General features: G+C 38.9%; 3 protein-coding genes and 1 long non-coding RNA gene across 10 annotated transcripts; 1 reads left to right on the top strand and 3 right to left on the bottom strand.

Moving 5' to 3' along the window:
• Positions 1-62,601: 62,601 nt before the first annotated feature.
• LOC116421715 lies at positions 62,602-67,229 on the bottom strand. Its single transcript, XR_004232206.1, has 4 exons — positions 66,798-67,229; positions 65,139-65,238; positions 64,550-64,686; positions 62,602-62,647 (listed from the first exon to the last, which is right to left on the bottom strand). It is a non-coding gene; the product is annotated as an uncharacterized LOC116421715 (long non-coding RNA).
• BLCAP (BLCAP apoptosis inducing factor) lies at positions 66,507-87,245 on the top strand. Of its 2 annotated transcripts, none has more exons than XM_031954056.1 (2): positions 66,507-66,683; positions 85,462-87,245. In XM_031954056.1, exon 2 carries the CDS (start codon positions 85,610-85,612, stop codon positions 85,871-85,873), a length of 264 nt encoding a protein of 87 aa, XP_031809916.1. In that variant the 5' UTR covers positions 66,507-66,683; positions 85,462-85,609; the 3' UTR covers positions 85,874-87,245. The 2 variants fall into 2 exon arrangements, with proteins under 2 accessions (XP_031809916.1, XP_012409062.1); XM_012553608.2 differs by lacking the exon at positions 66,507-66,683 and adding an exon at positions 76,097-76,292.
• On the bottom strand, positions 86,630-254,417 carry SRC (SRC proto-oncogene, non-receptor tyrosine kinase). Of its 6 annotated transcripts, XM_031954053.1 has the most exons (20): positions 254,344-254,417; positions 222,785-222,851; positions 209,942-209,966; positions 204,077-204,283; positions 199,501-199,582; positions 147,761-147,816; positions 143,755-143,798; positions 125,470-125,718; positions 121,231-121,330; positions 120,224-120,241; positions 112,277-112,309; positions 110,519-110,617; positions 109,694-109,797; positions 102,484-102,633; positions 101,363-101,518; positions 98,699-98,878; positions 97,343-97,419; positions 95,133-95,286; positions 93,435-93,566; positions 86,630-91,837 (listed from the first exon to the last, which is right to left on the bottom strand). In XM_031954053.1, the coding sequence occupies exons 8-20, from the start codon at positions 125,708-125,710 to the stop codon at positions 91,629-91,631; spliced, it is 1,653 nt and encodes a 550-aa protein (XP_031809913.1). In that variant the 5' UTR covers positions 125,711-125,718; positions 143,755-143,798; positions 147,761-147,816; positions 199,501-199,582; positions 204,077-204,283; positions 209,942-209,966; positions 222,785-222,851; positions 254,344-254,417; the 3' UTR covers positions 86,630-91,628. The 6 variants fall into 6 exon arrangements, with proteins under 6 accessions (XP_031809913.1, XP_031809911.1, XP_031809915.1 ...); XM_031954051.1 differs by lacking the exons at positions 204,077-204,283; positions 209,942-209,966; positions 222,785-222,851; positions 254,344-254,417 and having other exon boundaries at positions 199,501-199,684; XM_031954055.1 differs by lacking the exons at positions 112,277-112,309; positions 204,077-204,283; positions 209,942-209,966; positions 222,785-222,851; positions 254,344-254,417 and having other exon boundaries at positions 199,501-199,684.
• MANBAL (mannosidase beta like) lies at positions 242,954-254,521 on the bottom strand. The gene is made up of 2 exons (XM_031954057.1): positions 254,344-254,521; positions 242,954-248,283 (listed from the first exon to the last, which is right to left on the bottom strand). The coding sequence occupies exons 1-2, from the start codon at positions 254,491-254,493 to the stop codon at positions 248,176-248,178; spliced, it is 258 nt and encodes an 85-aa protein (XP_031809917.1). The 5' UTR covers positions 254,494-254,521; the 3' UTR covers positions 242,954-248,175.
• Positions 254,522-288,358: the final 33,837 nt, after the last annotated feature.

Raw genomic sequence — 288,358 nt, 5'->3', positions numbered from 1 at the left:
TTATTTCAAGTTCTTGTCAAGATCTCATCCTTTTGTCTTTCAAAGCCTAACTCCTCAAAAGAGAAGCCTACACTAACTACTCAGTTTCTTACAAGCTCCAAAATAATCTCTTAGCTGCTAAATCAAATGATCTTTTCTTATACCTTATTTTCCTTAACTTTTATTTTTAACCATTATCCAAAGGACTTTGTCAGAAATAAGAAATTTCCTCTCCAAAAGAAGATCCCTCACTCCAGGACCTATGCAATCAACTAAAATTCATTAGCACAAATCTATTTTTCACTTCCACTTCGTGCTCACTCAAGAGATTGGCAGAATCTCAATCAAAACCTCACTTGGACTCAGGGTTAGAAATTCTTATGATTCTCTTTTCAATATCTGATTGCTAAATTGTTCCCAAGAAAGCTTTAGTATAGAGGTAACCTTCTGCTAAATTGAGGGGTTTTGGGGTTTATTAGCAATCTAGAAAAAACTGTTTTTTGCTTACTGTGCAAATGAATGATAGGGGGAATGAACAAGAATAAACATTAAGCACAGGAAGTATATTCATTGTGTTCTGTTGGTCTTATCCCATACCAGTTTTTTTTTTTTAAATGTATGTGTGATCTGTACCTAGGCACCCAATATACAAATGAAAAAAATCAGGCACAAATTGGGGAATTGGATTGTCTAAGGTTATAGATCTCATAAATGTCAAAAGAACCTGAATCTAGTTCTTCAAATTCTAAATCTAGGGTCATTTTCACTGCACTAGAAAACCAAAAGGCAGGAGAACAATTTTAGAGGAAAACTTCCAAAGGCCTAGAAAGGTTCTTTGTCTCCATTTTAACTCCCTGGATATTTCTCCTAGGGCAAGCTTATGGTCAGTTTTACATTTTTTTTTTTGTTCAGTCCTACTCCTTTGTCTCCTCATTTTATAAAGGAAAAATTATCCTTCCTCACTGTTGATCTCCTACTACCCCAAAGTCATTGAAGCAATGAGGCCCTTCAAGTTAAATATCCTAATCCTTCTTCTGTTTTTAAAAAAAAAATGCAATGAAAAGAGTTCTGGATTAACAATCAGATAGTTTGAATTCTGACACTGGCACTCAGTGAATGACAAGTTTTCAGTTTCCTCATATATAAAATGGAAACTAACCTCCACTAAATTGCTGTGAAGGATCTCTTCCAGTGGATTCAACAAATGTTTGTTCTATACCTTCTATATGAGAAACACTAGAGTCAATCAGTACAAAGGACAGATGTAAACAGGCCATGCTGTCAAGAAATGTATAATCTAATGAAAGATAGACATGTATAACTGTGGTCCTAGGAAGAGTAAGTTAAATACAAAGGAAACCCAGAAAAGTCCTGGAAGGAATATAAACACCAACATACATTTTTTTTCTGAAAAGAGTGAAAGTAAGATTTATTTCAATTGAATCCAACATTTACTAGACTTCCATTACATAAATTTCCATTTTCAGAGTCTTTATAATAAATGCTATACATTGTGTTCAAAGCTGTCCATCTTTGCTTCTTTGAAAGATTTCTTTAGTTTTCTGCTGTGCACTTTGTTTTTGTTAAAGCTTTTTATTTACAGAACATATGCATGGGTAATTTTTCAACATTTACCCTTGTATAACCTTTTGTTGCAAATTTTTTCCTTCTTCCCCCTACTCCTTCCCCATCTGGCAGGTAATCCAATACATGTTAAATATGTTGAAATACATGTTAGATCCAATATGTGTATACATATTTATACAGTTATCTGGTTGTGCAAGAAAAATCAGATCAAGTAAGAAAAAAAAGAAAAACTGAGAAAAAATGCAAGCAAATAACAACAGAGAGAGTGAGAATGCTATGTTGTATTCCACCCTCTCTTCCCATGGTTCTCTCTCTGGGTATAAATGGTTCTCTTCATCACTGCACCTTGTGGAACTGGTTTGAATCATCTCAGTGTTGAAGAGGGCCACGTCTGTCAGATTTAATCATCATATGGTCTTGTTGTTGCTGTATATAATGATCTCCTGGTTCTGCTCATTTCACTTTGCATCAGTTCATATAAGTCTCTCCAGGCATCTTTGTAATTCTCCTGCTGGTCGTTTCTTACAGAACAATAATATTCCATAACATTCATAAACCACAACTTATTCAACCATTCTCCAATTGATGGGCATCCACTCAGTTTCCAGTTTCTTGCCACTCCAAAGAGGGCTGCCACAAACATTTTTGCACATGTGGGTCCCTTTCCCTTCTTTAAGATTTCTTTGGGATATAAGTAGAAACACTGTTGGATCAAAGGGTATGCACAGTTTGATAACTTTTTGAGCATAGTTCAAAACTGCTCTCCAGAATGGTTGCATCCATTCACAGTTCTACCAACAATGTAATTATGCCCCAGTTTTCCCACATCTCCTTCAACATTAGTCACTATCTTTTCCTATCATTTTAGCCAATCTGACAAGTGTGTAGTGATATCTCAGAGTTGTCTTAATTTGCATTTCTCTGATCAATAGTGATTAGGAGCATCTTTTCATGTGGCTACAAATAGTTTCAATTTCTTCATCTGAAAACTGTCTATTCATATCCTTTGACCATTTATCTATTGGAGAATGGCTTGAACTATTATAAATTTCAGTCAATTCTCTATATATTTTAGGAATGAGGTCTTTATCAGAACCCTTGGATGTAAAAATGTTTTCCCAGTTTATTGCTCCCCTTCTAATCTTGTCTGCATTAGTTTTGGTTGTACAAAAACTTTAACTTAATATAATCAAAATTATCTATTTTATGGTTAATAATGATCTCCAGTTCTTCTTTGGTCACAGATCCCTTCCTGCTCCACAAATCTGAGAGATAAAATATCCTATATTCTTCTGAACCCATTTCAATCTTATCTTGGTATATGGTGTTAGGTGTGGATCTATGCCTACTTTGTGCCATACTAGTTTCCAATTTTCCCAGCAGTTTTTGTCAAATAGTGAATTCTTATTCCAAAAGGTGGGGATTTTCGGTTTGTCAAATACTAGGTTGTTATAGTCATTGATTATTTTGTTGTGTGAGCCTAACCTATTCCACTGATCAACTAGTCTATTTCTTAGCTAGTACCAAATGGTTTTGATGACCACTGCTTTATAATATAGTTTTAGATCTGGTACAGCTAGGCTACCTTCATTTGCTTTTCTCTTCATTGATTCCTTTGAAATTCTTGACCTTTTGTTCTTCCAGATGAATTTTGTTATTATTTTTTCTAGTTCAGTAAAATAGTTTCTTGGGAATTTGATTGGTATAGCACTAAATAAATAGATTAGTTTAGGGAGTATTGTTATTTTTTCTAGTTCAATAAATTAGTTTCTTGGGAATTTGATTGGTATTGCACTAAATAAATAGATTAGTTTAGGGAGTGTTGTCATCTTTATTATATTTGCTCGACCTATCCATGAGCACTTGATATTTTTCCAATTGCTTAGATCTGACTTTATTTGTGTGGAAAATGTTTTGTAGTTTTGCTTATATAGCTCCTGACTTTCCCTTGGCAGATAAATTCCCAAATATTTTATATTATCAACAGTAATAGAAAATAACATCTTAAAAAACCAGAATGATAATGATACTAATGATAAAAAGAGGCGCAAAAATTCTTTAAAAGCAGAATAGGGCAAATGGGGATAGAGCTTACTGAATTAAACACTAAAAAATTAGGGTTTGGAAAGTGGAAGTTAATGACTCTATGATATATCAAGAAACAATAAAACAGTCAAAAGAATGAATAAAAAGATGATGTGAAATATCTCACTAAAAAAACCCAACTCATTTGGAATATAAATAGAAGAGCAATAATTTAAGAATTATTGGACTAAAAGCTATAATTTTTAAAAATGCTTAACATCATATTTCAAGAAATTATAAAGGAAAATTGGCTCAATATCTTAAATAGAGATGGTAAAATAGAAATCAAAAGAATCCACCACTCACATCCTGAAAAAGATCCCAAAATGAAAACTCCCAAGAATACCATAGCCAACTTTTAGAACTTCCAGGTCAAAGAGAAAATATTGCGAATAGTTGGAAATCCAAACATTGTGAAAGGTTCACAAAAGATTTAGGAGTTTCTACCTTTCACATTAAAAAAATGGAAGGCTTGGAATATGATATTTTGGAAGGCAGAGGGGTTTGGATTATAACCAAGAATCATCTATCCAACAAAATTGAGTATATTCTTTCAGGAGAAAAATTGGATATTTGGTGAAATAGGAATTCCAAGAATTCCTGATGAAAGATCACAGCTGAATAAAACTGTAACATTCAAACACAAGACTCAAGAAAAACATAAAAAGATAAACATGAAAGAACAATTATAAGGGACTCGAAGTTAAACTGTTCACATTCTTATAAAGGAAATCAATACATATAATTCCCAAGAACTGTATCATTGTTAGGAATCTACATAGATAAAAGGCATGGGAATAATTTGATTATGTTGGAATAATCTCAAAATAAAAACATTGTCAGAGTGAGGAAGATGGATGCACTGGAAAAAGGAGGAAGAGGTAGAATAAAACATTTTTTCTCATATAAAAGAAGCACATAAGGAAGAGCTTTTATAAAGGAAGGGGAAATTATAGGGGCTGAGGTGAACAACACTTAAACCTTATTTGATTCATAAAGTGAAGAATACACACTCAGTTGGATATAATTTTTTATCTTACCCAATAGATAAATGGGAAGGAAAGGGGATAGGAGATATGGGGGAGGAGATGATAAAAGGGAGAGCAGATTAGGGAAGGAAATAGAAATAAAACCAAAAAAAAAAAAAGGATAAAGACAGAGAGACAGAGAGAGAAAGAACGATAAAAGGAAGAAATAGTGTAGAGAGAAATATACAGTTACCACAACTGTGAATATGAATGAGTTGAACTCATTCAGAAAACAGATGGATAGCAGAATGGATTAAAAACTATAATCCAACAATATATTGTGTACAAGAGATATACTTGAAGCAGAAAGACACACACAGAGTTAAAAGGCTGAAGCATAATCTATCATGTTTCAGATGAAATAAAAAAAAAAAAGGTAGAAGAAAAAAGGTGAGAAGCACTCATGATCTCAAACAAAGCAAGAGCAAAACTAGACCTAATTAAAAGAGATAACCAACCATTTTGCTAAAAGCTACCAGAAATAATGAAATAATATAAAAAATTTATAGCAAGTTTCTGTAATAAAGGCCTCATTTCTCAAAAATATAGGAAACTGAATCAAATTTGTAAAAATGAACCTTTCCCCAATTAATAAATGATCAAAAGATACAAATAGTACTTTGAAGAAAAAATTAAAGCTGTCTATAGTTATGTAGAAAAAAATGCTCTAAATCACTATTAATTAGAGAAAAGTAAGTCAAAACAACTATGAGATACCACTTCATACCTATCAGAAATGACAAATGCTGAAGGGGATGAGGGAAAATAGACACATTAATGAATTGTTGATAAAATAATGAACTGGCCTAGCCATTCTGGAGAACAACCTGAAACCAGACCTAAAGAGCTATAAAACTGTGTATGTCCGTTGATCCAGCAATACCACTAATAAATCCCCCAAGAGTTCAAAAAAAAAAAAAAGGACCCAAAAGTATACAAATATTTATAGCAGCTCTTTCTGTGGTGGGAAAAAATAAAATCAGAAATTGAGAGGATGATTATCAATTGGAGAATAGTTGAACAAGTTGTGGCAGATGATTGTGATTGAGTATTATTGTGTTATAAGAAATGATGAGGGCAATGGTTTCAGAAAAACATGGCAAGACCTATAGGAACTGATACAAACTGAAGTGAGCAGAAGTAGGAGAGAATCGTCCATAGTAATAGAAATGTAATGATGATAAACTCTGAATGATTAGCTACTCTGACCAATCAAATGATCCAAAGTAATTCCAAAGGATTTATGATGAAAAAAAAGCTATTCACCTCCAGAGAGAGAAGTAGTAAATTCTCAGTGCAAATTGAAGTATAATTTTCAAACTTTTTCTTTCTTTTTTTTTTTTGCTTTGTTTTGAGATATGACTAATATGGAAATATATTTTGCATGATTTCACCCATATTTAATTGATATCTTATTGTCTGTCTTCTCAGTGACTGGGGGAAGGATGGAGGAAGAAAGAAACTCAGGAACTCAAAATTTAAAAATAAAAGGATATTTAAAATAAATAATTATTTTTTAAAAAAAGAAAGCAACTGCTCTTCCAAGGAAGAAAATGATTCATAGGTTCATATATTTAAATTTAATACAATTTTAATTTAATTTAATACAATAATTAAGGGTAATTAAAGAACATCTAGGCCCATCCCTCAGTTTACAGATGAGGAAAGTACAAAGAAGTTAAATGACTTCAAGGAAGTTTAATTAACAATAACATAAAAAAGATATTCAGGAAAGGTACAGTGGTGATTCATTGCCTCTTGACTCAACCAGTGGTACATCTGGTTATAAGGATATGTTGACTCAAAGTCTGTAAAGCTTGAGGAGCTTCAGTGACTTGAATGTCAGTCTGTTATACCAGAAGTGATCAAAAAGTTACATCAATGGTTCAAGCCTTTGTCTGATAGTCCCATTAACTTTCAAGAGTGGTTTCTTTTTCTTCAACGTAAAACTAATCTATATATCAAGGATCTTCAAGGACTTTCCAATCTTCTTAGATCAAGTATGGTGAATTTCTAGCTATGTAATGGTTTCTACCTGCAACAGGACCTACTAGCTTCATGAGTCCTATCAATAAGGAATCAATGTTGTTTTTATCATGGGGTATATGTTGATAGGGTTATGGGATTTAAAATTAGAATGTGCCTTAGAACATAGGTTATCTAAGCTGAAATGGATCTTGGAACACAGATTTTTATGTTAGTGTTGGAAAGGTTCTTAAAATATCAAATATCGAGGTGAAAGTGATTTTAAAAATAATTTTGTCCATTCCTCATTTTAGAGATGAGAAAATTGAGGCTTTTTTTATTTAATAGCCTTTTATTTACAGGTTATATGCATGGGTAACTTTATAGCATTAACAATTGCCAAACCTCTTGTTCCAATTTTTCACCTCTTACCCCCTGCCCCCTCCCCCAGATGGCAGGATGACCAGTAGATGTTAAATATATTAAAATATAAATTAGATACACAATAAGTATACATGACCAAACCATTATTTTGCTGTACAAAAAGAATCAGACTCTGAAATATTGTACAATTAGCTTGTGAAGGAAATCAAAAATGCAGGTGGGCATAAATATAGGGAATGGGAATTCAATGTAATGGTTTTTAGTCATCTCCCAGAGTTCTTTCTCTGGGCGTAGCTGGTTCAGTTCATCACTGCTCCACTGGAAATGATTTGGTTGATCTCGTTGCTGAGGATGGCCAGGTCTATCAGAACTGGTCATCATATAGTATTGTTGTTGAAGTATATAATGATCTCCTGGTCCTGCTCATTTCACTCAGCATCAATTCCTGTAAGTCTCTCCAGGCCTTTCTGAAATCATCCTGTTGGTCATTTCTTACAGAACAATAATATTCCATAATATTCATATACCACAATTTATTCAGCCATTCTCCAACTGATGGGCATCCATTCAGTTTCCAGTTTCTGGCCACTACAAAGAGGGCTGCCACAAACATTCGTGCACATACAGGTCCCTTTTCCTTCTTTATAATCTCTTTGGGATATAAGCCCAGGAGTAACACTGCTGGATCAAAGGGTATGCACAGTTTGATAACTTTTTGAGCATAGTTCCAAACTACTCTCCAGAATGGTTGGATTCGTTCACAACTTCACCAACAATGCATCAATGTCCCAGTTTTCCCACATCCCTCAACAATCATCATTATTTTTCCTGTCATCTTAGCCAATCTGACAGGTGTGTAGTGGTATCTTAGAGTTGTCTTAATTTGCATTTCTCTGATTAATAATGACTTGGAGCATCTTTTCATATGACTAGAAATAGTTTCAATTTCTTCATCTGAGAATTGTCTGTTCATATCCTTTGACCAGAAAATTGAGGCTTAAGGTTAAATAACTTGCCCATGTCACACATTTAAATTCAGGTCTTCTGACTCCAAATTCAGTGCTCTTTCTGTTATATCATACTATCTTTCCCTACACCATGTTGCTCATTCCTGGAATTGTCCAAGGATTACAAATTGATTTGCAATACCCTGGAGCAGGGGGGGTGGTAGCTGCTGAGCAGGACAAACCATCTGACTGGCCTGATTGTATTGCACAATGACTTATAGGATCAATTTTTTTCCATCTCATGGTGGGAGTCAATGTAGCATGGTAGTAAAAGCATGCCCATGCACAAGTGTGTGCATTTATTTGAAAACGCATGCCTTTACAAAAGCAATATTGGAAAAGGGAAAAAATTTTGTTTCTTTTTCAAAGGTCCTTAAAACTATAAGACCCAGTCTAGACATTTACTTCTTCCCATCACAAGATGCCTATTGATCCTGTGGCCATCTCCAACTTGGATTCCTAAGGACCAATCCCAGGAGGTAAGAGGTAAAGGCTTCATCAATCATTAACACTCATTTTTTCAGGGACACAGATGATCAGAAGACCCCTGAGAGATTTCTACCTAGAGCAGACAATAATGACGTGAATGAAGGTGTCAGAAACAGGTATATCAAATGAACAGTTGGATCAATGACCCTAAGGTTCTTTCTAGCTCTAAAATTTTATTCCAATTACTGTTCTGTAAGAAATGACCAACAGGATGATTTAAGAAAGGCCTAGAGAGACTTACAGGAACTGATGCTGAGTGAAATGAGCAGGACCAGGAGATCATTATATACTTCAACAACAATACTATATGATGACCAGTTCTGATGGACCTGGCCATCCTCAGCAACGAGATCAACCATCATTTCCAATGGAGCAGTAATGAACTGAACCAGCTATGCCCAGAAAAAGAACTCTGGGAGATGACTAAAAACCATTACATTGAATTCCCAACCCCTATATTTATGCACACCTGCATTTTTGATTTCCTTCACAAGCTAATTGTACAATATTTCAGAGTCTGATTCTTTTTGTACAGCAAAATAATGTTTTGGTCATGTATACTTATTGTGTATCTAATTTATATTTTAATATTTTTAACATCTACTGGTCATCCTGCCATCTAGGGGAGGGGGTGGGGGAGTAAGAGGTGAAAAATTGGAACAAGAGGTTTGGCAATTGTCAATGCTGTAAAGTTACCCATGCATATATCCTGTAAATAAAAGGCTATTAAATTAAAAAAAAATAAAATTTTATTCCATATTATAACATTCTAAGCTCAAAAATTTCCTTTTAGCATTGATATTCTATTTTATAAACTTCCATTTTATGGATTCTTTTATCTCTAACCATCTAAGAGCAATACATAGTAGCAAACTATGATGAAAACAATGGAAATCTGGATAGCTGGTTGAATCCCAATTCTTATGCTTGTTATTGATGTTCAGTTGTGTCTTACTCTTTGTCATAATATTTGGGATTTCCTTGACCAAAATAATAAAGTGGTTTGCCATTTTCCTTTTCCAGATCATTTTACAGTTAAGGAACTAAGGAAAAATGGCATTAAGTGACTTGCCCAGGGTCACACAGCCAGTCAATGTCTGAAGTTGTATTTAAACTCATGACTTCCTAATTCTGATTCTGGTGCTGGCATGGGAGGGCATGGGAATGGTAGAAAATGAACTAAGTGATCTCTGAGGACACTTGTAGCTTTGATATTCTAGGATTCTGTGTTTAATGGAAGCATAGCTAAAAGAACTCTGTGAAATGAAAAGAAAGGTATAGAAGGTTTACAGAGATCCTTGGGAAAAGGGTTGAGAAGAAAAGTGGGAGAATTTGGACTCACATGAGAAGGATTTAAAGAGAAAAACCTTGTCACTCTTAGTCTGATAGGAGGGATGCTTTAAATTCCCAAATGATTTATTGGGTGTTGTAAAGTAGGAATGGGAATGCTGACTTTGAAATTAAAGAACCAAGCTTCAAATTCTGTCATTAGCTTTATGTACCTTGCAGAGTTGCTTCTCACTGTTGGCCCTTAGCTCCCTCTACCACAAAATAAAATGTTTGGCTAAATTATCTCTAAGATCTTTTCTGATTCTAAATTCTATGAATCCAAAGGAAGTGACAAGTGGCTGGTTTGGGGGTTATAGTCCCATGTTCAACTAAGGCTTAAAAACTGGGTTGCAAGGCTCCCTTTATACCCATTTTGTACCTTTCTCCCATCCCTTTTTGTTTTCTTCCATTTCTAAATCTATGATCCTACAATGCCAAACCTACTCTAGGTTCTCATATATTCCCTTGCTCTATCCAAAATTATTGTCAAGAAAGAATCCCTAAAACTCATTCCAATCAAGTATCAACTACTGAGAATATCTCATTTAATAGTGTATATATATCCCTTAAGGGAATTGGCATTTTCACAGACATCAGAGCTTAAATTAAATAAATGAAACTGTAGTACTAGAACTAAAAGCAAGCCAATAGGCAGAGAATGAATTTTAGGAATAGGACTTTCCTTTTAACCCCGAAATCACAATTAATAGTCAAGTATCTGGCCCTTTGCGTAGTCACCCATAATATTTTCCATAAACCTCTTCCTAGTAATCTTTGGTATTGACAAGCTTGGTCTTTATGACTCCCCCACTATCTCAATCCTTCTTTCCCTCTTTATGGTCTTGGCCCCTTTCCCTTTAATTTCATCACTTTTCAGGACCTTCACCTTCCAGGGGTTCCCATATGTCTTATCTGTAATTAAAATCAGTCTCCTTTGGCATGGGGAGGGTAAATCTTAAGTGCCAAAGAAGCCATCTAAAGTCCTTTTTCCTGTCACAGCCTCCATAGTTCTCTCAATAACACAATCCTCTCTCCTTTTCAATTCTCTTTCCACCCCACTTGCCTTTTGTCACAGTCCCATCCTTATAGTCATCTCCCTGCCACTATCTTCCTCCAGTAATTAGGGTAAATGTTGCTATTTCTTCACTCAACCCCCCAACAAGAAGATCAGTAGACCGTTTTTGAAGTATTGATAGTCCCAACCCCTAGAATGCATTGTATGTTGCTCTTTTTTTTTTTTTAAATGAAGACTGTTTCAGAAATGGATTTGCAAGTGCATATATTCTCATCCCAGATAGCACAGACTTTTCTGCATCTCATTCAAGCCTTCTTGCCCACACTGTAGAGAGACCCCAGGATACAAGATATCTTTCTACATCCTGCTTAAGTTGATCTGACCTCAAGTTGATTTCACAAACTCTTAGAACATTAGCCCTGAAAGGAACATTAGAACATAGAATGGCAGAGATGGAAGTGGGGTTAGCTCCTGGAATAGTGAATGTCTTAGTTGAAGGTAATCTTTGAATTTAAAACATATGATACACATAGCAGAAAAGGCCCTAAAGATCATACAGTCCAATTTTATTGTGTAACAGGGAGGAAACTGAGGCCAAATAAGATGGGCATTTGCCAAAGATCCAGTGCTACTAAGTGGCAGAAATGAGAATAGAATTTAGGTCTTCTGGTTCTATTTCCAGGACTTATTCCATTGCAGCTTGCTGTATAAATGAAACCTTTCTCATCAAAGCACAGCATTCTGGGTTAGCAAGACCCTTGATATAATTATTATATGCAGCTCCTTGCTTCTATGCAGGACCAAGAAAAAGTAAACTCAGAGAAATCTCCATAGTAAAAAACCTTGTGACTTATCCTGGTCTCCTCTTATAGAAATTAGGTCTCTTTGTATACCAGATAAAGTATTTTGGAAGCTTTAAAATGCTATATAAATGCTACTGATGATGGATGATGATAATGATGATGATGATGATGATGATAAAAGAGAACAGAGCTGAATAACTCTTATTTTGATGGAAGCATCTAGGTGGATTGGTTAGGAAGGAGAAGGGAAGGAGGAAGGATGAAGGAGGGAAAGAACAAAAGAGGGAGGGAGGGAAGGAAGGAAGGAAGGAAGGAAGGAAGGAAGGAAGGAAGGAAGGAAGGAAGGAAGGAAGGAAGGAAGGAAGGAAAGGAAGGAAGGAGGGAAGGAAAGAAGGAGGAAAGGAAGGAAGGAAGGAAGAAAAGGGGAGGGAGGGAGGACAAATCCAAACCCTGTTCTTGAGAAAATTCTTCTTAGGTCTAAGCCAAGTCTTTTCTTTTCTGCAATGGATTTAGTTCTAAGTGGCAAATGAACATATCAGGGTTCCCAATAGCAAAGTGAGCTCCTAGGCATCTCAAATACTGCAGGAGTATCTCTGTGCCCAGAGTCCACTCCTCTTTCCAGATATCCCTGAACCAGCCCCTTTCTTTTATTCCTTCCTTCTTCCCCAGGGGATGATGATTTGGGAGCTGAAGGCCTCCAAATGGGGAGGTTATATCCTGAAGACAGCGACATCAATCACTGCATTTTCATTATTAAGTAACCTCTCGGTGCACTGGGCTGAGTCCGCACCTTATCTGAACCCAGCAGCTGGGCCCTAAATTCCAGTCGTGGCACCTGTCTGGAGGAATTCAGCTGCCTGTGTTTAAAATGAGTGTTAGCATCTATCATTTCCCCCACACCAAATGGTTTTGTGTCGGGCTTTGGCAGCACTAATCTGTCACTAGGGTATCCACTGCCTGGCTCCATCCCCTCTCTGTCACTGTCAAGGGGATCCCACATGGGGGAAATGTCACAATGAGGACAATTGTAACATTTGGGACTCTCTTAAAAAAAAAAACAGCTACCCCTACTATAAAAGCCTGTTGTCTATTTCCTCTCTCACAGAGTTATTATTGAGGAAAGCATTTTGTAAACCTTAAAACACTATAGAAATTTGAGTTGTTATTATCCAGATAACTTTGTGTGGTCACTAGGGTGACGTGGTTATTGTCTTGTCACCAACCATGATAGGAGTAGATTTGGTATTAATAGCATGTCACAAATGAATAAATAAATGAAGTATTTATTAACAGCATTCATTATGTGCAAAGCACTATGCAAAACACTGGGGATACAATTAAAAAAAGCAAAGCAGTCCCTGATCTCTCAAGGACTCATATTCTAATGAAGGAGACAGCACATATGGAAGATTTCAGCTGCAAGTCAAATGAAAAAGTCCCATGGTCTTTAGGGGACAGTGGCAAAACAGATGTTAATGCTTCTTCTTTAATGTCTTTTCCACTGATAAAATCATATCAATCTCTGATGTTGAGTCATTTGACAGTGCCAGATTTTGATGGCAAGAACTTCTCTTTCTGCATCTTCTATGGCTATGGCTGGAACACCTGCAGGAACACTTGCAAGACTGTAACCACAAGGCTGGCTTCCCAGGATGATAATGAAGGTCATTGGGCTGGAAGCATTGCTGTTCTCAACAGTCTTGGTTTCAGGGTCTTGGACTCTCCATTAGAGAGATTATGGTCAAAGAGTTTGTGGTGATTTGACTTGCCTCAACCCCTGTTAGGAGGCCTTGCTGTTTCAACCAGACTGGCTTGCCTGCTCCATAACTGTTGGTTGACATTTGGTAGATGTGGCTGGTCCATTTTTCTCTGTAACTGCTTCATAGATGATTGGCCAAGGGCCATCTCCAGTTGTCCTGATCTATATCTTGCCACTGGACCCAGATGGCTTTGGAGGAGAAAGTGAGGCTGGGGACTTTGTACAGCCCACCCTCACTCAAATCCAACTCACTTGCATGTCATGGTATCTTCTCCCCAATGTCATGGTCCTCTTCAAGAACAAAGGACAAGCAACAACTTATATAAAGTTACCCCACTGGAGACCCAACTGGAACTAGTCAATTGGGCAACACAGCTCTTTCCTTCCTCCTCCTTCCCCTCTCTGACTCTGGCTCTGGCTCTGTCTATCTCTGTTTCTGTCTCTCTCTGCCTATCCCTGTTTCTTTCTTTCTCTATCTCTGTGTCTTTGTCTTTCTGTGTCTCCTTGTCTGTGTCTGTGTCTCTGAATCACTCTGTCTCTCTCTCCTGTTCTGCCCAAAGAAATGTAAAAAAGGTTTTTTTGGTGGGAATCACTAAAATCTCCCAAGATATCTTGGGATTTACCAGCTAGATTTCTTTATTTTTTTTTAATTGAAGCTTTTTATTTTCAAAACAATTTTCAAAATTGTTATCCAATTTTCTCCTCCTTTCCTTCATCCCTTCCCCTAGATCTATCTATCTATATCTATATCTATATCTATATATATATATATATATATATTCCCTAGATATGTTAAACATGGTAAAAAAAAATGGTAAAAACAAGAAAAATCAGTCAAAAAGGGAAAAATGAGAAAGAAAATAAAATTCAAGCAAACAACAATAAAAGAAGTAAAAATACTATGTTGTGATCCGCACTTAGTTCCCAGAGTCCTCTCTCTGGATATAATGACTCTCTTTATCACAAGATCATTAGAACTGGTCTGAATCATCTCATTTTTGAGAAGAGCCACATCCAACAGAATTGATCATTGTGTAATTTTGTTGTTGCCTGCCATGTATAATAATCTCTGGTTCTGCTCATTTCACTTAGCATCAGTTCATGAAAGTCTCTCCATGCCTCTCTGAAATCACCCTGCTGATCGTTTCTTTTTTCTTTTTTTATAGCTTTTTATTTACAAGATATATGCATGGGTAATTTTTCAGCATTAACCTTTGCAAAACATTCTGTTCCAACTTTTTCCCCCCTTCCTCCCACCCCCTCCCCCAGATGGCAGGTAGACCAATACATGTTAAATATGTTAAACTATATGTTAAATACAATATATGTGTACATATCCATACAATTATTTTGTTGCACAAGAAGAATCAGACTTTGAAATAATATAAAATTAACCTGAGAAGGAAAGAAAAAATGCAAGCGGACAAAAGCAGAGGGATTGGAAATGCTATTTAATGGTTCACACTCATTTCCCAGAGTTCTTTTGCTGTGTGTAGCTGGTTCTATTCATTATTGAACAAATGGAACTGATTTGGTTCATCTCATTGTTAAAGAGAGCCACGTCCATCAGAATTGCTGATCATTTCTTATAGAACAATAATATTCCATAACATTCCTATACCATGACTTATTCAGCCATTCTCCAGCTGATGGCATCCACTCAGTTTCCAGTTTCTGGCCACTACAAAAAGGGCTGCCACAAACATTTTTGCACATGTGGGTCCCTTTCCTTCCTTTAAGATCTCTTTGGAATATAATAAGCCCAGCAGACACACTGCTGGATCAAAAGGTATGCACAGTTTGATAGCCCTTTGAGCATAGTTCCAAAATGTAGATTTCTTTCTTAAGCATCATACTTTAAACACAAATCACTCTGGCTGCCAGTGATTGGCTTCAGACCAAGCCCCAGTTAGTCATTGTTTGGGCCCTGATTGAATCACTGTGAATATGAATAGCAATTGTTTTTGTGTAGACCAGAAACCTTCAGGATCTTCTCTTTCCAGATTAATTTTGGCCATTTTTTTTTTACCTCAAATCTTATCTAGCCTTAATCACTGACTAGGTATTGCCTTAGTCAAACTGAAACTTTCTGAAGACTTTAAAAAGTCCTAGGTCTCCCACTGCATTCAGGGTCATCTTGTCATCCTGAACTATATATGGCTCCAGAAGAGAAGTGAGGTTGGTGACCTTGTATAGCCCTTCCTCACTTAAATCAAATTCATTTGTATGTCATGCCATTGTCTCTCCAATGTCATGGCCCTCTTTGAGAACAAAGGACAAGCAACAACAAGATGATTGGCCTTGAAGTCTGTGTGTAGAAAGGACGGGTGGAATCTTGAGTGGTATCCTCCAGACTTTATTCATGGCACCTTGGATCAATGCTACATACCCTGACCATGGTACTGAATGTATGTCCTTGATCCTTTGTTGACATCTTTGACTCTCCAGCTCTGTTCATGACCTTGTAGAAATCAATTCAACAAATAGTTAATAATATTAATAAACACCTGATAGGTGTCAGTGAAACAAAGATGAAGAAAATGTAATCTCTCCCCTTACTGAATTTTATGAAGAGACTTAAGGAAGGATACAAATATCTATAATAATGCTTTGTAATTTAAAAAAAGAATATGTTAAGTATATCAAAAAGGTACAAAGGGCTGCTTTTAATCAGCACCACTCATTGAATATTACCTCCAGCTTTTGTGTGGAGGGGAGGGCTTAGAGAAGCCTTTATGGTGAATGTGTTACCTGGATTGAAGGATGTAAAGTATTTCACTAAGAAGAAATGGGGGTGGGAGAAGGGAGGAAAGAAGTGCATTCTAAGGATAAGGGAATGGTGCAAGGAAAATGACAAGACTAAAAAAATTGGTGTGATCTTTAAGTACAGTGAATAATCTAAGGTCTCTCCAGTCAAGGTTGTGTGAAGAAAAGTAGTAAGTGATAAGACTGGAGATATCTAATTGCAGAAGGCCTAGAGTAACAAGGTAAAGAAGTTTTGACTTAATGCTCTGGGTAATATATTCTCTAGCTACTAAAGTTGTTTGAGCACCAGGCTAAGGAAAGAATGTAATCAGAGATGTGGTCTTGACAATATGTTCCGAATGGATTAAAATAAGAGATTAGATGTAGGGGAATCAAGTTGGAAACTATTCCAATAATCCAGACAAGAAATGATAAGATGATGTCAGCTGGAGGTGGAAAGGAGGAAGTTAATGTAAGATATCTAATGGAATTTAAGTGGACAGGACTGGAAACTGATTAAGTATGGAGAGAGACTTGTCTGACTTCCCTCCATTAGAAAAAGAAATAATGAATTTTGTTTTTATAACACTATAATTTCTAGATATTTCACATGGACACACACATACCTATAAAAGTCAAACAAAATCAGGCAACACAGGGATTATTTTTGACAGAGTATAGAATATTTCACACCATTGGAATAACTCAGCACAAAAGGGAGACAGGTCTTTCCTCATCTCTTCTTTACAACCAAGACTAGTCATTACAATTGCTTAGCATTGGTCTTCATGTTAGTGTCCTTTCTTTATAAGATTATACTCACATACATATTGTTTTTCTGTTTTCACTCCTCCATTACACTTCTAAAGTTCCCTGCTCTTTGTCCTGCTCTACTGGGCCTATTTTCAGGAGATGATCCTAGAAGTGAAAAAGCCTTCAAGAGAGGGTTATAGACCAGGTTCATATCTTTAAAATAACCTTTATTTTTATTTCACTTTAAGGTTTATAAAGCTCCACCTTCACAATAGCTTTGTGAAGATAGTAGTGTAAGAATCAATAATCCCTTTTTAAAAAGTGATGTGACTTGCCCAGGGTCATAGGACTAATCAGTGCCAGAGCCAGGATTCAAATTAGGATTCAAATCCTGAGTCTAGGTCCAACATTTTTTCTGTTTACTCTGTGATGCCTCTTATTCACTTTTTTTTTCCTGGCAGGTGTTTGTCTCAAATCATATAGGCAGTGGTACCTAGGATATTTAAATCAAATATTAAACAGAAGAGCCCCCTATAGCTCAGACCCCCTAAAATGCCCTTGTTAGTGGAGATCTCTGAGTTGTCTCTTTTATGTTTTACATGTCTCCAGAGATGAAGAGTCTACCATCTTATCATTTTAACAAACAAGTTCTTCTTTTAAGTAAAATGTTTCAGACTTTCAAATAAGCCCATTCTTGAATTATCTACAGAATGAGACATATGCAAGAAGAAAATGAAAGGAGAAAAAAAAGAGATCTTAAATGGATGAAAATAAAAGACATTCATGCAGGAGGACTTGCTTGGATACTATTATAATAATCAAGACAAGAGATGATGAGATGATGTGAGCTGAGAGTAGAAAGAAGAAAATTAATGTAAAATATATTGTGGAGATTAAAATGGGCAGGACTTAGCAATTAGGTATGGAAAACTTCCCTCCATTTGAAAAAAAATATTGTTGATACCTTTTGTTTTTATATCACAAAATGCCAGATTCATTTATATTCTCTCATTGTCTCTCTCTCTCTCTCTCTCTCTCTCTCTCTCTCTCTCTCTCTCTCTCTTTTACACACACACAACCTGTAACAGTCAAGCAAAACCAAGCAACACTATGACAGAATATATAATAATCCACTGAATTCCTTATGCCATACAAAAGGGAGAGAGGTACTTTGTCATTTGTTATCTCTTCTTCATTATCAAGACTGATTATTATAACTAGTTAGCACTGAACTTCATGTTAGTGTTTTTCATGTATATGATTATAGCTCATTATTGTCATTGTATATATTGTTCCCTTGAATCAATTCCTTTCCTCTATTACTGAGATCTCCTGCTCTTTATCCTATTATCCTAGTCCTCTTTTTTTCAGTAGATGTTTTCTATATTATAATTGGTTCACCATGATTCTGGTCTTATTCATGGAATATCTTTCAGTAGACCTCTCACTCATTTTTATCTTTTATATTTCTTTAATATGTTCCCAACAGATACCAAACACCATACTACCGATTCACTCTATTGGTTCCCATCTTATGCTAAGGAGGCTAAGGTCATGGGTCTGATCTCTGTAAGGGACAGTTAGTTCCACTAAGTTCTCTAGGTTCTGCTGTGTTCCTAACCCTTACTGTTTAATCTATTCTTTGGATGCCTGCAGTTATTCATCAAGAGAAAGGAGAGCGAGAGAATGTGGATGGCTCAGTACAAACACATCTCTACTGGAACAGCTCAAAGCAGGAATCCTACTGATGATTGATCTGAAGCATTATCTTGATGTATGAAGCACAATTAAGCTTCAAAAGCCCCTTGTAAGAAAGTCCAGAGGAGAGCAAACAGGATGGGGACTGAAGAATCATGTCCTATGAAGATAAATGAAAGGAATGAAGGTTGTTTTATTGGTGGAAGAGAAGACCTGGAATCAGGAGGGCAAAATAACATCTTCAATTAAATGTATACTATTATGTGGAAGATTAATTTATTCTGGTTGTTCCCAGAAGCCAGAATGAGGAGTCATGGGAAGAAGTGAGAGAAATGCAAGTTTTCTTCTGATAAATGAATATCTATTAATTGCCTACTATGTGCCAGGCACTATGCTTAGCCATAGGGATACAAAAAGAGGCAAAAGGGAGTCTCTGCCCTTAAAGGGGTTACAATATAATGGAGGCAGGGGAGAGTACAACATGCAAACAAATATACAAAGCAAACTAGCTCTATAAAGGATAAATAGGAAATAATAACAGAGGAAAGACATTGAAATTAAAGGGAATTGGGAAAAGCTCCCTGTAGAAGGTGGGATTTATTGGGGACTTAAAGGAAGCCAGAGAGATCAGCAGTCAGAGAGGAGAAGGGAAGCATGTGCTAGGCATGGGGGATAACCAGAAAAAAATACCTGGAGTCAAAAGATGGAGTGTCTTGTTCATGGAAGAGCTAGAAGGCCAGTCATATTGAGTCAAAGAATATATGTCAGGGAGTAAGATGTAAGAAGATTGGAAAGGTAGGATGAGGGTAGATTATGAAGGGTTTTAAATGCCAAATAGAGCATCTTGTATTTGACCATGGAGGCAATAGGAAGCCACTGTAGTTTATTGAATAGGTAATTCTGGGGTGACATAGTCAGACCTGAACTTTAGGAAAATCACTTCAGTAGCTGAATGGAGGATGTACTCTAATGTATATTAGAGTAGGGAGAGACTTGATGCAGACAGACATACCAACAACTATTGCAAGAATTCAGGTGTGAGGTGATAAGGGCCTGAAGTAGAATGGTGATTCATCAGTAGAAGAAAGAACTTTCCAGCCATCATATTTTTCCAAAAATAGATGAAGCATATTCAGAGATAGACTGAATAACCACTTGCTGGGGTTGTAACAGGAATTCATAATAGGAATTCATACACAGGTAGGAAGTTGGACTAGATGACCTCTGATATCCCGTCTACCTCTCAAATTCTGTAGCTCTAAAGAACAGATCATTCTTTCCATTTTCAGGTGCAAAAACTGAGGCTCAGTGTTAGAATTTGATTTGCCTGCAGAACCAACCCTTATTGTCAGCAAGTAAGAGAGGGAGAGAAAGCAAGATTCAGTTGTAAATGCTGACAAGTTTGGTATTCTTGGGCATTTATCTTTCATCTGACCTTATAAGAGAGTCTATTTGTGCTGGGATTTAAAATTGAGAATTTTTCTCTTCTAAAAAAAATCCCTGTGCAGTTAATACAGTTCCATATTAATTTCTATTCACACCAGTGGTTCTTGTATTTATTCTTCTCAGGGACCACTGAGTCGAAAGGGACAGAGTGAAAGTCATTTCGTTTTGTGGTTGGTTTTGTTTTGCTTTGGCAGCATGAGGTAGAGGACTGAGGGGGAGGGAGCAGCAGGTGCAGAAGCCTTGGTCTTAATAAATGCTCATTGATTGATTGGTCTGGAAGTCTGGTGTGTTTGAGATCCACAATGGTTCTTCCAGAATGTCTAAAGCCCCTCATGTTTAGGTTCTCAGGCCATATGTGGGTGAAGGCCTAGTACATCTGCAAACTGCAGACACTTTGCCTGAAAGACAGGACTGAATAACAAACTCCACATAGAATAAATGTGAGCCTAAATGGAGCCGAGAATAGTTGGCAGAATAAGGAACAGTATGATGTCATGATAAAGCTACTAGATTTGGAATTAGAGAATCTGGGTTTAAATACTAGTCCTGAACCTACTACTTATGGGGACAAATTTAGAGCCTTACTCATTCTTGTTTGTTTGTTTGTTTTTAAGTCAACTTCATAAGGACAAGTTGAAGAAGGAATGGTTTGGCTTTAATTTACCTGAAAAAAGATCTGAGGGGGTTAGTAGACTGAAAACTCAATGTGAGTTAATAGTAGGATATGGCCATCCAATAGCTAACTAGATCTCGAAAACTGCATATAGAAAAAAGGAGTGATAGTCCTGCTCTCTTCTGCCCAGGTCAAATCACAACTGGAGCACCGTGTTAAGCTTCAGGCAGGATAATTTAGGAGAGACACGGACAATCTGAAGACTATCCAAAGAAAGACAGACGTGGATAATCTGGAGAATATCCAGAAGACAGAACAAGGATGCAGAAGGGTCTTGAATTCATGCCCTAAGGCTATGAGTTGAAGGAACTAGGGATGCTTAGTCTGAACCTGAGGAGGTTGCAGGAGTGGGGAACAAATTGAGGGTGGGAGACCTTCAACTTCTTGAAGGCCTATCACATGGAAGAGGGATTAGGCTTGTTCTACTTGGCCTCCATAGAACAGAATCAGAACCAGCAAACCTAGGCTTGATGCAGGGAGGTTGTTATTGGACTTTTTAACAATTAGAACTGTTGCCCCAAAAGAAAATGTTCTGGGAGAGAGTGGGCTTCCCGTCACCGGACTCTTTCAAGCAAAGACAAATGATTACTTCTTATATGAGGTAGAGTAGGGATTTTCTTTTTCAGGTATTAAGCTGGACTAAATAAATGACTGGTCCCTTTCAACTCTGAAATGTGATGACTCTGTGTGTGATCTTAGGTATAATCTTCCCTACTCTAGGCTTCAGTTTCCCCATCTGTAGAGGAGCAGAAATGGACTAGATGATCTCTGGTTCTTTTTGGCTCTAAACTTTGTGACTGATTTCCAGAGATATAAATAGGGATGTACATAGGAAAGTTACTTTTGTTTCAGCCCATTCCCTCAGTTGTCACGCTGCTGTACAATGCTAGTTCCACTAGGTCAGACCCTTCCTTAAGAACTAGACTTCTGCTCCTATTCCTTTTGTACCTCAAATCTATTCTGATATGTGGCTTAGAATGCCATTCTGCATACAACAGGTGCTTAATAATTGTTAAAGAATAATTTTCTCATAGTTCAGTTCAACCAATTTGAACTAGGGGGAAAGGCGTAGATTTGACAATAGAAACAGCATCATCTCCCACTTTCCATTCCCTATTCAGATCCATACCCTTTGTTCCACCTGCACTCTCAAGTGCTTTCCATCTTCTTCTCATTCTAGCCCCCAGACTTTATTCTTGATTATGTGCTTTCTGCTTGGAATATCCTTCCCCATACTCTCATTCTTCAGATCCTACTGACCTAGTTAGAGGTCCCAGTCTTCTCTAGTGTTTTCCTTCAGCCCGTGTTGACATTCCTGGGATGTTCCCATGCTGTTTGTGGCAGGTGCTAAAGCTCTCTCTCTCAGGACTTCTTAAAACCAGGTCACCCCCCCCCCGGCCTTTTTTTTTTTTTTTTACTATCACTATTGCTGAGATGATAGCATAGTATTACAGCCTTGCATATTAAACAAGAACACTGGAGAATCCCAAGGAAATAACACACCAGTCATACTTGGAGTTGGAAGGGACTGAAGACATCATCAAGTGCAACCCTTATCTGGTCAGGCCATATGTCTTTTACAACCCTCTACAACATGACTGACAATGTCTTCCAGCTTTCGTTGAATGCTTTTAAGAGACAAAACTCACTACTCCATGAGACAGCCCATTCTATTTCTGAATGTCTCTCGCTATTAAGAAGTTTTGCCTATAAAAAGCTTTTTTAAAAAAAGAGGTTTTGCCTTACATCTAACAGAAATATGTCTTTATGCAACTTCTACCCTCTGATTCTAGCTCTGCCCTCTAGGACCAAGGAGAACAAGTCTACACTAATCATGTATATAAAAAGAAAGTATAACTAGGCTTTCAAATAAGCCTTAAAATGTTTGCATGCTGCTGCATTTGTGGAAGATATTGCTTCCAATTGGTAGAAAGAATGCTGAGGCATTCCTGGATAAGGAGGGAAGTTCATAGCAGAACTTTGAGATAGAGCCATGTTAACTTCAGAGATTCTTCAAGAGATAGACCTTGGAAAAATTTTTGAAGCAGCAGATATGTAACAGAAGCCAACTCCTCAACTTCTCCCTGATTTCCAGTTTTCCTCTCTAGAGACTTCCTCCTTGGCTGAAATTGAGATGAGATGACTTAACTGTATGACCCTGGGCAAGTCACTTAACCCCAATTGCCAGAAAGAGAGAGAGAGAGAGAGAGAGAGAGAGAGAGAGAGAGAGAGAGAGAGAGAGAGAGAGAAGAAATCTTATCTCAGTCACTGCAAAAGAACTCATACACTCTTATCTATTTTATGGTATATTCTAATCTGTAAATTCTAATTGCAAATCTCCAATTTCTGTTTGCTATTTTGTTTGATTATATGAATTTGTTCATTATTCACTGTTTGTCATGGTCTTTTGTAAATCTAGCATTTGGTAGGAAGAGTCAAACTGACAAATGTAAGCTAAAGCCTCTCTCCATCTTAAGAACTACCAAGCAAGTGAATTTTGTTTTGAACATATTTTATCAGCAGACCAACAATATTTGAAGAGGAGCAGATAAATAAATCTAGCCCAATGCCCATCTTGGAGACAGAAGAGGGAAAAAAACAAGTGCCCAATCAAAGCCTTTCTTCTGTACTCCTCAAGATGAAAATCAGTCTTCCTCTGAGAAGAATGGTCTGAATTTCAGAGATAGTCAGCCCTAAGACTCACAAATCATATTTTTATACATTTATATAATCCAAGTGGTCATACATCTCACAAGAGCATGTGCATCAAAAGATATACCTTTATTGAAATAACAAAGAACTTAAATCAATTTACCTTATAAATTAAAGTCAAATGACACCAAAATTAATATAAAGCAATAGGAAGAACCTAAGCATAAGACTATTTTCAAGTTAATATAGAATCTAAATTTACAACAAAATCACTGGATCTTTCCTCTTAGCCTAGGAAGCACTGATGTTTTTCAAACTCTTCAAGTCACTTTAGAATTTAAATTAATTTTCTCCTTCTCTCCTTGCAACATTTTTGAGAACCACAAAGTCAGGAACAGGCGCAAAGTCAAACTCAAGACTTTGAACTGTTTAACTCAGTTTGCCTGGGAGTAGGGGAGGGCGGGAATGGAAGAATAGAAATGTGAAAATTCAAGACTGAGTGCTGAGAACATGGAAAATTCTCTGAACAGAAATCTAGGTGCTGCCTGGATAAAGCTGGCCAACTTCATTCAGTTCAAAGCTGAAACAGCCCAGATGTCTCTTCTCTTTCCTCCTCAGGATCTTAGAAAATTGCCAGAGCTCCTGGGCTCATAGCCAGGGGCTCTGGCAGGTTCCTGAGGAAGATGGAAAACTACAAGATGGAATTGGTCTTCTCTTTCTTGAGTAGTCAGAAGCATTCTCTGTTCTGAAGCAAAAAGTTCTCCTAAAGAAAGACCTCCAACCAATCTGCGGTGCTTCTTTCCAGAGCAGGATTCTACAACAGACCTTATTTCCTTTCCTGTCCTTTCTGTCCTTTTTTTTCTGAGCTTAAATAATGAGTATCCATATTGATCTCATTCTACATCAATTGACTCCAATCAAACCCCTCAACCTGAAAGTTGAATACAACTTAGTAAGTTGCCATAAAGAGTCAGACATTTAATACAGAATCCATATGGGTTATACAGAGAATTAACCAATGAACACTTACAAGTGTTAATGAGAGCATCAGACCAGACAAACTTCTACTTCCTAGGGTGTGACGGACACAAGCCTGTCTTCTTAGGATTCCATTTCTCAGGAGACCATATATTTGTGGCACCATAAAACAGAAGCCAACCTAGGGATACATAATGTTGATTGTGTCAGGAAGGTGACAGAGACCTCTGGGCTAGAAGACAGAGCCTAATTCTACAACTTAATTCCATGTGACTCTCCATCTTCCTTAGGATTTTGCCAGAGCTTCTGTCTAAAAGCCTAGGAGTTCTGGCAAGTTCCTGAAGTCCTGATGAGAAAGAATAAGAGACATCTGGGCTCTGGAGAGGTATAAGACTGGAAAATGTTCTGAAAAGAGATTCAGGTGCTGTTTGGATAAAGCTGGCCAATCTCATTTTGGCTACGCCAGAGACTTTGCCAAAACTCCCCAACCTGGAGCATGAGTTTTTCAGGAGGAATCAATCATTTTTAGTGATTCCCCAGCAGATATACTAAGATGAATAGAGCAATCTTTGAACTCAAGACTATGAGCGGTTTCCTAAGTTTGTCTGGTGAAAAGAAAAAAAAAATTAGGAATGTGAGGATTTAGGGAATGAGGGCTAAAAATGTCCCCTAAGTGGGAAGGTCTTTATGACCAAAGCAGAACTAGAGATCATTACTGATCACAAAATAGAAAATTTCGATTATACCAAACTGAAAAGCTTTTGTACAAACAAAACTAATGCAGACAAGATTAGAAGGGAAGCAATAAACTGGGAAAATATTTTTACAGTCAAAGGTTCTGATAAAGGCCTCATTTCCAAAATATATAGAGAATTAACTCTAATTTATAAAAAATCAAGGCATTCTCCAATTGAAAAATGGTCAAAGGATATGAACAGACAATTCTCAGATGAAGAAATTGAAACTATTTCTAGTCATATGAAAAGATGCTCCAAGTCATTATTAATCAGAGAAATGCAAATTAAGACAACTCTAAGATACCACTACACACCTGTCAGATTGGCTAAGATGACAGGAAAAAATAATGATGATTGTTGGAGGGGATGTGGGAAAACTGGGACATTGATTCATTGTTGGTGGAGTTGTGAACGAATCCAACCATTTTGGAGAGTAGTTTGGAACTATGCTCAAAAAGTTATCAAACTGTGCATACCCTTTGATCCAGCAGTGTTACTACTGGGATTATATCCCAAAGAGATTATAAAGAAGGAAAGGGACCTGTATGTGCAGAATGTTTGTGGCAGCCCTTTTGTAGTGGCTAGAAACTGGAAACTGAATGGATGTCCATCAGTTGGAGAATGCTGAATAAATTGTGGTATATGAAAATTATGGAATATTACTGTTCTGTAAGAAATGACCAACAGGATGATTTCAGAAAGGCCTGGAGAGACTTACACGAACTGATGCTGAGTGAAATGAGCAGGACCAGGAGATCATTATATACTTCAACAACAATACTAGATGATGACCAGTTCTGATGGATCAGGCCATCCTCAGCAACGAGATCAACCTAATCATTTCTAATGGAGCAGTAATGAACTGAACTAGCTATACCCAGAAAAAGAACTCTGGGAGATGACTAAAAACCATTACATTGAATTCCCAATCCCTATATTTATGCACACCTGCATTTTTGATTTCCTTCACAAGCTAATTGTACAATAATTCAGAGTCTGATTCTTTTTGTACAGCAAAATAATGTTTTGGTCATGTATACTTATTGTGTATCTAAGTTATATTTTAATGTATTTAACATCTACTGGTCATCCTGCCATTTAGGGGAGGGGGTGGGGGGGGGTAAGAGGTGAAAAATTGGAACAAGAGGTTTGGCAATTGTTAATGCTGTAAAGTTACCCATGTATATATCCTGTAAATAAAAGGCTATTAAAAAAAAATGTCCCCTAAGTGATAGTTTTATTTCCTTTTCTGTTTAAATAAAATTTTTATACTAATTGTATGCTTTTGTTTAGCTATTTTAAGTAGCAAAGTGACTCCATGGATAGATTATTGCACTTGGAAGTAGGAAGATCTGAGTTCAAATACTGCCTGTGTGGCCTGGAACAATCCCTTAACCTCTCCCAGCCTCAGTTTCCTCATCTGCAAAATAAGGATAATAGCACCTGCTTCACAAGGGTATGTGAGGATCAAATAAGATAGTATTTGCAAACCTTAAAGTATTATATAAATGCTAGACTATTAGTAGGAGTTTTCTGTTAGCATAACCAAATAGCCAGATCCATGATGAGTCTAAAAGTTTCCTATCATGTAGAGAACTCAAACTATGTAAAATTTAATTACCATAAAATACTCTGCACCTCCTCCTTCTATACTCTTCTTCCCCTCAAATAGAAAAACAAATTCAAATCTATGAAGAGCTAGTACTAAAAAAGAAATAAAAACAAAATGCTTTTCATTACATTCTCCTTTTTCCATCCCCTGTAGTACTTATAGACCTAATGGGATCATAAATTTTGAGCTGAGCAGGATATTACAACCTATATCATTAGACTTGAAAAGTTCCTTAAAAATTTATATAAACTGGTGCAAAATAAAGTGGGCAGAACCAGGAAAACATTGTATACTGCAACAGCAATATTGCAACAATTATCAGCTGTCAAAGTCTTAGTTACTTTGATAGATACATGATCCAAGACAGTTCCAAAGAACTCATGATGAAAAATGTTATCCATCCCCAGGGAAAACTGATGAACTCTTGAGTCAGATCAAAACATTTTTTTCACTTTATTTTGTTTGTTTTTTGATAATGTGGCTAATATGAAATATATTTTATGTGATTTCACATGTACAATTGATACCATTGCTTGTTTCTCCAATGATTGAGGGAGAAGGTGGAAGGAGTGAGAATTTGGAACTCAAATTTTTAAAAATATGAATGCTAAAATAATTAATAAAATAAAGCACATGCATATATGCATACATATGTATAAAAGAAGGGGTGCTTAGGATATCCCCAGGCTATCAGAACTTGGAGGGACTTTTGAATATAGAATGTCAGAGCTAGAGATACTTTTAAAAATTGGATATGTGAATGTCCTTAAGTGGGAGTGGTTGAGTGATTTGGCCAAGGTTACATAAGCTCATTGGATCACAGGTGTAAAGTCATGCCCCTCATTTTACATACAAGAAAAATAAGATTGGGAGAGACTTTGTAATTTGCCCAAGGTCACACAGGTACAAGTTGATGAGCCAGGATTTAACCCAAGTCTTCTGACTACCAAGTCAGAATTCTTTTCACTACACTGCTGCCTCCCACACCATTTAACTCATTATCATATATTGTCTTGTTTTGCTTCCTAATTGCTTTGTATCATTAGTGAGATTGTAAGCAGGGACCATATCGTTTTCTCTCTCTGTCTTCCACAGGGCCTAGGGCAGAGCTGGGCACATAATTGTTGAACTCAATTAAAATCCCTTTGTCTATGCATCAGCCCCCTCTGAATTCCCAGGAGTATTTCTGTAGCACCAAGGCAACTTTAGTGCGTACTCTTGCTAATTTTTGAACAGCTGTACCCACTAAGAATAAGATCTGCAGTGATTCTTTCCTTTTCTTAGGGAATATCCTCAGGAAATGGTACTTGATTGGTTTATGAGCCCACTTGACATCCCAGGTTATTTAGTTGGTTCTAGTATGGGATATTATAAAAAATGCTGTAAGAATCATTTCTAACGATAAATATGACAAGAAAAAAGAAGGGCCATTCATGTAGCTAGAATAAAAAACAATATAAATATAGTCTGAAGATGACACTAGTGTCTCAGAGCTACTAAAGGGACAAGAGAAAGCCTCTGAGTAAATCCCCTATGGAGAACTTATGGAAAAACGAGAATGAAAAGTATATAGAATGGAGCAATAAGGTAAAACAGTATCATCTCATAGAAAGACCAATGAAGTCAGAATCAGAAAACCTGGACTCAAGTCCTAGACGTTAGACCTATTAGCTATGTCTATTTCCTACTTGTAAAATGGGACAATTATATTTGCATTACTTACCTCCCAGTATTAGTATAAGGTAAATGTTTACCAAAGTAATACAATGAAATCTTCATTCTTTGCAGGTAACTAGTTTCTGCTTTCTGAATAGAGAAGGAAGAAACAAGGAAAGAAAAAATATGAAACAATTGAAAACTTTGCTAGTCTCAGAATTATGTACTGGGCCAGACCCACTGCACAAAAACCATAGAAGCTTTAGATGGTGTTATAACTGAATGCCATGAGGATCAAAGAAGCATATTCTCTAAAACTAGAAGGTATATTAGAAGTCATCTAGTTCCAACCTGGCATTTTGTGGGTGGGAAAGGTAAGGGGTAGAGTGGGTAAGTGACTTTGGCAGTATTACAGAGGTAATATTAATAATTTACTTTTAATGTTTTAAGATAATTAATCAACATGATTTAAAAGATTTTCTCATTTTTAATTTTTACTTTCAGTTCCAAATTATCTCCTCTCTATCTCCTCTCCAACCCCTTGAAAAGGCAAGAAATAAAATACTTATTATGAAGTCATGTAAAAAATCTTTCCACATTAACTTTATTGTGAAAGAAAGAAAGAAAAAAGAAGGGAGGAGAAGGCGAGGAGGGGGAGAAGGTGGAGAAGAAGGAGGGAAGGAGGAGGAAGGGAAGGAGAAAAAAAGAAGTATGCTTCAATTTGCACTCAGAGTCCATCATATCTATCTCTGGAGATGGGTAATATTTTTAATCAAGCTCTTGATTAAACATATAAATATGTTATACTTTTGGAGTATAAAGGATTATTGTATTGATCAGAGTTGCTATATCTGTTACAGTTAATTATTCTTACAATATTGCTATTACTAAATACAATAATCTCTTGTTTCTTCTTTCTTCACTTTGCATCAGTTCATAAAAGTCTTCCCAGGTTTTTCTGAAAACATCCCCTTCATCATTTCTTATAGTTCTATCACATTCATATACCATAACTTATTCAGCCATCCCCCAATTGATGAGCATCAGCTCAATTTGCAATTCTTTGCCACTGTAAAACAAAACAAAAAATATATATGTACAGATAGGTCCTTTTCCTTTTCCTTTGGCCTCTTTTAGGGTATAGGCCTAATAGCAGTTTTGCTGGATCAAAGGATATATATGGTTTTGTAGCCCATCTACAGATACTTATTAAGAACTTCTTATGTGCCAAGTACTGGGTTAGCAGTAGGGATACAAGTATAAGACAAAAAATGAAACAGGAATTTATATTCTAACGGGACAGACAACAAGGACTTGTATAGATCTATGCAGAATAAGTACAAAGAGAATAAATAAAAACTATTTTGAGAAGGATGACACTAGTAGCTGAAAATAGATAAAATCCTTTCTCCAGAACAAATTTGTGAGGGATTTAATGTATTATTGTGTCCTTTTACAAGTAGTGAAACTGAGTCATCCAAGTTAAGTGACTTGTCTCGGACCACATAGTTAGAAAATGTTAGAAAGGAGATTTGAACCTGAGTCTTCCAATTCCAAAGCCAGTGCCATTTCCACCATATTACAGCTCTCCAAAATCCCATATTTTAAAGCAAATTTTATAATAGATATGTTTAAAATATTCAGTAGGAAAAAGTTTTGGTTCCCTTATGTACTTATCCTAACAGTGAAGTCCTCTGCTTTTGTTGTCTTCTGGGATAGTGTTCCACAGCCAAACCCTTCTCTGGTCTTGCTGAGAAGCTGCAAGTTTGTTTTCCTATCCACACTAACTTTGCTGATGGTCCCCTCTTATACTACTGTGGGTTTCTGTATGTGCATGTGCATGTTAAGGCATTTTCACCTGTGTGAAAAGTGCACAGTTAAGAAAGTCCCTCACTGTAGCTTTTCATTGGGTTTACTGATCTCTTTTAAGCCGTTTCAATTTTCAAGTGTTTTTAGGAAAGGTAAATGGGACCTGATTAGTCTTCCTCTGTCCAGGCAGCCATCTTGGCCAGGAGTTCCCTTTGAAATAGCTCCAGGTAGGGGTTAAAAGAAGCAGAGTTGTGGGGTTTTTAAATCTTTCTATGTTAAGAAGCTATTATAAATGAGAAGAATAAATGATATCCTTGGTCCTATACTACCTAAAAAGGTACCCCTCTTCTGATGGCAGTTACCTGAATTACGGGAGAATAACTAGGAGGAGCTAGCCCACCTTTAGGCTCGCGCCCTGAGGAATCAGCCCCCTTTCAGGAGAGCGTGTCCCGGGGACCACGGTCCCCTCTTCTCGCCCCGAAGGGGCAAGCCAAAAAGAAGCTTCCTGAGACTCCAGTCCCTGGCTCTACCCACCAGAGCCACCTCCACATCTCCTGCCTCTTCTCATTCCAGGGTTTGATTTTTAATTCCGTTTCGCTTGTCTGACTTTGCCTTCATTATCCCCTGGTTGCAGTGGAGGGGTTAGTTAAAGTGTCTGGAGCGATATCATTTACAGCCTATGGTTGCTAAGCAACAGGCCCAGGTGAGCTCTTGAACTTTATCATCAGTGCTGAAATTTACCAAGAAAGAGGGATCAAGGCCAGAACCAGAATATTCGGGGACCCAGGGCAAGAAGCCAAAACAGCGCTCCCTGCTATTTAGCAGTGACCCCCATAATTTGGTTCAGCTAAATATTTGGGTAATCTCAGAGCCAAATTGTGAATTAGGTAATCCTCCCCTCCCTGATATCCTCCAGTGCCCATAAGCAAGCAGGCAATGCCCAAGGCTTTCTCCCTTTTTCTTATCAAAACTTTGTTCTCAGGGAAGGTGTGATAAATTTATTTGGACTAGGGACTAGCCATCAATGACTGATAGCAGTTTAAAGTCCTATTCCTCCCAAGGGAATCCACATTTTAGCAGTGGACAAGACCTTAATTCAAAGTAATAAAGGATGAAATTTCAGCAAAGTAGGGGAGGCATATTTTGGAGCAAAGGACCCTTCCTGTGCCCTTGAAATTATACCTACAAATCAGCCTGCCTCGGACATTGCTCACACCCCACCTGGTATCTATTTGGCCCCCTAATTTTAGAGTCCCCTGAAAAGGGCTGTTACATGGAGTCAACAATGAGACACCATGGCTGGAAGAAATAACATGACCTAAGGCTATATTAGGAGAGATATGACATCCATAAAGGAGATGATATACTCATTGTATTCTACCTTGTTTGGAGATTTGTGATCAATTCTGGACTCGAGAGAATGGTGAGAAGATTGCAAACTTTGTCTTGAGACAATCATTTAAAAAAAAATTAATGCTGCTTAGCTTGGATAAGAGAAGACTTCCTGGAAGACTGGCAAGCTGTCTTCAAATATTTGAAGGACTGTCATGTGGAAGAAGGACAAAATTGCTTCTCTGGAGCTCCAGAGGGTTGAAAAGGGAATAATACACGAAAGATAATTAGAGTTTAGCTTGATGCAAAGGAAAGAATATCTGAAAAGCTGAACTAATTGGGAATGGAATAGGTCCTTTGCTCCTAGAGGACTGTCAGCAGTGGCCAGCTACCCCTTGTCAGGAATGTGGGAGACAGGATTCAGCTGTGGGTTGCATTAGATTCTCCTTCCAGCTCTCAGATTCTGTGCCTCTCCCATACCCTCCTCAATGGCATGGTGTAATATAGTTCAACAACCAGCTTTCAAAGCTCTCCCAACCAGAGAAATGTCATCTCCATTTCTCCCTACTCAAAACTTAGAGGAACCTAGTTCCTTGAGGACAGGAGCTTTAGGGTATCTAGGAGATCACTGTCAAATCCTTGAGCCTGAAAGGACATTGAGGAATCATTCATTCAAGCCTCCCAGCTCAATTCTAGAACCAAAATAGACAGCTAGCTATCTTTTTCTGAAATTTTTCTAGAAATAGATATATCACTCCCTTTTGGCTTTCCTTCCATGTCCAAAGAGAAAAAAGAGGAAAAGTAAATTAAAATAGAAGAAGATTTTCATTCGGCATGAAGAATCATAGTTAGTACCCACCCCACTTCACAGATGGGGGAAACAAGTCAGTAATATGATCAAGGCAACTCAATTAAGGCCAAGGAATGAGTAGTAGCATATGTGTGTATGTAAATAACTAATTTATATATAGGACTTAATGGTTTACAAAGCACTTTCCTCACAACCCCACCAACCACTGGTTATCACAGAATCAATTAATCAATCAGCATTTACTAAGCACTTAATGGGCTACAGGTACTGGGCTAAATGATAGGCAAAAGACAATCATAAAATCCTCATTTTTGGACCGAATCTCAGAGGTCCCATATAGTCCAAGCTATACCTGAACAGGAATCTCCTTTAAAATACTCCCAACAAGCAATCCTGAGATATTTGTTTGAATATCTTCAATGATAGGGAAGTCACTACTTTCTGACTTGACACATTTTACTTTTGGACAACTTAGATGATTAGGAAGTTTTTCCTGAAATCTGTCCCTCTGCAATTTCAGCTCAATACTTCCACTTTTGCCTTCTGGAACTAGGATTATAATGATTACCCTCATTTTCCAGATGAACAAACTCAGGTTCAGGACAATTATGTCTGGTCCATAGTGATACAACCAGAAGACATTTGGCCTATGACTCAAAACTAGTGCTCCTGACTCTTGGATTCAGTTCCGCTAGATTGTATTGTCTCAACAAATGGAAAGGGAAATGATTCTGCAATATAGTATAATACATTTTCAATCAGATGACTTCTCCCCTTTAGGGGGAAATGAGAGCAAAAACATTATCCAGATTTGTAGCCTCCTTGGTGCTAAGTATAAGGCTCAACACAAAGCAGATTTAATAAATGTTGAATGAATGGATGAATATTGGCAAAGTCAGCTCAATGATGAGGCAAAGGCCATGTGTTGGATGGATCCTTTTGGGAAGCAATTAATTTCATTCTAAAAACCACAGTTTGCACAGTCCGGACTCCGGCCTGCTGGGTCAGAAATACCCATGAAGAGAGTAAGGATGGCTCAGTGCTGCCTATCCCTACTGCTAGAAATATGGCTCGAAGTTTATGCTGGGTGTCAGTAGTATCCCCCTCTTCGACAATGAATAGCCTATTGCTAATGACAAGAGATCTGTCACAACACAAAACTCAGTCTGAATTATTAGCAGGTGGGGCTTTCATTTGAACTGATATCTTTTCAGGGGACTAATTATAGATTTATTAATATTTATGGGCCTCATGTTACTGCTGATAGCTCCTGTTTGAGGGCATTAAAGAGGGCATTAAACCTTATCTCCCAACGTCCAGGATTTGGTATTTGAAGGCAACTCTAATTGGGTGACCTATAATCAAGATAGAGCTGAAAAATGACAATGGCCCGGGTGTTGCCATACATTTAAATACTATTCGATGACTTAATGAGTATCTTTAGAATTAATAATCTTGCCAGACCAGATTTCCTGCCTTAATAGAAGGAAATCATTTATATTAAATACTTTAGTAAGAGCAATCAGCTTTCTGATAAGGCAAATGGTTTTTCCTGGGCTGGGTTGTTTTCTTCCTCAAAAGGTTTCAAACACTTTTAGTTTCCAGCATCAACACCATTGTCTTCCACTAGATCTAAGCTAAATACCACTCAGAGAGACTGACATAAACCCCTAGAGTCAATGACTATTATGGTCAAGGGATTTGAGTTTCAATTTTGCTACTTACCATCTTTATGACCAGACAAGTCATATTAGTCAATCAATCAGTAATCAATCAATAAACATTTTTAAGAACCTATTATAGACCAGGTACTATGCTAAGCTCTGGGGATACAAAAAGAGGCAAAAGACAGTCCCAACACTCAAGAAAAGGCAATTAGGAGGTTCAGTGGTTAGAGCTCATGGTCTGGAGTCAGGAAGACTTATCTTCCTGACCTCAAATCTGGCCTCAGACACTTACTATGTGACCCTAGACAAGTCTCTTACTCGGTTTTCCTTAGTTCCCTCATTTGTAAAATGAAAGAAAAATGACTGAAAGGTCACTTAATATTCCACACACATACATGCCAAGTAATATATATAGTTCCTGAGCAGAAATATAATTTGGGGGAGAGGGGGAGAATCTATATCAGTTGTTCCCAGCACAGTGTCCTGTATACAGTAGGTGTTTAATTTTTTTATAGCACCTGAGAACTGCTATAAATATTTTTGTAAATGGCAGTGCTTTTCCATCATCTCTTTGAGATACACACCCAATAGTTATATTGCTGAATCAAAAGCTATCAACAGTTTTACAGCCCTTTGGGCAGAGGATTGAACTAATTCATTTTTGTTTGTTTTTTTGCCAGGGCATTGGGGGCTAAGTGACTTGCCCAGGGCCATATAGCTAGTAAGCATTAAGTATCTGAGGCCCGATTTCAATTCAGGTCCTCCCAACTTCCAAGCTGATGTTCTATCCACTGACCCATCTAGCTGCCCCTGAACTAACTCTTAAAGAAGCTAATAGATATATGGTAAAGTGCTCCATAAAGGGTACAATGCTACAACTATTTTGATGGTGGTAACACTAAAATTCTACAATATGATTCTATAAAATCTGGTCTCTGTTCCCTAGGAGCTTATACTCTAAAAAATATATCATCCATTTGTTCAGAGCTTTTAACTTTCCCAAAGTGTTTTTACATGTTATCTCATCTTATCCTGCTGTTTACTTGGAAAAGAAGCTGGCTACAATCTGCTGGGGCACGGGGAATGATTTGGAAGGGAGGCTGTAGCTTTCAGGAGGGCAAAATGGTATCTCATGGTCTCCCAGAGAGAAAGTGTAAGAAATTATGATAAGAGGTAGTGTGATATATAAGCCTTGGACTGGGCATCAAAAGATTAGGATTCTTTTTAAAATGCTTCTATCTCATGTTTGTATATCATTTACATTTCCAAATATGTCCCTCTTCCCTTCCCTCCCCCAGCAAGCCATCCCTTGTAACACAAAATTTAAAAGGGAAAAAAAGGAGGAAAAAACTGTTTAGTAAGACCAACAATTTAGTAAGACAACATAAACCATGACTGACAAGACATGTGGTATTCCATACCCAAATTAAGATTGAAGTGCCCTATCCTTGCCATTAACTTACTAAGTGACAGGTAAGGGGTATTTTAGATAATTCCATAGTAATTTGATGACTTGTCCCTAGCTCTCTACAAAAATGGATGTCTCCAGAGTTTCTTATTGCTAGATCCAATTTTCCCCATCCTCATTTTCTTTGACTTCTCTATAGCTTTTGACTTTGTCAACTACCCTCCATCATTTTGACAACCTCTGGTTCCTTGGCTTCCATGATGCTTACTCTCTTGGCTTTCTTCTACTTGTCTGACTATTCCTTGTTGTTGTTCAGTCATTTTTCAGTTGTGTCTGACTCTTCATGACTCCATTTGGGATTTTCTTGCAAAGATTTTGGAGTGGTTTGCCATTTGCTTCACCATTTTATTTTACAAATGAGGAAACTGAAGTAAACAGTGCTGAGTGTCTTGCCCAGAATCCCACAGCTAGTAAGTGCCTGAGGCAAAATTTGAACTCAGATAAGTCTTCCTGACCCCAGGTCAGATGCTCTATCCACTGAGCCACCTAGCTTATCTATTCCTTCTCTGCCTTTTTGCTGACTTCCCATTCTATTCCCCACAACTTAACCCTGTACTTCCCATGCTTGTTTCTTTGCTCTTTTATCACTATATTTTCTTTTCTTTTCTTTTCTTTTTTTTTAACGCTATACTTTCTCCCTTAGAAATCTCACCCACTTCTATTGCTTCGAGTATTGCATCTATAAAGATGACTCCCAAATCTATATTTTACTCCTAACTCTCCTCAGAGCTGCAGACCAGTAGTTGACTTCCTCTTTTTAAATATCTCTTAACTAGGTATCCAAATAGGATGCGACTCAACATGTTCAAAACCAAATTCCTCATTCCCACTTTTCCCTTAGTCTGTCCTCTTTCAAATGTTTAGATTTCTGTTAATGGTACCACCATCTTCCAGAGCCCCCAGACTCATTCTCTTAGAGACATTTTGGCATTGTCTGTGTCTCTCCTACTTCATATGTGATCATTTCCTAATCCTGTCATTTCTGTACTAGAACTCTCTCTCATCTTTGTCCCTTCTTCCTCATTCCCACTGCTACCTCCCTAGTTCAGACCCTCCATGCTCTCTTCCTGGACTGTTCTATTAGCTTCCCAATTGGTCTTGATTCTTTGAGTCTATGTTCTCTTTAAATTCTTCAATAGGGTCACTTAATATGCCTTATGATGTTCCTTAACTCAAAAATTTTCAGTAGATCCCAATTGCTTCCAATATCAAGAATGAACTCCTATATAAGTGTTTAAGTCCTGTATAAACTCAAGTATAATACTAAGCATAAACTTAATATTCCTTCCATATTCTGGCTCGGCTGAGCTCTCCAGCCTTATCTAATATGATTCCCTTTTACATATCCTATGGTCTTACAAAACACATGCTCCATCCTCTAACCCTCACTTCCCAGATTTCAAAAATGAGACCCAGAGAAGGGAAATGACTTAGTCAAAATCATTGGGCTAGTTAGTGACAGAGTTAGGACTCCAACTGGGCATTCTAAGCAGTCCAGGTTGCTCCTTCCTAGTTAGCTGCATATAGTGGGTATTCAATGAATATTGGAATTGAACGTTCCTTCTATCTCTAACTTCTAAGACCTGGAAACATCTCCATGGGAACCTCATCTTTGCTGTCTGCCTGCCTGAGGCTGGGGAGATCCTGGGTCCCTATAAGCCCAGCAAATAGCGGCATTAGTGAATTGAGCTGGACCTCCCAACTGGCAGCCCATCAGTTGGACAGTTGATTGCGTTCTGTCGACAGGCAAAGTGGCGTCTCTTACTATCTCCGATGAGAGCATTTGGCAGTCTGCGCTCCGGCTGTCTCCCCGACAGGCTGTACACACCATCTGAAATTAGACTGATGATGTTGTCTCCAGACAGGCAGGTGGGCAGCAGAGACAGACAGGCTATTAAAATGAACACCTAGTGCCCATGGGCATGCCAGATATTAGACTTCGAATCACACTGGCACCACTAATGGGTATCCTGAGTTTCCTTAAGACACATGCATACATCAATATAATTACATATATATATGAATGTATATGCATATTTTCATAAATACACCTGATGTATATATTTCAAGAGGAAACTTGATGTAGTGGGGGGAGTATATGATGGAGGAACAGGGCACCTGGGTTCTAACCAGAGATATTCCACAAATTCCCCGCAGGAAAGGGAAAGAGAAGAAGGGAAAGAACGTTTATTAAGTATCTACTATGTCCTAGGCAATGTACTAAGCAGTGCTTATCATCTTGTTAATTCTTACAACAACCTCAGCAGGTAGATGTTATTGTTAATCCCATTTTACAATTGAGGAAACTGAGGCAGGCAGTACTTAAGTGATTTACCCAAGATCACACAGTGCAATAGGTATCTGAGGATATATTTGAATTAAGGTCTTCCTGATTTCAGGAACTACCCAGCTGCCTTGAGTCTGAACCACATATTTATTACCACATATTTATTAAATATCTACTGTATGAAAAGTCTGATGCTGGATGCTAGGAAAGCAAAGACAGATGTGACATAGACCCTATCCTCATAGAATTTCCAGTCTAATGGAGGGAAAAGACAGAATACAAAAATGTGAGCCAGGAGAGAGAAGGAGATGAGTACGGTGCAAGAGAAATACTGTGCAAGAGTACAGACAACATGCTATATGAAATCTTAGGAAGAAGAGATAAATTTGACACTGAGGAGACAAAGAAGACTTAAAACATGATCTCTAAGGTCCTTTCAGTTCTCAGGTCATAGATTGCATGAAACTGCCCCAAACTCACTTTGTGACCTTGAGTTAGTTACATTGTCGTAAATTCGGGGGTTAGAAGAAATGAGGTCCCCATCATCACTAACATTCTATGAATTTATGGATACAAAATTCCACAAAAATTATTAAATGTACCTTCTGCCTCCCTCTCCCCTGCTCTCTTGAGACACTCACCTCTATGTTTCCCAGCTTCCCTGCCTAATTCAGATATGATAGCAGAATGGAGAAAGGGCCAAGCCTGGACATCTGCTGCAGCTGTTTCCCTGTAGCAAAGCCCAGGTAAAATGTAATTGCCTGCTCTTTCCAAGGAGCTCTTTCCTCCCCAACCCTACCTCACTACCCCACATAGTGTAGCATCATCTGCATTAAGAAGTAATATGATCTACTAGTGAAAAGAGTCCTGTACCTGGTGTCAGGAGACCTGGCTCCAAATCCCAACCCCACTACTTATTGTCTGTACCATGGGCAAGCCACTGTATTCCCCTAAAAATAGGGATAAAAATACTTATCCTATATATGTCTCATATATGGGATAAGGAAAATGCTTTAGAAACCTTAAGTCCTAGAGAAATGGGAATCTTTCTTGTGGGGAGAGAGTAAGGCTCTTTTTTTTTCTGATGAGATTACAATGAATTGTGATGGCTATGTTATTTTCTAGACCTGCTCTCATTGGAGGTTCACTGACTGGACATCTCCATCATGTCCAAACGAGATAACATAGGAATAGAATAGAAAATGATTTGATCTAGAAGAGGCCTTTAAAACCACTGAGACAAACCTCCTCTTTTTACAGATGAGGAAACTGAGACTCAGGAAAGTGACTTGCCAACGGTGTTAAAGGGAGTCATAACTGTAATGGATTTTAATACAGATTTTCTGACTCTAAACCTAATGGCTTTTCTTCTCTACCCAGAAATCAATAAGATTTAATGTAAATATCAGATCTGCAACAGCCCTTGGTGATTATCCAAGCCCCTTATTTTACAGATAAAGAAACTGAGCGTCAGCCAGGTTAAGTGCCCTGTCAAGGTCACATCCTTGGCGTTAGAGCAGGCAAGGGATAGCTGAGATTATTACAGAGCTCTTTCCATTATAACATACTATCTCGAATCACAAGGATGCTTCAGAATAGACAGCTCTGACTGAGCAAGAGGAAAAGAGGTCATTGATGGTCTCTTTTATGCCTCTGGGCAGCTAGGTAGCACACAGGAGGAAGAATCATCTGAGTTCAAATGTAGCCTCTGGGCAAGTTGCTTAACTCAGTTTCCTCATCTGTAAAATGAGCAGGAGAAGGAAACAAAGACTTTCGTCTTTGTCAAGAAAACCCAAAATGTGAATCATGACGAGTCAGACATGACTGAAAACAGTTGGCAGCTAGTTGGTGTAGTGGATAGAGCACCAGTCCTAAAGTCAGGAGGATCTGAGTTCAAATCTGATCTCAGACACTTCACACTTCCTGCTGTGTGACCCTGGGCAAGTCACTTAACTCCAATTGCCTCAGAAAAAAAAACAAAAACAAAAACCCTGAATATTCATTAATGCTTTCTATGCTACTCATTAGCTCCCTGCATGCCGGTTTCCTCCCTCTTAAGAGGGTTCACATTTATTTTCCCCTCCCTCCCTTCATTTGTCTGTAAATCATGACGAAAAATCATCCCTATTATTTTTATGCATACTTTCTGCCATCACATGTGTCCATATTAAAGTTGCATAGCATCAAGCCATGGGCCCACCAACCTGGTCTGGGGTCCACTTCAGTCCATTCTACACACTAGAGTACTCTCAAAATAATCTTCCTTAAGCACAGATCTGACTGTGTGAATCCCCTACTTAACCAACTCCAGGGGCTTTCTATTGCCTCTGGGATAAAATACAAATGTCTCTGTTTAGCTTTCAAAGATCTACCCAATCAGGCTCCAACTTCTCTCTTTAGCCGCATTGGCCATTATTTTCCTTCCTGCACTCTGTGATGCAGCAAAGCTTTTTTTTTTTTTTTTTTTTTTTTTAAATTTAATAGCCTTTAATTTACAGGATATATACATGGGTAACTTTACAGCATTAACAATTGCCAAACCTCTTGTTCCAATCTTTCACCTCTTACCCCCCCCCCTCCCCTAGATGGCAGGATGACCAGTAGATGTTAAATATATTAAAATATAACTTAGATACACAATAAGTATACATGACCAAAACATTATTTTGCTGTACAAAAAGAATCAGACTCTGAATTATTGTACAATTAGCTTGTGAAGGAAATCAAAGACGCAGGTGTGCATAAATATAGGGACTGGGAATTCAATGTGATGGTTTTTAGTCATCTCCCAGAGTTCTTTTTCTGGGTATAGTTAGTTCAGTTCATTACTGCTCCATTAGAAATGATTTGGTTGATCTTGTTGCTGAGGATGGCCTGATCCATCAGGACTAGTCATCATCTAGTATTGTTGTTGAAGTATATAATGATCTCCTGGTCCTGCTCATTTCACTCAGCATCAGTTCGTGTAAGTCTCTCCAGGCCTTTCTGAAATCATCCTGTTGGTCATTTCTTACAGAACAGTAATATTCCATAATTTTCATATACCACAATTTATTCAGCCATTCTCCAACTGATGGACATCCATTCAGTTTCCAGTTTCTAGCCACTACAAAAAGGGCTGCCACAAACATTCGTGCACATACAGGTCCCTTTCCCTTCTTTATAATCTCTTTGGGATATAATCCCAGTAGTAACACTGCTGGATCAAAGGGTATGCACAGTTTGATAACTTTTTGAGCATAGTTCCAAACTACTCTCCAAAATGGTTGGATTCGTTTACAACTCCACCAACAATGAATCAATGTCCCAGTTTTCCCACATCCCCTCCAACAATCATCATTATTTTTTCCTGTCATCTTAGCCAATCTGACAGGTGTGTAGTGAGTATCTTAGAGTTGTCTTAATTTGCATTTCTCTGATTAATAATGACTTGGAGCATCTTTTCATATGACTAGAAATAGTTTCAATTTCTTCATCTGAGAATTGTCTGTTCATATCCTTTGACCATTTTTCAATTGGAGAATGGCTTGATTTTTTATAAATTAGAGTTAATTCTCTATATATTTTGGAAATGAGGCCTTTATCAGAACCTTTGACTGTAAAAATATTTTCCCAGTTTATTGCTTCCCTTCTAATCTTGTCTGCATTAGTTTTGTTTGTACAAAAACTTTTCAGTTTGGTATAATCAAAATTTTCTATTTTGTGATCAGTAATGATCTCTAGTTCTGCTTTGGTCATAAAGACCTTCCCCTTCCACAGGTCTGAGATGTAAACTATCCTATGTTCCTCTAATTTATTAATGATTTCATTCTTTATGCCTAGGTCATGAACCCATTTTGACCTTATCTTGGTGTACGGCGTTAAGTATGGATCAATGCCTAGTTTCTGCCATATTAGTTTCCAATTTTCCCAGCAATTTTTATCAAACAGTAAGTTCTTATCCCAAAAGCTGGGATCTTTGGATTTGTCAAAGACTAGGTTGCTATATTTGTTGACTGTTTTATCCCTTGAACCTACTCTATTCCACTGATCAACTAATCTATTCCTTAGCCAATACCAAATAGTTTTGGTAACTGCGTGATGCAGCAAAGCTATTCCCTATACTCTGAAATGCCCTTCCTCCCCATCTTCACCTATTAACTTCACATCTATCCAATCTAAATGACACTTCCAGTTAAAAATAAATTGCCCCATTGTTTTATACCTCTTACTTTTCATCTTGTACCTTTCTCCATTGATGTTTTAATTTCTCTGACTATAAGCCCTGTGAGGTCAGTGGCCAATTCATATCTGGGGCAAGGAAACATGCATTACTATATTCCAGGCACTATGTCAAGCACTTTACAAATATCGTCCCATATGAACCTTAAAACAATCCATAATCTCTTGGGAGGTAGGCACTATTATTTTTCCCATTTTGCATTTGAGGAACCTGAGGAAACAGAGACTTACCCAGATTCATATAGTGACCCAATATCTGACGATGCATTTGAACTCAAATCATCTGTCTCCAGACCTAGAGCTATAGCTAGTGAACCACTTAGCTACTTTATCTAAGCTTTGTATCTCCCTTGAGTTGGTGAACTGAGTTTGAAGTTGCCATGAAAGGTAGTGAATTGCCCATTATTTGAGAATTTCCAGCAGGAGTGTCAAAAAAATGTTGAATGTTGAAGCATAGTCTTATACACATATGCGTATTATGATTATCTATGTTTGGGTCCTCTTTTTCTTCTAGATTATGTTGGAGAAGTATATGACCACAAGAGGGGATCACGAGGAGTGCCTTAAATGAAGTCAGCTTAATTGAAAAGATCAATTTTCCCATTAAATTATACATTTCTATGAAAATTAGTCTCTTAATTAAGTTGTTTAAAAAAATACAGAGAATACTCTCTTTAAACATCATACACAAGGAGTGCCACAAGAAAGGTCATGAGGAGTGCCATGAGAAGGGACCACGAGGAGTGCCCACAAGAATGGCCACAGGAAGGGGCCACAAGGAGTGCCACGAGAGGGGCCACAAGAAATGCCATGAGAAGGGGCCACGAGAAGAGCCATGAGAAGAGGCCATGAGAAGAGGCCACGGGAAGAGCCACAAGGAGTGCCATGAGAAGAGGCACAAGAAGTGCCATGAGAAGAGGCCATGGGAAGAGCCACAAAGAGTGCCACAAGAATGGCCACAAGAAGGGGCCACAAGAAGAGCCACAAAGAGTACCACGAAAATGGCCACAAGAAGTGCCACAAGAATGGCGATGAGAAGAGGCCACAGGAAGAGCCACAAGGAGTGCCACGAGAATGGCCATGAGAAGAGCCACGAGAAAAGGCCATGAGAAGAGGCCATGAGAAGAGCCAAGAGAAGAGGCCACAGGAATGGCCACGAGAAGTATATGGCAAACTATTCCAGTATCTTTGCCAAAAAAATTTCAAGAGGATCATAAAATTTTAGACACCACTGAAAATGACTCAAACAACAAGCCTGTGAGTATGACAAGTTAAGTATTGCCTTAACACAGTATGGTACATGTACTGAAAAGTACATGTTTGGGGTCAAAGAATAAAGTCTTAGTTCACCAGGTCAGTTTTGAATCCCAGTTCTACTACTTGCTGTGTAACTTTGAGCAAGTTACAATCTCAGTTGCCTTTTCTGTAAAATAGATGGAGATGGAGAAGAGTTGAAAAAAAAATATTCCTTCCTCTCCTTTACTGAGATGTAAGTATCTGGTTGTAGAATATTGTGATTACTATCAGATACAGTAGATGTGTTAGCTTGTTTTGCTGAACTGTTTCCACACACACACACTTTCTTTTTCACTCCTCATGTCCACTCCTCATGGCACCCTCTCGTGGCTCTTCTCGTAGTCCCTTCTCATGGCCCCTTCTCGTGGCTCTTCTCGTAGTCCCTTCTCATGGCACTCTTCGTGGCCTCTTCCCGTGTCCCCTTCCCGTGGCCATTCTTGTGGCCCCACTTTCTTTTTCATTCTGTATTAAAAAGGAATGACTCACTGTGCTAAAGAAGAAAAAGAGAAATATTCAGAAAAGATGATATATAAACAAAAAAATTATTTTTAAATAAAAGTGCTTGACACTATGGCATTCTTAGTGGAGGTGCAAATCACTCCAACTATTTTGGAAAGGAATTTGGAATTATGCAAGTAAATTAGCTAAAATTTCCATATCTTTTGGCTCAGTGTTTCTGGGCTTATACCTTAAGGAGGTTATTGATAAGAACACAGTCACCATATATACCAAAATGTTTGTAGCAGCACTTTTTATAACAGCAAAGAACTAGAGACAAAGTAGATGCCCTTTGAGGAATGGCTAAATTTACAGTAGCTCATAAATGTAATGGAATTACTGTGCTATAAGAAATGATAAATGTGATGGTACAGAGAAGCAAGATCTACATGAATTGATGCATAATGAAGTAAATAAATCCAGGAAAACAATATACACAATGATTATAACAATATAAATGGAAAAAACCATAAAAATAAAAAATCAATGTTTCAAAACTATATTTAAAAAAAATATTTTAAAGGATAAGATATAAGAAGATAGCCCAACCCCTATCCCTATGTGGAAGTAGGAGGACCACAAATATTTTACATTGCAGATATTTTCAGACTTTTTTCAGTGTATTGATAAATTATGCTGTTTCACCTTTTTTTGTCTAAAAAAATTCTATTTTTTAAAATATTGGATAGCCATCTAGGAGAGGTAGGGAAGAAACATTTGGGGAAACTAGTGATTAAAAAAAATCAACAAAAATTTTTTTTAAATTAAATTAAAATAAATGCACAAGACTTGGTACAAAATGGAGTCACAAGACCTGGCTCTACCACTTATACTAACTATGTCATTTGAGGCAAGCAAGCTGCTTAATCTCTCTGGTTTCAGTTTCCTCAACTGCCAAATGAAGGAATTGAATTAAAAGATCTTTAAAGACCCTTTCAACATTAGATTTCTCATTTGGGTGAGATAGGATTGGACTAGATGATCCTACGATTACTTTCTAAGCTATGTCTCTCTCCCTATACAACACTGTTCCTTTAGTGGATATTTAATAAACATTTGACAAATGAATGGCCTTTAATGCTAAAAAATCCTGTTGATTTGGGCAATGGGAAACACTGAGGGGGTTTTGAGCATGAGTGAAAATTGTGCTGTAACTCTGCTAGCGTAGGAGTCAAATCTGATAGTTTTCTTCACCCCATATGGTTTAACAGCAATAGACTTCATAGCAGGTGCCCAGAAAACTTATTATTATATTAGCTCACATTTACATACCCCTTTATAGAGTACTTTCTTTAGTACAACCCTGTGAGGTAGGTAGTCCTAGTGTGCTCATCCCCATTTTACAGAAGAAGAACTCAGAGCTAAGAAAAAAAGCAATTTGTTCCATGTCACATAGTTAATTGTGGTAGAACAAGGACTCAAGTGCAGGTTAACATACCTCCAGAACAGGGGTCTTTTCCATTGCATTTTTCTCTAACTGTATCTTCTATAGAGAAAGCCCTGGCCTGAGAATTAGGAGACCTTTATGAGAGTGCTGGTTCTTCCAGCACTTGCTATGTGATGGAGAGTTTGGAACACGTATAGTTCTCAGGACTAAGTGGGGTTCATCAGAGAAGGAAGTTGCTTGACCCTTTAAAAATGATGAGCGGCAATCCCTTTGGGAGGCTTCTATTCCAGGATAACATTTTTAAATCTAGTGAGCCATAGAAGTACTTGGGGAAGTGAGGTTCACCTGAGGAACAAGAACATCTGTATAAGCTTGACAATAAGCATTGGATATTTTTATTCAACTTAAATATTACCTTAGGTTTCAAAGGAGTTGAGGCTATTTTCTGATTTTCTCAGAGGGAAACTATGATTGAGGGAATGAACCAGAAAAATGTGGTTACTGAGAAGTCTCCATGGACCAGCCTAGGATGTATAAACTCAAAGCTCTGGTTCCATGCCACAGGTTATACTTGCAGTGGCATAATAATATTGATGGACAGAGACAGAAACTGGAGTTAGTGAGTCTCTGTCCAGCAATATTAACTCCAATTTGCCACTTCCTCCAAATGGTCAGATATTCCTAACATCCTTAAGAAAGAAAAAACATCTTCAGATGCTCTCTCTCAGCTGTCCTTCCCACCTCCACAAGACTTTTAAACCTACTTATGGAGGAAGAAAGGATTGGCATGAACCTTGGTAAATGGGTTTCATTTTTGTCCTGTTGTAGAGAATCTGCCCTGGAGTTGAGAGAACAAAGAAGAGGGAGAGGGAAAGAAAAGGAGGCGAGGAAGAAGGAGGAGGAGAAGGAGAAGGAGAAAGAGGAGGAAAAGATGGAAGGAAGGAAGGAGAAGGAGGAGAAAAGAAAAGGAGGAAAAGAAGAGAAAAAGGAAGAGGAGAAGGAAGGAAAAGGAGGAAGAAGAAGAGGAGGAGGAGAACAGGAGGATGAGAAGGAGAAACAGGAGGAAAGAAGGAAGAGAAAGGAGGAAGAAGAGAAGGAAGGAAGAGGAAGAAGGGGAGGGATTCATGGTAAGATTCAAGGGGAGAGCAGAAAAATATGGGTGAGAAAGAGAATGAGAAAGGATTTTTAAAGGGGAGAAGAAAAAAGAGATAGAAGAGAGAAAGAAAGGGGAGAAAGAAAAAAGAAGTGAGGAAAAACAAGAGAAGGGGAGAAAGAAAAAGCGGGGGAGGAAAAATAAGAGAGGAGACAAAAGAAAGAAAGAAGGGAAGATAGAAGGAAAAAAAAAGAAAGGACGGGAGAGAAGAGACAAGATGGGGGAAGGGAGGACAGTGAGAGAGGGAGGGAGGGAGGCAGGCGGAGTGAAGAGGAAAGAGAGAACACTACAATCCCTCCTCAGCTCCCGGTCGGCTCTGGCAGAGACTTTCATCTCTGATACAAAAGAGTAACTTCAGCTCCCACTTGAGGGGAGGTGGGAGGCGGGAGAGTGACGGGCGCAAGATGCAGCGCCGGGAGTTTAGAAGCTCCACTGAATAATGCATTTCACTTTGCAGCAGGTGTTTCATCTTTCTCTTTTTAAGTCAGGGCTGGAGGCCCTCACGGAGCCGGGGTAGGGGCAACAACCGCTAATGGGGTGGGAAGGGAGGAGCGAGGAAGAGCAGGTACCTCCTGCTGGCTCCGGCTCAGGGAGAGTCCGAGATGAATTCCGCTTCATCCATCTTCAGCTAGCCCTCCCCATCAGCCTCCCTCTGTCCCTAGCCTGGAAACTTGGGGAAAGGGGATTGAGGGCAGACTGGTATATTATGAAGTGGGTCCTATCTCACCTTCCCTACTCGGACCCATCCCCTCCCAAAGGCCCGTTCTCTGCTTGCTTTTTGGCTCTGAATTGGCCATTTTCTAATTACCTCCATTCTGGAGGCGGAAGATATGGGCTCAAATGCTGTTGTTGACATTTATTTCCTATGTACCCTTGGTTGTCACGACTTCCTTGGGCCTCAGTTCTTCCTCTGTGAAATAAAGAGTTCAGACTAGCTGACTTCTGGGGCGGCTTCCAACCTAATCTAGGATCCTTTTCTCTTAATTCCAGCAAAAGTGCCAGTAGTTACCCAAGTTGTATTAGCAGATGATTACAATATCAATATGCATGTAAGGTATTAGCAGGTGACAAAGTACTGATAACATTCATTCAATATACATTAATATTCAAAAGCCTAAACAGACCCCGAGCATAAAATGACACAATCCTTGCCCACAAGGAGCCAATGAGCCTGCAATATGGATATAAGGCATATTCATACTTAGTTAAAATGAGAAAGATGCATGAGTGGAGCTGGAGGGGGAGGCAGAGGGAAATAAGGGACTTCAGTGTCATTACCTTCTTTCTTGAGCCCTTCAGGGATTCTCATCCACCCCCCTCCTACACACTCTGCTAAAAGTAATCTTTTCCTCCTCGAATTTTCCTAAAACATTCTGTCTGAATCTTTCCTTTGCTCCTGTGTGTTCTCCCTTAAATCATATTTATGCAGATTTAGGAAAACAACAGATACCATCTCTTTCTTCAGCTTCACTTTCACCCTCCAGCTGGCACTGATAGGAAAACCAACCATCTCTCACATCACCACTTAAAGGAGTTTCCATTCTGTGTGTGCAGTACAGTAACGTATGCAAATGGTTTAGGTTTGATGGTTATCAGTTTGTTTTATAACAACCAGTTAAAAAATATAAACACAAAATTAAACAGCAAAATCAAAACTCCCAATACTGGCTAAAGCAGTTAGGTGGGGCGTTCTATTTTGCATCTATTTGTGTCCTTTGAGCTATAGAACTGACATTCATCAGTTTCCTGTGGTGATTCTCTTAGAGATGCCTGGGGGCTTCTTCACTGTCTCTCCATCTCCTATAGTTTCTCTTCTTTAATGAAATCTGCTCAAGTTCAAAGTCAAAGTCATGGACTCTGGGGGGATTGCTGTGCAATGTCTGCCTGGTCACTTCCCACTTCCTAAGTTTCCAAGGCAATGACTGTTAGCATGGTAAAAGTGAGTTTTCTTTATTTCAGTATGCCATATTCGGGATGCCTTTTGGGGATACTTGCATTTTTAAGTAGAAAATATGGACAGTTCAAAGGAATAAATTTATAGTGGTGAGATGACAGGTTGTAGGGAAGTATTTTGAACCCCCTCAGTCATGTCTACTGGGCAGACAACCAATAAAACATGTTCCCTCAGAATTGTGCTTTTCCAGTGTACCAATGATTACCCTGATCCCCTTCCCCCTCCCCCCCCCCTTGCCTCAAGGTCAAGTATGTTTACTTTCACCCCTCCCCCAGGGTTCTCTGCTAAATTTTGTGGTCTGGGGTGTCAAGGTCCCCTGCCATTGGCCTCAGTCCCCACCAATAGTATTCCTTTAACTGCAAGAGGACATCCCTTGCACCCTGATTCCATTTATTCACTAACAGTTGGATTAGCTTTTACAAATATTTACTCCAAAAGATATAATCACAAATGTACAAATTTACTTTCTTCCCACAATGGGGCTTAATCTCCCTCTCTCCTTTCACTAGTTTAGCCTCTGGGGTAAGAAACAGGATTAGATTAACAGTTTAGCTCAATTACAGAATAAATTCAAGACTCAAACTCCTCTTGAGCTGAATTACAGGCTCTCTGGTTTCTCAGGCTTTCTCTGCATAGCGGACTGCCTACAGCATCCTGCCTGCAAACCCGAATCCAATATTGGCATGGTGCCATAGGGATCACCCACTGGCAACTAAAACTGAGAAATAATACAGACTCTAAAAAAAAAAAGTACCCAGGCCCATTTCTCAGAGATAGGGCAAAATGTTCCCCTTTCTCAGTTCAGTCTATGGTGACTACGTGGTAGGTGGGTGAATCATGATCTTCATCATCTAGAAGCAACAAAAAAACCTCTACTTTCCCAATCTGGCAATTTTTCTAGGTAGATTGGCTGTACTGCCAATCAGAAGGGTCTACTCCCAACCATGGGATTAAAAACTGCAGAAAGCCCCCATGTTCCAAAGCCCACAAGAAAGAGAAGATAGGCTATGGAGCTGAGGACTAGAGCCCAGACTTCTGATGAGGAGCAAAACATGCACATCCAAGGCACCAGGAAGGGAATCACGGGATTTTATTTTTGGAAGAGCCTTTGGGAATCTTTTAGTCCAATATCTGCATAAAATCCTCCTTGATTGACAACATCTTCCAGGGTTGTTGTAAGGGGAAAAAATAAGATTATATTTGTAAACCACTTAGCACAATGCCTAGCACATAGTAGGTGCTTTATTATTCTTCTTCTCTTCTTTCTCCTTCAACATATCTGACAGGGTCCTGCAGCTTTCCTTTGAAAGGTAAAGTAAGCTGTCCAAATTCAGGGGCACAGCTGAGACTAGAATACAGGTTCCTGCCCTGCCACCCAGGGTTCTTTCCAGAATTCTACATTTCCTCCAATAAGCTGAGAGTCGGGATTCCTGGGAAGCAGAGAAAGGGCCTGGGCCCCTAGAGAGGCCCCACCCACTTGGGCTACATCCCAACCTGCCACTCCTTCATAACTCCTCTTAGCATCAGTGTTTTGCAATTACCCCTTACCGAAGCCCTCCCCCCACTGCTTCCCTCCTGACACCTAATTTATCTGGAAAGCAGCTCCCTGTGGCCAGATGCCAGCCTGGGACACTGGGCTGCAGATCACTGAGATTGTTTACATGTACCCCTCACTCTGCACCAGTCTCCTGGAGCCACCCCCTACCCATTTGTACATCAAGTCCACTCAGGGGCAAACTCTGCCCACATGGCAGGCGGTGGTACCCACAACACACCAGAACATCTGCTGATCCCCACGCGTGCTCTGGGGCTGCTGGTCACATTTCCTAGCCAGTCTCTATCCTGGAAGACAATGCAGTCACTTTAGGACTGACTTTAAGAGGGGCTCTTCCCCAGTGCAGCCCCTCCACCCAAGCATACTCTTGCCAGTTCAATAATACTTACCATTCTTACAGGACTTTATGATTTACAGATTAGTTTGCACAAGTTGTTTCATTTGATCCTTACAACACGCTGGGGATGGAGACAGGGAAGGGGTTATAATACCTATTTTACAGATGAGGAAAGTGAAGCTCAGAGAGATTTGGTGATTCCCAAGGTCGCAGGCCTAATAAGTGGCAGTCAGAATTTGAACCCAGCTCCTCCAATTCCAAATCTAGTGATTTTTGCATGATGTCAGTCTACTTTAATCTTATCTTTTCTCCTTTTTTTCTATCCCTATGGGCAGCCTTCTCTCCTTTTCTCTATCTTCACAACCTGTGATGACTTTGGTTCACTTTGAAAATGAAGGATGGGGGCAACTAGATGGCACAGTAGGCAGAGCACCAGCCCCACAGTCAGAAGGACCTGAGTTCAAATCTGGCCTCAGACACTTAAAACTTCCTAACTGTGTGACCCTGGGCAAGTCACTTAAACCCAATTGCCTCAGAAAAAAAAAAAAAAGAGTGAAAAATGAAGGGCAAACAATTTCCTCCTTGCTCTCCAACCTCCTTCATGTCCACTTGTAGTCAGAAAAATGGAAGTGGGGAATCATGATTGCTAGTGCTATGGCAACCCATGATTCAGCTACAATAGGCCTCAGTCTTCCAATCTGTATACAAGGAATTGTGGACCTAGAAGGAAAGGCTCTCTACAAAGCAGCTTCTTTGGGTGACTGCCCCTCCTTTGAATCTTCCAGGTCATTTTCTGCCGATTCCAGCAAAGTTAAGTCAAAATTAATCCAACAATGATTTCAGAAAAGCTTGGAAAGACACACATGAACGGATGCTAAGTAAGATGACTAGAACCAAGAAAATATTGCACACGGCAACAACAAGATTATGGGATGATCTCTTCTGGGGGACATGGTTCTTTTCAACAATGAGGTGATTCAAGCCAGTTTCAACAGACTTATGATGGAGTCATTTGTATCCAGAGAGAGAATTACGAAGACTGAATGAGAACCAAAGCATAGCATTTTCACCTTTTTTGTTGTTTGTTTGCTTGTTTTTTCTCATTTTCCCTCTTTTTCATCTTTCTTGCACAGAATGACAAATATAGAAATATATTTAGAAGAATTGCACGTTTAACCTATATTGGATACTTGCTGTCTAAGGAAGGTGGGGAAGGGAGGAAGAAAAATTTGGAACACAAGATTTTGCAAGGGTGAATGTTGAAAACTATCTTTACATATATTTTGAAAAATACAAAGCTATTTTTAAAAAAGATTTTTAGAGCACTATAAAAAGCCCCTCCCCCAAATAAGTCCAACAAGAGGGAGGAAGAGACAGTGAGGGGCCAGAGTCAGTTTCTATTATCCTTTTTATTAAATGCCATCACAGGATTCTCTTTTTCCTCTCTGTTTGCCCAGGAATGGATGGGGCACAGAGACAAACTTGCTGATAAGGTGGTTTCTCATTTTATTTTTTGCAAACTTCACCATCAGAGATAATTTTTTGAGTCAAATATTGCTTAATCATTTCAGGCTCTTAACAGTGTAAATAATGGAACACAAGAGATGGAAAGGAACCCTAGAACATAAAAATCCACATTTACATAATACATATTTATAAAATGCATTTTCCCCAATAACCTCCTGAGGCACAAAGCACTAGTTTAATTATGCCCACTTTACAGATGAGGAAACTAAAGCTCAGAGGAGTTGTAACTTGCCTACGATCACACAACTGAGTTAAGTGTCAGAGCCAAGATATGACCTCACATTTTTTGGTCTTGAGGGAATTCAGTTCCAGGTCTTCTGAGACAAAACATGAAATGTCAAGACTGAAAGAGATATTGGGGCCATCTAACCTATTATTTCCTAATCCAAACTATGGGGAACTATCTAAATTATACACTACAACCACCCTACCAGTTCAGGATCAGGAAATAAAATTCTGGAGGCAGGAGGAAAGAGGGATCTAAGAATGGGAAGAGAAGAAGTAAGAAGCATGTAGAGGTTTTTTTTTTTAATAATAGCTTTTTATTTTTCAAAATATATGCAAAGATAGTTTTCAACATTTACCCTTGCAAAATCTTGTGTTCCATATTTTTCTCCCTCCCCCTTCCTTAGATAGCAAATAATCCAATAGTTTAAACATGTGCAATTCTTCTAAACATATTTCCACATCTATCATGATGCACAAGAAAAATCAGATCAAAAAGGGGAAAAAAATAAGCAAGCAAACAACCAAAAAGGTGAAAATACTATGTTATGATCTACATTCAGTCTCCATAGACCTCTCTCAGAAAGAAGATGGCTCTCTCTATCACAAGTCTATTGCAGCTGGCCTGAATCACCTCATTGTTGAAAAGAGTTATGTCTGTCAGAGTTGATCATCACATAATCTTTGCTGTGTACAATGTCCTCTTGGTACTACTCACTTCACTTAGCATTAATTCACATAAATCTCTCCAGGCCCTTCTGAAATCATCTTGCTGATGATTTCTTACAGAACAATAATATTCCATTACATTTATATATTATAACTTATTCAGCATTCTCCAATTGATGGGCCTCTACTCAGGCTCCAGTTCCTTACTGCTACAAAAAGGGTACTACAAACATCTTTGCACATGTGGGTCTTTTTCCTTCCTATGTGATGCCTTGGGATACAGACCCGGTAGTGTCACTGTAGGATCAAAGGGTACAAACAGTTTGATAGCATAATTCCAAGTTGTTCTCCCAGAATAGTTGGATCAGTTCACAACTCCATCAACAATGTATTAGTGTCCCAGTTTTCCCACATCCTCTCCAACATTTATCATTAACTTTTCCTAAGTATGTAGTTTTTAAGATATAAGGACATACTGTGACAAAGGTTTTAAAGACTTGGGAAATCTTTTCCAGGAACTAGTATGGAAACATGGGTTTTATTTGATAAATGAAGAAACTGAGGCTCAGAGAGAACAACAACAAAAAAAAATACTTTTTTTCCCTAAGATCCTATGAAGCTCCAAAGCACAGTCAGAGAAACTCCAAGTTTAACAAATCAAATCCTTATCTTCAAGGTATTTATGAGAGTCCAGTGGGGGATAAATTATAATCACTTCTAGCTGGGAGATATAATATTATAAGAGCCTTAGAACAATTACTGTGATGTAAGGGATGAGGAAAGAAATCATGATCAATGAGAGGGCTCAGGAAAAATTCCTCTTTATTTTTTATTGCAGGTTTTTTTTTTTCAAATCATATGCAAGGTTGATTTTTCAACATTGACCCTTGAAAAACCTTGTGTCCTAATTCCCTCCCTTTCCCCACCCCTTCCCTTAGATGGCAAGTAATCAAATATATGTTAAACATGGTAAAAATATATGTTAAATGCAATATAGGCATACATATTTATACAATTATCTTGCTGCACAAGAAAAATCAGATCAAAAAGGGGAAAACTGAAAAAGAAAACAAAGTTCAAGAAAACCACAACAAAAAGAGTGAAAATTCTATGCTGTCCACTCTCAGTTTCCACAGTCCTCTCTCTGGGTATAGATGGCTCTCATCATCACAACATCATTGGAACTTGTCTGAATCATCTCATTGGGTTTTTTTTATAGCTTTTTATTTACAAGATATATGCATGGGTAATTTTTCAGCATTGACAACTGCAAAACCCTTTGTTCCATTTTTCCCTTCCTTCCCCCCATTCCCTCCCCCAGATGGCAGGTTGACCAATATAAATCATCTCTTGTTGAAAAGAACCAAGTCCATCAGAAGCATCGTATAATCTTGTTGTTGCCGTGTACAATGATTTCCTGGTTCTACTCGCTTCACTCAGCATCAGTTCATGTAAGTCTCTCCAGACTTCTCTAAAATCATCCTGGTGGTCATTTCTTACAGAACAATAATATTCCATAACATTCATGTACCATAATTTATTCAGCCATTCTCCAATTGATGGGCATCCACTCAGTTTCCAGTTTCTAGTCACTACAAAAAGGGCTGCTACAAACATTCTTGCACATACAGGTCCCTTTCCCTCCTTTAAGATCTCTTTGGGCTCGGTAGAAACATTGCTGGATCCAAGGATATGCATAGTTTGTTATCCCTTTGGGCATAGTTCTAAATTACTCTCCAGAATGGTTGGATCAGTTCACAACACCATCAATAATGTATAAGTATCCCAGTTTTCCCACATCCCTTCCAACATTTGCCATTATCTTTTCCTGCCATCTTAGCTAATCTGAGAGATGTGTAGTGGTACCTCAGAGTTGTCTTAACTTGCATTTCAGGAAACATTCTTCAAGGAAATTGCAGTTGAGGTGAGTTGGAGGCCATCGTACACATGGGATGAAGACTGTTCCAGGTAGAGAGAAGCAAATACAGAAAGGTGTGAGAGCAAAGACTCCCTGAAAGGACAGAAGGTAGCTAGCTGTCCAGTTTTTCTGGAGCATAAAATGCATAGGACTTGTGAAGGCTTATAAGATGAGATAGGGCTATGTGTTGGGTTGTAAAGGGCTTGTCCAAGGTTGTATAGTGAGTTTAGTGATACGGACAGGGTTAGAACCCTGCTTCTACCCCACCATACCCACCTCTTTTTGCTACATCAAGTTGCCGCTCCCTAAAAGGACTAATAATAAATACATCAAGACCCCAAGCATTGCTGTGGGAATTAATTCTTTGATTCCCCTTCAGAACAGATAGGAGCAGAGGCTCCCTTTGGGAGAGATACTGGTGAGAAAGAGGACATCAAAAATTAAGGGAAGAAAGGGAGAATATGGCCCCAAAGACAAATAATTACATTACAATTTTTCCAAGCACCTAATCCTGGATGAAAGGTGGGGATCATATTTCCCTTTTTCCTCCACCACTAATGCCATGATTACTGCCCCCAATCTGGTCTCTTCCCAACCACCTCAAATCATAGGATTTAAAACCAGAAAGGATTATAAAGGTAGTCTGTGGTTATTGTGGTTCAGGGGAAAGAACAATCTTAGAGTTATAGGATCAAGGCTTGAGTGATGTTTTTGCTGCTTTAGTCCCTATGTGACCTTTAAAGAGTCATTTCAAACTGACTTTAAAGAGTCAGGACTCAACTTCCTAATCTGGAAAATGAAGAGGATGGACTAGATGATTTCTATGATAAATGGTCCAAGATACCCATTTTACAGTGGAGAAAGTTAAAGTCCAGACAAATTAAATGACTTGATCAAGATTAAATGGGTATGCCATAGAGAAGTCCAATTTGAACTTAGGTCTCTCAGTACAAAATCCTGTGATCTTTTACTGTAGATGATGATGATGATGATGATGATGATGATGACCACAATGATGACAATGGTGATGACAACAGTGAAGATTATAACAGGGAACATGTATTGATTTAAGGTTTGTAAAGTACTGTATTGTCATAATCTTAGATAAGCCTCACACCAACTGTATTATGTAACAGATACCAGAGATATTCTTATCCCCATTTTACAGGTAAGGAAACTGAGTTTCAAAGAGATCAACAATTTGCACAGGTTCCCAAAGCTAGCAAGTATAGCAAGTTGGTCTTGAACCTCAGTTCAGTAATCTTTCCATTTTTGGTCCCAAGAAAGCATTTCTATATTTTTTGAAAGTGACTTCATTCTCCCAGAGGCCAGGGGGGAGGTAAGGCTGTGGATTTCCTATCTTGTTGTGTTTCATAAATTAGAAACCTTTCCAACCAGAACTAAGCTGTCATGTAAATATTAGTGTACTACACCCCTCCCTTTCCTAGCCTTGTTGAGTAATCGATTGCCCAAGGCTAGAGCTGCCCTATCAGCACCTCCAATTCTCATTTCAATGACAGGAGGCTGGGATGGCAGCTAGCAGGCTGTGGAGACTGTAAGGACATCAAAGGACACAGGATCTCTAAATGTGGGACACTGTAAGAGGAAGCAGTTTGTCATTATTTCCCAAATAGTTGGGCTGAAAGGGAGAAAAGCATGTCAAGTTCCAGATCAAATGTCACCTCTTCTGGAAAACTTCCCTGAGTAGCCCAGTCTCCTCAATCTCCCATAGTCCTTTTTCTGTTTATGCCTAAACCTTAGCACAATCCATAAGAATCATAGATTTATAAGTGGAGAGGACCTAAAAGGTCATCTGGTACAAATGCATCATTTTACAGATGGGGAAACTGAGTCTCAGAGTAGTAAAAGTTACTTGCCTAAATCACTGAACCAGTATTTGAACTCAAGTCCTCTGACTAAAAATTCAGTACTTTCCATTATCTCCTTATTCCATTATTTTCCCAGGGAGTTTTCACGTAATAATATTATGGAGAAAACCAAATTTTTATTATTATAGTTAAAAATGTCAAGGATACATGATTTAATGAACAGGGGACCTTTCCCTCTAATGCAGATAATAGCCCTTCTATATATTAGTAGGTAGGCAAGAAATATCATGGTCAACTGTGGAAGGGGAAGGTCTTTATGACCAAAGCAGAACTAGAGATCATTACTGATCACAAAATAGAAAATTTCGATTATACCAAACTGAAAAGTTTTTGTACAAACAAAACTAACGCAGACAAGATTAGAAGGGAAGCAATAAACTGGGAAAATATTTTTACAGTCAAAGGTTCTGATAAAGGCCTCATTTCCAAAATATATAGATAATTAACTCTAATTTATAAAAAATCAAGCCATTCTCCAATTGAAAAATGGTCAAAGGATATGAACAGACAATTCTCAGATGAAGAAATTGAAACTATTTCTAGTCATATGAAAAGATGCTCCAAGTCATTATTAATCAGAGAAATGCAAATTAAGACAACTCTAAGATACCACTACACACCTGTCAGATTGGCTAAGATGACAGGAAAAAATAATGATGATTGTTGGAGGGGATGCGGGAAAACTGGGACATTGATGCATTGTTGGTGGAGTTGTGAACGAATCCAACCATTTTGGAGAGTAGTTTGGAACTATGCTCAAAAAGTTATCAAACTGTGCATACCCTTTGATCCAGCAGTGTTACTACTGGGATTATATCCCAAAGAGATTATAAAGAAGGGAAAGGGACCTGTATGTGCACGAATGTTTGTGGCAGCCCTTTTTGTAGTGGCTAGAAACTGGAAACTGAATGGATGTCCATCAGTTGGAGAATGGCTGAATAAATTGTGGTATATGAATATTATGGAATATTACTGTTCTGTAAGAAATGACCAACAGGATGATTTCAGAAAGGCCTGGAGAGACTTACACGAACTGATGCTGAGTGAAATGAGCAGGACCAGGAGATCATTATATACTTCAACAACAATACTATATGATGACCAGTTCTGATGGACCAGGCCATCCTCAGCAACGAGATCAACCAAATCATTTCTAATGGAGCAGTAATGAACTGAACTAGCTATGCCCAGAAAAAGAACTCTGGGATGACTAAAAACCATTACATTGAATTCCCAATCCCTATATTTATGCACACCTGCATTTTTGATTTCCTTCACAAGCTAATTGTACAATATTTCAGAGTCTGATTCTTTTTGTACAGCAAAATAACGTTTTGGTCATGTATACTTATTGTATATCTAATTTATATTTTAATATATTTAACATCTACTGATCATCCTGCCATCTAAGGGAGGGGATGGGGGGGTAAGAGGTGAAAAATTGGAACAAGAGGTTTGGCAATTGTTAATGCTGTAAAGTTACCCATGCATATATCCTGTAAATAAAAGGCTATTAAAAAAAAAAAAGAAATATCATGGTCAAACAATTGATTATACTGAAGTCATTCTGATCATGAGTTTTTCCACATGTAGCTGAGTCGTTCCTAATTCAGTTTTTCTTCAGTTCTTTCCAGCTTGGTAAAACATGCTAGAATTTGTATTCAATTCCTCATTCCACATTGAAGCATCAGAGTAGGACCTTCATGGAGAGTTGTCTTCATTATTATCCATTACATATCCTCTTTTCAGATGGCATATGGATGATTGTGCCAAACCAAGGGACAATGCAAAGTCTCATCCATGAGACTCATAAAGAGTTTTGGCCTGAATTTTCCTTATACGTACAAAGCCCACGTATTACTTATTTTACCCTCATAATCCTGTGAAATAGGTGAAGTAGAGCCCCCATTTAAAAGATGAAGCAACAGAAACCCAAACAACACATAGTCTCCTATTTCTTTTCCTCCCTCTTTCCACTTCACAAAAGAAGGAAAGCTTCAGTGACACCTGTGAAAAATTATCAACCCTTGCACTAGGGTCAACCACATAAGTCTGTCCTTAATCTTTCTGGAAGCAAGTCAGGGAAAAGCAAGAAGTTTCAAAGTGAAATGTCTGACCAAAATCACCTAACTGGTAAGTGGCAGAGTCAGACGTAGAAATTCCCAACAAGAGGATGAGCTCCTGGAGGAAAGGGATTCCATCTTCAGTGTGGGCAAATGGAAAGAACCATAGAATGGGAGCCAAAGGACACTAGTGTTGGAATTCAGGCTGTCATACTGACTAGCTGTGTGATCTTAGATAAGTCATTTTTGTTTTCCAAATCTTCACTTTCCTCATCTGTAAAACAAGTTGTCAGAAAATTATTTACAAGCTGGGGGGAATGGAATAAATGAACACTAAGATTCCTTACAGCTCTAAATTTCGTCCCTTCAATTTTATTTTGTGTCTTTGTTTTAAAAATGTGTTTCTTGCAAGCAATAGGTCATAGGATTTCATTTTCTTATCTATTCTGTCATCTTTTTTATTTTGGTTTGTTTTATTCAATTGCTTAATCCATTTATATTTAAAGTCATGAGAGTTGTATCTATATTTTCTTCCATTTGTCTTTAATATCTTCCCAAGTTATTATTTTTCCCTCTTCTGCTGTAAACACAGTACTATATTCCTTAGTTACTTTGGCTTAATCTTTTTAAGGTGGCCCTATTACCACTCACTCTTTTCCTTTCACTCTTGATTCACTTTTTTCATTTGTAGTGGTTCAGTCATTTCAGTCAGGTCTTTATCTGGTTATTTGATTCTTTTCCCCTCCTTTTGTTCTTGTTAACCAAGAAGATTTCTCCCTTCCTGTCCTCTCCTTCAACTGATCCTGTTCATTAGTATTTTTGTTTTTTGCGTCCTATTCCAAAGTAAGTTTTTCTTACTATTCTCATTATCCATCTTCTCTTTTTGTCTCCTGGCTCCTCATTGACTCCTATGATTACCTAGTCCTCTTTCTATTCTCTGTCCTCCTCCAATCAAAACTTCCAAGGGATTTATACTCTGAAGAGTTTCTGCCATTGCTCTGTTGAGCTTGCCCTGAAGATTCCCCTTTTTCATTATCGCTCATTCCCAGAACAATGCTAATTCTTGCAGGTGACAGAAAAACCTCTGCTCCAAGGTAAGATCTAACCCTACTAATGTACCTGATTATGCAAGCCATCATTGATCTATATGGTATCTCCTTCCTGAGTCCATGCCTTCATACTTTTCCAGGTGCTAAATACCTCTAGGAGTTTCAACTCCCCACTTCACACAAGAGTTGTCTTTTCAAGCATCAAATTGCTCAGTCTGTACCCAGCACAAGGTTCTCATCTCCTTTCACAGAACATCTTTCTTCACTCTTAATACGAGCATTCACCAGTGGAACTCTTTGTCACCAATAAAATAAGGCTTCTGTCATTTTTCCTTCCTTTTCAATCCTTCCCCCTCCTCTTCACCCTTTTGATCTTTTCTCTTCCAGAGACAATAGGGGTTACCTTATTTCTAACCCTGTTTGACTCAGATGTTTCACACACTGTTCTCTACCCTTTAGTCACCCCCTTTCCTGTAAAATGTAATGTAGTCCTACAAAAAACATTAATTTATATGTAAGTAAAGCGTCACCAGATTCTGTCTATAATGCCCCAGGCTTTTCCCTTTGTTATATTCACTTGACTTCCACCTTCACTCCTATTTCTATGTGAACTTTGTGACTGATGTCACTCTTTTGCTATTGCTGTACTTGGCAATTTCATTTGTTCATCCTATCACCATTTCTTTTGTCTGGGGGTATTCAAGAACTGAATCTCTTCAAGTTTACTTTTCTTTCTAAGAATGTTTCAAATACCTATTTATTATTGAATGTCCATCTTTTTTCATTTCTGGTTAATCTCAGATTTGCAGAGTAGATTATGCATCTTGATATCCATTTCACTTTAAAATACAATATTCTATTCTCCCTGGACTTATTAGTAGGTGCAGAATAATTTTATATTCATTTGAATGTCTTTTTCTTTGCATTGAAGATCTTTCTTCTGATCACTTCCAGGACTTGTTTCTGAACTGAATTGTTAAAGTTAAGCACTGTGTGTCTTAGGATTTGCTGCCTTGAGTTTTTTTTCTGGAGAAGATCTATGAATTCTTTTCGATTAGAATTGCATTTGTTTAAAAGTTTTGGGCCGTTAGCATATATTATTTCTTACATTACAGTGATCAAGTTTTCTGTTTTGTTGTGTTCTTCTGGAAGATCTATGATCCTTAGATTGTCTCTATGCATCCTTTCTTCATAATCAATATTTTGCTTTCATGGCGATATATTTTCTTTTTATGTTATTTTTTGCTTTTATATTGTCCTTTACTTCTGTGCACTTGTGTTACCAACCTATTGATTTCTCTTTGGTCAGACTTGTCATTACAGATTAGAGTTTATTTTGTCCATTAATGTTTTTCTCTGTAAGTCATGTTTGGGATGAAGACACCTACCCAAATTGACTACTCAGAGATCACTCATAAAAAGCAGATTTATTTATTAGAATCTCGAGAAGCGGACCCCATCCTGGTCTGCAAACCGAAGTTCACAGCAGGAGAGAGCCGCTCCCTTGAGAATGCTCACAGTCTTTATACCTTTCAAAGGACCCTCAAAATCCCAGCCTCTATATGGTGTGATTGGTCACATAAGTCTCTATTCCCCTATTTGGTCAGTGGAATGCAGTAGACAAGGTGATGTACAGCTTCCTCACCACATACCCTTCTTTGGACAGTGGAATGTAATGCAGGCCTTATCTAAAATCACATGCTTCCAGAGAAGCTGAAACAGAGGCCTTTAAGGCTTCAATTAATTTAGCTAACAGTCTGTGATCAATATGTGCTTGATCTGTAAGTTCTTCACCTTTTCCACACAGTCAAATTCTGCTCTTGTAATAGTCATCTTTTTTTTTTAAAACATTCATGAAAAATGTGTTGTGGTTCTATGTTCTCAAATTCCACAAGATCATCTGTTTCATCAAGTATTGAATAGTTTTCCTTTGTTTTACAGCATTTATTCATAGGTACTTGAAATCATTTACTAGATCTAGAAAATATATTTCCTACTGCTGTTAATGTTTTTGCTGTTGATTTTTCTGTGTATGTTCAAGGTCTTTGAGTCTTCTTCTGGAGATTTTGATAATTTCAGTCCTTTTTTGCTCCTTATTTTCCCATTGTTCACTTTCTCACTCCCTCTCCAGTGATGGTTTCTTGGGAGCTGGATCTCAAAGCATCTCAGCCTCCTTCTACAATAGACAACTTGGTTCACCAACCTAGGTCTCTACCCCATGTGACATATGCAGGACAGAGCAGTTCTGAGCTGGATGCTAGAACTTACTAGCTTACTGGAATGCCACACAGGAGCCCCCTCCCCTTGCCCCACCACACACATGTTGTGTACTGGCATTTTGTCCCACTCCCTCTGTTTCCCATTTCTCTGGCCTGGCACCAACAGTTCAGAGACAGACTATGTTGGTACTATGGGGTAGTAGTCTGGGTCTCCTAGGTTCTGAGAGGAGTAAAAATTGGGGTATGGGCTTGAGCTTTATTTCAAACCCAGATTTTTCCATTGCCCCTTTCCCTGTTCTTCCATTCTCCTGCAGAGATCTTTTGTAGCACAGAATGCTGCCTGCTGCAGTGCTGGATGGCTGTTGCAACCCCAGCAAGTTTCTAAAGCTTAGAGTGCTGCTACAGCCCTAGGGAATCTGTCTAAACCCTTGTGGCAAGTCCTAGAATCTGCTACTGCAGCCTTGTGGTCGGTAGCATGGTAGGCAGTGCAGGAGAGTGTGATGAATAGGCTCAGAATACACACCAACTTATGAGATTTTAAAAAAAATTTCTTTTGGATCCTCAGTGTCCTAGACCATAGAGATGGCTGAATTTGCTTTATCTTTGGCACATAATTTATGTTTTGGAGATGTTTGAGAGATTGTGAGGAAGAGAGAAAATGTCTAATCCTCCATTTTGTTGGTCACATGACCCAGAAATTGCTCAAAATCTTACAAAAATCCAGAACACCATATGAGTGGAAGTTGCTATTAGTCCCCTTCTCAGAGCTGGGCCCACAGTAGGCTTGTCCCTTGGTAATGGCAAATATAAATATTCCCTTGACTGGTTAATTGAGGTAGGTGCAGAAAAGGGGGCCCTGGAGGCTGAGTAAAAGTAGGAAGTATATATTTCATTTTGACAAGTCTTTATTGCATATCTCTTCAGTCCTCAGTGCTGTGGGGGAAATGAAAATGGAAAAAGCTCAGTCCCTGTCCTTAAGGAGCCCACAGTCTGTTTGAAGAGACAGCAGTTTTGCATCCAGTAATAACTGATATTGCTTTTGCTCTTGAAGTCTTACAAGAGCTTTCTGTGCATTATCTCAGTTAAGTCCTATGAGGCAAGTACCACAATGATTATTTCCCATTTTGTAGATGATGAAACTGAGGCTAAGAAATGATGTGACAAGCTCACGGGCCCAAAGCTAATAAATATTCCAAGTCTGGATTTGAACCCAAGTTTTCCTAATTCAAAATCTTTCACATCATGCACGACTTCATGAAGCCTCTGCATGACCTTCCATTGTCAATAGAATAAACTGAATAGAATCAGGCCTACATTTGTATGGCCCAGAACTGTTGGATAGAGCAGACAGCAGTGCAGTATAGAGGAATTAAAGGCAGCTTAGACTGAGGTGAGTAGCATTTAGCTAGAAGAGAAGGATCTTCTTGTTCCAAAATCAGTCTTAAAGAGCACATTGTATCTGAAAGAGGAAATCTGATAACCTTGAGTTGCTAAATTGTTTAACCCAGAAACCTCCAGACCTAACTAATTATCAATAGTCCTCTATTTTCTACTGAGAAAAATTCAGGCTCCTTTGTAAGATATTCACCTTACCTGGGATCACATTTTTAATCATTATTTTTTGCTATTCCTTTCCATGTACTCGATGCTCCAGCCATATTGAAAAAATTCTTTATTCCTCCAACATGCCTTTGCCCAAGCTATTCCCCAGGCCTAGAAAGTCCTTCTGCCTCTCTGCTTACCGAATTCCTACCTTACCTTTGAAGCACAACTCAAATGCCTTATGAAGGCATCCTTGAACCCCTACTAAGTAATAATCCTTTTCCATAATCCCCACATAGCATTTTGTCTTCCATCTCTCTAATGTACTTATTTAATATTGTGCATTACACTTGTCTGTGTTTGGTGGTTCTCCTTCTGACTCCAGGAATGCAGGAAATGTTTTTACTATAAATTTATTTTTCTTTCAGGTCTAAACTGTGTCTGCTTTAAATACAACAAGAGCTTAATAAATGTTTGATGACTGAATGATGAAATGAGGGAAGGAAGAAGTAGCCCAGGTATTCCCAATTTAGTCTAGGGCAGCTCAATGTTCATTATATACCTACTATTACATACAAAGTCTTGTGTATACAAATATGAAAAATGTCAGTCCTTAATAATATTGATGAAATGACCTGTCTCCACTGCTAGAAAGGTGGGCTATAGGTAAGAATGAGCAAAGCATTGTGAGATATGGCCAACATCTCGTTCTAGTTTGTTTGGTTATACTTCTTTGTTTCAAAGGTGGGTTCTTTTGGGGAGAGAAGAGGTGGAATATTTCAAAGTAATAGCAATGCAGAAAATTAAAAGCATCAACTTTTTTTTAAAGTACATAGTCCATTTTCTCAAGGGGCATATAATCTCTGAGAGGATAAATATCCACAGACAAATAGATGACACACAACAGAATGCTACTGAAACAAAGGAGAGATGGGAGAGAGAGAGAGAGCACTTTCATCTGGGGAGATTAAGGAAATTTTCAGGGAAAAGATGGCATCTGAACTGAACATTGAAGAAAGGGATGTCGAATGGCAAAGATGAGAAGAGCACACTGACACTGACATACACAGTCTCTCACTCTGCGCCTTTTTCCAACTTTGCACCTCCTCCTAAAATACACATATTTAGTTTCTCCTTAAAAGGCCGTATAATGGGAGATTAGCATCCTAGAGCGTGCTGGCCAAACAGTCAATGCGGACTGATTGCTGTGGAAGGCAGACGGTTGCTGCCCACCGCAGGGGAGTCTGTGTGCGTCCCAACCCCCTCTTCTGAAGAAGTAGTCACCCCTCTCACCTCTATGAGAAATCAGCACAGGTCCTGTACCTCCTTCTCGGCCCCTCTTCACACCCCCTCCTGTGAGTTTCAGCCCCTCAGATCCAGGGAAATCAGAAGCAGGATGCTTGGAACACCGCAGGCAGCCTCCTGGTCCCCTTGAGGGCAGGTGGGGGACGTGGGGAGAGTCAGTTTGATTAGGTGATGAGTGGGTTTAATATATAAACACAAATTGCCGTAGGGCCACAGAAGGCGAAGGAAGCCTCCTCCTTTTTCCTCCCTTTCTTTCTTTCTCTCTCTCTTTTTTAAATCTTTAATGTCTCCAACCAGCCAGCAGTGGGGGAGGCGTGGTGAGTGCGCTATATTTCAAAGGGCTGTCACAGCTGGAAGGATTTTCAGAGCATTTCCCAGCCAATCTATTGTGTATAAATATATAGATATATATATAGGTTTCATTATCCCCTTCAGGGTTCCTAGAGAATATATTCTTTTAATATGTATAATATATTTGAGCTGTTATGTGCCTGGAGCTGGGGGATGATGGTAGATGGGGGCGGGACGCCAGTTCACAGTGGATATCTCAAAGTCATTTCCAGGGGCAAAGCAATACCTGCCTTTGTGGAGGGTGTTAAGGAGAAGGAAGAGGTTGAATTGTCCTGGCAGTACTGGTCAGACCCATCTGGAAGACTCTGTCCCCTTCTGAGCACCACCTTTGAGGAAAGAATAAGTGGGACAGAGAGAGGATAGGACACCATACCATACAGGGATCCAGTTGAAGAAATGAAGAATGTTTAGCCTGGAGAAGAGAAGACTAAAGAGGGACACGGTAGCTGCTTTCAAGTATTTGAAAGGTTGTCAAGCAAAAGAAGAATTATATTTGTTTTGCTTGGCCCCACAGGGCAGAAGGAGGAACAATGGGTGGAAGTTGCTGAGGCTGATTTCAACTCAGTGTAAGGAACAACATTGTAACAATTAGAATTGTTCCCCAAAAGTAAAGTGGGCAGTCTCATAAGGCGGTGAACTCCCTATCCTTGGAGGTATTCAAGTGAAGGCTAGATGTAGAGGGGCTTTCCTGTTTTTCTCTGTTAAACTAGGTAGCCTCTGAGGTCTCTTCCAGCTTACAAATTCTGTGATTCTTCATTTAGTCTTTGGGGGTCTCCAATCTTAAAGCTAAGTGGGCTTGATTCTTCATAGTTAATTATCAGGACTATGCCACATTGGTACAGTAGCTGAAATATTTTGATATGAAAACCAAGACCATGGGTTTGAGTCCCATGATGGAATCAGCTTGTCAGGCACCCTTATATTTCCATATAGCAATTTGGAAAATGGAGTTTGAAGAGGAGTGAATGAATATGGATAGCTCAATGCAAACCTTTCCCCCTTCCCCTGCCAACAGTCTCAGTCATCAGAGAATTACTGCCATCTTAGCATGTCAGATATTTCAAATCTGACTGGTCCGATCCCCTAACTTTACAAAGTATGAATCTGAGATCTAGAGCAGAGAAATGACTGTCTAAAACTGAATAGTGGATATGAGGCAGAGCCAGGATTCTCACTTAGGGCTTTTGCCTCTAAGTCCAGCTCCCTTCCTCTGATCCCACACTGCCATCTTTCTGTTGTAGCAACAGCTCTGTCTACTATTTCAGGACTGGTTTGAAGAGTGGAGCAGCAAATCTGCCAGAGTATAAGAAAGATGATGGGAATGAGTAGAGAATAAGTGGGCCATTATGACTGGGAAAGAGAATTGGCATGAAATTAGTGGTGGGCCAGGGAGGAGAAAATAGAAAAGCAGGACACTCTCAGACCCAAGCCTGACAGAGGCTCCCTAGCTTCCTTTCCACTAATGTGAATTGAAACCATTTGGGGCCATATCACCCTCCACTCACTTTGGCCAATCTGTGATCCCCTCACTATTGTGGCAGAGTGGTAACAGTGCTAGGCAACAGGACCATTTGTCATGGCTAAAACAGCAGGGCACCCTGAGGGAGAGACAGGAAGCAGCATGTGCTACCACCACCTGGACCACCATTCCTCATATCCTGACAGAGGCAGCCCAGGACGGGGAACCCAAGAACCTTGGGAGTAGGGATGCTTCTAGCCCAGTGTCTGTGGTCATCCTCCAGGGAAGCAACCCCTGTGGAGATTCAGCTTGGTAAGTGATCCTGTGTACACTATAGCCACGGCCAGTGAAGACCAGAAAGGAAATGGCTCAACATCAGAAATGGATGTGATTTTGTCAGTGGAAGTAAAATGAAAGGAGCATTACCACTGGCTTTGCTGCTGCACCTTCAGATCCACAGGACTTTTCCATCTAACTGGTAGCTAACATTTTCTTTTGTGTTGTTTTCTCCATTAGAATCCTTTGACAGCAGGACTTTTCTTACTTTTCTGTTTGTACCCCCAGCTCTGAACACAGTGCTTTGTACACTGTAAACATGTAATAAATGCATTGCCCAATTCTTTCATGCTGAAGGGACGATCCTTTCTCAGGGGTAGGTTGGATTTGATATGTCCTCTATGGTTTTCTTCCCACTCTGAATTTCCATGTCAGTGTGACCTCAACCACATCACTTTCCAGTCTTGGGCCTCTATTTCCTCCTCTATAAAATAAAAATAAAAGAATAGCGTAGGTGATCTCTAAGCCTCCTTTCCTAGAGGAGGTACTTGACTTGACCTTAGAGGATGTATAGAATTTCAGTAGGTAAGATGGACTTTCTTGGCAGATTCCAAGCACCATGGAATAATGGGGAAGAATTCTAGTCTAAGAGTCAGAAGTCCAGGATTCCAATCCCTAACTGCAGCTCTGCTATTAGATATGCCTTCTTTTTAGCTCTAAATCTGTATTCTTTTGATCCTATAACTATGGCTTTGAGCTTTATCTCCACTCATTCACTCACACGATTCTCCTCTCCAGAATACCATCCTTTCTTTCCTTCTGTCTATACAGATCCCACCTACTCTTCATGACCAACCCCAGCCCTACACCTTGTAGGGCCGTCTCCTCTGATAATTGCAGTGCACAGGGACTTTCCACTCCTCCAGCTTTTCTATCCCCCTGGTATGCCGCCCTTGTTCACTGTCTTGTAAATTATTTCTGTATTTTCTTATGTTATAATTTCTCCCTATGATACAATATGGTACAGTATATACAATTCTGGACCTGGCATCAAGGAACCTCCATTCAACTATCACCTCACTTGGTTGCAATGCCATCACAGGAAAGTCACTTAATCTTAGTTGAGTGTCTCAGCCTCCTCTTCTATAAAATAGAGTTTTATGGAATCACAGTTTTGTTGCAAGAAAGTACTTTGCAAACTTTAAAGCTTAATAGCTTAAAATTGAACTTAAATTTTTGGAAAACCCTGCATAAATGTGAGGTATGGAATTATTATTTAAGTTGGTTGATTTAAAGAACATGTAAATGGATTTCCTCAGGCAACTCCCCACAACCTAATTCATTACATTAGAGAAGGAAATTCCTATACAAGGATTTCTCACATTTTGGTTTCTATATTTGTTTAGCTCTTGTCTTTGTATCCCCAATACCAAGCAATAATTACTATTGTTGAACTATTGAGAAAAGGAGGCAGGCAGTGGTTAAGTGATTTGCCAGCATCACACAGGCATTAAGTGTCTTTAGCTGGGTGTACTTGACAAATGCATGCTGATTAATACGCATGTGGAAAGCAGTATGGTTCAGTGGAAAGCTTACTGGCTTTGGAATGACAAGCTGGATTCAAATCCCATCTCTGATGCTTATTGTTTGTGTGACCTTAGACAAGCCATCTGACCTCCCTGGGCCTCAGTTTCCTCATTTATAAAATGGAAGGAGTAGAAGTAGCTGATCTCTAAGGTCCCTTCCAGGTCTAAGTTAATGATGATATCATTCTATGTCTTTTCCTGATCATAAGCTTCATGAGGGACAGAGCTGTGAAGGTGTCTCTTTTTGTATCCCCAGAGCACCTGGCACAAACAGGGTTTTAAACCCAGAGTACTAACTCTGATATTTTAGTAGATACTAATGAATTTGAGCTCCTTGCAAAAAGAGATTGTTTCATTAGTTGTCTTTGTATCACCACAAGCTAGCTCAGTGTGTGGCACACAGTAGGCCCTTAATAAATGTTTATTGATAGATATACAATCTCTGCCCAGCAGACATTCCCCCCATGGGTACAGATCACAGTCTATCCATACCTTTTATCTTATACAAGTCTCATTCACATTCTCCCATAAATCCTCCCTGAGATTATCCCTCCAACATGTTGGAAGTCTTCCTTAGGTTATTTAAATATTTTACAGAAATCAGTGCAGCAGTTGTGCAGTCCATTCCTAAGAGATTCTAATAGATGCATAGGAACAGGAACAGGCCCTGGAGCTGTGATTTCCCTATGTAGGAAATTCCTTCTCAACCCTGCCTTCCAACCCTCGCACTTGCATGCCTGCTTGAGACACTTGCGGGTACCTCTCATCTAGGAAATGCCGGGCATCTATGTGAGGAAATTCTCTCCATCAATACAGGTTGGCAATGTTTCCACAGTTTGCAGCCTCAGAAAGCTGCATAAGCATTGAGATGCTAAATAACTTTCCTAGGGTTATATAGTATTGGTCCAAGGTGGCATTTGAATTCAGGTCTTCCTTGTTCCAAATCTTGCTCTCCAACTACATGTCCATGCTGCTACTCTGCAAGGCACATAATGGCAATGGCAGCAATAGCTGGAATTCATGCTGTGTTTTAAAGTTTACAACATGCTTTGCATGGATTATCTCATTTGGATCACACAACAACCAAGTGAGGTAAGTGCGAAAGTTATTTTGAGCCCTGTTGTACAGATGTGGAGATGATTTGCTCATAGTCAGCTAGTTAGGGTCTGGGCTTGGTCATTATGGCTTCAAACTCCAGAGGAAGGTGGGGGAGTTAGGAAATGATGAGTAGGTAGTAGAGGGAAAGAGAGGAAGTACTGGTTGGGCTCTTGATTAGGGAGAAGGAGACCTGAAGCTTAGGTTCTCCTCACTCTGGCCCTCCCAGTGTCCCCAGGAGAGAGGGTGACGGACAGGCATTTCCCCAGAGCTACCAGCCTGATCCCATCCCATTCATGGTGTAATGGTGACGCCTGCTGGAAGAAATCAGGAACCACCATTTGTCTGGACCGAGCGGTAATTTGCACACTTGAGAGGTTGTATGAAGCAGGTTGAAGTCCAAAGTCGGGGGAGGGAGAGGGGGGCTGTTTGATGATCTTTGGGTGTATGTCGCAGCCACTTGTTACATGAGGGACAAGGACTAAACCTGTGATTTCATTAGCAGAGGGAACTCCCCGATGGAGAACCTCCCTCTACCAGTGCCCATCAACATCTTCTCCACAACTTTCCGTCTTAGAATGTCACCTGGGGCACCAAAAACTTAAGTGATTTGTCCAGGGTCACACAGACAGTATGTGTCACAGGTAGAACCTGAAGTCGAGTCTTGCTAGCCCCAAGGCCAGCTCTCTAGACACTCATCCATGCTGCCTCGACATGAGAGACAATCTTTCAAAGTTCCCTAAATTCACCTGGAAAGTCCTCCATGAGCTCAAGCAAGGTGAAATGTACTATGTACAAATTAATAGCAATGTTGTGGGATGATCGGTTCTGAATGACTTTGCTATTCTCAGCAGTACAATGATCTGAAGGACTTATGATGAAAAATGCTGTCCGTACCCAGACAAAAAACTGATTGTGGCTGAATACAGATTGAAGCATACTTTTTTTAAAACTTTTTTTTTCTTGAGGATTTTTTGGAGAGAGAGAAAAGTGTTTTCTTTCACAACATGAATTTTATAGGAATATTTTGCATAACTACACATGCCTTTTCGATGGGGGTGGGGTGGAAAGAGAGGGAGAAAATCTGGAACTCCAAGTTTTAAAAACAAATGCAAAAAATGATTTTATATGTAACTGGGGAAAATAAAAATATTAAAACATAAGAAGTTCCCTGAACTTCCCTATACAAAGACATCCATAACCACAGAAACCCAGAGATAGTCTAATTCAACTCATGTCTAATCCAGAATTCCCTTTACAAGAGAAATGTTAATCACACCACCCATGGATCAAAGTGTCCTCTGAACTAGATTTAAATGAAATTAAGAAATGTTTAATAAAAATAGAATAAAACATATTGTTAATATATGGTTTTCTAGGTCAATATATTCCCTACAGGAATCCTTATATATAGTTTAGTGATCTCCTTTCTATTGGAGTTTGACCCCATTGTACTACAATATCCCTGACATGGGATGACCAATCACTACTTGCTTACTCCCACTAATAGAAAATTTACTGCTTCACAAGACAATACACTCCACTTTAGTAGTAGCCAATAAATTTTGTCTTGTCAACACAAGATTTAAAACTTGCTTCTCTAAAATTTGCACCTTTTACTTCTGGTGTCATGCTACAAGAATAGTTTAACATTTCCTTCTTCAGTTCATTTTACAGATGAAGAAATAGGCAAATAGGTTTAAGTGACTTGCCCAGAGTCACACAGTTCATAAGTGTCTGAGGTCAGATTTAAACTCAGGAAAATGAGTCTTCCTGGCTGTAGACACTATCCATTGAGACATAAGTAGTGATACTTGAGGTTAAACTAAATGGTATGCCAAATCCTAAATCCCAACTTCCACCTATTTACGTATGACATTTGATTAGTCTGTTTCCTTATTTGTAAATTTTAGCATAACTATCTACTTCACATGTTCCATAAACTTCAAAATACTCTTCTTTTTATCCTTTGTGAGGCATTTATGACACTTTCCTATTTAAAAATAGAAAATAATTATTCTTTCTGATAACACATAGTTTATAATGCATTTTCCTTACAACAATCCTTTGAAATAGATGCCATTGTTATTTCCTTTTTTATAGATGAGGAAACTGAGGTCTAGGGAAAGTAACTTTTCTAAAGTCACAAGCTTGTGTCAGAGAAAGTAACTGAATTCAATTCTCCTGATTTCAAGATTTGTGCTATTTCTTCTATACCACAATGCCTTTCTAGGAACCAGCAAAATCACTTCATCTTCAGGGAAGAACTAGTAGTTAATTTCAAGCAAGGAGAGGTTTGGAGAAAAGACACCCAGGTTTTGTTGTTTACAGGCTTCAGAGAGTCTTAACCTAACAATGAAAGAGACACAGAGCAACAAATTGGTTGGGAAACTGAGTCTTGAGAAATGCCAACGTTTAGGGGATAGGACAAAGTAGAGCTATGGAAGGAATCAGAAAAGAAAACTATTAAGAAAGCAATGTCACAAATGAGGTGATTGAAAGCAGTTCCAACAGATCTGTGATGGAAAGAGCCATCTGCATTCAGAGAACGAACTATGGAGACTGAATGTGGATCAAAGCATAGGATTTTTACTTTTTGGGGGGTGATAGTGGTGTTTGTTTGCTTGTTTGTTTTTCTCATTTTCCTTTTCATCTGATTTTTCTTATACAACATGATGAATATGGAAATATGTTTAGAAGAATTGTACATGTTCAGCCTATATTGAATTGCTTGCTGGTTGGGGAAGGAGGGAGGGTTTTACAAAACACAAGGTTTTGCAAAGATGAATGTTGAAAACTATCTTTACACGTATTTGAAAAAATAAAAGCTATTATTTTAAAAAAGTAGTATCACAGAAAGGAAGGAAAGGGAGTCTTTGAGTAAATAGGAGGTCTTCATGCTGTTTCATACTGCAAAGAATTCAAGGACTGAGAAAGGACAATTGGGAAGCTTGGAGAAAGAAGTTTCAGTCAAAATAGTAGGTCCAGAAGCCAGCTCTCTTCCTGTTTTGTTGTCATACAGGTGTTTTGGTCATGTCTGATTCTTCATGATCCTATTTGGGATTTTCTTGGCACAGATATTGGAATGGTTTGCTATTTCCTTCTCCAGCTTTTTTACAGATGAGGAACTGAAACAAATAAATGACTTGCCTAGGATCACATAACTAGTAAGTGTCTGAGGCCAGACTCAAAATGACTTAGTTCTATATCTATTCTGCCTCTAGTTGCTCCTACTCAAGAGTCAAGGATTGCATCTCCATAAATTTGTCTAATAAGGATGTTCTTTACTTGTAGCTGGCAGTTTAATAAAGTTTCTTCTCCCCCATAAGTAGTTTGGAAAGTAAACTCTGATAATCCTGTTATTGGAAGATCGCTGTCATCTTTTACCACCAGATGTCTCCATAACACCAGCTAAAACTAGAAGCCTTTGTTCTAACGCAGTGATTTCCACATTTTGTGGAGTAACATTCTTTTTTTACATATCTGTGCTTACACTTACACATATATGTGTGTATGCACATATATACATGTATACATACATTAATAATTTTAGACTATATCTGAAGCTAAGAATTGATTATATTTTTAACAAAAATCTTAAATGTACAGTAAAAATACAGTAACAGATACTTGTATAAATATTCTATACTTTTCATATTTGTAACAAAATGATAGTCATAATATTATTAATTTAGTGAGTTGGTTCTTTCTTGAGAAAGTTTCTGAAAAGATAGTGTTTCTGATGTTACTGTTACTTAAAATCCTTTTTCTTTTGCAACATCTACAGGAGAAACAATGATTCACACACACACCAAAAAAACATATTATGAAGGGTAGTCAAATTTAAGTTATTTTACTTGATAAATCAGAGAATTTTTATTCGCTTACTCAAAACCATAAAATTTTTAGGTTCTAGTTCTTGTTTTAATGTGTTATTACAAGTTTTTTTTTTTTTTTACGTAAATAGTTTTTTTTTTTCCCCAATTAAATGTAAAGACAATTTTCATTTTATAAGATTTTAAGTTCCAAATTTTTCTCTCTCCCTTCTTCTCCTCCCCAGGATGGAAAACAATCTGATGTAAATTATACACACATCACAATTTCTTAGATGGCATAAGATCATGTAGTGCACATGTGTACATAACATAATATCTGGCACCAATGGCCATTTATGTCATATCTAGCCTGTGTTTCCCAATGTCAGAAGTTTCTGTGCACCTTGCACAGCAGGAGTTCCATCTGGTCTTGGTTGAGGGGTGGGTGTCCAGTGGTTAGCATAATGGTGAAAAAGGTAAATATTCTGTGTACATATTTGTGTTCAGAAGATTGAAGAGGGCTCATGACATATTTGTGGCTAATAATTCAAAGGAAGTCACAAGCTAAAGATGTCTGTCATTCTTTATACTAAATATGGTCCTAAGATGCAAATGCCTATGTTGAAGGAAAATCTTACACTCTCAGAGTGCAGTGGGTATACATGGGCAAAAACAATATCCTGCCAGTCAAGGACAAGACCTTAAATATTTAGTGACTGGTACATATCCACCAGGACCTGTTGTAGCATTGACTGCTGATTTTTGAAATTTAGTATCAGCAGTCAAAGCCACAACAGGTCCTGGTGGATGTGTACCAGTCACTAAATATCCAATGTACATACGTTGACAGGACATACAAATGCAGTGATTATGGTAAAGAATCAAGTAGCAGATCCACAGATCAACCATCTATAGGAAGCCATGATAGGACCACATAATTATGGGACTTGGCAGGAAAAATAAGTCATGTTAATGAATTTCCAAAAAAAAAATCATTCAGAGCAGTGGCTTTGCATCCAAGGCACCATACTTTGGCAGCTGGCTTTTCAAATAATATTAGATAGTGGAAATTCCCCGAGGGACACTTCAACTTCATTCAAAATCTTTCTGGTCATAATGCTATGATTAATACATTAACTATGCATTCAGATGAAGTGTTGGTATCTACAGGGGATAATGGGGCTACACATCTTTGGGACTAGAGATTGGCTACAATTTCCAAATAGTTCACACACAGCTGTGCAACCTAGATCTTTGGGCAATGAATCAAGAATATTTGATTCAGCTATGGAAGAGATTCAACCAGTTATCAAGAAAAAGAGATTTTAAAGAAATGTATACATAATTGTACCATTGTTTTATTTTGGCTTTCATTAATGAATTCAGTTACATTTTGCTCTATAAAGAAGAAATTCTGCAAGTCTTTACTACTTCATCACATGTTACAATTCCCTTAAAAAATAAAAATAAAAAAATGGAATAAAATCACATTTATCATTTGCCTATGCAAATGAGTTTCACTTTCATTCATACTTAGAAATATCTTAAGTTTTGAAAATAAAGATAATTCCTTCTCTCCACTGATCAAGTTTAATAAGCAAGATTTCATATTTTTTTTATTTAATTTACAAGGCAGGTATTTCTTAAAATTGAGAAAAAATACAAAATATTTTATAAATTTATTATCTATAGCTCTGAATTTTCTCAATCACTTTATCTCTGTGGATCAGTGTGAATTTATATTAAAAAAAAAACTGCATATATTTATTTAAACTATACTAGGCTTTTCAAGATTGTTCATCAAATATATTCCGGAGGAAAATTTTGTTGTAAAATGAATGTTTCGTGTGTGCTATCACTAAGAAAAAAAGGCCACCTCTACTTTTTCATCAAATACCCTTCTAAGTATTTTGTGAAAAGCCAATGGGTTTCACAATAATGTTTAAGAGTTTTATACTTTTTCTCTATATTGTAACTCAATTTTGCAAAGAGCCTTTCTTTTAATAAGATAGCTTTCCCCCTCCTAATTAGGCATGATTACTGTATAACTTGAAAAAATACTATCTTGTCCCTCACTGTGATTTCTGTATAACTTGAAAAAATACTATCTTGTCCCTCACTGTGATTCAGGTAGGGACTGAATTAAATGACGAGTCTGGGAGCGCTCAGGTTCTTAAGATCGTGTGATTGAGTGATGTCCACAGGAAGATTCATTGTAGGTTAGGATGAGCCAAGGAGGGCTTCCTGGGGGGATGGAGCAGCACGGAAGACAGAAAACACAAATATTTAGGGAACTTGTGCGGTCCAATTTAGCCGAAAGCAGCTATTTGGTGTAGTGGCAGATTATAATAAACATTGATCCTCACAACGCTAGGAGGTGGGCACCATTACCCCCATTTTGTAGATGAGAAAACTGAGGCAGGCCACAGTGGTTAAAGGACTTGTCCTGGCTCACACAGCTAGCAGGAGCCTGTGACTTGATTTGAACTCGGGTCTTCCTCTCGTCACATGCCAAGTTCCATCCGTGTTCCCCCCCTCTCCCCCCCAAGTAACCGCAAGCCTTTCTATGTTGTTCCTCCGCCTTCCAGCCTCTCTAGCGTACCGTCATTTTCTCTAGGTCCCTAGGACTACCTCATCAGTAATATGCAAATGTGACGCGCGCCCTCCGTCATCCGCCCCTCGCGAAGTACTCGCTCCCCACCGCCTACAACCTCCCCTCCCCCGCCCCACACACAGCGGCCGGCTTTCGAGGCTCGCAGTGTCTCGGATACGCATGCGGGGCACGTTGCCTCTTCCCTGGGGCTGCCCGACACCGTGCCTGCCTAAAAAGAACTAGATTTGGCGGCGGTCGTAGCGCCTCGTGTCTCGGCTTCTTAAGAGCTGCCTTGGGCAACCCAGGGCCCGAGACGGAGTTGGAGGCGAAGGAGGAAAGGGGATGGGGATCGCTAAGGGGGAGGCGCCCAGGGCCCTTTGGGCTTCGGGGGGCGCGGGACTCAGGCGAACACCGCCGCCAGGCCCGGCTCGGGAGCGGGTCCTCGGCCCGTAACGCCGAACTGGAGAGAGCGGGGGAGGGCGGGGAGGGGAGGGCGTTGGGGCTTCCGGCGGCGGCGGCGGCGGCGGCGGCGGCGCGGCCATGGCGACGTTTGCAGGTAGCTCGGTCTCGGCGCGGCGGGAAGGGGTGGGAGCGCTGTGGGCAGCCCTTACAAGGCGCCGTGTTGTCTCTCCCCGGCTCCTCCTCAGTAGCTGCGGGTCAGCTAGAGGGAGGAGAGGTTGGGGGTGGGGGAAAGTCCTCCTGCGGCGCAAGCGCGTAGCTCCGGAGCGCGGCTCCCTTCCAATCGCATCTTCGTAGGCGCAGGCGCAGAATGCTCCTTTCCCTGCCCCTGAACGCCCCCCACCCTCCCCTTCTCGGGGCAGGGGGCTGGGAAATGCCACTCTGTGTCCTGAGGAGGCGTCTGGCGGGGAGGGCCCCAAGGCACGGGACGGAGCCTTCTTTCAGGCCTTCCTGCGGATTATCCGCGGACTCCACGGCTGCGTTTTCCTCGCGAGTCCCAGAGAGGTAGGGAGCACGGAGAGTCTCGGGGAGAAGGGGAGTCATTTGTTCTTGGAGAGGCTGGGAAAACCTCGCATCTGGAGGCGACTTTCTCCTCCCTAAACCTTTGTTTCCTCATCTGTGAAGTGGGAGCGGTGACACACGTCTTGAGGTGTTCCGTGAACCTCGGATAAAAGAACGTGTTGGGAAGCTTTTCGAGCTTCTAAAGCTGTTTAGGACGAAAGCTATTATTAGTAGAGATTATGTGTAGGGGGAGGAGGGTAAAGCTTCTCTGGCTCCTTTTATTGTACAATCCTGCATGAGTCACGGCTCCCTCTCCCCGGCCCTCGCTGGCCCGCCAGCCTGAAAGTGTTGACGGCACTTTAGAGAAGTAGGAAATGGAGACTCTAGGGAGGGTGTTTTTTATTTGGGGGGAGGGGTGTTTGGACGTCGTGTAGGGTTAGCTAATAATCATTACAGGCTCATAAATCTCTAAAGCTGGAAGGGGCCTCAGAGGTCTCCTAGTCCAGATCCAGTCATTTCGCAAATGAAGAAACCAAGAGGGGGAAGGGAGGTGTCTTTTCCAAGGTAAATATCAGAGGTGACGCTTTACATAGTTCTTAACTCATGTCTTGTGAGGTAGGTAGTAAAGCCCGGTTGTCTCCGTCTTAGAGATGAAGAGACGGAGTCACAGCCTTAAAATTATTTTGGGTCTCCTAGTGTCATGGCCTCAAACTCGGGAGAGTTTCTGTGCTCCCTACATACATACATCGCAGTGTTTCAGCGGGTCATAATGTTGGAACTTTAGAGAAGGAAGGGAACTTCGTTTTGTAGCTGGGGTACCAGGCTTACAGGTAGGAAATCCCCCAGATTCATATAGTAAGTCTGTGTGGCAAAGGTGGGCCTGGAACCAATTTCCCGATCCTTGGTCTGGTTCTCTTCTTCCTGCACTCTGTTGGCTCTCTCATCCCAATTTTATTCATACCAATTAGCTAGTTACGATGAAGTAATTTTGTAAGTGAAGTAAGTGGTTTTGATGTAGAGTGGCATGATATAATAAATGGCTTTGTTTTGTAATGGTTGGCTGTAATGGTTGGGAAACAACAGTTTGGGATCACTAGGGAAGTAATGAATGCTATTGAGCTATAATGTTAAAGAGGGAAATGCATTGCATTTCTTGCATTAAGCAAGAAAATAAATAGTTTTGCCCCATTGCTGCCTGATATAGTGCTTATTGCTAGTATGTTCTTAATAAATATCTATTGATCAATTGCTTATTGATCACTTCTTAGAACACAACCATATTCAATGAATGTGTCTGAAAGGACATATTTTAAACCAGAGCTGTCAAATATATGACTCTGCAACATTCCCAAGTGTGGCCCAAACCAGATTAAAATGTATTTGGGAAATATTTCACCAAAAAAAAAATTTAAATAACATATAAATCATGGTAATATATGATTTCCTAAGTCAATATGCAGTCACAGGGATGACCCCACTATTTAGCCTATTTTTATCTATTTCTGTTTCCTTTTTGAGTAATAACTTTACCTACTTCATTTCTAAGCCGAGTAACACATTGGTACCAGCTGGATCGTGAACCTTATTTTATTTTGTTTCGTGGCCTGTCTTGCTCCTGGGTATGAGGGCATTTAGGAAGTTGAGTGGGATATTCAACTCATACCGCTTTCAAAGTAAGTTATTTTATTTTTTTAAAGAAGACAGCTGCAAAGTCTGGAATATCATCTGAATTTTTAGGTAGAGAGGTGTAAAGGCAGTAAAGGTGAATCTAGGACATAGTTTATTCTCAGTCCCTGTTCTGTTGTGAACATTCCTGTTTTGTCTGTTACAGAGTTCTGTAAAGTGTGTGAGAGAACTTCTGTGTATACTCACTTGATGTTGCTCAACCAGTCCATCAGCCCTTTGTACAGCAAATCAAAGCTTTATGTCAGAAAGGCTCTTAGACATATGGCCACGATACAGAAAATATTGTCTTTTATTACAGCTAGTGGTTAATTAGACATTAGTCCATTATTTGAAAAACTTAGTTGTGCTGATCGGCTTTAATAGCTTTATTAGTAAGCCACAGAAAGGAAATTTTATTAGCATTCATAAAATATCTTTTAAAGATAAATCTTGAAAAGAAAAAGATAAATCTTAACCTGACTTTCTAAAATCTTACATTCTTCCAAAAAAAAAAAAAAAACCTTAGGAATATTCATATTCCACTTAAAATTTTTCATTTTTGAGGCACCATGTATATGCTTCTAGACTGTGTGGTTTCATGGATTAGGAATTCTTTGAAATTCAAAGTGTGATTAAAGAACAAGGGAAGCCCCTAGAGAGAGGATAGTGACAGCATTTCTCTGGATCATATAGAAGGAAACCAAAGAGGAAACCAATTAAAACACAGCATTGTTAAACTTTGCATGTATGTATAACTTACTGGTGAGAGCTTCTTTTCCTTCTCTTATAAAATTGCCATTCTTAGTTGGGATTGTGGCTCCCAACAGAAATGATTAATTGGAAAATAAATGCTCAGCAAATGACTTGTTTGAAAACAACCTAATCTTATCACTATCCCATTTCAGAAAGTTATTGCTGTCACATGCTCCCTCAAGTAATTCTTCACCCAATCTTTCTACTTGCCTTCATCTAAGACAAGAAAAAGATGACAGTCCCTGTTAATGAGGATACATTCCTTTACATACATAAGACCTTGGATGTTCAGATGCCTAGTAAATATTCAGTAGGGGAGAGAGAGTGAATGATTGTTGAAGTACCTATAGGATACTATGTTTAATATTTTTAAATACTCAAATGTAACTAATTTGTGAGATTAGGCTAAGAAGAATCAAAATACCCCAGGAATCTATGCTTGGGCCTGGGCTCTTGAAAATTTTTATTAATGGCTTAAATAAAGGCATAGATGATAGCTTATCATATTTGTAGTAACACCACAGTGGATGACAGAATCCAAAAGGATCTCGATAAACAAAGCATTGGGCTGAATCTAATGAGATGAAATTCAGTAGAGATAAATATAAAGTATTGCCCTCAGGTATGAAAAAACAACTTCAGAAGTACAAGATGAGGGAAGCATGCTCTGGAAAAAAAAAAAAAAGTCTGGGAATTTTAATAAACTACAAGCTCCATGAAACAGTATTGAAATGTGGCAACAACAAAACAAAGTCTAATGTAATCTTGGGCTGCACTGAGAAATGTAACTTCTGGAGACAGGTAGGTGATAATCTCACCTCAATTTATTCTGCCTTTTATCAGGTCTCATTTGAAACACTGTGTTCATTTCTGAGCATACTGATACATATTGAGAACTTAGAAAATATCCAGAGGAGAGCCCTTAGGATAGTGAAGAAATTTCATTAAGTAGTCATACAAATTTTGGTATGCTCACAGTTCTTTGAGAACAATTAAGGAACCAAAGAAGTTTTTGAACATTGATGTCTTACTTTGCAAAAGTTGATGGGTTTCAGAAAGAGCTATGTTTTTCTTGGATTAGTAGTCTTTCAAACATGATTATAGTCTGGTTCATTTACTCTTAAGAAAAACTTTTCCAGTGTTTTAAGAGCTCCATGTTTGTCTGCTTCTTGTTTAGCCTCGGTTTTAAGGAAATTAACCTGTCATAGAATATTAGAACTGACGGATTGGACATCTTATTTTCTAGTTAATTCAGTTTACATTTGAGGAGAAGTGAGGGGACCAGAAGGGTTAAATTATCTATTCAAGATCACAAAGCTGGTAGCAGAGCCAAACTTCATATACCATTCTTTTGTCTTTTTCTCTTAGAAACAAATGGTTTCAGCAGAAGGGGGGGGGGGGGGGGGGGGGGGGGGGGGGGGGGGGTCCATCTGTCAGTTACAAGGTAGTTAACAAGCAACAATGATAAATTATAGACTACTGTTAGAGATGTTTGGCATAAGAGATTTACTGGCATTATCTGGATGGTAGTCTCTCTATTAGATCCTTAAGGTGGTGTGGAGTGGGTAGCTTTGTACTCAGAGTAGTAACTTCCGTTATGACTAAGGGATATGAATTTGTTGTAAAAGAAAATGCTACATCCTTTGACCCCACCTATGTCTTTGGCTGGTGAACAAATGCCTTGTGAGGTATGTAAGCCTAGGGACAGATCATAACTCTAGGAGAGTTCTGAGTGTTGTGCTTTATTGGTTACCTGACTAAATGAAAAGGTGGAGTTCAGGAATAGAAAATACTGAAGGAAATATAGGAATAAGTACTTGCTCTTGGTGAGATCTTCTTGGATCTAGAGAAACCTGGTTTCAAAGAACAGCCAATACTTTGATCCTCTTGGAAGTTATAAAGACAGGTAATTCATCTGGGGAAGTTGGTGTTTAAAATAAAGCATGTTCAGTGCAGTAGCTCATTTGGTTCCCCAAAAGGAGGGGTCAGTAGGATCTTAGAATTGAAAGGGACAAAAGAAATTTTCTATTTTATAGCCTGGGCTTGGTGTGTTCAAAAGTTTCATAGTCTTAGTAAGGGCCTAAACTGGATTTTAACCTTGGTTTCTTATTTTCAAGTCCAACATTCTTTCCTCTATACCATGAGGGCATTTCTGGTTCAAGTGAAGAAGTAGGATTAAGTAGCTCTGAGAATTTTTCCAAATCTGAGATTTTGTGACTTGAAGGTAGGGAGGGGAACTTCTTAGCTTGTAGAATGAAAAAAATTCTTGTAAAATGGTGAAAGGTGAGGCTTATTACACTTTTGAATATAATGATAATAGGAAAGAAAGAAGAATAAGCAAAGGCAAGGGAGACAGAAATGAGAATCATTTTTGCTAGAGTCTTTTAGCAGACCTGCTTAACTGGTATGGAGTTTGTGTACTTGCCTTCTTTACTCTAAAATCTTAAGTAAATGGGTTTTGTTGATATTGAAATAATTATTTAGCTGACAGCAGTAAGAGTAGGACAGTTGGAGACTGGAGCAAAGGTAGGAATGTGCCCAGCTCTGAAGCAAAGGCCTTCCTGTAGTTTATTGGCTATTGCTATGGGTGGTAGTAGGAACCTATTTTCAAGTGCTCGTTTTGTTAGCCCTTTGGTTTTGGTTCCCATTTAAATTGTACTTTTAGATTCCTCTGGCATATAACTTGGAATGTTGTACTTCTGCCAGATCATATAGCTTTCTTTACTCCACCCAGTCGCCTGGTTGTTGGGTTTTCAGAAAGCATTAGTTTACTTTTCACTTCACTCTGCCAATTCCATGCTGACCTTGGCATGAACATGCCTCTTGGCAAAGAAGATGTGTTTTTTTCACTCCTGCATTACATAGATTCTCGTGGTGGCTGTCACTGGCTCATGGAAGAGCACAGCATGAGATTCTATAGTGTTAACATCCAGTGGTAGGGCTCAGATATCATTTGGGTAGCCTACAGTGCTTCTTCCTTGGAAATTCCTTGTTGCCCAGGGATAGACCCTGGCTTTTGTCAACATCTAAAAGGAATTTATAATCTGCAATTATAAAGCCATCTAGTTTTTCTAACTGGTGTCTATACTCCTAGAAGATAATCCTTTATTGTCACTCATCTCCTGTATATAAAATTCTGTCCCTTTTCGGGACAGGTGGTTCAGGTTCAGGTGGTTAGTTTGTCTTTGAATCAGAGCCACTGGTGATTTTCTAGAGCTACTGATAAGTACAGGATGGCAAAACACTGGTCAGGCCCAAAAGACAGGTACACTACATTTCATACAATAATAATCCTGGAGATTTTATAAATCACAGCATGTTAGAAAAGCATTAAGAGAACTCTTTACTTAAGGGAGACAAATGTGTTAGATTTTTACATACTTGCCATTATTCAAATGAAAAGGCAAGGTCGGGCCCAGGACCATTATCTGATTGTAGCAAGCCTAAATTTCATTTTTCACTTTCCTCCCAATAACTTTGTGTTATTCTTAGTGCTCTCTTCTGTAAAATGAGGAGAAAGCTCAGAGACATGACAACTTTGGCAGAGTTGCCCAACTCAAATCCTCAGGTCCTGACTCTTCAGAGTCCTTTTATTGAGACTATCTGAGGCATATCAAGAAGATTTCTCAGGAGTCGGTGTTCTTCAGACTTCCACAAAGGCACACCTGGATGGAGAACTTCTCTTGGAGAGGAGAGGTTGCATCCAGGTCCAGCCAGCAGCAGAATCAATCAAGAATAATGTTCTTTAGATTCCTTATGCAAGTAGCAGCTATTCATAGTATAGGATCAGAAATTTAGAGAAGAAGTGTTATTGAACAACTTCCTCCTCTTACAGGCAACATACCTGAGACTCAAGCCAGATGGGCTTATAGGCAAAATAGCAGAGTCAAGGCTTGAACTCAGATCTCCCAATTCCAAATCCACTGTACCATAGATGGCCACTTCCTTACCTCCCATTCCTGTCCAAGGTCTGGGGAAAATCAGGGACCTAAGAGGCAGACAGTATCATGTAAAAGTCACAGGGATGTTTTCTGTTAGAATATATATATATCACTTTAAGATTTACAAAGCACTTCCTTCATAACAACACTGGAAAATGAAATTCAAAGCAGGGAAACAAGTTAACTAGGCCTGGGCTTTTGACTCAGGTACATAATGTCAAGTTTAGCACTCTCAATCTGCTATACAAGTGTTGTCAAACTAAAAAGAAAAAAGGGCTACTGTATCATATGTAAGAATCCTTATGGCTACATATTGACTTAGAATGCCACATGTTTACATTTTATTGTACTTTTATTTTAATAAACATTTCCTAATTACATTTAATTTGGTTTGAGCCATGTTCAGGAGTGTTGCAGGCCCACAACCTCTGCACTTTTCACCATGCTGGAGTAAGCTAGGTATCATGGTGCACACACAAAGTAGGAGCCAGGAAGGTACATCTTCTGAGTTCAGATCTGGCCTTAGACATTTACTAAATGTGTAACCTTGGACAAGTCATTTAGCCATGTTTGCTTCAGCTTCCTCATTTGTAATTTCAACTGGAGAAAGAAAAATCTTTGGGGTCACAAAGAATTGGACACAATAACAACAAATTTATATTGGGAAGGGCACTCTGAATGGGAGTTTCTCTTTTAAACAAATACCTGATTTAGTTCTTTTTGGGAAGGGGGTCCAAAAAAGAGGGTAGTGCAATCAGGGTTAAGTGATTTGCCCAGAGTCACAGCTAGTAAATGTCAAGTGTCTGAGATCGGATTTGAACACAGGTCCTCCTGATTCCAAGAGCAATGCTCTATCCACTGGTTTAGTTCTCTTTTAAAGTTTCATTAGTATCGTGTGAAATGTTTAGGAGTCACTGTTACAAGGGCAGAGACTGGATTCTTTTTTTTCCTTTCATGTTGTAAAACTAAATCGTAGCTGGGTCACCAGCTGAGTTAGTCACCAGGTGATTCCCTATTGACTCATATGAATGAAGACACTACTTATAGTGAACCAGGTTGCCTTGGCTTGTTAAAGTTTAGTTATAATGTCTTTTGGGTGACTACACCTAGCACTTTGTGCCAATGTGAATTGGTGGCAAAGGTTGCTCAGGTGGTGGGGCAAGTCACAGGTCATTCTGGCTTTCTCCAGACACTGAGTGAAATGTAGTTTCTGCTTCTGAAAACAAAATCAGTAAGGTGATGTTATTGTCAGTGACTAGGTACGCCTAGCCTTCCCTCAGGTTTTTACTCTTTAGTTTTTAATCCATGTGCCTTAGCCCCTTCTCCTAAAAAGCTGACTTTTAAGAGGCTTCCTTCCAGATTATAAAGTCCATGACAAGTGATGTGTCTCATTTAATATTCTTTCTTTTTCATTTAATTTTTATATACCTCTTCAAGCAGAATATGAGGATATAGACAGTAAGTCTGTGAGTAAATGAAAAAAAAAGGATCATTTATGTTATTTTGAACAAACATTGTATCAAGAAGGAATATATAAAATACATTAAAAAATTACATCAAGTATATATCCTATCCTTAGGAACCTGGGTTACAAAGTCTTATTTGCTTTCTTGATCTGTAGAAATCTAAAGAACTAAACCAGTTATTTAGAACATCACAGGCAATGTGGGGGTAGCATAGAGATGTCATACACGCACATCAAAAAGTAATTTAACAAAATAAAATACAGCAATATATAGATAATCCACAATTAATCTGTCCCTCACAAACAGGACAGACGTGAGATGCCAGTGCAAAGGACTAATGATTACTTAATTTTCTATTATGTTTATGTATAGGATTATAATATATTACTGAACCCAGGACCTGGGCCTGACTGACCCTGTTTGTTTTTCTTAAAGTTATAAAGATAGGTAACATCCAGGGAAGTTGGTACTTAAGATAAGTCATCTTTGGCAAATAGGAGGGGGTTTTTGTTACCTCCTTGATTACCTTGTAACTGATGAGACTGAACTGACTAAAGCAAAATCTGTTTTGACTTTCCTATTCAGCATTGTCTCTACTATATCTAATTTTTCAGTGATAACTTTCAAAGAAGTTAGCCAGTATTGACAAATGTAGAATGTGATTAAAGAGTTTCTGAATATAGCATAAACTCAAACAGTGATTCCATTTGCCACCTTGAAATCATGTCAACTTAAAAAAATATATATTTACAAGAAAAACTTCCCTGTAATTTGTGATGGAATTCATTGGATTTGGTCCCTGAGTAAAGTTAGTAAAGATGATTGTATTGATTGAGGTCTCCAGTTCACAGAACTATAAGCAAATACTTTAGTTGTTCAGAATATTTAACTAATTGCTCTCCCCCCATAAGTTTTTTGTTTTTGTGTTTTTCTTTTTAAGTTATATCTTCTGAATACGGGACAACTTGGTGCTCCTTGACACATTGGAGAAGCCGTTGAAAATTGAGTGGAAACGAAATCAAAGAAGCAGATAAAGTTCACTTGCTGTTGTGGGCCCTGTGCCTCTCCTCCCCTGCCCAGCAGAGACCATGTACTGCCTTCAGTGGTTACTGCCTGTTCTGCTCATCCCAAAGCCCCTCAACCCAGCTCTCTGGTTCAGTCACTCGATGTTCATGGGCTTCTACCTTCTGAGTTTCCTCCTGGAGCGGAAACCATGCACGATCTGTGCCTTGGTCTTCCTGGCAGCCTTGTTCCTTATCTGTTACAGCTGTTGGGGGAACTGTTTCTTATATCACTGCACTGGCTCTCATCTCCCTGACTCAGCTCACGATCCCAGGATAGTGGGGACTTAGGATCCTCACATGCTGCTAATTGATTGGCTTTAAAGATGAGAACCCAAGGGTAAAGGATGTTCACAATATGATTGATCACAGGTTTCCTGCACATCTGTGTAGACTAGATTAGTACATTCCTGATTGGGCATCCTTCACCTGTGATGTGTCACTTCCAGTTTTTTATGATGTGAACAACAGCACCACCAGGTACTTTTGATTTGAAGCCCAGCAGTGGTCAGTGGTTGTTGCTGTTTTTCTTCCCTGCCTTCATTCCTACACCTCACTGACTGGATGATCACCTTTCCATCTCAGATCCTGCCAGGGGACCAGACCCAACATGGCCAGTCTAACTCTGTTGATCCAGAGATCTCTGCCCTGTGGCAGTAGCGTTCATATCTTGTTTTACCTAAATGAACTTTGTCCAGAGTGCAATTAGTTTCCTTCTCTCCAGCCTCTCAGCCTTATATTGCTCATAGGGCCAGTTGAATCAATACAGGTCTCATAATTGTAGAAACTCCAGCTTTTCACAGAAGCCTCTGGCACCTGGGAGCTTCAGCTTCCTGCTCAGTAGGCTAGAATGAAATGTATTTTGGCAGTTCAATGCTGTTCACATTTAATTCTCCTGTTTCTTTTTTTTCAAGAAATGAGATCATTTGTGGACTAGTTCCTGGGTATCAGAACATCTCTCCTTCACAGTGCCACATCCCTCCCCAATTTCTAGAATTTACAGGGTTCTCATTTCTTAGGGGAAGTACTATGAGCTATTGGGTTGGGTTTTTTTTTTTTTTTTTTTTTAATCTTTGTCCCAATTCCTTTAAATCTGCTGATTCCCACACAACTGGGTTGGGAAGCAGATCTGCGCTTTCAAAATGGTGATGAGCAATCAGTGGTTTTGGGTAGGGGGTTATCTTGGTTTTTATTAGCTGGGAAGGATGTATGTTGTGTATTTGAATTGGGAATTTATCACTAGCACAGTTGGTATCTCTACAATGGCAGAGATTGTTGGAAGGACGCAAGCCCTGGAACACATCAGCCTGAATGAAACAACTCAGGAGAAGTGATAAGAAGTAGCCACTTTCGTGCCATACTGGGACCCCTAGGCTTTGTCGCTTCAAAGATTCCATAGTACAAACAAATATCCAGGAAGGAAACTTTGTTTTTCTTAGTATGCTTCCAGTCTGATCCACTTACTCATCTCCCCTTGGATTGACTGAGGAGTGGGAGGTGACCTGGGCAGAGGACTGAACTTGGTGCTTGTCACCTGGGGAATTGGACCTAACAGCAACATTTTTGAAATTTAAGGGCTGCTGGTTAAAAACATTGTTTTATTTTTGGTTGGCTCAATTGCACAGCTGTTTAAGATGTTTAATAAAAGCTTTATAAACTTTGGTTTTTGGGCTCTTGAGTGATTTGTGGACTTCTTACAATGCCATTGGTTTTCACGTGTTTAAATGGGGGTGTAGCAAAGAGGAAGTTTGTGTGGCACCAGAATGCAATCCCAGTTCAGGAAATTATGTGGCGAGGGGAGGGGGGCACAAGGACTCTCCTACTTACCAGTGCAATGCCAGGGTTCTTAGTGGCCATTTAGTACAGAGGAGAAACTGAGGCCCAGAGAGACCTGAGCTTTCGAAGGCCACATCACCACTTGGTGACTTGGTGCTTAGAGGAGAAGCCAGGTTTCCACTCCCTGGAAGTTTCACTTTGCCCTCAGTTTCGTCACAGCTGAGCCTCTTTTACCTCTCTGGGCGGGACCTCCCCTGGGCACTCGGCCTTTGGGACAAGCTTACACTTCTCGGGGTTCTAGAGCCGGGGAGCATACAAGTAACAAACTTGTTTGTTTGTGGAATTCCAGCAGCTCCCACCAGGGGGCACCATAGGACAGGTGAGGGGAGAAGCAGCTGTCCTGGGCACAAGAAGGTAGCCCCTAAAATGGCGCCAAGAGCTCCGTGCACGTTATAAGGCAGTCATAGCTCTGGAGGGGACCTTAGAAGTCTCCCTCCTCCTGGTAGCAAAGCTCTAGTAGCATGGTGGTCTTCAGTGGGTTTCAGGATCTGATAGCATCAGCATGTCCCCTTCCCCTGACACAGAGGCTTTCCTGTCTACAGCCACCTTGGAGGTGCTTCTGAACTTAATCAGACCAGTCTTCAGATAACCACCAGACCCTGATTTAAAGATCTTTAAGCAAGCTTGAGGGGCCTGCAAATTTCGCCTCTGATAACCTCGGGTCATCACCATGAAGTGTCAGAAGGGGTGACAGTGGAGGCAACACATGTACCCATAGGCAACATGCCTACAGAGGGGCACATATCCTCTTCCTTCCCTCCCTCTCTCCCTCCCTCCCATAAATGCACTAGTGAGGTCTGTTTGTGTTTAATCAGACAAAATGCAAAGTATTTACAAACCACCTTTTTGCCGTTCTCAAGACATCCCTCCCTCCCTGCCTCCCACCAAGGTTAAAAGCTATACACAGCCAAACCACGGTGAGAGTGAGACACCCCAAGGTCCCTGCATAGTCATCAGGAATTTACAAAACAATTTAAAAAAAAAATGACAGCTTCAGAACCTCTTGTAGCAAGGGACTGAGTTCTTCAGAAGGACAGGAATGCTAAAGAGAATCCAGACAGTGACAGCAATCATTATGGTACAGTTTCATTAGATAACAAATTACCTCTTTATTGGCTGGGGATGGGGAGATTGAAGAATGGAAGTGGTGAAACCCTCAGAACTGACTGGGACACCTAAGGAGGCCATCATCAATGCCCTTTTTTGTGGGCAAGACCTGGTTGGCACAAGGTATCCCGGCCACCTCCTCCTAGGGCACCCTGGGCCTGAGCCTGCATTCTCAGCTGATTGGTACAGAGATTGGAGAGATTAGCCCCAGGTGTGCAGCCCCAAGCACTGGGCTGACCCAGCCCTGGACAAGTGAATCCCAGGGGGCCTGTGGTCATTATTGCTATACTACTGAGAGGCGGGAGGGATGGCTGACTGGGCCTACCACGGGGGAAGTGGAATAGGAAGAAGGTAATGTACAATGTTCCCCAAAGGGTTTTTTTACATGTTAAATATGGACACACAGCTACACACATGCACCCACATACACACACACATGCCAACCTTGGCTTCCCAGCCTTTTGAGGACCTCTTTTGCAAAGTTAAGCTTCTGAGGAAATGTAACTCCCTATTGCCATCGGCATTAACAATCTTATCAGGGTCTCTGCTTGGAAAGACAAGCTGGATGGGAAGATGGGAGGGTAGGGGATGAAAGAAAGATAGGAATGAGGAAGACCTAGCCCAAAATGGCAGTGAGCCTTCAGGGCCTATAAAAAATACCAAGCCTCTGGCAGGTTGTGTCCTGAGCCAGGGAAGACTGGTGCTAGGTTTCCTTACCTTTGACAGTTGTTTCTGTCACCAAATTTTAGATTCCTTCAGCCAGACCCCACCACTTTGCTCCTGCCTCATGAGCTGGAGGAGCATTTTCAAGTTCCATTGGCACATCTAAATTATTTTAAAGGTAGCAAGCTTCCTGTCATTGGACATTTCCAGGCAGAGGCTGGATTATCAATCCCATCAAGGACACCGACAGGAGATTGGACTGTAGGATTTCTAAGGTCACTTCTAACTTAGAGACTATGAAAAAAAACTTGTGCCTGTCCCCCAGCCCCCCACCAAAAAAAAGACAACTAACCTTTTCCCTCCCTTGATTTTTCTATGGTCATACCGGATTTCCCTTCTTGATTACCACATAATCTGCTCATTTGGTACTAAGAATAATATGGTGTACATCACGTTGGTGAGGTGTATGTGTGGGGATGAAGATGTAACTGGTCATCCTTGCTTCAGTTTCCCAGAGGACAAAGACCAAAGGCCTCAACTTTGGAAACAGGCTTTTACCTGTCAGATCCTCAGCCTGTTCTGATGTTTCAGGTTTCTCAGGTCCCACTTCTGCCATTCATTAATTCTCTGTGTGATCTGGGAAAAGCTCTTTTCCCTCTTCTGGGTCTTAGGTTCATTTCCTGTAAAATGGGGTCATTAAACTAGATCTAGGATTGACATTCTGTGTCTTAAGCCATCTGGTCAGAATTGGGGGGAAAAAATAAAGACAACATGTACTGAGTTCAGAATAGGAAGAGAATTCTGATGGACTTAGAACACTAACTACTGCTGACCATTGCCCAGCTCTGTCCTGCCCCTGTGATAAAAACCAGACTTCTGGCTCTTCTCTCATTCTGCCTCCTTCCTCCCCAATTTTAGAAGCCCCACAATGGAGGATGGACATTCTTGAGGTGGGGGAAGGAGGAGAAAGCATGGAAGGGATCAAGTGAGGATTCCATGCCAGCCTTTTGATGGAACCCAGTGTTCAGTGGACATCCCATTTGTAGCCCGGAGATACTGCACTGGTTTGGAAGAAGGGAAGGAAGATTAGAAACTGTCATTTCAAAGCCTGTCACCCCAAAGGATCAGGACCTGTTCCTGATCTAAGATGAGGTGAAGTGACACTGTTGGATTAAATCCTCCAAAATTCCCTTATAATTTTGTAAAGTTTCTCATGGGAGGGGGAAAAAAAAAGGCTAACTAGTGCAAAGATGTTTCCTGGGCTAAGCTTTCCTGAAGGGATTTCAAGCATAATGGTTAGGGGCAGCAAGATTTCTTACCTCCATGAACTGGCAGGGAAGAGTATTATGAGTATTATGAGTTAGAGAAGAATCACCCCTGCAGGACCCCTGGATTAGAAGTGTGGCTCTTCAGCTTGACAAAGGGGACCTTTGGACAATTCATGAAGCTGGGAGTGAATAAATCAGGACCAGGAGGTGGAGGAAAGGATTTGATAGGTACTAGGCCTAAAGACTGAGCAGAAGTTTGCCGACCACAACCAAACATTAAATGGGAGGGATCTTGGAGAAAGAATCTACCAGAAATGTTCAACCAATTTCCAGGGGAAGAGGAGAGTTCTCAACATGAAGTCCCAGAAAATGGCAACAAGAGATCTTCATGGTGATTTTCTAATGGGCAAAGTCCTGTGTTGTTAACTATTAAAGAAAGGAGATTAGACTGGACAGGACTGGAAGACTGATAGCTGCAATCTGATGTACACTGAGCTAGACATAGGCCTTTCCCTCATCTGAGCAGGATCCAGGCCCTTGGGCTAAGGCTAGTCTTAGCTTTCAGCTGTGAGCAGAAATGGCACTGACCATCCCTTATCCACCCAAGCAAAGCCCTAAGCTCTTTTTTCCTTAAGAACCTGTTGCTGGATTGGCTGTTAACACCAAACAAGACAGCTAGCCCAGGAAGGGAATCATGTTTTTGGGGGGAGGAGGGAGTGACAAGGGACAACTAGGGAAAGGAAAGGGGTTTTCAGTGCCCACATTAACCTTCAGTGCTGAGCCATCAGCCTGAGATCTGCTGCTCCAGGAATCTGGTCTCTCCATCCTCCCAATGAGCAGAAGGAGACTAGGGGCTGGAATGCCTATGATGGAATAGGCCTAAGGCTCAGACGTTCAGCCCTTCAGCTCCATCACTGGCAGCTCTTGGGCCACCACCTCACTGCTGCTCACCTCAAGGACAAAAATCATCATCACTGTTGGCAGGGAGGGTGTGACCAAGTCCCTCTGACCAGGCAAAGGGGGAAGAAGTGGCCCATTGCCCAAGCTCTGGGAAGAGCCCACCATAGCTACAGCACCATGGTCTCAGCTGGATAGGCCTCTGGCCCAGCAAGCCCTCAGGACAATCCTGAGGGACAAGAGGGAGTCTTTGGCACCAGGGTCCCAGTCCAACTCTATAGGTTCTCCCCAGGCTGATACTGGGGCTCTGTGGATGTGAAGTAGTCCTCCAGAAATGCTTGCAGGTATTCAAATGTGGGGCGTTCTTCAGGGTCCTTTCGCCAGCACTGGCACATGAGGTCATGCAGGGATTCAGGGCACTCTGGTGGGCAGGGCATCCGGTATCCTCGCTCAACCTGGTCTAGTACCTCCCGGTTCACCATTCCTGTGGGTGAAGGTGAGAGGAGGAAGACTGAAGGAGGTAGGAGAGCAGGAGAGGGAAGCTCTCTCCTTTCTTCTAGACACTGAGTCCATTAGAATCACAGAGATGAAGTCAGAGAAGAGAAGCCTCTAGAAAAAATCTACTTGAAAGGAATTGACTCTACAGCATTGCCGATGTGTCCTAGTCCTGCCTTCTGGGGCCAAGGAAAACGAATTTAATTCTCTTTCCAAAGGACAGCCTTTCAAATAACTGAAGATAAAGATAATCACAAAGTCTTTCATTCTCCAAGCTAACACCCCTGGGTTCTTCATTTGATTTTCTTACAGTATGATCTCATTTCCTGACCATCTTTATCATATTCCCCTGAACATTCTTCAAACCTGCTAATGTCTTTCCTAAAATCTGGTGTCCAAACCTGAACACAAAATCTGAACACAATATCTGCTCTGACCCAGGCACAGCATAGTGAGCATCACCTCCCTCACCTGTGGTATCAGGCCTGTGTGAGAATCTCATTGCTCCAGGTGCCACACAGTCCTCTTGACTGCCTCTCCTCCTTCCTCATGTACTTCCCAGGCTACAGCCCCTGTTTGTGGGCATCCCCAGAACTAAGCCATCCTTCCTCAGGGCCTGAGGAGTAGTAGCTCACAACTGATGAGAGGGCTTGGGGGCATTAGCCCAACTATTCTGAATATGGGCCACCCTTTCTTCCTCAAATAGGGCTTGTAGAAAATTTGGAAATGGTCAATAATCTCATTGCAATTGGTCTTTGCCCACCTGCCACTCAACTACTGACAACACTGGATGTTAAATCAGTAGTCTTATTTCCTCCTTATTGATTTTTCCTCCTTTGGAGCATATTGCAGGTCTGAGAATCTGCCAGTGATGCCTGGTGGAAACTACTCAAGACTATGCACAGCTCCCAGTCCTTTTTCAACTATCTTCCTCTGCAACTTTCACAGTAATAAATTATTTTCAATGTTGACCACTAAAGGATACACTGTTCTGTTCGTAGCCATCCATAAAGACTTTCTACAAGACTATGTCAACAGAAGAATACATGCTTCACTGAAATCATGCATTCCCTAAAGTATCTATTTTTTTTATTTTCAGAATGATCCTTTTTTTAAGTGGAAAAGAAAAGTATTGTGGTCCATACCTAGGTGGAGCCCACATTCAGGACAATATGGTACATGAAGGTCACTGGGCAGTCTCATCCTCACTTCCACCCTGTTCTTGCTGATACCTGTAATCCCACAATTTGTTTTCATTTGTTCCTTTAGGTTCCCTTAGGTTAAGGCATTGCCCCTTGTAAAAATGCAACTTCTCTCATGCGAGATCACGTTCCAGCTTGTTCTCACTCATGAGTTTTCTAAATTAGCAAGAGTGCCAGGAGCAGCTTTTGAGTGGGAGAAGAATAAAGGGAATTATGTGACCAGAGAAACCAGGTCAACCAAGAGCACAGATACTCAAATACATTGTACCTATTGAATTTTTGTCTGTGTGCCGGTCCTGGGGTGCCAGTTGGCAAGTTGTAGTCTTGTAGTCTTCCTGACGGCACTGCCCCCCACCCACCCAGAACCCTGCAGTCTATATGTACCTGGGTATGGCACTCGACCCTTGGTTGTCAGCTCAGTCAGCAGGATTCCAAAGGACCACACATCAGACTTGATGGTGAACCGGCCATATAGGGCAGCTTCTGGGGCTGTCCATTTGATGGGAAATTTGGCACCTAAAGGAGAGATGTGTATAAGGAAAGAAAGAGAAGTTTCTCTGTCCTTGGGGGACTTAAGCTGGGAACTTCCTGGCTATACTGATATCATAGAAGCATACACTCACAGTTGAAAGGGGCATCATGGCACCTAGCCCAAGCTCCCTCCCAGTATAGCCCCAGCACAGCTTTCTTTGCCTGTTCACTCCCACTTGTGCAAAGTATCTAAACAGTTGCTCAATCTGGTCATTTTTTTTTCTAAAATATCTCATGCAAATGTCCCCTTCTCTACATCCACTTAGCAACCACCATAGTTCAATCTTTCATCATGTATCATGGATTATTGGCAATAGCCTCTTAACTGGCCTTTTTGCCTCCTGGATCTTCCTTCTCCAAATTGTCCTCCACCAAGCTACTGAGAGATTCTCCTAAAACACAGACTTAACCATGTCACCCTCTTTCCCATTCAATAAACTCCACTGGCTTCCTATCACCTCCAGAATCAAGTAAAAAGTTCTTTGGCATTCAGTTTTGTACAACACGGTTTCTTCCTACCCCTCTAGTCTTTTCATAGACTAATTCCCTCCTGCATTCTAGGACTTAATTATCCTTGCTCACTAGATACCTTCTCCTATCTCTATGCCATTGTTGTGGATGTTCCCCATCCTACATGTCTTATTCCCTTTTTCTCTTGGAATACCCGATTTTCTTCAAGACTCAGCTCAAGCACTTCCTTTGGCAGGAAGCTTTTACTGCTCCAGCCTCCAGTCCAGCTGTTAGCACCTTCCTTTCTGAGGTTACCTCATACCTAGCCTTTCTATGTATATTATCTATATGTATATATGTCCATAATGTCTCTCTCCATTAGATTGTGATGGCTCCTTGAGGACTGGGGCTGTTGCACCCTTGTATCTTTTTCCCTGTATAGCAGTATGGCAGATACGGTTCCCAAGTGTAGTTCTTCCTCCCAGATCATGACTAGCTTCAAGTGGTGTGCAGATATCACCTTGGAACAGAGTTTGTGTTTTTCAAAGTGTTTGTAGATCCATCAACTCCTTCAGGCTTCACAAGACCTGTTACTTGACTAGCCTGACATCCTGTGGTGAGTTAGGGAATTTATTAGGGACGTGGGGAAGTAAGGTTGGGGGGGGCCTTCAAAGTTGATTTAGCCAACTCTACGACTTGCTGAAGAAGAAAACAGGCCAAAAGACACGAGCTAAATTATCCGCAGCCACACAACTAGTAAGTAGCTGTGCTTCAAACCAAAATCTCTGACTTCATATTCACTAATCTACATTGCTCTCTAACTTGCTTCCCATTGGTGCATTTGCCACAGCTGCCCTAACCTTCCATTCCCCCCTCTCAATCCATAACTGCTTCTCCTTCAAAATCAGACCAGATGTCCTGTCCTCCAGGACACCACCCCTGACTACCACCTGTCTGGAAGGCCAGGGTCCTATTGGTAAACTGGAGAGATGCTATTATGCCCATTTTATAAAGGAGGGGACCAAATGGGCAAGGTCATGTGCTGAGTGGGTAGCAGAGCTGAAGCGTCCCCTGCACCCTCCTTCCCGGGGACCTTCGTACCTTGTCTGGCAGTGTACTCATTGTCCTCAATGAGCCGGGCCAGCCCAAAGTCTGCCACCTTGCACACCAGATTCTCTCCCACCAGGATGTTGGCAGCCCGGAGGTCTCGGTGGACATAGTTCATCCTTTCCACATAGGCCATCCCTGATGCAATCTGTGGGTAAAGATCATGTTTCTGAGAGAGCCCTGAGCCAAATGGGTCGTGTTGGCTGACTCAGCAAAGAGACAGAGTTAATTGTAGCCAGCGGCAAGCCATCCCAGGGGAGAGGTTGGGGTTAGTACATATTCCATGCCCTATTTTCAGGATTTGGAGATGGAAGAATCCCTAAATTCCTAGTCCAACCCTAGTATTTCATAGAAAAGGAAGGTAAGGCTCAGGAAGATAAAATGACTGCCCAAAGTCCTCTGAAATTCTCAAGTCTAACTAACTAATGCATTATTGATGGAGTTGTGAACTGATCCAACCATTCTGGAGAGCGATTTGGAACTATACCCAAAAGGCTGTCAAACTGTGCATACCCTTTGATCCAGCAGTGTCCTTACTGGGCTTATATCCCAAGGAAATCTTAAAGGAGGGAAAGGGACTCACATATACAAAAATGTTTGTGGTAGCCCTTTTTGTAATGGCAAAAAAAAAAAAAAAAAATGGAAACTGAATGGATGCCCATCAGTTGGAGAATGGCTGAATAAGTTATGGTATATGAATGTTATGGAATATTATTGTTCTCTAAGAAACGACCAGCAGGATGATTTCAGAAAGGCCTGGAGAGACTTAACATGAACTAATGATGAGTGAAGTGAGCAAAACCAAGAGAATATTGTACACAGTAACTGCAAGATTTTGTGATGATCAACTGTGATGAACTTGGCTCTTTTCAACAATGAGGTGATTCAAGGTAACTTGTGATGGAGAGAGCCATCCACATCCAGAGAGAGAACTATGAAAACTGAATGTGGATCAAAGTATAGGATTTTCAACTTTTTTGTTGTTGTAGTTTGTTTGTTCTTTCTCATGTTTTTTTTCCCTTTTTGATCTGATTTTTCTTGTGCAACATGATGAATACAGAAATATGTTTAGAAGAATTGTACATGTTTTAACCTATATCAGACTGCTTGCTGATTTGGGGGAGGAGGGGAGAAAAATTTGTATCACAAAATTTTTCAAAGGTGAATGTTGAAAATTATCTTTGCATGTATTTAGAAAAATAAAATATATTAAAAAGAAAAAAAAAAGAAATCCTTCAAGTCTAAAGTCTCATTTTAAAGATGGAAGAACCTGAGTCCCAGGGAGAAGCAATTGACAGCAAGTCAGCGACAGAATTGGGCTCAAACTTAGGGTTTCTAAGCTCAGACTGCCCCATTTCTTCATTAATCAATTAGTAAGGGTTTGCTCTGTTGCTCTGTTGTTAGACTGTAAGTTCCCTTTGAATAGGTACCTCATATATATTTGAATCCCCTATAGTACAGTACTTGTTATATGATTTCCATTCAATCAGTAAGTGCTTAATATATACTTAATGATGGATTGCTTGAATCAATAGCAATTATAACAATATTATAAAATTATAACTTTTTTTTTTTTTTGCTGAGGCAACTAGGGCTAATAAGTGACTTACCCAGGGTCATACAGCCAGGAAGTGTTAAGTATCTGAGGCCAGATTTGAATTCAGGTTTTCCTGACTTCAGAGCTGGTGCTCTATCTACTCCACTAACTAGCTGCCCCACAAATTATAACATATTTCTAAAGCACTTTCAGATTTGTCTAGCACTTAGTAGCCCCTTTTAGGAAGGTAGAGCAAATATTATTATGCTCATTTTACACATGTGGATATTGAGAGATCGACAGAAGAGGTCATCCAGTTAGGAAATAGCAAAACCAGGGCAGAAAGGCAGGTCTTCTGAATCTAAGACCATCCCTCTTTGGCAATACTACCATCCCTCTCAACCAGTCAATATGTTGAACATGTTCATGATTTCTTCCATGAGCCAACCCAGCAGTCACAGTTCAGCTCAGAAATTTAAGACACAGTTGAAATGAATGGTCCAAATAATAAATCTTACAAGTATAGAGCAGAATGACAAATGTTGGCCTAGAATGGCCTGAGAAGAGGAGGAAACAGGGGCTTAAACATTAAATGGAGCAGTGTCTGGCAGAGCCCACAAGCCAGTAGTCTGAGTGCCCTGGACTCTGGATTATTCTTTGAGCTCACCTGAGCAGCCATGTCCACCAGCTGGGGCAGCCGAAGATATTTGCCCATGTCACCTTTAAGGAAGTCCAGCAAGCTCCCTGTGGGAGGAAGAAGCATACTCTAATTGGAGGTGGCCTGGAGCCTCTCCACCCTAATATTTACCCATCAAAACACAAGAAAAGTGTCCTCGCCTTGGCCATTAATACAGGGAAACCAATAGGAGCACTGGACAAGGGGTTCTACGAGAGGGTAAATTTTGAGGTGTCAGTTTCATGACTCCTTAGTGGAAAATTAGAAGGAAACACAGAGATCATCTAACTTTCTCATGTTGCTGATGGGAAAACTAAGGTCCTGATGGAAAATTATTGTTTCATAAGACCACAGAGCTAGAAAACAGCAGCTCTGTAATTTGAATCCAGGTGTAGTAGAAAAGGGCATTGCAAAGCAGACGGCAGACCTGGGTTTGATTCCCTGCCTGGCCTTAAATAGCTGCATGACCTTGGCCAAGTCACTTCTTTCAAAGCCTCAGCTTCTTCCCCTGTAATATGAGGCCTTGCATCTCTAAGATCCTTTTGGGCTCGTGTGCCAAGACAGGGAATATGAAAATCAAGTGAATGCCCTGGGGTGCTCATTATTTTAAAGAAATTTTGAGGGAGTTTAGGACATGAGATAGAGAGGCTGAGGAGGGAGAGAAGATTGCCTGAAGTTCAGTTTGGAGAATGTCAGGACATTGTGATGTGGTCTTAGGGTTAACACATAAAGCAATTCTGGGCCAGGTCCAAACAGGTTAGGTTCTCAGAATGTTTTGTTGATGGGCCTTTTGTTCAGTTGGCAGTCCAACAAAACCTTCCCATTTAGAGCAGCAAATGAAAACAATTTGTTCCAGTACTTGGTTCACTGTTCATTTCAAATCTATTTGGTGGGGGAAGGGGAAATGAATCCTTTATACAGGTCAAGATATGTTCTGTGAATGTCATCTATTAAGTGTCCAAACTGAGTTTCCTTGTATTTCCTCCTAAAATCAGAGGATTTACAACAGAAAAGAAGTTCAATCACCATTTTACATATGAGGAAACTGAAGGCCAAAATGGACCATGAAATTATGGATTTAGAGCCAGAAGGGATCTCAGAGGCCATCTAGTCCAATCTTCATTTTACAGGCAAGGAAACTGAGGAAAGAACTCATCTGACATTACATAACTGAATGAAGGATGAGAGCCTTAAACCCAGACCTACTGCCTCTTCAACTGCTCCATCGACTCACCTCTCCACCCATCATCACCTCCCACAGTTCATCCACTGTGACCACACCCAGCCTAACTGCCCCGTGGCCTGCTCTCTGCCCTCAGGTTTCCTTTCTTGCCCTGCACAGCTCACCCTTGTTCATATATTCTGTGACAATGTAGATGGGCTCCTCAGACACCACAGCATACAGCTGTACCAGCTTCTCATGCCGAAGCTTCTTCATGACCTGTGCTTCTTGCAAGAAGGCTTCTGGGGACATGGTGCCAGGCTTCAGGGTCTTTATCGCCACTCTGGTAGTGCCATTCCAGGTCCCTGAGAATCGAGAAGCAGTGGGTTCAGGGAAAAGTGCCCACCTGAGGGTGCCCACCTGATCTCCTCAGAAAAGGAAATCTGAGAAACATTGAAAAGGTGGAATTAACAAGGTCCAGTAATGGAGCAGATATGATGAAGTAGATGGGAGAGAGAATTAATGAAGAGTCAGGATTGACTCTGAAATCTCAAACACAGATAAACCCTGAAAAGAAATAGGGAAGTTAGAAGATATGGGTTCAAGGGGACAATTAGGAGTCTTGGTTTGGACATGATGCGTTTGAGATGAGTTTGGTACCCCCAAGGGAAGATGTCAAGCAGGAAGTCAGAACTGTAGGACTAGATATTAAATTCTAGAGAAGACAGGCCCCATCCTAAGTGAGAGCCATCAGTTCATTTCCCTCTTCTACTCTTCAGACTTCAGCATCATCACTCCCTCTCTTCCTCTTCCCTCTGATGATAGAAGAGGAGGTGACCCTCTAACTGTGGGCATTTGATCCTATTCCCTCCCTACAGTCTCCTGTGGTAGCCATTCTTCTCTCTTGGGCAACGTTAGTTTCTCCTCCCCTGATTCCTTCCCAGTTGCCTACAACATGCAGAGTTTTTATAATGTCTTTTAAAAATGACCATTGACCTTTCTATACTAACCAATTCAATCTCTCTCCTCTCCATCACTGCTGAACATATGAGAAAAACTGTCTATACCTAATAACCCCACTTCAACTCCTTGCAACCATTCCTCCAACTTCCTCAGTCTGCTGACCCTATTCTCTAACACCACTGCATCACGAAGATCTTTTTCCAGTTCTTATCCTCTGTGCCCTTTCTGCACCTTGATACTGTTGGGCATCCCCTCTTACTGAAAACTTTCTCTTGTCCCTGGATTTCAGAGCCACCCTATTTTCACTTCTTACTTTTCTAACTGCTTTGTTTCTTTCCCATCTTCTTCCTCACTGCTTAATGATAATTTTCCTCAAGAGAATTTTCTTTCTTCTCTCCTTATACCCTCTCCCTTTACCATTTTATTAATTGCCATAACTTCTCTATCTCATTCATTATCATCAACACCTTGAGGCAGATTCTTCAGTCCTTCAGATCTGACCTTTCTTTTGCCTTCCAGATATGCACCTCCACCTGACTCTACAATTTCTCTATCTGGATACTTCACAGACACATCAAACTAAGCACAAATGAAATTGAGCAAATTGGCTGGTATAAGTCTTCATTACTACAAACCCGCACTACTGTGACAGTATTCTCCTGATCAAACCTTGCTAGTAATTCTCCAATAAAAAGTTCAGGCTCTTTAGCCTGCCATTCAAGGACCTTCACATATTTATTTAACATCCATTTCTTCCAAAACCAACTGGACAATTTCCACCTCTGTAATATGCCCTTTACACTCTCAACTCTTCATCTTGCCTATACTGTTCCTAATGCCTGAAATATCATCCCTTCTACCCCTTTGTGGTTTTTTTTTTTTTTTTAATTTATTTTAAAGCCCAGATTTTTACATTTTTTTTCCAGTCCCAAATTCTTTCTTCTTTCCCTACCTTCTTTATCTCCCTTCTCTACCTTCTGTACCTACTGAATTACTTTATGGTCCTTTTAAAATAGAACATGTTCTATATAATCTTCCCTGATTCCTCATCAATAATAATCTCTACATGGCACCTTGTACTTCCTTAATATGTCATATAACATTATGTACAATTAATGATATTGTTTGTTGCTGACTGTGTTTGTATTTCATCTCCCTTCTAGCCTGGGAATACCACAAGAATGGAGACCAGTTTTAGTTTAGCTTCATATCTCCCCTCTCCCCAAGTGCCAAGGACAGTGTTCTGCACAGTATATGCCAAATGAGTGTTCAATGAATGGATGGATGGAACCATATTGTGAAGGGCACTGAATGTCAGCCAAGAAGTTTAGTCATTGTTGTGGGGGTCAGGAGAAGGAACAGTTCATCTGGAACAGTAGCAGAAGTCATGTAAGCAGAACTATGATGGGAGAAGATCCACTCAAGTGGGAGGGAGGTATGAAGGGGGGTAGCTTTGAGTAAAGGGAAGATGATCAGGCGAGATCTTGATATGATTGACAGGACTGGGCCCACTGACTTGTGTGCATGTCTCATTTCCCAGCCAGCTTGATTTCATTTCCTTCATTTCAGGGACTAGCCAGCCTCTGAACTCACAGGATGTCCCCTTTTAGTTCTTGCAAACAGTAGGAACTTAATACAGCTTTGCTGACTTGATCTGCCCTGACTGAATTAGAAGATCAAACCATATACCTGGGCAGCAGAGAAGGAACACTGTTCATATTCTCCAACTAAGGTGCAGGCTTCAGGGATTTCTCCTGTGGCTTATGTGGGGAAATGGCCAGCCAAAAAGGAGGCTCAGCCGGCAACAGAGACGGAAAGGGAAGGAGACGAGAAAGGATAGAAGACAAGGAGGGAGGGAGGGAAGCAAGGAAGGAGAGAGCTCTCACCCATCCACACTTCTCCAAAGCAGCCCTGACCCAGTTTCACTTCCAACCGCAGGGACTCCCGGGGGATTTCCCAGGCATCCTTCGCCAGGCCCTGGGTCTGTGGCTTGGACGTCGGACAGACGTTGGTGAGTCTGTGGCACAAGCCATCAGCGTGTTCTGGAAAGGGAAAGGGGAAAGAGGGAAGTGTGAAAGGCCAAACAACTGATGAGAAATAAACTCTAGGATAGCCACACCCTATATTCTGTTCCTTAGCTTTTTCAAGATTTTGATTGAAGTAATGAAAATGTATTTGCCCAAGGACCCTTTCTTCTTCCACCTTTTGCTAAGTGTGTGCACACACATACATGCACACATGTGTGCATACACACACAAACCCAGAACACAAATCCCATGCACAAAAACACATGCAGGCAAGTTTCCAAAAAGACGCACACACATATGAAATTATATGTAATCTTACAAGAAAACACACAGATGTATCTGCATCCAACATGTGCAGACAGACACCAGTGCATGTGGCAATCTACACAAACACAGGTCTGTCTGGTTGGTGACAAACCCACCAGGACCTGCGAGCAGATATGAGGAAAGACATACATGTGCCCATGCATGTACGAGCCAGTTAAAAACCCCCACACACGCACACAGGCCCAGAAACACCCAGGCAGCCACACACAGACACTTTCAGGCACCCAGAGAAATATACACAAACACACACATACACACACACATATCTGCAGATGTGCAAGAAATCACATAACCATGGGGATTTCATGGCTCCTCCCTAAGCTGCATCAGCCTTCCTAGGGACAAGTCCAGCCAACTGACCTGTGGGATGCCAGTGTCTCTGCAATGTAAGGGGGTTTCTTCTGGCTTCCTTGCCTACCCCTGTTTCACCCACAGCTCAGTACCCATCAAAGACTCCCCACTTCTCCCTCTTGCCAAGATAAAACTGCCAGCCCCCTCCCTCTCCATCTCCCTCCCCAGTTTCTGTCTGTCTGAATGTCTCTGTCTGTCATGCACACACACACACACACACACACTCATTGCCTGGCCAAAGAGCAGAGCAGGGGCACCCCCATCCCAATGGGATAGCTGACTAGCTCACAACAAAAACATACTGGAGTAGTAGGCCGTGAGCTGCTGCAGGCTGTTAAATTGTGTGCGGGAAGTGATGTAGAAGCCTCCACTGTCCAGTTTTCGGATCTTATAATGTTTCACATTGAGGCCCTTGGCATTGTCGAAGTCAGAGACAGAAAGGCAATAGGCACCTACAAAAAAGAGTCCCGGGAGACAACAGGTTACTGAAGCAGGACCTCTTTCTTCCAAGGAACCCAGACTCCTTCTCATCTCAGGACAACAATGGGATCATACACTTCCCTCCACTTGAGCTCTCAGAGATGTCAGCTCCAGGAAGGAATCCTAAAAGGGGACCCCCTTTCCCAGAAGCAGGGACAGGGGGACTCCAAGCACACAAAGGACAGGGTATTGAGCTGTGGCCAAGACGAGGGCTAACTAACAATTAATCTGTTGCACCTCTCCTGAGAGTATGGAGGATCTGCTGGTCCAAACCCAAAGACAAAGATTGGAATGAAGGAGTGAAGGAAGTGGGGAGACCCTCATCCTTGGTCCTCATTCCATTCTAGGCATAACAACCTTTGTATCAGATCACTAGAATTGTGTCCCCTTGATAAACAGAGCCTTTGAGTGGAATGATAACAGGGCCATGAGTCAGAAGAACTGGTTTTCTAGTCCTAGTTCTAGTCCTAATTCCACTGTATCACTTCCCCTCCCTGGGCTTAAGATTCCTTATCTTTCAAATGTGTATAATAATAACTGCCACACTGAAAGTATAAAATACCAAGTCATTTTAAAGAGAGAAACAAACAAAACCCAGCCAATTGCACTACTAGGTCTGTGTAATATCCTGGTTAGCTTTCTTGGGAGGTCTTGGGACCACCCTTCATTTCATTCCTGCCCTTTACAGGTCTGTATCCCAAAAAAATCATAAAAAAGAAAAAAGAACCCATGTGTACAAAAATATTTATAGCAGCCCTTTTCTTGGTAGCAAACTACTGGAAATTGAGAGAATGTCCATCAATTGGGGAAGGACTAAATAAGCTGTGGTACATGAATATAATGGAATATTATTGTGCAAGAAAAAATGTTGAGCAGACAGATTTCAAAAAGCCTGGAAAGCTTTGTATAAATTGATATAAAGTGAAATGAACAGAATCAGGAAAATATTGTACACAACATCAGCAACATGGTATCATGATCAACAATGAAAAACTCAGCTCTTCTCAGCAACACAATGGACCAAGACAAGTACAAAGGATTCCCAAAAGAAGGTGCTACACATAACCAGATAAAAAACTGATGGACTCTGAATGCAGATCAAAGAATATTTTTTCACTTTATTCTATTCTCATGGTTTTTCCCCTTTTGATCTGTCTCTTCTTTGACAACTGTGACTAATATGGAATTATGTTTTATATCATAGCCCAGTATAACCTATATCAAACTGCCTACCATCTTTGGAAGAGTCAAGGGAGACAGAAAAATTTGGAACTCAAAAATCTTGCAAAAAATGAGTGCTAAAAATTTTTCTTGGCACGTAATTGGGGAAAACAAATAAAATACTATTTAAAAGAAGTGGGGAGACTCTCCTGCTTCTTTGCAGATGTGAGGGAACCACAGACATGGAATACTGCATTATTAGGTCAGACATTTTTGTATCTGTTGTCAGTTTTGCAGATTTTTTTTCCTTTCTATTTTCTTATACTTTATCATAAGTGATAACTCTGCCATGTCATGGAAGAGCTATGTAATGGGAAATGTAGGTGATGTTAAAGCAAAAGTCATAATAACATTTATTTTTAAAAAAGTGACCACTGCTCCCTGCTATCAATATGGAAGATCTAATAAGGCAGTGAAGTAGTAGTAAAATGGAGCTAGACTTTAAGTCTGGGTTCTGGTGCAACAGGAATTGATTGACTCCATGATCAAGAGAAAGTGATGATCTCTCCAAGCTTAGTTTACTCCTCAATAAAATGTGGATAATGTTACTTATGTTACTAACCCTGAGGAACAAGATGGGGTAGTGGGGGTTGTGAAGAAAGGACAGTAGTTAGTATTATCATTACTCTGGGTAGGACAGAGAATTAGTGAGTATCCTGCTTACCCCACCCCTCCCACCCAGCATCTACACCTGTCCTCTTGGATAAGTGGTAAGGAAGCCCAGAAGTCTGCCCGGGAAAAAAAATTAACAAGAAATCCTTGCCCTAGTCCCCAGTCCAGGCTTGGGGCCACATTCCACTAGCTTAATGGTCCCTGTATATCTACCTTTAGAAAAGGACAGGAAATTCACCCCTCCTTCTCGGCTAGGTGCAGGGAGGGGCAGTCATGGTTCTCCCTCCCCAGAAAACCTTTCTTGGTCGGGGGCTTAGGTGGCCAGAAGGCATCATCCCCAAAAAACCCGGTGGGACTAGGACAAAGGTGAAAAAATGCTTTGCAAACCAACTATTAAGTTGGTTCTTAGTTACATTCCATTCCAAAGGTTAATTTCTCTGTCCACAAAACAAAAGTAAATGGTGAAGCCGGGAGGTTAGAAATACCAGAGCTTTGGGAGACAGGTTTCTAGGTCACTGGAGGAGGGAGTGATGTGCTGCTCTTGAAAACTGAGCTCAGAGTCTGACTTGGCCACCTGCTTAACTACAGATTGCTGAAACTAAGAGAGACCTTATACCAAAACACAGCATGTGACAGCTGGGAGGGTCCTTGGAGCACAGAACTTCACAACTGGAAAGGGCCCAGAAGCTATCTAATCCAACCAGAAACTCTGAGAAGGTAGGCACTTGGACAGTCAGTCACAGAGCAAGCCCTGGGCCCTGAGCCGCCTGAGCATCCATACAAACTGCTCTGTCTGTCTCTAGCTCGTCCTGGTGCCAGAGGCTCTGCAGAGGAGGGAGGCCCGAGTCCTCGGTTGTCATGGGTAACCCGGCTATTCCCAGCCCCCTGACCCACTTTCCACACAGCTCTTAGGGAGAAGGCTGGAGCCAGGGCCAGGCCTGGCTTCCCATGGGAAGCCTGGCACTCTGCTGATTGGCTGAAGGAAACAATGAAGGGGCCAGGCATCCTTCAAATCAGATCAGTGTGGCCCCAACAGTGTAATAGAGAAGGGGGAGAGAGGCAGCCCAGGTGATCTGCAGCAGCCCTGGAGGTGGGAGATCAGAGTTGCTGTCGTGGCTGTGGTAACTACAGAAAAAGGGGAGAGTGAGGATGAAATCATGAATCATCCCCTAAAAGAGCACTAGGATACCATGGGGAACTTGGGCCAGCTGGGGCTCAGAGATGTGCGCTCATTGTCCCTGTTCCTCTGAATCCCCCTCTTTTACCAAGTGTGACCTCCTCATGAAAGCATTCCTGGATCATCCTAATGGTCAGTCCTCTCCCCCACCTCAAATGACTTGGCGTTAAATTATCTATGTGTAGGGATTGCTTTGTTTTTATCTTGGAATACCCAGTGCCTGGCACAGTGTTCTGAAAAAACAATTTAAAAAAAAAAAAACACTAAGCTCCTAAGAGGTGCTGTTTTTGTGCTAAACTTGGGAAAAGGCAGGATACAAAAAGAGGCAAAAGACAGTCCTTGCTCTCAATTAGCTTACAGTCTAATAGAAGAGACAACATGAAAGCAAATATATACAAAGGAAGCTATATATATAGGATAAATATGAAATAATGAGTGGAGGAAAGGCACTAGAATTAAGAGGGAGGCTTCCCTGTTGTGTAGAAAGTGGAATTTTACTTGGGATTAAAAGAAGCCAGGGAGGTCAGTAATCAGAGCTGAGTAGGAAGAGCATTCACTGGCATGGGGGACAGCCAGAGAGAATGCTGGAGCCCAGAGATGGGATGTCTTGTTGTGGAACAGCCAGAATGTCACGAGCTTGCTCGTGTTAGGGAGTAAGGTATAAGAAGACTGGAAAGGTAGGAGGGGGCCAGGTTAAAAGTACTCTGAATGTCAAATAGAGCATTTTCTATCTGCTCCAAGAGGCAACAGGAGGTTGTTGATAGATCATCAACCTGCCACCAAACACTATAGGTATTTAATATATCTTTGCTGAACTGAACTGAAGTAATGAATAATGACTGAATAGTACTTTCCATTTAGAGCTGAAAATTTCAGAATTGGAAGGAACTTTATGGGTCATCTAGTTGATGAATGTGATTGCTGACCCACCATCAGTGATATTTCTTATGTGTATTTTTAAGTTTTATTTAGTGTTTCCCATTGATAGTTTCCCTTTATATTTACAGATTACCACCACTCTGAGATCACTTGTCACAAAATAAAATTGCTAATAGTGACCTCATCTGAAAGTGCATGCAACATTCCATTATCTGTAGCACCCTCTATCTCTCTGTTTTTTAAATAAATAGAATTTTTTCCCTTCTCTCTCTCTCCTTTTCCCCATGGAGGGGGGGGGGGGCGGGGAACAAATTTCCTATAAGAAATATGCATAATTAAGCAAAACAAATTGTCCTGATAGTTGGTGTACAAATATATGTATTAGAGTTATCTCTTCCACATCACAACTTTCCTCACTAGAGTTTCAACATCATGAGGGTCAGCTTAAGAAATTAAATGGAAAATTTTTAATATTTTGTAGAAGCCGCCCACACTCAACAGACATGTGAAAGTCAGCAGATGACCCAGAAGCCATGACCAAATACTTAACCCAAATTTTACAATAAGGTTCTGTATAAATACCACCCCCCCAAAAAAAATTCAGATTTCTTTCCTGTTACACCAAAAAATTTTATACAGCTTGTGGGGAGGGGGGTCCCCAGTACTTCTAATCCTTCTATAATGTGAAAGGGATAACTGGGAGGGATATATGTATGTGTGTTATTTAAATATAATGAAGAGTGGAAAAGATACTGCAGGATTGGAGAAGAACCAATGTACTGATTAAAAAACAAACAAACAAACAAACGAGAAAAAGGTCTGAAAATCATTGGCTTCCAACTTGATTTCAATTCCAAGCAAAGTTCTTTAACAGATTATTAAAGAGATAGATAGGGAACATCTGGAAACAGAAACAGTAATCACAGAGAAGTAATATGACTTTATTAAGAACAAATCATGTGAATGTGATGAATTTAGAGAAGTATGAAAAGTTACATGAACTGATACAGAGTAAACAGTTAAGAAAACAATATACACAATGACAACAATATAAATGGAAAGAATCACACACACACAATATTAACAGTAAATGTAGAAAAATGGATAAGGAAGAAGCAAAAGAAAAATGTTCCCACTTCACCCCTTTGCAGAGGTGGGAGGTCTTCAAATGTTGCACATTGTACATATTATCAGACTTTCAATGTACTGGTCAATTATGCTGACTTTTTTTCCTCTTTTTTTTGTCTTTAAAAATATACAATCATTATATGGAATGACTCTCAAGGAGGAAAATGAAAAAAAAAAACTATGGTAATGCAAAAATAAATAAATAAATAAGTAAAACTATCTTTTTAAAAAGAAAAAATAATCATGCCAGATTATTCTTTTTTTTTTTTTTTTTTTATTTTGGACAGGATATTAGAGGTAGGTAGTACAGGAGAGTTACATGGGTCAAGTTTACCTAAATTCTTGCAAATTATTTGAGAAAATATCTCATGCTAGTCTGATGGAAAAGGAGAGGTATAGGCTAGTTCAGGTGTCAAACTAGACTAAAAAAATAACTGGGAAATGTTGAACAAAATAAATGAAATGATAATACAACAAAGATAATGTTTAATTCATGGTTTTCTAAATGTGTGTGCCCTGCAGAGTTTCATTTTCTGTTTGTATTTGAAGTCACTGGCCTAGATGATTATACAATTAAATGGATTCAGACCTGAGTGAAGACTAAAGGTCAATGATTCAATGTCAGCTTGGAAGGAAGTTTCCAGTGGAATCTGTTTGACCCTGTATTCAAACATTTTTTCAGAGACATAAAAAACTGCATGTTTATCCTGTGCACAGTTGTCACAAAGCCAAGTAGATAACACACTGAGTAAAAGTAAAGATCTAAGAATCTACCAGTGTTTTAAGAGCAGGGGTTGGCTGGGCACCGCCTGATCTAAGAAACAAATCTAATATGCTACTTGTCTTTATATGGTCCCTAAACTTACAATTCTGATATTTGAAAATAAAGTTTTACTCTATTAAATTTTTGTTTTATTTTTTTAGCTCACGGGCTCTACAAAAACAGGCAAAGAATCTCAGATGGTAGTTTGCTGATCCCTGTCTAGAACATTGGGCTGAATCTAGGAAGATGAAATTTAAAAGGGATAAATGTTTACTAAATTCTGCTTCTTTTAAAACTGAGTTCCTAAGGACAGTGCATGGAAAGCAGAACTGAAAAAGAACAGAAGGTTTAGGAGGCCTTCAAAGTCCACATGAGTCAACAGGGCGTGGAATGACCATTAAGATAAGCTAATGCGTCACTGGGCATTATGGTGAGAAAGCCTATGGTGATGAGCCTGGCCTGCCCTGTATAACTGGCAGCCTATAACTTTAGTGCCAGTTCTGTGCAGTGCTGTCCTGGGAAGATGTGAATAAGCTGGAAAACATCCGGGGGGCAGTCACTGGGATAGTGAAGTGCTTGAATGCAGCTCCATGAGGAGCTGATGGGGTTTAGACTGGAGAAGACTGGAGGAAACACACAACTGAACCTGTTTAAGTATTTGGAGGGCTAGTGTTGTGTGGAAGAGGGTGAAACTCCTATAGAGACCCAGAAAGTCAAACCACAAGAGCAAGGGTAGGAATCACAAAGAAACAAAAGTAGTCTGAATAGCAGGAAAACACTTCCTAACAACTAGATACCAGACATTCTGTTGTCTAAAAAAGGAACTGTGATTCCTCCTCCCAAAAGTCTTTAAGCAGAGGCTAGAAGACCATTTATCTGGTATGTTTCAGGTGGGATTCCTTTGACAAAGAAGCTGGACTAAATGACGATTAAGGTCTCTTCCAACTTTACATTTCTGTGCTTTATTTATCACCTTGAAATGTAAGTAAGGCATATATTATTTCCATTCACCAGACCAAAAAACCTGAAGTTCAGTGAGGGCCAGGGACTTGCTGCACATCATAGAACGAGAGGGAACTGGGACTCAAATGTAGAGAGTTGGACCCTAAGCCCAAGGACCTTGCAAGTTGATGGGACCTCTAGATTAACATGGGTGGTGCTTAGTTAAGTTGTTTCTAGAGATTGTCCCTAGCTCCCTACAAGGGCCCTTATAATCCCAGGATTCCAGAGCAGGGGGTGGAAGAATGGATACCTTTGGTAGTCTCACTTTCCCGGACCAGAAATGTGCCTCGGGGATTCTCCGAATTAAGCAGCAGCCGCTCAGACTCCCGACGGGTGATCTTGCCAAAATACCACCTTAATTTGGGGTCGGGGAGGGGAAGGGAAGGAGAAAGAAATTTCTGATTTTTGCTGATTAAAAAAAAAATCTTTTCAAAAAAGAGAGGACTTAAGTTTGCATCAGACTTCTCCAGTGTCACTGAAAGGATGCTAGGATGTAGGAAGAGGGTCTTTAGAGGTGGTCTCTAGTACAATCCCATCAACCCATTCCCACTTTGAACAAGGAGATAGACGTTCAAATGATTTGACTAAGGTTCTCTGGGCAGGAAGCATAGATTCAAGCCCATGCCCTCGGATTCTTTATCTAGCACTGATCTCTGGAAAAAGCAATCTTGCTTTGAATTGAAGCTAGTGGGTTCCTGTTCCTAAGAACCTGGCAGAGATGAGCAGCAAATTAGTGACAAACAGATCTCGTTTCTGTAGGGTTTTATGCTTTATCAAAAGCTGCAATTGCCATAGCCCAGGGAGATAGACAGTATCATCTCCCTTTTCACAGAAGACCAAACTAAAGAATAAATAGAATAAACTATACTATGTAAGTATACTTATATTTACTATATAAGTAGTATAAACTGTTGGTAGTAGGGGTAAGACTTGAAATCAGATCTTCCTATTCTCAGGCCACTGCTCTTTCCACTAACACCGAAATGACAGGCCCACATGAGCCAGCCGAGGACCGGAGGAGGCACAGGGAGCAAGGATGGAATGGAGAAGGAGGGGGTGCAGTGCAGCTACTTACTCCTCGGCCTGGATAGAATCAGATGGGGCTACGTAGTTGCTGGGGATGTAGCCAGTCTGTCCAGTGGTGAGTGAGTGGGCCAGCCACCAGTCTCCTTCTCTGAAGGAAGGGAAGGAAAGAGAAGAGGAGCCATTAGTTAGGAGGTCCAGGGAGTTCTTGGAGTAATGCTCAACTCTCTCTGGCCCCACAGCGCTGCCCTCTGACTGACAGGAGCAGAGAATGTCAGAAGTGGGAGAGAGCTTTGAGACCATTTAAGTAAAGCTCTCCACTCTCCATTTTATAGAGGAGAAAACGACAGCTAAGAGAGAATAGAACCTTGCCTTAGAACACAGAGGAATCAGGAAACACCACAAGCAGCTGCTCCAGGCTCTGGGTCTGGAGCCAGGATATGTTAGATCAGGTTCCTGAAAGCCAGAGAGGTGGCCAAGGGAACAGGCACAGTCTGGCCTGAGCCATCTGCCTTAAGCCTAAGGAGAAGCCAGGCCTATCTGACTTTGCCTCATCCTCCTGGAAGGGGCAGGGGCTTGCATAACTGTCAAATGCAAAGCCTAGAGGCCAGTCCTCTGGGGAGGGGGGTGCCTGGGTCCAGAAAGGACTATTACAGAGGAAAGTACAGCAGCTCCCAGGCTGTGGGAAGCTGGGTCCTGGAATAAGGGACCACCAGCAGCATAAAACCCTACTCATAGGCCATCATGGCTGGTGGAACCATCCAAATCATACCCTCATTCTACAGAGGAAAAAGAAGTGGTTTGCTCAGTGGGAGAGTTGGGTTTCCAAAACCTGGGTCCTGACTCCTAATCTTAGTTCTTTGGCCCCTTAACCAGATCCCAAATGTCCCAAGTTCTCCACTCTGCTTGTCCAGGGAAGGCTGGAGCAGACAGACCTAAGTCAGGGCACTTGGAGGGCTCTCCAGGTTATCTCCATGCGGATGCCATTATCCTCTGGGGACAGGACCCAGACTTGGGCATAATGGGCCATCTCCTGGAAGGTAGGCTTCATACTGGCTCTATGGCAAGGGATTTGGGAAATTCCCACCTGAAAGAGGCATTTGCACACACCTCCCAAGCAAACACAGACACCCTTTGAAGGGTGCGAGAGGAGAAGAATCTTCGGATACAGGCACCAGGAAAATGGGAAGAGGTCTGAGAACCTCAACTCTGGAGCCTCAGGATTATCCAAGATTTATATAGCAATTTAAGGCTTGCAAAATACTTTCCCTACATGATCTCAGTCTGTGCCTCACACAGACTTGTTAGGTAGTTGCTATTATTCTGTCTTTACAGATGAGGAAACTGAGGCTCACTGAGGTCATACTGCTAGGAATTGTCTGAAGCAGGATTTGAGCCCGGCCCAGCACTACATTCACTCAACCACAATGTCTAGCAAAGGTCAGAAATGAGAAAAACAAGAGGATGTGTCTGATCCTGACTTTCCAAACCCAGCCACCACCGCCACCTTGTGCTGCCCCTGACACAGACGTGTGATTCATCACTATGGTGCTGCTCCCTCTCCCCTAGGAGGCACAGTGGCTGCTCGGGCAGAGCCCTCTCCCTCATTAATGAACAGCCCTCCGTGATGGTCCATGAGTTATGTTTGCCAGCTGCTGTTCTCTGCTTGGTGCTCCCCAGGATGGGAGAAGGGGACATCGTCAGCTGGGGTCTCCTCGGCGTGGCCATGACCCAGCCCAGCCCAGGCCCCAGCCCTTACCCTAGCCCCAGCCAGGCGCCCTGGGAAGGGGGAGGGGGAGGAGAGAAGTACCTTTGGAGCCATCTGAATGTGAACCAGGTCTGGCTGGAGCACAGGGAATCCCGATAGACAACAGGGGAGCAGGAGGAAGAAAAAAAAGGAGAACAGAAAAAGAAAAGAAGCAGAATGATGATGACAGGAGAGCAAAGGGGAGGGAACAGAAAGAGAAACAGCCCAAAGCCGCGGCATCCGCCAGAGGCCAGCGCACAGCCAAAGCAACCAAAAGAAGCGCGGGCAGGGGTCCGAGAGGAGAGGAGAAGACAGAAAGGAGTGCAGGTGCTCAGCTTGCTCTACAGGGAGGTGGGAGCCTGCCCTGCAGGGGAGGCTGGCCTCGACAAGTAACTGCAGTCACCCTTGGCAAGTCACGCCCCCACTTCTCAGCACTGTCCTCCGTGGGGTCTGGGCTTGCGCTCACACGCTACGAGCCTCCCCCTAAAAGAGTCCACAAGCCTTTTTAGCTATAAAATTCTTAGGAAATCATGAGTAAGGAGCTTTATGGTGTAAAAGGCACTTTTACATCTGATTCCCATAACACACCAGGTAGGGGAGGCAAAACAAGGAAACTGAGGCCTAGAAAAGGGAAATGACTTGTCCAAGATCTCACAGACTAGCAACACTGAAACTAAAATTCAGATCTCTCAGGTCCTAGTCCAGTACTCCTGTACCCCAATTACCATGAACACCTAGTGTCCCAAGGATATCTGAAGGAGGATTTTGCTCCAGTATTAGCTATCTATATACAGACATATATAGATAGAAGCAGACATACACATGTATGTACACACATACATACATGTGCATATGCATGAACATATATACACATGTGTATATACCTACATATAAATATATGCATTCATATATGTGACTATATGTGTGTATGTATATGTAAACACATACATATGAATCAGAACTGTCATTAAATCCTCATGAAATAGGGTGGGAGAATACTACCATTCCCATTTTTATATGGAAAACATGAGGTCTCCAAAGGAAAGGAGGAAAGAGGTTTGATTCAATTCAACAAGTATTATTTAAGCACCTTTTGCATACCCAGGCTTGGTGCTAGATGCTGGGGACACAAAGACAAAAATAAAAATTACGCCTGACTTCAAGAGCTTAGAGTCTACTAGGGAGACACAAGACATGTACGCAGATGGCAGAGTTTATAACATGAAGGACGGACGCTCTCACCAGTTGACTGGTCTCAGAACACAGATGCCAGGAAGTAGATCTGTCCAGCTCAGCCCCTCCCAAATGGAATGACGGACAAGAGTCTGGTCTAAATCAGCCTCTGGCATTGGGCCTCCCAGCTTGGAATTTAAGGCTTCCCTTTCGTTGGCCCCCAATGAGGGGCCATTTTTAGAATCCCAAGTATGGGGGATGGGAGTAGGAGGGAATGCCTGTTATCAGCCCGATGGGGGAGGGGACATGGTCACAAAGAGAAGCATACCTGCATTCAGACTCACCAGTTCAGCATGATTTACCTTTGCCAAGCCTGGGCAAGGAAATTTATCCAGGTGTGAGGTTTCTGTGCTCACTGAGCCCAGACCTGGGAAATTCTAATACAGGAAGTTGGCTCTGCCCAAGACCAGCTGTCAAGTGTCTGAGGTAATACTACAGAATATTGAATCATTTTTCAACATTTACATACCAGAATATGTATACCCACAGGAGCGATGATGTCCCCTCAGGAGGCTGAACATTTGTCTCAATAAGGAAACTATTGTTCCGAAAAAGGCTCTTCTTTGGAATGGTATTTGGAGACATGTGGTGGGCTGAAAAGTGCTGAACTTGGAGTAAGAGGTTTTGAATTTAGGTTCAAATCCCACTTATTAGCTGTTCGGCAAATCCTGAAATCTCACTGAGTCTTTGTTTTCTCATCTGTACAACAAAGGGTAAGAGTGGATGACAAGGAAGGTTTCTTCTGGTACAATGACTTTCTAATTGGGTGCACAAAGCCAGTGTCTATTTTACATGTACTTTGGTTTAAGTAATAAAAGGCATTAGGCCACCTTATTCATTAGACTTAACTGGTGATATATATAAAATCTACCTTCAGAGGATCAAGACCCACTACCACTGAAGCAGTGTAGTATAGTAGAAAGATTCCTAGGCTGGGAGTCAAAAGACCAGAGTTCTTGACCCTGGTTCTGCTAATTCACTAGACATTCTTGGGTAAATCACTGTCCTTGTGAGGGCCCAATTCAAATTGGAAGAGCTAGAGACTCAATTATCCACCAGCTCACAAATTCTATTCTAATTCCAAAGAATATGCTAAAAGCAATACCCAAACAGAAGCTCAGATAAGTTCTAATTCAGAAGCTTTTATCCTAACGTGGACCCTGTTAACAGTCTGGTAAGACCTATAGACCACTTCTCAGAATAGTGTTTATTAAATAATTGAAAGAAATGCTAAATTTCACTTAGAGGTTAACGGAAATAAAGGTTGTTTTTTTTTTTGTTTTGTTTTGTTTTTTACTTCAAGGACCCCAGATAAAGAACCCATTATCTAGTCAATAACTTTTGCTATAATAAATGAAGCTCTGTAGGGTTTGTAGGATATTTGATTCTAAGCTGTCTGTGCTAAAAGGCCAGAAGCCAAGATTGGTGGATGGCTTCCAGACAAAGGAACACCAACTATTCTTCTCTAGGCTTCACTAGCCCTGTTCGTGGGGACAGTTGGGGGCATCCTAGAAGAATGGTCCTATAAAATTCTCTGAGCTGCCTAAAGAAAAGAACTTAAGTCATAAGAAGTGTTCTTCAATCCCCCCAGAACCAAGCTCATTAGTTGGTCTAGATGTAGGGTCCTATAGGAGGTATTCACATCAGGGGGAAGTAAGGCAGACTTAAAGCAGCCAGCTCACGTTAGCCATTCCCACTTTGTAGTCTAATGTTCCTGATGCTCAAGTCACAGGACCTTCCCAGGCTGTGCCCCCAGCCCTGACCAGTGACTTCATCCATGCAGATCCTTGGGCACAAAGCAGCAGCAGGTAAGAGGCTCTCTGCTGATCTTCTCTTTTCATAGGAGGCCAGACCAGGACTAGACCCTCCTCAGAATGGGTCAGAAGCATTATTTGCAGTTACATCAAGGGCAGCCATTAATAGATGAATCATGTTAGCCCGACATGCCAACAATCAGACTAGGTGACTCATGTTTGCCTACAAATAACTGGACATCAAGATTGATGAGTCTAACAAATGACTTTTAGGGTAGCCTTGTTCTGATTTGTTTGCCTGACAAACCCACCCAAACAGCTGCCAGGCTAGCAGGCAATGTGTGTCAAGCTTGGGTCCCAGAGGCCTTCCATAGGGGGCTCACGAGAACAGGGAAGCCCCAAAGAACTTATTTCTGGTCTTGTGATTCAAAGATTAGAAACTGAGAAAAATTATGTCGGCTGGTAAAAGCGGAGTAAGGAGGAAGCTACGCAGAGTGTCTGGCTCCAGCTGTCCAATACATAGGCTATGGGGGCAAGGAGCAGAAGGGAGTCTGTCAGTGAAGAGATTAAGATCCATGGGTAGGAGGATTGCAATGGTCCCACAAACTTGAAATGCTGAGACACAAATGCTTGAAGCAAAGCAAGAACAACCAGATATCACAGGGCCCCACAGACATGCTTTCCAAATCTCCTCAAGCACAATGGGGACTCTTGGGGACTCAGACCCAGAGTAGATGAGTCCAAAGGAAATCAGGGAGAAACCCCAGAGGCCTAACATTCTGGAAAAACCTATAGCCTTGCCCCAAATCTCTGCTCCATTAAAGAGCTAGCTGGTACAAAATGATTAAGTTGGCAATATATCTTCAAAGTCACTATACTTAAGTCTCTTGGCCAGAGTCATAACTGAGGCCATAAGACTGGAATTTCGCCCTGGAGCGCAAAATTAAGGAGTAAAAACTAAACTAAATGTATGCATTCCTTCAGCAGGGTAAAAGCATGTATATATCTAAATCCTCCTACCCAACTGAATTTGTCCTTACTTTATATATAAATATATTTAAATATCATGAATTACAAAGTTTATTTGAGGGTGTCTTATGCTGTTTGACCTGAATACTCAAATTAACCAGTTATAATTCCGATGTTTACTTAGAGAAGGGCTAAGAGCCTGAATATGCTACCCTTCCCAGAGGAATCTGACTTTTTGAGAAAGGATTCCACAGGGGACAATACTTAATTCTATTAGTGTTAGACGTCCTAGGACCTCTGGGGAAGGGAAATATTTGGGGACAGGGGTAGTTTCCTAGTACCACACAGGTGACTGTCTAGCCCAGGGGTCCTCAAACTTTTTAAATAGAGAGCCAGTTCACTGTCCCTCAGACTGTTGGAGGGCCGGACTATAGTAAAAACAAAAACTATGTTTTGTGGGCCTTTAAATAAAGAAACTTCATAGACCTGGGTGAGGGGGATAATCATCCTCAGCTATCGCATCTAGCCCGCGGCCGTAGTTTGAGGACCCCTGGTCTAGCCTTTGTTTGTTTTTAGCTGATAACCTATAACTCTAATATCCTGTTATGTCTCAGTCTTTATGGTTCCCTATATATATAGTTCCAAACAACTTCATTCTCCTTGCCATTAAAGAAAGGAGGATTTGGGCTTTATAATATGGCCCTAGTGTCCTAGCTGCATAACCCACTTTAGTATCTACAAAGCCAAGGCTGAGTGTATTCTGGGGACTTGAGCTCTATAACATCCAAAGCCCAGTTCATCCAACAATCTGGCCATGATCTGGAGATTCAGGGCCTCTCAGCCAATGAGATGACTGAGGCAAAGTTGGTTCTCTGGGACTTCATTGCCTTTTCCTTGTATTCAATCACTTCCTTGTATTTTCCAGCAGCAACCTGAGCCTTTGACAATTATCTGTAAGGAAGGCTGAGGAGAAGTAGAGGTAGGATGGAGAAAGACAGATGTTGATAGAGAGATAGAGAAAAGAATAGAGACAGCTTTGAAACTCTGTCTAAAAGTGGCTATAATCAACATTGGTAATCACCTACAGCAAGGGGGAGAAAGTGAAAAGCTCCTCATTCTCTTGTGAATTTCAAGAAGCCTGTCTTTTGTGATCAGCTAAAGCTTTCGTGAAGATAGATTAGTTGTTTAAAATGGTGCTGGGTTTGAAGCTACATAAGAGTCAAAGGCAGGGAAATGTGGGAGGTGATGGGCTGCACAGAAATTCCCTGGGGAAAATCACAGAAGAACCATGGAGATCACTACTGATGGAGAATATAGCCAGGAGGAATTGAAGGCTAAAGTATCATTAGAATCATAGAACCTTAGAGTCAGAAGAAATCTCAGAAGATTTTTCATCTAACCTGTTCTTAAGCAGTAATCTTCTCTAGAACATTTCCAAAAAGCAGTAGTGCTCTAGTTTCTGCTCAAAGACATCCAGGAAAGGGGATTTTACTAGTTGTTGAGATATTCTACTTTTGGATGTCTATCAGGATCAGAATTTTTTTCTTCTAATCAAATGAAAAATTACCTCCTTCCTTGTGTTCCTACTTCAGCCACTTGGGCCCAAGCAGAAAAAGTCGAATCCCTCTTCCATGTGATGGCCTTTCAAATACCTGAAAACAGCTATCATGTCATCTCCCAGTTTTCTCTTCTCTAGGATAAAAATCCTTAGTTCCTTTCACTGATTCTCACAAGACATTTCTCCAGTGTCCTGGGTATCTCCTATTCCAGCCTCAATTATACTGTCCAGCTGATCAATGCCATTCCTAGAGAGAGATACCTAAAACCCATCACAAATCTTCAGAGAAACCCAGGGCCTACCCTGCTCAGACTCTATCGCCTCTTCTTGTTCTATTGAGCGAGAGAGAGAAAGGAGAGAGAGAGAGAGGAAAAAGAGGAAAGAGAGAGAGAGACACAGAAAGAGAAAGACAGAGAAAGAGAAGGAAGGAGAGAAAAAGAGGAGGAGAGAAAGGGACAGAGAAAGAGAGAGAGAGAGACCGAGAGGGAAAGAGATAGAGAGATCAATCATTTTGTAGAAAAAGCTATAAATAGATATAGAGATATGTAAAACTATATATCTCTATCTCTATTAATGTAGGCTCAGTATCTTGACCCTCATGTTACTTGCTCATACTGAGCCTGTAGTACCCCAAAATTTTCAAATCTTTTTCACATCAATCATTATCTAGTCATGCTTACCCCATCTGGTGCTTCTACAAATTGATTAACATGCAGAACTTGATAGTTATTCGAAATAAAGTTTAACACATTAAATTTAGTACATTTTTCTAGCATTCCTTCCCTTTTTCCTTTCTTCCCCTCCCTCCATCCCTTCCTTCCTTTCTTTCCTTCCTTCTCTTCTCTTCTTCCTTTTTCCCTCCTTCATTCTTTATTCCTTCCTTCCTTCCTTCTTCACTTCTTCTTCCTTTCTTTTTATCTCTAGAGTTCCAGGAAGAGCAAGGAGGTCCAACCTTTGTTGCCATTGCTCTCTGCCTCTGCCCTCCTGCACTACAGGACTTTCTTTCCATCTTCATTCCAAAAGCTGTATGAGAGTCATACACCTGTATACTCTATCCTTAGGTCTACATACAGGAAATAAACTTGCATCCAAATCCTCACTCTGCCACTTATTAATTTATTACATGCGTGACCTTGAGAAAATTATTTCATTGGGGTAGCTACATGGCGCAGTGAATAGAGCACCAGCCCTTAAGTCAGAAAGACCTGAGTTCAAATCTGACCTCAAACACTTCACAATTCCTAGCTGTGTGACGCTGGGCAAGTCACTTAACCCCAATTGCCTCAGGAAAAAAAAAAGAAAATTATTTCATCTCTTTAAATGAGGTTAGAGTAGGATGCTCTCTAAGATTCCTTTTACCTAAAGTATTATGAAAGCTCTTTAGGCTGTCAGTCTTCGTTAACTTAATCATATCCCTCCCCTGTTCCAAAACCTTTCATGGCTCCCTATTACTATAAGATAAAACCAAACCTTACTTCTGAATGTCTCTCAAACCTAGCCCCCAGACAACTTCTCCACAAAAACCTTCTATCCAGTCAGGTCTGTCTTTTCCATGACCTTTGAACATTTTTTACGAATTCTCACCTTTATGTTCTCACTCATACTGTTCTCCTCGACTCAGAGTAATTCTTTCACCCAGATGAAGTCCTACCTTTCAAAGACTTCACCTGAATATCCTTGTGTGATCTCTCTCATTTGTAAATTGGCTTTGCCATTCATTCAGCAATTAGCAAGGACTGTGTGTTGTCATTGGTTAATTTTTCGTGTGTCTATGTGCACGTGCCCCCTCTCCTCAAGAAGATTATCAGCCCTTTGGGGGAAAGGACTGTGCCTTATTCACCTTAGAATCCACAGAGCCTTGCATATAGTAGGTGCTAAGTAAATGTTGGATAAGGGATCGATGGATGGTTGGATGAATGGATAGATGCACAGATGGATGCAGGGATGGATGCATGCATGGATACATGGATGGATGCATGTAAGGATGACAGTAGGCTTCCGTCTCAGCTAGGCCCTGGGCAGCACCTGGGAGCTGAAGTGGAATGAAGCTCATAAACCAGGCCATTTGCAAGATCTAGAAAGCACAAACTAAAGAGCGAGGGTAGGTTTACACACGGAAATGTGGCAGACATTGTTCCCCTGGAACATACTCTTACCCAGGGCTGGCTGACACTCATACTGAGAAAGCATGCAAGCAACCTGAATCACAGAGAAAAGGAGGGAGGAAAATGAGAAAAAAGAGGAAGAAAAAGGATGAGAAGATAAAAAGACAGCTGGGCAAGCCCAAGCAAAACAAATGGGGAAAGTTGGTTGCCCTGGCTGAAGGAAAGCCAGACCTGGATAAAGCAAGGAATAAGCACATGCAAACACAAGAGCTTGGGGTTTCCAGCAAGGGCCACCCCAAAGCATCAAATGCCAGCAGCAGAAGCACCAATTGCCACCCCACAGGCCAGGTGGCCACCCCCAACCAAGATGAGAAAAGATCAAGGTACACACCTGACATCCACTTTTCTCCTAAGTGCAAGCATGTAGCAAAGGAGAGGAGAAAGAGACAGAAAGGGCTTGAGATCAGCATTGTGGAGAGTTAGAAGCTGTGGGAAAGCAAAGTGGGTCACTTAGAACAGAGGATGGCTCCCAAGAAGCAAGGTCCCTTTCAAATCTTCCCAGCTAAATTCAGTTCCTTCCTCATCCCACCCCAGGGCCCCTTTTTCAGGCTCATGGCCTGGATTTTTGCCCTTGCCACCAAGCCCTCCCCACTCTGGGGTGAGAAATCTGGGCCCCCCATCCCAGGTAAGCGGGACTGCTAATGGTCAGAGTACAAGGCAGAGCTCTGCATTGCCAGTGGACACTGCTCAGTTTCAGAGACTCATGTTTTTGAATACCAGAGGCTTCCCGTTGACCAGAATCAGCTCCTAGGAAGGAGTACACTTAGCTGGAGCAAGAACGGCTCCAAAGCTCCTTTTCCAGGTAGGGAGGAGGTCAGGAAGTAGAGGGGAATCATGAAAGTAACCTTCCCCTGAGCCTCTGTGGTTGCTATACTTAAGCCTTGCCCAGGCTGCAGTCCCAATTAGGCTTGACCTTTTTGGTAGAGGCTATCCCTCTGACCAAGACCAAGACAGTGTTAGATTACTAACATGCATGCTTTCCATCCCAACCTTGGATTCTCCACCATCCTTTATTAGCAATACCTCCTATTTAGGGCACAGGAAGCCAAGGCCAGAGTGCCCCATGCCAACAACCTGAGCACCTGGTCTCTCAGCCTTCCTTTACAATCATGAATAAGCCACAACCAAAATTTCTGATGCCCTGAGATTCCAACCTAGACAAAAAATTATCCTTTTTCCATATAATAGTCAGGCATAGGGCCCCAGAGGAAAGGGAAACAATGGCCGAACTTGGATACCTTGAGAGTTACTGACAAATAGGATGATAGATGGACCCTGAACCTCCCCTATCCTCCAGGCACTCAGAGCAGTAGGAGGGGAGCAAGAGGAGATACTCACGTGTTGTTGACTATCTGAAGGCGTTCCCCTTTCTTGAAGGACAGATCTGTCTCAGTGCGGGATTCATAGTCATATAGGGCCACGAAAGTGGTCACTCCACCTGTAGCAGAAATGATAGAAAGGATGTCAAATACTGGATCTGTATCCCAAAGTGATTATTTAAAAAAGGGAAAAGGACCCACATGTGCATAAATGTCTGTGGCAGTCCTCTTTGTAGTGGCCAGAAACCAGAAACTGAGTGGCTGCCCATCAATTGGAGAATGGCTGAATAAGTTGTGATATATGAATGCTATGGAATATTATTGTTGGGGCAGCTAGGTGGTGCAGTGGCTAGAGCACCAGCCCCGAAGTCAGGAGGACCTGAGTTCAAATTTGACCTCAGACATTTAATACTTCCTAGCTGTGTAACCCTGGGCAAGTCACTTAACCCCAATTGCCTCAGAAAAAAGAAGAAGAAGAAGGAATATTATTGTTCTATAAGAAATGATAAGCCGGATGATTTCAGAGAGGCCTGGAGAAACCTACAGGAACTGATGCTGAGTGAAGTAAATAGAACTAAGAGAACATTGTGCATTGCAACAAGATTATATGAGGATCAACTTTGGACATGGCTCTTTTCAACAATGAGGTGATTCAAGGCAATTCTAACAGATTTGTGATGGAAAGAGCCATCCACATCCAGAGAGAGAACTATGGAGACTGAATGTGGATCAGAGCAAAGTATTTTCACTTTGTTGTTGTTGTTATTGTTTGCTTGTTTTTTTCTTTCACCTTTTGATCTGATTTTTCTTGCACAGCATGATGAATATGAAAATATGTTTGGAAAAATTGCACATTTAACCTACATTGGATTACTTACTGTCTATGGGACAGGGTGGGGAGGGGGGAAGAGAGAGAAAAATTTGGAAGACAAAGTTTTACAAAGGTAAATGTGGTACACCTGTCAGACTGGCTAGAATGACAGGGAAAAATAATGCGGAATGTTGGAGGGGATGTGGGAAAACAGGGACACTAATACATTGTTGGTGGAATTGTGAATACATCCAGCCATTCTGGAGAGCAATTTGGAACTATGCTCAAAAAGCTATCAAACTGTGCATGCCCTTTGATCCAGCAGTGTTTCTATTGGGCTTATATCCCAAAGAGATTTTTAAAAAGGGAAAGGGACCTGTATGTGCAAGAATGTTTGTGGCAGCCCTCTTTGTAGTGTCTAGAAACTGGAAAATGAATAAATGCCCATCAATTGGAGAATGGCTGAATAAATTGTGGTATATGAATAATATGGAATATTATTGTTCGGTAAGAAACAACCAACAGGATGATTTCAGAAAGGCCTGGAGAGACTTACATAATAAACTGATGCTAAGTGAAACGAGCAGGACCAGGAAATGATGATCAGTTCTGATGGACCTGGCTATCTTCAGCAATAAGATGAACCAAATCAGTTCTAATGGAGCAGTAATGAACTGAACCAGCTACACCCAGAGAAAGAATTCTGGGAGATGACTAAGAACCATTATATTGAATTCCCAATCCCTTTATTTTTGCCCATCTGCATTTTTGATTTCCTTCACAGGCTAATTGTACAATATTTCAGAGTCCAATTCTTTTTGTACAGCAAAATAATGGTTTGGACATGTGTATATATATATATATATATATATATATATATAGTATTTAACTTATGCTTTAACATGTTTGCCAATTGTCAATGCTGTAAAATTACCCATGCATATAACTTGTAAATAAAAAGCTATTAAAAAAATTTTTTTAAAAGGTAAATGTGGTAAACTAACTTTGCTTATATTTGGAAAAATAAAAGGCTATTTTTTTTTTAAATGGAGTATAAACAATAACAAAAAAATAAAGAAAGGATGTCAAGGGTTATAGGGTAACCTCAGGCTGGGGTCAGGGACTATACTTTCAGTCAGCATCAGCAAAGAACCTCTTCTTGATACAGGTGAAACTAAACCCAAGCCCTTTGGATCCCAAACTGAGCCAAGTTTATTTAGTCCCAATATGGCAAAGAAAGAGGATGTTCAAAAGAGACCAAAACAACCTTTCAAAGACTAAATGTGCAAAGTATTTTCTTCAATATGATCCTATCAGTAAACTGGTGCAAATGGAATTTTACATTTTACAGAAGAGAAAACTGAGGCTCTCCTAAAAATGACAAAAATGAAGAAAATAAAGTGATAAAAAAGCAAAGTCAAAACAATATATACATGAACTGTGAATATGTAAAATATGATAGTAACCATCTTAAAAAAAAATAAAGAAATCAAAAGGGAACACCAAAAAAATAGTGTTTTATGACATTATTTCATCAGGCCTCTGATTTCATTGGTTTAAGAAATATCCCCATGAAAAAACTTCATTTACCAATGTAGATCAATACTTGCTGTCAAATGAGTCTTAGAGAGTCCCCAGAGGGCTCTGTCGTTCTCATTCATTTGTTTTTAGTCATATCCAATTCTTTGTGACCCAAATTGGGGTTTTCTTGACAAAGATACTAGAGTAGCCATTTTCCTCTCCAGTGCATTTTACAAATGAGCAAACTGAGGCAAACAGGGTTAAGTGACTTGCGTGAGATTCCACAGCTAAGAAATGTCTGGATTTGAATGCAGGTCTTCCTGGCTCCAGGTCTAGTGCTCTATCCGCTGGTGCCCAGGATCACACAGCCAGTAGATTTCAGAGAAAGATTTGAACCCAGATATTCCTAACTTTGAGACCAGTTTTCTATCCATTTCCCCAGAGTTCTTTCCTAAATCTTTTTTCCCCTGAGGCAAATCAGGTTAAGTGACTTGCCCAGGGTCACACAGCCAGGAAGTGTTAAGTGTCTGATTTGAACTCAGGTCCTCCTGACTTCAGGGCCGGTACTCTATCCACTGTACCAACTAGCTGCCCCCTAAATCTTTTAAAAGAAGAACAAACCTAATAAACTGAATCTTAAAGAAACAAACTGACTCGCCCAGGTTCTCATGACTAACACTTAAGTGTTAGAGCTAGGACTCAAACCAAAAACTCTAACCTTCACATCTATTTATCCACTATACCACATGAATCCCCCAGTGGTTTTTAAAAACAGTATGAGAAACTGTTAATTGTTCTGTGCTTAGAGACAGGAGACATGTGTTTAAATTCTAATTGATACATATCCACTGCCTCAATCACAATTTTGCTTAAAACCAATATCAGGATCAAAAACTTGCAGACAGGTCATGAACTAGTGTAGCTATGGAAATCTGGAAGCTGTCATTCCTTCCTCCTTCGGATGGGGCAGGAAAGAAAACCTAAGGAAGGAACCTTCCACTGAGAGGCAGGAATAGTCAAGGACCCATAACTTATAACTCCTGTCCTTTGATCCTGAGTCTGGTTTTAGGTAAAATCATGATAGAGGCAACAAAGAGACCCTAACAGGAAACTTTCTTATCTTGCTGCCTTTTATCCTTGCCTACCTAACCCCACCAGGAAAAAATTCCATATTCCACTTCCTAATGTTTCCTCTGACTATTCCCTCCCTCAAGGGCAGCTGAATTTAAATAGGGGAGTTAATGAGGAAAATCCAAAGAAAAATGTTTCTAATGACAGAATTTCAGGCACTTATTAAGTGTGAAGAGAAAGGCTCCTCTCATAAGATTTAGAAGGCAGAGTGGGAAGGCTGAGAGGCAAAGTGAATAGAGTACATGGCCTGAAGTCAAAAAGAACAGAGTTCAAATCTGGACTCAGTTAACTTCCTAGCTCTGTGACTCCAAGCAAGATGCTTAACCTCTTTCTGCCTCAGTTTCCTCATCTGCAAACTGGGAATAATACTAGCTATGAGAATAAAATTGGATACTATTTAAGAAGCATTTAAAGTGATATATGAGTGCTGGTTATTGTTGTTATTGTTATTATATTTAGTGCCAGAAAGGATCCTATTGATCATTAAGTCCAACCCCTCATTGACAGAGGATACCGCTGTCCTCAGAATGTATATGGCTTGATCAGAGTCAAACAGAAGCAGAGTCGAGATTCCATCCCACATTCTCTGGCTTGAAATCTCTCAAATCATTGCACTTCCATATATAATCAGTTCTCACTCACTCTTTCCTCTCAAATTCAACAAGGATCTTCTTGGCCCCTTTTCTAGAGCTGAGCAGATGGGTCCACAATCAAGTCTTAGGTGACTCAACTCCAGAATCCAAGATTGCAGGAGAATCCAGGACCCTAGGCACCCAAACCTGAACCTCTCCTCACCTGCCAAAGGCCCTGAGCGCTGGGGGGAGGTGACTGTGTCTGATGTGTTGAAGCCGCCAAAGAGCTTTGTCTCAGGTGCCGTGGTCCCAAAGGGTGGGTTGGGAGTGCGGTGGGCATCGGGCACAGATGCCTTGCTAGGGGTCTGAGAAGCAGGGAAGCCACTGTGGAGGACATTCTCGGTGGGTTCCAGGCTTCGGCGTCGCTGACTGGGGTCTTTGGGTTTGCTTTTGCTACTTCCCATGGCCCAAACTGTAGAAGGGAAAAGGTAAAAAAATATATACATATATCAGATCTTCTCTTAGTATTAAGAGTTAAATATAGAATATCAGAGCTATAAGGGATGCTGGAACTCAGAACAAAGAAGGTCAGAGCTGGGAGAGATTTTAGAACATTGGAAAATGAGGGGGGAAAAAACCTTGGAAGATAGAATATCAGAGCTGCGAAGATCTATAAAGATCGTGTGGTCCAATTTCTTTGCTTTAAAGAAAATAGGTTCAAAGTGGACAAAGGTTTTGTCTGTTATCAAACAAGTAGTAGGCTGAAGTTATGATTTGAACCCAGGTCCCCTGACTCCAAATCCAGTGTTCTTTCCACTATATTTAACATCAACTTGTAGCCAAGAATTTCTACCTGCCTCTAAGTTTTCAAACCTGCTCCTAGAAGAAACCTTAGTTTATGATGCCTTGAATCCTACTTCCTATGAGGCAAGTATCTCTGTGCAAAGGCTATCACCATCAGATTTCCAAAATGTCACCTGAGATATTTTGAGATTAAGGGTTTTTATTTATAATTTATAAAAGGAAAGAGAAGAGATAGTCTGTTTAACTAGGAATAAAACAAACAACAACTTGGAAATAAAATGGGCACCCATCAAGTGGGAAAAAGTGAAACAAATTATAATATCTGAATGTAATGGATTATTTCTGAACTATAGGAAATCATGAAAATGAAGAATTTAGAAAGCCATGGGAAGAAATATAAGAAGTGATGCAGTGAGGAAAGCAGAACCAAGAAAATAATTTATATAATACTTAAAATAATGTGAATTACAACACTAAAAAGTCAAATGCTGATGATTATAATGAACCATTCATGACATGGTTCTAGAGCTGACAAAGAAACCTACTACCTTCCTCTTCTCTGTAAAAAGCTAGGGGCCACAGTTGTGGAATGTGGTTGCTGTATTGGCTGGCTTAGCTTGCATTTTTTCTGTTTTGGCTTTAAGAGGATTCAGTGAGGAAAGAAGGAAGGTAAAAACGGGTTGACTATGGAGTAGAAATAAACAATAAAACTTTTTTTTTTCAAGAATTTCCCCACCACAGACTGGGTTTCCTTTCAGGCTTACCAGACTTTAAAACAATAACAACAACAACAACAAAAAACAACCCTGGTCCAGGTTTTTAACCCTTTTAGACTTCTCCAGGCTCACCATGGCTCATTATGGCAGCTCACATAGCCTTGTCCTTTACTCCATAATGGCCTTGACTCAAACATTGCCTGATCCTGCCCCCCCCCCCCCTTAGTTAAGAGATCCTAATCATAACTAGGTGCTTTGGATGGAGTTCATTTATTTGTTCAAGAGCCAACTGTCAGCCAATCAAGAAGCCTCCTGTCCTTCAATCACATGATTTCCCTTTTTTTTGGCAGTGGGTTGTTAGCACAAACATATATAGAGTACCATCAGTATGTCCAGAACTTTGTTAAATGCTGGGAAAGACACAAAGATTAGTCCAGCCCCGAAGCAGCTTGTATTCTAGTAAGAGAATAAAACACAAACACAAAAGACTGACATACAGAACACTACCGGATAGGGGCATTAAAGAATTACAAAGGAACAAAGGCCATGTGAGGTCTGAGGGAGAAGGCTGCTACAGACCAGAGGGAGCAGGGGAAAGCTTCATGGAAGAAGTGGCATCTGAGAAGGGCTTTTAAGGGTAAGTAATAATTCAGCGGATGGAGAAAGAAGGCCCTTCCAGGCACAGGAAAGGAGTGGGTGGTGGCTGGGAAGGCATTCAGTTTGGCTAAAGCATGAGGCACCTGAGGGGACGGGTAAGAGATAAAGCAGAAAGGGGTGCTGGTGCCAGACTGTGGAGAGCCTTGACTCCCAGGTAAAGAAGTTTAAACTTTAGGAAACCACTGAAGATTTTTCCATCACAATCACAGTATACCAGAAAAAAAAAATGCTAGATTTGTGAACCAGGAAGACCACCATTCAAATCCCATCTGTGACAATTACAATTGTATGACCCTGCATCCTGTACCATTTCAGTGTCCCCAAACAATTCTCTAAGCCTATAAATGTCAGGTGAGTGACCTGTGATGGTGGAGGGAGTTTTACACTGATAAAATCACAGGTCCAAAAAAAATTTTTTTAAAAAATTAAAAAACGTCAACTGCTGTTATTATTCCCTAATCAGTCTGGACATTCCTCTCAACTAAAAAAACACGGAACATTTTTAACAACTTGCTAATGCAGTTTTTCCATCCCTTCAAAACTGTGGGATACTTGCTGCTCCCTTTTGGTTTTGTTCTCCCCACTCAGCACTAAATATCCTTGCTTTCAAACTGTCCTTCTGAACCCTTCCCTTTGCAGTTATTTTTGTGTCTCTTGAGTTCTGAGCAGCAGCTTACTGTGCTTTGAGAGCCAGTGTCCAGCTGATTAAAAACAACCTTGTCTCTGTTTCTGAGGTGGCAAAGCACAGTAGAAAAGACGACTAGATTTGGATGGAAATTAGAGAACCCAGGCTATTCATAGCCTATATGATCTTGAACAAATCATATTCTGCCTCTGGGCCCCAGTATCCTCTATCAAGAAAATTCAAGTTTGATCTTGAAATTCTCTTCTGGTTCTTTTTCCCATTAATTTTTTTTTTCAATTAACAAACATTTGGGTTTTTTTTTTCTTTTTCCCCTTTCCCCACATTGAAAAAAAAAAGAAAATCAAAACCCTTGTAACAAATATAATCATAGTCAACTAAAATAAATTCCCCCATTGGCCGTGCCCAGAAATGTCCCATTCTGTATCTCTTGTCAGAAATGAAGAACTGGTTTCATCACCCAATATCTGAAGTGGTTGTTGGATATTGCAATGGTGTCAAAAGCAAACAGAAATGGGGACCATTAAACCAAACAGAAGTATCCTTGTGGACCATATTTTGACTTGAAAACAACATAATAATTATGTTTTACTATTTTCATTTATTTTGTTATATATTTCCCAATTACATTTTCATCTGGTTCGAGAGTGCCTGTTGTACAAGAGAGTGTTATGTGGTATCTTCTTCATGCTTCACTTCTCTGAGTTACTGTACTGATCAGGGTTCAAAGTTGTTTTTCCAATGTTGTTATATAAATGGTTCTCCCATTTCAGCTTATTTCCCTTTGTATCAGCTTCCTTCTAGTTCTAAATTTCAAGAATTCAAGACCTGGATCTGCTAGGCTTGACATCTACAAACAATATGCCCAGATGGAGGGGGGTATGGACATAGGGTGGCCCTATATCCCCAGCCCTGTTTGTTTTTATAAGAGTACTAATTTTTAATAGTTAACATGTATTTGATGATTTAAGATCTATAAAACATTACCAATCCCTTTTATTAGCAAGGTTGTCAACAGATAGGAGACTAAGAGTGGGGGAGAATGTTCCTGTATTCAAATATCTGAAAGGATCTCATAGGGAAGAGGGATTTTTGACTCATTCTATCTGATCCTGGGCAGCAAAGCTAGGCTCAAAAGTGGAGAGGAGAGGAAGAAAAACAAACCTTGGTTTGATGTGAGGGGAAAACTTTCTAACAATGAGTGCTAATGCTAATATGTATTGTTGTGGAAATATGTATAGAAGAAATGCACATGTTTAACATATATTGGATTACCTGTTGCCTAGGAGAGGGAGTAGAGGGAAGGGAGGGAAAAAATTTGGAACACAAGGTTTTATAAGGGTGAATGTTGAAAATTACCTATGCATTTGTTTTGAAAATAAAAAGCTTTAATAATTTAAAAAAGAATGTTGAGAACAATCTTTACATATTAATTGGAAAAATAAAATACTATGGAAATTAAAAAAAAAAAATCTAATAGACCAGAAAAAAAAAGAGTGCTGACCAAAAAGTAACATGAGCTGACTCATGAGGTGATGAGCTCCCTGATCACAGAATTATTCAAGAAGAGGCTGGATGACCATTTGTCAAGAGAAGTTATAGATTCCTGTTTTAGGTAGGAATTGGACTAGTGGCCTCATCCAGAGACCTCCAACACTGACATTCTATGATTACAAGGCAAAAACAGATTACAACTCAGAACTGTGATACGACTAACATTGGAATTACTCTGAAATTGCCAAATAGGAGGAGACCTAGAGAACACACACCTGAGGTTTAATATATAGAAAAGAGCTATTGCAGTAAGAACCTCAAATACTGCTGAAGAGAGGTAGCTATAGAAAATCAATTTTCCAGGCTAATTTTTCTCTCAAACCATGGAAGACAAACAAAATTATTCTACAGGTTCTCACTTGTTTTCTGAAATTCTCTCAATGTGAAGTGCCCAGTTAGCTCTTGGCAACCCAGTTCTCAGCTGAGCCAGAACCCATCTGACTCCTTTCCCTTCTCCCAATATCTCAGGCTCTGCTTGATCAGATCGCTGGGTCCTAGAGATGTACCTTTATAACAAGTCTGATTTGCAAATTGTGGGTCTGACCCCCACCACATTTTTTTAATCTCATTAGTTCAGCTTTGCAAAAAGAACTCTCTCAATTATCTATAGTTACTGAGGAAAAGGCTTATGGGGCCAAAGGATCTTAAACTTAGAAATGCAAGCCACTTTAGATGTCATGTAAGCCAATCCTCACATTTTACAGATGAGGAAATGAAGCTAGACTACAAGGTGATTAAGTAGCAGGAGTAGGATTTAAATACTGGCTCTCTGGATTCAGTAAGACAGCACATAGTCCAGGCTTTGTAAACCACAAAGCCCTAAGAATATGAGAAGCACATAGAAACATGGTGAGTCAACAAGCACTTATTATCTACTACGTTCCAGACACTATGGGAAACACTGGGGATACAAAGAAAGGCAAAGGCCAATCTCTCTTTCAGGAAGCCCAGAATCTAATGGGGTAGACAACAGGCAAATAAAATTTTGTACAAACCAGATGGAGACAAGATAAACTGGAGATAATCACAGAGGAAAAGCCCTAAAATTAAAGGGGATTATAAAAGGCTTCTTGGGGGGGAAAAGTGACATTTTAATAGAGACTTGAAACCAGGAAGTGAAGATGAGGAGTGAGGGGAGCATTCCAGGTATAGGGGACATCCAATGATAATGTCTATATTTGGGTGATAAGAGTGTACTGTGCAGAGGCCAGTGACACTAGATCAAAAAGAATGGGAGAAGACAAGAAGGTAGAAGAAACCTGGAAAGGCAGGCAGGAACTTATGAAGGATTTTGAGTGCCAGAGGAGTTAATATTTGATCCTGAAAATGAAAAGGAGACACTGAAGTTTAAATTTAAATTTAAATTTAAGTTTAGAGAGGGGTATTATGGCCAGATCTGGATTTTGGGAAAAACCAGTTTGACAGCTGAGGATGGATTGGAATGGAGAGCTATTTCAGGAAACCAGTTAAAATAGATGAATAGAAAGGAGTTTCGCATTTTCTCAAAGAGGTGGTAATGTAGCAGAATGAGTCTCTGATTGGTTTTAAAAGTACCTAAATTGTGGACCCAGTTCTTTGGCTCATTACCATGTAAATTTTCTTTTTAAAAGCAGTCTCATTATTGGAATACATTGGAGCCAACTGACAAGTGGCTGCTGGAGATACAACCCAGACCTGCAGAATGGATCTCCTCTTGTGAGAGGATGATACGAGGAGAATGAGAGGCCATTGCTGTTCTCTCACTAACTTCCACATCTCTGGCTCCAAACTCTCCTTCTTACAGAGCCACAGAGACTGCATTCCAGAGCAGTTGAGAACTCAAGTGATCTGCTTCTGAGTTACCAAAAACCTTGCTTCTCTGTTAACCTAACTACGCCTATTTCATAGTTCCTTAGGGAAGAAGGCTCATTTCTTAGTATTTGTCTCATTTTGGTTGAAAAATAAAAGTGACTAGGCTATCCCTTCTCGATTCTTCCTGCTTGCCTATTTCTATACTTACCCTTCCGGGTCACAGGGATTTCTCCACTGAACTAGGCCGATGGCTTCATTTTTCCACCATCCTTGGGAGTCCCGCCTCATCACTTCTCCACTAGGAAGGTATATTTTAATCACCCCCATATGGGGGCTCTAGAAAACAATGGTATGTTTTGTCACCCCAGCTTGGGGGCTCTAGAAAGCAGGACACAACATCTTATAGTCACTAAGATCTACCTGCTCTACCATATGTTCTAAGATCCTTTCCATTTCTGACAGTTTTTGTTCCATGTCTGAAAATCTAGCACTGGCAGTCCATTTTCTGGGTTCTAAGGACTGACTCTCCATGTCTTAAAGCTGCTTCCAACAAAAAGCCAGCTCTGACATTGTATTACTTTCTACGGATCCTTGGGGCCAAAGCTCCTGAGTCAGACCCACTTTACTCACCATCTGCTACTATGACAGATGAGTTGGTTTCTCAGGAAATTAAGTTGAGCCAGGGCATGTATCATGTAGTGCAATGTGACAGGGAAAAATGGTGGCTCAGGGATGAACCACAATCCAGCTTTAGTCCTGATACCAGGAGAGGCCCTAAAACTAGTCTTGGGTGAACAGAAAGTGCCATGTCCTAAAAACGGTAGGATGACCTTCTTCTCTCTCCCTTGCTAGTCCTTGTCATCTAAGGACAGCCACCTCAACGGCCGATCACTAGAGAACAACAACTCCAGCAGAGAACAGAGGGTAGCAAGTGGCCGACGGATCAGAGACTTAGCAGGCAGGTGGTTCATCTCCTCACTCCTTGCCTCTCAGGCCAGGGGAACAACCCTTCTTGCCTGCTTAGAATTGAATCAAAGCCACGATAATAGAGGATGACTGCTGTCAGGGCTGGCAGGGACCTTAAAGTCAAGTTGGGAATGACTTTAGAGATTATACAATTTTACCTCTTCATTTCATTCAGTTCCAGAGGGAGGATGTGACTTACCCAGGCTGACTCAGTGAATTTGGGGCAGAGCTGGGGATACTAAGAATAGAAATAATTCCTCCATGTATCTAGCACTTAGCACAGTGCCCGGCACAAAGCTGGTGCTTAATAGATGCCAGTTGACTGACTATATATGTTACTCTTTGTTTACAAAGGATTTTCGGGTCTATTAGCTCATCCAATCCCCACGATACACCACTGTGAAATTCTTAATACCAGTATTATTCCATTTTATAAATGACAAATCTGAGGGGAAGTGATGTGTCCAGATCACATGCTCATTAAACGGTAGAATTAGGACTCAAATCGGGTCTTCTGACTGTTTATGACTGTTCTTCCAACCACACTAGCCTTCTGCTTTGACAGAAAATGTCCAAACATACCCCCTTAATTTTGTTCCCTTTTCCCGTTTCCTCTTTATTTCTTTTTTTGGAAGAGGAACAACTACTCTGTACAAGGATAGTGGTGCCCATTGAACAGATTAAGAGATTCTCAGAGGTGGCAGTGACTTACCCAGAGTAAATCACAGCTGTCAAGAGACAAAACTCAAACCCAGGGCCCCTCACTCGCCCAGTAGTATTCTTTCTGCTGCTCTATCCTGACTTCGATGTGAGGAAATGCACAACACTGGAAAGGGGTAGAGGTTGTAGATTATGTGCAATATTGCGAGATGAGTTCAAGGTCAGACTGGAAAGCCTTGAATGCCAGGTTAAGAATGTGAGCTCTGTAAACAATGATAACTTTTGAGTAAGGAGACATAATGATCAGAGTTAGGCCTTGGAAGCATTCATCTGTTGGATGGATTGTCTGGGGGTAGGGCAGTCTGGAGAGAGACTGGCAGCAATGATAGAATGAAAAAAAATGGAACTGGCTCCAATTCTGGCTCCAATGTTAAATAGCTATGTCATCATTTCCCTTCTCTGGGTCTCAGTTTCTCCACTTGTAAATGAAGATACTAGAGCCTAAGAACCTTTTTAACTTCACAAGATACTACTCTTTAACTCTATTACTATCACCACCCCCTCACAATTAGAGTGGGCAGAGGGTAATGAGAGCCTGAGTATAGGTGGTATCTGGAAAGTTATAGGAGACATCAGAGAGATAAATAAAGCTTCCAGGACCTAGTCACAGCATATGTCCTGGAGCTGGGAAATACAAGTAAGACATGAAATTTTAAACAATACAGAATAAATGGGTGTCACAAGGTGGCATAAGCTCAGTTGTCCAAAGAAGTCGGTGCTTCGAGTTCCACAGGAGGGGTTCATTGGATCATAGGATGTAAAACTGGAAAATACCCTTAAGAATCATCTCATCCAATCCCTTCACATGATTCAAAGCCAGTTCTTATGATTCTAGATTTCTATAGGCCTTTTTTAAAAAATATCCTCTAGTCCCTTTTATTGTTTAAATGAATGCAGATATTATGTAGAAGCTAAACAATTAGTGTATATATAATTTTCTTTTTTATGTTTTGCACTCACTTAGCAGTAAAATTTAATAACTTGATGTCGCTATTTCTTTTTCCCCCAATTTTTAAACATTTTATTTAGTCCTGAGTGCCAATTTTCTTTTTTTCTCTCTCTCTCTCTTCCTTTTTCCTCCATCCTCCCTCTCTTCCTCTTTCCTCCATCCTCCTTCTCCCTCTTCCTCTGTCTCTCTCTCCTTCTCCCTCCCTGAGATGGTAAGCAATCAGATAAGCATATGCAATTAAAAAATATTAAATTTTTAAATTTAAATTTTAATTTTAAAAAATTTCCATATTAGTCATTTTGCACAAGAAGATTCAAATAAGTGAAAAATAGCATACGTTAGTCTGTGTTCAATCAATATCAGTTCTTTCTCTGGAGGAAGATAGTATCATATTGCTGAAAATAGTTTAAGTCATGCCATAATTTTCTGTGTACAATATTCTCTTGATTCTTTTTACTTCACTATGTATCAGTTCGTAGAAGTCTTTCCAAGGTTTTGTAAAATCATTTTGCTTGTCATTTCCTATAGCACAATAATATTCCATTTCAATCAGGCACCATGGCTTGGTTAGCCATTCCCCAGTTGATAGGCTACCACAAAAAGAGTTGCAATAAATACTTTTGTACAAATAGGTCTTTTCCTTTTTCGTTTTTGGTTTTGTATTTTTTGTTTGTAGGTTGTTTTTTTTTTGGGGGGGTTGGTTTGGATTTTTTGTATCTTTTGGGGTTACAGATGTAGTAGTGATATTCCTGGATTAAAGGGTATGTACAGTTTTACAACAACTATGGGCACAGTTCCAAATTCAGGCTCACATACTGAGGAAGATTTCCTAGTGATCCCTGCAGGATTTAAAATAGGTGATGAGCAAAGACATTTCCAGTAAGGGCAAAACCAAAAGCAGCAGCAACAGGTTAGGTGTGTGATAGTCTCAGAGACTTCCCTGCCAAGAAGTAAGAGTGTTTTAGGGAGTAGTGAAAAGTAAGGCTGAGGTCAAAGATTAGAGAGATTCTGGAGTACTTTGGATGACAATCTAAGTCTGGACTGCATCCTGTAGACACTTGGGAACCACAGATAGTTTCAGAACAGGAGAACGATATGATGAAAATGCATTTTCCTTGACTATATTTTTAGTTTCTATTAAGAGAGGGCTTCCTCTTTCTGGCTCCTACTAAGGATATCTGTCCAAAAGCCATGTTTTCCATTCATCTGCTACATTCAGCCTTCTGCATCTCTACTGTTCCATTTGGAAAATCAGGTTATTTCCCCTCTCTTAAGCACTGCTAGCCAGCCACAGATATTCTCTCTCAACTCCTATTCAATGCATGGTGAGTACTAGTATCCTTCATCAGACCACTGCACCATGACCCACAGAGCCAGGCTACCCTCTGCCCCAACTCCTTTTGCCAACTACATTCTCAGTGTTTTCAAGAGGCAATCAAATCAGAGGGATCCTTCCCTGGGTTTTATGAAGGGCAGGAGACTCTAGTTGACACACTAGAGTGGCAGGTGCTTTGACCTTGACTTTGGGCTCAAGGCTAAGTTCAGACATTAGCCATGTGATCTAGGGCATGTCTCTTCATTTTAGGTTTACCTTATCACAGAGTTGCTATGAGGAAGGCACTCTAAATCACAAAAAATGATGTAAATACCAAATGTGAAATAATATTTCTATTTCAAGGCTCCACATTTTGTAGTCATGGGTAGTATTTCTACCACCACAGATCATAACTCCTTTGACTTAGCAGATGGTCTCTTAAACAGCTATTGTGGCCAAAAGAATAGTCCCCCTGTGACCATCCTCACAAAATGGGCATCTCCAAACTTTAGCCACAGTAATCCTCAGGCATCAAAAATGCACACCTTCCCTGATCCCTCATCAGACTGACAAGACCTATCCAAAACCTGGGCTCCCCTACAATCACATCTGAAAGCCTAGAGGAATTAGGGTATTACAATAAGACTAACAAAAATAATTAGTTATGATTATCTTTTTTGTTGTTGTTCAGATCTGTGATTTCACTGATTTAGGGAACTTCCCAGTAAGGAAATACCACTTACCAATGCAGACCAGCAACAGAGGATTGCCAGAGGCCATTTCTGAAAGATCACAAAGTGAATGTCACCTCAAAGCCAGGGTTCTTCATTTCAGTATCATTATTCTTTCCATTAATTACCTGCCTTTGGGAGTGCTAAGTGGTGCAGTGGAGAGAGCACCAGGTTCTAAGGGTCTAAAGTTCAAAATTGCACTCAATTACTTGCTAGTTGTGTGACCCTGGGTAAGTCACTTAACCCTGTTTGCCTCAGTTTCCTCATCTGTAAAATAATTCAGAGAAAAAAATGGCAAACTACTCCAGTATCTTTGCCAAGCAAACCCCAAATGAAGTCATAAAGAGTTAGACATGGTTAAAAAAAAAAATCTGCTTTCAATGTGGGCAAATGCACAAAAGTAGGCAAGGACAGAGATTGGAGAGCAGAGGTGTTACATACCCAGCTCACAGGCCAAATGTGGCTCACAACTCTTCTGACTATAGATCAAAATGCAAACAGGAAATATTAATAAAATAAATAAAAACACAATACGTTGTAATGTTAAAATGTGGTCTTCTAAGTAGATAAGTGTCCACAGGGATCCTGATGCGTGATTTAGTGCCTTTTCCCTCCTCATCTACCTTCACCTCCCCATTTCCCTTCTTCCCTCCCCCATCCCCCTTTCCCCTGCCTTTGCCTCATTTGCATTTGAGTCATACACTGCCAGTATAGAGTATTTGAACAGAAGTCAGAAGCAGGATTAGAACACAAGCCTTCTAGATCCTGAGGCCAGCTCTCCCTCCCTTACCCCTAGCAAGCATGAAAGCAATACTGTTCGGTGTGACAGGAGACCCAGGTTCTTCCTGGGTCCCGAATCTTCCTTCACTTTTGTGGAATAACTTCAGGTAATTCATCTTCCTTTTGGGGTCTCAGATTTTTCATTTTGACTCCAGAAATCAGAAGGCCTTCAATTCCAGGCTAAGACATTCCCTTCCATGTTTTACTGAAGGCAATAGGAATCCCTGGGGGCTTTGATACAAGAGAGAGGGCCAGAACTAAAATATTATTTTAGGAAGATAACTGACAGCTCTTAGAGACTGATAAGGTAGAGACCAGAAGCACAGAACTTCAGGGACTGGGAGGCCACACTCCAAAACAATCTCCACAATCACATATCTGTTAAATGGTTTTCTAGCCTCAGCTATAAGAGTGCAATGTGGGGAAACCCCTCTCTCCCCTCCTCAGCAGCCCAGCGTACATTTCCTGACTTCAAGCCTGACTGTGCTTCTTGACAATCCTTACCCTTTGCTCCTGCTCCTGTCCTCTGAGACCAGATGGAACGAGTCTAATCCCTCCTCCCCATGAGAGTTGGCATGTTACTCTCTTCCCCCTGTTCTTCTCACCTCCTTAGCTTTTGTTTTTCCAGACTATATATTGTTCCTTGAACTGATCCTAACATGGCATGGACTCAAAGTCTTTCACCATCTTGTGTCCCCTCCTCTGGCCACTCTCTAGATTATCAATATCATTCCCAAACTATTAGTCCTAAAACAGAAACAATACTCCCGCTGTATTCAGCACACCTAGATCCAGGCCCAGAAGGATCACTACCATCTCCCTATTCATGAAAGCTTCTGCCTCTCAGTGCAATTCTAGAGCAAAGGAGCCTTTTTGACTCATGCTGAGCTTATGGACCACTCGAACCTCCAGATCTTTTTCAAACATCTGTCTAACCATTCCTCTCCAAAAATATACTTGTAAAACTGATTAAAAAAACAAACCAACCAACCTCAAGTTAAAAATCTGAATGGCTGTTCTGTGGGAGAGAGATTAGGTTTATTCTATCTGATCCTACAGAGCAGAAGTAGGAGCTACATGGGGAAGTGTATCCCTACTGAATTTCTTTTTATTAGATTCAGCTAATTGATCTTGTCTGTCAAGAACTTTTTAGAATTTAATTGTGTTACCTAGCTATCTATGCCTTCCAGCTTTGGGTCACCTGCAAATGTAAATACGATGGCACCTATCTCTTTATTTAAGTTATTGATTACAGGGTAAGGGAAAAATTAGTTCTCAGAACAGATCTCTATGGACCTCCTTTGGAGACATCCTTCTAGAATAGACACTGAACCATTATAACTATTCTGAATTGAACTATTCAACCGGTTCCAAATTCATCCATTATTTAGGTGGCCTAACAGAAAAAACTCTGGAGCTGCAGTTAAAAGACTAAGTTCAAAGCCCACCTACAACACTAATTATGTGACCCTAGACAAGTCACTTAGTTCTCTATGCCTTAATTTTCTCATCTGTAAAATGGGGATAATAATAGCCTTTACCTGTCAGGGAGGATAAAATGAAATAATATTTATAATGTGTTCTGCAAACTTTTAAAGTTCTCTATAAATGGAAGTTATAATGACTTCTATTATCTTATTATTTGCATTTTTACCTAGTTCAAATTTTTCAATATTTTATACAGAATAGAAAGAAATGCTTTATTAAACATTTTATAAAAATCTAGGTACAGTCTGTCTATAGAATTCCACTTATTTGTCATTTATTTACCCGATTAATAAAAGAAATAAGATTAAGCTCTGCACAAGCTGTTCTTGATGAAAGCCATGCTGGCTCTGTGTAATCACTGCTTCCTTTTGCATGCTCACTAACCATCCCTTTAATTATCTTTCTAGAATTTTCCCAAGAACTGAAGTTAAGCTGAATGACCTATTGCTTGTAGTCTCTGTTCTTTTTCCCTTCTTAAAAATCCTGGAGGAACAGATAAGAGTTATTGGAGAGTCAGATACCTAAGAAAAAAAATTTAGTTCTGCAGTCAAAGATCAATAAGAAATAGAAAATGCTAACCACTGCACCAAGGTCTTCTTGCCCCATCTATTTTCACATGGTGTCTTTCAAGAATCTTGGGCTGTTGCAGATAAATGATTGCCACCAAAAATTTTGGGGCAGGAGAGAGGAAGCAGACCTCAATGTTCCTGCTTCTCCTCCTTCCCATACCTATCCTGTATCCCTTTATTAAGGATTTAAAGAAATTTCTAAAAATGAATAAAGCAATCCCTTATAGTTTCTGGAACTCATTTCCAGCCATTGACACATATGATACCCAATAATAACCCTGTGAGGAAATCAGTATAGGAATATCCCTATTTGGAAAAGAGGGAAATTAAGATCCAGAGAAGAGACATCAACTTGCTGAAGCAATATCATGTACCTCAAGGGTAGCAAAGGCAAGCCCTGAACTCCAGGATCCTTATTTTTATGACTCTGCCCCTCATGCCCAATGTAAAATCTCTCCTCTCTACAGTTGCTACCCCATCCAAAGACAGAAACTGAGCCTAGTTTTACTTGGTGCTGAATCATGATGAGCCACCCATTCCTTCCCCCCTGCTCAGGAAAGTCTTCATTTCACATGACTTCCTCTGACTCCCAAGGGGCCTCTGATAGGAGGGGAAATTCTAGGGGCTCCACATGAAAATAAGGTCATAGCAGTAGACAAGCTGACAAAGGGGCTGAGCTGTGGTGAGAGAAAGAGGGGAGGAGACAAGAAGCTGGGGGCTTACCTAAAGCCATATGACTCTAATCACTTCCGATAGTCAAACTCTAGGGTTTTCTGTCTCTCCCCTCCTTGGATTAGCTCATCTCTATTCACACCACTCTCACCATGTTCTCTATAGGAAGCAATTGGGTAGTGCAGTTGACAGAGAGTTGGGTCTGGAGTCAAGAAGACCTGAGTTCAAATCCTGCCTCGGACACTTATTAGCTGTGTGATCCTGGACAAATCATTTAACCTCCGTTTGCCTTAACCCACTGGAGCAGGGAATGGTACAACTACTCCAATATCTGGGTCAAGAAAACTCCATAGGTAGTATGGTCTTTAGGGCTATGAAAAGTTACACACCACTGAACAACAATACTCCTGGAACTTTGCTTGTGCTATCCTCCAAGCTGGAATGCCCTCTCTTCCCCATTTCTGACTATTTTAATTCCACCAACTTTTGAAATCTTTCACAAAGACTTCTCCCTAAGAATTCACTCAGCACTTGGTTTGCTCCTGATACATAGAATACAATTTTGTACTTCACTTATTTGAAGTTGCCTTGGATGTCCCTCTTTTAGACAGCAAGCCTTTGAGAGTGAGATTATGATTCTATTAATCTTTGCTTGTTACATATAACTATCACAGGCTATTGTATAAAGCACACATTGAATAAATGTGTGTTAAAACCACTAAGATGCTTTAGTCATTTTTAGAAAGAGAAGGAGCAAAAGAAGGAAGAGAAGGAGGAAAAGGAGGAAGAAGAGGAGCAGGAGGAAAAGAAGAAGGAAGAGAAGAAGGAGAAGACAAGAAAAAGGAGGACGAGAAGAAAGGGAAGAAAAAAGAGAAGGAAGAGAAGAAAGGCAAGAAAGAAGAGGAGGAGGAGAGAACAGACCTTGTTCTTAGGAATCTTAGGGCTATATTGGAGAATTAAGACTCATCCACAGGAAAAAAGAGCAATCTTATTTCAATTCAGCCAGCATTTAATAGTATTCCTCGGCCAATCAAAATGACCTATCAGCAATAGGATAAAATGGGTGACTTTCCAAATTTCTGACCTTAATGCCTTTGCACAAGTAGTTCCTCAAATCTAGAATGAATTTATCCCCTGGCTCTGCTACATGAAATTCCTAACTTCCTTCAAAGCACACAAAGCATGCCTCTTCTCACATGGGAATCTCCCAGAAGGTACCCAAACACACACACTCATTCTGATATACCTTTTATAAATTTAATTTACTAACTTTTCATGTTATATTTCCCCAACACCAGCAGGAGCAGACTATAAGCTTCCTGAGGTCAGGGCCTGTTTCATTTTTGGCTTTATATTCCCAGTACCTAGTATAATGCCTGCTGTTCATGTCTGACTCTATATGGCCCCATTTGGGTTTTCTTGGCAAAGGTACTGGAGCGGTTTGCCAAAAGGCAAACAGGATTAAGTGACTTGCCCAGGGTCACACAGCTAGTAAGAGTTTGAGACTAGATTTAAACTGAGGAAGAAGTCTTCCTAGACTCCAGGTCCAGGCCCTCAATGTACTCCTCCACCTAGCTTCCCTGCTTTAAGAAGTAGGTACTTAATAAATGTTTGAACTGAATTGAGCAGCATGCCGTGTGGGGCACTCAGACCAGAATGGGCCTTATGTTCTTCTTGCACAGAATGAAGGCCTTGGGCTGCAGATCTCCAAGGTCCTTTTGAGTCTGATACTAATACACAGTTCAGGGAGGTCTGAGTTTGTCAAAGAAAACACCACACACACACACACACCCCTGGCTATGCCTTATTTAGCACTCTTTACTTCACAAGTTATTGTTGACAAAAACCAAACCCCCCTCACCTTGTGGTCACCTGATAATGAGTGTCCCCAGCCTGGTGCTGGCCAGAAACATAGGGAGGGTCCTTCTCCAAGGCCTTTCTATTCGGGTCAAACTTGCCTAGACTTCATTGGCTCGGCTTGGAAGAGTCCTGGGCCAAGAGAAGCAGCATGGAAGTCTAACAGATAATAGGAGCATCAGATCTGGGTTCAAATGCTACTTTGATACTCAGTGCCGGAGGCCCTGGACAAGGATCAGCTTCTTCATTTGTAAAATGGGGGTAACATTGGACCCATAAAGTGAGATGATACATGTGAAACAATAGAAATGTCCACTTTTTTGGAGAGAACAATCAGAGTCACCTCACTACCAGGAAAGAACATCAAGGAAAGAGGACTGGAACAGGAAAAAGAGCCATGCACGATGTTTGACCCACAAAGGCTTTGGGGGGAGACTGCAGGGTTTTGGGGGTACAGGTCTCTTGGCGGGGGAATTGCAAAATATAAAGCATTGAACTGGTGTGAAGAAAAGAGAAGTGAGGCAAGAGAAAGGTGGCCAGGAAGATTGGTATTCAAACCCATCCCAACCCCTCCTTAGTGGGGTGACCCTGAGCAAGCCATTTCACCTTTTACACTGTGGGTCACCCTCCAGCTCAGAAGGTCTACATTCTAATTCTTATGTGTTTAGGGCCTATTCTACATTCTATGTCTTAGGATTCCTTGATTTTTTGACAGGTTATATTATTTATTGGTCAATGGTTCCTAAATCCAGATCCCTTTGGGCCTTCTTGATGCCAAGAATTTTCCCCTACATTAGGTAGCAGAAGACAGGACTGATTTTTATTTGGGTTAAATGGTTTAGGGGAGCTTTGTTTAACGAAGACTGACTGATCAATAGAACAAAACAAATTCAGCAAACATTTTTAGTATGTAAGGGATCTTTCTATACAAAGCACTTTATTCCTTTTGAAGTGAAGCCCTGATGTGAGCCTTATAGTAACCCTGAGCTCAACTGAGTGGGGATTATTATTCCTGTGTCAAGGTGGCAGACAATGAGGTCCTGAGAAGTACATGGATTTGTTCTGACTTAGCAAACAATGTCAAGAGTGAAACAGAATCCAGGTCTCCTGTATCTTACTTAGCTGAACGCCCACATCAAGGTACCATGATGTCTTCCACCTGATCACTTGAGGCCGCCTCACCATTATTGTACCAAGTCAGGAATGCTCAACCTGGTGCTTCCCAGGAATGGCCTGCTTTATACCAAATAAAACAAAGAATCCAGAATGTTGAGACCATCAAGTCCAAATCTCTCATTAGAGGTGGGAAAACTGTGGCCCAGAGAAAAGCGATTTACACCAAGCTAGCCAGGGAATAAATGGTAATGCCTGACTTCTTTACTTCACGATTAATTCACTGTCACAATCTTAAAAGCAGACACATACCCTCTTAGGGGGCCCATCCTGAGGAGATGTGCATCTCCCCACACTGAGATGAACTCTGTTTCTCCCTCTTCCAAAGGCAACATGAACAGCCGATTGGCTGGTGAGGGAAGGAAAGGGTTAACATTGCCACATCTGCACACAAGCCAGAGGAAAGCTATGACAGCAGAAAGAAATGGGATGACTTCCCCCCTTCCCAGCACTTCCCAACCCTCCAAGCAATTTCTTTCCAATAAAGCACAAAGAGGTCACCCACACAGCAAAGGAATCCACATTGATAAAAGGGGCACAGCAGAGGCCCCTATAGCAGAAAGGCCTATTAATGAGCCAAGAATGTACATTCCCTGAAAGGAGAGAAGCAGAGAGAAAAGCCGGGTGGCAAGGATTGACTGAGCTTGAATTCCATCTTGCCTCCAAATCCCAGCTAAAGATTTACTTCCTCCCCGAGGCACCATTTCCCAACCCCATCTCAACTTGCCTAAAAGAATAAGATCAACTGGGAATCAGGCATTTCTGTGGCACTTGAAACTTTTTCAAGATACTTTCACAGACTGGATTCCCCTAATCCCTTTACTTTCTTTGGTATAAGGATAGACTATCTGGGTGGTGAAGGGGATTCACAGCAAAAAGAAAAGTTATTAATAATTTTTAAAATTACTTTCCAGAGCAGTCTGCAGAAAGGGACAGATCAAACCTGGGAGCCAAGAAATATTAACTCTTAATAGCCTGTGAGCTCCCAAAGGGCAGGAACTTATTATTAGCTAGACTTGATCTCTCTTCCTGCACATCAGATACTTAAAATAATGCTTGTTGAATTTAATAATGGATATAAAGGATTATAAAGTTGCTTATAAAGGTGAGGTGCGATTATTACCTTCTGATCCAAACTTTCTTTAAGTGGTCTTGTAGTCAGGAGACCTGCAGGGAATAAATAGATTTACAATTGTTAGGGACCTTAGAATTGATCTGGTCCAACCCCCTCATTTACAAATTAGGAAACTGAGGTTCATAGTCACATAGGTAGAGAGTAGCAAAACAGATTTGGATTGAGGACCTTGACTCCAGATCCAGTATTCTTTCCACCCAATCACCCACATTAGACAGCAGACTGCATGTCTTGGTGGTGACACTTCTTGGCCAATTCCAGAGCAAGTCATTTCAGTCTCTGGAGACAACTGTGGTAATAGAACAGGATGCTGACTTCAGAAGCTTTGGGCCTGAATCTTGGCTCTGCTACTAACCAGCTGTGTGACATTCGGCAAGTCACTTAATCTCTGTGGACCTCAGTTTCCTGCTCTGGGAAATGATCTTTAAAGTCTCATCTTACTCAAAATCCCATGATCTTGTGAATCTATTCCCCAGTTTTCCCTAGAAACAGTTTGCTGTAAAGAAGGGACTTTGAAACATAAGCATGAGATTTCTGTGTCCTGGGAGGGAGTGGGGGAGTATGAGTATATATGAGAGAGGAACTCGATTTTCTACTCCCCTACTCCCCACTCTTTCATATCCTCAAGTCCATTCTCTGCTGAGGCAGGGGAGGGAGGAGCTTGCTGGGTATAGAGATAGGAATGTGGGAGCTGGTCCCAACTTTCCAAAGCCTAGCCTGTAAGGGGATAACCTCAACTAATGAGTTCTTTCTAATAGGGCTCATTCTTTCCGACTGCACTCCTTCAGTACAGGCCCTGCAGAAAGAACTTTCATTTTTAAATGAGAGGAGTCGAGTTTGAATCTTAATTCTCTTGTTCTCTAGCTGTGTGACCTAGGACAAGGTCAAGTCTCAGTTTTCTCATCCACAAAATATGGGGTTGGAATCAGATAACCTAAAGTCCCTTCCAATTCTAGATGTATGAACAGTAATAAATAAAAATCAGTATATTTTTGTAACACTTTAAGATTTCCACAGAACTTTTTTCTCCATTCTCCTTTGAGGCAGGTATTATCATTTTGTAAGTGAGGAAACAGCACCTCAGAGAGGGTGACTAAACTTAAGTCCCACAGCTAAATATCAGAGCCAGCATTAAAATCCAAATCTTCCAATTTGAGTCTGGCGAGTACTTTTTACTCTATACACCTCTAGGGAAAAGTTTTGAATAGGAAAAACACTGAGTGAAAAAACTGGATTGGAGGGAGAGGGGTGAGGGTGGGGAAAAGACCTGGGACTCAGCCATCTTTGAGCAATACTTATTGAGCATCTACTTTGTGCTCAGTACGGTATAATAAAGCATACCCATATCTGGGTTGGATTGGTCTCTAGTCCATTTTTTTTTTTTAACAAATGGGAAAGTCATCAATCAATTTATAAGCATTTAATAATGTGTACCATATTTCAGGAAGTGTGCCCTGGGGATACAGAAAGAAAGCAAAACCCAGTTCCTGTCCTCAAGGAGCTTACCTAATGAAGAGATATTTATAAGACAGTAGATGGACAATAGTCTTAGAAGGGAAGCCCTTAAGCACAGGAAGCAACACCAGAAGATGTCTCTTGTGGAACACGGTGCTTTAGGTGAGACTTGCAGGAAGCCAGGGATTTAAAAACAGAAGTGAGGAGAGAGAACATTCCAGAGGAATGCTCATACAAGGAGTTGCTGAGTGGTATGGCTGAGCCTAGAGCAGAATCTAAGATCTCCTATTCTACAGTTGTGGGTTCCCAAATCCAGTGGAAGGAGAGACAGCCCAAGCTGACTCAGCTCATCACTGACACAGCTGAGTCTGGGAGTCCTGTGTCCTGACTCCAAAGCTGGTACTCTCTCTGTAAAGCCAGGTTGGCTGCCTCCCAGGAGTATACCTCATAAACCTTTGCCAACCACAAGCTTACAATCTTTCTGGAGAAACTATATTAAGAAGCTTAAAACAAAAAACTGAATATTATTTGGTAATGTATCACTCACCAGCCACAGACCATCAGCGGCCTTAGCCAACCACCTCCCATGACTTCCTTTCCTGAGGGCAGCTGTGAGAGAAGGATTGCCATGTCCCTCAAAGGACACCACCTGACAAGTGAGTTTCCTCACTTACTTCAGCCCAGAAAACATCTGCCTCCCTGAGCCTGGAACATTTGCAGCCTGGGAGCTCTCAGAGCCAAGGAGGCTTGGATAGCATCAAAAGGATGGTGGTTCCAGTCTATAAACTGGGTAAAGACCAGCATCCAAGGTAACCCTCTTAAGTAACTGGATACTATACTTGGATAGAAAAGCTAGAAGGAACCGATCCAGAGAAATATTAAATAGATATTAATATAGATATTAAATCTCATAGTCAGTTCATCCATGAGAACTGCAATGGACCTCAGAAGCCATCTTTCGTATTACAGATGAGAAAACTGAGGCTCAGGGAGGCTAGCTAAGAAACCTGATCACAGTCACCTAAGGAAAAAGTGGTGGAGGCAGGATATAAACTCAGGTCCTGTCTCTTTCTAGTGCCACAGCCTCTTGTTGAACCGAACAAAGCCCTTCTGAGAGGCTGTGGGTTACTTGCCCTCCTTCTCCTCCCACCCTCTGCGGCTCCTTCAATGCTCTGATCCCCACCCCCCAGATCCCTAGTGCCCTCATAGCTCACCTCAGATACCACCTCCTTCACAAGGACTTCCCCGATCCCCGGGCTTCCCCCTGTACCATGGGTGACTTTGTATAGCATGGACTTTCTCTAGGTACATGTTGTTAGTGCTCTCCCACAGAGTTACCTTTGTATTTACTTTCATATAGTTGTAAATAGAACATCAGCTGTTTGAGGGGAGGGACTATTATTTTCTTTGTCTCTGAAGCTACTATGAAGTTTTGTCAGTACCCCAATACTGAGCAGATCTGGCTCTCGATAGATATTTTGCAAGTGCTTTTTGACTGAATGTTTGATATTGCCATTTGCTTATGCAGAATAGAGATCTCTCTCTCTTCCTCACACCACCCGGACTGACTCCTTCCACTGGATAATGGAAGACTCTCCAGACAGGAGGTTCTGTCCCCAGGCAGAGAACAACTAAATAGGGCTCAGGCAGGGGGAAAGAGGCAGAAATCTAAAACTCAATCATTTTAGCATAAGGGGAAGCATATCTTGGTAAGAAAACAGGTGGTCTCCAACTAAACTGCTTCCTTCATTCATGAGACAGATGTCACCAAACATTCTCCAAACCTGGCCTTGGCAAGAGCAGCTTGGAGGACTAAAGCCCTCAGACAAAAAAATATCCTGTGCATTTTTCAAAATATTTTCCAAATCATTTATTCATCTGCTCCTGGAACCTCACAAACAGTACTGTGAGGGAGTCAAAACATAGTTATTCCTATGTGGCAGAGGAGGAAACTTGGACCCAGAGAGAAATAACTTTCCCAGGGTCATTCAGTGAGTTGATACTCATCCTAGAATGAGAACATGGATGTTCTTAATTCCCTGGACTACTGAAAGGACATTTCCTATCACCCTTTTTAGTCTGCATTCCTTAGCAAGGTAACAATTCTTTTGACCTTTTATTTGTGAGCGGTCCATCTGCCTCAGGAAGATTATAACGTCTCTGATGACAACAAGCCTCTATAAGGAGCAGCAGAAGGCCAGGCCATGGAGCCCATATGGCCTGAGGTTTAAATGCTGCCTCTGAAGCATACTGTCCTGTGGAGCTCTGGACAAGTCACCTAACTTTTCAGTGCCCCAGGCAACTCTTTCCAACTATACATGGTAAGAGTTGTTGAGCTACACTGATAAAGAGTCTGCTCATCAGTGAGCTCTCTGTGCTGATGAAATCGCAGAGGAAGAATTCCTCACCTCACCCCTCTCCGTCCGAGTGATGAGCGAGCTCTGCACACAGCCTTGGGCTGGCTGGCAGAGTAGACAAGGATCTCATCTCTCCATTGTCCTGTCTGAAATGACTTTATAAGGTTGAAAAATCCTCTTACCTGGCTCAGTCCCTGACCCACAGGGCTGGGATAAGGGGAGGACCAGATGTTCTCAGCTGAAAATTAGAGAGGGATGAAGAGGTTAGCCAAGAGCTGTTCTCAATGGCCACAGGGGGAGAGGGCCAGAGAGTCTGCAGATACATGAAACTCCTGTCAAAATGTCTCCCACATGGACCAAACTTTACAGTTTCCCATTGCCAAAGCATGTGCATATTCATTATCTTCACAGGATCATCCTCAGAGCTCGGAGAGGCAGAGGACAGAGAGAATTACCTCTACTCACAAGCAAAGCCTCAGGGAAGCTTTCATCACAGCACTTAACTTTGGAAGGGATCTCTGAGATCATCTAGGCCAACACCCATATTTTATTTTTAAAAATATTTGTATTGATACCTTTGTTTTACATTACCTTCTTTTGCAAATATATCCCTCCCCTTGCCCTACACAGAGAGCTGCCCTCTGTGGTCTGACCACAGCAGTGGGGATCCCAGTGCATGTAACTCTCTCTGCTACTTTGGATGCCAGCCTTGCCGAGGATGGCTGGAGATACATTGTCTCCAGGAGGAAGCTCAACAAGTACCCAAAGCTGGGAGGAGTGTATGTGGAAGGGGATTTTAAAAGACCTTATGCATTTGACAGAATAGGACAACAGACAGTATAGTAGGACGGATAGGGACTGGGGAGAGCAAGGACTCTTTGTTTGCTGGCTGGAAGAGAGCCAGCATTCTTGATGTCTGCTCCCTTGGATGTTTAACATCCTCCCTCACACTCAGGACCTTGAGCCTACAGGGAAAGTGGGTCACATAGGGCAGAGGAGAAGAGTAGAACACCGAGTTTAACACCCTCATTTCAAGCAGTCCCAGGGGGAGAAAGCGATCTCTCATGCAGAGGAAGCAGGGACCTAAACCACCTTCTAGTCTTAGGGAGGTCCAAGTGATTTAGCCAAGGTCACACAGGCAGTAAGCCACAGACAGGTGGCCTCTGGTTCTAGGACTTTCCCAATGCCAATACAGCTGCTTTTCCCTGGACCACCTGCTGTCTCTCTCATTCTGCTGGGCAGTGACAAAGATCCCATGTCTCCTCCCATGTTTCATGATTCTCCTTGTTTGGGTAGCTAGGGGCGCAGAGGATTGAGTGCTGGGCCTCAAGTCTGGCCCCAGACACCAGCCCCGGACAAGTCACTTAACTCTGTGTGCCTCAGTTTCCTCATCATAAAATGAGCTGGAGAAGGAGAAGGCAACCCTCTCCAGTATCTTTGCTAAGGAAACCCCAAATAGGGTCACAGAGACCTGGAGAGGTTAGATTCAACCCTAACCAAACAACAATCAACCTGTTTGCTTCAGACAAGAGTCATCTCATATAGATCCTCTACTAAAGTGGAAATATTATAAACATCCATCTATCAGACAGAGAATTAACTGGGAAAAACAACACAAGATTTAGAACTAGACAGGCCCTTAGAAACTTGTCAGTCAAGTTCCTTCTTTGACAGAAAAGCAAACTGCGACATAGAGAGGCGGAACCCTGAAAATGCTTTATAAACTCTACCAGGACATACAAATTCAAGGGAGCTATTACCCAAGGCCACACAGGTAGTGAGTAAGAAACAGAGCCTCAGGTCAGAATCTATATTTACTCTGTTTTCTCCATTATATCAAAAATACCTGTTTAGTATCTCCTGTCACTTTGGGAGCAGAAAAGAATGAAGAGAAATGAAGTTAAGGCTAGGAGGGAAGCCAGTTTGGAAGGTGACAGGTTGAAATGAGAGGATGCAGAGGGTTCATATAAAGAGGCTGAGAGAACAGGGTCTCAAAAGGTTAGGGGACTCTCCAGAGGACAATCTAGCATGATGAGAATGAAACCTAAAGATACAGGAGGGGAGGGAAGGGGGAAGGAACCTACTTCCTCCATGAGAATCCAGAGGAACCAGGCTTTAGTTTAAATTTGGAGGATAAAAACAAAGGAAAACTTAGGAAGAGATTATCAGTCCTATGAAAGGGAGTTAAGCAAGGGAAAGATTTGGGTGGAAAGGGCTGAGCTTAATGAGGAAATCCTTAAGCAACATTTCTGTTTTAAGTTTGACACTATAACTATGTGACATACCTCTCATTTTCTCGACTGTGCACAAATCCTGTAATTTCTCACACTGTAGAAAACATGGTTAGTCCAAGGTCAGGTTGTAGTGTCCTGAGATAAAGTGCCCCTTTAAGCCTGCAATTATAGCTGGCTTATGGAAGAAATAGCCAATGGATCACAGATTAAGAGGGGAAAAGTACATTTGAGAATCTAACCTTTCATTTATAAATAAAGTGTCCAAAGAGTTAAATGATTAGTGCCAGTAACATAGATAGAACTGGGAGTTTCATACAGGGGTCCCTCCAATGTCTTATAGACCAAATGCATTGGCTACTTCCCCCTCATTTTCTTAAAAGTTCCATAAAACTTGCCCCCCTCCTTCCACCTTCATATTTCATCACAATGACTGCTTTTAGCTTAAAACAAAATTCCCAGCATGTTCCTCTTTCATAGTGAAGGACAAGGCTGTCTTTTTTTTTTTTTTTTTTTTTAATCATTCTAACTTTAGGTTTGCTCAAACATGACCCCCTCGACATTCACTCCTTCAAACCTCAGCCACCTGGAGATACAATTACAAATCTCTCTCTTTCCCAACTGGGCCTCACACACAACCAGTCACCTGAGTCACTCTGTTCCCATGGTAACACTCAGGCAGGTGAGGAAGGGGCCAGTCTCTCCTGTGCTCCATGGATGGAATTTCCCTTAAAGAAATTTCTAGGGGCAGCTAGGTAGCACAGGGGATAGAGCACCAGCCCTGAAGTCAGGAAGACCTGAGTCCAAATCTGGCCTCAGACACAACACTTCCTAGCTGTGGGTCCCTGAGGAAGTCACTTAACCCCAATTGCCCCAGCAAAAAAAAGAAAAAAGAAAAGAAAAGAAAAAAAGAAATTTCTACAGATATAACAACCAAAAAAAAAACCCATAACAACTCACTATGAAAATATATTCAATTGAATTATTTTACAAATCAATTTTAATAAGCAGGACCCTCTTTGAGACAAGGAGCTAAAGAGCTGGAGAAGGAAGGGTAGGGGTTCTTGTTACAGAACCTATGTGGCTAGAGATCAGGCCTCTTAGGTTGACCCCTCTGGGTCAGAGGCCTCATATACATATACATATATACACTACATGCATGCATATATATATATAAATATATATATATATATATATATATATATTCTGGTACAAGTTATTTCCCCTAAGTAGAACGTAATCCCCTTGAAGACATGGATTGTTTTTGGTTTTGTCTTTGTAACTTCAGCATCTAGCATGTTATTTAGTAATATACCAGATACTCAATATATGTTTGTCCAGTGACAAGGGAGGAAGTGTGGTGTTTTGGAAAAAACATTAGCAGTGGAAACAGAGAGAAGCTAGGTTTAAATTCTGCATCTGATGGTTACCATTTATATGACATTAAGCAAGTCATTTCACTTTTCCTTTCTAGGGGGCAATTGCTCTACTATAAAATGGGGGAGAGGGAGTAATCTGACTTGATGGCTTTTGAGATCCCTTCCATCTCTAGATCTATGATTCTGTGAATGATTGCACACAATCTCACATTAGTTGCAACTTCCCCTTGCAGGAGAGGCTTCCAACAAGTATTTATTGAGCACTTGCTATGTATCTATCAGGCACTGGAGATAAAACATGGTCCCATCCCTCAAGGAGTTCATATGCTAATGGGGAAGACAAATGCAACCAACTATGTATTTAACAAGATCTACAAAATGAATGGGGACAATCTCAAAGGAAAGGTACTACTAAATGGGAGGGGAGAAGGACCAAAATAGCAGAAATGTGAATTAAAGACATACTGCACAAACAAAAGAATATTTACTGAAAGGTTGCTGGGCAAGCTGGGGAAGAAGTGGAAGAGAGATTTGATTCAATAAACATTGATTTAAGTGCCTGCAGTATACAAGGTCCTGTGTTCAGCTCTGGACATACAAAGATAAATAGAACATAGTCCAATCCTTCTCTCAGGGAGCTTCTATGCTAATGGGGAGAAAGAACACACACCCAAATGCCTATGATAAAAGATGAGTATGATTAAATGCAAAAGAGGAGTAAGTTATGCAGTCCTTGCTCTCAATTTCCAGTCCAGTTAAGATCATGCTCATATATAGGAACAAAGGAATAACCACAGGTGACCATTTCTCTTATCCTGTCTAGCTCTTCCAATTTCCACTAATAAAATACTATCTAATCAGAGACATTTGCCTCTTCTAGCCTGGATTATTGCAATAATGTCCTTGGGAGTGGTGAAGCTGAAAAGGAGGGGAAGGGAGAAGAGGCAGAAAATGGAAGAGATACAGGGGGAAATTTAGGAGACATAAAAATAAGATAGGGCAATAAAAATGTATTCCTTTAAAAGTTTCCTTTCCTTTAGTCCCCCAACTCCCAAACCAACTTCACATCTTAACCGAATCATCTTCCTAATATCTTTTTCTGGCCATTTCCTTCACAAAATCTCAATCAAAAGAGGTCCTAGAGATCATCAACCAGTCCAACCCTTCTGGAAGAAGGAATTACTTCCCAGGCCCAAAAACCTCTGGTGGTTCCCTACTACCTACTGCATCTTGTCTCAACAGCTCCTTCAGGAAAAATGTATTAAGCTACCACTGTACAAATTCTTCCAATGCATTCATGTTTATTAAGGATTTTTTTGGAAAATTATTGGAAATAAGGCTATTAAACAAAAATAAAAAGCATCACCTCCAAAATAAAGGGAAAGGAAATAGAATCGGGAGAATGCTTGGTGATAAATACATAAAATAAAAACCTTTAACATCTAAATGCATAACAGTTATTTATATCCATTCCCCCTAGTGGATGAATATCAAGAGACAATTATTTAAGGTAGAAAAATGGATTGTTAATAATCACTTTTAAAAATTTCAAGATCTCCAATAATCTGAGAAAACAGCTCTGAAGTAATAACAATAATAGCTAATATTTATATACAGCACTCCTATATACCAAGCACTATGTGCTAAGTACTTTACAATTTCATTTGATCCTCACAACAACTCGGCAAGGTAGGCAATATTATTATTATTCCCATTTTACACTTGAAAAAACTGAAGCAGACAAAGGTTCAGCAGTTTATCAAAAGTCACATAACTACTAAGTGTCTGAAGGCAGAATTCAACTCATGTCTTCTTGATTCCAGACTCAAGAACTCTATCCATTGTACCATCTAAGTACTGCCTTGTGCCCATTTCATTGACAAAGATAAGTAAACAATAAGATACAGTGAAGGCAGACAGAGCTATGGGGAAATTGTCACATTATTAGGCTGTTGGCAGAACTGTGAATTTGTATACAGTAGTTTTTTTGGAAAGCAACCTGTCATTACACAATAAGAATTACAAAACATGACATGCTCTGACCTAGAATTCATACAACTAGAACTGCCTATAACCTAACAAACTACTGAAAGGGGGAAAAAAAAAAGATTAGCGATAGAAAAATATTCACAGCCATGTTAGTTACAACAAGGGGAAAAAACCCAACCTGAAAACATCCTGAATGTTAAACAACTATTGAATACCTTATCTCAGTTTTCATTTGGGGAGAGGCAATTCTGGCACAGTGGACAGTGAGCTAGCTTTAGAGCCCAGAAGAATTAGGTATGAGTCCTCTGACATGCTGACTATATGACATCTCTGGAAGTACTGGCCAAGAAAGTAATGGCCTGCCTTGTAGAGGGAATTCCCTCATGCATGAGTTAAATCCATATTATGATACCACAGGTTGACATTTTATCCACCTACCTTGGAACACCCCTCTCTTTCTTCTTCACCTTCCCCACTTAAAACAACCTCTTTGTAGGCAAATGGATTCATTTTTAATTTTAGTGTTTCTAGCACCTAGGATATTGCCTTCCGAATCTTCATAGAATCAGAGGATCCCAGATTTTGAGCTAGAAGGAACTTTTATCCATCATCTAGTTCAATCTTCTCATTTTATAGATGAGGAAATAGATGCCCAGAGAGGTTGAGCAAATTAGGTGTTAAGCCACCTTCAGAACCAGGATTCAAAAGTAGGTTTTTCTGATTCCAATGTGTTTTCCATTATGACACCCTAGCTAGGTAGCACAGTGAGCAGAGTGCTCACTTTTGAATTAGGAAAACCTGAGTTCAAATTTAGCCTCAGATAGTTATTACTTAAGTGATTTTGTGCAAATATCACTTAAGTCAGTTTCCTCATCTGTAAAATGGGGATAATAATATCAACTACTCCCCAAGCTTGTTGTGAGGACCAGAGATGATAATCGTAAAGTGCTTAGCACAGTACTTGGTACATAGGAAATGCTGCATAAATATTAGCTATCATCATCATTATTATAATTTATAATATAATTTAGTTGTTGAATTAAAACTTTTTAAACATATCAATGTGACTATTCTATTGCAAAAACAAAAATTAGGGCAAAGACATCTGGGGAACGCAACAGAATGCAAGGCTAAGGAGGGAAAGCAGAATTAGAACAACTCAGCACACTGACAAATCCACATAAAAAAAGAAACAAAATTTTTGAAGTCCACAGAGAAATGAGATGGGAAGATGACCCAGAGCAAATAAGCTGGGTTTTTTTTTTTTTTTAAACCATTTTTGCCAAAAGATTAGAGCTTCTTTTATAAAAATGTAACTAGATCAGTTTTTATGGTCTTATTTGGGATTGTATTCTTTATTTTGTTTATTTGTATTTCTTAAGATTATCATGTTCAAGAACCGTATTTTGAAAACAAATCATGACATTTCAAGATCCTCCATCATCTTGTCCTATCCTCATTCTCCCCATCTAAATCTCTCTCTAAATTGTATAAATATTGGATTTAACATATAGTTAAACATATTTAACATATACTGGATTGCTTGCCATCTAGGGGAGAGAGTGGGGGGAAAGAGAAAATCTAAAATACAAGGCTATGCAAGGGTCAATGTTATCAAATTATTCGTGCATATGTTTTTAAAATAAAAAGCTTTATTTAAAAAAAAAGCATATGATAGTACATATGCATAAATAGAAGAAAAAAACAAACAAACAAACAAATAAATAAATCTCTACTTTCCAGCCTAGACCTCAGGCACTGGCCCCTCTTTACAACATCATCCACCCCCTCCTTTTCATCTACCGATGGTCATTCACTCCCATCTCACAGACTAGTGAGCTAGCTTTGGAGCCAGAAAGAACAAGGTTTTAAGCTACCTAGGAAATACCCTAGATGGGGCATTACCCACCACCCCAGATGATTTCGCCCTACTCCCCACCATCTTGCTAATACTAGTTGTATAACCTCACGCAAGTCACTTTCCTTCTCTAGATCTGTTTCCTCTTCTACAAAATGAAAGGCTGGACTGGATCTCTTCTAGCTTATACAGACTGGAGATCCTATAAACTCCTTGCCATCTGTCACCCAAATATTTATTCCCTGTCACTCTCTTTGCTCCTAACACTTCAACTCTCAGAATCTCACCACTGTCACACTAATCTCCCACTAGATCCAACTCAAATGCCACCTCTTACAGGAAGCTTTCCCAAACTCTTTCAGTCAGAAATGACATTTTCCATTCTCTGATCTTGATCAGCATGCTGGACCTCTCTCATGCATTCATTATACCTACTTTGTAAGACAGTTATTTGTACATGAGCTCCCAACTAGACTGTTAAGTATCTGAAAGGGAGTAGTAGGGAGAGAATGAGGGCACTGTAGCAGGGTCAAAATCTGAATCAATTCCCAGGACCCAGCTATTCTCATTGCACCACTAACTAGACTTCAAACTTGAGGAAAAGGACCATATGCTAGACTTGTCTGTATCCTTACAGCATAGAGCACAGAACTGGGCACAGAAGAGGTACTCAATACAGACAGGCTGGCTGACTCTCATCCTATTCAAATTACATTTCCCACTATTTCCTGTTCTTCCTATTAAGAAGTCAGTGGCTCTATTTTTAGTAGGGTTTGATGGGGATAATAAGCCACCCTTGAATGACAGTATCTTAAGCTTCCTAAATTTGTAATTCCTTCCCAGGAAGCCCTTGCTGAACGTGATTATCCAGTAGGAAGTCCCCCAGCCCAATTCTTCCTTTTTTAAAGTAGAAGCCAGAACTGGCTCAAGACTCTCCTTTTTTTCCAGTCAGGAAATACACCAGGGCTTAAAACATAGCATAGGGTGACAGTATGGAATAACTGAAAGGACCTTGGTTAGAGAATCAGCAGATCCAGATTCCATTTCTGGTTTTGTCACTAATTCATTATATGACTACAGGCAAGTCACATACACCTCTGTACCTCTTCACCCCATCTCTGCCTTGTTTTCCACATGTATCATAAGATAATTTAGATCTTGAAGCGACTTTTGAGATCATCCTGTTCAAATATTTTAAATGGACCTGGGATCTCATCCACTTTAATATTCCTTACAGTTATGGAGATCATACTCCATTCCTACCTGTTGCTCAGTCAATTAGACAGTCAACTAACTATATGTTGTCTCTCCCCATTAAAATGTGAGTTCCTTAAGTGCAGGGATTAATTTTCCATTTTTTATCCCCAGCACTTAACACAGAGCTTTGTACCTAGTAAATGATTAGTAGATGCTTTATTCATGTATTTATTAAGGTCTACAATTAAACTTCAAGCTTGAGGGAAAGGACCAGGTCCTAGATTTCTCTATATCACTACAGCAGAGAACAAAGGGTTGGGACCAGAGGAGGCACTCAGTACAGAGAGGTTGGCTGACCATATCCCATATTTATAGTTCCTCTCAATCCATTCAAGTTATAATTCTCATTATCATATAGTCAGGCCCTGTGCTAAATGTTGGGGATACAAAGAAAGGCAAAACAGACCCTACTTTCAAGAAATTCACTCTAATGCCTGTTTACCCAATGTGATTTTTGTCCAGATCCTCCTATAAATTACAGAGTATTCAACCAACATACTGAGGAGACCCTTCCTCAATTTAAGAAACTGAAAGCCCAGAGAAATAATGTAATTTGAGTAAAATAATTCAATAAGCCCCAATCTTATATTCTTCCCACTTGGCCAATCAAGTTGGGGATAATAATGCTTTTTGTCATTATAACTTAATTTCATGTATTTCCTGCTTCTGGCACATTTGGGAAATAAGTCTTATTATGTGGGATCCCAAGAACTGAATGAGTTGGAGGCAGATTTTGGTTGAACATAAGGAAGAAATTGCCTAACCACCAGAGTTCTCCACTAATAGAATGGGCTGCCTCATAAACAAGTGAGTTTCCCATTGTTATAGCAGTTTCCACAGAGCCTGGAAAATGAGCTTATAGGAAATGGTAGCAGTTGAAAACATGGTTGAACTGAGTGGGAGGTTAATGAGATAATCTCAGAGGTCTCTTCTAGCTAAGAGATTGTGTGATTCATTTACTGTCCTGACCAGAGGATCCTAAGATTCTGAGCTGAAAGAATTCTTAGAAATCACTGGAGCTTTGTCATTTACTACTATATGACTTTGGGCAACCCTGTGAGCCTCAGTTTCCTGATCCACAAAATGAGGGATTTGGACTAGATGACTTCTCTTCCAGTTTTAAACCTATGATGCTATCATACAGTCTGGCTCCTTCATTTTATAAATGAAGAAAACAAGGTCCTGAGAAATTAATCAGTCCCTCCTCCAACATAACACTAATGATAAGTAACTAAGTCAAAATGTAAATGCATGACCACTTAGTCCAGATGCCCTGAAAATTGGGCAAGGGGATGAGAGTAGAGAAGATGCTCCAGACTAGTAAGCACACTCTTAGAAGAGAATAAAACCAAAGTCAATAAAAGAAAAAACTTTCCTGTCCCCTTAGAAGCCCAACCCACGCCAGAAACAGACAAGTCAGTGATCCCAGAGCAAAGCAGAGGGGTGCAAATCAGCCTACCCGTCTTACCCCAACATAGGAGAATGGTGAGCATGGCTTTTCCTTGCCATACTAGCTTCTCTCTCTCTCTCTCCCAAGGATATGGAGAAAGTAATGAGATGGACTTCACCCTTCTTGTCCCTCCCACTGCCCATGAACTCTAATGGCCCTCCATACTTCAGGCTTCAAAAGAAGGGCACCCAGAAAGCAGGTTTCTCTCTTCTTCTCTGCACTCCAGCAGAAATAAAAGGAGTGGGGGACAGATAACAGATTTTGTTAGAAAGTGCAGCCAGAGACACAGCAAATACCTCCTGGAAGCAAAGGTGTTCCTCCTCCCTGACAAAAAGCTCCAGAAGACAGCCTGGGTAAGACTCTTACATCTGAAATTTTAAGAAAGGAATTCAATCCCCATCTTTGACTTACACTCACAGTGTATCCTTGAAGAAACTCCTTTCCATCTCTGGGTCTTAGTTTCCTTATCTAGATTTCTAGGAGAGGACAGGAACTGCATATATTCCAATTGCTTGTCTTTTCAAAGCAGAAGGAGGGGGTAGGAGGAACATAGAGAATTTGAAACTCAATTTTTTTAAATGACTAAATAAAAGATTTTTGAAAAAAAGAATTGCATATATTCCATATAAACTTATATATTTATATGTTTGTCTCCCTTGTCAGAGGGAAACTAGGTAGAACTTTGGATAGAGCTCTGGGCCTAGAGTTAGGAAAACTCCTAAGTTCAAATTTGGCCCCAGACACTTACTAGCTGTACAATCCTGGGCATCCCTTTGCTTCAACTTCCTCATCTGTAAAAACTAGAGAAGGAAATGGCAAATCCCTCCAGTATCTTAACCAAGAAATCCAGTATCTTTACGCAAATGGGGTCATGAACTAAATGAACTAAACAATCATAACAACTCCTCCCTTCTAATAATCCTAATAAGAATGTAAACTCCTTGGTGGAAGAGATTGTTTCATTCTCTCTATTTGTATTCCTAGGGCTTATTGATAGATAATTAAAAAATAAATGCTTACTGACTGATCTATGGATTGAAGATCACTGAGATCTCTCGTAGTATGACACCATGATTTATACTGGCCCTCTCAAGTCAGTTACCCATAGGGAGGAGAGATGGGGAGGCTTTCATTCTCCTCCCAGTCTCCCACCCTGGCAACCTTGGAGTAATCTTTGACTTGTCCTTTTCTTTCCATCTTTGTATCCAAACTTTCAGCAAATCAGGGTCAAAGAATGTAACTTGCCAAGTCCAGAGAAATCTAGTTCGGCCTTCTCATGTCTTGTAGGGCAGTGGAATCAAAGATAAATTGTCATACCACATGTGTAAATATGGCCCTGAGTGCCTGTTTAGATGTTTGCCATTTCAGTCTTTTCATTTTCTCCCTCATTCTCTTCCTTCCTGCCATTCCTTCAGTCACATTCATCATCTCACCATCTGCATGATGTTGGGCAAATCTCTTACCTTCTCTGAATTTCTGTTTCCTCATATGGGAGATGAGGCAATTAGACTAGGTGGCCTTTATTTAAAGCTATGATTCTAGAACCTGAGGACCCTAGGACATAGAGTGTAGCAAGTCCACAGAACAGTATGGTTCTAGTCCTGGATTTACCATTTGTTCTCTAATCTTATACTAGTGAGTTCCCTCTTCTCTCTGTTCCTCAGTTTTTCCATTTGCAAAATGAAGGGATTGGACAAATTCTCAAAGAACCCTTCCAGCTCTAACTAGCTGTTTCTTTCATTACTACCATAGTCAACTGGTCCTTCTGCCTCCCATCTTTCTCTGCCCTGATCTATTTTGTCATATGTAATCTTCCTAATATACTCCTATAATCATATCACTCTTCTGAAAAAAAAAAAAGCATTAAATGGTCCCTTATTGCTTTTAGGATAAAGTCCAAATTACTTAGTGTGGTATTCAAAGCTCCTATGTTCTGTCTTCAAAATATCATTTCAATCTTGTCTTCAACTATCCAATTTTCACATACTATACACTCCAGCCAAATGTAAACACTCAAATGTTCCCTAAATCTACATTGTGTTTTCCCATCTCCACACATTTTTCTCAAGCTGTTATCTGGGATAGCCTCCCAGCTAATTAACACCTGAAATCCAAGCCATCCTTTAAAGACTAATTCAAAAGTTTCAAAAGTCAGCTTTTACTTCTGTGAACCTTCTATAACTAATCTAAACAGATATGAGCTCTCCCTGTTCTAAGTTGAACAAAAGTTTGTCAATACTTCTTAAGTACTTATGTACATATGCATTTATCTTTGGTAGTAAAATGATTTGTGACTTGTCTTATTCTTCTATTGGACTGCTTGAACAAAGGGACCTAAGCATATAAGGTCACACATAATAAATGCTTTATAAAAATTAAATGAACAAACAAATAAATGAGTATAGTGGAAGCATTTAGAGTAAGATCCAAATCCAGATTCCAGCTTCACAACTATCTCTGGGCAAATCATTTAGCCTCTATGGGCATAAAAGGAATGGGATCATAAATAAACAAATAAATGAATGAATGAATGAATGGAGAGATGAATAAATATGCACAAATGCATAGGTAGAGGGAAGAGGGAAGAGAGTAGAGAAGAGGAAAAGGAGGAAGGGAAGAGAAGAGAGAGGGAAGAGAAGAGGAGGAAGGAATAAAGGGAAAGGGGAGAGGAGAAAAGGGGAAGGGAAGAGGGAGAGAGAGAATGAATTTGTAATTTAGAAACCTGAATGGGTATGAAGCTTGGATATAGTGCATATGTAAATGTGCAGCATACAATAGCAAATAAATAAATAAGCAAATAAAATAATAAATAAATTGATAAATAGATAAATAAATGATGAAATAATGAAATGGAAAAAGGTTACAGGATTTATAACTGGAAAGGTCCTAAAAGATCATACAAGTCTAGTTCTTGACCTAGACTCCACAGACAGATTTGAGAGTCTGTATACTTGGCTGGGGGAAAAGGGGAATACAATGCATTTCAATATAATTGATTTTCAACTTAAGAAGTATTTTCAAAATAGTCGTGTATTATTTCCCTCCATGAAATTTAGAATATAAACTTAGAATGAAGAAGCTTCTTCCCCACTAAATAAGCTTAGAATAAAAGCTTCCTGAGAACAGGTAATGCTTGTATTTGTCTTCCCATTATCTGAAACATTGTAAGCACTTAATAAATGCTTGGGGTTTTTTCTCTCTATAATTTTATTGTTTTATTTTATGTATTTAAAAACATGAATCAGAGAAGGGGTTTAGCCAAATTATTAGGATTAAAGATACAAAAAAGTTTAAGAACCTTTGAACTAATCCAATATCCAAGCTTCGTCCCAACTATCACCTGTTTTACAGATGAAACTCAAAGCCAAAGAGATTAAGTGATTTTCCACAGTCAGACAACATGTAATGAGATTATATATATATATATATATATATATATATATATATATAATGTATATGGCATATGAAGATGATGGAACACTATTGTGTAGTAAGAAATGACAAAAGGGATGACCAGAAAAATCTAGGAAGATATAAGAACTGGTGCAAAGTGAAGTGCATGGAAACAGGAGAACAATGTCCACAACTCTGATCAATACAAAGATCCACCATAATTTCAGAGTACTCAAGACAAAACATGTTATTCACCTTCAGATAAAGAACTGAATTCAGAGTGCAAATGGAAACATTTTTTTCTCTTTTTTTTTTCTTGCTTCTCCCCCCCCACCCTGAATACGGCTAATGCTGAAACTTGTTTTGCACAACTACAAATGTTTGTAATAAGTTTTGTCTTCTTTTTGAGGGGAAAGGAGTAGAGGGAAGGGGGGAATCTGTACTTGGAAAAAAAAACAAATTTAAATCTCTGTACTTTAAAAATATATAAATGTAAATAGAATGAAATGGGGAGAATTAAGTAAAAGACCTAGAATTTAAACCCAGCTCCATTTACAACAAAGCATAAACAATGTACAGAGTATTATGAAATGAAAGGAAAATCTTTTGTAGGAATAGGGGAGGGAAAAAGCTGAGAAGGGATGCACACAGATAACGTGACTTTAATCAAGCCTCTTTACCTCCTTCCTGGGCTTCAGTCCTCTTCAATAAATTGGGAGAATTGGATTAGCTGATCCCCAAAGTTCCTTCCAGCTCTAATATTGTATGGTCTTAAGTCCTTCCATTTGGGGCATCCAGAGTTCTGTGAGCTAAGCAAACTTTTCTTTCAGTTTCAATAATCTCTATGTGTCCGTGGACAAGAAAGCAACTTTAAAAAGGTTTTTTTTGAAGGATTTTATATTTGATCCTGAAAGTAATAGGAAATTGATTGGACTGGGGAGAAAGGAGATCTACACTATAAGACCAATGTGACAGCTGAGAGGAGGATGGACCAAGCAAAGATTCTGTCCATAGTTCATGTACAAGATGTGGAGAGGCTGCACCAAAATGATACCAGTGAAAGAGGAGGGAAGAGGATGTATACAGAGATGTTCTGAAAATAGAAATGAAAGGATTTGGCAACAGACTAAATATGGGAGTATGGACACATATGATAATAATAAGAGTAAGGAGTAGAAGATGACACCTTAGTTGCAAACCTGGGTGACTAGGGAAAGGTGGTTCCTTTGTAATGAAGCTAGGAATGGGGAAAGTTTGGGGGAAAGATAGTGAGTCCAGTTTTGAACATGTTGAATTGAAGATCTCTATAAGACACCCAGTTTGAAATATCCAACAGGCAGTTGAAAATGAAACACCAAAGGTTAGAGAGAGGTTAGGGCTGGATACTTCAATCTGAGAATATTCTAAATACTGAGGATACTTGAGAATCAGAGGACCTGAGGTCATATCCCACCATTCCCACTACCCGTGGGAACTTGGGCAAGTCCTTTAATTTCCCTGGTCCTCAGTTCATTCACATGTAAAGTTAGGGGTTTGTACTACATAGCCTCTGAGGTCTCTGCTAGCTCTAGATCTAGTCTATGATACTATGAAAATTTGAAAAAAGTGAAACAATGTAAAATAAGGAGCAATCAAAGAAGGCTGTCCAGAACAGGTGTCATCCAAGCTCTCCCTCTCACCCAACTCCCTCCAATAGAAAGCACCAAAGTTCCAAAGCTCTAATGAAAGCTGACTCAGGGCCTCAAAGAAACAAGGTTCATTTGAAAGTTCTCTTAGAGGCTTCCCAAAGTAAGCTCAACCTGAAGGATTTCAGGCCCTCAAGGAGACAAAGGCTCACTTAGCATCAAGAACCCTAGATCCATGTTCACATAACATGGGTCCCAACCTCAACTCTGCAACCAGATGACCATGGACAATGGTCCCATAGACCATGGGCTTTTAGTTTTTTGTCCATGAAATATAGGCGGTCAGACAAGATGATCACTAATATTACTTCCACGCTCACTTTTAAAAGCATTGATTTTAGAGTCAAGATCTAAATTAGGTCCTAATTAGTCACCTACAAACTAGGAAACCCTTGGCCACCTGTCAGCTTTGGGGCCGTCGCTTTCCCTCTCTGAGGTCCTAGTAACCTCCCAATCAAAATGAGGATAATAATGGGAGTGGAAAAGGGGAAGTGAGAGAATTTATGGAGCTTGTGCTCTGTAAACCATAAACAGGAATAATAGGATACTTATTACTATCTCCCCCTAAGAACAGGTTTTGTTATGAGGAAGGAGAACTGGACAATACAGATGGGTCTGGAATGGAGCTGGGGGGCAGGGGTGGGAGGACAAGTTACAAGTGAGGAGAGGTGGCAGGCATTGAAGATAAACTTAGCAATTTTGTTGAAAGGAGGGGAAAATCTGTTTAATTCCCTCCTTCTCAGGGTTGTGGGAGAAGCCTTCCAAACATGTAGTTTAATTAGAGTAAAGCTCAGGTTGGGGCAAGGCAAGATTACTTAGTCAAATTTCAGATACAAGGTCCCAGAAGGAAGGCAAGAAAAGAGGGGGAGAAGGAACAGAGACATTTTAAAAGGTCTATGGAAAGCAGAGCAGATTATAGAGAATGGGCACCTAGTGGCCTAAAGTCCTAAAGATTTTCCCTACTTGATAAAGGAGGTTTGCAGGGGAAGGGAGAGGATCCTCAGTTATATACATCAAGGTAGCAAGTGGTCCAACCTATGTCCTCTTCCAGAGAGGCAGGGAAGTAAGTGTTGGGGGGTGGGAAGAGGGAGGGAAAAGTCATTAATTTTCTGTTCCCAGAATAAAATGTCATAGGGAGTTCTCTCCAGGGAACAGTACAGTACCCAGTGTGCAGAAGACAGGCTGGTTGACCAAGTGTTCTCACAGCACCGCCATCTCCCCTTGCAGAAAAAGCACTTAGAATTAGACAGTGCAAGTGCCCTATCAAAGCTGGCACAGAGAACACTTCAGGCTCTTCTCAACTCACTAAGGGCCAAGGAAGAGAAGAGAGATTTAGGCCCAGAAAGTCAAATCTTATTCTTTTCCTGAAGTTTTGAGTAGATCACTTAAGGCACCCTGCCTAAACAACAAAGGAGCTGGATTACAATGGGATGACCTCTAAGGATCCTTCCAATTCCAAATCCTAGCATCATCTGGGACTCCAAGATTCTCTAACTCAACATACCAATGATGACAATAATCCTGCCATCCTCCTCAAGGTGTATACAAGAAAACTAGAATTGGAATCAGAAGACCTAGGCCCATTTCAATTCAATTAAGAGTTTTTAAGCATCTACTATATACCACTCACTGTGCTAGGCACATATGCCAGGAAGAGAAAATGTTTTTTAAACATCCCTGACTTCAAGGTGTTTACTATTCAAAAGAAAGAACATGTGAACAAATAAGTCAGTACAAAATTTATATGGAGTGCTTTTTTTTGGTTGGTGGATGGGAAGCACTAACAACCGGGGAAGAAATCAGGTAAAGATTCTTGCAGGATACAGCATCTGACCTGGGCCTTAAAGCCGGCTAGGGATTCCATGACCAGAAAATGGGAGGAAGAACATTGAAATAAGAAACATGATGCTCTGAAGGATTAATGGCAAAGCAGTTTGACTTGAATTTAAAATTTATGAGATGAGAAAATGTGAGGAGTTCAGAAAGATAGGTGGAACTCAAGATTTTAAAAGTCTTTAAATAGCAAACAGAAGAGTTGTATTTTATAGTGCAGCAAGAAGAGATAAATGTCAAAGTAGCCCTGATAGGAAAGAAAAAAGGATGGAAGTGAAATATGATGTGGAGATATAATGGGCAGCTTACTGATATGGGAATGGGAAGACAATCATGTCAGAGAAGAGAAAGAAGAGTCATGGGTGACTTTCGGTATGATTAGTGAAGTCTGGCTCTAACTCTGACTAATTGTATGACTAAGCAAGTTATTTTTCCCCTGATCATAGCTTCCTCTTCTCTAAAATGGGATAATAATACTTGTACTACCTACTTTACAATGTTATTGTGAGAAAGGTGATTTGTAAACTTTAAAATACTGAAGAAGCAAATGTGCATTATTATTGTCCCTGATGGTAAAATGTCATTCATCTATGAACAGGTGGAGGAGGCAATGGAGTGGATGGGATGAGAGGGAAGAACCTTTCCCAGGATGACCCAGCACAAAGTGGCAGCATCTGCCTGTTCCTGCAGCCAGAAAACACATCATGGGATTTAGAGCTGGAAGGAGTCCCAGAGATTACCCAGTCCTAACTCCTCACTTTACAGACCAGGAAGCTGAGCCCCAGGAAGGTGAAGTGATTTGTGGTCACATAGATAACAAAGCAAAAAAATTTTGTAGTCATTGCTACCCACCATGCTCCAAAAGAAAAAAAGAAAGTTTTGTGTCTGAAGGCAAGCTAAGGCAATCTTTACCAAACAGCCTAGAAAAGTAGAAGTCTGCTTATACCCTCAGGAAACAAACAAATTTGTCTTAGTGCATGTGGAGTAACTGTAATGCCTCAAAGCAGCTTAGCAAATTCTGCCCCCTATCAAATGGCCTGTTAGGACAGGCCCAACTCTTATAAAGCTGCTATTTTGACTTTCAAAAAAAAAAAAAAAAAAGATTGAGAATCAATCCCCCTTAGACACCAGCATCCCAGGTTGAGGTAAAGGAAAAAACTATCTTGCTTCCAAGGCAGTTGAATGAGATGCTTCCAAGATGAATTTGGAAGCATTTGGGAAGCTGAGATGGGAAAGGTAGGACTAGTACAGACAGACAACTTATTGGAACTAGTACTGAGAATGGGATGGGGACATGGCAGGTTTTACAAAATTTGTTTTACAATGTTTATAAGATTCTTCTATGGTATAACAGAAAAAAGTGTTGGACTGAGTTCGGAGAACCAGGTTCTGGTCCCAGCTCTACCACTAAGGTGATGTTTTCTTAGACAAATCATTTTCCCTTTCTGGGTCTCAATTTACCTACATGTCAAAGTATCTCCCAGCTCTAATATTCTGTGTTCCAAGGTTCTTTCTACTCTGTATTCTGTTGTACTAAACAATACTTTACAAACTGTATCCTGTTATAAAGTACCTCACAGCTCTGTATAAATTCACTAAAACAAACAAACCAAAAACAAACTCTATAAAATTGAGTCTACTTATACTTTTTTTGGAGGGGGAAGGTTCCAATGTTTTTTCCATAAAATGAGGAACTGGATCAGATCTCTTCCAGCTTTTTGGATTCATCAAAATTTTTAGGAGCAAGGGCAGCACTACAAAATAGGCAGAGTTCACTTACCTGAAGGTTTAAAGTATCATATAAGAATAAAAGAAAAAATGTCCCCCCCAGGTACATATATCACATCTGGCAATTACATAGCAGGCAACCTGTCATTTGGTCCATGGACACCTCCCAGACCACAGGTAGAAGCCACACTTTCAGGCATATAATACATCATCTTTCTAACAGGCTCTTGCCTAGACTTGCTGTTCATCTCCATTGTTTCGAAGATTCCCCCACCATACCTGCCTTAGCTGTCAGAAATTGAGAGGTTAGCAGAAGCTGGTGAGTTTGACTAAGAGCTTTCCCTGTACTGGAGTCAGGAAGAGTCCACTCCACCCTCTAAATGCTTCTCTACCTGACCCATCCATGACACTCCCTGCGTTTCCAGACTCCCTCCCAAACCGAAATGACTCAGCCTGCTAAGTTGGCCAAGTATGCAGGGTGTGTCTGGGCACTGCTTAAGGATTCCAGGTGGAAAAAAATGAACCTGAAGCCCTTGAAGAGGAGGCGAAGCCCTTGTGATGGCACTCCTTCTCTTGCTAGATGCTCAGATACTCCTAGAATCTCAGAGCTGGGGGAAAAAACTTCAGAGGGAAATCCAGGCCAACTTCGACCTAAAGTATGTATCTGTTTTATGAGCCAAAATGACCAACCAGGTTTTGTTTGAACATGTTTGGTGATAGGAAACATACTTTCTTATGAGACAGACCATTCTACTTCCAGGTAGCTAACTTAAAAAACTTCTTTTTAAGCTCAAATCTGCCTCATTTATAACATTTCCTCACTCATTCTGGTTCTGCCCTCAGTGACCAAGCAAAACAAATGTTGTCTTTATATTACATAACAAGAAAGAAAGCATGACACAATGGATAAAAGTTGGTTTTTAAGCCAACTTATCTTGACATCTTGACAACGTAAGCCTGGACAAGTCACTTAACCTCTTAGTGAAGAAGCTGACCTGTATTTATCTGTAAAGGAAGTTTCTGCATCTGAGAGTTCCTTTTATCAATGAAAACACATGTCCAATCCTGTATTATATCCAACTTCACAAAATAACATTGCATATAACCAAGGATCTACCTAAGTTTCTTCTTCTTCAGACTCAATATTTAATTTAGGGGAATGAGTAAGTATCTTAAGCATCTCTTCTATGAAAGGCCCTCAGTTGGCTCTGAGGCTCTAGTTACTGGAGACAGACCATGATTTCACAGAGCTTACAATTTACTAAATCTCCCTAATTTCTTTTGCTCCTCATCTGGTTTATCTTCAAATCCCTTAGAATCAGTACTGAACATAATTCATTACAGGTGTTTTAATCAAGGCAGAGAACTGTGGGACTCTCACCTTCCTTCTGGACATTAAATTTCTATGACTGAACCTGCCATCTGGGGGAGGGGATGGGGGGAAGGAGGGGAAAAATTGGAACAAAAGGTTTTGCGATTGTCAATGCTGTAAAATTACCCATGCATATAACTTGTAAATAAAAAGCTATTAAAAAAATTTTCTATGACTGAAATCTAAGACCTTAGGGGTTGTTTTGTTTTGTTTGTTTTGTTTTGTTATGCAAATTCATTATTGAGAGGGAGTTAGGCTAGGAAGTGGATAGAGCATTAAACCTGGAGTCACAAAATCCGAGACCACATCCAGCCTCAAACAGCCACTGTGTGACCCTGAGCAAGTCACTTGATCTACATCTGCCTCAGTTTCCTCAACTGTAAAATGGGGGAAATAACAGCACCTACCTGTCATCTGGTTTTGCAAAAACATGACATTAAGAAAAACAAAGTTATTAGGGACAGTTCCACAGGAATAATGTTACAAAGGAGAAATCAATCCGCCCTATCAGAGGGGATTCTTTAGCAAAGTTGTTAAATTGAAATAACAACCTAGTGATAATAATGATGATGATAATAATTCCCATTTCTTCAGTGCTTTAAGGTTTCCAAAAAGCACTTACCTTATGATACCCTGTGAAATAGAAAGAACAAACAATATTATCCCCATTTTATGGATGAGAAAACAGTCTCAGACAGTGAAGGTCACCCACCAAGTGAAGTCATGGAACTAAGATGCCAGATCAGATCTTTCCTGATGCTGAAGCAATGCTCTTCCCAACCTAGTAGACTGCTTCTGCTTTTGTGAAAGATGCTGATCAGGACAAATTCGCACAGGTATCAGGATCTGTTTGAAGTTAATCTTTTTCTCCCAAAAGAAGGCTATAGACGCCTTAAAAATGGACAACTCTTTGCTTCCAAAGATACTCTACACTCTCCTACCTTTTCCCCTTTGTTCAAGCTACCCCTTGTAGTTCGAATAGCCTCTCCCCAACCTCCTCTGTTGAGAAAGTTTTCTTATCCTTAAATACAGAAATAAAAAGCTATCTCTCTCATGAAATCCTCATTGATCTCCTTGGTTAGTCAGTCGATGAGTCAATCCAAAAACATTTATTAAGCACCTACTATGTGCTAAGGGTCAATAATGACCTTTTTTCTTTTTGCACCTTCTAAATACATTTATCATGTATATTATCTCTGATTGCATTTCATTCCCCTATTTGACCATAAACTTCAAAAGGACAGGAATGATGTTTGACATAGCTCCCCTGTCTAACCAAACACCAGGATGGTCACGTAGGAGTTTCTTAGGATCTAAAACCTCAATTTAACTAAATAAGGTTCCCTTTTGAGAGCTGGCCATAGAAGCTCACCTGTTCAATCCCAGGCCACATCCACCCTGAACTCTGCATCACTCACATTAGAACAGGATTCAAGGAGGTGGTGATATGGGAATGACATCATCGCGCATCAGGCAGTGCAGAGGAGGCATTGAAGTAGTCGCAGGAACACAGCACAAGGAACCGTGAAGAGAAAATGAAGGAAGAGGACAGGAGGCTGACTCACTAGCACTACTACATCCTGGGTAGCCCACTTCCCCCGGGAAGCCCGCCCCAGCCCACAACCCTCTCTCACACTGGACTCTCTGTGCCTCTTCTCCCAGGTCTGTCTAGAAGAGCTCTCTGCTTTGGGGTAGATCTTCTACGAAGAAATGAGCAGCACAGGAACCAACTGTGACTTCCGAGGACGAGCTACATCTCAGGTTTCTGGTCAGAGTGATGGCCTAAAGCACACCCCCTAGAGTACCTCACAGTTTGGCCCTCACAGCGTTCCCATCTTCTTCCACATGGCTCTTCCTCGTTCCCCTAAATTCCAGCTATCCTGGTCTTCATGCTGCCTCACAAGGAATGCTCCATCTCCGGTCTCAGTGTTTTGGCCCTGGCTGTCCCCCATCCCTGGAATGTTCTCTCTCTTCACCTCTGCCTTTTAGAATTACCAGCTTTTTTCAATATTCAGCTCAATCATCATCTTGTTCAGGAGGCCTTTTCTGGCACTCTCAGCTATTAAGAGGATGCTGGGTGGCACAGTGGATGGAGTCCAGATGACCCGAGTTCAAATCTAACCTCAAATATTTACTAGCTGTGTGACTCTAGACAAGTAGTCACTTATGTGCTGTCTACCTCAGTTTCCTCATCTGTAAAATGGGGATAACAGCACCTACCTCACAAGTTGTTGTGAGGTTTAAACAAGATAACATTTCAGTTCTGATGGACCAGGCTATCCTCAGCAACGAGATCAACCAAATCATTTCCAATGGAACAGTAATGAACTGAACCAGCTATGCCCAGAAAAAGAACTCTGGGAGATGACTAAAAACCATTACATTGAATTCCCAATCCCTATATTTATGCACACATGCATTTTTTATTTCCTTCACAAGCTAATTGTACAATATTTCAGAGTCTGATTCTTTTTGTACAGCAAAATAACGTTTTGGTCATGTATACTTATTGTGTATCTAATTTATATTTTAATGTATTTAACATCTACTGGTCATCCTGTCATCTGGGGTAGGGGGTGGGGGGGTAAGAGGTAAAAAATCGGAACAAGAGGTTTGGCAATTGTTAATGCTGTAAAGTTACCCATGCATATATCCTGTAAATAAAAGGCTATTAAAAAAATAAATAAATAAACAAGATAACATTTGTAAAGTGCTTAGCACAGTCCTGAGACATAGTAGGTGCTTAATAAATGTTTGTTCTTCCTTTCCTTTATAAGTTACTTCCCATCTACCCTATGCATATCTTGTAGGTAGTTGTTGTGTCTCCTATAAGAAGGCAGGGATTGTTGGGGAGGGGGGGTTCTCTCATCATATTAAATAAGCACTTCATAAATGCTTATTAATTGTCTGAGGGAATGAGTAAGTGAGTGGAATTACAGATACAATTTCAGAAGTGGCCAGTGTGATCTAGAAAAGAATTAGTCTGCACTAAATGTTCCCAAAGCCCCTTTCTACATCTAAAGCTATGATATTATAATCCCATGATTGGGTTTGCTTGACTGCATTTATTTGTTATAAAGGAGATTCCTATTGAGAAGGGTGAAGAAGGTTATTAGGACCTCTTATGGGTGACTGACTACTGAAAAGAAAAGAGTATAAAACAACATTTAAAGAAGGAAACAAGATAAGGAATTGTGGGAGAACATGAGCAAGAATATATCACAGGATGGAAAGGCATGAAGAGACTGTGATCTGCACTAGTGGAGGAAAACCCACATTTTTTAGCCAATGGAATTATTCAAGCACAGAAGTGCAACCTACCATTTTATAAAAGTTTGTGTATCATCTTTGGCCAAGAGCCTTTTGGACATTTACCTAGGACAACAGGAGGGGGCCTACCTTGGTTTGGGCTCTACTCAGTCACCACATCAACCACCATGTGTTTTTCTAACATGGCCAGTAACCTTTTCTTGAATACCACAGTCCCCTGGGAGCACTTTGGCATAACAGGTATCATGGTACAGTGGGATTAATCCTAAATATGGCATCAAAAGAGACAGGTTTGAACTTCAGCTTGGCCATTTGCTAGTTGTGTTACTCTGAGTCATCTTAACCTCAATTTCTTCTTTTGTATAAACAAGGGATTGGGCTAGATAATGTCTAAGGTTCCTCCCAGCTCTAAATCTTGTAGTTTTATGACCAAAAGTTTGTTGGGAAGACTCAATGAGATAATGTCTGCAAAGTACTTCATAAATCATAGGGCAACACAAATAAGCTATCATTATGATAGCAAGGGGTTCTTGAATGAGGTGGGCTTGGGCATTCTAAACCTAAAGACTTTAGATAGGCTGAGCCAAGACTTCAGAAATAATCTGGAACTCATTAAGCCTTTTGGGGATCATGTTGGGGTACTGATTAGACCCAGTTAAATTCAGGAATGGAAAAGCAATGGTAATGAATAGTAGCAACATGGCAGAGGAGATAGCATTGGACTTGGGAGTTAGAAAAACCTGTGTTTGAATCCTGCCTTAGGCTGTGAAAAATCACAGAATCCCAAAACTGGAGCTAGTAGACACACCAATTCAACCTTCTCATTTCCTGAAGCCCAGGAAATTTAATCAACTTGCCCACAATGGGAGTAAATGTCAGATGCAAGATTTGAAGCCAGGTCCTCTTAATGCAAAGCCCATGTTCTTTTTACTATACCATGGTGCTTTACTAGCTACTCTGGGCAAGTCATTTGTCCTCTTTGAGTCTCAGTTTCCTCATCTGTAAAATGTGAATACTGATAGCACCTCCTTTATAGGACATTTTGCAATGAATAATGAGATAATATTTGTAAAATACTTAGTAAAACCTAAAGCCCTGTTCTTCTGGACTTTACCCTTTTCTCCTTTCTTTGTCCTGAAACCACCCAAACAGAGGAAGTGCCCAAATAGCAGAAAGCCATCTGAGGTAAGACCTCAGTAGGTTCACTTCTCCCCTTGAGGCCTCTGACCATTAAGTTTCATTTCACTGTTAGACAAGCACCTGCCCCTAAGGATGGACTTAAAAGTATTCCCTGATTCTATTCCCTATTCCCTGATTCCGTGAATGACTTTTCACAAGAGGTAAAGAATTGTTCTCTAGATCACAGACTATTAGAAGCGAAAGGGACCTTAGATTCCAACATCCATCCCTATTCCTTCATTTTATATTTAAGGAAACTGAAACCCTTCTAGAGAAAGGAAGTGGCTTGCCTTGAATTCCATAGCTCATAAGAAGATCTAATGAGCAAATCTAAGTTGTCTGACCCCAACTCCAGTTCCCTCCCCCCCAGGACACCATATCAGAGCCAATCAAAAACTACTCAAGAGATCTGATCCATGCCCTACCTCCCTGAAGATCCAAGTCCCTAATTCCCTGTGTGACCTGGATCAAGGCACATCCCCTTTCTACATTTAAGATTCCTTAAAAGTCTATAAAATGAAAGGGTTTCTGAGGTCTTTCCCAAGTCTAATATTCTATGATTTATTATTCTTCAGGCTGGAACATGTTTACATCTCAGCAATGGAAGGGAGGTCAAGGGGGGAGGAGGAGGAAGAAGAGAAGGTAATATAGGGAATTCAGAGCCTGTCAGCCTAAGGCACTCCCCAGACTCCCCAGACATAAAGCCTTACCTCCTGCCTACATACAAGCTGGCTGGCCATCCCTAAACAGGACAATCAGTCACAAAAGATACTGACTATATCAATTAACCAGGACACAGAATCCTGCCACCAATACCAGCGTCCTCTCAGTCTCTTAAGATTGAGCCCAATCAAAATTCTGGACTTGTCTTTGACTCCTTTCTCTCCCAAAACTCCCATATCCAATCTGTCACCACGTCCTTCAAATTCTCCCTTCAAAATGACACTGGCATCTACCCATATGGCCACCCTCCTAGCCTTTCTGATTGTAAGCCTACTGAAAAAGCCTAACTAGTATCCCCACGTATCCTCTCTCTTATTTCTTCTCTCTTTCATGGGCTGCCAAATTAATTTTCCTGAAGTCAAGCCCTCTTGCTCACTGATCTTCAGTAACTCCCTATTATAATCTATAGAATAAAAGTTCACACTTCTCAGTTTACCATTTGAGGCCCTCCCCAATCTGGATAGAGTAGCCTTATTTAACTCTTATCTCCTCTGCTAAAAGGTAGCTGAAATAAACAAAAAGCATGAATTGATGGAAAACATGACAAAGACAGAGAATTTGAGTTACTACTTACTAGTCATAGAACTTTTAAAAGCTATTTCTAGGATCACAGTATTTAAATTTATATTAAATATTTGAACTTACTATGGATGAAAATTTACATTATTTTCACAAACTTCTAAGTAAAATTTAGCTTTTCTTTCGATCATGAATGTAAGCAATAAACCTTTATTCTGAAAAAGAATTCCTATATTTCACCAGACCAAAGACCAAAGAGGTCCACAAACCAAACAAAGCCAAAAAGATCTAATCTAACTCCTTCATTTTATACCTGGGGAAAATAAAGTCCTAAAAAGTCCAATGACTTGTTCAAAATTATTCAAGTAGTTGAGTATCAAAGCTCACTTCTCTAAGCCTCAATTTCCTCATCTACCAAATGGCAGTTTTAAAACTTTTCATGAACCAATCAACAGAACTGTTATAGAGAACAAAGAAGATTATGGATAAAAAGTACTTTTTAACTATAAGGTATTATATAAACATAAGCTATTATTATTTTTACATGTGCTCTGAGCTCCAGAAAAAATTAGTCTATTCACATTGTCCTTCTAATATAACTAGAACTTTCCTAACTCTTTGCTTTGCTTAAAACCTTTAAAATTTGTTTGTTTAAAAAAAAAAAACCAATAACCCTTTATAATAGCAAAAGAAATAATAAAATGATCCTAAAGGCACATATGCTTTACTCCCTAGGAACATTTTAGGCACTTTGGCATAATACATTTATATTTTCAGGCAAATAGGTTACAATTTGGCACATCAGTGAAAGAATATTGCTAATTCTTTAAAAGTACTGATACTACTACTCCCAGAGGGTAACTTTTATACTGGAGAATCTAACTAGCACATCATAGCTTCTGAGAAAAATTGTCCATCATTAGGAAAAGTCCACTTGTTAGCAATTCTCCACATTCCCTCCCCACCACCAATTACTTTGTATTTACTTTATATATATTTTGTATTTATTTTATCTGTATATATATATATATATATATATATATCTTTTTCCCTAACAAAATCTGAATTCCTTAAAGGAACCATTTTTATTTTTTGTCCCTGAATCTGTGGTAACGGCCCAAAACTTTGTGCCCCATGAAGCATTCATCATCAATTCCAACTTCTACAAAGCCTTTCCTATCCATCCCAAGGATTATCCTTACCATTCATCTACTTGGCATAGACTGGTTCACACCATTAGATGTTTTCTCAGCTCTATATCCTATCTATGCAACTGTAAGTTCTTCTCAAGCAGGGACCATATTTAATTCATCTCTATAGCTCACATAGACAGTAGGCAATTAAGAAATACTGGTAAACTGACTTGCAGACTGATACCCACATGTCAGATCAAAAGCCATTAAGCCCTGGACTTCCTTTCCCAGAATTGTAGATGCTAGAAATTTGATTCCAGCCCATTCAGAAACAAAGCAGAAGCTATAAGCCAACAGTGGAGATCTAGGCCTACCCAGATAAAGTGTCTGAACTAACTCTCCAAATGACAATTGGAAAGACACTTATAGACCATTTAACCAACTCCCTTATTTCAAAGAAGAGAAACTTGAGGCCCAGGGTGGGAGAGTCTTGCCCAAAATCACAAAGAGCTGGTTTTGCTACTTACTAGCTGTATGACAGTCGACAATTCATTTCATTTCTCTGAAGTTCCTCATCTGTAAAATAAGAATAACAAGACAACACTATTTGCCATACATGGAAATGAAGAATTCACTCTGTGTGTACACACAAACACACACACATATGTATGTCTGTATACACACATATATAATCTCACATGTCTGTACATGCATATAATCAATGTGACATATGCCTGTATATACATACATATAATCTCTCACACACATGTATCTGCATATACATATATAATAAATCTCTGCTATACATGTATTTCTGTACATGCACATATATAATCTTATATACATATGTCTGTTCATATTCATATATAATCAATCTCTGTCTCTCTCTCCCCCACCCCTCTCTCTCACACACACACACACACACACACACACACACAGGACCTGGGTTCAGATCTTGCTTCTGTCACTTTCTAAAAGCTTAGCAAGTCAATGGATCTTTCTGGACTTAGTTTTCTCCTTTGAAAAATGGAGAGATCTATGATCCTAGATATGGACATATATGTATATTGCATATACACCATTACAAGAAAAGGAAATATATACCTGCACACATATGGACCTAGCCTCAAATACTACTTTTGACCCTACTTGTGTGGCTTTGGGGAATTGCCTTCTTTAGCCTATTACTTACTTCATCCATAAAAGTGAGGAAGGGGAAATTAGACTAGATGGACTTCAAAGTTCATTCCAATTTGAAATCTAAGATCCTACAGTACTATGATTTTATATGTGTTTACATATCTTATTTAATTTCAAAGATTAATTAAATTTAAATATATGAATATGTGAGTTATTATTATGAGAGGAAGCACAGAGTGATGGAAAGAGTATTTTCTAAAAAAGACTCAATATGGAGATCTAGAATCAGATCCTACACTTTCTACCTATGGGACCATGACAAAGTCACATCAGTTCTCTCAACCTGTTTTCTCACCCTAAATGAAGTTAATTATTAGCATGTATGCTCTCTATTTTGATCTATATACTATATATATGTATATAGTATATATATATATATATGTATATAGTATATATATATGTATATATAGTATATACACTTCCTATATCAGATGGTGGTTAGGAGTGAAAGAAGATGGTTTATAGAAATGTGAACTGTGAATAATTATAAATTAATAATATACATAATAAACACAAAAATAAGCACAACTAGAACCCAAGTATACTAACTCTCAGGTTTACAATATTTCCCTTATACTGAGTTGCCTCCTTCTCCCCTTGCCCCTCTTTCTGAAAAAATTGCTTCCTCAGAGAAAGGGTAGCCAAGGGGTCTGCAGCCTCAGGGCCCAATTTAAAAGGTTCAGGGTGGGAACTAGGCTAAAAGCTTTCTTTTCTAGTACAATAGGGCTTTCTTTCCTTCTCCATGTTTACAGCCCAGCTGAGATGAAAAGCAACAGGGAAAAGGGGGCCTACCTCCCCTACCCACTTCGATCTGAGCCAGAACACAGTAAAAAAAAAAAGGAGAGGCCAGTCACCTACAACCCCAGTATAAGAACTCTTTTCAGGCCATGGGGTCTGTAGTTTCCAACTTTCTAGAATCTCTAAAGAATCAGAACCCATTTCATCTTTTCTCTGGGAACACAATGAGACAGCAAAAGACACTCAGAGAATTGTGGAAACCCTTCTCCTCTCTTCTCAAGCCCTCTTTTCTCTACTTTTTCTTCCTCCTTTCCTATTACTATCTCCACAATGGAGACTGCCTTCTCAGACTCCAAAGCCTTCCGGAGCCTAAAGTCATCAACTCTGGCAGCCAAGATACACCCAAAAGAAAGACGATTATATTTAGCTCAAGAGATCAGAATTCTAATGTAACATTAGGGAAGTTAACTTTTGTTTTATGGGCCTCAGTTTCCTCATTTTATATTCAAGTTTTAAATAAATAAAAACATATATTTTTTTAAATAAGGAAATTAGATGTGATGATCTCTAACTTTCCTTCCAGTACAGTTTCTGGCTTACTGCAAATACGGAAAAATTAATATTTGTTGATTAACTGGCCTATGTTCTAAGGATCCTCCTCCCTCTGAGAGTTTATATTTTATATTCTAAGGTCTGTCCCTTGTAGCCTTCACAGACTATTTTTTCAAATTTTCTTTAGAAATAAAATCCCATATACTATGTTCTAAAACCCCTTCCAGCTCTGTTACTTCTTCCTGCTCTACGAATCTAAGCTGTATTTTTAAAGGCTTGCCCCTTTTAACTCTCTTTCAAAGTCTCTTCCAGCTCTGTCATTCTAGGTTCTATATTCTAAATTTCCTTCTAGCTTCCCCTCTAGCTTGTATTTTTAAGGGCCTCCTCAATTCTGACACTCTATAATCTATATACTAACCAGAGACCTTAAGCAAACCACAAATCAAATGCCAGAATCTACCACATTAGCTTGCAGAACCCCAAAATGAACCCAAGTAACAATATTTTTACTGAACCACAATCCCAACCAACAATATTGTTTGTTTTGGGTTTTTAAAATATTCAAGGAGCCAGTTCCAACTGGTGACCAAACCTACATATTTTCTAAAATAAGTGTAAGAGAATACAACAGGAGAATCAGAACATTCCTGAAATAGAACCAGCATTTGTGTTATTGTGGCCAGGGAAGCACCTGTCATTGACTAGGGAGAGGAGTTAAGTCTACTTCCTGTGGGCCTAAGGAATGAGACTCAGTATCTTCTTGACCCAGAACCGAGGACCTTGAAGAAAAAAGTGATAGGGGCTGGGGTCAAGATCAAAGTTACATGTCCTGTTTTGACCAAGCCCAGTATCAGTCTTTCCTCCACCCCCAGACCTCAGGATGGTCACAAAGGATAAAATACAACAAACCTTTATTAACAACATGGTCAATGTCCTCAAAGAACTCAAAGTTTACCAGGGAGATAAAATACAAAGATAGCTCTATTAGTACTCATTATTATATGATAAAAGAATGATAAAACATATGATAAAAATTAAAACCAATCACTCCCAGGTGTAGTAGGACCATTCTGCTGGGGACACTGAGACTGATGGATCTCAAGTTTGGGAGTTCTGAGCAGCAGTAGAGCTAAAGTCTAATCAGGCATTCTCACTCGTCTATAATCAGTATGGTGAGTCCAAGGGAGGGGAGGGCTGCAGGCAGTTTAAAGAATGGTGAACCAGCTCAGGGCAGGGGGAAAAAAAAGGAGCAGCTTAAAATTTCCATGCTGATCAATACTGGGATCAGACAAAGTAGGCAAACTGGAACATTTTTAAAAAAAAAAAAAAGAACTCTATGTAAAGTCTTAGGGAAGAAGCTTGTTAATGGCAGGGAATGGATACTGAGGGAATGGTGGGGGAAAAGAAACAACAGATAATAATTCCCCAAAGTGATCCCAATCCTCAAGGTTTGGGGGATGCTCTCCTTGGTAGCAGAATCTAAGCCATATCTATCATTTTATGTCCAGAATTGAACTTAAGGCTCTGCATATAATGAATATTTATAAATATTGTTTGATAATGTTTGTTGAACTGAATGAAATTTAGGGGAGAGAGAACAGGATACCTTAGTTGGGGGTGGGCAGGTCCAAATTACAGGGCAGCAGAGTATATCTAGTGACAACTGGAAAGCCTGAACAAGCATCTGAGAAAACTCTCCTCCCCTTCTGTCTCAGGGCATTCGCTCATCTTGGCAACCCCTCTTCAAGGGCAAAGTCTAATTGTGCTGAACTCTGAAAGTATAAGGGGGCAGTTATATTCGCCCTGGACCATTTTGTGAAAGGAGCCCAATTTGAGGTTCATATTCCCCAGAATATCTCAACTCCCCCATCAAAATCTGAGTAAGGCTTTACCTCCTGGTTCACCCCCTCCTCAGCAGAGGACATGAGCATTCTCCCCCTACTCCATCACTGATCTGCCCCCTTCTGAGCTGACACACTCTGCCTTTTTCCACCCTTATAACACCTGCCTTCCCAGCAAAGCCAGGGTAGGAAGCCCAGAACAGGCAGTGTGAACAACATAGTTTCAGGGGAGTTTAGAGTTGGAAGGATCCTTAGGGATTATCTAATCAAGGAATTCTTAAACTTCTTTCTGTTGTGGATTTTTTACATAAATTACATGGAAATATATAGTTATCAAAATGGTTTTTATCAGGTTCACAGACTGCATATTAAAAACTCCACAATTCCAGTCCAACATGCTTATTTTTTTTATTTTTTTAATAATTATACTAACTTTTTTTTAACAGAACTCATGCCTGGGTAATTTTTTACAACATTATCCCTTGCACTCACTTCTGTTCCAACTTTTCCCCTCCCTCTCTCCACTCCCTCCCCCAAATGGCAAGCATTCCTATACATATTCAACATGTCATAGTATATCCTAGATACAATATACAACACGTTTATTTTAACAGAGAATGAAAATAAGGTACCCAAAGTAACAAAAGTGACAGAGGCAGGATTCAAAGCTCATTCTTTGGACTCTAAATCCAAGGCTCTTCCCACTATGCCAATCCATTTGATGTAGCCCCTACTTATTTTTTTTAATACATGTATGCTAAGGATATTCCATAATTAGAATAACTCACCTGTAGAAAGGAAAAACCCCAAGCAAAGGGCAGTTTTCTATGCCTATCTAGAAATCTCTTGAGAAATCTCCTGAGTCTCATGCCATCACTGTACAGGAAAAGAGGCTCAAGGTCACAGGTAAGGTAAAAGTGGAGCCTAAGTCTGACTCCTAGCCCCCTATTCTCTCTAGTGCACTGTGCTACCCCCCGATGCCATGCATATAATCCTTGATTAGAGCAGGGAGAGAAGTTAGAACTCACCTGGTCACTTCCCTCCCCAAGTCCAAAAGGCCTTTCACCAGGCCTGCCTCTGATTAGCTTTGGGAAAATCACTTGCCCCCCTCTCTGAGATTCACTTTCACTGACTATAAAATGAGAAGAGTAATGCTTGGACAACCTACCTGACTTGCCAAGCGGAGGGCAACATTTGAACAAGTCACTGACTGGCACTGGGCCTCATTGTAACCATCTGAAATATGGTTCCTGAGGTCCCTTCCAACTCTTGCTCAATGAGCCTGTGATACAGATTTTACAAGTGTCAGCCTAGTCAGCATTCCGTGACTTGGCAGTTCCTCAGAGGGTCCTAGATCTAGAACCAGAAAGGACTTCTGAGACCACTGAGTCTGAACCCTCACACTTTACAGTTGAGGAGAATGAAGATCAGAGGTTAATTTATCCACGGTGTCATATGCAAGGACAGTATTTAAGCCCAAGTTCTCTGAGGTTCAGGTGCCTGACCCCTTCTGCACTAGGCTTGCAGTTTGAGGAAGGTTGGGGAAAACTTCAGCTCTGACGCTGGCTAGCTAGGTGACCTTGAATAAATAACTTTCCTGAACCTATCTCAGTTTGTTCCTTTACACAATGAGGGGATCACAACAGATGTTCCCCCCAAGGTCCTTTCATGTTCTAACATTTTCTGGTTCTTTGGTCTTTCTATATTCCACTCTGAACCCCCATCACCTCTTTTTATCGAACTTAAAAGATAAGTCTAGTGGGAAGAACAAGAAGAAAAGAAGTTAGAGAGGTTTCTGGGACTTACAAGACCTCCTCCACCAGCACTGAGCTGAGCTATAGACAGCTCTTCTCTAAGGTCTGTAGGGGCTGGTCTTACTGGAACAAGGCAGGGTCCTTAAAATTCCAAGATGTGGTGTACAGGCTATCCAACTGCAGACACTCCAGACCTAAGAGACTTGAGAACCCAGGTCCCCATACCCACAACAAGGAATCACTGGGTGGGGGAGAAGGAGATGCATCACTCTCAGGGTGCGTGGTCCCTTAAAAGCATTGCCAGATAAGAGATAAAGGGAAGTGGGATGGTCTGTATGTCATCAAAATGGGAGGAACATTCATCTTCACCATACCTTCCCTGTGGGAAGCACTTTACAACTAACAAAGCACCTTTGATAGACACTGCTGTATCTATCATTTCCGTGGGAGAAATCAGGGGTAGGATGGATTGCCTAAGTGGTTTCAGTGGGAAGGCTTAAGCAGTGGGACACTTTATCCATTCATAGACCTCTGAAACAAGTTCACAGAAGGCCAAAAGATATTTTCAGTCCCTCCAGAAAAGAAGAGGTGGGAAAAGAAAGTCACTGGAACTCAGGAGAGCTGGGTTCTATTCCAGACTCTGTCATAAATCAGCAAGTGACACTATACAAGTCACTACCTTTCTATGGATATCTGTTTACTCCTTTGTAAACCAAGAAGGACAGATTCGTTTTTGTCTAAGATCCCTTCTAGCTCTAACATTCTAGATACCTTCCCAATTGCAACATTCTGTCTTATATCACTTCCAAGTTCTGTGGATTCTATATGCAAGTAGCCTCTACTCAGCTCATCTTGCCCCACTTTTGATACTATTTACTTAGCACTCTAAATACCCACAATTTTTATTGTACACAAGCCCTTAATACACTAGTTCCATTATGTCGCAGGCAGACACAAAAATTGGGTCCTTAAGCCTAATGATTTAAAATGTCAAATGGGAATATGTGGAAACTTCAGAAATTCTGAGCCAAATTAGAAGAAGCACCTAGGAGTGGCAGTATATTAGAGGGGAAAATCACTGGCTCTAGAGCCATGGGGCTAAGATTCAGGTCCTACTCTGATACTACCTGTGAGACTCACAGCAAATCATTTAACCTTCCTCATCCCCAAATTCCTCATCTATCAAATAAGAGTTGGACACTGGGTGACCATTAAAGTTTCTTCCAACTCTAAAATTATGATCTTCATAATCATCCGTACTGTTCAGCTTAATTACCATCAACTAATTTACTGCCACAGTCAAAGGAGTAAGGTAAACCCTGGTAATAATAAGGCCTGATCCATGATTTCCAGTTTCAAAACCTCAACTACAGGCAAAGAAATTAAGAAATGAACCTTGAATCAAATCTTGGGGTGGCCTTGGGCAAGACAATCCTTCTCTGTAAAGTCCCTATCAGTTCTAAATCCTTTGCTTCCTTTGAATTCTACTCCCAGGAATTAGCAATGGGGAGAGAAACAGAGAGAGGGCAGAGGGAGGGAAGAAGAAAGAGAGGGAGAAAGGAAGAGGGGGGGGGGAAGGAGGGAGGGAAGGAGAAGGAGGGAGGGAAATGGAGGGAGGGGGTGGGAGAGAGGGGGAAGGAAGGAGGGCTGAAGGGAGGGAGAGAGAGAAAGAATAAACAAAAAACATATGTTCTGATCCTGGCCCTGACCCATATGACTAGAGGCTGGAGAACAGGTGTTTTCCTGTTCTGAGGAATCTGCTGCAGCTTTTCCAAGGTTAGCAAACCAGAAGCTAACTAATGTCTTTTGGGAAAATGATGTTACCAAGTAGATTTTCATCTCTGGTGGCAGAAAGACAGGATGGTATAGAGTCATGGAGTGAGCTGATGTGGTTTTGAGTCCCATTGTTGACAATAACTAACACTGACTTCAGAGAAGTCACTTTTCTCTCCCTGAACTTCACTTTCCTCACTGTAAAATGATCAGGTTTTATTAACTTTTTTGAATCTTGAACCCCCTTGGTTGTCTAATGAAACTTATAGACTCTTCCTCAAGATAATGCATTTAAAAGTAAAAAGGAAACCAATTGTATTGAAATACATAGTTATCAATATTAAAAAAAACAATAACAACAACAAAAATCAATTTCACAGACCTGAGGTTATAAATCCTTGGACTAGATGAGCTCTGTGACATTTTGAAGTTTTGTGACCATCATTTGATAAAATCACAACTCTATGGGCATGAGACATAAAAGAGATATGGAAAGGATCTAGCACACTTGGGGATCCAGAGGGAGATCAGTAGAAGGAGGAAGTAGGGTACTTAAAGATAGCCTTTCACCATAAAAAGGGCATTGGAGCTTCTAAAGGTTTTAGTACTAGAACCCTTAAGAACTACACTGACATAAAGTCATTTTCCCTGAGTCTGTTTTCTTATTGGTAAAACAGGAATAACAACAACCTGCATCAAAAAATCAGACAATTTTAGGATTGGAAAGAACTTCAGCAGTCATCTGGTTTAGACTACATATAAAGGAAGGTTCCCATTATAATACAATTGACAGATTGTCACTACTTCTGATTAAAGATTTCCAAGGAGAAGAACCCTCCATCATTCCATTTCTGGATAGTTCTAATGAAAACAGCTTGCCTCTCTATAATACTTTTAAGGTTTGCAAAGCACTGTACCTATATCAGTTATTTCATCTAAACCTCACAGCAATTTTATGAGGTAGGTGTTGTTAGCCTCATTTTACAGATGAGGAAACTGAAGCTGGGAGGCTAAGTGACTTGGACACACAATAAGTATCTTGAGGTAGGAGTTGAACAAAGATCTTCCTGACACCAAGTCCAACATTCTCTCTACTGTGCCAACTTTTTCTAATATCCAGCCCAAATGTGTATGGGGCCAAAAAGGACCAGATTAATGTCTCTTAAGGATCAGAAGTAAGTCTTGAACCCAGTATCCCTTCCACCAAATCCAGTGTTCTCTCCACTCTACCATACATCTCAGCATGTAAAGGCAAGCAAGTGGCTCAAATCTATGAGGTGATCATAGGGCAGCACAGCTCAGCTCATCTTAGCTCTTTGCTATAGATGGAGCAAGAAAGTCTGGTCTATGAGGCAAGTCTGGTCTATGAGTGTCCACTTCTCATCTTGTTTACTGGGAATCTAGGGAGAAAATGCATATTACATGAGAGGAGATCTATGAGGCTAATTCTCCTTGCTAGGTATACCAAGTTACAATCCTAGACTTATCATCCAAATTCCACCCATCTTTGAAGGCTCAGCTCAAGCCTCATGTCCGCACAAGATGTCTTTCCCTGATGTGCCAGCTCACTATGACTTCTTTCCCCCTCCTCTGAGCTATTCCAGATTTGTCTGTATCATACAATCAAGTCTTTGAGGGTGAACTGCCCTGTACTATTTTCAGATTGTTTGAAATACATCATTCCTATCTCCCCACTGACTTGGTAAGATTTTAGAGAATAGCCACCATGTCCGTCTGCTTCTCTCATAACACAGCATAAGGCCAAGTACACAATAGGCTCTTAAGAAAGGTTTTTGTTGAATGAGAACTCTTTAAACCCTGGGATTTGAAATGAATAAAATGTGGTACCTGGCAACAGTTGTTCATGACCTAAAGCCAAATCAGGCTTCATCATGGTGGAGTGGCAAGAACCTGGGAAGGGGGTAGAGTCAGAACACCTGGGTCCTATGGCTCTGACATTTAGTGACTGATTTGTAAAGATTTGAAAAGGATTGTGTCAAATCATCGACCCCGACCCCTCCCCCAGGCATTCTCTCTTGTCAACTATGAGAAGATAACTGTGGGCAACAACTCCTACAAAAAACAGGAGCCAGGAATACCCAGAAAAGGAACTCTGGGAGATGACTGGAAACCATTGCGTTGAATTCCCAGTCCCTATGTTTATGCACACCTGCATCTTTGATTTCCTTCACAAGCTAATTGTACAATAATTCAGAGTCTGATTCTTTTTGTACAGCAAAATAATGTTTTGGTCATGTATACTTATTGTGTATCTGGGTTATATTTTAATATATTTAACATCTACTGGTCATCCTGCCATTTAGGGGAGGGGGGGGGGGGGGGTAAGAGGTGAAAAATTGGAACAAGAGGTTTGGCAATTGTTAATGCTGTAAAGTTACCCATGTATATATCCTGTAAATTAAAGGCTATTAAATAAATAAATAAATAAATAAATAAAAAAAAAAAAACAGGAGCCAGGAGGTGGGAGTACATGATGGCAACATCAGGTCAACACCCACTGAAAACCCTCCCACCTGCCATCTTTGGTCTGCAAGTCATCAGTTGCCAAGCCCTGAGTGTGCTATACCATACAATGTGGGAATGTCCTGCCCTAGCCAAGAAATAAGAACTGAAGCCAAAGCATCCTGCTCCACTTCTGACTGGTCCTGATCCACTTGATAGCAGGAAGAGAGCAACAAGCCAAAGGGAAGATTTCTGCTATCAGAAGCTTCAAAACTTCTACAACATAGCAGGAACCAAAAGCCTATGATCACCAAAGAACCTGGACAATCCTTTTCCGTAATAACGGAGAATTCAAAGCAAAGATCTAGAGAATAAAAATGAGATTCATCTGAGATATAACGTTAAACAACTGGAGATATTCTATTAAGGCATCAATTCAGAAGGCAATAATTCGGGATGCTTGTCATGTCACAGGGGGTTTCCATTCCAAAGACAGACTTTTATAATGCACTAAACTAATATAGTACATGCTGCGATAATGAATTAAAGACCAAATTATAGAATCAGAACATCAAAAGCTAGAAAGGACCACCAAAAAAAATAAATAGCAGACTATCAAAGTTAAAAGCAAACTTGGAACAGAAAATGTCAGAAATGCAAAGATACTTGAAACACAGCAAGTTGGAATTAGAAAGGAACTCAGAAATTTCAAGCTGTAAGGGACTAAAGAATATCAGATGGTGAAATAAAAAGGGGACCCTGGAACATAGAATGTTAAGACTGGAGGTGGCCTTGGAACTGACCAAGTTCAAACTTCTCATTTTACATAAAAGAAATTGAAGTCCAGAGAAGGGAAATAATTGGTCCAAGGTCACATAAGGTCAGAAGAATAGCATAAACAACAACCCAGGTCTCACCTGGTCCAATTGCTAGGGAAGGCTTCCTGAAAGAGGGAGGCCTTGAGCTAAATTCTGAAGGTTAAGTCAATGGCAGAGCTGGAACTAGTAAGAATTGACATTTGCATAACATTTGAAGACAGGCAAAGTATTTTATATAAGTGATTTCACTGGAGGCTTACAACAACTCTATAAGAAAGGTAATGTTGATATTATTAGACTTATTTTACAGATGAAGAAACTGAGGCCCTAAGAGATTACTCTCATATTTTCAGTTAGGAAGTCAGTCAAAGGGAAGATATGAACCCAGTTCTTTCCAGAATGCACAAACAGAGCTCATTCCAATATACAAGGCTGATGTGACAATGACTTCAGCTACCTAAACTATAAAGATGTAACAACGATGTACAACTATGTAGCACATTTATTTCAAAGCACTGTCACAGCAAAGACAACAAAACAGAACCAAAAGAACAATATATACAACTATGCAACTATGTAAATGAAGCTATTTCTAAATAGAAACAATGCCATGATGTTTCCAAGCTCAAAGAAAGCTTAGAAACAATGTGGCATAGAGGAAAGCAGATGAATTCAGAGGACCCAGCTTTGACTTTGCTCAGATATATCCTGCTTGGGTCACCTTGAAGGGGGGTGGGGGGGAGGAAAAGGGGGAGTAGTGTCATTTAATTCCTTTGAATCTGAGTTTCCTCACCTGCAAAATGAAGGTGATAAACATCTAAGGTCCCTTCCTATTCAAATATCTGTGAAACAAAGTGACCTAAGAGGCCTCTCAATTAAAAGCCCGCCTCTGCTATTTGATACTTTGATGACCTTGGGTTGGTTCCTTAATCCTTTTGGATTTTATTTTCCTTATGTGTATAATGAAGGAGTTAGACCTGTAGCTCATGAACTTTAAAAAAAATTGATAACTGTATTTCATACAATTTTGGTGCCCTTTGGGATTTGATGCACTTCATTTAATGTATTTAAAAACATGATTGTGAAAAGGGGTCCAGTTATGTGACTCTATATGGGATTGCAATGCATAGAAGCTTTGGCCCAGAGGACGTCTAAGGGCCTTTCCAGCTGTAAATCTACAATGCTATAATGATATCAGTAAAAAAAAAAAAAAAAAAAAAAAAAAAAAAATCTGTAAATCATAGACTGTCCTTTCTTTTAACAAAAAGAAAAATACTAAAGTATGAGGGGCATTATGTGTTTTCTTTTATTTTTAATACACATTACTTTATGAATCATATTGGGAGAGAAAAATCAGAGCAAAAGGGAAAAACCATGGGAGAGAAAAAAAAAAAAAAAACAGAAAGAAGTGAACATAGCATGTGTTGATTTACATTCAATCTCCATAATTTCTTTTCTGGATACAGATGGCATTTTCTGTCCAAAGTCTGTTGGTATTGTTTTGGATCACTGAACCACTGAAAAGAACCAAGTCTTTCACAGTTGATCATTGCATATTCTTGATGTTATTTGTACAATATATTCCTAGTTCTATTTGCTTCACTCAGCATCCATTCATGTACATCTTTCCAGGCCTTTCTAAAATCAGGTTCTTCATCATTTTTATAGAACAATAATATTCCATTATCTTTATATAACACAACTTATTCAGCCAATCCCCAATTGATGGGCATCTATTTATTTCCCAAATCTTTACAACCACAAAAAGAGCTGTTACAAACATTTTTTGCACATGTGGGTCCTTTTCCCTTCTTTATGATTTCCTTGGGATACAGACCCAGTAGTGGCACTACTGGGTCAAAGGATATTGACACTTTTATAGAGGCTGTTATGTATTTTCAATTGCAATCTTTTATGTTAGTTTTTGATTCTGTACATTGTAGAAAATTCAATTGAAAATTTTTTATGATATGTTGAAACAAAATTATCAATATGATTTTTATAGTTCAGTGCTATCACTTTGGGTGTTTCATTTTCTCTTTACAGCAAACCCCAGTAGGTGGGTGGGGATAAAAATCACTAAATCTCTGTTTTAAAGGCAACTGAGGAGTTGAGAGAAGTGATTTGTCTGAGATACTTATGAGTTAGTAGTACAGCTAGGTCTAAGAGATAAGATGTCTTCCACTGGCTGTTTGTGGCTAAAAACAAATTCTTTTTCCTTAATTTTGTTCTCTAACTCTAATAATTAGAATTAATATATATACCTTAATACAATAAAAGTGTATTCTCTTTAATATATTTTAACAATTTTTATTTTACATATATAGCATATACATATACATATTCATATGTCTGTGTAAAATAAGTTTTACAGTTGTTGCTCAATTAAGTCCAATTCTTTGGGATCCCACTTTGGTGTTGTCTTGGCAAAGATACTGGAGTGATTTGCCATTTCTTTCTCCAGTTTATTTTACAGATGAGGAAACTGAGCTACTTGCCAGGGTCACACAGCTATAGTAATTAACTACTGCCAAATTTGAATTCAAATTTTCCTGACTCCAGAGCCAGCAATCTAGCCACTGCACTACTTATTCACCTAACAACAACATTCAGTATTACAAATCTTTCACTAAATCAGGAAGACCCTCCTGTAAATTAATCCACATTATAGAAGTCTAGATATATTTTGAGAAATCTGGGGAATAAGCAATTCACCAAGTTGAATTATTCTTGAGAGGCCTTTCCTTCATTTCATACCATGCACTCTGCTGTATATTATTGCATTCACTATTAAAGAAAAATCTGGAGTCCCTTTATGTGGAGCCCAAATATTGACTGGATGAGCTGCTAGTGACAAGAGTTCACATAACAGTGCTCTCCTACCTTCCACCAAGTACTTCTGGCTAAGAATAAATGAAGACAGGCTCTCAGAGGGTAGCTAGGGTAGCACAGCAGAGAGGCAGGCTTGGAGTCAGGTAGACTTATCTTCCTTAGTTCAAATCTGGCCCTGTGCAAGTCACTTAACCCTGTTTGTCTCAGTTTTCTCATTTGTAAAATGGCAAACCATTCTAACATCTCTTCCAAGAAAACCCCCAATAGGGTCACAAAATGAATTTACTGAACAATAATAAGGCTCTCAGAACTGACAAGGGACACAAAGATCAACTGTTCCAAACTACCTTGATTAAAAGAGAAGAAAAATTAAGCCTACAGAAGAGAAATGACTTAAAAGACAAATAATGATTCCTGGGCTCTAGTATGCTGCTGGGGATGGGTGTTAATTGGGGCCTTCTTAGTCTGTAAATTCCAAGTAGATTTTTTTTTCTTGTGATCCTCAAATGATAGGATTTTGAGTTAAATGAGAGGATATGAGCACAAGCTCTCTATATTTCCTCCCTTCCTTATTACACTGAATTCTGCCTTTAGAGCCACCATTTTTTTTTTTTTTTTTTTTACTAAACAAGTCACTTCTTTAGCAGTCTCAGTTTGCTCCTCCATAAAATAAAAGGCTGGACTAAGGAATATTCAAGGTCCCTCCAGCTCTAAAATTCCATACTCTAAGGTTCCTTGTACTCTTGACATTCTATTTCAATAAAATCAATTCAACAAACATTTATTAAGCATCTATTATGGGCAATACACAATGCTAGACACTGAAAAAATGAAAAGGTACAGTCGTTGCCCCCAAGTAACTTACTACTAAAACAACAGATCCACCAGAATTAATTAGGATGTACTAATAGCCTATGCTCTAAAGCTCTTCATAAAAGGACCTACATGTGCAAAAGTGTTTGTAGCAGCCCTTTTGGTAGTAGCAAGAAACTGGAAATTGAGTGGATGCCCATCAGTTGGGGAACAGGTAAATAAGTTTTGTTATGTAAATATAATAGAGTATTATTGTTCTATAAGAAACGATCAGCAAGATGATTTCAGAGAGGCCTGGAGAGACTCACATGAACTGATGCTGAGTGAAGTGAGTAGAACCAAGAAATCACTGTATAAGGCAAAAAGATTGTGATGATCACTTCTGATGGATGTGACTCTTTTCAACAGACATAATTCAGGCCAATTCCAATAGACTTGTGATGGGGAAAGCCATCTGCAACCAGAAAGAGAACTATAGAGACCGAATATGGATCACAATGTACGCAGTATTTTCATTTTTGATGTTGTTTGTTTGGGGGGTTTTTTCTCATTTTTTTCTTTTTGATTTGATTTTTCTTGAGCAACATGATATATGTAGAAATATGTTTAGAAGAACTGCACACGTATTATCTATATTGGATTACTTGTCTAGGGAAGGGAGGGAGAAAAATAATGGAAGACAAGGTTTTGCAAGGGTGAATGCTGACAACTGTCTTTGCATGTATTTTGAAAAATAAAAAACTATTAAACAAAACATTTTTAAATAAAGTTCTTCATAGTTCCAACATTGTTTATTCTGTGTTCTAAGTTCTATTCCAGTTCATCCATTATTTGTTCTAAGTTCTAAGGTTCGTTCCAACTCCTATATTATATGTTCAAAGTTTCCTTCCAGTTCTGATATTCTGGGATCCTAGTCTATTAATGAGTTAGGTTAATCATTATACTTATAATCTAGTTTACTCTATCAATTTGCTTAGTAAACTTTTTTTTTTGATAAAGCAAAGTAAAGTTCCTGCCCCAACTCTGACCCTTTCTCAATTAATAGAATCTAAATTGATGAGGTTTTGCTGTATTTAGAGTATTAAGCCTGTGTAGTAAAAAGAGGGCTTGTATGAAGGAAGTCAAAGAAGATGAGGGCCATTGAGTTTTTGACCTAAGACAGACAACAACCAGCATGTATAAGGAAATGCTGCCCAAGCCTGGAAAGGAATCAGACAGCTCTCTGTCCTGGGGCCCAGGACACATCATCCTGGCTGGAAGCAGCAATAAACTTTCCAATAGGAATGAGAGAGGGAGGGAGAGGGGGAAAAAAGTCCAAAAAAGTCAGATGTAATGTGGGGAAGTGATGTCATGTGGGAAATTGTACTCAAAGATAAAGGAACAAGTGATTTTACAGACAGTGCAGGAAACAATGTAGCTTTAGTTAGCCGGCAAATTTCCCCCAAATGGTGCCAAAAAGCAGCAATTTTTAGAAGTGGCCTTTTTAAAAGAGCTCTATAGAGCTGCACAGGAAGAGAGGGACTCAATTTAGTACTTCTCTCCAATGGGCCTTTGGGAAGCTATCCTGCTCCTCCATGGTTTATTGCTGCTTGAATTCACCACCCAAGCAAGAGACAAAAACAGAACTGCTCTTTTAGAACAGGACAATCTAGAATCAGAACTAAAAGAGATATTAGAGAATACAGACTGTTAAAGCTGTACAGAATGTTGACACTGAAAGAGAACTTAGAACACAGAATGTCAGAGATGGAAGAAAATTTAGGACATACAATGCTAAAATGGGAAGAGAGAGACTTAGAAAATGAACTATCAGGGTTGGGAAGGAACCTTAAAATATAGACAGTGAGAGTTGAAAGGAATCTTGAAACACAGAATATAAAAAAACTTAAAGAACCTTAGAAAAAAGGATTTTAGGCCTAAGAGAGCAAGGTGGAAGCAGAGCTATTAGAATCCAGGTCTCTCCAATCTCAGCAGTGCCCTTTCCATCTCCCATGTCTATAGCCCATATAAGCCTCTCTTTAAAGAGAATTAGTTTAAAGTAGTCAGAAAGGTGAACAGGATGGTGATGGGGAAGGGAGAGGAGGAGCTGGAGATGCACCCAGTGTGAGACAAAACGTGAGCTAGGAAGAAACTGAGCAGTCCACTGCAGTGAAGGGATATGGAAATTTCATGAAGCTTGGGGGGAGAAGGGGTGGCGGAGAATGGAAAGCTCAAGCTCACAAATAAAGCATTCAAGAAAACTGGATTTTAAGTCAAACTATCCATGAAGCACTAATGATTTTCCTTTTCTCTGTACACTTGGTGGATATGATTTCTAATCTGTCAAATGCCTCATTCATCAGAGCCAAGCATATCCAGGCACTGAAACTGGGAAAACTTTTGCTACAGCTAAGAGCCCAGTCATCCTTTCCTACTAAATCATAGCATTTTAAAAGTCAGGGCAACAAGACATTTAATACCATTATCAAAGAGAAACTAAGGTACAAAAAAACAGAAACCTCAGACTAGGAAGCAATATGATGTGATGGAAATTTTATTGGGCTCAGAATTCTCGTTCAACTTGATTAATTCAGTTGAACAAGCATTTTTAAAGTATTTATACTGTGCTATATGCCATGAAGGTACAAAGATTAAAAAAAAAAAAGGTATAGTCTGGCAGACTCACAGAATTACTTCAACTGGTTACAACTGGTTAGAATTCCTAATACAGGAAGAGCACAGAGTGATGGCCTCAGTCAAAAAACAAACAAACCAACCTTGGGTTCAAGTCCCATCTTTGACACATTTGCAGTGGCAAGTCATTTAATCTCTCTGTGAGTCTAGGTACCTCTCTAAGATAAAAAAGGGTCAAGTAGCTGCTGATTACCACTGGATCCATTCCCTTACCCAGAGAGCCTTATAAACTCTGAAACCTCCCTTCTTCTCCCCCCAAAAATGTTCAAATCACATTAGCAGTGTGTTTGAGCTGTGAACAATGAAAGACTAGTTAAGTCCCTTCTCCTCTCTAAACCTGTTTCCCCATCTATAAAATGGTAATTTTATTTGCAAGTCTACTTAGAAGGGCTTTTCATAAAGAAAGCAATCAGAATACTCTATAACACTAGAGAAATGGGAGCCCTTCATAACATCATTATCATTATTGTTATCACCATCATAGGGTATCACAGGGTAACTACAGACTACTAGGTGACATGAACAGGGACTTGCAATCTCACTGATATGAAGAACTCTCAGGTAAAGAAAACTCCCTCTACCAGTACAGGTTGGCAATTTCTCTGCAACTTAAAGTTTTAAGAAATTATATGGACACATGATTCACTTCAATTCAATAAACATGTAATAAGTGCCTACTGCAGGCTCTCCAAGCACCTGATTTGGACAGGGGATTGTGAGGGTCCAGTGGGATGAACATTAAGGAGTTTCAGGTCTACTAGAGGGAAATCCTAGAACAGTTAGATAAAAATGCAAAGCAGATCATTAAAGGGTCAGGGGATGCACAGACATCAAGGAGATTCACTATGCATTAGGGTGGGTCAGGAAGGCCTCTCAGAGGACTAGGCATCTGAGACAAATCTTGACTGTTATACTCTGGAGTCAGAAAAGAAGGGAGAGGGCACTGAAAAGAAGGGAAAAACATGAGTCAGACTCAGTGTTCTGCACATAGTAGGCACCTGAGTAACACTCCTCAGTCTCAGTCTGAATCATCATTGTGAGGAAAGCATTTTTTAAATCTAAAAACTCAATCCAAACGTTAGTCATCATATTGATTCCTTGTCAGTGTCCTCTTTTTTTTCATTCTATTCTTTCTCCCTCTTGGTGCCTTTGAAGGCAGTTCCCTCTGCCTACCTAAAATTTCCTCCATTCCACCACACCCCACTCCAGCTGTAGAATATCTATCCTCAAGTCCCAGGTCTTAGGCTTCCCATGGAGCCTTCTTTCCCCACCTCCCCATCCCCACCCCCAACTCCCAATGGAAGTGATCTCTCCTTCCCAAATTCTTCATTTTTACTTAAAAGCCTTTAGAATATCTGGATTAGAAGTAATCTTAATGCATATCTAGTCCTTTACCCCCCACCAGGATCATGAAGAACAGGACACAACTGAAACCACTGAACAACAATAACAAATAGATTACCAAAGACTAGTAATGATTTACCCAATGTTACACGAATAGCAGAGACAGAACTTGAACCCAGGCCCTCTGACTCCAACTCCAATGGCCATTCCACCACACTACAGTGATTTTCCCTATCTACTCTACCCCCCCAACCAAGGATCTGTGCCTTGGAAGTAAGGTAGTACCAAGCATAGCAGCACTCTTTCATGGTGCAGAAAGGGAAGCTGCTAACCCTGAAGTCCCTGGAGACATGTACAAACTAGAGTCTGATCTTTATCACCAATGCAAATCACCTGCCCTCTGAGCTTTAGTTTCTTCTTCTCCAAGGTGGCACAGGATAGAGTACTAGGCTTGGAAGATTCATCTTTCCAAATCTGTCCTCAGACACTTATTAGTAACTGTGATAAGTAAGTTTATCACTTAATTTTGTTTGCCTCTTTTTTCTCATTTGTAAAATGAGCTGGAGAAAGAAATGGCAAACCACTCCAGTATCTCTGCCCAAAAAAATTCAGATGGGATCAGGGAAAGTCGGAGACCAACTGAAATGAGTAAACAACAAAATTAAGTTTTGAAAGTGCTCTATATATATATATATATATATATATATATATATTTAAATATACATACATATTATATACACACATGTAAATAATTTGATCTGTAAAAATATTATATGTAAAATCAAAATAATAATTTTAGCACTACCTACCTCACAGATCTATTATGAGTCAAGTGTTACAGAAATAAGCCATTATCATCAAATAATAAGCACTTAATAATAGTTGAGACATATAGAACATCAAGGTTTGCTGAATGTTTACATTCATTTCTTATTTATAACTCACAACCATGTGGTGAGGAAGGTAATGAATGTATTACCACTCCCAAATTACAGATCCGGAAACAATAGTTCAGAAATTAAGTGACTTAGCCACAGCTCTAAGTGTCAGATGAAGGATCAGCTGCCGAAGTTCAGAAGTCTCTGCAGCATGACTCCTCAATTAATACTGAAGACATTAGGCTTCTCTAAGATTATAGTATTTTAAAGGGTTATTGAATATTATGGCTAAAAAAAGAATTTGAACATCATTTAGTCTGTCCTTCATTTTAGAGGGAAATAAGCTGAAGCCCCAGAGTATAAATAATTTGCCCAATGATGTGGGAAAACTGGGACATTGATGCATTGTTGGTGGAGTTGTGAACGAATCCAACCATTTTGGAGAGTAGTTTGGAACTATGCTCAAAAAGTCATCAAACTGTGCATACCCTTTGATCCAGCAGTTTTACTATTGGGCTTATTATATCCCAAAGAGATCATAAAGAAGGGAAAGGGACCTGTATGTGCACGAATGTTTGTGGCAGCCCTTTTTGTAGTGGCTAGAAACTGGAAACTGAATGGATGTCCATCAGTTGGAGAATGGCTGAATAAATTGTGGTATATGAATATTATGGAATATTACTGTTCTGTAAGAAATGACCAACAGGATGATTTCAGAAAGGCCTGGAGAGACTTACACGAACTGATGCTGAGTGAAATGAGCAGAACCAGGAGATCATTATATACTTCAACAACAATACTATATGATGACCAGTTCTGATGGACCAGGCCATCCTCAGCAACGAGATCAACCAAATCATTTCCAATGGAGCAGTAATGAACTGAACCAGCTACGCCCAGAGAAAGAACTCTGGGAGATGACTAAAAACCATTACATTGAATTCCCAATCCCTATATTTATGCCCACCTGCATTTTTGATTTCCTTCACAAGCTAATTGTACAATATTTCAAAGTCTGATTCTTTTTGTACAGCAAAATAACGTTTTGGTCATGTATACTTATTGTGTATCTAATTTATATTTTAATGTATTTAACATCTACTGGTCATCCTGCCATCTAGGGGAGGGGGTGGGGGGGGTAAGAGGTGAAAAATTGGAACAAGAGGTTTGGCAATTGTTAATGCTGTAAAGTTACCCATGCATATAACCTGTAAATAAAAGGCTATTAAATTAAAAAAAAAATAATTTGCCCAAGTAGTAAATAGCAGAGCTGTGAGATTCAAACTCAGGTCTTAGTCCAAATCCAATATTTTATTCCGGTACACCATGATGCCAGCTATGAGAGGTGGACAGGGTTTTAAGTATGGGCATAAATAAGTCAAAAGAGATGCAGAGACAAATCTCCCCTACTACACAGAACTTAACCCTTCTAAGCCTGTTTTCCTCATTTACAAAATTAGGTTAATTAACAGTACTTCTGTTATAGGATTGTTGGGATGATCAAATGAGGAAATGTTTATGAAACTCTAAATAAATGTCTACCTAAAAAGAGAGGCACTAAAAGGTAGTGGACAAAGAACTGGCCTTAGAATCAAGACAATCCTAGCCTTTACTAAAACCATTAATGTCACATTGCAACTCTCTCTAACTATATATTTCTCAAGAGTTGCTGATCTGCATTGTTAAAATTTGCACTTCATGCCCCCTCCCTCAAAAAAGAGATAGAGAGATAAGTATAGAGACACATATACATAAATATATATATATATATATATATGTATACACATATTTAATAGCTTTGAAATACACTAATGGTTTTGGGATACCCTATGTGTATATACACACATGTATATTTATGTGAGTTTGTAATCATGTTGTGTATGTACATATGCAAATATGTATTTTTTTATGTTTTCCATGCTCAGAAAGAGACCCAATGATCTAGGAATGGAGATAGTACACTGATAAAAGCACTAGATTAGAGGAAATAAATCCAGGATTCTAGTCCCAGGTTTACCACTAGCTGAACAAATCACTTTCTCTGGGCTTCACCTGTAAAATGGGGATGATAGATCTTATCAGGATTATTGTAAGGATTAAATGAGAAATAACAAATGTGAAAGCTTTTTAAAAATTATAAGGTGTTATTCAAATGTCTGGTCAAGTTACCCTGTCTTCAAAAGAAAAATAGCTAAGAAAGCAAAAGGGGATTGACAATGGGCAAGAGCCCCAGTGGGTCGGGCAGACACTGCTGGCATCCAGAATATATTCAGTTCCCAAGAAGGGCTATTTGAGGAGCTGCCAGTGCCCTCTACCCACTGTCTGGCTCACTTCGTCTCAAGAAACTTGACCTTTGGTTGAGAATTCAGACCACAGAATCCACAAAACCAGCTACCAACTATTATAGGATTTTAGAGTCAGGTAAAGGCCTTAAAAATCATCTAAAATCAATTGCTTTTAATAAAAACAAGCACCTCCATCTCAAAAAATAAAAAATAAATAAATTTAACTGCTTTTGTTTAATAGATGAGAGCCTAGGGCCCAGAGCGATTGAAAGTCAGCCCACAGATAAAAAGTGATAGTTAGGAATCAAACAGACTCTGAGGATTCCAAATCCAGCACCTTTGCCATGTTACCACCTCCCATCCATTCTTCCTATGCATTGTTAATAAATAAAGCTTCTTAAGGAAACTTCAGGGCAAATGTACAATTCTGGGATGACAGGTCCCAAGCTCAGCTCAGAGGGGCTTGTTTCCCAGTTACCTTCTCACCCAAACCCACAATCAGTTACACCTCTTATATATATCCCTGACTCTTCTCTTCCACCCCCCCCCCCCCTTTAATGTCTATCCTATAGAGAAACAGTGTTGTATGGGGGATAGAGAACTGGCTTCCAAGCAAGGGAGATCTGGGTTAGAATCCTGCCCCTGACAGACATTGCTTGTGTGATCCCAAGTAAGTCATTTCACTTCTCATTATTCTAGGAAACTGTAAGTTCCAGGGAAAGTGTTTACCTCTTTTAAGAACCTCCTATACCAATGAAATGACATTGCCATACCCTAATGTAAGTTCCAGGGAAAGTGTTTACCTCTTTTAAGAACCTCCTATACCAATGAAATGACATTGCCATACCCTAAGCTAGTCTACTTATATGTACCTAGAAAGCCCTGAAATGAAGTCTAGGAAAATCTACCCCGCCACTTCCAAGACAAATACTATGATTCTAGATTCCAATGGAATCTATATTGTCCCTAAAAATAAATTAGGGATCTTGAAGGAAAGGAGGAAAAAATAAGTATAGAGTGCCTATTACATGCCAACACCATGCAAAGCACTTTTACAAATAGTATTGTTCCTCACAACAATCCTGTGAAGGAAGTGCTATAATTAGGTCCATTTTACAGATGAAGAAATTGAGGCATACTGAGACTTGTTCAGTGTCTGAGGATAAATCTGAATTTAAGTCTTCCTGACTTCAGACTTTTCAAGATCATATAATTCAACCCTTATTGTCATGAAGAGACAGTGACCCAAGGTTTCAGTGGACTTGCCCAAGGTCAAAGGAATAACAGAAAACTGGGATTCAGACCCAGATCCTGTGAAACCACAATAGTGTGAGAGTTTTCCACTTCACCATAGGACTTTATGGGTAATAAAAAGCTTTCTTCATTCTAGCCTCAGCGACCCTCAGAGAATTCAAGGGTTTCTAATCTCCATTTTACAAATGAGGAAAACTAAGGTTTAAAGAGGTTAAGGGCCTTGCTCACAGCAAGAAGTGGAGCTGGGTTTTGACCCTAGCCAAGGTTTTGGCCCTAGGTTTATGGCTCTAGACCATGCAATCCTTGGATTATTCGAACACCAGAATGCACATGTGCTTTTAACACGCCCACATGCAATTGGCTCTCTTACCTCACCTCCACCAACCCCATCTAACAGATTATTTACTTCATCTCCCCACAATAAAGCCCTCCTATCTGACAGCAGATCTCCCAAATGTAAATCAATGGACCCAAAACTTTTATGAACTTAGCTAGTCAGCCTTGAGCTCTAGGATCCAGGATGAGGCCCGTTTCCCCTAACAGTGTTTATAAACATATCATTTAAAATGGACGAAGCTCAAGACAAAACTCAGTGGGAAATGCTCAATCCTGAGTATTGAGTGGTTCGAAGATTCATTTCCATGGATTCCCCTTAACTGACCAAGTTCAAGACCAAGATAAAAACGGGGGAAAAGTAACAAAGAGGGTGGCCTGATCAAGGACCCAAGAAAAACCAATCCCAGGAGACTGGGGAAAAGAAGGTTCACAAACGGGGCCTAACTGTGCCGAGCTGTAGCGTTTAAAAAACAAAGACCCTCTGAAATGAAGTTAAGGGGGGAGGGGAGAGAGACAGAAACAGATCAGAAGACTCTAATGCATCAGGGATATTAATATTTCATATTCTGCCCCAGATATGACTGAGGGTTTTTTTCTCCCTGCCTGGTTTTCCCAAGTGATTTGAATAAATGAACTACAGAAAGTCTTCAATTATCCAGCTCAGCCCTGACATTCCCTAGTCAATCTCGCATTGCAATACCCCACAGCAATCCCAACAAAAGGGCTCCTCCATAGAAGCCGGTCAGTTCCCTTTCTCTCGGATATTTTGAGCTCCCTTACTCCGCTGAGAAGGCAAAGGAGGCCGGATTCCTCTAAAACCATGAATTCCTCAACGCCCCGACATTCCGGAACCAAGCCGGGCCAGAGTTTGAGCCAAAAGGGCCCTCTGGAGGGCTTCGGGGCCCTGCAAGAACCGGACATCCCCAGGCTCCGATTTACGCATTTGCTCCCTAGGCTAAGAATGATTCTAGCGAGGGAGGCGCGAAGGGAAATGTGTCTGCCGATTCTACTGAGGAGGTTGGGAAACAAAGCCGGGGTCAGCTTCCCCGCGGCCCCTACCAGGGAGAGGTTGGGGCAACGCCCCCCCCCCCCCAATGCAGACACACACACACACACACACACACACACACACACTCTAAGACAACGCCCCCCCAACACACACCCCCAGGACAACGCCCCCCAACTCACTAAAACAACGCCCCCCATACACATACACACAGACACACACACACACACACACACACCACACACACACACACGCACACACACACACAAACACGCTTCAGCATTCCCCTTCCCCCTCTACACCCCAGACAGCGCGCCTAAGGTGAAGGAGACAAGGAGGAGGCGGGGAGAGGGACTCTCTTACCTTCTTTCCTCAAGAAAGACAGTAGATCTCTTCCTCTTCTTCTTCCTCGTAGCCCCCAATCCTCCCGCGACACCCAGACTGGCTGGCTCCGGTGGGGAGAATGAATTATCGGTCGGAGAGAGGAGGAGGAAAGGCGGCCGAGGGAGGGAGGGAGGGGAGGGAGAAAGGGAGGGGAATGAAGGAGGGGAAACAGAGGGAGGGAGGGAAGGAGGAGAAAGAGGAGAAAGAAGGGAGGGGAAAAAAGGAGGGAGAGCAGAAAGGAAAATTCTAAGTGCTCCTGGTAGAGAGGAGATGGACCAATAAGGGGGAGGAGGGGTTAGAGAGGGGGATCCCAGCAATGGGAGTGTGGGATAGGGATCAGGGTGCCAGGAACGAAGGGATAGGGATCTGGGCTTCTCAGGGAGTAGCGAAGAAGAACCGAGGGTGGAAGGGCGCGGGAGGAGGGGAAGGGAGTAGAGCTCGGGAAAGCGGGTTAGAAATGGGGGTGGAGGAGTTAAGGGGTGATAAAGAATTAAGGGGTGAGGAGGGGATGGGAGCTCGAAAGAACAGGATCTCAGTGGTGGGCGCGGTGCACCCGCCCACCCCTTAGCTGTAGCTGTTGGCGAGGAACTATGAGTACTGAGCGCAGAGCAAGCTTCGCGGTCGCGGGGTAGATGGCTCCGCTCTCCTTGGTGCAGATTTCAGGTCGAGGGTCAGAAGACCGGGTCCCAGCAGGGAAGAGAAGGGGAGAGAAAACCGGCTAGCGCCCCCACATCCACCATCTATTAAAAGGGAAAGGGATAAGGGGAGATCGAATTGGAGCCAAAAGGAGGTCAAGCCCCTCTGCCTGGAGACTAGAAGCCCAGTCTCCCTTGTCTCTCACGGCTCCCTTCGCGATCGCCTTCTCCACCTCCTCCTCTTCCCCTCCCCTCACTCTCCTCCCTAGGGGGGAAGAGGGGAAGAAAAACTCTAGCGGAATATGGCAGCAAAACCGGAAGAAGCTTAAGGAAGAAATCCCCCTCCCTTCTTCTCATCCTCCCTCCTCCCATTCCCCAACCCTTACCGTTCCCCCATCTCCATCCCCCACTCTGGCACGGCCTGAAATGAGCTCCGAGCTGGGAGCCGAAGAGGTAAACCCCCTTTCTCCCTGTGGATGGAGCTGCTGGCTGCATTTGGGCTGGCTGCCTTATCTGCTCCTAGTTCCCATAAACCAGAGGCCATGGCTTCTTCAAGTAGTTACCTTACTGCAGTTACCCCCATCCTTTCCCCAGCATTTATAAACACTCTTTTAACCGTAAACCTCCCCCTAGAAGGGGGAAATAAATAGCCCTAGAACCATCCAGTGCTTCATTACTGCTCCCACGTCTCCCAACTCTACATTGTCTGCTAAAGAGATCCTTGAATTGATTATATACACTGATCTTTATACACAAAAAACCATTATAATAGCATTAATTATTATAAATACAAATAATCCCTTAACTTATTTACACAGCGATTTTACATCCATTTTGACATTTGGTCTTGTGAAATGGTTAGAACATACATATTATTACCCTTATTTTACGGAGTTTGGAGACGATTCTTAGAGAAGTAAAATGCCTTGCCCTAAGGCAAATTTTTAATGTTTTTTTTTTTTGTTCTGAACCCCTTTGGCAGTCTGGTAATGTCTATGAATGCCTTCCCAAAATAAATGTTTTAATGCACGGAATAATATCTAGCAAAATACTTTACAAATATTATCTCAAATGATTCTCATAACAAACCTTAATGGAAGATGCTATTATTATTATTCCCATTTTATAGTTGAGAAACTGAGTCAAAGAGAAATTGTGACAACCAAGGTCATAGAGCTACAAAGTGCCTGAGACTGGACTAGAACTCATATCTTCCTAAATCCAGGCCCAGAATTCTAACCACTGTGTCACAGCCACATTACAAAAGAAATCAATTAAAAAAAAAAAGTGTGAAAAAACAAGCATATAGCTTTAAAGAAAAGGTTTGAGAAGTTCTCAGGCCAACCCCTTTGGTTAGGCGATAGATCCATAGATGTTCAACACTGAACATCTTTTTGGACTTTTCCACTGTATTGATTGTGCTGGCAATATTTTTAAAAAGACATCAAGAAAAAACATTTTAAATGTGTAAAAAATAAAATTAAAATAAGATCTGGGCCCTTGGTTAAGTCTCATCTGCTTAAGGTTGAACAGCAAATGAGCTTTAAGTCTGGAACCTCTTTCTAGGAGGCTCCCTAGTTCCAGCTTTTCCCACTTAGCCACCCAGGAGCTCGGGAAAGGAAGGGAGAATGATTTGAAATTTTTTTCTAGTTTGAAGGACACTTCCCTCTCCAGGCAAAAAATAATTATTATAATTAGTTGCTTTGCATTTACACTGAAAGTAGCAAGAGTCAAGCAAGATAGAGAGAGCTAGAATATCTACCTCCAAATCCTGGACTCTCTCAGGAAAGTAGGCTACCTTCTTTTCATTAATTCATCCAACAAGCATTTTTTAATCCTACTAGTATGTACAAAACATTGCTATACTGGCTGGGGAAAGTACAAAACTTAGATAAGATTGATTTTTTTTCCTGATCTCTGGGTCACTGATCCGTCTCATCCAGTGCATGGTTCCTCTTATTATATCCTCTTTTGTTCCTCCTTTCCTAGTAATGAAATTGCTTTGCTTGGTCCCAAGCACAAAGATCCATGGAAAAATTCATCCACTGGAAAGGTAAGGAAGATGCTTCAAGTAAGGGAGGAGTGGTAAGATCAGGATGGAAACAGTTTTAAAAAGCAAAAAAGAGGCAGAGAATTTTTAAAAATTAGAATTTAAGATGAAAATTTAGCCACAATTAAATTTTAGCTCCTTGTTCTGGAATTCAGAGTCCTATAAAATCTGCCTCTGTATAAACTATTGAGGGCAAGGACAAGGTAAAATCCTGCATTGTTCTTAAGATTCTGTGAAGGGGGAGGACTTAAGTTTAAATCTGACCTCAGACATTTAACACATTCAGTTGTGTGACCCTGTACAAATGACTTAACTCCAATTGCCTAGGAGAGAGAGAGAGAGAGAGAGAGAGAGAGAGAGAGAGAGAGAGAAATTTACCTGTCTCTATTCATCAGTTTTCTCATCTTCCTGGTATAATTGGATAAAGTGCTTGTAGAGTCAGGAAGATTGAGTTCAAATCCTGCCTCAGATATTTACAAATTATGTGAACCTGGGCAACTCATTTAACCTCAGTCTCAGTTTCATCATCTATAAAATGGGAATAATTACATTTATTCCCTATCTCCCAGAAATGTTGTGAGGATCAAATGATATCATGTTTGTAAAGCACTTTCTATGTCTTAGAATATATGCAAATTCTAGCTTTTATAACCTGTAAAATGGAATAAAAGAATTATTGTATTATTCTTACCTGGCGATTACTGTAAGGAAAAAAGAATTACACAAAAAAAAGTATGAGACACTATTATTATCTCAATATCCCCTTGGTTTCTAACATAGGGACTTACACAGTTAATACTTGATAAGTATTTACTGAATGAAGGAATGCATAATTTTTGTATAATGAATTCCATTAACACTTACTGTTCACTAATAAAACAAAAATTGTTTCATTTTCTCATGCCTCCGCATGGGTGGTGACCCACACAGATCGATGGTTTGAGTCTGGTCCCCAAAACAAATTAATATGCCAGCTGTCTGAGACATTAACAAATTAACAAAGCATTTTCCAAAGATCAAAGATTCTTTAATATAATATAAAGTTTATGCAAAACAGTAGATAAAAGCCCTCACAATTTCTGAACATCTATGAACAATAAATGCCCTTCAAATAACAAAGGTTTACATAAGTTAGTTGGGTTCCAACTTGCCCAATCCAAATCCCAAATATGATCAGGTCATTCCCTTGCTCAAGAAGTGACTCTTCACTGCCTCAAGGACAAAATAAAAACTTTTCTCTTTGGCCCTTCTTCACAATATGGTTCCAAACTATCTCTTAAAGCTTATCACACATTATTCCCCTTTGTGGGTTTCCATTCTCCCCATATTTCATCTCCAATCTCCTAACCTTTACACAGGCTATTTCTATTCAGGCCTCCCCCCCCCCCCCCCCCTGCCTTTTAGAAACCCCAGCTCCTTTCACTTTGGAACAATTTCCCAGAAAATTTCTTCTTCACTCACCTAAAAACTGGTTTCTTCTCTCTTAGTGTACAACCTCCCCAGCCCCCAGCTTTGTATATATTCTGTACAAACTTGTCTGTGTATGTTGTTCCTTTCAGTAAAATGTATATTCCTTAAGGGAATTAATTAATCATTTACAAGCTGCTATTGAATGACAGGACCTTTGATTTGGTTCTGGCCTTCAAAGACATCTAACTCAAACCCCTCACTTAACAGATAAAGAAATTGAGTCCCAGAAAGTACATAGAGAGTGCCAGGCCTGGAGTCAGGAAGACTTATCTTCTTAGAGTTCAGATCCAGCCTTAGACACTTACTAGCTGTATGACCTTGAGCAGTTACTTAACCCTGTTTTTTCATCTGTAATGTGTAATAATAATAACTCATATTTATATAGTGTTTTGAGACTTACCAAATGTTTACCTTCAGGTGGAGGGAGAATACTCTCATACTCTTTTTTCTTTCTGCGTCCTTTGTTCCAATGAATGATTCTGCATCCCAAGCCTTCCTTTATGGTACCAATTTTACTTTCTGTTCATCTCTCCTCCTCCCACCTTGCTGATCCTGAAGAGGAAGAATACTTCTCACGCCCCAATGCTACTTCCAGATTCTTCCTCCACTAAAATTATTCAATAACATTTTCTTTGAGGTTCATGCTCTACAAATTTATCACCCTATCCAGAACCCAGTTACTGTTATCTACTGACCCCTAAGAAATCTTCCATCCTTTTTCTTTTTTCTTTAAACTAAAATTATTTTCAATTTTAACAAGCATCTATCATCTTCATTCTACCTCCTCCAAGAAGAAAAAAAAAAGTCCTTGCAACAAATGTGTATAGTAAAGCAAAATGAATTCCTGCATTAGCCATCTGCTAAAATATAAATTTCTGGTAGGAGATGAGCAACATTCTAAATCTTCAATCCTGGAGAATCATGATTGATCACTGTGTTGACTAAAGTTGTTAAGTCTTTTGAAATTGTTCATTGTTACAATATTTTATCAGAATATAAATTAAATCCCTAGATCTGCTTACTTTACATTAGTCAAAGTGAGGTTCAAAGAAAGAAAAGGATCCAAAAGTACAAAAATACTTATAGCAACTATTTATGTAGTGGCAAAGAATGGGGAAGGAATGCTGATCATTTGGAGAATTGTTAATAAATTATGGGATATGAATGTGCTAGAATGTTACTAGTCTATAAAAAATTATGGAGGTGATGGTTTTGAAGAAACCTGATCAGACTTACATGAACTGATGCAAAATGAAATGAACAGAAATCAAGCTCTTTTTTGTTGCCTTTCAGTATTTTTTCTTCAACCTAGAAACTCTGCACTTGAACCATAAAATGTCTGATAGTTTTACCTCTGTAACAAAGGGATTCTTTCTATTTTTACTTTATCTTTTGATTCTTATGAGATTTTGACAATTTTCTTTCAAGATTTCTTGAAATTGAATTACTAGGTTCTAGTAATTCAAGGCTTTCAGGTAGTTTAAGGATTCTTAAATTATCAGGTTTTTCAGATCAATTTTTTTTTTATATATCTGATATTTTTTCTACTTTTTAATCTTTTAATTTTATTTTAAGATTTCATATTTTATCATGGAATGGTGAAGAATCTAAAATGACTCCTAGATATGAAATTCTATTTGGTTCATTCTAATTTTGGGAATCCTGTTATTTAAATAAGGTTTTATAGCTCTTGTATTAAGCTTTTAATTCTCTTCTTAAGGCTTAACTCCATAGCTCTCATTTCATTTCCATTTATTTTCTCTATCATTCCCACTTCAATTATAGTATCAATTATAACTAATTTTCAATCAAATGATATTTATTAAATACCCTATAGGCTACGTGCCAAGCCCTGTGCATATATAAAAAGAGGCAAAAGACAGTATCTTCCCTCAAGCAGCTTACAGTCTAATGAGGAAGACAACATAGAAACAAAGACATATAAAGCAAGCTACAGTCAGATAATTAGGAAATAATTAAGAGAAGGAAAGAACTAAAATGAATAAGAGTTAAAGGAAGACTTCCTGTAGAAAGTAGGACTTTAGTTTAGATTAACAAGAAGTTAGGGAGGTCAGTAGTTGGAGCAGAAGAGCATTCTTGGGGGATATGGGGAACAACCAAAGAAACTGTTCAGAGTCAAGAGGTGGAATATGTTGATCATGAAACAGCCAAAAGGCCAGTGTCATTAGATTGAAAAGTATATTTTGGGGAATAAGGTATAAGAAGACTGGAAAGGTAGAAGAGGGCTAGGTTATGCAGGACTTTAAATGTCAAACAGTACATTCTGTATTTACTCTTAGAGTCAAGAGGAAGACACTGAAAATTAATGGGTGGGGGACATGACTTTTAGGATTCATTTTGGTAAATGAATGGAGGATGGATTATAGTAGAGAGAGACGCGAAGCAGACACTTACCAGCAGGCTATTACAACAAAGATATGTGATGAAACCTTGTATTCGAGTGATGACAGTATCAGGAAAAGGGGGTATATTTGAGAGACATTGCAAAGGTGAAATCATCAGGCCTTGGCATACATGGGATACAGGGAGGTGAGAGATAGTGAGGAATCCAAGATGACTCCAAGACTGTGTACTTCAGGGACTGAAAGGATGGTGTTACCCTCTCCAATAATAGGGAAGGTGGTGGGAAAGTGGGAATAAGGTGGGGACTTAGGAGGAAAGTTATTAAGTACTGTTTTGGACATAATTGAGTTTAAGATACCTACTAGACATCCAATTCAAGATATCTGAAAGGCAGTTGGAGATGCAAGACAAAAGGTCAGTAGAGAGATTCGAGTATGAAATTAGAGTATGAGAATCATCAGCATAGAAATGGTAATTAAATCCATGGGAGTTGATGATATCACCAAGTGAAGTAAAAGAAGAGAAAAGGGCTCAGGGACCAAACCTGAGGGATATCTAAAATTAGAGTACATCATCTGGAGGAGAATCTAGCAAGGGGATAGAGTAGTTGGAGATGTAGAAGGATAGTGGTGTCCCCAAAAACTGAGAGAGAAGAGAGTATCAAGGAAGAGAGAATGATTAAAAGTGGCAAAGCCTGCAGAGAGGTTAAGAAGAATGAAGACTGGGAAGAGATCATTAGGTTTGATCTCAAGTTAGTGAGCTACTGGCACTGGACAGAGCCAAGCTGAGGCTCAATTCTGGAAATCCCTTCACTGTTAGCCTAGCTCTAGAAACCTGGCCACCTTTGTTTCATAGTTTTTGTCCTGGTTCCTTTGCCTGTAGGTCTACTTTCTGATCTTGAGCTAGAAAGATCATCTACTGTAATTTCTCTGTAGAATTCTCTACCACTACTCATTTTTTCTTAGATCATTATCCAAGCAGTGGAATAGACAACTGACCTGTATTGTTTCTTCCTACTTCATCATCTTTGCTGCTCTCTGTAGCTATATAACTTTGAGAAAGACATTGCCTCTTCTTTGTTCTCAACATCATCTTCTATAAAACTCAGAGTCAGATTAGATGATTTCTAAGGGACTTTTTAGATTTATTAGTGTATAATTATTTAGTGTACCGAGAAAGAGAAATCTTTGGGAGGGGGCTTTCTCTCTTTTTATTTTATTTTTTTAATAATAGCTTTTTATTTTCAAAATATATGCAAAGATAGGTTTCAACATGCACCTCTGCAAAATCTTGTGCTCCAAATTTTCTCTCTCCTTTTCTCCCACTTCCTCCCCTAGAATCAAGAAATCCAATACATATTAAACATATGAAATTGAAAGAGAAATCTTAAGATCTAGTCTGGCAATTCTTAGTATGTAGGGAGACAAATATTTCTGAAATCTTAAATAAAACATAGAGAAGATAATAATCAGAATTTATTACTTTCTCAACAAATGGTAGAGGCCAATTGGTCTATATATGGAGAAAACAATGTAGGATCAAGTTTGATAGACTTTAGTTCATGCCTCAAGTAAAGCTAATATAGGGGAAAAGCACTTCATCAAATCCTCATTTTGGCTGGTCTTCCTCCAGTTTTTGCAATGAATGGCTAGCTCATAATAGCTTATTTCTACTTCAACTTCTGTCCTCATAATAAGAGCCTTCAACTTATAAGCTGCTATTCCTCAAATTTAAATTCCCATTTCTTCAATCTTCACAATGTCTATGATCCTTTCTTCATAAAGGTGATTCCATTCAGGATCCTATTATCATATACAAGTGACCCACTTCCATGATCAAGAATTCTCAAGTTCCTTCATCTAACTGATCACAATCTCCTATCATTCTATATCACTCCTCCTGTCTTACTCTTTCCAAAACCTATTCTTTGACCTCACTGTGACCTGAAAATTCTCTATCCCTTAATTCTTGACTAGGCGAGCAAGACTCTCCCTGGCTTCCTGACCTCAATGTTTTGGTAAACTAGTGTATCTCTATATTATCCTCTACTCTGAAATCCCTCACTCCCCTGTCAAACTGCACTCTTGCCTTGCCAAACATCAACACTGAACTGTGTCCACCATCTGCATCGTCTACTCCTACTCATATAAGTCTAACTGAAGTTAGAGGAAGTCATGCAACTGTTTTGCTTGGATATATTAGTTACAACTTTGTTATCTAATCTCAATTAGGATCAAGGTAATCCTTTTATAACTCAACAGTCAGGAACAGGCAGACAAGCACAAGATCTCGGGTGTGGCAGCACCTTCCAGACCTGCTTCCAACTCATTTTGAAAGGGATAATCTGGGAGAACTGCAGTAGAGAGGGAACCAGAAATCCCATTTAGGTGGTCAACCAACTGCCATAAGTAAGGCAATCAAGACAGCCTAGCTGAAGCAATAAAATTTAATGAAAGAGAAACCAGAGTCCGCATCTGCCAGGTTAAGTCCAGACACCAGCACTACCCTGACCACCAATTACTCTCAGACTTCTGTGGAGACAACTGAGGACCCTGAACCAAAGAGCATTGAGAATAGCAGTCTTTTCAAGCCAGTGAGCATGAGAACCTGGGAAGCAACGCCTACAGAGATGCAGTCTGGCAAATACTCCTTCAGGTGACAAAGTCACAGCTACTAAAGACTCAGAAAAGAAAGTTCTTGCCACCAAAGACTTGACACCCTAAAATGGTTCAATATCAGAAACTGATATGACTTTATCAGTGGAAATGATGTTAAAGAAGAATCATTATTTGCTTTGTTGCTGCACCTAAAGGACTATCAAATCTTTCCCTATCACTAGCATCTGAAACCTTCCATATTTTCTGCCTCCTCCAAAGAAAGTGAACTTCTTGAAAACGGGGCCACCTTACATTTCTACTTGTATTCTTAGGTCCCAGCAAAGTGCTTTTCATATGCTAAGCACTTAAAAATTGACTTTCCTTCTCTTCTTCCTTCTCTCAATTCTCTATCCTGAATTTTCTTTAAAGTCTCCTACCATATCCCGGCTCAATACTCTTTCAGCTGAAATCCTTACCCCATACTTTCCTCCTCATCCCTCCCAAAAAATCTAGGCCATTGATCACTTTCTATTCTCTCCTTCTCCTCAATCCAACTCCTTGATACCAACCCTGACCATATCCTCCTTTGCTCCAATCTCTGATAAAGAGATAAAACTTGTCCTTAACAAGGCAACCCCTCTACATTTACCCTTTATTGCTTCCTTTTCCATCTTCTCCAGCAGATTTCCCCCGATTTATACACATCTTTACAGTACTCAAAATCTTACTATTCCTTTCTAACTGCCTTCAAATGTGCTCGTCTTCCCATCCTTAAAACTCCCTCACTACATTTCGTTTCCCCGGCTAACTCTAATATTTTTTTCTATCAAATGCCTTGAAAAGGTCTTATCTGCTTGGGCTCTATTTTTACCTATTCGACCACTTGTTCTAAGTCGCTGGCTGATGTATAATCCATGTCATGACCACAAACCAAGACCCTGTTCAGGCACTCTTCTCTCTTCTCTATAAATTCTCTTCAAGTCCTCCTTAGCTCTCAGGGATGCAATTAATATTGCTATGCTGATGCCTTCCAAATTTGTAGTCCTAGTCTCTCTCAGGCCCCAGTCTCATATTATCAACTGTTTATTGACATTTTGTTTTGGATGTCCCATAAGCATCTCAAATTCAACATGTCCAAAACAGAATTCATCAAATCATCTTTGCCCAAAAAAAGTATAATATTGTTTCTGTTGAGGGAATCACCTAGGAGAGAGGTAGCACAGTGCAGGGATGCTAGCTTTGTGGTCAGGAAGATCTGAGATTAAATCCTGCCTCAAACATGTGATCCCAGTAAACTCACTTACCTTCTCTTGACCTCAGGCTCCTCATCTGTAAAATAGAGATAATAATAACATATATATCAGAGGGATATTGTGAGGATAACAGGAGGTAACATATGTAAAATACTTTACAAATATTTAAGTTTTTATTATTTTTATATGTTCAAAAATAGTTAATATTATTATGATTATTATCATTATTATTGTCTTGTAGATTCCTAATTTCAGCATTATCCTTGACTTCCCATTCTCATTCCCCCTATATATTCAATCATTTGCCAAATCAAACCATCATGTTCAGGCCCTCATCATCTCAAACTCAGACTATGACAATAGCTTCCTATTTGGTCTCTTCCCTTATCTCAAGTCTCTCCCCCACTTCATTTTAACCTGTGAACAACCATCAAAGTGATTTTCCTAAAAGCCCAGGTCTCAGCATACCAGTCCCTTACTCTATAGACTCTAGTGGTTCTCTATCTTCTAGAATGGAATATAAGTTCATTTTATATTTAAATCTCTTCACAACCTGGACTCTTCTTAGCTTTTCAATATTATTAGAGTGAAGGGAGGAAGCATTTACCTAGTGTCTATTATGTGTTGGGCTCTGGCTAAGCACTTTTTACAAATATTCTTTCATTTAATCCTCATAACAATTCTGTGATATAAGTGCCATTTTTATCTCCATTTTGTAGCTGGGGAAATCTAAGGCTAACAGAGATTAAGTGACTTATCCAGCTAGTAAATATCTGAGGCTGGATTTCAACCCTGTCCTGAATCCAGGCCCAGTGCTCCATGCCCTAAGCCACTAGCTGTCTCAGATTATTACAAGGTCCTCTCCTCCACACACTCCTGAATATAGTCAAATTGGTCTACATGCTGTTTCTGGAATAGGACACACCATTTCCTGTCTCCATGCCTTTGCACTAGTCATACCTCTAAAGTGACTAACATACACTCTTTCCATTCTTGGAATTCTTAATTTTTTCAAGACTGAACACAATTTAGAATTATGCCCAAAGGTATAAAATCATGCTTACCCTTTGACCCAGAAATGCCACTACTAAGTCTATATCCCAGAGAGATCAAAGGGAAAGGAAAAGAACCTATATGTACAAAAATATTTATTGCATTTCTTTTTTGTGGTGGCAAAAAACTGGAAATTAAAAGGATATTCAATTGGGGAATAGGTAAACAAGTTGTAGCATATGATTATGATGGAATTCTAATGTACTATAATAAATGATAAGCAGGATACTTTCCGAAAAGCTTGGGAAGATTTACATGAACTGATGCAAAAAGAAATGAATACTGTACATAGTAATAGCAATATTATATGATGATTAACTCTGAATGGCTTAGCTATACTCAGCAATACAATGATCCAAGACAATTCTAAAGGTCTTATGATGAAAAATGCTATCCACATCCACAGAAAGAATGGATGGAATCTGAATACAGATTCAGGCATACTTTTTTACTTTCTTTATTAATCTTGGGTTTTTTTGTTCTGTATTTTCTTTTGCAACATTTCTAACATGAAAATGTTTTGTATAACTGTACATGTATAATCTATTTCAAATTGCTTGCCTTCTCAAGGAGATGGGAGGATTGTGAAAAACAAATATTAAAAATTTTTATTTACATGTAGTTGAGAAAAAATTAAATCAAAATATAAAAAAAACCAGACTCAGCTCAGGAGCTACCTTTAACATGAAGCTTTTCCTGATTCCTCTACCTGTTAGCATACCTTCTCCCAAAATTATCCTATATTCATTTTGTATAATGTGTCATAATACAAAGTTACATTCATTTAGATAGTCAACAAATTATTTATTGGGTATTGACCATGTGCAAGACCCACATTTGGGCACAGCAGATTACTGTCTAGGATGAAAGGTAAGACTTAACTATAAAGACGAATTACAGTTATGTGAGTGCACATCCTGCCTCATGAACTTCTTTTTTGGCTTGAGGTTCACAGTAGAGGCCCAGTGGCAAAAGAGCTATAACAGAATAAACCCCAAATTCTGGAAATGGAAATTAACTACTCCCACACAACAAATGGCTACAAATGTTTAAACTTCCTCCTTCTGTCCCTATTTGAAGAGTTACTTCCATGTGGGTGGAACTCTATGAAGCACCATTTGTTATTGAGGCAGATCCACTGGATTTAGGAGTAATCCTGAATATCTGTCTCCTTTGCCCTTCTAAGCAGAACACAGCATATAGGATCATAGATCTAGGGCTGCAAGAAACTCTAAAGTCTAGATCAACTCTATAATTTTCCATACAAGTAACTGAAGTCAAGAGACATTAAGTGACTTTCCCAAGATCACATATCTAATTATTTCTTGAAAAAGGATTTGAATTGGGTCCTCTTCACACCAAGTCCAGCACTCTATCTACTATATAATCCTGCCTGCCCAATAACAGATATTGGAACAGTCTCTGTTTCTTTTACCTAAACATTTTAAGTAATATGATTTCTCCCCAAAGGCCAGTGTTAGCTATAGATACATATAACTTTAAGTTAGGATAGAGAGCCTCCTTTTGAATGTTAGAAATTTCCCTAACTGGGGGCTCTGAGCTATAATGATCATATTAATAACTTTTCATCTGATGTAAAGTCCATAAAACTTGAGAGAAAGGATCCATGGGGTCCTGAGAGTCATTATATTATTATCAAGGGCATGGCTAATTAATTAGCTCTCCAGCCTCTGGTGTGAAAAAGGAAAGAGACACAGGATGATAGGCAAGACTTAAGTGAGATTCAGTTCTGCCCTTTTCAGAAGAGAGAAGAGAGTAGAAAGAATCAAGTGTGCCACCTATCAGTATGATTATATCCCTATATTGCAATAAAATACAGTCAATGGAAGCATACTCCTCAGACTTCCTATTAGAACTGCTATTGCTACAAGATCTCCAGTAGCTCATTCACCCATTCTATGCCTTAATTTTTTTTCATCTCTGGCATGGAAACTATATTAGTTGGCAAAGAGGCAGTATGATATAAGAAAGAACTATTTACTTTAAATTAAAAGATTCTTAAAATCTCAAATTAAAAGGTTCAAATGCTTATGATCAAAAGACCTGAATTTAAGGTCCAGGCCTGATACTAATTATGTAATCTGCCCAAGTCTTATCTCTCTATAAGCTTCAAATAAACAATGTGCCTAACCACTTGAAAGACTGCTCCAAATCATTACTAATAATAGAAATGCCTATCAAAACAAAAATGAGGTTTCAACTCATGCTTAGCAAATTGGTAAAAGTGATAAAAGATGAGATTAGTCAATATAGTTAAAGTTGTGGAAAAGCAAATACATTATTGGTGGATCTGACCATTCCAGAAAACAATTTAGAATAACTAAAAAGTGACTAAAATATTCATATTCTTTAGTTCACTATGAGGTATATATACCCCAAAAAGGTCAAAAAAAGAAAGCTTCCATGAACATCATAATATTCATAGGAATACTTTTTTTTGTGATAGGAGAGCTCGAAGAATAAAAGCAGAAATCCATTAACTGGAGAATGGATCAATACATTCCATTATAAGAATATAATGGAATATTCCTGTGGTTTAAGAAATTATGACTATGGAGAAATCAGAAGATCACAGGAAGATTTATATTGACTGATAGAGTAAACATAGAAGGAAAACAATATACACAGTGACTTTAAAAATGTAAATGGTAGGGATTCAGGAGGAATCAATACTACACACTGTATAATGATATTAACCAAGGTTGGCAACAAAGATGAGGTGAGAAAGTATACTTCCTTTTCTTTGCAGAGGTGGAAGTCTATGAATGTAGAATACTACATATATTATTGTCAGATATATTGGGTTAATTTTCCTGAACTGCTTTCTTTTCCCTTTCTTATTTTTATTTTATTTTGTTCTTTCTTTTTTTGTTACATAAAGTACTCTGTTCCTATCCCTGTATGTAGACATTGATTCTCTCCATTCCTAGAATGTATTTCCTCCTCACCACCACCTCTCAGAATCCCTCATTTTCTTCAAGGCCCTTCCTGTTCCCTCCAGTTGCTAGTGCATTCTCTCTGACCACAAATCAGTAGATATACATATGTATGTGTGAGTGTATATAGTATATATTTAGAGTGTTTTTGTATTATTAGGAACTGTCATAGGGTTTGGAACATAGTAAGCATTTTAACATATGCTTGTTTATTGATTGACTGATTGATTACAAGGGATGGCTTGCTGGGGAAAGTAGGAGAGAGAGCTATTTCTGGAATTGAAGACAAAGAAAAAAACGATAGTTCTTAAAACAAAAATGCATGAGGAATGAAGTATCATTAGACTTTCTCCTAAGTGTTAAAAAAAAAAATTAACTGCATAGACTGAACAAAGTAGTATGTAGATGTGATAGAATATAACCGCGCTTCATGGAATGATAACATATGCACTTCCTATCTCATAGAAAAGTTGTAGGGAAAAAGATTTATAAAACTTAAAAGTGCTATAGAAATGGAAATTGTTATTATGATTTTCAGTATCCTAAATCTAAATAAGAATTAATGAACCAATACCTGGTCATGTCATTCACTCAAATCTTGTTTTATATCTCTCCAACACATTCAACTTTGATCTCTAATATTTCTTCAATGGATACGTGATCATATGTATATAGGTTACTCTCTCCAGAGATATAGATGACATCCCATTCATGTCCTTTCTAGGGGTCTATATAAAATGCCTTAGGGTCTTGATTCAAGTTCTCCTGATAGAATATGGGATCATACATTTTTCCCATGGTATATATTTAATGATATTTCAAAATTTAAAAATTAACAAGCAAAAGAGATGTTTTATCTTTCCCAAATTCTCTTCACACACACTGGAGGGGGAAAAGAAATAAAAACTCTTGTAATAAATATGAATAAGCAAGCAAATTAAATTCATGCACTGGCTATGCACTATCTAAAAATGTATGTTTCATTTTGCACCTTGACTCCATCACAACCACCTAGTCAGGAAGTGGGTATCAGGTTTCATCATCTGTCCTCTGGAATTGTGCCTGGTCACCACATTGGTCTGAGTTCATAAGTGTATGGTATTTCTTTTAGACAACTCTTAGCTGCTAATATGCTGCAGCTTCCTCAAATCCAACATATTTCTCTTCATTTCTCTTTGGGTGACCTTCAATGGAATTTATAGTGATCTGTAAATCACAGCTTTATAACATCATTGGAAGAATGTTTTTAAATGGACCTTTGTTTTCAGAAAACCCCTGGGGAATATTAAAAGCAATGCACAATTTCCCAAAGATAACTCATCCACACTACTCCAATAATTATCAGTTTGGGTGCAACTTTTTGTTGTTGCAAGAAAAGTGCTCTGTAAACCTGGAGTTTTTTTCCAAGATATTTGATAAGGTCAAACTCTTTTGAGTGACTCTGAATTTCATTTAGAAAGCTCTGAAATGTTCTAAATTTTAATGCAATCAGTACAATAAGACTGACAAATAGGAATATTGGGATTACTTTACCACTTAGAAGAAATCCTTTGATTTTGATTCTGCACTGGACATCTTCTTTGATGGTAGCAAGTTGCTTTAAAATTCAGTTTCAATTGCCTCTTTCTTCAAGACTTTCCTTATTACTCCAGTTGTTGGTACCCTCCACCAAAACTATGTACTTGTTTTGTATACATCCTATACATATTAACCTGTGCATATATTAATAAGTTCCTTGAAGACAGGAGCTATCCTGGCTTTTTCTCTTTGTATACTCAGTATTTAGCTTAATATCTGACACAAAGTAGATGTCTATTAAATGTTCTTCATTCATTCATATCTAGGGTTAGCGCTGAGGAAGACAATGCTGAGTTCTAGGTCCTCTTCCATGCTTTGTTTTTGCAAATTGAGGTTTCAAAGTACTTTTATGTCTATTCACTTATTATCTGAGAGGTAAACTATCCTATGTTCTTCTAATTTATTTATAATCTCATTCTTTATGCCAAGGTCATGAACCCATTTTGACCTTATCTCGGTGTACAGTGTTAAGTGTGGGTCAATGCCTAGTTTCTGCCATACTGATTTCCAATTTTCCCAGCAATTTTTGTCAAATAGTGAGTTCTTATCCCAAAAGCTGGGGTCTTTGGGTTTGTCAAACACTAGATTATTAAAGTTATTGACTGTTTTGTCCTTTGAACCTAACCTATTCCACTGATCAACTAGTTTATTTCTTAGCCAATACCAAATGGTTTTGGTAACCGCTGTTTTATAATATAATTTTAGATCTGGTACAGCTACGCCACCTTCATTTGATTTTTTTTTCATTAATTCCCTTAAAATTCTTGACCTTTTGTTTTTCCATATGTATTTTGTTGTTATTTTTTCTAGGTTATTAATGTGGTCAGTTATACTAATAGTTTTCCTAATATTGAACCAACCCTGCATTCCTGGTATAAATCCTACTTGATCATGGTATATTATCCTGAGGATGATTTTCTGTAGTCTTTTTGCTAATATCTTATTTAAGATTTTAGCATCAATATTCATTAGGGAGATTGGTCTATAATTTTCTCTTTTTTCAACCTACCTGGTTTAATTATCAGTACCATATCTGTGTCATAAAAGGAATTTGGTAGGACTCCTTCATTCCCTATTTTTTCAAATAGTTTATATAGCATGAGGGCTAATTGTTCTTGCATTTCATTTTGAGGTCTTTATGTCCTAATCTATGGTCAATTTTTATATAGGTTCCATGAACTGCTGAGAAGAACGTATACTCCTTTCTGTCACAATTCAGTTTTCTCCAAAGATCTATCATATCTAATTTTTCTAATATTCTATTTACCGCTTCAATTTCTTTCTTATTTGTTTCGTGGTTTGATTCATCTAATTCTGAGAGTGCAAGATTGAGATCTCCCACTATTATAGTTTTGCTGTCTATTTCTTCTTGCTACTCTTAACTTCTCCTTTAGGAAGTTAGATACTATGCCACTTGGTGCATATATGTTTAGTATTGATATAGCTTCGTTGTCTATAGTACCCTTTAACAAGATATAGTTTCCTTCTTTATCTGTTCTGATTAGATCAATTTTTGCTTTTGTTTAATCTGAGATAAGAATGGCTACCCCTGCTTTTTTGACTTCACCTGAAGCATAATAGATTCTGCTCCAGCCTTTTACCTTTACTCTATATGTATCTCCTTGCTTTAAATGTGTTTCCTGTAAACAACATATTGTAGGGTTCTAACTTTTGATCCAGTCTGCTAACCGCCTCCGCTTTATGGGAGAGTTCATCCCATTCACATTTACGGTTAAAATTACTAATTCTGTATTTCCTGTCATCATATTATTCCCAGATTATGTTTTTCTTTTTCTTGTCCTCCTTTCCCTGCTTTCCCAGTATTAAACTTATGGGCCCCACTTGCATCACGCAGCTCTCCCTCTTTAAGATTCCTCCCTCCTCCCCTTGAATCCTTTCCCCTTTCTTGTACCCTTCCCTTATTACTTTTTTCCTTTTCCCTTTTCTTCTCCCACTTTTTTAATGAGGTGAGAGAAGATTCTCTATAAAACAAATATGTCAATTATTTTCTCTTTGAGCCAACTCTGATGAGAGTAAGATTCACATAATGTTCCTCCCCCTCTCTAAGTTCCCTCAGATATGATAGGTTTCCTTTGCCTCTTTGTGGGATGTAGTTTCCCTTTTTTTATCCCCCTCCCCTTTCCCTTTTTCTGATACTATTCCCTTTCCATTTCTACTTCTTTTTTAATGTTATATCAGTAAAATCAAATTATACATGTGGTCTTTATGTATATCCACAACAGAAATACAGTTCTCAAGAGTTCCTTTTACCTTTTTCTGCTTCTCTTGAGTCCTATGGTCGGAGATCAAATTTTTTGTTTAGATCTGTTTTTTTTCCTTAGAAACAAATGGAATTCACCTGTTTCATTAAATGTCCATCTTCTTCTATGGAAGAAAATGCTCAGCTTAGCTGGGTAGTTTATTCTTGGCTGAATTCCAAGTTCTTTTGCCTTTCAGAATATCAGATTCCAGGCCCTTTGATCCTTTAATGTGAAGGCAGCCAGATCTTGAGTGATCCTTATTGTGGCACCTCGGTATTTGAATTGTTTTTTTCTGGCTGCTTGTAATATTTTTTCCTCAGTCTGATAGTTCTGAAATTTGGCCACAATATTCCTTGAAGTTCTATTTTAGGGTCCTTTGAGGACAATGAATTCTTTCAATGCCTATTTTACCTTCTGATTCTATTACATCTGGGCAGTTCTCTTTGATAATTTCCTGTAAAATGGTATATAGGCTTTTTTTCATCATAATTTTTGCAAAATTCAATAATCCTCAGATTCTCTCTCCTAGATCTGTTTTCCAGGTCTGTATTTTTCCAAGTAGATATTTAATGTTTTTTTCTAATTTTTCATTTTTTTTTTTGGTTTTGCTTGAGTGATTCTTGATGTCTCAATGAATCATTCATTTCTATTTGTTCAGTTCTGATTTTTAATGAGTTATTTTCTTCATTAGCTTTTTTTACTTCTTTTTGTATATGTCCAATTGAGTTTTTAAATGAGTTGTTTTGCTCTATGGAATTTTTTTCCATTTTACTAATTTTTTTTTTTTTTTTAGTGAGTTATTTTCTTTTTCCAATTCACAAATCCAACTTTCTTGGGAGTTCTTTACCTTTTCCAATTCACAAATCCTACTTTCCTGGAAGTTCTTTACCTTTTCCGATTCACATTTCAAGAAGTTGTTGCTTTCTTGCATAGCTTCTCTTTCCTTTCCCCGTTTTTCTTCTAGCTCTCTTTTAAGATTTTTAATAATCTCTTCTAGGAGAGATTTGTGTGATGGCAACCAGGTTACATCCGCCTTTGCTGTTTTATCTGGAGACTGTCTGCTATTAGTCTCCTCAGGGTTGAAAACCTGCTCTCTTTCTGTATAGAAGCTATCAATTGTCCTTTTGATTTTTTTTACTCATTTTTAAAAAAGCCTGTAGGGTCTGCCTTCAGGGCAAGGAGGTTACCAGCTTCCTCTGCAGAACAGGGATAGGTGTATGGACAGTCAATCCCACAGGTCCTTTAGTTCAACCTTTCCTCTATTTAAAATATGACTTTTGTACAGATAGCCAACTTTTAACCCCTGCTTGAAGATCTTTAGTGACAAGGTCAATAAACCCTGAGGAAGTCAATTCCATTCACTTAACATTTCTACATAATGTAAAATTTGGGCCTCCTCCACTCCCAGTAGCTAATCTGCACAGCAGGGCCCTTCACTGGGCACTTCTGCAGCTTGGCCCTGTGCTAACCAGATCTGAATCACTTCCGGGAGGGAACTTTTTCCCAGAGCACTCCCACACCTCACTCTTTGCAGCCCAGTCGGATTAGTGACTGCCGTGGGGCTAGAGGCTGAGCAGTGAAAGTGTCACTACCTCAAGCCAAAGCCCACTATGGGGCTGTGGGTATTAGCAGCTGACCAGCAAATAGCCACATGGACCGGAAATGTCTCTGCCCAGAGAAGCGCAGTCATGCTGCGGAAGTTCTATTGCTCCAGGCCGAGCCCCCCCCCCCCTCCCCTGCCCCGTGCAGATTAGAGGCTACCCCAGACTGTGCCCCCCTACCATGCAGATTTGTGACTGCCCCAGGCAATGTGGCTGCACAGCTGTGCTGTAGCCTGTGCTGGTTCACTCACTTCCGGTTTTGGGTGGGTATAGACAGATCCTGTTAGGTTCTGGCATTTTTTTAGGGTACCTTCTACTTTTGGTTTTAATTTCTCTGCTTGTCTGCTGCTTTGCAAGCAGAGCAGAGCAGTCAGCCTATGGTAGTCATCTCTGTAAATTTTCTAACCACGGAGGCCACCCCGGCCCAGTCTACTCAATATGCTAGCCTCTAATTTTCTATCCCTGTTTGTGCTGGTCTATTCCCACCTCTCAGGCCAAACCTTTTCTGGCAATCTTCCAGATTATCTTCAGCTGGTAAGTTGTTGTACTTCTAATCTTCATGAATTTTACCAGTCAAGTGCTATTTTTGAGGCTGAATTTAATAATTGGTCGTGAGGGTATGAGAGGAGCTTAGAAAGTCGTGTGTACCTTCTCTGCCATCTTGGTTCCACCCCCGCCCCCCTCCACAAACATTTTTTAAGAGTCTACATACAGAATAGTGACAAAAATGAAATAATCCTTGCTATCAGCCTATTAGGAGAGAGGAGCACAACATGTCAGAGAATAGATAAATATAAAAGATATACAAAGTAAATACAAAATAATTGTGTGGGAGGTCGGGTCCATCAGAAAAGGAAGCATGTAGGCATGGCACTTCAGTTGAGCTTTAAAGGGAGATGGGTATTCTAAGAAGTGAAAGCAAGGGAAAGTATTCCAAGCATGAGGAACACCCTGTTTCAGATATAGGAAACAGTAAGGTCCATTTGACTGTGTGAATAGGAAATAATGTGAAATTGGGCTGGAAAGAAACATCAGAGCCAGAATGGTTTTAAATGCCAAACAGAGGAATTTGTATATCTCTCCTTGAGGACAAGCAAAGTACAAGATTACTAAAACACTATTTCTTTTCAGGCAGCCAATAAAAAGATAACAGATTGCTCCTGGACTAAAATTAGGTTAATTTTTGTAATTGCCTTCCCCACCCCCCCAACCCCACTGCAGAATCAGCCCTTGATCCCAGTCAACTGATGTAAGACTATAAAAGTCCTTTCAATTCTTAATGAAGAAGAGGAAACTCTCAGTGAATAGCCTTAATTTTTTCAATGAAGTATGAGGCCAGATCTTCATCAGAGAAGGTGGAGGGAGAGAATACTGTTCAGTGCTTCAGAAGAAACAAGAAGATTTGAAATAGTTACTGTAGAGTTGACAGTAAAGTATTTAGGAAGCAGTAAACAGCTAGATCTCCATTAATGAGACTAACAAACCTCTTGAAATAATTGAATATTTTTGAATTTGCAATATTCAAAGTTATAATTATGTAAAATATGTTGATTTCTTCTAGTTCACAGAAAATATGCAGTGCAAATTTTAATAATTTGACCACTGCAAGGGATTTATTATTTGTACTAATAAGAATCTAACTCTGATTCTCTTGACGCAGTAAGGGCTCAACTGAGATTAGGGATATAAATTTAGAGTGGGCCCAATCATCATAGTTTATATTTTTTCTCTCTTCATTCAGCATCACTTTAATAGGAGCAAAGGAAGGAGGTGGTGGGAGTAATTTAGGGTTGGGCATGGGCAAGGAATTCAAGATTAGACAACAGTGTAGAGCTGAACTTCCCTAAGGTTTCAAAATATAGAAGGGGGGAAGGTGCAGTAATGCAGGAATGATAACAGAAAGAATTGAGTGGTGAGGGGAATGGAAATTATAATGAAGATGAAATATATAGTTGGAATTTTGAGGCATTAAAAAAAATAAGATGATTAAAAATGATCAAGATCAAGGACTTTCAGAATTCATTAATATGAAAGTGATGTGTGTGGACAAAATCAAGAGTAAGTATTACTTTCTCTGTGTGTAGCTAAACTAGAGTGTGTATAGCTAAACTAGAGTAAAGAAGTAGGGTATGGGAATTGAGTAACTTCAGATTTTGGAAGTTAGGATATTTGAGGGACCATTAGTATGTACTTTGAAGCCTCCTAATATGAAGGCAGGAGTTGGGGTAGAGAGATAGACTGTGGGTCATGTATTGAATAAAATTGATTGAATAAAAAAACTATTTCAAGAGGTTTGCTAGTCTCATTAATGGAAATCTAGCTGTTTACTGCTTCCTAAATACTTTACTGTCAACTCTACAGTAACTATTTCAAATCTTCTTGTTTCTTCTGAAGCATTGAACAGTATTCTCTCCCTCCACCTTCTCTGATGAAGATCTGGCCTCATACTTCATTGAAAAAATTAAGGCCACTCACTGAGAGTTTCCTCTTCTCCCCTCTTCTTCATTTCATATCATTCAGACATGTTCCTTTACTATTTTGTCCTTCTCCTGTTTCAGATACTTGGCCAAGGGCTACCAAACTACAGATACTCTTTACCTGTTCCTTCCTGTTTTCTCCAACAGATTGATTATCTTCATTCTTGTCCTCATTCTTTTTCTAATCTTCAATCTCTTTCCTTCTATTGATTTCTCTTCTACCTACAAATACATCCATGTCTCTCCATCCTTAAAAAACAATCTTTATTTGCTCTATCTCTTTCCTATCTTATATATAAATTATTTAAGAAAGCTATTTATTATAGGTCTCTGTATTACCTTTCCTTTTTTAACTCTCTGTTCAATTATCATTCAACCGAAACTGACCTATTTAAAATTACCAATGATCTCTTGATTACTGAGTCTAATAGCTTTTTCTCAAACCATATCCATTTTTTTTCTCTCTCTCTTCAACTGTTGATGTTGTTAATCACCTTTTTTTTTTTTCTTCTGGATATTTTCTCCACCGAAGGTTTTGATAACACTCTTCTTTCCTGGTTCTCCTACTTAAATTGACCACTCTTTATTGTCATTTGCTGGATCTTCATTTAGGTCATGCTAACTACTCAATGATATCACCCAGAACTCTTCCCTGGGTCCCTTCTCTTTCCTCTCAACACTAGAGGTTTTTAACCATTTGGGATCAAGGGAAAATTTCAAAGAAGTTGTGAACTTGGATGGGAAAAAAAATCATATCTTTACTTTCATTAATCTCCAATTGAAACTTCTGAATTTAATTTGGAATGTAACTTTGACACCAAACACCTGGTCAGAAAGAGATTACAGGTGGACCCCTGTGTTAGCATGGGGCACAAAATCAGGTGCCACTTCATCATCTCCATTGCCTAGTATATAGTTCCAGGTTACAGTTCTAAGACCGACAGTTGTGAGAAAGCAAGGGACCTACCTGCATATAGGTTGCATTTGCAGGGTGGAGAGGAGCACTTGCAGTCGTCAGGAAGCAGAGGCCATACCTGGGTAAGAACCAAAGTACAAAACAGAAGGCAGTGACCAGACCAAATTCCAGATCATACCACTTTGAAAGCACTGATTACCTACAGGCACCCAGGCTTAGCTGTGAAAACAGCATAATTTAAAGCTTGAAGCTCAGGACAATCACCTCCCACACCCAGATGTAAGCAGAGGCCAACCCTAAAAAAAAAGTTCAAAGTCAAAAATAAGCTGGAAAAATGAGTAAGCAAAAAAAGAACAATTCCAAAAAGCTACTATAGTAACATAGAAGCTCAAGACACAAATTTACAAAAAGATGAGGACTTGAAAACAATGCAAGTGAGCCTGCATAGAAAAATGCAGATTGGACACAAGCCCAATAAAAATTCAAAGAAGAGCTGAGGAAAGAATTTTTTTTAAAAGAACAAAAGCAATTATTTTAAATGTTAAATAAAGGCAGTAGAGAAAAAATTGGAAAAAGAAATGAGAGCAATGCAAAAAAAAAAATTTATAAGTGAATTAATAGCCTGGTAAAGAAGGCACACCAAAAATGCCAAAGAAATAAATTCTTAAAAATCATTTGGCCACATGGTTAAAAAAAAAAAAAAAAAGTACAGGGGCAACTAGGTGGTGCAGTGGATAGAGCACCAGCCCTGAAGTCAGGAGGACCCGAGTTCAAATTTGGTCTCAGACACTTAACACTTCCTAGCTGTGTGATCCTGAGCAAGTCACTTAATCCCAATTACCTCAGCAAAAAAAGAAAAAAGAAAAGTACAAAATCTCACTGAATCACATTGATAAATGGTCAAAGGATATGAACAATTTTTGAGGTGAAAAATTTAAAACCATTTCTAGTCATATGTAAATCACTACTGATTAGAGAAACACGAATTAAGACACTCTGTGATACCAATTCACACCTTTCACAGGCTAAGATGACAACAAAAGATAATGATAAAAGTTGGAGGTGATGGGGGAAAAACTGGAACATTTATATATTGTCGGTGGACTTGTGAAATAATCCAACCATTCTGGAGAACAATTTGAAACTATGTCCAAAGTGCCATAAAACTGCATATCCTTTGATGCAACAGCATCTCTAATGAGTCTGTATCCCAAAGAAATCATAAAAAAGGGAAAAGAATCCACATGTGCAAAAATGTTTGTAGTAGCCCTTTTTATAGTGGCAGGGAATTGTAAAGTGAGTGGATGCCCATCAGTCAAGAATGGCTGAATAAGTTATGGTATATGAATGTTATGGAATATTATTGTTCTATAAGAAATTATGAGTAAGCTGATTTTCAGAAAAACCTAGAAAGACTTGCATGAAACAATGCTAAGTTAAGTGAGTAGATCCAAGAGAACATTGTACACAGCAACAAGATTTTATGATGACCAACTAAGATGGATTTGGCTCTTTTCAACAGAGATGATTCAAGGTAATTCCAGTAGACTTGTGATGGAAAGTGCCATAGACATCCAAAGAGAGAACTATGGAAATTGAATGTGGATCACCACATAATATTTCCACCTTCTTTGTTGTTATTGTTTGTTAGCTTGTCATTTTTTTCTTTTTTATTTTTTCCCTTTTGATCTGATTTTTCTTGCACAGCATGATAAATATGGAAATATATTTAGAAGAATTGCACATGTTTAAGCTACACAGTATTGCTTGCTGTCTAGGGGAGGGGAAAGGTGGGAATGGAAGGAGAAAAATTTGGAACATAAAGTTTTATAGGGGTCAATATTGAAAAGTATCTTAGCATGTATTTTGAAAAATAAAAAGCTATTTTTTTAAAAAGAAAATAATTTTTTCCTTGGGGGCAGGGACAAGGTAATTGGGGTCAAGTGACTTGCCCAGGGTCACATAGTTATTAGTAAGTATCAAGTGTCAATGTCTGAAGTAGGATTTGAACTCAGGTCCTCCTGATTCTAGCTGCACCATGAATATACTTTTTAAAAATTAGAACCAGGGGACAAAAGAAGACGGAAAAAATCCACTAGGAGAAAGAATCTCTTGAAAGAAACAAACAAAAATAGTTCTGGGAATATCATAGCCAAAATATAGAACTCACATAAAAAAAAAATTATACTGGAAGCATCCAGAAAAAAGTAGTGCAAGTAACTACTATGGTCAAGGGACCACAGTCAGAATCACATAAGAACATAAAACAAGAAACCTTGGAATACAGAATTCCAAAAGCCAATGAATCTAGGCTTACCAGTAAAAATAACATGTACTATAATGCTGAACATAATTCTACAGAGGAAAAAATGGATATGTGATAGAATAGAGGACCTTCAAGTATTTCTAATGGAAAGACAAATATTGGAACTTAAAAATCCAAACATATGAACTCAAAAAAAGCAAGGAAGGTAAATGTATTTGAGTAATTACAAGGAAATATATGATGATGTAATGCTAAATTCTAATAGGGAGGTTATATGTGTCCTTTCAGAATCACAGCAGAAAGTATTGAAGAAAAATAACTGCTAAGAATAGATTGGATTCTGTTCTGAGGTCCTTAAGAGGGGAAAGAAAAGGGAGGATAAAAGGAATACACTAATGTAGAAATGAGGAAGAAGAGAGATGAAATGTTTTCATAGTTGGGATACATGAAAACATTATGTAAAAGGAAGGAAGGGGTGAGGGAGTGGTTATTGGGAGAACCTCACTCAAACAAGAGTTGAATACACACATATCTCCACACATCCTCACACAATCTATTGTAGAAATAGCTCAAATTAAATTGAAATACAAATGATAATAAGGAGGACGTAAATAAAAAGGGAAATAATAATAATACGGTAAGAGTAATCATAAAGTAAATAACTTCCTGATCTTGGAGAAATGAAAGGAGGAAAAATGAAAAATACCAGAATCTAAAAGGGAAGAGGGCACCTTAGATTGTATCTTAGAGGGCCAGCTAGGTGGCACAGTGAATAGAGCACCAGCCCCGAAGTCAGGAGGATCTGAGTTCAAATTTGGCCTCAGACACTTAACTCTCCCTAGCTATGTGATCCTGGGCAAGTCACTTAACCCCAATTGCTTCAGGGGGGAAAAAAAGATCGTCTCTTAGACAGCTGGAGAATGATTAAACAAATTGTGGTATATAAATATAATGTAATATCATTTCTTTATTAGATATGACAAAAGAGATAATTTTAGAGAATCCTGGAAAGTATGAACTGATACAGAATGAAGTAAGTGAAACCAAGACAACAATTTAGAACAGAAACATTGTAAAGAAAAACAACCCTGAAAAGATTAAGAATTCTGATCAATGACTTCTTCCAAGGACTTATGATAAAGCATGGTACTCACATCCTGACAGAAAGGTGATGGTCTCAAAAGGCAGAAAGAGAAATACATTTTTAGACATGGGCTCTATGTAGATTCATTTTGCTTTTCTATGCTTATATGTTACAAAGGAACAATCAGAATAAATGAAAAATTATATCCATTGATCCCTGGAGAATCCCATAATAATTAAAGCTATTGAACAGATAACCATTAGGACTAAAAGTAATTGCCCTTTTTGCCAATCACTGGTTAGTTTGGAGAAATGCTTTCATTTTTTCTTCTTAAATTTAAGTTCTTTAAAAGAATTCTTAATGTAAATACCAAAAAAGGTGATTCTATATCATAAATCTCCATTTCACACCACTTTTTAATATATATGTAATACATTTTATTTATCCATATTGCTTTCTGAATACCCTTCTCTTATCTTCAATGCATGTAAAAAATGTTAGAATTGTCTTTTTTTTTAAACAACTGTTCTGAAAAAAAAAGAAAAAAACAAACAAATCACTGTTCTAAGCCCTTTCACCTCCAATACTCCTCTCAATTAAAAGCCTCAATTAAGAAGGGAGAGTAAAATCAAATTGCCAAAAAAAAAAACTGAAAAGGAAAATTCATAATAAAGGTAAAATAAAGGAAATGATAAAAATAATTGTGCCAATTATATGCCAACAGAATGGATAACTTAGATACAATGGAAGAATACTTCTACTGGAATGGATGCAATGGAAGAATACTAAGTATATAATACTTTTACTACATATCTAGATTAATAGAAAAAATGTAGATAATTTTAATAACCCAACTTCTGGGGGGAAAAAAACTTCATAAAGCTATAAATGAACTCTCAAAGAAGAAATACCCAGGACAAGATTACTTTTAAATTGAATGTTATCAAATATTTGGAAGTCCAGGTAACAAGACACACACAGGAACTATATGAATACAACTACAAAGTACCCCCTTACAGAAGTAAACACAGACTGGAATGATTTTTTTCCCTCAATAGTATTTTATTTTCCCAAATACATGTAAAGATAGTTTTCAACATTCATTTTTACAAAGTGTTCCAATTTTTTCTCTCTCCTTCCCCTCCCTAAGATAGCAAGCAATATTAGTTAAATATGTGCTACCCTTTTAACCATATGTCCACATGTCATGTTGTACAAAAAAAAAAAAAAAAAAAAGATTAAAAGGTGGGGAAAGCATAAGAAAGAAAAAAAGGTGAAAATATTATTCTTTGATCCACATTGTCTATAGTTTTTCTCTGGATATGACTGGCATTTTCTATCCCAAGTCTATTGGAATTGCCTTGAATCATCTCATTGTTGAAAAGAGCCACGTCCATCACAGTTGATCACCACACATAATCTTGTTACTGGTACTGGGTACAATGTTCTCCTGGTTTTGCTTGTTTCACTCAGCATCAGTTCACAAAGGTCTTTCGGGGCTTTTTTGAAATCAGCCTGTTCATCATTCTTTTCTTTTTCTTTTTCTTTTCCTTTATTATTTTCTTTATTTTTCTGATTATAAATGTACATTAATTTTTAAAAATAACACACAATTCTTTATGAATCATGTTGGGAGAGAAAAAATCATAACAAAAGAGAAAACCCATAAGAGAAAAAAAAAAAGGGAAGAAAAAGAAAAAAAAGGAACATAGCATGTGTTGATTTACATTCAATCTCCATAGTTCTCTTTCTGGATGCAGATGGTTTTCTATCCAAAGTTTATTGGGATTGCCTTGGATCACTGAACTGCTGAGAAGAACCAAATCTTTCATGGTTGATCATTACACAATCTTGCTGTAACCATGTACACTGTATTCCTGGTTTTACTTGTTTCACTCAGCATCAGTTCTTGTAAATTGTTCCAGGACTTTCTAAAATCAGCTTGTTCATTCATCATTTCTTTTAGAACAATAATATTCCATTATTTTCATATACCTTAAATTGGCCATTCTCCAACTGATGGACATGTACTCAATTTCCAGTTCTTTGCCACTACAAAAAAGGCTGCCACAAAATATGTTTGCATATATGGGTTCCTTTCCCTTTTTATGATCTCTTTGGGGTACAGACTCAGTAACAAGACTGTTGGATCAAAGGGTATACCCAGTTTTATAGCCTTTTGCTCATAGTTCTAAATTGCTCTCCAGAATGATATATGTTATCGTTGTTTATAAAAATTCATCTTCTTTAAAGATTCATAAACTCTGAAATTCTACCTCCTGAATCTCCAGGGATATTGAGGTGGGAGCCTCCTTCTAACTGGAGAGAACAGAGAGTATAAATTCACACAACAGCAAGTAGGATATTTGCAGTTGGATACTAGAGTGGGCAGAGTTGAGTAAAGTATAAGAAGCCTGTAAAAACCATATGGAAATAGAGTTGAAGATGGATTGAAATGAGGAAAGATGAAGTAGGGAGAACTTTGGTATGTATGAAAGGTGGTGAGGACCTGAATTATGGTGATGAGTATGAGAGTCAAAAGAGATGGGAAATCTGGACAAGCTTGGGAGCTGGGCCAGCTTATTTTTAGGAATTGCTAAAATGCCCATCCTGGTAACTCCATTATTCTCATATTATCTTAAAAGTCTTAATTAGCCTCCACAGTCTCAATAATGTGAGGCTGACATTCTTAAATTGGCCCATTTGGTTTTCCAAATTGGTCTGGAATTCCAAACTCTGTGACCATCTAGTTAGTATCTGTAAAAATAGTCACAACAATCTTTAAGACAATTATGATGGCAACCCACACTTTCCCAGACTCTCTTATTAGCATCTTTAAGACAGTCCCAACATTTCAGTACACATCCTTATTACTCCCAACATCCCATCTTTATCTCCCTCTATTTCCTCTAAGTTATTAAAGTTGCCACTTTCCAAAGCATATCACAAAATCATCTTTGGATTTTGCCCATGATCTTTTCTCATGAATAAAGGTACAGTTTGGACAAAGAGAATGCCAATGTAAGACATTGTGATTTCATCATGTGCACCTTGTGCCTTGCCCCTTGCAATTTTCAAACTAGAAATAGAAATGGCTCTCTTGACCTTCTGAGAGAAGGGGACATATATGAGATATGGAGATCAAAAGATAAGATTTAACAAGAAATTAGATGTGTGGAGTGAGTAAAAGTTAGGAGAAGTCAAGTATAACATGAATGCTGTAATCCTGGCTGCCTGGGGGGATGCTAGTGTTATGGATCAGAACTCTGAACTTGAAACAAAGATGCTTATAAAATACTAAGTGGAATTAATGAGACAATCTAGTTTAGCATGGTTCAGTATGATTGATTTAATCTTACAACAAATAATGGTTTCCTAGTGATATAATGATTGGTTTATGCTCAGTGTAGAACATATAAGCAGGGACTCAGAAAGCCCTCAAAGGAGAGGCAGAGAAGACAAAGGACTGGAGGTGGGAGCTTAAGGTCTCAGAACCAAGGGGAGAAATTCAATTCAATCCTCTATCTTCTGGTGACTGGCCTGACCTTCTGCACTTCCCCCACTAAGACCAAGGCCAGACTGAAAGACTCTCCAGAAAGCTGCCCAGCATCAGGCAAAGAGATAATAAAGGATTTGGACTTTAACCCCTGGCTGTTCTCATGGTGATTATTGAACTGAAACAAAGGCTGCTCCCAAGACCTCCAAAGACCCCCAGGAAATTGAACCAGAGAACATTACACACTAGTACCCTTAATAGAAAGAGTAAAGTGAAGTTCAGAAGGAACAGTTTGAGGGAAAAGATAACGAGTTCTGTTTTCAATATGATGAGTTTGAGATGCCTAATAGAAATTGATTTCGAAATGTCTTAGATTCAATTGGTGATGGCAGGGCTGGAGTTCAAGAGAGACTAGGAGTTGTCTGCATAAAAGTGATAACTAAAGCCTGGGAAATTGATCAGATCACCAAGTAAAGTAATATAGAGGGAAAAGAGAAGGGGACCCAAGGCAGGGCAGAGCCTTAGTGGTTAGTAAGTATGAGCTAGAGGAAGATCCAGCAAAGGAGCCTGAGAAAGAGTAGTCAGTCAGACAGGAGAAAAACCAAGAGAGATGAGTGTCACAAAAACCTATAAGGGAAAAAATGTGATGAAAGGGAAAGTGATCAACCATATAACATGCTGCAGAGAAGTCAAGAAGAATTGAGGAGTGGTTGTTAGATCTAGCAATTAAATCATGGGTAATTTTGGGAAGGGCAGTTTTAGCTGAATTATTAGGTAAGAATCAGATTACAGAGGGCTTAGAAGGGAGTGGAGAAGTAGAGGCAGAGATGGGAGTCACCTTAAGTCCAATTCTCCCTGTTTTACTGATAATGAAACAGAGGCTGTGAGAGAGGAACTTACCTATCCAGAATCATAGGTGACTCACAACTCAAGATAGTTAGTAGTCTGGTTCAGACAAGGAGTATTGACAACAGGAGTTGTATTGTCAACAAAGAATATTGAGGATGGATTGGAGTGAGGAGAGACTTGAGGCAGGGAAAATAGTTGGTATGTATGAAAGGTCATAAGGACCTGAATTATGGTGATGAGAAGAAGAGTCAAAGGAGATGGGAACTCTGGACCAGCTTGAAATGACATTTAACTATATTCTCTTAAGTTGTGATATGAGAAGCCCATCAGGAGAGGTGGGAACTTGGCACAGTTGCAGCAACATTTTTTTGTTGCTTAGTCTTTATGGTTTGGAATGAAGCACTCTGCTGAGACCTGAGAGCCCAGAACAACAGCTGGGAGAGGCTTTTTTAGGCTATACTAACATTTCATTATAAACATTAGACAACTTCAAGTCATAGCATCTAGCTTCCTTCCTGCAGGCAAAGCCTTAGTTATAATGTTCAGCACTAAGGGACTGAAGACTGAGTCAGACTCACTACCCCACCCCCAAACCCCATCCTTATTCATCCTATCAGAGAAATGCTTATTTGGGAAACAACACATGTGGTTTTAAAAATAAAAACATGGAGCTGAAACCTTTTTTTGGAAATAGGACTATCCTCAGGGAAGGAAGAAGAAAACCCAGAGTCATGACTGGGGCTTTCAGGCCTACAGAACTATTTGCTATCCTACTTCCAACTCTATATCTTAATGAAATCAGATTATAATATATATATTTTTAAATTCCAAACTTACTAAATATCGAATAAAATAAACATTTCCATAGCAGATAATGTGAATAATATACAAAGCTGCAGTCTCTATTATGTATAAATTGCTTTTCTTTTCAAATATATTGCTATTTTCAAAGCTGTCCTTATGTCCTTCTGAACTTATTTCTGTTCACTTCTACAACCTTTTTTCTTTTTTTTTTTTTGTCTATACTATTTTTAGTCCTTCCCTCTTTCTCACCTCAAAACAAAAACAAAAACAAAATCCTTCTACCCAAATATACATAACAAATCCACTGCATATCTCATTTTAAGAGCATTACCTTTCTGAGGGACCTACATGTGCAAAAATGTTTGTGGCAACCCTTTTTGTAGTGCCAAGAAACTGGAAACTGAGTGGATGTTTATCAGTTAGAGAAAGGCTGAATAAGTTATAACATATGAATGTTATGGAATATTATTATTCTGTAAGAAATATAAGAAAAGATGATTTCAGAGAGGCCTGGAAAAACTTACATGAACTGATGCTAAGTGAAATGAGCAGAACCAGGAGATCATTGTAACAGTAAGATTATACGATGATCAATTCTGATGGACGTGGCTCTTTACAACAATAAGATGATTCAGATCCGTTCCAATAATCTTGTGATGAAGAGAACCATCTACACCCAGAGATAGAACTATGAGAACAGAGTATGGACTACAACATAGCATTTTCACTCTTTCTAATGCTGTTTGCTTGCCTTTTGTTTTCTCTCTGTTTGTTTTTCCTTCTTGATCCGATTTTTCTTGTGCAGCAAGATAATTATATAAATATGTATATACATATTAGATTTAACATATTTTTAATATAAAAAAGAGCATTACCTTTTTGTTAGGAGATTTTTAATATGCTCCATTATGAAGGAAATTTCCAACTTCTGTGGAGTGCTAGTTGGTCATTTCATCCATCATATTTCTGAAATTTTTCAATCACTTTTTTTTTTTTTTTAACAATACTGTGATTGTTATATTGGTAGTTTTGAGTTATCGTTTGTTTTTCATCAGATCATACAAGTCTTCTCAGAATTCCCTGGATCCGTCTCTTTCATTATTTCTTGCAGTATAATAATGTTCCATTACATTCATATAACATATATTGTTTATCCATTCTTAGTTGATGGGCACTTCTTAGCTGATGCAGTGGAGAGGAACACTCTTAGAATATAAATACCTTGGTGCAAATCCTACCTCAGACACTTATAAGTTTGGACTGAGCAGCTTCTAAGATCCATTTTAGCTTTAAATCTGTGATCTGTTGAAATAGTTTCTATAAATATTTTTGCACATGTGGATCTTTTCCTTTTTCCTTTAATCTTTTTGGGATACAAGTATATTAGTATTTCCAGTTTAGTGATTTTTAAAGAGTATAGGAGTATATATTGCTCTCCATGATGATTATACTAGCTTAATCAAAAATGCATTAATTTGTCTGTCTTTCCACAGACTCTCTAAAAACTATGATTTCCCTTTATTGTCATCTTTGCCAATTTGATAAATGAGAAATAAAGCCACAGAATTATTTAATTTGAATTCTTCTAATTATTAGGGGTTTGGAGCATTTTAACATATGGCTATTTATACTTTGAACTTCTTTTCCTTCAATCAAATATTTATCTATTAGGGTATAGGTTTTCTTATATATATGAATCAGTTCCTTATACACTATATTATAGATGTCAGAACTTTATCAGAAAATCTGAAAAGATTTTCTCCCAATTGTTGTTTCCCTTCTTATTTTAACTTCATTGATTTGTTTGTACAAAAGCTTTTCATTTTTATGTCTTCACAATTGTCCATTTCATCTTCTGTGACCCTTTCTATCCTTTTTATAGTCATGAATTCCTTAAAATTCATGTTCCCAATCCATTGTTGCAAAAAGCATTTCCTTTGGTGGCCTAGACATATAAGACCTAAAACTATTACAAAGCAGCAGTGTAATGGGCCAGAACTCTGGAGAAATATACTTGAGGCAAGGATTCTTACAACAAAGTGTTAACTCAGTAGAATTGATAAGACAATGGTTATCTAGTTTAGCATGGTGATTAATAGTTCTCTAATTCAGTATGATTGATTTAATCTTATAACAAATAATCTCATAACAAATTTGTTATAACAAATCTTATAACAAATAACAAATCATACATACTCAGTATGATAAATAAGTTAGCTTATACTCAGTATGATAAATTGATTTAATTGTAATAGAGTATATAAACTGGGGACAAACTCAATCACAGAGGAGACGACATGACCAGCCTCATGGTGGCTCTCCTGCCACTCACTAAGACCAAGGACTTGGGCTGGTCCTGAGATCCTCCAGAGAGCTAGTCTGGACACTATATTTTAATCCACCCCAACTTGGGGGCTCTAGAAAGCAGGATATTACATTTAGATGTGCAGACTGCTGACTGGCTGACCAGCTGAGACTGCTGATGTAGACTGGGAGACTGAAGGAGATAATAAAGATAAAAAAAGACTTTATCCCTGACTATTCTCATGGTGATTATTCTGCTAAGACCAAGGCTAGTCTGAAGGCCCTCCAGAAAGGTAACCAGAACAGTCATCAAAACCATTTAGTACTTGCTAAGAAACAATAGCTGATCAGTGGAATAGGTTAGATTAATTATCTCAACACTTGTCTAAGATAGCCATCTCCTAATTTTCCACCTGAACATAAGACTTTATCTTCTCCCTTCTCCCCATTCCATACCCCTCCCTTTCAGATTTTTTTTTAATGTATTTTCTCTCATAGATTGTGGGCTCCTTGTGAAATTGTCTTTTGCTTCTTTTTGTCATCCTTAGCACTTTCAGTTCAGTCATTTTTCAGTCAAGTCCAACTCTTTGTGACCCCCATTTGGGATTTTCCTTGGAAAGATACTGGAGAGATCTGCAATTTCCTCCTTCAGCTCATTTTACAGATGAGGAAACTTAGGCAAAAAGGGATAGGTGATTTACCCAGAGTCCACAATTACTGAGTATCTGAGGTCAGATTTAAACTTGGGTCTTCCTAACTTCAAAGTCTGATGCTCTATCTACTGTCCCACCTGGCCATCCCTCAGGCTTAGTAAGTCCTTAATGTCTGTACACTAACTGGTTGTGAAATAGGTACTATTATGCCCATTTTATAAATGGTGAAGCCAAGGTGGAGAGAACCTAGATAAGTTGTCCAATATCAAGCAGCTTAGTAAGTGTTGGAGGTAGGATTTGAACTCAGTCTTTAGTGACTCCAACATCAGCATTCTATTTTTAAGGCATATGAATTATTCCTGAATCATTTAATGAATCAACAAGTATTTTTTCAATCAACAAGCATTTATTAAGCAATAACTATGTGTGAGGCACTGTTAGGTATGAGAGATACAACAGTCCTTACCCTCAAGGAGTTTATATTTCTCATTTAACAGTTCTTTCTAATCCATGTAGTCCACATTCACTAACCAGGAAACCAGTATCTATTTACTCTAAGACAAAGAATAGGTAGTAATCATGATGTGGTTCACTATTCCAGAGTCAGGTTGCTATATCTCACTCTCAGCATATTAGGGCAGCTTCTCAAAGGTTGGGATGTCTTTTTTTTAATGCCACTGTCTTGAGTTCTAATTCTGACTGCATTTCTACCACTATGAGCCATCAGTCACTAGTTTCTCATTTCCATTTCCATTCCCCATTCCACTAGTTTCCATAATTTTCATTAAATAGGGAAATGGAAAAGCTAATTGATATTAATTACTTAATATCAATTAGCTTTTACAAAGTGATATTTACTTTAAAGAATTAGCAAGAACAAAAGCATAACTATTTCCCCTCAACAACTCAGAAGCACTCTCTTCCTAACACTACTTTGGTTGCTGGGGAGAATATGCTCAGACTTAAAGAAAGTTTCTAAATAATTTTTTTTTAAAATTCTCTTCTCAATTGTTTTTTTTAATTATAACTTTTTATTGACAGAACATATGCCTGGGTAACAACATTATCCCTTGCACTCACTTCTGTTCTGACTTTTCCCTTCCCTGCTTCCACCCCCTCCCCTAGATGGCAGGCAGTCTTATACATGTTAAATACGTTATAATATATCCTAGATACAATATATGTGTGCAGAACCGAACAGTTCTCTTGTTTTACAAGAAGAATTGGATTCAGAAGGTAAAAATAACCTGGGAAGAAAAACAAAAATGCAAGTAGTCCACATTCATTTCCCAGTATTCCTTCTCTGGGTGTAGCTGATTCTGTCCATCATTCATCAGTTGGAGCTGAATTAGATCTTCTCTTTATCGAAGATATCCACTTCCATCAGAATACATCCTCATACAGTATTGTTGTTGAAGTATATAATGATCTCCTGGCTCTGCTCATTTCACTCAGTATCAGTTCATGTAAATCTCTCCAAGCCTCTCTGTATTCATCCTACTGGTCATTTCTTACAGAACAATAACATTCCATAACATTTATATACCACAGTTTACCCAACCATTCTCCAATTGATGGGCATCCATTCAATTTCCAATTTCTACCCACTACAAAAGGGCTGCCACAAACATTTTGGCACATACAGGTCCCTTTCCCTTCTTTAGTATCTCTTTGAGTTTCTAAATAATTTTACTTTAAATATTAAGAATAGGTTCTTATTTACTGGCTGAATCCACATATCCATTACTACTGAGTTGGGTCTCAGAAGGTTGCACCTCACTTTTAATGGCAAAAAGGTGGGGTGACTGAAAAACCTAACATGGACTACATTCCTCAGACTATATTAAATGCCTAAATAGCTCCATCCCTTGACTTTTCAAAATTCACATGGTCATAGTCTCTAGGTCAATCTCCTTTACTTAAACTAAGAAAAAAAAAAAAAAAGGTAAGCAAAAAACCAAGGCCCACATTCATTGTGGGGTTACATGTCAGCCAGGGAAGGAGAAGGCCCACTTACTCTCCCCTTACAGTATTGTCTCTCACCAAATTTGAAGGAGTTCTCAAGGAAGGTCTCAGAAAAAACAGCAGCAGTCCAACTAAGAGAGGGAAGCTAGTGCCAACTAATGGCTTTGGAAGATATCTCCAGTTCCAGGTGTGTAATAACCTATTCTAGAAGCTGTCATTTACCACATGACGAGCAGACCAGAATCAAATACCAATTCTTGCTCTTAAGTCTCCTCAAAGCATTTTTAGTACATGTCATCATGACTCTCCTGGAAACAGGCTCTAAAGCTACTTCATATTAGGAGACTGTATCAACATGATTCTATGCACTGTAAGTCCCCCCCACTGTATATACCAAAATTTCTTAAAGTGTGGGCAGTAACTCCATAGGGAGTCACATAACAATGTCAGGGTCATGAAAAATTTGGCAAAGTAAATTGCCAATTAATGCAGTAAAAGGTATCAAATATTCCATGGTAACAAAGAATTGGAAAATGAGTGGATACTCATCAATTGGGGAATGGCTGAATAATTTATGGCAAATGGTTGTAATGGAATACTATTGTTCTATAAGAAAGGCTGATTTCAGAAAAGCCTGGAAAGATTTAACATGAACTGATGCTGAGTAAAGTGAGCAGAACCAGAAAAACATACACAGTAACACAAAATTGTGCAATGATCAACTATGATAGATTTAACTCTTCTCAGCAATTCAGTGATCCAAGCAATTCCAATAAACTTTGGATGGAGAATGCCATTTATACCCAGAGAGACTATGGAGACTGAATGCTAATCAAAACATACTATTCTCATTTTTCCTTTTTGTGGTTTTTTCCCCTTTTGTTCTAATTTTTCTTTACCAATATGACTCATATGGATATATGTTAAAATAAATGCACATGTATAACCTATATCAGACTTATTGCTAGTGTGGGATAAGGGTAGAAGGTAGAAAAAAATTGGAACTCAAAATCTTACAAAAATAATATACTATTACAACAAAGTTGTTTTTTGTTTGTTTGTTTTTTTTGCTGAGGCAATTGGGGTTAAGTGACTTGCCCAGGATCACCCAGGTAGGAAGTGTTAAGTGTTTGAAGCTAGAACTGAACTCAGGTTCTCTTGATTTCAGGGCTGGTGCTCTAACCACTGCCCCACCTAGCTGCCTCTACAATAAAGTTTTTAAAAAAGTAAATAAATAAAAATAAATGATAAAGTAGAGCTAAAAAAATATGCAAATAAGTCCTACAAAATTCCCTTTATGATACAAATATGATGCTGATACCTAAACCAGGAAGCCCCAAAACTGATATACTATAGATCAATTTAATGAATATTGATGCAAAAATTTTAAATAAAATGCTAACAAAGAAATAACAGCAATATATCCCAAGGATTAAACTCTATGACCAGGAATGAAGGGCTGGTTCAATATCAGGAAAACTATCAACATAAATGACCATATCAATAATAAAATAAATAGAAGATGTGATTATCTTAAAAAGTGCAACAGCATAGGTATAAATGTAGCTTGCCTTAAAATGATAAGTAATATTTATCTAAAACTATTGACAAGCAGTATCTGTAAAGGAGAATTCCCAATACAATTAGGAATGAAGCAAGGATGCCTATCATCACCTCTATTATACAATATTAGGTATATCAGTAAGAAATAAATTAGAATAGTCAATGAAAAAACAAAATTATCACTTTTTGCAGATATGATGTTATATTTAAGAGAATCCTGCAGAAATCAACTAAAAAAAATACTTAAAACTGTTAGCAAAGTTGCAAGATAAAAGAAATCTACATAAATCAACATTTTTTCATATGACCAACAAAGTCCAGCAGCAAGAGATAGAAAGAGAATTTTCATTTAAAATAATGGTAAACAATATAAAAATTCTTGGGAGTCTCCATATCAAGGTGAACCCAGGAGCTATATGAACACAACTTGTTTGTTTTTTGTTTTTTCTTTCTCATGGTTTATCCCTTTTGTTCTGACTAGACTGACAACAATCTACTGACATATTCTGGCAAGTGCTGAGCTAGATGTCATCAGCCAAAGATATATAATAGTACTTGCCAACTGTGAGATCAGCATATAAATTATTGGCCAAAGACTTCTACCAGATATGTAGGTCCCCTATCTTTTAGGCCCCCATGCACTGGAAATTTACCCTGGTGGTCCCCATGGAAGAAGTAAAAATGTTCTTGTCATAACTGAAAGAGAATGCTGTAATATAAAATTAGTCCCCTTTGCCTAGATTTTCTTGAATATTGACAGTGAATTTAGGTATGATTATCACTAAAAAGGGATAAACAGGAAAAAAAAAAAAGGTGTAAAGCTTGAGGACTCAAACAACTTCCTAAAGGGTCCCCCCAGTTTTTTTGAGGGAATGACATAAATTGAAGCTAAGATTTAGAATATTGCTTGATTGTGCTGGATCCTACCTGAAGTGTGAGAAAGCAGTCCATACTAATCAAGATCCACTGATTTGTGGTGATGAGAATATTTAGTGAAGATTTTGTATACCTGGACAAAAAGAGGACTCTATAGCTGGTGTAGAAACAGATTCTACCAACTCAAGAAGTCAGTGGGTATGTTTGAGAAATGGAAGAACTGTGCATGAAATTTTCCAAGACAGGTACTTATCTGCTGCTTACCTAAGGAGCATCTGCAGCAGTAAGACTTTGGATCTGGATTACAAGGATGCAGACCAGAGAAGTTATCCTCTGGAAAAAATGGAAAAGAACCTGTGATAACCTCGGAGTCATACATTGCTATGGAATGAAAGAGACCATTTTCTATATACTGCTGCCAGACAGAATTCATTCTAATCAAGGTCAAAACATAGAGAGCAAGCTACTCAAACTATATAAGCCTTGGTAGAAATCAAGAAATCTGGAACTATGGCATACCATAACTAAGTAGACCCAGTTCTATATCTATGATCCTAAAATATGTGTAGACGAGCAAAACAAATTCACACATTGGCAAGCACAATCTATTGCAATAGCCTGCTGATAGGTCCTTCTGCCTTAAGTATCTTCTCAGTTCAATCCATCATTTAGCAATCTAAAGCCAGTCTTCTAAAGTTTAGGTCAGAATACCTTGCTATTGAATAAATGCCAATGGCTCCCAACATTTACAGAATCAAACACAAAATGTTCTGGCACTCAAGGACTAGATTGCCTCTTATCTTTCAGGTCTTTTTACACTTTTCAAGTGTAAGACCTTTCAGGGCTTCAACATATACTCTTCAATCCAAAGATACTAACCTCCTGGTTGTTCCATAAACAACACAACCATCTTTCAGCTCAGGACATTATGTCTGGCTGTCTTTTATGCCTGGAACATTCTCCTTCCTCATCTGTTTCCTGGCTTCTCTAGCTTCTTTCAAGTCCCAAGTGAAGTCCAATTTTCTACAGAAGCTTTTCCCAATCTTTCTTACTTCTAGTGCCTTCCCTAAGTTAATTATTTCCTATTTATCCTGTTAATAGAGGGCTTGTTTATATAATTTGTTTACTTTTTTGTCTGTCCTATTAAGACTGTGAGCTTTTTGAGGGCAAGGATTAGTTTTTTGCCTCTCTTTGTATCCCCAAAACTTAGATCAATGCCCTGTACATAGTGGACACTTATAAGTACTGAGAAACTTGACTATAAAGGCCCTGAGTAAAACAATACTCACTAGGGAGAAAAGGGAATCATATCAACTGTTTATGGATAATTATAAGTTCTTTATATTAATTTATGCACTTTTCTTTCTGATGGAATAACCACTGTTCAGTACCTGACATGCATTGTTATCTTGGAGGCTTGAATGGAGCCCTTCTACCCCATGTATAAATAGGGATCCAGGCATATGCATATATGCTAAGTATGCATTATATATGTATACATACATATATATATGTAATACACACACACACACACACACATACACAATCAGTATTGAAGTTCCTATGTGCCAGATATTGTGCTGAGCAATTGGGATGCAAAGACAAAAGTCTGTACTCAAAGAGCTTATAATCTAGTGGGAGAGACAATATGTACATATATAAGGATATACAGAATATATACAAAATAAACACAGGTAGCCTTAAGAAAGTGTCCTAGCAATTGGGGAGATCAATGATCTTATTCCACTCCACCAATGTTGTAAAAAAGATTCATGTCTCATATAGAATTTGGCCTAGATGACTTCTGAGTTCTCTTTCACTCTAAGATCCAATGAAATAGTAGCACATATAGCAAATATTATTGGTTTAGGCATGTCCACAGGGAATTTAAAAAGCCATATGAAAAAGTTGATTCAAAAACCCACAGCATGAAATAAACAGATGGAGACTTGGAAGAAATCAAGTTGCAAACAAAGGTAAATTTCAGTTAATAATGAAAAATAAGACCTCAGGCACTCTTTTCTTCAGGCTATTGCTACTCATTGCCTTTAAATACATCAACCTAAGGCAAGATGATGAAGCTTTGAAGTTCCCCGTCAAAGCCCACCCATTTCCTTTCCTGGCATCATCTCAGTGTTTCTCATTTACAACCATTTAAATCTTGCTTTCTTTTATAACTAAGCCTTGAAAAGGACCTGATAAATTCATTCACATTTAAGATAAAATTGATTGCCCTCTTTAATGGGTTACCTTCCCAGGAACATTAACTTGATATCAGTATGACCAAAAAATTTATCTCCAGTGGTGAAATTAATTCCCAGTAGTGGGAGAAATTTGGGAGAGGCAGAGCACTTTCCTACCCCCAAATATTAAATGTAACCTTATTGGTTCAGTCCAGACAACAGCAAGAATGTCAGTCATCCATGAGGAGAACTGAACACTAATAAAGCATCCTTCCTCTTATTCTTCCCTCTTCTTCATAAATGGTAGGGGCTAGGCTTAAGATTTAATTGATATGAGGAACTCTCTCTACCAATGTAAGTAAGCACTTTCTCTACTACTTATCATCTTAGAAAGTTGTTCAGAGCAAATAAATAACTTACCCAGGATTACATAGCCACTGGTTTTCCTGCCTCTATGTTCAGTTCACTTTCCCCTATATCATAATCCAATGCTGCTCCCTCCTCTGGGACCCCAAATTTCATCATTATATATCAAATTTTTGAAAAAAGTACTGCTCCCTCTCAATTGATACTTTTTTTTAAAATAACAATCCCAACGTTGAACTCATTGGATCTATAACATTTTAATTCCAGCGATTTCACTAGGTGATTTTTCTCCATGACAAGTAGGATGGCAATGGAAGAGCCCTAATTATCTAGAAGTTATAATGAGCTAGGGTTACTGAAGGCAAATTTCCATTACTTCACAATTTTATCCAGGATGTTTCCCTATAATGACAATTTTATAGAAGGAGAGTTTAGTTCTTTTTATTATTATTTTTAAGTTCCAAATTCCATCTCATGACTTCTTCACCTACCTATTGAGAAGCCAAGAAATATACTACAAATGAAGTTATGCATAAGAAATTTCTACATTAGTCATGTTGTAAGAAAAAAGAAGGCTAAAAAAAATTAAGAAAACAAAAAATATGCGTTGATATGCACTCAAGAGTTCATCAGTTTCGTCTCTGGAAATAGCATTTTTCATCATGAGTCCTTTGGAAATATCATGGATCATTTCATTGGTCAGAGTAGCAAAATCTTTCAAAATATCGCTGTTCCTGTGTACACTGTTCTTTTCATTCTGCTCACTTCATTTTGCATTAGCTCATGTAAGTCTTCTCAGGTGCCTTTGAAACCATGCCCTTGTGTTTTCTTACAACACAATAGTCTTCTATCACAACCACATACCACAACTTGTTTGGCCATTTCCCAATTGATGGATATCCCCTCAGTTTTCAATTCTTTTCCACTACAAAAAAAAAAAGCATTTGTTCTATTTGGTGTCATAAAACAGAACCAGGAGTTGGGATGGGGAGGAGGGGGAAGCTGCAAAAAGACAATATTTTTTTTATATAGGTACATGGGTAATCAAGAAAACTAAAGCATCTCCATTTTTGTCTGTAGTTCCATCTTGTCTCAACCCTATTTATTCCCTTCTGCCTTCCTTTCTACAGAAACAGCCAAGTCTGAAATACTCATATCTATTCAGGCAGAGTTATAAGAGAAAATTAAATTGAGGAAGAGCTTTTCCTGCTACTAGCTCCATCAATAAGCTTCTAATGAAGGGATATCACATCCCCATTCCTACCCTATCAGCCCTCAGCAATAGTCCTATTTAATCCAAAGATACCCCATACCCAATTAACCTCCTCTTTAAATTGAACAGTATATAAGCTTTGTCCTTTTGTTCCTTCCAGAAGATAAGTTCCATTATAAACCCTCACTGGTTCTTAAATTTCTAGTTCTAATTCTGTTTCTGATTTACTGTGACAGCAACAATTCTACCCATACACCTTTTTCTTTTATCTCTTTGGGGTATAGACCTAGAGTGGTATTGCTGGATCAAAGGATATGCACATTTTTATAGTCATTTGGGTCAAGTTCCAAATTGTTCTCCAAAATTATAGGTTCATTCACACAAAACCAACAGTGTATTAAGATCCCAATTTTCCCACATTCCTTCTAGCATTTGTCATTTCTCTTTTCTGTCTTCTTAATCAATCTGATGAGTGTAGAGATAATACTTCTTTTATTTCAATTTGCATTTTAGAACTTTTTTTTTTTTTTTACTATTGATAGTTTTGATTTCTTCTTCTGAAAACTACGAACGTATCCTTTGACCACTTATTGATTGGGGAATGGCTTTCATTTTTAAAGGAATATTGTTCTTTAGTGATATTTACTTCATATATAACAACTTTAAAATACAGTGGTCAACAACAATAATCAGTGAATCAAAAAGTGAGAGATGTTAGAATCAAAGTTATATGGAAAGAATACATAATCATAAGCACTAAACTTGGGTATTATGTGTACATATTATGTGGCTTTGGGCAAGGTACAACCTTTCTGAACTTATTCACTGATAACAGAATAAGCAGCATAGCACAATGAGCAAGTCTAGAAAGACTTGAGTCAGAAAGAGCAAGTTTTCTGTTCTACTACTGAAATATGCTGTCAGTGAGCAAACATTTATTAAGCCTTACTTTGAGCCAGGAATTGTGCTAAATAAGCACTGAGGATACAAAAAAGGGTTAAAGTCTCTCTTCTCAAGCAGCTGAGTCTAATGGAAAGACATACAAATTTAATATACCAACAGACTATATACAGGATAAAATGGAAATAATCAACAGAGGAAAGGCACTGGAATTCAATGATAGGAAAAGGCTTCTTGTAGAAGGTGCTTTTTAGCTGAGATTTGGAGGAAGCCAAGAAAGTCAAGAAATGAAAATGAGGGATAGTATTTCAAGCATGCAGAATAGCTAATGAAAATGCCCAGAATTGGGAAATGGAGTGTCTTGTGAGAAACAATAAAGAAGCCAATATTATTGGAAAGCAGAGCAAGGTGGGGAGAAGGGTCTAAGGAGTAAGAAGGTGGGGGCAAGTTGTGAAGGGTATTAGGTAGCAGAGAAAGGATTAAATATTTGATCCTGAAGATGACAGACAGAGAGCTACTGGAGTTTATCAGCAGAAAAACTGAGATAGTCAGACCTACTATAGGAAGATCATTTTAGGAATGACCCTATGCAAGTCACTTAACCTATGATAACCTGCTGGTAGAGGGAATTTCCCTTCCTGATCAAGAATACTATCTGCTACTCTACCAGGTGTTTGATGTGTTATATAAATGTAAGATATTGTCATACTGCATTTTGAGAACTGTAAATCTCTGCACAAATTTCAACAAATATTTACTAAGCACTAATTGGGCACAAAGCCCCAGGAATAGGTATTGGAGATGCAAAGGAATTTTTTTTTCCCTCAGGCAAGAGTTTACTTCAGTGGAAATCCCTTTGTGTTTAAATGGGAAAAAAATTTAGAAGTCATGGAGATTCTATTAATGCTCTCCTCCTCCTCTGAATTTCCATGGTGCTATTGTCTACACTATTCTTCTGGTAGCTCAAAGGGCCCTTCCTCACAGATTCTTCCAAGGTCTTTTGTTCTTATTGGTCTATAAGCTCATATCTTAACTAAATTTTACATATTTCCCTGTGACCTGTCTAAAAATTAAATGACTATTACTTTGTATTTTGACCTCATGTATATGTCCAATTTTGGCATTTGAAGCACATCATAATATGGCTTCAAGACTGATTTCACAAACCTCAAAGCTCTCACCAATCTCATAACTCAATCTATTAGATTCAAACCAACTTGGTCTAGTTGTTCCATGAACAAGACGTTCCATTTCTTACTTCTATACCTTTGTGTAAGCTGTTCCTTATGCCTGGAATTGCCCCCTTTCCTTTCCTCCAACTCTTAGAATCTCAAGGCAGCAGTGGCTTAATGGAGCATGCTGGGCCTGGAGTCAAGAAGACCTGAGTTTCAAATCTAGTCTCAGACACTTATTAGCTGTGATTTTGTACAAGTTATTTAATTTTTGTCTGCCTACATCTTCAACTGTAAAATTAGTTTAACAGCAACTAAATCACAGGACATTATGAGGATAAAATGAGCTATGTTAAAGTACTAAACAAAGCACTGGATATAGCAAGTGCTTAATAAATGCTCATTCCTTCCCCCCTCAGAACTTTTACTTCCATTCAAGGCTTTAGTTCAGGGATCACATTCAACATGAGGCATTTCTGCCCAAAACTTTGTATTTGCTTATTTGTGTATCGTCTTCCTCTTTGGGAGAGGTAAACTCCCCAAGAACAGGGACTTTTCATTTTGCCTTATACCACCAGTGTACTGCAAAGTGTACAAAGACATAGCAGAAACTTAAATGCTTATTTAATTGAAATCAACAAGTTAAAGTATTTTCCTTCAAATAAAAGTTCTGGGAGGAACCAGACAATCAGAGGAAGAGGCTAGAGGGATAGAATGTACTTCCAGTGAGAAGTCCAGGGATAAAGTCAAAGATGTGGTAGAGCTAGCTCAAAATAGCTTGCTCTTGAAAACAGATTGTTGAATTTTCACTGTAAGCATTTATACTTTGGAAATCAGAAGCCACAAATTAGGGTTTGATTTGTTGATTGTTTTGTTGGTCGTCTAGATTTAAGAAAGTAATGGAGAAAATGTTAATAATGCAGATTAAACTTAAGGATGCCATATGTACATTTTCTCCTCAGAGTTCGTTGTTAAAATATTTACCAACATCTCAGTGAGTTGAATGAATTTCCAGGTTCAAGAGGCTTCTTTAGCACAGTTAAGTCAAGAATCAAGAATGGAACCTAGAGAGGAATGAAGACATGGCAGGCCTGGAGAGTCTCCTTAAAATGAAGGTTTTTTATAACTACATTGTAAATTGTTTTTAGATAAGGGATCACATCTTCCTCCACAGTGGCAAGTAAAAAGCCTTACACATAGGCTATTTAGCTTTATAGTCAATCTATGACTATAAACAGAGGCAGTAACCATAGCAAGAGATAAGAGGACTGGCTTTGGAGTCCACATTCCAAATACTACCAAGGAAGCCTAAGATTCTTTACTACTGAAGAGCTGCCAATCGGCACTGGCAAAAGGAATTTTTTTACAATGAGATCACAGGTCCAGAGCAAAAAGCAAAAACAAAACACTCCCAAAAAGTCCTGATCCAACAGCTTCATTATGGAGTGAAGATGCCCATGGACTCTCACAGTCTCTCAGCACGACATAAGCTCAGACTCAAAAGGCCCAGTGATACATGAATCACTCTAAATCAGAAGCTGATTACTAGGTTAGTCATCAAATTTTTTTGACCATGAAACCCATGAAACCATCTACAGTATAGTACTGAGCACCCCCGTACTGAAATAAGAAGTTCACTGTCCTATGTAGTTGTTATAGAAGTCAGAGACCCAAATTTATCTGGCCTGCATGACATAATTAATGGCTTTAAACTTTCGTTACCTTTTCAAAGCCAGTTTTAGAACTCAAGTTCTCTTTTTCTCATGCCAGAAAAACCTATGCAAAAGTCATAAATCCATTGGAAAATCTAATACAGATATGGCTCTGTAACTTCCTTTTTTCCAATGACTAAGAACCATCCCAATGAGCTGTGAACCCCTTCTGCTTTCTCAATCTGGGACTTCTCTCTGCCACACCAGCTTCCTTCTCCTATTGGTGAGTTCCTTCCATTTTAATGTGGCACCCAGGACTGCCATGCTTCCTTCTCTTCTGTGCTTCTCTTTGCAATGTCCTCCTCAATTTCCAGCTTTTATATTGTCTTCTCCCATTAGAATGCAAGCTCCTGGAGGGCAGAGTCTTTTTGCTTTGTGTCTGTTAATTGGCACTTAATATATACTTGTTACCTGTCAACTGTCCTTGAGACTATTCACAGTATCTTTCTAATTATGTGACTTATCAAAACAACCAAATCTACCTCTACTGCGTCTCTGAGACATTAAGACTGTAATGATACCCTGCCTTATACATCACCTGTATTCTAATATTCTTCTTAGAATACATCATCCTTCCTTTTACTTATAGAATGAGGACTTACGCTTCATACTGGATGGAGAGTTGGAAGGAACCTCAGTCCAGACCTGCACAAAGTCACTGGGAGTGTAACCAGTGCCAGTTTCTGGTCCTTGGGCCCCAGATCCAATCTCCACTGTACCATGGTCACCACTCTGCCTCCTTCCTCCCCTGGCCCCCACAACTCCCACACACCAGCGGACAACATAATAGGTTTGTCATGCACTGTGGTTTATTAATCTTCTTTCATAGTCATCCCAATCTTTTCTCCTTAAACTGGAGCTAAATATTTTGTTAGGAGTGGGAAAGGTTCAAAGGACGCTCTAAAAACAGGTCAAAGAGAGAGCAGTGGGGAACCAAATGCATACATATTATAGAGATTGAAACCATGGCCAATTTCTACATGGAAAACATATATTTATTTAGTGAAATCCTTTCTGAAGTCTTTTCCATCTCCTGAAGAGAGATCACAGGATATAATGAAAAAATGCTTCATTAAGAAAAGGAAAAAGATGATTAATATTTTGGGGGTAGAATATGAAAACCATTTTCACCACAAGATAAGGCTGCCTGTCCTTTGGACAACCTCTCAGATTCAACTATCTTAGCCTCTCTAATTACTAAGACTGTAGCTAATATCATTCTGACAAAGAAAGGCCTTAGCACTTTTAAAAAGTGAAGACAAAAGCTGATTAGGAACTGAGAAGACTTGTTCAGATTAGGCTGTACATCCTGGATTGTAGTGTACATACATGTAATATTAAAAATTATTTAAAATTATGAAACTAAAAAGTAGCTGTTATTTTAACATGATTTTTAAACTAAATATCCCAATATATATGGCCTTTGCTTATATAATTTGCACTTGATTCTGCATCATTTTTCCTAAAGTCAAATGTCACCACAATGGCATAACCCACATTTTCCTTTCTGAAGGGGTTATGCTTCAGGAACCAAAACTGATTGAAGAGAGAGCTTTTGGGAAGGTGATATGGCCACCTAAGGCCTAGGAAATGCTTATGTTTATATGGTCCTCTGTCTTTAAAAGGCACCCATGCTCCACTAGAGCCAACTCAATTCCCTAGTCTCTGAAGGACTGAGAAGAAATTTTAGAGAGGTGGATTTCAGCTCAAGTTAAGGAAAAATTTCCTAACAATTAGGGAGCTATCCAGAAGTGGAATGGATTGCCTCAGGAGGTAGTAGGTCCCCATCACTGGAAATCTTCAAACAGAGGCAACATGATCACTCATGAAGGAGGCTATACAAAGGATTCTTATTCAGAGAGACTGTTTTAAATGACCCCTGAGGTCTCTTCCAAGTGAGATTCTGAAGGGAAGATGATGTCAGACAAATTTTTTTATGAAGATCTGTTTTTTCTGCAATGGTTTCTCTTCATGAGTACTTGATTCTGAAGAAAGCAGAGTAGGCCACACATATGCCACGTTTGGCAGATTCTATTCTATCTCTTCTTCTTGGTTTCCTTCTTGGACTTTTTGCTTTGGGAAGGCGCAGCCCCCTTTGGCTTCTTGGTCACCTCAAACTTTCTTGGCTCAAAATGTCCCCCTTCCTTCAATGGAGAGAAGAGAAAGAAATAGGATTTTATTCATCAATTAAGTTTTGAATTTGTGTTGTTAAGCCAATCTAGGAGAGACTAACTTGAAGCAGAAGGTATGCAGAACTCAAGCTGATTAGAAGGGGGGAAGACTTGTCCAGAATCAAACAGAATGGTTTCCAGAAATTGTGTAGTAAATTTGTGTATAGTCAGAAGCTGTCTGTTACTGCATCAAGTGTTTTTGCTTAACTGTTTTTGTTCAATCTGGAAAAGGAAAGGGAGAACTTTTCCAAGAAATAATTAGGATACAAAGACAAAATGACATAAAAATTATTCCTTTTAAAAATGTAAAAAATTAACAATAAAAGTTCCCAATCTGCAAATCTGAAATATTTGTAGCTTTTACTAATGTGACTCTGCTGTCCCAATATCTTACTATTCCTTCCTTTTGACCTCTCTCTCTCTTATCCTTCAACCTACAAAAATCTCCATGTGCCTAAAGAAATCTTTATGAGATATATAATTGACATACTGCTTGCCTTCTCTATGTGTAGGGGAAGGGCTAAAGAGGAAAAGAATTTGGAACTCAAAATATTAAAAAAAAAAAAAAATGAATATTGAAAATAATCATAATTTTTTTAAAAAATGTTTCCTTTGTGGCTAACCCCCAGAGCTGGAAAAAACCTTAAAAGTCACCAAGTTCAACCCTCTGATTTTCAGAATAAGAAAACTAGAGTCTTTACAGGGGAAGTGATTTACCTAAGGTAGCAAGATCAAGACTAGAATTCAGGTATCCTTATATCTAGTTTATGGTTCTTTCCACTACATTTCTGCTGCTTCTTTACCATCCTACCAACCATGTCCAACCACTATCCAAGCAGGTTCCTTCACTGCCACAGGGTGACCAATTCCAAGAGAAGCAGACTATGCATTTCCTACTCTCTCTCTCTCTTTCTTTCTCTCTCTCTCTCTCTCTCTCTCTCTCTCTCTCTCTCTCTATATATATATATATATATATATATATATATACTAATTAACTCTCTTCTCAGGGCAAAGAACTGGAAACTGAGGGGATACCCACCAATTAGAGAATGGCTAAATATATTATGGCATGTGACAGTGATGGAATATTATTGTTTTATGGGAAATAATAAGCAAGAAAAGCCTACAAAGTCCTCCAAGAACTCAAGCAAAATTAAACATACTATGTACAAAGTAACAACAATGGGATGATCACCTGTGAATGACTGCTATTTCCAGCAATAGTGATCCATGACTACTCAGGACTCATGATAAAAAATGCTATCCATACTGAGAAAAAACTGATTGTATCAGAATCTATAGATTGACGCATACTTTTTTTTTTCTTGAGGGTTTTTTGGGGGAGGGGAGAAAATCTGTTTTCTTTCACAATATGACTTTTATGGAATTGTTTTGCATAATTTGCACGTGTCTTCTTAAAGGAATGGGGTGGGGAGGAAAAGAGAGAATCTGAGATTTAAGGTTTTAAAAACAAATGTAAAAAACTGTTTTAGATGTAACCGGAAAAATAAAAATATTAAGAAACTTTTTTTAATTAAAAAAAAGAAAAAGGAAGAAAAAATAGAAACTATGCCTTTGTAATCTGCCAAAACTAATTTGTAGCTTTAAAATATACTGATTTACTCTTAAAATGTTGTAATTTATGCAGGAAGAACCCACAGAAATGTGCCAGCATTCTCATGGGAAGGAAGCAGCATGTTCTGTTATTCATAGGAGAGAGCTTGCTACCTTAGGTAAACCACTGCTGCCTTCTAATGTTCAAAATGGGATGACTCAAGAAAGCTAAGAGGTTTTTCATGGCCAGAGAGAATTGTCTGGAATTCCATTCAGATTAAGAAACAAGTATTTCCATTTTCATAATCATGGGATAGCGATTCTTGTCATCTCATAAATCAAAATATCTTGTTCTAGGTTCTCTAATAGTTCAGAGAATGCATGTGCAAAATGTAAGCAAGGTACAAACATGTGTCTCTGTGCACGTAAACATGTTTATACATTTGGATTAAAAGGGAGCCTGTTTTTATTCCAATTCTAATAGTCTATTTAAATTGGCTATGTTATCTACTTCCAAACTCTATTTGCTTTCAATTTATGCTTGAATCTTTAAAAATCACTAGTCATAAGGAACAATTCTAAATCTCCCATATAATTTACCAAAGATCTTTGTTCCTAGAAACATTATTATAACCTCTGTGATGTCCCATTTTGTGGGTCCTTTATCCTAAAGAACTTGCTTGAATAGTAGCTATTTATATATAGATATTACACCAAAAAGAGCCATTCTTCCCATGAATTTTAGTGAATTTTTGCTACAATGGAAGAGAATACAGCAACAACAAACTCAATTCAGAAGTTCCTAATCTGAAGTTCACAAATTCAAAAGGGGCCTGTGAATAGATTTTTAGGGGGTCCATGAACTTGGAAAAATTTTTATATTTATTTTCATTATTCTCTAACTGAAATTTAGGATTGCCTTCAATTATTTAAAAATATTATCCTGAAATTGAAAATTGAATGGATGCCCATGAGTTGGCGAATGGCTGAATAAGTTATGGTATATGAAGGTAATGGAATATTATTGTTCTATAAGAAATTACAAATAAGCTGATTTCAGCTTTACATGAAATGCCTTACATGAATTGATGCTAAGTGAAGTGAGTAGAACCAAGGGAGCATTGTACACAGCAACAAGATTGTATGATGATCAACTGTAATGAACTTAGCTCTTTTCAACAATGAGGTGATTCAAGGCAGTTTCAATGGACTTCTGATATAGAGAGCCATCTGCATCCAGAAAGAGCTATAGAAACAAAGCATGAATTACAGTATTTTCACTTTTCTTTTTTTAGTTGTTTGTTTGTTTTCTTTCTCACGTTTTTTTTTTTTTTAATCTTTTGATTTTTCTTGTGTAGCACAACAAATATGGAAATATGTTTAGAAGAACGGCACATGTATAACCTATAGTAGATTGCTTGCTGTCTAGGGAAGGGAGCAGTAGGGAGAAAGGGAGAAAAATCTGGGACACAAGATCTGCAAAGGTGAAAGTTGAAAACTATCTTTGCATGTATTTGGAAAAATAAAATCCTACTAATTTAGAAAATAAATATAAAATGTTTGCCAATCAGGACTGCCCTGAAAAAAGTGTATCATGCTGAGAAGGTATCCACAGACTTCCCCAGTCTGCCAGAAAGTCCAGATCCAAAAAAGGTTAAGAACTCCTATGCTAGTTACTGTGAGGAATACAAAAACATACAAAACACAGTGCCCCTACACCTCAAGAAACTTGGATATACAAAAATTAAATAATAATACGAGACCACAGTAGAAGAACTATGAAAGATAGAGCATATAAAACTGCACAAACCATAACTGCTACAGAATTGAGAAAAAAAGAGATCATACTTAGGTTGAGGTGATCAGAAAAGCTTAATATAAGAATCTGAGTGATCTTGAAGGATAGAAACCAAAGCTATCTCCAACTTTCTGTACCATTTATTCCTTTTTAAAAAAGTATTTTATTTTCAGTTTCAAATTCTCTTCCTCCTTTCCCTTCCCATTAAGAAAAACAAAACCTGTTACAAATGTATAGTTGGGCAAAATTAATTCCCACATTAGCTATGTCCATTTGCATGCGTGCATGCATGTGTGCATGAATGTATGCTTCAGCCTTTACACCACATCAAAGACCCTTTCTATATGTTTCATCATGAGTCCTCTGGCTCTATGATTGGCTCCATTGCAGTTATATCAGTTTCTAAGTCTCTTAAAAGTTGTTTTTCTTTATGGGTAATGTTATTATTTCTAGCATTTATTCATAACCCCTTCTTCCCCCATCTCCTGCAACTAAAATTTTGCCTTCTACTCTCTTCACTTAAAGCTACACTGTTAAATAGCCTTTTTTCTGAGTCTTCATTCATGCTTCAGGTTTGGTTGGATCTTTGAATCTTCAGACTGAAATCTATGATTTTGTGTTTCTTAGAAGATTAGACAAAAAAACACTGGGAATCAGTGACTGAGGGAAAAATAGTCCAAAATAAGTATACCACTTTTTAAAACTTATATGTGCTTTGAATAACTTAAATATGATAGAGAACAAAATCAGAATAAAATGTTTCCATGTGTCATCTCATACAAAATGAAATCCCTAAACCTTTTGGCTTAATGAAGAAGTAAAATTATTTTTAACAAATTAAATTGGTTTGAAATTTCATTTAACTTTACTAGCTGTATTTTGTGGTAAGATAGTTCTTATTCTGATACACTGATCAATTCTTAACAACTTTCCTCCTATACATTAGTATATTACCATAAAAAAAAAAATTTAAACAATACCCTAAGAGACTGATTATTAGCAATAACTTTTATTTGGATTTCACTTCTATAAAACTGAGTTTTTTTCCACTCCGAAAAAGGGAGAGACAGGGACTAAGAAGAATGTATGTGTCTAAGAGTACCAAAGTTCTACAAAAAATCTGGTCTATAAAGACAGGCCACAGGCAAGGGGAAAGATGACATAACTGGGCTTCTAGGGAAAAAAAAAAATTGTTTTATAGAAATGCTTATATTCTAAAATTTTAAGAAGTCCAGAAATTCAGTACTGCAATGACTATTTAGTCCAACTTATACGTGGAAAAAAAAGTTTATTCCATAACTTAAATAAAAAGTTACCATCCAGAAGTGATCTATCCATCTACAACCGCCAATGAGAAGAAACCCACCATGTTCTGAGGCAGCCTATTTTATGTTTGAATAATCAGAATTGTTAAGAAATGTGTCTTAATCTAGAACCCAAACTTCCTCTGTCCTTTACCCAATACTCTTAGTTTTGATTCCTGGGGCCAAGCAGAATAAGCCATACCCTTCTTTCAAATGAGTTTTTCCCTTCCCAGGCTATCCCTCCTTTCTTCAATTGATCCTCATATACAGCATATGCACACTGGTTGCCTCTCTTCCAGACAAACACTACTTTATCAGTGTCCTTAAAATGTAGTCTCCAGAACCCCAATAGCATACCTGAGGTGTGGTCTGATCTTCTCTAATGACTGCTTGTTTTTGGAAGCCATCTCCTTCAATGTAGTTCAAGACTGTGTTAGCTTTTTTAACTGCCATCTCACACTGTTGACTCATACTAAACTTGGAATCCACAAAAGCCCCCAGAAATTTTGCAAAATATTATTTTAGATTTGGCCAAATGGTGTAGCTTGCAAAAATCTTTTTGTATCTTGACATCCAGGAGTATCTCTCTCGGCCTGTCATTAATTAATCCTTTCTTAACCTCACTCTCTTTCCCTTAGTATAGTTATCCAGTTCATCAGCAAGCTAAACACCACAGATTTCATTTCTCTACCTATCAAACAAGAATATTAATCACCTTGCTTCCTTGAGGTTCTCATGAGAATTTAATCCATTCTAATAAAGCATGATGGCAGTGTATCTTGCATGGATTAGACACTTAGTAAATGCTTATTGAATGAATAATTTTTAACATACAATAATTCATAGAATCTGTGAGCTGAGAACAAAGCAGACCTGATGTCCTAAGAATACCTACAATTTGATTTGGGGAAAAAGGGAGGTCCCCAGGAACAAATCTGCTTCGTTCTCAAATATATCGTGGATATTATGGGGAAATGAAAAATTATACCAATAATCTCTTCAGTTTCTATAATGCTTTCCATAAAGTGTTTTCCCTAGTCATGATCCTAAAGAAGGCACTTCATAAATATTATTATCTTTCATTTTACAAATATGAAAAAGCTTCATAGTGATGAAGTGACCTGCCATAGGGACTGTTAGTATGATTAGTAAGTGGTGGAACTAGGACCCTGAGCATTTTCCACTACTACAATATGCTTTTTTATAACAATGAACATAGTAACAAACTAGAAAATTCAAAAACTACTCATATTCACAGTCAATATCTATATTATTCTATAATTGACATTTGAAAGATATGCTAAATATATAAAGCCTACTATTCCTGCCCTTAAGAAATTAATACCTCCCCCCCCCCCCCCAAATAAAATTACTTACCCCTTCATGAGACTTTGAAATGGGGAAGATTATGGCCAAAACACAGATAAGCTGGAAGATAGCTCCCAAAAACAGTCCATAACGAAGAAGGTTCTCTAGGAAAGTAGGTTCTGGGACCTCAGGGGGAGAGAAGTTCAGCTCAGCAGCCATGCCCAAGTAGTTCTGGGTTTCCTTTTATATCACTCAAGAAGTTAAATTCTAAATTAAAGCAAAATAAGTTTCAACAATGTCATTTTCTTCTAAGAGGAATAAAATGCTACCACTTCCTAAGGTATTTAGATAACAAATGAATGCCTCACAATGTGTAACCCTCACAATGGGAAAATCACTGTACTTTTTCCTTAGGCCTGAAAACTTTGCAAGTATTTTTTTTTTTTTACAACACACAGCATATGACTTGAAGGTATCAAAATAGATTAAAAAAAAAAAAAAAACCTGGCACACCATTCATTCTTTCAATAATTACTTATTAAGTGTTTATTTTATGCGAATAAGTTCTAGGGGAGAAACAATGATAAGATGTAGTCCTGCTTTTATGGAACTTAACCTAGATGAGAGGAATAAGACACCTATATAAATGTTAAATACTAACTGATAGAGTAATTATACCAAAGACATCACAGATGTTTCAGGTATTAAAATAGAATTATGTGATAACAGGTATTATAAAAGGCTAATTGACAGAAATTTAATTCTTCCTCATTTCCTATACATAATCAGTTATAGAGACAGCCAAACCTACATAACTGTGTAAAAGCGGTGCCATTGACAGGAATGAGGAAGTCAAAAAGAGGAATTAGTTTTGGGGAATAAGATAGCTAAACACAGCTTTAGACACACTGAATTGAGGAAATGCCAAGATATTTCAGGAAAGATGTCTATGAGATAGTTGGAAATGAATATCTGGAACCCTGGATGAATTGAAACTAAAAATAGAGCATATTCTTATTGTAGTTTTAAACTATTTAAGCCATAAATAAAAGCTTAAAACGATAAACTCTAAGACTTTTGGGACACTTTGTATAGGTTGGGAGTCATCTATACAGGGCCTAATTACGGTAACAATAAAACTATTTGAGCCTTTATTCAAATCAACTCTGTGAGGTAACCCTGCAAATATCACTATCCCCATTTTTGGATGAGATGAATGAGGCTCAAGAGTTTAGTGAATTGTCCAAAGTCATAAAGTAGAAAGTAATCAAAATTCACATTCAAACACAGGTCTCTTCTGACTTCATTGGGTCTGATACGCTTTCCACTACTCAAGAGCAGCAATCTCTCACAAGATAATTGAAGCTATGGAGAGAATATGACTTAAAACAGCCCAATTTATGGGGCTGAAAAGAGGAATCAGTGAAGGAATCAAAACTTCAAGATTTCATAGTTGGAAGGGACTCAAAAGACATCTAGTTCAACTTAATTGTAAAAATAAATTTCCTATGTGATTAATAGCTAGACATTTATGCAGCAATTTAAGTTTTGCAAGGCATTTTATCTAAGTTAACTCATTTGATTCTCACAACAACCCTGAAAGGTAGGAGCCATTATTATCCCCATTGTACAGGTGAAAAAAATCGAGTCAGACAGAAATTAAATGACTTGCCCAGAATCGCACTGCTAGTATTTGATGGGGGAATTTGGACTTGAGTCTTCCTATGCCCAAGTTTAGTATTTTATCCACTGTACTAACTGTCTTGATAAATTATATTCTCAATAAATGGTTATCCAATCTTCACTTGAAGAACTTTTGTACCTATATGGTAGTCCATTTCACTTTTAGATGGCTCTAATTATTATCAACTTCTTTGCAATTTCCACTCATTATTCCTAATTCTACTCGGTAAAGCTAAATAGAAAGAATCTATCCTTGTGCTACATAATATTTCAAAGACATGAAAACAATTTATCATGGTCCCCTCAAGTCTTCTCTCCTTCCGAATATTTAATGACAGGATGCAGAAGATCTATCAATCACCTTTATTCTATAGAAAATACAACATTGTGGGACAGCTAGGTGATGCAGTGAATAGAGCACCAGCCCTGAAGTCAGGAGGACTTGAATTCAAATCTGATCTCAGATACCTAACACTTGTGTTAAGCTGTGTGACCCTGGGCAAATCACTTAACCCCAATTGGGAAAGAAGGAAAGAAGGGAGGAAGGAAGGAAAGACAACATTCCATGCAATGACACCATATTAACTTTTTGATCTACCATGACACACTTGGTTCATTTTGAATTTCAGGACATTAAAATCTTCATATCTCTTTCACAAAATGGTCTCTGAGAGACAATGCCATTACTGGCTTAGGGATCATGCAATAAAGCTAAATGAGCTGTCATATTCTAGATCCAATTACTAACTTACTAAACTGCATAATCTTGGATAACTCACTTTGCCTTGAGTCTGTTCTTTCATGTATAAAATGGAGATAATAATACATTCCATTCCCACCTCAGGATTAACTCTGAGAAGAAGTGCTTTGAAAATGAAGGGCCTGTATCAAATTAGTTAAAATTTTTGCCTCAAAATTTTTTTTTCTTTCTTGAAAGACTATCAAACTTTTAATATGGCTTATACAGAGAAGTCAATTAAATATAAGAAGTTTAAAAAAAATTTTTTTTTGGAGAACAGAATTTTGTAATTCATGATTTGGGAAGTAATGTACTCATACAATAAATTTTAAGTGATGACTGTTCAAATTCATCACTTTAGAAGCTAAACAATTAATCCAAGAAAGTCAAAATATGTCTAACTCTTTTTAGAATCTTCGGCACTCTTTTGAACATTTTCAGTAGATCTTCTTTAAAAGTTGGCTGCCATGAAAAGAATATGATGAATGTTGGAGCCATTGATGAAGTTGTGAAATGATGCACCCATTCTGGAGAGCAATTTGAAACTAGGTGTGCTATCAAACTGCACACCCTTTGATCCAGTAGTGTCTCCACTGGGTCTGCATTCCAAAGAGATCATAATAGGGAAAAGGACCCAAGTGCAAAAATGTTTGTAGCAGCCCTTTTTGTAATGGCAAGGAACTGGAAACTAAATAGATGCCCATCAGTTGGGGAATAGCTGAGTAAGTCAATTATATGAATATAATGGAATATAATTGTTCTATAAGAAATGTTCAGCAGGCTAATTTCAGGAAATCCTAGAAAGACTTACATGAACTGATGCTAGGTGAAATGAGCAGAACCAAGAGAACACTGTACACAGCAATAAAATTATGTGATGAGCAAGTGTGATAGACTTGGCTCTTTCCAACAATGAGGTGACTGAAATCAATCCCTATAGCCTTGGGATGGACAGCACCATGCACATTCAGAAAGAAAACTATGGAGACTGAATGTGGATCAGAGTTCAGCATTTTCATTTTTTCTGGCTGTAGCTTTTTTTTTTCTTTCTGTTTTTTTTCCCCCTTTTGAGGTGATTTTTCTTGCACAGCATAAGGAACATGGAAATACGTTTACAAGAATTGCACATACTTAACCCACAGTGGATTAAATTGCTGTCTAGGGGAGGGGGAGAAAGAAAGGAGAAAAATTACCTATACAAGGTTTTGAAAGGGTGAATGCTGAAAACTATCTTTACACGTATCTGGAAAAATAAAATACTATTAAAATAAAATTAAAAAACAAGAAGTTGGCTGCCACAACTTGCGGCAAAAGTCACTTAAAACAAAAACACGACAGTACTCAAAACGGACTTTAGGACACAGAAAACTAGAACTGGAAGGCACTGTGAAAGCAAGAACACGGAATCCGAAAACTGGAGCTCTAGACTTGGTTCTTCCACTCCCAAGCCTCATGCCGGGCCAAGCGGTTAGGGGTCAGTGCCGGTCCAGGTTTAAATTCAGCACCAGCCGATTACTAGCTCCGTCCTCTTGGACAAGTCCCTCAACCTCAGTCTGCCTCAGATTCCTCTCAGCTGTAAGGCGGGGACAAGAGGAGCATCTGCGCGCCACGGCTGCGACGGGACAAGATGAGATAGTGCTTTGCGAGACAGAGATCCCTGCGAGCGCCGCCCAGCCGTTCTTTTCAGCGACACGTCCCTAGCCCGCTCTGCCTCAGTTCCTTCCTCTGTAAGATGCGAGGCTGGACGGGAGAGACGCGACACGCGCAACACCGCACCCCCGATCGGCGGCGCGAAGGGCCCGGAGACCACGCCCCGAGAGCGGCCCGCTCGGCGACACCGCCTCTTACCCGAGGGTCAGTAAGCTGAGGCTTTACGTTATTCACTGGCAAACTGATCTCCGGGGCGAAGAAAAAGCCCAGGGGTCCCCAAGGAAACGAAGCCAGGGCTGGCGGGTTCCGGGGGGGGGGGGGGGGGGGGCGTGGCCGGCCAGCCCGGGCCCGTCTTCCCCTCCCCACGTTCCCAGACCCAACGGAAGCCGAGGCCGGCCCGCACCGACGGCTCCCGCTCCGGCCTCGCCCCGGGGCGGCAGCGCCCATCCTCGGCGCCCCGGCTCATCCCGCAGGCCCCGGCTCCGAGGCCCAAGGCAGGGCGACAGGTAACTCACCCAACCAAAGCCGCGACCCCGCAGCCGATCCTCCCTCCGGAAGTGGGAAGGAGCGCCGCCTCCCTCGCGGCGCACGGCAGGAAGTTACGCAGTCCTTAGCAACCACGTCTTCGGCGCGCGGCCAGGCGGGGAGCTTGAGAGGGAGATGGGGAGATGGGGAGATGGGGGAGGGGGTCGTCCTCGGGCTTCTGTTCTAAGGATCACCGGATCCTGCCCTTAGATCCAGGAATGGAGCCAGAGGCCGGCCAGCCCAGCAGCCCCATTTTACAGATGAGGAAACTGAGTCTCAGGACGGTGACACACCCACAGTCACTGACTAATTAAACAGAACTCGGATTTTCCATGTTTTATTTTATTCGGTTTTTTTTTTATGAGGTTGATGAGAATACATGAAGGGAAACCCCACTTCTTGGAAACTCTAGGCTATTCATATAATAACCTCCCTACACTCCGTTTCTTCAGCTTTGAAAATTAAATTTTAAAGATGGGCCCTACAATCGTTAACGCTGTAAAGTTACCCATACATATAACCTGTAAATAAAAGGCTATTAAATAAAAAAAAAAGGAATATGAAACAAAATAAATCAAAATACAATGAAAATAATAAAAAAAATAAAGATGGGCCCTACAATTGTTACCCATACATATAACCTGTAAATAAAAGGCTATTAAATAAAAAAAAAGGAATATGAAACAAAATAAATCAAAATACAATGAAAAAAATAAAAAAAATAAAGATGGGCCCTACAATTGTTACCCATACATATAACCTGTAAATAAAAGGCTATTAAATAAAAAAAAAGGAATATGAAACAAAATAAGTCAAAATACAATGAAAAAAATAAAAAAAAATAAAGATGGGCCCTACAATTGTTTTTTTTTTCTTTTTTTTTTTTTTTTTTATTTAATAGCCTTTAATTTTACAGGATATGTATGGGTGACTTTACAGCATTAAAATTGCCAAACCTCTTGTTCCAATTTTTCACTCTTACTCCCCCACTCCCTAGATGGCAGGATGACCAGTAGATGTTAAATACATTAAAATATAAATTAGATACACAATAAGTATACATGACCAAAACATTATTTTGCTGTACAAAAAGAATCAGACTCTGAAATATTGTACAATTAGCTTGTGAAGGAAATCAGAAATGCAGGTGGGCATAAATATAGGGATTGGGAATTTGATGTAATGGTTTTTAGTCATCACCCAGAGTTCTTTCTCTGGGGCCCTACAATTGTTAACGCTGTAAAGTTACCCATACATATAACCTGTAAATAAAAGGCTATTAAATTAAAAAAAAGGAATATGAAACAACATAAATCAAAACACAATGAAAAAAATAAAAAAAATAAAGATGGGCCCTAGAGGCTCCTTCCTTCACTGAACACAAAATCTAGGGGCTTAGAATAAGAGTAACTGACAGTTAGAGAGCGCTTTGTTTTACTTGTGTAGTGGGTGCCATCCGGCTGTATGAGACTGGGCCATTTTTAGCATTGTTAATACTCTATTCACCATACTATGATGCCCCTATAACTGATTATCAGAGCTGGAAATGACTTGGACATGTATCCAACCTATCAGAGTCACAGATTAAATGGCTAAAAACCTCAGAGATCATCTAATTCAATTCAATAAGTGTGTATCAACAAGTATGAAGTTTCTGTACTGGATATACAGGTGTAAAAAATGAAAATCTCTACTCAATGAATCTATATACTAGCAAGGTCAACAAGAACATGTAAAATAATAAAAATAAAATAAAAATCCTATTTAAGAGGATAAATCTAAAGTTAATAAGTACATGTATATGAAGCAGAAAGATATTCTGATGGAGAAAAGCAGCAGTATGTACCAGGCAAGTTGATTCACCACCACCAGCCAAGGACAGTGAACCCAAGAGAACTGAGAATAGCAATGTCTCCCGAATTTCCAGACTGGGCGGCTTCTGACCCAGGCCCTGCAACTGTCATTAAGGGGATTAATTATGAAGAAAGAGCCCACCTTTGTCATCACCAGTAACTGTTGCTACCATTAATAGGCAGGTTAGTAAAGAGCCCAGGGAATAGTAGAATTCTCCAGAAAATCAGTCCTGCTTCTGGTCCAGCCCTATAGTCATCATTCAAGGAAGAAATTCCTAGCCATGCTTGTCAGCTGTCACTCACAAGGCAGTCAAACCAACCTAGCTGAAGCAGCAGCTACTGAAAGACAAGAAGGCATCATGTGCCAGATAATTCAAACCACTACCATTCTTAATCACTACCTCACCTCAGTTCTCAATGTTCACAGGCCAGGACTCTGAACCAAAAAGCTTTGGGAATAGCGCTACTTCCAGCCCAGAGCCTTCAGCCATCATCTTGAAAAACAACCCTTGTGGAGAGGAAGCCTAGCAACTGCTTAACACACCACAAATAAAGATCCAGTAAAGAAAGTTCTTCCCATTAAGTCCACAAAGGCACAGTCAAATGGTTCAACATCAAAAACTAATTTGATATTATTAGTGGAAATGACATTTAAGAAGAGACATTATCATCTGCTTTGCTGTTAAACCCTAAGGATCGTGACTTGCAGCTGAAATCTTCCATTTGTATTGTCTCTTCCATTATGATTTGAGCTCCTGGAGAGCAGGGACTGTCTTACTTTTGTATTTGTAATATCCATGGTTCAGAATAGTTTTTGGCATATAGTAAGTGTTTAATGTTTTATTAATTCATTAATTTAATATATATATAATATACATATATAGAGGATCAGATATATATCTATATATATACATACACACTATATATATATATATATATATATATATATATATATATATATATATATCTACAAAGTAGCTAAATGCAAGGCAATTTGAGAAAGGTATTAGTGTTTAGGAGGATCAGAAAAGGCTTCATGGGGAAGATGGTATCTGAGCTGCATCTTAATGGGAGAGAATCTATGAGGCAAAGATGGGAAAGAGTATATTCCAGCAGTGCAAAGGCACAGAAACAGGATTTTGATGGATTTTTTGATGGATTACAAAATTGCAAAAGGGGAAGAATGTTTAATGAGATTGAAAAGATACAGTGTAGGTAAGGCTTTCAAAATTAAATGGGAATTTCTATTGTATCCTAGAAGCAACATAAAGTCACAGGAATTGGTCAGATAGGATTAACATGGTCACATCTACACTTAAGAAAAGTTACTTTTGGCAGTATAGATAGAATAGATTAGTATTTAGAGGCTGTTGCAATAATCTAGTCAAATCAGCTCAACATGCATTTATTTTGTATCTATCATGTGCCAAGTCCTGTATTAAATGCTAGGAATACAAACAGTTCCTGCTTTCCAGGGTCTTAAAATTTAAAGGAAGAGGAAACAAGCAAATGACTATGTACAAACAAGATATATACAGGATATTAAAATAGTCAGGAGCATCTATTTAAAACTGTCAGTAAGCATCAAAATTTAAAGGAAGAGGAAACAAATGACTATGTACAAACAAGATATATACAGGATATTAAAATAGTCAGGAGCATCTATTTAAAACTGTCAGTAAGCATCATATGTAATGGGGATAAACTGGAACCATTACCAATAAGATCAGGAATGAAATAAGGTTGCCCACTATCACTATTACTATTCAATATTGTATTAGAAACGGTAGCTTTGGCAATAAGGGTTGAGAAAGAGATTTAAGGGATTAGAGTAGGTAATGAGGAAACCAAATTATCACTCTTTGCAGATGATATGATGTTATACTTACAGAATCCCAGAGATTCTACTAAAAAGCTATTAGAAATAATCCACAACGTTAGCAAAGTTGCAGGATACAAAATAAATCCACAGAAATCCTCAACATTTTTATACATCACCAACAAAATCCAACAGCAAGAGATACAAAGAGAAATTCCATTTAAAATAACTGTTGATAGCATAAAATACTTGAGAATCTATCTGCCAAAGGAAAGTCAGGAATTCTATGAGCAAAACTACAAAATACTTTCCACACAAATAAAGTCAGATTTAAACAATTGGAAAAATATTAAGTGCTCTTGGATAGGCCGAGCGAATATAATAAAGATGACAATACTATCTAAACTAATCAATTTATTTAGTGCTATACCAATCAGACTCCCAAGAAACTATTTTAATGAGCTAGAAAAAATAACAAAATTTATATGGAGGAACAAAAGGTCAAGAATTTCAAGGGAACTAATGAAAACAAATCAAATGAAGGCAGCCTAGCTGTACCTGATCTAAAACTATATTATAAAGCAGTGGTCATCAAAACTATTTGGTATTGGCTAAGAAATAGACTACTTGATCAGTGGAACAGGTTAGGTTCACAGGACAAAATAAGTCAATAACTATAGCAATCAGTGTTTGACAAACCCAAAGATCCCAACTTTTGGGATAAGAATTCACTATCTGACAAAAACTGCTGGGAAAACTGGAAATTAGTATGGCAGAAACTAGGCAAGGACCCACACTTAACACCATACACCAAGATAAGATCAAAATGGGTTCATGATTTAGGCATAAAGAATGAGATTATAAATAAATTAGAGGAACATAGGATAGTTTATTTCTCAGACCTGTGGAGGAGGAAGGAATTTGTGACCAAAGAAGAACTAAAGATCATTATTGATCACAAAATAGAAAATTTTGATTATATCAACTTTAAAAGTTTTTGTATAAACAAAATTAATGCAAACAAGATTAGAAGGGAAACAATAAACTGGGAAAACATTTTTACAGTTAAAGGTTCTAATAAAGGCCTCATTTCCAAAATATATAGAGAATTGTCTCTAATTTATAAGAAATCAAGCCATTCTCCAATTGATAAATGGTCAAAGGACATGAACAAACAATTTCAGATGATGAAATTGAAACTATTTCTACTCATATGAAAGGGTGTTTCAAATCATCCTTTCAGAGAATCAGAGAAATGCAAATTAAGACAACTCTGAGATAATCATTACATCCCTCTCAGATTGGCTAGGATAACAGGAAAAGATAATGATGAATGTTGGAAGGGATGTGGGAAAACTGGGACATTGTATTGTTGCATTGTTGGTGGAGTTGTGAACAGATCCAACCATTCTGGAGAGCAATTTGGAATTATGCTCAAAAAAAGGGTATGTGCATACCCTTTGATCCAGCAGTGTTACTACTGGCCTTATATCCCCAAGAGATCTTAAAGAAGTGAAAAGGACCTGTATGTGCCAAAATGTTTGTGGCAGCCCTTTTTCGTAGTGGCTAGAAACTGGAAATTGAGTGGATGCCCACCAATTGGAGAATGGTTGGGTAAATTGTGGTACATGAATGTTATGGAATACTACTGTTCTGTAAGAAATGACCAGCAGGATGAATACAGAGAGGCTTGGAGAGATATACATAAACTGATGCTAAGTGAAATGAGTAGAAACAGGAGATCATTATACACTTCAACAACAATACTTTATGAGGATGTATTCTGATGGAAGTGGATATGTTCAACAAAGAAAAGATGCAATTCAGTTCCAATTGATCCATGATGGACAGAATCAGCTACACCCAGAGAAGGAACACTGGGAAATGAATGTGGACTACTTACATTTTTGTTTTTCTTCCCAGGTTATTTTTACCTTCTGAATCCAATTTTTCTTGTGCAATAAGAGAACTATACGAATCTGCACACATATATTGTATCTAAGATATACTTTAACATGTTTAACATGTATAAGACTGCCTGCCAGCTAGGGAAGGGGGTGGAGGGAGGGAAGGGAAAAGTTGGAACAGAAGTGAGTGCAAGGGACAATGTTGAAAAATTATCCATGCATATATTCTGTCAATAAAAAGCTATATATTTTTAAAATATATATATATATATATATATATATATATATATATATATATATATATATATATATATATATATAGGATAAATTAGGGGCTAATGTCACTGGATCTCAGAGTATATGGTCAAGAGAAATGTATAAGAAGACTGAAAAATTAAGAAGAGGCTTGTTTATAAAGTTTTAGAAAACAATTGATGATGGAAGTTATAGGGAACTATTAGAATTAATTGAAAAAGGGAGGGTAGAGAGAGGGAGTATTCTGGTTGATCTCCCTGCCTCAAAAATCTCCCCATATCAGTCCAACCTCTACTCAATTGCCAAATTTTCCTGAAATGTAAATCAGATCATACCCAGACACACAAATGCATTCAATTTCCAGTGGTTCCCTACTACCTCCATGATCAAATATAAATCCTCTTTCTAGCCTTTAAAACTCTTCACAGCCTAGATCTTTCTTACTTCTCTCTTCTTAGACACTACTCCCTATCACATGCTCTGTGAACTGTGAACTGTGAATGAATCCAACCATTCTGGAGAGCAATTTGGAACTATCAAAAAGTTATCAAACTGCATACCCTTTGACCCAGCAGTGTTTCTACTGGGCTTATATCCCAAAGAAATCTTAAAGGAGTGAAAGGGACCTGTATGTGCAAAAATGTTTGTGGCAGCCCTTTTTGTAGTGGCAAGAAATTGTAAAGTTAATGGATGCACATCAATTGGAGAATAGCTAAGTTATGGTATAGGAATGTTATGGAATATTATTGTTCTGTAACAAACGACCAGAAGGATGATTTCAGAGAGACTATAATGTATCTCCTCCATGTTCCTTGTATGTCTACTTTGCTCAGTCTTCAACACCTGCTAAAATTGAGGGTCTCCCAAAGCTCAATTTTGGGCACTCTTCTTCTAAACTGTTTCACTTGGTAATCTCATAAGCTACTCAGCTTTTAAATTTATTTATCTAGTCCTAAACTTTCTCCTGATTTCCAATCTTCCAAATTATCTTTTACATACCTCAAAGTTGATGTCCTATAGATAAGTTAAATTCAACATGTATAAAACTGGAATTATCTTTCTCAATAAACCTTTCCACTCTTCTTAATTTCCCTATTATTGTACCTTCTCTTTTCAGTACCCAAACTTGTTACCTAGGAATCATTTTCAACTCCTCACTCTCTCTCAATCCCCCATAGTCAACTAGTGGTTGATTCCTGTCATTTTTAACTTTTATAGATATCTTTCTTTTACAATTGCTCTCTCTTTTGACATTGCTACCTCTGTAGTGGAGGTCCTACTCTCCCCACTCCTGTACTATTGCGATGCCTTTCTGGTTGATCTCCCTGCCTCAGAAATCTCCCCATGTCAGTCCAACCTCTACTCAGTTGTCAAATTTTCCTGAAATGTAAATCAGATCATACCAAGACATGCAAACATTCAATTCCAGTGGTCAAATAATTACCTTCTTGATCAAATATAAATCTTTCAAACCTTTAAATCTTTTCAGAGTTTAGGTCTTTCCTACTTCTCTCTTCTTAGATACTATTCCCTATCACATACTCTGTGATTCAGTGACACTGCCATTTTACTGCTCTTCTCACAAGATGCTCCATCTCCTAGTTGAGCATTTTCACAAGTTTTTCCCTATGCTTGGAATGTTCTCCTCCTTATCTGTATCTCCTGGATTCTCTGGCTTCTTTCAAGTCTCAGCCAAAGTCCTAGTTTCTGCAAGAAGCCTTTCTTAGTCCTTCTTAATCTTAGTGCCTTCTCTCTAAAATTAATCCCAATTTATCCTGTATAGATCTTAATTGGTACACAGTTGTGCACATGCTATCTCCCCTATTTAACTATGAAATCCTTAAGAGAGGCTTTTTCCCCCTTTCTTTGTATCCCCAGCATTTAGCAGAGTTCCTGGCATATAGTAGATACTTAATAAATGCTGTTTGATTGATTGCTATGATGTTTTTTTTTTTTTAAATGGACCTTTGCAAGTCATTTCAGTGGGTTCTAAAAATACAGTTTAAGAAATTTAAATCCTACTCTGTAATTTAACTCAACTTTATTTTTGAAAGAAAGTGCTTCTTTTTTCACATTCCATGTTTTTTTAATTTTCAGCATTTACCTTTATAAGATTTTATTTCCACTTTTCCCTTCCTTCCTTCCTTCCTCCTATCCAAGACATTAAGCAACCTGATATAGATTATACATATACAATCATATTAAACATATTTCTGCATTAGTCATGTTGCAAAAAAAGAATCAGAACAAAAGGGAAAAACTGCAAACAGAAAAAAAAATCAAAAAAGATGAAAACAGCATGCTTCAATCTGCATTTAGACTCAGTAGTTCTTTCTCTGGTAGCATTTTCTATCATGAGTCTTTTGGAATTGTCTTAGATCATTGTATTGCTGAGAATAACTAAGTCTATCAAAGTTGACATCACACAATGCTGTTGTTATTGTATACAACGTTCTCCTGGTTCTGCTCAATTCACTCTGTATCAGTCATGCAAGTCTTTTTTAAAAATTATTTATATTTTGTTTATCTAGAGTTCTCAAAGTTGCAAAACAACACGTATATACAAAGCAACACATTATACACATACACACACATATATGTAAATGTACATATATATCTCATAAATAGATATATACTTAAACATTTCAACAACCCTGCAAAACAAGTACTACAAATAACTGTGTCCATTTTATAGGTGAAGAAGATACTGAGGCTTACAGAGGTAAAAATGATGTACCCAAAGTTAAACAGCAAATAAGGGTTGGAGATAGAGTTTTAAGCTAGAGTCCTTCTGATTCCAAGTTCTAATATAAACTATTTGTGTGCTACATGACTTCTTGCCACTGATCTTACACCCATTCTAAGTCATGCAAGTTTTTCCAGGTTCTTCTGAAATCCGCAAGCTCATCACAATAGTATTTCATCACAATCATGCACCACAATTTGTTCAACCATTTTCCAATTGATGGGAATCCCCTCAATGTCCAATCCTTTTCTAGCACAAAAAGATATGCTACAAACATTTTTGTACATGTGGCTCCTTTTCCCTTTTTTATGATTTCTTTGAGATACAGATCCAGTACTAGTTTTGCAGAATCAAAGAGAATAAGAGCAGCTGGATGGACACTTCCTAGCTGGTGCCTCTGGGCAAATCACTTAAACCCAAATGTCTCCAAAGAAAAAAAAAGAAAAATTAAATCAAATCAAATGATATATACAATTTTACAGTCCTTTGGGCATAGTTCCAAATTGTTCTCCAGAATGGTTGAATCGGTTCACAGTTTCACCAACAATGCATTAGTGTTCCAATTTTCTTATATCCTCTCAACATTTAGCATTTTTCAATATTAAATATTAGCCAATCTGATAGGTGTGAGATGATACCTCACATTTGTTTTAATTTGCATTTCTCTGATAATGATTTAGAGCATTTTTTCATATAACTATAAATAGCTTTAATTTCTTCATTTGAAAACTGCTTGTTCATATTCTTTGACCATTTATCAATTCAGGAATGACTTGTATTCTTGTAAATCTGACTCAGCTCTCTTTACATTTTAGAAATAAGGCCCTTATCAGAAACACTGGCTATAAAAATTGTTTCCCAGCTTTCATTTTCCTATCTTATGTTTATAACCAGAGGGTCATTGAACAAAATTGTTTATGTTGCTGTGTCTTTCAAGGAATCTTGAATGATTTTGAATTATGGGAAACTGTAGTGGAAAAAATCCTCTTACTATAATGCTTTTCATAATAAACAATAAGCACAATGTAATCTTGTATTCATTATGTCTTTTAGCCAATTGCAAAATAATAAAGATGTGGTTCAGTGTTGAATGTCATTTGCAAAAGCTTGCTTGTACTTTACTAATAACTTCATTGAGGCTGCCTTTGATTCAAGGATAAAGACTGGCATAAAAATTTTGAATAAGTGTGACTTAACACCTGTTGGACAGTGGGCAAATAGATTGGTAGTCTTTAATATTTTCTTACTGACCTTATTTTATTAATAAGGTCTGAGGTTTCCCCCAAGCCTTTTAGTATCTTTCCCTCTTTCAAATACCTTACATAAAAATCCCTTAGCACTGTCATATAATTATCCAGAAAAAAAAAAGTAGTCAGACATTTAGCGTCTGTATATTATTAATTATCATCAGCATTTATTAAGTATCCCATTAAATTTGATGCTGACTAAAAGCACCTTTAATACTTTGGGCTAAATTGATAATAAATATTAAATTACATTTAACACAATCACAATTATATCTTGTGGAGATTACTTGCACTTTCTATGAATACATTTTCCCATGAATTAAACACTGTAGCTGAATAGTAATTATGCTCTTTTTCTTTATTCATAACACGTCTTTCTTCCAAGAGGTTTTAAGTGATTAATATCTCACCCACCCTCACCCCCAACACAGATGGAAAATAGCTGTTACTAAGTATGTTATATAGTGATTGATATTTATATAATGCTTTTAGAGTTGAAAAGAATTTTACATACATAATCTCATTTGATTTTCACAACAATTCTATGAAGTTAGTTCTACAGGCATTATTATTTTCATTTTACAGATCAAGAAACCAAGATTGAGATAGGCTGAGTGATTTACCTAAAGGCACACAGCAAATGTGACAGATGCTGGATGTAAATGGAACACTATTTTGAATCTAGGTCCAGTTGTTTATTCTTACAGATTTTACCACTACACCAGGTTACTTCTCAACAAATATAACATTAAGCACCTACAGGTGTGATTCATATTACATGAGAGTACTAGGGAGATTCAGTCTAGGTAAGACGTAGTTCCTTTCCTTAAGAAATTTAGAGTTAAGTAGAAGGGTAAGATGTAATCCCGATGCAAAACAGACTAAGTATATTACAATTACAAATCCTAGGACTATGTGAGATACTAGGGGGAAAGTTGTTACTGACAGGAGTTCAAGGAGTGAAGAGATGGCCTAGGTTTAAGAAACAAGGGAACAAAGATATGTGAGACACAATAGCACAGTATATTTCCAGTGTGGCTGAAATATATATAGTAGACATGAACAATAGCAAAAAAAAAAAATCTTGAATAAAATTCAAGAGATGATAAGGAGCCACCAAAGGTTTTATAGCAGAATGATTGGACCAGATCTAGATATAAAACAGATTATTCTGGCATCAATATGAAGAATGCATTGGAACAGAGAGAGAATCAAGACCAAAAGTCTTGGAAAGAGGCTATTGCAATAGTCCAGGCAGGTAGAAATGATAGCCCAACCTAGGGTAATGGTAATAAGAATTCAGAGAAGGGAATTAGCATTTATTAATACATACTAAGTACCAAGCACTAAGCTAAGCTCTTTTGAGAGACAATGTGGAAGTAGAATTAGCAGGGCTTGGTAAGTGAGAAATGAGAGAGAATTTAAAATCAAAGATAATATCAAGCAGGATGAGAACTCTAGATGATCAGATGAATGCTGGTAATACAGATGAAAAAATTTAAATCAGAACAGGGATAAAAGGAAAGATAGTGGAACAAGCACAGGATAAGTTGGGACACTTGGGGTTTCTGTCTTTACTAACTACTACTCAGAATAAGGTCCCTTATATATCTCTAGGTTTCACTGTATAAATGAATACTATCATACTCACAGCTGTGAGAAAAGTGCTTTGTAAAGTCTTGTATCGCATAACATTTTGTCATACACCTAGAAAACAACCATTGTAATATTATGGATTACAATTGGTGTCATCATCCTATTAGTTTGAGTTCCCTGAGGACAGAGGTGGTATTTAAACTTTATAATCTCTAACTTAGGCCCCCTGCCCAGTATAGTATATGCTTAATAAATATTTATTAAATGAGCAAATAAATATAAATTTGATTTATTATTTATCTTTTATTGTTGAGAAAACTCAGGAAGAGTTAATGAAAACACAGTGGCAGAAAAATAATTTTGGTCTCCAAACTCTAGTTCAAAGCTTGGCTGGTTGTGTCTAAGTGCTAAATGCTACTAGCAGGAGTAAAGAATGTTTGAGGGTGTCCCTAGTACATTTTCCTAATCATCAGAGGCTGGAGCTGTAGAAATTGCTCTGGGCATATGTATTCTAGTCTTTGTTTCATGATCAACTTGTGTGACTTAGAACAAGCAACTTAATCTCTTTTTATCTTTTCCTAGCTTTAAGAAGCCATGTGGGATGGCAGAAAGGATGATGGATCTGGAATAACATGATCTGGGTCCAAATCTTGAGCTTGCTACTTACCATCTCTATGACCAGGCATAAGTTATCTAAGCTCTATGATCCCAATTTTCTCACCTGTAAAATGGTCATTATCATTGAGGCCTAATTTACTAGTATTGTAGTTTGTTACCTCTCTCTCTCTCACTGGAGTCACTTTGTGCATATTTTGTTATTTGCTTATTTGTATTTTAACTTCTTAAGAGCAGGGATTGGGTTTTTTGGTTTGTTGAGTTTTTTATTTATTTATTGTGTAATAATAGCTTTTTATTTTTCAAAATACATGCAAAGATAGTTTTCAACATTTACTCCTACCAAAAGAACTTGTGTTCCAAATTTTTCTCCCACCTCCCCATCTTCAGCAAGTAATCTAATATAGGTGAAACATGTGCAATTCTTCTAAACATATTTCCACATTTATCATATTGCAGAAGAAAAATCAGATCAAAAGGGGAAAAAAAGAGAAAGAAAAACACAAGTAAGCAAACAACAACAACAAAGGTAATAATATCATGTTGTGATCCACATTCAGTTCCCATAGTCCTCTCTCTGGATGCAGATGGCTCTCTCCAACATAGGTCTACTGGAATTGCCCTGAATCACCTCATTGTTGAAAAGAGTCAAATTCATCGCAGTTGATCATCCCATAATATTGCTGTTGCTGTGTATAATGTTTTTTAGGTTCAACTCATTTCACTTAGCATCTGTTCATGTACGTCTCTCCAGGCTTTTCTGAAGTCTTCCTGCTGATCATTTCTTACAGAATAATAATGTAGCAGGAACTGTGTTTGGTCTTAGTCCTGCACTTTGCACAGAGTTAGTCCTTAATAAATGCCTATTGAATCAAATAAAAGCATCTTTAAAAATGTATCTACTTTAACACTTCGAGAATCTATGATTTCATCGGTATGAGGTACTCTTCTACTAATGTAAATTAAGCTAAAAGATGGTTATATGAGTTACTGAAATATTTGTATAATGTAGTATGGATATACATATGTATTTGTAAAGTTTATATTGCCTATATATGTAACTGTGTGTATTTAGATATAGATATATGTTTACAAATAGACATTTTTATAAATATAGATAGATGCATGTAGTTATAACTATATCTGTAGATATATGCACATACATATATCTATATCTATCTGTAGTTCTATCTATAGACCTTGTAATTATCATAGATAGATATGTAGACAGAGAGATAAAAAATATAACTAGATTAAAAACTGGGGCCAAGGCAATGTTGAGCTTCTCTGAACATTTATTTGGAATGTGCTGAAAGGGCCCTTAGAGGCCATATAGTCCAATTCTTTCATTTTACAGATGAGGAAACTGAGGTCAAGATTTGCCCCTTGTGACATAGGGAAATAAAGTGGCAGAGTCAAATTTCAAACTCAAGTCCTGTGACTCCAAACCCAGCCCTCTCTGCCTCACACCACTCCATTAAAGAGTCTTGGTTTGACATTACTTGTGTGATTTTAGGCAAATTGCTTCATGTCCTTGAGCCCTTATTTCATCACCCATAAAATAAAGTTGAGCCAGGGACCTCATAAGCTTGGAAGGAAAGGACTTTGGAAACTTTAAAGTGACATTTAAATGGGAGCTCTATAAATTAAGAGAAATAATCCAGATTCCTTGACTTTCTGTACATCCCCATTACCTCATTTCAACTCTGTTGACCTTTCAACTAAACAAGCCTAATTCCTTTTCTAAAGAAAATACTCTAAGACAATAGGTTATCTTATCTGGGCTTCAAGAGTATCAGCACAGTGCCGGGTTAGGGTTTGGCCATCTTCTAAACATTCCAGGACAGGAGCAAAGCAGGGGTGGGGACATAGTTTAACAATTAAAGGCATTTGAATCAGAATCCACCCCCAGCAATGTAATATGTAAAATATGTATAATATGTAAATTATAATATGTATAATTTGTAATATGTAAATTGTATGTAATACAATATGTATTATTGTAATATGTAATATGTAAAAACATATCACATTTCCATAGCATTTCCTATTCCATAACCCTATGAGGCAGGTCATTCAAGTATCATTTCCATTTTGTAGCTGTGAAAACAAAGATTCACAGAATCACACAGCTAAAATTTGAACACAGGACTTTCCTGAATTTAGATCCAGCATTTTTCCCTGCTATGATCAAGCAATCAATCAATAAATATGCATTGAACTCCTATTTGGGGAGGGAGAGGCAATTGGGGTTGAGTAACTTGCTCAGAATCACATAGTAAGTGTCTGAGGTTAGATTGAACTCAGGTCCTCCTGATTTCAGGGCCAGTGCTCTATCCACTTCACCACCTAGCTGCCTCTGAGCTCCTATTTTGTGCCAGGCTAATCTGAAAATAATCAATAGAAGGGAAGTTATTAGAATAAAGAGGGATATGAAATGTATTCCTGGAGAAGATATTCTTCTTCTCAAAGATGATACCAAATTAACTAGAAAAGGTTAAATAATGTTCAACAAACTGTTTAAAAAGGACATTTACAAAATGTTTTCTGAATTATTTCTATATAAAATGATTAAACTAAAAACTTTTGGGGGCTTAAAGGGATTAGACTTTGATACTTTAGCTTCCAGAACTAATAATAACTGATACTTGGATGTTTTAGATCAGTGGTTCTCAAAGTATGGTCCAAAGCATCCTGGGAATCTCTGAAATTCTTTCAGAGAGTCTACAAATTCATAATTAGTTTTTATTTTTAATGTGATCAATATCTATAACTATAATCCACATAAACAAAAGCTCTTTGGACAGATCTTCAATCGTTTTTAATAGGATAAAGATATTGAGAATAAAAGTTTGAGGAACACTGCTTTAGATCCTTAAATATCTGAGTTAAGTACTAGCTGTGTTTTCCTGGGCAAGTCACTTAATCTCTCTGCTTCAGTTTTCTCATCTTCATCTATTTCACAGGGTTATTGTGAAAAGATAATGTTTGTAAAAACATTAAAGAAAGATAAAGTGTTTTGTAAGCTTTAAAGTGCTATATAAATGTGCTATTATTATTTAATATTATTTGCAAAATGCTCCACATATATCATTGATTTTCACAAGTGGGTACTACAGATATTTTTATATTGATTTTACAGACAAGGAAACAGAGACTTAGAGAAAGTAAATGATAGATGGGTTTTAAAAAATACGTATCAAAATTATTGAACTGATACACAAAACTGAATTGGTTTTATGCAAAAACCAACAAAATAGATAAACCTTTAGTTAATTTGACTAGAAGAAAACCAAATAACCAGTATGAAAAATGAAAAAGGTGAACTTACCACCAATGAAGAGGAAACTAAAATAATAATTAGGAGCTATTTTGCCTAATTGAATGCCAATAAATCTGATAATTTAAGTTAAATGGATGAATACTTACAAAAATATAGATTTCTTAGGTTAACAGATAAGAAAAGAAATTATTTAATAGTTCCATTTTAGAAAAAAAACTCAACAAGTTATTAATGAACTCCCTAAGGAAAAATACATATCAGATACATGGTCCAAACCAAGGTTTCTCCTGCTTCAAGGTCCATCATGTGAGTTCACTTCTCTTCCCTTTGATTCCTTTCCTTTTCTTTTTCTACAACTTGCTTTTTCTTTCATTCTCTTATGGATGTCCAGCACATCCCATTCTGTTGTTTTCCTGACCAAAAAAAAAAAAAAAAAGAAAGAAAAAGAAAAAGAAAACAAACAAATGAAAACTTCTGTGAATATCACATTTTTTTCTGTTATTCTTTCCCTGGGATTCAACTTTGAAAATCCAGATTTTGTCAAATTTATACCCTTTCCAATCTCTTCTTACTATTTGGCTCCAACAGCAGTGAAATCATTTCCCTCCACCCCACCCTAAAAGCATGGAGTGATATGTTCAAGATCACATTGGCAGTGATATTGTGGAAAAGTGCCTGGGAATCTTGATTCCCAGTTACCATCTCAATATCACATTCCTTTAAAGTGAATTGGCCAGTAAACCCTACTCAAACAAAATTTTAAAAATATCTGGCATCAGCTCTTTGTCCCTTACATAATTTTGACCAAGGAAAGGGACAAAGAACAGCACATCTAAGAAAGGATTTTTATTCTCATTGCAATAGGGATTGGAATTGTTTATTGCTCTTTTTTTTCTACTTAATGTTTTCAAGTGTGACTCCCAAAGCCTTGGCTTCACTCCAGCTTCAGTTTGTAAAGTTGTTCTCATACGCATTTTTCCAATTCTTCCCAGGCTCTAGAGTCCTAGAAATAAATAGCAAACATTAACTGACAGCTCTATTCCATTTAGCGCCATCTCAAGTTTGCTTCCCTGTTCTCTATCCATCAACTCTTTTACTTGCCATAAAAATATTTAGCTGTCATTTAAATGTATTTATACTATTTGCTTTGCTAGCCTCAGGCAACTATTTCCATATGTGGGTAACATGCTGCAATGTTTCCATCTGCTCCTCCACTAACTGGATTTCCCAATAGTTAGTGTTGATCTGGCATTTGAATCTTCAGTCAACTACAGCTACCATGGCTGATTTTAAAGAAGGCTGGCAAAACAAATACATATTCTCATATCATCTTTCTTGTAAGCTTTCAGTCATTTCCCAACGAAATGCAGATCCCATTTGTAAACATTATGTTATTCAAACCATTGTATTAGGTGTCAGTGCAGTCTATTAACAGCAGCAACAACAAAAAAGAAACATAATCCCTGCAGGATTCTCCCTTCTAAAAAAAACAGCAATGGCAAAGACACATAAAACCCTGATTCCTGCTCTATAAAAAGAGGGGGCTATGCAACCATGGTCTATAAGTCTCTTCCAACTCTTGCTTCTATGATTCTCCTATCATTTAGCAACTTCTCCTCTCCCTCTTTTTAATTAGTTTGGTTTTGAGGTTGTAGTTTTTTTTTTTTTTCTCATTTATTATTAAAGTTATCAGAGTAAAGAAAAGAGAACTAGGAGAAGTCCAATCAGATTTTATTTTTATTTTTTAAAGTCTTGGAATTTAAAGCTTTTTAAAATCTATTTTAAACTTTTGGAGTAAACTAGTCTTCATTTAACATGAATGACTGGAAAAACTAGAAGGCAATTTGACTGAAACTGTTACACTACATTATATAAGACAAAAAATTAAAAATGAATATGCGACCTAAATCATGTGCTTTTCACAACTAAGAGTAGGGGGAAGAGTTCTTAACCAAACAGAAGACGAAGTAACTGCAAAAGAAAAAATAGAAATTTTTAGTTATCTGAAATTAAAGAGCTTTTGCTAGAGCAAAATCAACACAACTAGGATAAAAGAAGCTGTTGAGTGAGAAAACTTTTTTGCATCAAATATCTGATATGAAAGTATGCTGTGCAAGATTAATAGGAGTGTGAATGGAGCCTTTGGGCAGTCAATTATTATGTTTTCCAGAAGCAATGGCAGTAGCAATTTGATGACTGTTTTCAGAGCAAGTGATGGGAAGCTCAGAAAAGGAAGTGTGGTGCCAAAGCAGGATGCCAAAGAAGACAACAAGATGTTTGGGACAGATGAATGTGAAGCTTGGTCTAGGGTCAGATAGACAGAGCAGGTTGGTAATCTGGCATTCACTTACCAATTGGTACAGCTCTGAGTTCTAACAAGTCTGGGTTCCCAAGCTCAATGGACTAATTGTCCAAGCAAGTCTAGTCCTGAGGGTGCTGGTCCAACTGTAGAACAAGGGGCAGTGGAAGAACAGATGAAAGATGTTTAGGATAGATGGATATGTGTGCATTACAATCCAACCAATCTGGACAATTCTCAGAAAGACACTGGGTTTAAAGTTAGGGGACTCAGAGTTTGACTGTTACTTATGAACTATGTAATTTTAAACAAATTATTTGACTTCTCTGGATCCTATTTTATCAGCTGTAAAGTGGGATGCACAGATTGTTATTACAATCAAATGAAATAATGTTTAAAGTTCTTTGTAAACTTTAAAGTGCAATGTATTATTCAGTAGTTTCTAAGGTCCCCTTAAAGGCCTAAATCTATGTTCCTATGATTTGTCTCCCCCCAATCCCACCCCCTCTTCAAATACCTTGTACTCTCCCAACCCTATCCCTTTCATAGTGTTGTTTCTTATTTGGGAAAGTGATCCCTCCCTTTCTTTTCCTTTTTCATTTCTATTCATCCTTTAAAACCCAAAGCAAATGTCAACTCCTCCAGAAAATCTTCCTGCACCCTCAAAATTAGTGATGATTTTGCCTGTTCCATTTCACATAGTACTTTGTTTTCCATCTCTCTAGTGCATTTATCATGCAATAATGTCTTATCTACATTTTGTCTCCCCTAGGTTCTAACATGTATATTCAAAAGGGTTATAATAAGTCATCTGCATTATCCATGAGAGCTGATGAGATCACTAAATAAAATAGTTAAGAAGAAGAAAGAAACAGGACCCAGGACAGAACTTGGGGGTACATTCATGGTTAGGTGACATGGATGAAGATCCAGCAAAAGAGACTGAGAAGGAACAGTCAAAGAGGAAGGAAGAGAATCAGGAAAACAAATATTTAGAAGCAGAAAAGAATAATTCTAAATGCTGTATGCTCCTCTGGGTACACATGGTCTCTTCTAATAAATTGTGAGTTCTTTGAGATCAGGCTCTTGTTTTGCTTTTGATTCTGTATCCCCAATACCTAGTGTAGAAATTGGCACAGAGAAGGCATTTAATAAATGATTGTTAACTAATTGATAACCAATTTTCATCCCCAGTTATTCTTTTTAGATTCTTTTTAGTTAGTTCTTTTTAGATTAATGGAACTTCTCTAAGCAAGACAGTTTACAGATGGATCCAGTGAGAGATGTGACTTGCAGTAGAAAGAAAAAAAAGCCTTTCAGGGCATGTAGAAGAATATTGGAATGGGAATCTGACTATGAGGGCTGAATCCTAGCTCTAACACTTCTTAGCCATGTGACTTTAGCTCAGGATAAGTGGTGTTTTTTTTAAAAAAAACCTATAAGCTGACAATGATGATAATAATAGTTGACATTTATATAACACTTTAAAGTACATAAAGTACTTTCTCGTTTGATTCTCAATAATCCTATAAGATAAGCTCTATTAACCTAAAGTACTTTCTCGTTTGATTCTCAATAATCCTATAAGATAAGCTCTATTAACCTATGCTTATCATTTGACATAAAATATGTATATTTTACAGATGAGGAAAGAGAGACTCAGAGAAATGGCTGCTAGGTGACACAATGCATAGAGTTTGGACTTGGAGTCAGGAATATCTGTGTTCAAATTCTGCTTCAGACACTTAGCTGTGTTACCTTGCGCAAGTCAATTACAGACCAACCTTACTTTTCTGATATGTAAAATGTCAATAATAATAGCCTCATCATCTCAAAGTTGAAATGAATTAACATATATAAAGCACTTTGCAAACCTTAAAAAATCATATAAATGCCAACTATAATTACAATGACATGCCATGGGTCAAAAAACTAGTAAATAGCAACAGCATAATATGACCCTGTGTTTTCCTGGATCCAGGACAGATATTCTATGCTGCCTTTTTAAGTTTTATACTTGTCTAGCACTTTGTAGTTTATGTAACTCTGTTGACTTCCCTGCATTGTTAGTTTCAAATTAAATAACTTCTGTAAAAGGCTTTGTAAATCATAAGGAACTATATAAATGTTAAGTATTATTATTATTGGAATATAATAAAAGAAGAAATGAATCTAAGACTTTTGCTTTCTTTTTTTTTATTTGCTGAAACCAAGAGAATACGGTTCCTTTTATCATTAGAAATAGCACTGTGGTGACTATTTACAGCACCATCTGAAAAGAATGTCAGGTTTCATCATAAAGTACAATATTATATTATATTCAACTTATACTTTAACATATTTAACATGTATTGGTCAACCTGCCATCTGGAGGAAAAAGTGGGGGGAAGGAGGGGAAAAGTTGGAACAAAAAGTCTTACAATTGTCAATGCTAAAAAATTATCCATGCATATATCTTGTAAATAAAAAGCTATAATAAAAAAATAAAGTATAATATTACTTATCTCTAACAGCCAAATTTTCACTGATTCAGTAAAAAAAAAAAAAAAAAAAAAGACTGTATCCAACTGTATTGTTACTGTATTACAAATTGGGTTGCAATTTATTTAGTTTCCGCCCCCCCCCCCACCCCAGAAATAGCCCTGAGATAGTGATGTTAACACAAATCTCCAAAATTTGGAGCACAAATTCATCAAGTTCAGAATTCTTTCATGAACCCTACAGACTTGCTGGGTCCTCTCCTTATCACAAGAGAACACCCAATTTGTCTGTTTCTATTATGAAATGAATGACCTTTAATATTTCACAGTCTAGGTCTGAAGCTATTAAAACTATAGATATTACAATTTCCAAAATCATATTGTATTATTAGAGCATCTGCCATCAATTGAGCCCATTTCATACCCACAATTGTGAGTCCTTAGTCCAAAAGAAACTTCTGTTTTACCTGTAGGACAAGGGCACTGTGACCTCTCTCTCTCTTGAAGTGACATTGGCTATCAGGTTCATAAAATCATATAAGACCAAGAATCTTAAGAGTTGGAAGAGTCCTTAAAGTCCCTTTGCAATAGAAATTCTTGATGCATGATTGTTCACTTACTGCTTGAATAGTTTGAATCCTAACTCTGCTCTGAGTAGATTTGAATACATCAGTTCTCTTCCTTTCCTCTTTCCCATGATGCTAATTTCCATTTCTTCTGTAAAATGAAGGGGTTTGGGCTAAATCACTGCTAAATTCCCTCCAGTAGCTACATCTAAGCTCCTATTAAGACCTCTAAGAAATGGGAATCTCAGTTTCCCTAGGTTATTAGACACCTCAAAGTGCTAGAAAAGTCTTGCTTTTTATCGAGTCAAAATCTTCCTCTTTTAAATTCAATTAAATTTAAGTATTTACTATTGTTGGGACTGTGGGACATCCTCTTCAGAAAGATAACCTTGCAAGACAAATAGAATACTGATACTAGTGTGAGGAAGACCATAGCCTCACTTACTATCTATGTGACCTGGGCCTCTATAGTCTTATCTATAAAACAAGGTTAATAGTATTTCTTTATAACAGGCAGCTAGGTGATGGGTGCTTGGCCTGAAGTCAGGAAGACTCATATCCCTGAGTTTGAATTTGCTCTCAGACACGTACTAATTGTGGGAGCCTCAGTGAGTCATTTAATCCTGCTTGTCTCAGTTTTCTCATTTGTAAAATGGGCTGGAGAAAGAAATGGCAAACAACTCATGCATCTTTGCCAAGAAAACCCTGAATGAGGTCATGAAGAATTGAATGTGACAGAAATGGCAGAACAAAAATTATGTTACTAATCACACACGGCAACTAACTGGCTCAAATGGATAATGTGTAGATAAAGTGATAGACAAACATCTAAGGAACTAGGTTCTTGGATAAAGAAATGCCTGTGGGGTGGGTTCCCCATAGACCAAGCCAGCAGAATGCAAGCTCAAGTAGGTTCTCCCAAGTTGGAAAGGTTGCAGGTACTGAGAGATTGTGTCTGCCAAGATCCAACTCTAAGCTAAATATGACTAGTCAGCAGAAGGTTTTAACAATGACAACTCATGAAACCAATAAGGATCCCTTAATACTAAGCTGCCTCCTGCCACTCTCACACCCTACATACACTTCATACATACATAATGTAGTTATCTGCATTAATTTTAAATGTTAGTGTTCAATGTGTAAGCTTTATCCAGCAAACAAGGAGACACACTAGAAGAGTCAAACTACTTTGTGATTAACAATCTTAATGCAGAGCCCTTTTTGTAGTGGCAAGAAACTGGAAATGGAGTGGAAGCCCTTCAGCTGGGGAATGACTGAGTAAGTTATGGTATATGAATGTTATGGGATATTATTGTTCAGTAAGAAATGACCAGCAGGATGATTTCGGGGAGGCCTGGAGAGATTTACGTGAACTGATGCTAAGTGAAATGAGCAGAACCAGGAAATTATTGTACATGGCAACAGCAAGATTATGTGATGATCAACTGTGATGAACGTGGCTTTTTTCAATAATGAGGTGATTCAGGTCAATTCCAATAGACTTGTGATGGAGAGTGCCGACTGAATCCAAAAAGAGAACTAGGGGAATGGAATGTGCATCACAGAAGGTATTTTCACCTCTTTTTTGATTGTTGTTTGCTTGGTTTTTTTTCTCACTTTTTCCCTTTTTGATCTGATTTTTCTTGTTCAACAACATAAATGTGGAAATATGTTTAGAAGCACATATTTAACTTATACTGGATTATTCCTTGTCTGGGGAGGGGAGTGAGTGAGATCAGGGAGAAAAATTTGGAACACAAAGTTTTGCAAGGATCAATGTTGAAACTTTCTTTGCATATATTTGAAAATAAAAATCTATTATTAAAAAAATCTTGCCACGAATCAAGTGCTTGATCACATTACAGAGACAATACTATGTCATGGGCTAGACCATTGTAGTATAATGGCTCCCTACAATTCCAAGTGAAGGCTTTATCAGGGGAGTTGAAACCAAAGGAGGAATTGGATTTGGAAGTGGGATTCATGAGTAATCTTTGTAAATTTCTTTTCAAAATGATCTCCTTCCCTTCTTTTTGGAGCTAAGGAACTATGGATGTGGATAGTTACATAGGGTCAGATTCAGTTGATGTGTTATTCATTTTGATTTTCCCCACTGCCCTGAATAAAGAAAAAGTAAAAAACAAAACAAAAACCAAAAAAACTGCTTTCATCTCTCCAGCTGGATTTTACCAGTTTGAGTGTGTGTCTCAAGGAATCTGGGAGGCACCAGCCACATTCCAACAGCTGATAAAGAAAGTAGTTAGGGTCTTAAACGTCTTACACAACATGGAATGCACCCATATCTTACACTTCATTACAAGGTATGGCTTGATAGGGGAAGGATGTATTTGGAAAAGAAGGTGCCATACAGTGATAAAAACAGGATTTAAAATATTTATTCAAATTCTAGCCTTTATCAAAATTCTCCCCCTAAGGGTAAGCCACATTTCTTTATGTCTCTGGTCAGTCCCACGCAATCCTTTTTGTGTTATAAAGTGAGAGGAATATAAGATCATGCTGGGGACCTTGTCCCTGAGCAGTTTTAATATCTGGGAAACACTGACACCTGCTGGCACCTCTCTTTGCCTCTACTGGCAAAACTTTCAGACTCTGGGAATGGGAGGCATTTTGTCCCTCCTCGTGGTCATCATGATGCGCCCATTGACCAGTTGCTACGTATGAGCTTTTACCAAAAGCATTTGCAATAAAAATGAGGTAAAATCCTGGTTCTGCTACCTGCCAACCATCTCTGAGCAAATCAGTTTCCCCATCAGAAAAACATAAGAGTCGGACTTAGTGAAGATCCCTTCCAGCTCCAAGTTTGTGATGGCATGGAAGTTTAAGAGTTATTACATGTAGAAAGACAAAATGTTATCAGTGATCTTTTGAAAGTCCTTTCTGAAAATATGCAAGCCTGTCTTTAAGAAGCCAAGTATTTGTCCCTTTCATTGGAAAACAAAGTCGTTGGAGTATGGGTATGATCTGCATTGTTATAAAATAAATATTATTTACTTGATTCTTTTCTGTACTTTGGATTGAAAGGGATTAGGGAAATCTCCCTTCTCTACATCTTACAATACTGATGAAATAGCTGTGACTAAACAAATATAACTGAATGAAGGCCAACTAAATAAATGGGTTGTATAAGTAAGCAGAGAGTTTGCACATACACATAAAGGACATGGACTTTGCAATTGCAGAATCACCTGTCCATGCCTTCTTTGATCAGCCAGTTGGAATGCTATTGGAGGAAATTAAGGTACCTAAGAAAGGAAAAGGAACCCTTCAGTTTACAACTATTATCTTCAATCATTTCAAACTTCTCAAACATCCAATCCCCTTAAAATATTGCCACTTAATTATAATTATAATATTTAGCTATTGCTACTTAATTATAATGCCTGTGGAAAGAACTGCCAGAATTTTTCATTCCAGATATACAGTTGGCCTGGTCATGAAGAATTGAAATGGAAAGATATATCCTGTCTAGATCAAAGTAATTTATCTCTTACACATCAAAACTTTCCCCATTTTGGTTTCGATATATGGTGGGTTGGCAAAATAAATAAAATAGGTATTTGGGGGGAACTTTGCAGAGACTGCAGATGACACAGAAAAATATATGTTTGGTACTGTGTAATATCAACCCATTTTTTACAACCCATTTTTACTTGATAAAAGAAAGAGAAAAAATTCAGACATCTCTTGTACACGTGAAGGCCAAAAAATTTTACTCAAATTTTCCAGATTAAGGGCTTAGGCAACCCCAAAATATGGAAGAGATAATTGTATTTATATTCGAAATTTAGACCCTGTCTGTGAAAGTTTAGGTTTTATGGTGAGTTAGAGTAAATAAGTAGGAAGATTATGATAATCCCCAAATCAATACAGAGAATCTACAATAAGCCTATCAGAATAACAATAACAAAAATCTTAATTGACCTCCACTAACTGGAATTTGTAATAAGAGAACTGGGCCAAAATTAAACTTTGTTTAGAAATCTTTCTTAGTGCAAATAGCTAAATCACTATATAAAGTATTGAAAATACTTAATAAGAAAACATTTTTGAGCATTTTAGAAATCTCTAATTGGTATGCAAATTACAAATCAGTGCCTTCTGCTTTGAGGTAAAAAACTAGGCTCTTTTCTGTCCCTCACATGCTCACCTAGTGCTCTTACTGACCTCCTACCCTGTAGCTGAAATGTCCTTCCTTTTTAAATCTGATCTTTCCTTTAAGCCCCCAGCTCAAATGCTTCTTCCTCTGTGATGCCTTTCCTGTACTTCCAACTTGGAAATGAGCATTCTGTCCTCTGATTTTAAAAAGCGTTTTCAAGGTATTTGATTAATTATAGGATTAGGAACTGAATCTATGAGTTCACTGTTGTAGGAAACTCTGGAATGAGGAAATGCTCTCTACCAGTGCAGGTTGGTATTATGCTTTAGTCTTAGGGAATTACCTAGAATTTGGGCAACCCAAGTGACTTGCCCAGGTTCAGAGTTAGTGCACATCAGAAGCAGGACTTGAACCCAGAGCTTCCTGGCTAAAGGGCCAGTTTTCTGTCCATTAACTATATCATGCCATCTCTTTATTAACAGAGGAGTGTGTGTGTGTGTGTGTGTGTGTGTGTGTGTATAAACTATGCATAAGGCAGGAAGAGTCTCTTTGTATTTCCCTCCAGTTTGGTCCATAGTTCATTGTTTAATAATTGGTTTTCCAATGAGTGGATAAAGCAGTTTTTATTTTTATTTATTCTTTTAAGTAGCTCCAGTAAAGAGCTGGTAGTCAATACCTCAAATGAGAGACAGCAAGGTACAATGCAAAAAGTCAAGGATTTGGAATGAGAAGGCTTCAGATTCTGGTTATATTACTACCTATGAGACTTTGAGCATGTCATTTTTATTTCTCTAGATCTCAATTTCTTCATGAAAAATAAAGGTTTTGAACTGAAAACCCAAAGCATTTATATTTAGAAGGGCATACAAATTTAAGCAGTCATCTAATCCAGTAATGGGGCAGCCAGGTAGCACAGCCCTAAATTCAAATGTGGCCTTAGACACTCACTAGCTGAGTAATCCATGGCAAGTCACTTAACCCTGTTTGCCTCAGTTTCCCTATCTGTCAAATGAGCTAGAGAAGAAAATGGTAAACCATGCCAGTATCTCTACCAAGAAAACCCCAAATGGGGTCACAAAAACTGAAAAACAACTGAATAACAATCTAGTGTCAAATACAAATAGAAAAGAGGTGGGGAGAGAGACAACATATAAGGAGGCAGCATACTGGCTTAATTTTTAAATTATCTATGTTTTATTGTATTTTTATTTACTTTGTTGTATATTTCCCAATTGCATGTTAATCGGGTTTGGGCTCCATTCTGGATTTCTATACTTCTGGAGGCATGAGATTTGTGGTTAATTTGTGATCTCTGCTCTAATCCAACTCTCATTTTAGAGATGTGAAAACTTAAACCCAGTGAGATTTACTAATTGACACAGATAACAAGTGGCAAAGCTGGAATTATGAATAGAAATCCTCAAACTCTAAATCCTAGACCCTTTCCAATGAACCACACTATCTTTAAGGTTTCAGCCCCAAAGTCAGTAATTTAGTTCCTCTCTAAATTATTGTATGTAAATCTGACAGGAACCTTGTTGCTTCTATAGAAACGATCCAGAATTTTTAGTGATTATGAATAAACTTTTCCCTTCTAGTGGTTTGAATTTTGGGAGATTTTCATTGTAGAAATATTAGACTACAGAATATCCACTTTTGGTCACCTTGGAAAAAAGAAAAAGTTATTTTGTTTGGCTTGATGGAATGTAAGAGAATTCTTCAGGGACAAGGTCAGCAGTAGCTAAAGAGAAGAAAGATAGCATCTGAAAAGAATGAGGACATCATCACAAAGTTCAGAATTGCAGCATTTAGCTCTCCAAATGGGTAGCTGTCAAATCCATGGGGGAAGAAGAGAAGGCAGTCCCACTAACGGGAAGGATTAGAGAACTAGACTTTTGTATTTTTGTGATTCAACCTGGAAGGGAACCAGTATTTATTAAGTATGAGGCAGTAGGCTAAATGCTTTGTAAATATTGACTGATTTGATCTTCACAATAACCTTGGGAAGTAATATTATCCATATTACAGAAGAAATTGAATCAGACAGATTAAGTGACTTGCTCCCATCATGAAGAAATTTAAGGTGAAGAAACAATTGAGTTTAGTTAACAACCTAGTTAACAACAATAATTAGTTAAAATAGCAGGGTACTATATTGCCATTACTCCCCATCTCTTTCCTACCTCAGATGAGTGGCTCCTGGCCTAGCCCCTATTCTCTGTTCCAGTAGTCTCCCTAGAAGTAGTCCCATTGTGTTCCATGATCTCTTTCTATAGGACCATTAATTCACTTTTTTTTTTTTTTCCTACATCAGAAGTCCTTAATCTTTCATGGATTCCTTTAGCAATCGTACATTTGGCATTTGAAGAATATAGCCAGCCCAACTCCATTTGGCTGTGGAGATGGAATGCTTGGCAGTTTAGTTCCAGAAAGGACTTCAGTATCTGGTATCTTATCCTGAATTGGTTTGAACAAAATTTTCTTACTTTGGCCTTATACTCCCAGAGCAAAATTGATTGTCTTCCCCTCAGAGATCCAGGGGTATTTCTCAAAGTTTAGAATGATTCTTCTCTAAGGTTATCAGCTCAAAGCCCCCATTGCCTTTTCTTGCCTCTCTCTCATTGTTCACAGTCAGTAATTAACATTCCAATTCCATTTAACCTGTTAACATCAATTAGCTTTGACAAAGATAGACTGCAAAGATATAGCAAGTTATTTTTTTTCTCAGTTCCTACTCACATTCTCCCATGTATTTCCTCAAAGTCTTAACACAGTTTCTGTGCAGAACAGCCCTACCCATTCATGTTCAAATGTAGCATAAATGTAGCATATTTGCTTGATGAATAAGGGGTTTTACTGTCCCTGGCTTAGGGGCCAGATGAGGCAGCTGGTAGTCCTACGGCTAGTGCACTAGGCCTGGAATCACAAAGACCTGAATTCAAACCCTGTCTTAGACACTGGTTGTGTGACCCTGGGTAAATTTGCCTCAATTTACTCATCTGTAAAGTGAGGATAATAACAGCACTTACCTCCCAGGATTGTGTGAAGGTCAAATGAGATAAGGGTCTTAGACTGGTATATATTAAGCTCTATATAAATATTAGTCATTATTTTTATTTCTTCAAAGTCTTAATGATGAATTGTCTAATCACAAAACCCAGCGTAAGTTCTACTCCTAAATCTTCTTCCTGGTGCTTCAGTCTCTTGAGCTTTCAAAGCTTACAAAGTTATTGCCATCTCCTCCCCTAAAACACGAATCAATAAGTGCAAAATGGTGAAGAACAGAAGTCACATTTTGACCTCTGGGGAGGAGGACTCAAGACTCTCCTTTCATGCAACCTGAATATAAATAATAAATTCTGAAATAAAGCCAGGAAGGAAAAGGAGCATCCTGCTGAGCAGGAGCACCTTCAGAATGCACTCCAGGTCTGTCCTCAGGGCCAATCAGAAAGATTCCTCTTTATCCCAAACAAAACCAGTTTATAGAATGTCTGTGCCCGCTCCGAGTGGAGAAACAAGGCACTCCCATCACCCACCATTGTGCTTCTCTAGAAGCTGGCTCCCCAGCTGCTTCCAAAGGACACAAGGGATATCACTTTTGAGCCACTTCTCCCATTACACCCATAGAGCTGTGCATGGTGTTTTCCCTTTTAGGACATGAGCTACTTGAGGGCGATTTCCCTTTTGTCTTGAATCCCTAGAAGCTAGCTCAAGTAGACACTTAATATATGCTTGCTGATTGCTTAAATGACTGATTTACTCCCCAGTGTCCACTACGAACAAATTCATATTACTCTCAGACAAAGGCCAGCTAGCCTTCCTCCCTTAGAGCTATGGCCATTGTTTCTGACATTCTAAAAATCTCGTTGATGGAGATGAAAGGAGCTTTTTACAAAGTAGTGTTTAAATCCCCAAAGCAGAAAGGCTTCTTTCTAATCAGACTTTCTCCCTTTCCTTTCTCTCCTCCTTCTCTCCCTCATCCCTTATTCCCACTACTATTTAGACTAATTCTAATTGAATCAGTTGCCTCTAGGTTCTGAAAATTTGCAACACAAATGTGAAATTTGTGTCTCTGAGGCTAAATGCCATCCACCCTTGGGGACATTTAAAAATATATTTTTCCCTGGAGCTCTTTTCTTTCAGCAGTTTCAATCCAATAGGGATGTCTTTCTACTTAGGCCAGAGAGCCAGCTAATTAGAGCTGTATATCCTTAGGCACAGGAGGAAAACTGGATGTCTCTCCATAACTAATGAAGGATGTTCCCAGCCCCCTTATCTATCTACTGTTACGATTTTAGTTCAGACCTTCATTACCATTACCAAGAGCTAACATTTATTTAGGCCTTAAGATTTGCCAGGGGCTTTATATATATTAACTCATTTGATCTCAACAATAATTCTGTGAGTCAAATACCACAGGTATTATTCCCCCCCACACTTTTCGGATGGGAAACTGAGGCTCAGAAAGATTAAATGACTTGCTTGAACCCCCACTTTAATTAAGTACCATACATGTGATCCAAACCCAGGTTCATAATGGTACCAAGCCCCAGTGCTCTCTCTACTACAACACATGGCCTTGTTATTGTAACAGACACCTGAAAAGTTCCCCTCTTCCACTTCATCCTCCCCCAATCCATCCTTTCAGTACAGTAAATCCAATCATATTAATCCTTAGCTCAAAATCCTATTATCTACTAAATA

Source organism: Sarcophilus harrisii, chromosome 2 (genome assembly GCF_902635505.1).
Source record: "Sarcophilus harrisii chromosome 2, mSarHar1.11, whole genome shotgun sequence".
Classification (NCBI taxonomy): Eukaryota; Metazoa; Chordata; class Mammalia; order Dasyuromorphia; family Dasyuridae; genus Sarcophilus; species Sarcophilus harrisii.
Note: the sequence above shows the minus strand (reverse complement) of the source record. Positions and strands in the feature narration are given on the sequence as shown.

Bases quoted from the DNA above. Each gene is read 5' to 3' on its own strand.
- BLCAP (XM_031954056.1), top strand. From the start codon at position 85,610: ATGTACTGCCTTCAGTGGTTACTGCCTGTTCTGCTCATCCCAAAGCCC.
- SRC (XM_031954053.1), bottom strand. From the start codon at position 125,710: ATGGGAAGTAGCAAAAGCAAACCCAAAGACCCCAGTCAGCGACGCCGA. The intron at 95,287-97,342 runs GTGAGCTCAAAG...CTTTACCCACAG, and splicing joins TGGTGGACATGGCTGCTCAG to ATTGCATCAGGGATGGCCTA. The intron at 93,567-95,132 runs GTACGAAGGTCC...TCTCTCCTTTAG, and splicing joins TGAGTACACTGCCAGACAAG to GTGCCAAATTTCCCATCAAA.
- MANBAL (XM_031954057.1), bottom strand. From the start codon at position 254,493: ATGGCTGCTGAGCTGAACTTCTCTCCCCCTGAGGTCCCAGAACCTACT. The intron at 248,284-254,343 runs GTAAGTAATTTT...TCTCCATTGAAG, and splicing joins TTTCAAAGTCTCATGAAGGG to GAAGGGGGACATTTTGAGCC.